The 287308-nt window shown below is 47.9% G+C and overlaps 6 protein-coding genes and 1 long non-coding RNA gene across 15 annotated transcripts; 2 read left to right on the forward strand and 5 right to left on the reverse strand.

The window, feature by feature from the left end:
- Positions 1 to 67724: 67724 nt before the first annotated feature.
- On the reverse strand, positions 67725 to 225437 carry OSBP2 (oxysterol binding protein 2). Of its 7 annotated transcripts, none has more exons than XM_062590051.1 (14): positions 225151 to 225437; positions 189542 to 189750; positions 121734 to 121984; positions 92600 to 92798; positions 90221 to 90338; positions 89898 to 89964; positions 89384 to 89551; positions 82569 to 82814; positions 75988 to 76108; positions 75149 to 75252; positions 74550 to 74645; positions 73836 to 74020; positions 72398 to 72618; positions 67725 to 72166 (listed from the first exon to the last, which is right to left on the reverse strand). In XM_062590051.1, the coding sequence occupies exons 1-14, from the start codon at positions 225426 to 225428 to the stop codon at positions 72024 to 72026; spliced, it is 2406 nt and encodes an 801-aa protein (XP_062446035.1). In that variant the 5' UTR covers positions 225429 to 225437; the 3' UTR covers positions 67725 to 72023. The 7 variants fall into 7 exon arrangements, with proteins under 7 accessions (XP_062446035.1, XP_062446038.1, XP_062446037.1 ...); XM_062590054.1 differs by lacking the exon at positions 225151 to 225437 and adding an exon at positions 218279 to 218301; XM_062590053.1 differs by lacking the exon at positions 225151 to 225437 and adding an exon at positions 208069 to 208149.
- LOC134148191 (uncharacterized) lies at positions 142968 to 148642 on the reverse strand. The gene is made up of 3 exons (XR_009960163.1): positions 148538 to 148642; positions 147079 to 147258; positions 142968 to 143669 (listed from the first exon to the last, which is right to left on the reverse strand). It is a non-coding gene; the product is annotated as an uncharacterized LOC134148191 (long non-coding RNA).
- A 4995-nt stretch (positions 225438 to 230432) lies between the features above and the next one.
- Positions 230433 to 237714, reverse strand: IQCD (IQ motif containing D). 3 transcript variants are annotated; one of them, XM_062590186.1, is made up of 5 exons: positions 237645 to 237714; positions 235649 to 236483; positions 234092 to 234325; positions 232270 to 232341; positions 230433 to 231030 (listed from the first exon to the last, which is right to left on the reverse strand). In XM_062590186.1, exons 2-5 carry the CDS (start codon positions 236339 to 236341, stop codon positions 230752 to 230754), a joined length of 1278 nt encoding a protein of 425 aa, XP_062446170.1. In that variant the 5' UTR covers positions 236342 to 236483; positions 237645 to 237714; the 3' UTR covers positions 230433 to 230751. The 3 variants fall into 3 exon arrangements, with proteins under 3 accessions (XP_062446170.1, XP_062446171.1, XP_062446172.1); XM_062590188.1 differs by having other exon boundaries at positions 230993 to 231052; XM_062590187.1 differs by lacking the exon at positions 234092 to 234325.
- Positions 237715 to 249510: 11796 nt separating this feature from the next.
- DUSP18 (dual specificity phosphatase 18) lies at positions 249511 to 250077 on the forward strand. The gene has a single exon (XM_062590255.1). The coding sequence runs from the start codon at positions 249511 to 249513 to the stop codon at positions 250075 to 250077; it is 567 nt and encodes a 188-aa protein (XP_062446239.1).
- Positions 250078 to 261090: 11013 nt separating this feature from the next.
- SLC35E4 (solute carrier family 35 member E4) lies at positions 261091 to 266569 on the reverse strand. Its single transcript, XM_062590175.1, has 2 exons — positions 265337 to 266569; positions 261091 to 263246 (listed from the first exon to the last, which is right to left on the reverse strand). The coding sequence occupies exons 1-2, from the start codon at positions 265938 to 265940 to the stop codon at positions 262819 to 262821; spliced, it is 1032 nt and encodes a 343-aa protein (XP_062446159.1). The 5' UTR covers positions 265941 to 266569; the 3' UTR covers positions 261091 to 262818.
- A 996-nt stretch (positions 266570 to 267565) lies between these two features.
- Positions 267566 to 271771, reverse strand: TCN2 (transcobalamin 2). The gene is made up of 10 exons (XM_062590174.1): positions 271585 to 271771; positions 270428 to 270617; positions 270257 to 270349; positions 269967 to 270124; positions 269722 to 269883; positions 269452 to 269627; positions 268681 to 268855; positions 268351 to 268543; positions 268097 to 268218; positions 267566 to 267782 (listed from the first exon to the last, which is right to left on the reverse strand). Exons 1-10 carry the CDS (start codon positions 271637 to 271639, stop codon positions 267721 to 267723), a joined length of 1386 nt encoding a protein of 461 aa, XP_062446158.1. The 5' UTR covers positions 271640 to 271771; the 3' UTR covers positions 267566 to 267720.
- A 3139-nt stretch (positions 271772 to 274910) lies between these two features.
- Positions 274911 to 285617, forward strand: PES1 (pescadillo ribosomal biogenesis factor 1). Its single transcript, XM_062589937.1, has 15 exons — positions 274911 to 274980; positions 275518 to 275597; positions 277062 to 277215; positions 277670 to 277779; positions 279055 to 279226; positions 279500 to 279589; positions 280703 to 280819; positions 281043 to 281120; positions 281563 to 281652; positions 281904 to 282034; positions 282198 to 282323; positions 282524 to 282708; positions 282850 to 282986; positions 283890 to 284057; positions 284805 to 285617. The coding sequence occupies exons 1-15, from the start codon at positions 274957 to 274959 to the stop codon at positions 284889 to 284891; spliced, it is 1749 nt and encodes a 582-aa protein (XP_062445921.1). The 5' UTR covers positions 274911 to 274956; the 3' UTR covers positions 284892 to 285617.
- The last annotated feature ends 1691 nt before the right edge of the window (positions 285618 to 287308 follow it).

The following is a 287308-nucleotide window of genomic DNA, read 5'->3' on the forward strand; positions in this document are numbered from 1 at the left end:
GTGACTAATGGAGAATACACATTTCCTGTTTGCTCGGAAATAGGAACAACGTAACCAATTCTCAAGCAACGAGATTAAATGAAAGCAAAAGGCACTCCACTGACACAGTGCATCAGTCTGTCACTGTCCTCATTGCCATAACTGAAATGGGTTTGAAAAGCAATTGGACATATTCACCAAGTGCAGCTCTGCACAGACATGTCACTGCTCACTCGCGAGCTCCCACAATTTCATTCAATGAAGGCTGGAAAGATGCGTCAGGCACATAGCCTCACATACCTACTTTATTTTATACCGCATCCCCAAATGAATACCGCATCCCTAAACAAATACTGCATGTCCCTGTTTGTTGCTGCCAAAAGTGCAGAGTGAGGTTCATTCTGAAGAGAAAAGAGTTCTCTTTCAGGCAGGAGAGACAAAGAACTGAGTAAATGTAGGTGACATATAATTAAAAATTAGAGGGAAGAGACCATAGGCTGATGGGAAAGAGAACTGAGCTAAGCTCCCTGCACATACTGGGGATCTGCGCAGCATGCCAAGGGCAGTGCTGTGTCTATTTCTGTGTTGGCGAGAGGTAGGTGCTGGGGTCAGATGTGGGGAGACAAATAGGAGTGTTAGGAGTGGGGTTATTTGTAGGAGATTCATAAGCTTGATCATGTCTGATTCTTAAGCTTGATCAGCTGTGCAGAGAAGGACCTGGGAGTGCTGGTGGATAACAAGTTGACCATGAGGCAGCAGTGTGCCCTTGTGGCCAGGAAGGTCTCCTGGGGTGCATTAGGAAGCATGTTGCCAGCAGGTCGAGGGAGGTGATCCTGCCCCTCTACTCAGCCCTGGGGAGGCCTCATCTCGAGTACTGCCTCCAGTTGTGGGCTCCCCAGGACAAGAGAGGCATGGAGCTACTGGAAAGAGTCCAGCGTAGGGCTATGAAGATCATCAGAGAACAGGAGCATCTGCCCAATGAGGAACTTCAAGTAGCTCAGCATTAGACTGAAGATCTAAAGGTTCCTGGTTCAAACCTAGGCTTCAGCAAGGGGCGGGGGGGGAAGGTCCCTGTTGCTCCTTCTCTGGAGATATTCAAAGCCTGCCTGGATGCAACCCTGTCTAACATTCTCTAGGTGACCCTGCTGAGCAGGGGTGTTGGACTAGATGATTTCCAGAGGTCCCTTCCAACCTTACCAATTCTATGATTCTATGAAGAGCTGCAAAAGCTGGGCCTGTTTAGCCTGGAGAAGAGAAGCCTGAGGGGGAGATCTTATCAATGTGTATAAGTCCCTGAAGGGAGAGTGTCAAGGGGATGGGGCTAAACCCTCTCCAGTTGTCCCATGCAAAAGGACAAGAGGCAATGGGCAAAAACTGAACCACAGGAAGTTCTGCCTGAATGTGAGTGGGAATTTCTTCCCTGTGAGAATGACAGTGCACTGGAACAGGTTGCCCGGAGAGGTTGTGGAGTCTCCTTCTCTGGAGATCTTCAAAGGCTGCCTGGATGCAACCCTGTCTAACATGCTCTAGGTGACGATGCTTGAGCAGGGGTGTTGGCCTAGATGATCTCCAGAGGTCCCTTCCAACCTTACCCATTCTGTGATTCTGTGGGGATTACTTTTTCCTGTAACTGGAGGACTCCCAGTTTCCTATTTCCTCCAGCTCTGTATCCAAGACTGTCCTTTCACAAAATCTGTTCCCAGGAGATTCATTTTGCCCAATAGCAATAAGAGTCGTACAGTACAGCCACTGGACAGTATTAATTTAGCCCCTGCAAATGGGTAAGTGCTAAATGCACCATTAACATCTATTGCTGCAACTGCTTGTTTCTTTGAAGGAGCTTGCCCTTGGCAGGGACACTCCTCTATCCCTGTAACCTGCCCTCCTGCATCAGTCACAAATTGGAGTATACCTATCCCTTACAGTCTGAGAAAGCTCCACTTTCTTCTGCTCCTTGTTCTAGCACTGCATCTGGGAGACCATGCAGCTGCCACCTCATTAACCTTGATTAGTCACTCACAGCCCTCTCCCCCGGGCATCCAGACCACAGTCTCCCAATGGATCCAGGCATCCACAGTCTCATTGCCTCCATGGTCCAAGGCCCCCGCTCCCTCTATGGACCCAGGTGTCTGGGTCTCTGCTCCCTACAGGGACCTAGATGTCAAGGCCACGCTCCCTCCCCAGTATCCAGGAATCCAGGGCCCCTCTTCCCCTGGCACCCAGGCATTTGAGGCCCTGTACCCTCAGGGACCCAGGCATCCGGGTTGTGCTCCCCACAGGAATCCAGGTGCTTGGGTCACCCTTCCCCTCAGTGACCCAGGCATCTAGGGCTCTGGTCCCTCAGGGACACAGGCATCCTGGGCCTTGTTACCCACCAGGGACCCCAGTGTTCAAGGCTCCCACTCCCCACAGGGACCAAGGCATCCAGTGTCCCCTCCCCCTGGGGACCCAGGTGTCCAGGCCTTGCTACCCAGGGACCCCAGTGTTCAGGACCCTGCTCTCACAGGCAGCTCAGGCGGTTCAATATCCTGTGACCACGTTCTTCTAGATAATCCACACACACAGGGTGTAATGCTTAACAGCAATATTTACTTTTTTGAAGAGGATTGATGTTACACAAGGTTCTTGATGCAGTAGAGCAGTACAGGAATCTATGGAAATCACAATACAGGTGTAAGTTATCCTTATAAAAATAGAGCAAAAGTTCAACCCCAGTCCCTCTGTGATCCCCATTGCTAGTCTCTAGCACACACTCACCCTCACAACACTGGGCCTCCCCAGGCACCAGGAAGGAAGACATGGGTTGAATGCAGCTCCAGCTCCTTGCTCGCATCAGCCGGTGAGGTTGTTCAGCTTTAAACTCTATGCTGGTCAGAATTATGCATATGCTTCCCCCCCCCATGCTGCTCTGGCTGAGATGGGGAGACAGCCACACTCCTTAGATGACCTCAAGGAGAAGCACTTACCCTAGCTGATTTCACTCAGCCAGGAGGGGAGTCTGGTGATCCACTTTCTTTCAGAACTGTTTCTGTAAAGCAAAGGCTACCTTCCACTCCCACTTTATGGGTCAGTCACATCCCATCCCTTGGTTAGACCCAGATTGAACAATTACTGGTATTGTGCAGCGAGCTTTAGTCATCCATCCTGTGAAAGACCAGCCTTCTTGTCTGTGCATAGTAAGGCCAAGAACATACATAGTTGTGAAAGTGATAATTAACAAGAGGTTGATAGGTGATTAAACTTGAGTTTTTAAGATAACAGATCAATATTGATCTGACAACAAATAACAATGCAGCGACTATGAACAGTAGGAGCACAGGATGTATCGTTAGTGTTGCATTACATTGGTGCCTTCCAGTAACCAGCCTTTAAAGATGTCTTACCAATATTGTTCAGTAAGACTGTTTTCTACTTTTGCTGAATGAATCAGGTCGTTATTATCCTATGCCATTTTCACTTCTCTTTCTTCTAAGCATTTTTTCAGTTGTAGACAGATGTTGAGTGACCATGGTGTTTTGTTGCAGAAAGTTGTCTAGCTCATGGAAGGTTAATCGGAGTGCTGCTGATGGATTCAACAGGGAAAAATAAGACATCTTTTGTTCAGATGTATGCAAAGTTAACCAGGAAGTCTGCTTGGAGACTGGATCAACAATAGTGGTCCCATTACACGAGCAAATTTTACTGAGTCCAGAAGTTGCATCATCTTCGAAGCGCAGAGAATTGACAGAGGATAACCGCGCACATCCAAAGCCATTGCTACATGCTAGTGTCTTGTTACAGTAGGTGCAATGCCAGATGCAGGTACTGGATGAGTGTTTCCTACTGCATCCTTCTGGAGCTCTCAACACGGTAGGGCAGGTCCATCCTCACCTGGACAGCCAGTAGGGGCAGTTCCTACCAGTTTCATAAGTGCCATTAATATTACAATGCAATGCTGATCTCCTACCACTGCAGATCCCCACAAATTCTCATTCAAGATTTTAGGAATGACAGCAAATTGGTATAAAGGTATTATTTTTGTAGGAGAGTCCCTAATCTGACCAGTCCCTAGCAATGGGACTATGAGTTCTTTCATAGTTGTGTTTCAATAAGGGCCTTCCACAGTTTTCAGACCTTCTCCTTTGAATTTGTCTTTCATTAAGTCAGGGAAAATTCATTCTCCTGTTTGTCCTTAGCTGTTTTCAATGGCTGACCAAATATGATTGATTTGGAATCCACTCTTTAACTGCAAAATCATACAAGACAAAGCGGAGCCAACTTTGCATGTTATATTCTTGGTAGTTAGCAGCTGGGATCCCAGTGACACAAAAGTGTGTGGCCAAAGGTGCCAATTACCTCGCCAATTTTGTCATCACATTTTTAAGGCTGTGGATAGCCAGTTTGCAGTTGTTCTGGATACCTCAGTTTCAGTTTCTCCAAAGACTGACCATGTATTTGATAATGTTTCAGCATCAAAGGAATTCAGTATTCCTGTTCCAAGACCAATTCCACCTCACAGAGTTTGAAGAATATCTCTTTTACTTCAGTGTCCTATTGTTCTATGATTTTGTAGCCATCAGTCACAAATAGAGTATAGGAGCTTACAGAACATTCTTTTGGTTTTAAACAAAACTCCTGTACTCAGACTGACATATTTTCCCCCTATTTGAAGCTGTATCACAAAGGATTATCTTTTTTGCTCTCATACCCTATAAATAAATTGTTTTCTTAATTCATCACATTCCAGTTCCTGTGAGTCTCTTTGTATTATTCTCTTATCAGATGATTCTCTGCAGCTTGTGGGAAGAGTTTTCCCAGCCAGGAATTTACGTCTGTTCATTCCCAACAAACTAGTGGTTGGTTCTCTGAATGGGGAAAGAGCCTCTTTCATCACTGCAAAGGCCTATTCAGCTTGGAACTGAGCACATGAGAGCATTTCCAGCTCAAGAATATTTCTAATTGGTTCCATTTCAAAAAATGGGCTGCACAACTTTTGAAAGGCTCTTAATTCTTATTAATTTTCCCAAAAGCAGACGTGGACTTCTTTTGATGTGCAAATTTGAAAGTATTTTTTTCTCACTCAGCACAGATGGGGATCTTTGGGAAATGAATATTATAGCAGGGCAGGGATGGGTAAGGAGGGGGAAGGGAGGAATGGATAGGGAGAGACAGGCGCAGTGTAAGTGTCTGGAGGAGAGAGCAAGAAAGTGGGAGCCAGACAGAAGAAGACTGATGGCTATTTTAGAAATCATAGAATCATAGAATTAGTAAGGTTGGAAGGGACCTCTGGGGATTATCTAGTTCAACCTCCCTGCTCTAGCATCGTCACCTAGAGCATGTTAGACAGGGTTGCATCCAGGCAGCCTTTGAAGATCTCCAGAGAAGGAGACTCCACAACCTCTCCGGGCAACCTGTTCCAGTGCACTGTCATTCTCACAGGAAGAAATTCCCACTCACGTTCAGGCAGAACTTCCTGTGGTTCAGTTTTTGCCCATTGCCTCTTGTCCTTCTGCATGGGACAACTGGAAAGGGTTTAGCCCCATCCCCTTGATACCCTCCCTTCAGGGACTTATACACATTGATAAGATTCCCCCCCACACACACAGGTCTTCTCTTCCCCAGGCTAAACAGGCCCAGCTCTCGTGGCCATTCCTCAGAGGGCAGGTGCTTTGCAGCCCTATGCTGGTCTCTTTCCAGTAGCTCCATGCCTCTCTTGTCCTGGGGAGCCCACAACAGGAGGCAGTACTCGAGATGAGGCCTCCCCAGGGCTGAGTAGAGGGGCAGGATGACATCCGTCAACCTGCTGGCAACACGCTTCCTAATGCACCCCAGGAGACCATTGGCCTTCCTGGCCACAAGGGCACATTGCTGCCTCATGATCAACTTGTTATCCACCAGCACTCCCAGGTCCTTCTCTGCAGAGGTGCCTTCCAGCAGGTCAGCCCCCAGCTTGTACTGGTGCCTAGGGTTGTTTTTCCCTAGGTGCAGGACTCTGCACTTGCCCTGGTTGAGCCTCATGAGGTTCCTCTCCACCCAGCTCTCCAGCCTCTCCAGGTCTCTCTGAATGGCAGCACAGCCCTCAGCTGTATCAGCCACTCCTCCCAGATTGGTAGCATCAGCAAACTTGCTGAGGAGGCACTCTGTCCCTTTGTCCAGATCACTGAGGAAGAAGATGAACAGGATGGGACCCAGTACTGAGCCCTGGGGAAATCCACTAGCCACTGGCCTCCAACTAGACTCTGCACCACTGATGACAACCCTCTGATCTCTGCCATCCAGCCAGTTCTCAATCCACCTCACTGTCCACTCGTCTAACCCACACTTCCTGAGCTTACCTCCCAGACGTGCTGGGAGATTGTGTCAAAAGCCTTGCTGAAGTCAAGGTACACAATGTGCACTGCTCTCCCCTCATCTGCCCAGCCAGTCATTCCACCAGAGAAGGCTATCAGATTGGTTAAGTAGCATTTCCCCTTGGTGAATCCATGCTGACTACTCCTGAGCACCTTCTTTTCCTCATATGCGTGGAGATGACATCCAGAATGAGCTGTTCCATCCCCTTTCCAGAGACGGAGGTGAGGCTGACCAGCCTATAGTTGCCTGGGTCTTCCTTCTTGCCCTTCTTGAAGACTGGAGTGACACTGGCTTTCTTCCAGTCCTCAGGCACCTCTCCTGTTCTCCATGACCTTTCAAAGATGATGGAGACCGGCCTGGCAACAACATCCGTCAGCTCCCCCAGTACCCGTGGGTGCATCCCATCTGGGCCCATGGATTTGTGAATGTCAGGCTTGCGCAGAAGGTCTCTAATCCTATCCTCCTCAACTAAAGGAAAGTCTTCCTTTCTCCAGATATCTCTCTTGCCTCCAGGATCTGGGATTCTTGAGGGCTGCCCTTAGCATTGAAGACTGAAGCAGAGAAGGCATTCAGTAGTTCTGCCTTCTCTGCATCCCTTGTCACCAGGGCCCCCGCCCCATTCAATAGCGGTCCCACATTTTCCCTAGTCCTCTTCTTGCTATTGATTTATTCGAAGAAGCCCTTGCTGTTGTCCTTATCATCCCTTGCAAGACTCAATTCCAACAAATCCATTGAAGACAATTATAACCCTTGTGATTTTTGCATGTGTTGTCAGAGGAGATGTAAGGGTGTGCAGCTGCTCCCTACAATATCAGGAAGTGCTACAGTGGTTCACGTATTCTTTGCAAAATGCAGTCACACATCCTTAACTGTTCTCCATAGCACCTGCTTACACCAGCAGCTCCTGCACTCCTGGGTATCTGTTTAATCAGCATTCCATTCCCAGAGGTATGGTCAAGGCTGAACGGTGGTCACTGCTTTTAATTAGGGCTGTACACCCACTCCACACCATCCAGCCAGGGATAAGAATTATTCTATTTTGCCTGTGATTTTCATTTGCTGCTACTTTACTGACCAGTTCTGGTGGCCAAGATCACACAGGTGTTTCTTCTGTAGAGTCTCTTCTCTTCCTGTCTTAGCAAAGTCCTTCTAGGACAAGGAAGAGCTGTAGTTTCAGTATTAAACTCGCCTCAGCTCTGGTATCACGCTCACACCATGCCCCTACCTGGCACTTCACCTTGCCAGACCAGTGAGAATGCAAAGACCACAGAGGCTGATGTGTCCTTCCACTCCTCCCACCTTGCCATTTCCTTACATACAGACAGGTCCAAGCATCAAACCAATCCTCAAAATCTTATCCAGGAAAGGCTATCTGTGGAAGAGACTCCCTTTCCAAGATCACAGGGTGGGAGAGCATTCAGAGAAAACCTGTACAGGTATGATTTGTCACAGACACAGAGGAACATCCAGAGACACCATGGAGGAAGGATGCTAATTTCCTGTAGTGTCACAAGAAGATAAACGGATTACATTAAGGCAGTGAGCCAGCTTTCACTGATGTGCTGTGGGTTCATACTTGACATGAGCCCTCTCTGTCTGCTTGTATGCTCTGGTAGTCCCTACATCAGAGCTCATGTCTGCGCAACATAGATGTGTGGCAAGCCCAAAATCTAGCAAACGTTGGAGCACGTGTTCAGGGGGGAGCACAGGCACAACCATAGAGGTGTCAGTGTGAGAATAATAACATGAGGGATAATGAGCTTCTGGGATGTGTTTCTGTACATGAACCTCTGGGCTGCTATAGGCTTTTCCCAAGGAAGCAGACAGCAGAAACACCTTAGTTTCCAAATGAAGCCTACCTGAAGCAGGACCTCCCATAGTGAAAGACTGATGAAAAAAAATCCAGTTTTGGTCTAGTTTTTGGAACTGGAAAAGAAAGAAACTGAAGAATACTCGTTTACTGTCAGCGTTGCACCATCTCCAAATGTGGGAGTAGCATATGTTAGGAAAAGGGAAGAAAGGCTGAATATATCAGAGATGTAAATATAAAGACTCCAAAAAAAAAAAAGGAAGAAGCAATGGAAATCTCCAGAGGGATCTTCCAAACAGTCACTAGGATTTTTTTCACTTTATTATTGGCTGAGTGGATTAATATGTTGTTGCCAATAAATTAAAATATCAATAAAACATTCTGTGCAAGACCATCATTATTTTTGCCTGAAACTTATTGTAACTGCTTGTTACCAGACTGCATCTAGTAATGGACCACATGGCTCTGCTGTCATTGCATTACGTGTTCTCACCAGCAGCAACACCCATCTCAGTTCTTGTTCACTGCAGTGTACAGCCCTTCACTTCACAGATACAAGCTACTTTCTGGGTAGATAATCATGCAATTTGCAGTCTTAAAATACATGTTCACAGCACCCGCTGTTGCCAAGTAATTCTGATCATGCTATAAAAACTGACTTGTCTCCACATACCAACTTGTGTCACTTGCAAAATTCGTGTGATGATTTAATATATGTTTGACTCTGGATCATTGACAAGGATTAAGACTTTCACAGTAACCTCCCAGGAGCTCATAGCAACTTGTCAGAAGGTTATGACCTTTTGGGGACATTATGTCCACAGCATACTGTTTCATTGAGGGGACTCAAAGAGATTTAAGTAGTATATATCAAAATAGCCTGGAAGAAAAAGGATGCACAATTTGGGAAAGGTACACCAAAAATGAATAAGAAAATTATTTCTGTCAATTCTCTGTGGTATGAATGAGTCACCCAAAGTGACAGAGAAGGCATCCTCAATGAAACTGGGCCCTGGTAGAAATATACCAAATGAATGTCAATTACAATTTTTACTGTATAGCAAAATGATAAATTGCAAGCATGGAGCTAACCTGTGGTGAATTCCAGCTTGACCATAACATGAAACTAGAAATCATGTAGAAAAGAACATAATTTATAATCATAATAAATGTGATATGGAAAGAATTAATGTTTTAGTTTAGAAGTTTTTCTTTAAAACAAAATATAAACAGATGCCCAGTCTATCTCAAAAGAGACCTCAATTCTACTGTGGAGTCAGCCTACTCCAATGTATTGTCTGTAGGGGCATATTCATGGGTCTGCTGGCAAGTGTCTTGCATATAGCGGAAGGAGATTCTCCGAGATCAGGCAGGCATTGGACATTTCCCATGCATTTCTCCCAAAACAGGACCCAACCCATTCCATCAGCAGAGGCAACTGGCTGTTCACAGGGCTCAAAGAACAGGGCAAGAAGTAGAGCACAAATGAGAGATGGTAGGGAGAGATTAAAGAACAGACACCTTTCTCCCTAAGAGATTTGCTCTTCTCAGATTGCTGGGAATTAATTTCCCCCTCTCACTTCATCTCTTCCCCTTGCTGCATGTTAGCACTGGTAATATCTGTCTACTCAACTAGAGAAAGAAGAGGAAAGAGCACTTTGCTTCTTGCATCTGAAAGAGCAAGTCCAAAACAGCACTTCTAGCAGTCTACCCTGATAACCCGCTAGTGGAAGGAAAGACTGCAGCAGAGAAGCCCAATACATCTTATGTTAGGAAGAAAATGATTTTCCCATCCGTGCTGGAATCCAAGCATTACCAACAGGGCATGAGGAAGCAGAAGGAGTGAGGTTATGTGCGGCTAAAGAAGGTGGAGTCATGGCTGTAGTTGTCTGGATGTGCCCTTGGGAGCTAAGGGAGCAAGATCCTCTGAGCTGGTGGTGACAGGGCAACGGAAAACCACATGCAATGGCCAAGCTGCAAATGCTGAGGTCAGCTGAAGCAGGTCTTTCTGAACAGACTTGTGTTTTTATTTCTTTGGCTGAAGGAGGAGGAAGAGTTGTTGATCAGAATTTCCTGCTGAACCTGACATTGTGTTGTATCTTTGCCAGTGCTGATGTGGTCATGTTAGCAATGGGGGTTACCATGACAGCTGATAGGGAAGCAAACCCATTAAAGGGTCATAGTTACAAATCACCCTTCTTCACACTTGCCTTACCTTCCCCTCATGGGGAAAGACTTTAACGTTCTGTGTTTTAATGCTGTAAGTCATATAAATCAGTGAAAATCCCCTGCATTTCCTTGCTGTGAGTGATGAAATGCAGGGGCTTTGTTTGTATTTCAGCATCTCTTGGTGACAGATTTTCCTAGCAACTTTCATGTGATCTGTGTGTGAGTTATTGGTGGGGGTACAGGGATAGATTTTAGCATACAGAGAGGAGGCACAGTCATTTTTGATCAAATATTTTTAATCAGAGTTACTGAGAAAGATAACAGAATTAGCTTAGTTTCTTCTCATAGCAACTCAACCTGGATTGTTTTAAGCCCAGAAAGTGGGGAAGTGGCAAATTCATCACAAAATTTATCCCCCAGGATGAGACAGTGAAAGTAGCAAGTGGTCAGCTATTGACCTCCCACCAAAATATGTGGGAGTAGAACAAGCTCAGATCCAAATTAAAATGCATTTAGAGTAACCACTGGGACATGAAGCCAGTTCATGCATGGGTCCTGCAGGTAGCATGGGCACAGAAAGGGCTAACTTTCATAGAGACCACAATGCCCAGGGGTTGTCTCCTCCATCCCCAGTCCTGCAAAGAACAACACACTCTTAGGAACACTCTGTAAGATCACAGACCTGATGGTCTAAGAAGCAGTCCTTTCATCATCTACTTGCCTGCCAGCTTCCCCATGAATTAGCTGAAGGCCAGAGAGAGATAGCTGGGGTCAGAGGAGAACAAGGCCTGGGCTTTCATCTGTAGAGATGCCCTATGCAATATAAGACTCAGTTGCTTTCTGAGACCTCAGCCTAGGAGAAATTGGCAGGAAGTACTTCCAGAAAGATACCTGGAGTTTTACAAAACATAAATGTGGCTCCTTCCACAAAGCTCGAGTGCATGCTCAGACAGAAAACTGCTGAACTGAAGGTTGTAAATATACACCAGCATTTTAAGATGAAATAGGATTTGTGAAATCAAAAATCCTCACCTAGAAAAACATTTCGCATCTGTATGAGGCATTCAGCACACATTGTATATGGCCCAGACCACAGTGAACAACTTCAAAAAAAATTTAAAAATAAAAATAAGAAAAGAATGAAGAGCCACACAATAAGCCAACAACAAGTTGTGTGTTTGCAACACAAGTTGCAAACAAAGCCACTTGATATTTTGAGGCTGGGAAGCTAAAGGGCAGAATTACGTTCTAACAATTGGTTAGCTCTCTTTCAGCAGCGAGTTCTAGAAGAGGAACTCTATCCAAGGTTTTTAGTTGTTTCTTTGTTTCTTTAATTTCATATATCCTTGGTTTTGGGGTGGCCAAGATAAGAGGAAACTGATTTTCAGAAACTGTGGTACCCTTAGCCTTGAGCTTTAACAGTGTTTGAGCACTATTTAACTAGTGTTTGAGCACTGTTAAAGCAGCCAGAACATCTAGTGACTTGTGACTTGTAATAACCTTGACATGAGGCCACATCTAAGGCCCCAATGAATTCTTAAAAGACAAAACTTCTGGCTAAGGAAAGAGTATGGAAAAGAAAAAATGAGACATGTTGCTGGAACCAGGCCATGTCAGAAGGCTTTTGCAGTGAAGCCTACAATGGAAATCGGGTTATTTTTCCTAGAAATGTGTTTGCAGAAAATCTATGCAATAGGAGAATGTTTTTTGGCAAATACTGGTGCTATCCCTCTCAGAAGCAGCGAGACCAAAATGTCAGAGGATAAAATACTGCAAATACCCTATGCTTTGAAGAAGGTTTGTGTGTGCTGTCCTGAGAAATTGTGATTTCTCTGCCTGATTCACAAAGCCATCTCTGAAATTTAAACATACCATTATCAGGGCAGAGACACTGGCTATGGTTGTTTTAATTAGGGAAATCTGTAAGTGTACAGAGGAGTAGTGACTTAGACTAAAATTACATCTGGAGTATTTTTGGCTCAAAGATTTGTTTTTTACACCAGTGCTCCTGCCAGACCACTACTGCGCATGCAGACCATGGCCCAGTCTTGACCCCTGGCTTTTTCCAAAGCACCCAAATACAGTAGTAACACGGAGTTTTACAGGCGTTTCCAACTGGACCCAGGCAGCAGGGAAACAGAGCTCCCTCATTTCACAGAATCATAGTATCACAAAATGGCTGAGGTTGGAAGAGACCTCTGGCGATCATCTAGTCCAACACCTCTGCTCAAGCATCGTCACCTAGAGCATGTTAGACAGGGTTGCATCCAGGCAGCCTTTGAAGATCTCCAGAGAAGGAGACTCCACAACCTCTCCGGGCAACCTGTTCCAGTGCACTGTCATTCTCACAGGAAGAAATTCCCACTCACGTTCAGGCAGAACTTCCTGTGGTTCAGTTTTTGCCCATTGCCTCTTGTCCTTCTGCATGGGACAACTGGAAAGGGTTTAGCCCCATCTCCTTGACACCCTCCCTTCAGGGACTTATACACATTGATAAGATTCCCCCCCACACACACAGGTCTTCTCTTCCCCAGGCTAAACAGGCCCAGCTCTTGCAGCCGTTCCTCATTGGGCAGGTGCTTTGCAGCCCTATGCTGGTCTCTCTCCAGTAGCTCCACGCCTCTCTTGTCCTGGGGAGCCCACAACAGGAGGCAGTACTCGAGATGAGGCCTCCCCAGGGCTGAGTAGAGGGGCAGGATGACATCCGTCAACCTGCTGGCAACACGCTTCCTAATGCACCCCAGGAGACCATTGGCCTTCCTGGCCACAAGGGCACATTGCTGCCTCATGATCAACTTGTCATTGACCAGCACTCCCCGGTCCTTCTCTGCACAGCTGCTCTCCAGAAGGTCAGCCCCCAGCTTGTACTGGTGCCTAGGGTTGTTTTTCCCTAGGTGCAGGACTCTGCACTTGCCCTGGTTGAGCCTCATGAGGTTCCTCTCCACCCAGCTCTCCAGCCTCTCCAGGTCTCTCTGAATGGCAGCACAGCCCTCAGCTGTATCAGCCACTCCTCCCAGATTGGTAGCATCAGCAAACTTGCTGAGGAGGCACTCTGTCCCTTTGTCCAGATCACTGAGGAAGAAGATGAACAGGATGGGACCCAGTACTGAGCCCTGGGGAAATCCACTAGCCACTGGCCTCCAACTAGACTCTGCACCACTGATGACAACCCTCTGATCTCTGCCATCCAGCCAGTTCTCAATCCACCTCACTGTCCACTCGTCTAACCCACACTTCCTGAGCTTACCTCCCAGACGTGCTGGGAGATTGTGTCAAAAGCCTTGCTGAAGTCAAGGTACACAATGTGCACTGCTCTCCCCTCATCTGCCCAGCCAGTCATTCCACCAGAGAAGGCTATCAGATTGGTTAAGTAGCATTTCCCCTTGGTGAATCCATGCTGACTACTCCTGAGCACCTTCTTTTCCTCATATGCGTGGAGATGACATCCAGAATGAGCTGTTCCATCCCCTTTCCAGAGACGGAGGTGAGGCTGACCGGCTTCTAGTTGCCTGGGTCTTCCTTCTTGCCCTTCTTGAAGACTGGAGTGACATTGGCTTTTTTCCAGTCCTCAGGCACCTCTCCTGTTCTCCATGACCTTTCAAAGATGATGGAGAGCTGCCTGGCAACAACATTTTCCAGTTCCCAGTTAATATTATTGATATTAATCCTGCCAGTTAATATTGTCCTACATTTCAGACAAGTGAACCAAATAAGCACTAAAAAAAGAGGGCAGGTGGGCACACCAAGAGCCTGTTAGCAACTTCTCAGAATATCACTGCAAGAGAACAGTACTGCCTTGGTATTCCAGTGAAAAATCAGCTATCCAGTCTTCTCTCACTGACACATACATAGGATCCTTTATTTGCCTTCTGTTATTGAAACCTCATCATTCTGAGCAGCTTACTGTGCCTCCCTGCTATTGGCATCTCTCTCCTGTCAACATCCAACTTTAGAGACATGTTTTCTCATCCAGGGAGTCTCCATGTTTCACACAAGACTGGGCCTCCAGGGGGCCTCAAACTGGAAGCTATTTTGCTCATCATCTCTGGGAAAGGATGAAGGTTTCTGAAGTTGTATCTTTTCTGCTGTCTCCTATTAGTAAGCAAGGGGTGGTGTGACTTCGCTCTTGAAGTAATGGGTAACAAGAGAAGCTCTCTGCACAGCTCTAGCTGTGATATCTTAGCTAAGAATTTGCCTGCTGAGGAAGAGGCACCATCCATGTGTTCCCTGGTGTAAAATCTGCAGCTCTTACTTGCACTGCTCTGGTCATCAGCAAAGACATGGACCTATAGTAAAACCCCAGAGATCCCTGCCAAATCACTGTGTCATCAGCAGTTGTTCAAAACCACATTTTTGTGCCTGGAAATGTTTGTGTATAGGGAAGAGTTTGGAATCATGATTGTGGCATAAAAGGAAGCTCTGGCCTCTATCCTTAGTACACAGTCACAGTTGCCTATCTCGGGTTGCCAAATCACCTTGTGCCACCACCTGGGAACTCTACAGGGTACCTTCTGACCCTGTGCTAGCAGGGAGACTACTCTCAAGCATAGCCATGAAAATGTCTCTCTGATCTATGGCCATAGCATGCTGGAGTTTATTCTCATTTGCAGTGGTTAGCACTTACGTTCCAATGACATGCATTTGAATAAATACACACTAGGAACCCTTGATTTCTCAAGCAGCAGCCGTGTAAACAGTACTTCAATCTAATGCTGTACGAATGTCCCTGGAAACACAGCTCTTGGCACACGGGAGTCCAGCTGCTGCAGCCCACCAAGCCTGAAGTCGACTGGGACCCTGGAGCTCTCAGGTACGCCTATTGGTCTCAGAGTAAGATAAGGAAAAGGATAGTGGCAGTGTATAGTTTTCCCTGGGGTTAAATCCGTTTTGACTCTGCAATAGCCAAATGTGCAGTGCCCAAGGACAAGGTGCACTACCAGAGTTCTAGGAAAGCAGGAGCTGGACAGTTCATGGGATCACATGGGGAACAAAAAAATCAACTAACCCTTTTATTTTCTTAATTTGGAGGAGATATTTGTGTATTCTTGCCACGCATTTCTCTAGGGGATTCTCCCAGTAAAAATAAGAATTTGTTTGGAGGAGAAAATATCAAGTAAAAACAAATATACAGGATTTAGATTTGACTTGAAAGTGATACCACAGGCTGTATGAATTGACACTCTTGTAATGTAAACGTGGAGTTTGATATCTGCTTCACTAATGGTGCGCTGAACAAATACTGCATCAGGAGTGTGTGTGTGTGTCATGGCTTACATGCTTTGCCATCCTAGTAGCTAGGTTTAATAAAGATATTTTTGGTAACACAGATGCAGATTCCATCTCTCAAATCTTTAAAGCTTATCAAAGATTTTTTCCATTTTCAGCTCCATATATTCTTAACCTCTGAGATCTTCTTATGTATAATAAACAGAAAAATGCTTCTCTTCCCAGCTTTGCTGCTAAAGCCAAGATGATTATAAAGCTAAATCCTCAGCATATGGCGTGGATGTCGTACTTGCAAACTTTTCAGTGTGTCTTGCACCAAAGGGTATGTTAACCCTTGGTGCGCATTTTAGAAGAGTTGACTTGAAAAGACTGCATGGGTATGCTCCAGTCAGAATTGGCTTGGGGGGGGGGGGGGAAGGGAGTGAAACATCATGTCCATATAAAAAGATTTTGTAACACAAAGTACATGGGGTAGACACTGGGAACAGGACACATCTGCAGTGACTTTCTTAAGCAAAATAGATGCCCAAGTTTATACTTCTTGCACTTTCTAAGAAAGCCTCATGGAGCATAGGAGATCCAGAAAGTAATGCCTTACCCGAGCAACTGTCTGTGCCAGGAAAACCAATAGTGGAAACAGGCTGAACATAAGTGTGTAGCACAGGGTAGTGTAACACACACACACACACACACACACACACACACACACATGCACACCTGCCCGCTGCCTTTTTTCCTGAACAAGCTCCCACACAAGAACTGCCTAAACAAGCAGTTCCTGGATGTGCAATGGTTGATGTAAGGAAAGAGGGGTATAGGGATAGAAGGCAAGGCAAAGGTATCACTGATGGGCAAAGGAAAAACACAGACAATTCCAGACATGCTGCTGTGGTTTCCTCTCTCCACACACACCCCTGCTTCCCTCTGTCTTAGTCCAAATTTGACCCTAAATATAGGATCCTAGGGCAGGAAGCAGAACCAAATATTCTGATTCTACCTCCTGAAGGCCAAGAGCTATGCAAGGCTGGAGCACTGCCCACTGCATTGCTGGGATTGTATTCAGTTCAGGACTTTGCTGCCATCTTCTAAAGCCTGAGAAAAAAGTAAATTTAGCAATCCAAGATGAAGCAAGATCTTGCAGACTGAAACATAGCTGAAGTCCACAAAAGGCAACTCACTGCACAGGCACTGTTCCTGTGAAAAAGACTGAGCACAGAGAGCTGGGCGCCTCCAAGATCATGTCAGGCCTGCTGGGCCAGGCATTATCCTGACACAGTTTAAGATGCTCCTCACCAAGGCCAGCTTCTAAGACAGATGTCTCCACATAATGCTTTGCTCAGGCTTCTCCTCCCCTCTCCACACAGCTACTCTGGAGTGGACGGGCTGTGGATAGGGACAAAGGGCGTGATAACCCCATCCACAAACAGCATGGAAGAAGGGGCAGAGTCACAAGCAGCCGGTATCCAGAGAGGTGATGGACTCCACAAAGAGGAAATGCCTGAGACACTACAGTTAAGTCAAAAAGAGCTGCAAATTAGAGGGACATTTGCCATGAAACAAACTGCAGGAAGGACCTAGTCAGGCTTAGCACTGAGGCATCTTTCCATCAGGTAGGATAGCAGCCCCACTGTGTGGTTCTCGCAAGATCTAGTGCATGTCATATACAGTGTAGAAGAGCTGGCAGGAAATTATAAGCCTTAACAGAGAGCTAGGGACAAATCCAGAGAGTCATTTAGAGAGAAGCCTGGCAGATGAAGGAAGGAAAGACAGATAACTTTCGAACCCTGATAAATTTGTGGTTTTCTTTCGTGTGTGTGTGTGTGTGTGTGCATGTGTGTGTGTACATGTGTGTGTTGGAAAATACAGTTTTTTCAATATCATTTCCAATTTTCTGAAAGTATTTCATCTTCCTAAAAATATTATTTTTTCTAATGAAGAAGAAAATGCATATTTTTAAACAATTTATCATCTAGATGAGTGCTTCAGAAAGCTCTTTGAACAGTGGACACATTTTGTTCATTTTTTTCTCTAATATATTTTATTTGTGGGCAAGGAGTTAGCCACATGGATGACTTGAAGAGTTCTCTCCCTGACTAGCACTCATCTCTGCAGCTGCTGACCTGTGGGCCACTCTGCTGTAATAAACTGTGACAGGAAGAAAGTCAGTAATCCAGTCCTAACTAAGCCCATGAGATTAACAGAACAATGGCAGCCAACCTTCATGCTTTGTTTATAGTTACACATGTTTACAGACAAGAGGTGTTCCCTGTTATCTTTTACTTTAAAATACCTCTAAGAGCAATGAGTCCTGGAAAGCTACTGTCTTTGAGAAGATGGAGGAAGAGCTGAGACATCTGGAAATCAATTCTCTGACTTTAGAAGAAGCTTTCAATAAGTTCTTTGATAGGTAATATGTCACTTGGTAAAGAACCATTCAGTTATTTCAAAAGATCCATTAATAACTCAGTAGAGAAAATTATGAGATATCTAGCTGTTGGGAATAGAGGTCAGTAAGACATCCACTTTCTAAAGAGCTACAGAGAGTTCAGTCCAAACAGCACTCCTTTCTTGTCTCATAACATTATGTATTAGAGCTTTATTCCTAATTACACTGTGAGTGCTCCTCCTGTAGAGTCTGCGGCCTGCTCAGATATTCTTGCTTTTATTCAAAGTGAAGTGTTCAGCAGTAAAGCCTTTTGACCTCTGCTGAGAGACTATACGCTACAGCAAATGCCCACTGAAATGTTATAAGGATGTCAAAGGAACTCATCAGACACCAAACAAAGCAGCTGAATCTACAGCATTATATCCTCCAATGAAAGACAACCTGAGTCAGAAAACTAGTTGTGGGCATCAGTCTTTCCTATTACTGCTGTGACTATGATCTAGTTCTTCATGGTCACTCTTTAAAATTTGTCTGTATTAATAATAGAGTCTGCAAGCTTCCCAAGTAGGCAGCAAAACTACACAATCTTGCAAATTTGTTTTAGAAGAGGAATGTGAACCCAAATGCTATAAAACTAGGAGGCAAGGAGAGGATGGCAGGGCAGAGCTCTTTGGATTCCAGGCAGGAACAACTAAAGGAAAGACTGTAAATCACAAGCATGAAATCACCAAGCGAATCTGGGACATGAGTGTGTGAGTGAGTCACCGTGACAACAGGACTCCAAAACTAATTAAAGGTGGAAGAAGGGCAGTAAGATCATTCATAAGAAAGCACTCCAAACATCAAAGGGGTCAACTATGTTAGTAACATGTCATATGCTGCCTCTTTGAAAAGTTAATCTGATTAATTACAATGGAAATTGTGGCAATTACACCACTATAGAAAACCATGGTTCAACTGCATTTTGTCTTCTGCATGCAGTTTTGATCTCCTTATCTCAAATACATACTAGAGCTGGGAAAACATCAGAGGACAAGAGGATCAAAGGTCTGGAATGGATTCTCTATGAGGAAAACACGGAGGACAGGACTCTTCATCATGGAATAAGAGCTAGCTTTAATGGAAATATGAAAGACATCTACAAAATCATGAGAGCCCTGAGAGAACATGTAGAGCTCACCTTTTCAATTTTCTTTCTGCTCCTGAACAAGAGGCAACAAATGAAACTCAAGGGAAACAAAATCAAAGAAAAAAAGAAAACAGAGCTTATTCTCTATGCAACAGGTAACAGACTTGTTGATCTCCTTGTCAAGTAATGTTGCAAGTGCTAAGAGCTTGCACAGGCTAAGGGGGAAGTGGAAAGGGAACTGGAAGAGGGATTCACCAGGAGCTGCTAAACACATTAGCAGACTTCAGAAATCTGCAAGGTGTCTTTAAAGTAAGTCAGTAAGCTGGTGAATAAAGCAGATACATGGATGATGGCAGGCAGAAATCCTCACCGCCAATGGCTTGCAGAGCAACTATGATGCCATAAGACAAGGTCCTCAAAGATAAACGTCTGTCTGAAAGACAGGAAGTAAAGGACTGCAATAAGTACTAAGTTTCCAGAGTGAAAGGAGATGGATTTTTCAAAGGGATCTGTGCTTAAAGCAGTACACTTACGCATGATCTGCAAAGGAAGTGAATGGAAACATGACACAATTTGCTGGACTGAGTTATTGAAGGTAGTAAAGGCAAGGGCTGACTGCAGAGAGTTTCATAAGGAAGTCATAACATTGAGAGAGTGAATAACAAAATGGCAAATGAAATTCAATACAGATAAATGTAATGTGATGCACATGGGAAAAACAAATCCTAACTCAGATACAGTGTAATGGCCTCTGAAAAATTACCACTCAGGAACCAGAGCTGGAGTTATAATGTACAGTTCTGTGAAAATGTCAGTTCAGCTCTCTGCAGTGGTCAAAAGAAAAAAAACTGAATGCTGGGAATAAACAGAGAACAAAACAGAAATCATCCTTATGCCATTGTATAATGCCAAGGTTCACCTGCAACTAGAAAATCAGTCTTCCCCGTGCCCATCCTCAGCTTCAAAATGCACATAGTAAAGCCAGAAAATTTACTGACAAGGGCAACAAGGAAAATCAGACATTATTTGACAGAGAGCTGTTAAAGACGAGACAACAAAAGGAGGTCCCTGAGCCACAAACTGTTGGAGCCCAGGAAATCATATCTCTGTAGGTTGATGCTCTCACAGCCTTCCCTTCAGCACTGACCACTGTGCTCGCTGTGGCTACAGGCAAGCAGATCTAAGACAGTGCTCTACCTGGATGAAGCAATGTGACCAGCCCCATTAGCCAGAGGTCTAGAGAGGTCTGGCAATATCCAGGCATGGGAGTGTGGAACCAGGTGTCTGAAAGCCACAAGGCTTTCTTTTTAGGTGTTTTTCTCGTGTGCTTTGGACTTAGGTCTCTGGACTTTATCTTCTGTTGGAAATGCCTCACCTATATTTTTATAGACTGTTTTCATGGACACTTGCTACAAAGTGCATATTCTGTCACTAGGAGTTGAAGGTCTCTGTTCTCATCACTTCAGTCATAGGCCTAGCCTGGACCCTGAGTTTTTCAATTATTATGAAGGTCAAGCTTCAAGCAGCTCTTTATTGTGAAGGTTTATCTCTTTCTCCTACTTTCCATCTCCTGTCTTTTAACAGCACACGTTTATATGAGAACCTTCCTTCTCCATTCATAACAACTTTTAGATTTCTTTGAGATGCTTTGGTTAGGGAACTAGCCTTTAGGAAATTCAATCAGACTATATCAACTCGATCTCCCTGGCCTCATTGACTCCTTCAGAGAACACTCATGAGCAAACTCAGGTAGGTCTTGCATTCACAAAAGCCTTTTTTATTTTTCCCGTAAATGACGTCTCATTCAAGTGTTCTCTACTTCTCTTCCATAGTACAGTTTTACTTCATTTGTGTAACAGTATTAGTAATCTGTTGTTCCTTGGATCTACTCTGAAACATTTTTTTAAAACAAGAGTTCAGTGCTTTCTTTCTCTTTGACAGTGAGAAAAGTTGAAGTGAGGGGTTTCACAGTAGACTTAATTCAGTTAATAGTTTAGCTATTTCATCCATGAGTTCCTTTAGAGTTCTTGACTGAATACCATCCAGTCCTGCCAAACTATTACTATTTATTTTGTCAAGTTGTTTTATAACTTTATCTACTGAAACATCAAATTAAGACACATTTTCTCACTCGTCCCCTGTACAGAAAAGTTCCAGTCTGAGGACCTCTGCAAGCTCTTCCACATGGACAGAAAGCATTTGCTCAGCTTCTCTGCCATGGACTTGTCCTCTTCATTTGCACTTCTATATCTGGATTAGTAATTGGCCTTAGAGCTGCTATCACAAGCTTCCTGCTCAGATGTATTTGGAAAAGAAAATACTGCTGGCATTGTAGCCTGAGCTACAAGTGAGCATCTAAGGTAGTGTAGGTGATGCTATAGGGAAGCTCTCTCTCAGCCTAGAGAGGTAAACTTCATATATTGAAAGACAAAAGTGAGCACGGTGTGTGGCCAGTGGTGGCTGTACCATCTGCCGACTCATTTATGCTTATTGTGTGCTGGAGAGTTGCTCACAGGGATGCCTGTCTGGTCCTCCTGGGGCAGATCTACTCCTGAGAGGATGCAGGAACCATGTTGCTACCAGCTCCACCTCTTCCGCTGCCAGCCCCTTCCACAACCTGCCTTCCCCATCTGCCCTACTGACTGTCACCTACAGGTCAGTGTGTATCCTGGAGGATAGAGTGGTTGAATGCTTATATAGGTCCAACATTTTAGCAGTGCCAAGTGAGTGGTATTTGGGCAGACTACAAGAAGCATCTTGGAGGAAAGGGGTCATGTGGCATGGATATGCTGGGCACACAAGAGCTTCGGATGTCTTGACAGGCTCTCTAGAACCAGAGGACAGCAAAGCTGTGTGGTAGTAACATGTATGCTGGGCACAAGGACCTGTTTGGCTCCTCATGCCAGGAGGGGGAGCGATCCCAGACAGCTTCCTCCAACAGGTCCTAGTAAGTGATAGTTAGAAACATCAACCTACATACTTGCTTTTTCATGTCCTTGGTCGTAAGTCCTCAAAGCCCCCAAAGCCTCCATCAGCAGGCAGATGGGCCTGCCTGGGCCAAGGGGCAGCTCTTGAAAAGACTTCACTAAGTACCAAATCATCAAGCAACTTCCAAATCAGCAGAAATGTAACTTTTTCCTTCATCCACTTCCCCATACCCAAACATACACCTTGGCATCACAGAGCAGACACATTCTGGCATGATTCTGCTTCTGATGTTCTTGAGCCAGCAGTGTCACCATATACAAGAAGTGAGGTTTCTTTTGGATGGCTAACACTTTTCCCTATGAGTTGGCTACATAAAGAGCTTTGATAGCCAGGACCACATGCAGGCTGTTAGTGTCAGATAGGCTAGAAAAATCTGACTGCATGTGGCACCTATCAAGACTGCCAGCTCCCTCCCTATCGCTGCCAGAAGCAGGATGAATTCGCTCCTGCAATGGGTTGATGGTTGCTGTAACCTTTGAGCTGCTGCTCACTACTTCCTGGAGACCCACTTGGCCCTGTCGGCATTGCTGTCTCCTGCCTCCATTCCTGTCTCATCACAGGGAAATACAATATCTTGCTCTCTGCCAAGCAGCATCATCTTCTTCCACCATCCTTTCCCTCTTTTGGAAGAGCCTCGGTTCTTCTCACGCAGTCTCTCCCAGCCTGGCCCAGGTCTGCACATCCCTCCTCAGCCCCTCACAGCTCAGAGCCACAGCCTTTCTCTAACAGCTGTAAATCAATTACAGCCTCTTTAAATATTTCGTTAAGCTTTGAACAGTCCAGTGGAATTTGTGTCTAGCAAAAACTGGATTTACTTCCCTGTCTGTGTATTATAGACGCTTCCTACATACGAGAACAAGTTCCCACTGCATTAACATTCTGGTCACTATGTTACCACATACAAAAGGTTCCACAGCTTTTTTAATGCTTTTCTTCCCCTGCTCTAGAGGATGAAGCAGCCTCCAGTTTCTCCTTGGGGTGTGCTCTGTACAGAATGCAAGACAGCAGCTTCACAAGCAGTCCACGAGTGTCAGAGATGATTCTTATTCATAACTGGACTATTCAATGCATCATTTTTCCCTTGGCCTGTTTTTTTTCCCTTGGACACCGCACTTCAGATGCACAGGAGCCAGCAATGTTCTGTGCTGTAGAAAGGGCTTGATCCTGACCCAGAGAGACATTTTACATCTGCTTTACAAATTAAGAACATATAAAGTTTCATACAGGAACCCCCCCCCCAGTCACTTACTCCAAGCATAAGATTAAGTCAGATAAAAACAGCCTCTGTCCAGCCAAGAGCGGTTCAAGAGGGCAGACTCCCAGCAAAGAAACAAGATGAACGTGAAGGAAAGCAACATGTTCTGCTGCAACTAAAAGTTCCTTGGCTTTAGTGAGGTTGGACTTGTAAATCCACTGGTTTGTAGAACAGATTTCCCTTCCTGTTGCTTTGGCTGTGCAGCTAAAACCAGTGACCTACTGAATGACTATGTGAAAAGGATATGCTTTGAGATAAAACTCCAGCTCTGCTCTAGTGCTCATGAGATGCTGGACAAGGCTTCTCTGCAAGCAAACAGCGGTGAACAGTGTGCTGACTGCAGCTGGGGAGGTAGAGACCTGCATGGGGAGAGATGCCAAATACGAGTGAAGAGAGATAACTGTGTCTTGTTTCCCCTATGTGGGGCTAGATATAAGTCCAAGCCATAGGAGATGGCTTTAGGTGCTGGATCCACAGGTCAGATCCTTCATATGGCATGTCTGAAGGGTTCTGCAGGCTTTGAACCTCAGCAGGTGCCACTTCTCCATGTCAGATTCTTCCTGCTTTTGCTGATGTCAGACTGCCCCCCACACCAGCTGATAATTTAAAAGTAAAAGCTAGTGCTTTAGAAATGGCAGTCTTCTAGAGGAAATAAAGTCTGTTACACTCCAGATGCACCCAGTCATGAATCTGTATTGAACTATGCAGTCAGTTGCCTCAGATGGAGCAATATGTCCTTCCCTGTAAACCTGCAACCTGATGTGTACATCTAAAGCAAAGCCCAACTGCAACTAGATTTGCCATTTTGGCTTATAGTTCTCTATCCTGTTGCTTTTGCAGCAGAAAAATCCGTTAAATCTCTAAGTAAATAGGACCTTTTTATGATGCTTTTACTGTTTGCCAGGCTCTCTGCAGATGAGCAGTGCTGAGTATGGGCCTTGTGTTGTACAGAGCAAACTTGCCACCTAGCGGGTGACCGCATCTCTGCAGAGATGGCTTGAGTTCATTTGCATGTAGTCACCCAAAGAGAGGATTTATCTCCACTGAGTATCAGCTCAAAAGGAGAGCTGCTGCCTAACCTGGTCGGTAGGGTGAGAAAAGGACCTTTTCAGAAGGACTAATCCAATCAGCCTACCTCCACTAATTGCACAGAGACAGGACACCCAAGACACCCAACTTTACTTTTAGCTTGCTAATATTAGATGAGATGGATGCTGTGTGGCATGGCCACAGAAAGTAATAGGCCACAGCACACAGATGTGTGGATTTACTGTCTGTCTGTGGCTGCCTTTTGTGTTCTGTGGCTGCACACAGAGCTCGAGGGCTGGGTTCAGTAACTGTGGAGCTTTTCTCACCACTCTTCTACTTGCCGTATTTTTCATCATACTAATTAAAGCAAGAACTCTGTATATTTCAAATGGCCATTATAAGTATCTCCTGCAGGTAACTGGATAAAAGAAAAAACACAAACTTTCTTTTGGCAGTGGCTACAGATTAGCAGTGCACAAAGTGTGTTTCCCTGCAGTGATAGAGTGGGGCTGGAGCCCACCCTCTGTTAAATGCCAGTGAACATGTTCAGACCAGCATATCATGACCTGGTGGTCATTTCATAACTATATCTTCTGTTGATTAACCTTAATTTTGGCAGGGGTGCATTAAACACATGGTTAATGATGTAGATGGGACATCTGGGTTTTACAGCAGTGCACAGGAGCAGACTAACTTGCTCTCCTGATCAGAGAGCAGTGGAAGTCTTGGTTACTGAGGTGTCACAGGATCTCAGCAAAAGTAGGACTTTATTATCAAAGGAGCCATACAAAATTCCCTGAGTAGTAACAGTTGCATAAATTAGGAGTTACTGAGCTAAGTTAGCTCTCACCTCCAAACTTAGAGGTTATTTACGCTCTGCAAAATGTAAAGTATGACATGCAGTGTTGAACAGCATAAAAGAAGTACTCACATCGTGAGCATGAAATACTTCATTGTCAGGTTATTACTAGCTTTCGCCTATCATAAAAACAATTCTTGAAAATCATTTAAATGCTTTCATTAAAGTTATTGAAAGAATGGAAAAAACAGTTAATGCATTGGAATATTAAGTGTTGTGTTAAGGCTTTTTCTTTAATGGCAACCATTATTCTCATTCTCTTTGGCACTAAAGAACTTTTATGGCAAAGAACCTTCTACTTGATAGTCTTCTAGATGTGAAACCATTAAACATGAACTGTTTTCACATGGAGTTAAGGGAAGTCAGTGAATTAGCAGTATGAACAGCCAAGCAAGCAAGGAGGTTGTCAGACTGGAAGCCACTTGTCCTTGCTGAGCATGGGGCAGAGATGCTCCAAACAAAAGGTGGAAGCTCCCAGGCTTTTGCCATCCTACACCAGTGCCCTGCATGACTTTTATGAGCTGGTAGGGTCCATCTCCTCCTGGCAGTGGCTGTTGGAAAGGGGCTAGGATCCTGGATGTTTTGTAGGGATGGGGTCTCTTTTTAACCTTCCTTATTTTTTCTTATTTTTTGGTGTTTTACATCTCACAGGGAGAAGTGGGGACATACGCAGCTTTCAACATCTTGTCCACCAGTGAGGAAGGCAGGATTTTTGCCTGCATTTTTCTAGGTCTCCTTTTGCATCAGGAAAGCCAGCTGATGCCTGTTTCTTTGTCTCTTCTCTGTTCACTGACACTTCTTTGTTTTGATCAAAAGGATTTAACATTTGCTTCTGTCTGTCTTCCCTCCTCCCTCAGATTCTCTTGCCTTTGTCACACCTAATGAAAATCCAGTAGAGTTTGGGTTTTGGGGGAGGAGGGGGTTTCCTTATTATGTCCAGTTTTCCTGTTGTTTTTTTTAAACCAGAAAACAGTTTCCATGAAAGGTATTTTTTTTTCTCATTTCCACAGTTCCACTAATTTATTCTGTAATTTACTTCCTCACTTTCCTCATATTTTTGCATTTTTTCAGTGAAGTGTGGTGAGCATTTTATTTACCTTCCAGATTTTGCCTCTTTTTGGGTTTCATTTTCTCCAAAGGTTAAAGTGAAGGGACTTTTCTCCATTTCTTCTCACCTGGGTGAGAGAGCAGGGTGTGTTCCCTGCATTGTTCTTTCTGTTGCATCTTCCTTAGACACAGGAAGGCAACAACAGCTTTTATGTCGTCCCTTATCTTTTTTTCCCTGCCATACAAAATGTTGGCAAATATTTTTTCTCATTTTCCTCATTTCTTTCACATATTTTTTCATCTTATTTTCATGTGTCCTTCCACTGATGTAGTGACATGACAGTGACTTTCTCTCATTTTTCTTTTTTTTTAATTTTTAATTTTCTATCTAATTTTTCATGTGACCCAAGTGGCAAGAGCTCTTTTTTTTTCCTCTCGTTTGGGTGTTTTGGTTGTTTTTGCTTTTTCTATTCTCTTTTTGCAAGGGGCAAAACAACAGCGTTTCTGTGCGGCCTCGTTGCACATCTCTGGGGTGCTGAGAGGGTGGGAGGGATGGTGAGTGGGGACCAGGCATGTCATCACAGGACATCTCCACAGAGGCCACCATGGGGACATAGAGCATTTGGCACCCTCTGGCCAGCCAAGAGAGCTCCACAGTGGGGCAGCAGGTGCAGTCATCCAGCCCCACTGCTGTGGCTGAGGTGCTTTAAAAAAAAAAAAAAAAAAAAAAAAAAAAAAAAAAAGTGATCCTTTGTTTTTAGGCAGCACCCCAGAGACATCTTTTCAAAAAGGAAGGGGGGAAAAAAATACTCCAGCTAGCACAGCTATTTTTATTTTAAACCTGTTCCCTGTGCTATTTTTCAAACCCTTGCTGTTTCTGAGAAATCCACCTCAGCGGATTTAGGATGTAGAAAGCAGGAAAAATTGCAATTATGACTTTTCATGTCCTACTGTACAGTTTCTCAAACTGGTCTACTAGCAACACTTTTACTTCATTTTTCATAACAAAATGGCAAACAACATCTCATTTAAAACTAGTAGTATTTTCATTTTGGAGAGAGCCCTCACAAGAGGGATATCAGAACAGCCTGTGGTTGGGAACTCCCCACATTTTCTAAAATGTCAGCTCACAGTTGCCATGCCTTTTAAAAATGACATTAAGATTTTCCCAGGTGCTTCTCAAGTCTCCTAAAGCAATGGTCCTTCTAACTTTCAGACTGATCTATTTGTGCCCCAGATCTCACATTGACTTCAAACAGGGTACTGGGGCATTTCCAATTTGATCACCACACAGGACCATGACAGCATACAAAAAATGATCACATGAAGGGGTCTACTGGACAACTTCATTTTTGCAGCACAGTTCAGAAACTTTCAAAACACCTTTTGCTGAGGGAAAGGTCATGGAGGCCCAAGATGGCTCTGGCTGGTGCCATGCAGACGTTTTATCAAAAAGCACCCATAGGTTAGATTTCAGGACATCTTGAAAATGTTTCCAGGATGGATCTTTTCATAGCAGCTACCTCCAGTTAACTCTACTGTTTTGGAGCCTTGGTTGAGTCCCAGAGGCTTGCTCCCAAAGGCCTTGTGTTTGGATAAGTAGGGACACCCAGGTCCCTAGAAACAGTGATTTGCAGTGGAGGCTTCACAAAGCATTACAGAATTGCTGTCATGATGGCCATTGGTGGTAACATGGTCGTTTTAAAAACTGTGTTTGATGAAGGACACCTGAGACAAAGCAGAGCATTCCAAGCAGGTGTGCAGGAGACCTTCAAGCACTTCGAACAATCTCATGGTGGGGTGCTTTGCTTGCTGTGGGAATGCAAAGTGTACCTACTGGGAAGTATTCACTTACATACTGCAGATGGGCTAGCTGGGGAAAACTGAAAATAACCCCCACGTGGGGAAGGTCAGGATTTGCTTATTGGTCATTTAGTTTCCTGTAGGAAAGCTTCCTGGGCCTTTTACTGGGTAGAGCCATAGTGTCCTTTTCAGGCACCTGCTTGTGGGAGAGCCTGAAGTATTTCTCTGATAGCTTCTATATCTGGGGGCATTGCAGGGTGTCTCAGAGGCATCACTGCAGCTGTTTCAGAAAGCTGCTTAGGTAGGGGCTTGGCACTTTTCAGACCAGGTGTTTCAGAGCTTTGGGAGGTTTCTGGAACAGCCAAAGAAAGGGCAAGCTCAGTTGGAAGTGGCTCTCAGGAGGCCCATAAGGCAGGGTGCTAAGTTTTTTTTCTCAGAATGTCAGGAAGCTAATTAAAGCTTAATTAAAAAAAGAAAGTATCACATTTAGTACTTGGAATATTTAATTGAATGGGCTTCACTACCACTTCCCATAGTTCCCTAGGAAGGACAGGAAGTATATACCATCAGCCAAGGTTTCCAATTACCCATTATTTTCCAAAAATACAGAGAATAAATCAGCAAGAATATACAGCTATACAGTTCTGTAAAACCACCTTTTCCCAGATGGCTGAGAGATCAGCAGCGCAGATCTCAATGAGCAAACTGTCTCCAGCTCTTCGAAATTCTCGAGGGACAAGGGGAACTGCTGACAGCAATATCTCTGTCCATCATTACCTGCAGTTTCCTCAGGATAATATGCACTGCTTGTGTTTGGAAAAACTGCTTCAGATTAACTAGCTTTTTCTAAAGGGTGTGGAGACTGATATATATAAGAGCATATATTGCTACAGGACCACAGTTCTGTAAGAATTAGGATACGTGAGCAACATAAGCAGAAAAGCCTCCAGTTAACTGGTATTCTCTAAAACCAGGGGAATTAAATTACCATAAATCAAGCATGTCTTCAATTAATCACTGTCACTGACAGTTCCTTAGAAATAGTGGTAATTACTCCCATTTAGGAAAACACTTTTGATTAATCTGCATTACACAGAACTAACAGGAAAAAGTTGATAAAACCCCCTTATGCTTCTCCTCAGCCATTGCTACCCAGAGTTCAGTAGGATAAGGGGTATGGCCCAAGGAGTCGGGGAGGGATTTTTAGCAGAAATTCTTTAGAAATGCTGAGAAAATGCCACTAAAAGAAAGCATGGCCATCACTGGTCAAAATTACAAGGAATAAGGAGAGTGAGTACCTTATCCAAAGTAAAAGTAGAGATACTCTGGCCACTTGTAGAGATGTTGGAGTTTATTGTCATGGGTTACACATGTTTCTTGTTCATAACTACCACACACAGCTGCCCAGGGGTAATTCAGCATCAGCAGAAGGTCACCGGTTCCTCCAGCACTCCTGGTATTCATGGCAGTCCACCAGCATACAATTATAAGGTTTCCAAGTAATAACCATTTCCTTGCATATGCTAGGAAATGGCTATATTAAGAAGTGTTAGCTGAAATTCCTAGGAATATTAGAAATTAATCAGCCTATGACAGATCTGCTTCTGATCAACCATCCTTAGCTCCCATTTCCCCAGGAACAGGGGAATTATTCACCATACATGCAAAATGCCTCCAATTAGCTGACATCTTCTGCAGAGAGTAGGAACGAAATAGCTAGAGACAAATACACCCCCAACTGACTGCCAGTGCGCAACTCATAAATAATAACAGGAATTGTTCAGTATAGTAGAAAATGCATCCAATAAATCTAATTATCTAGAAATTAAGAGAATTAATCAGCATAAGACAAGCCTATCCCTGCCTAACTAACATATTCACAGCTCCACACAAATGATTAGATTATTCTTTATAAACAAGATGTGTATCTGATTAGCTCTTCAGTGCTCTTCAGGGATGGTGGGAATTGATCGGTATATGGCATCTGTAAGTAGCCATCACCGCTAACACAATAGTATTGGCAGAAATAACTGGAAATAGATGGAAATCCAAAACAAAAAAAGAGAGTGCTGATGAAGTGGTGAGAGTTTTTGTCATGAGATAAGCAGGTCTCTTAACCACCAGAACTGATGGCCTCTGAATGAGGTTACCTCTGTGAGCAAAATATTCCCTACTACTTGTTGTTTTCAGGTGTGTTTAAAAATTTAATGTATCAAAGAAAACAGCTGTGCATCTTCAACTCACTGATTAGTCCCCAAAAACAGTGGGGCATAGCATAAGCAAATATGCTTCTGATTAAATAGCATCCTGTAGAAATTGTTGGAATTAGCAGAAAACAGCTATGCCTTTAGTTAAGCACTACTGCACACTGCATTACTATATGATGCCATAACTAGCAAGAAAAATGGAGAAAGAGGAGAAATGACTAGCCAAGAGAAAAAGCATCTTTTATGGACTGGTATTTTCTAGGAAAGACAGAAATTAATCAGTAAATGTAATTCCATAAAACCATCATGTTCCATGCTTTGTATTGATTGGCTGAATTTATTCAGGATAATTAAATAAATATATCTGATTAACCAGTATTGCCCAGGAATAATAGGAAATAGTTAATTAACATAAGGCAAGTGCATTTCCATTTAGTCAACACTGATGAGGAGCTATGGGCATTTCTCATCATAAGCAGAAATTCTCTGCTTACCTGGCACATTCTAGGCAACTGCTACAATGCAAAGTGACTAAAATTAACTGCCACCTCCTAGAAACAGCAACAGCATTGGAACACATCAGCATAAAGCAAATATATCTTCAATTAGCCACTATCTGTGGCTAATATAAATGATGGTAGTTCTTTATTGTAGCTCAAAACAGCCCTGATTAACCACCATACTTCAATAGTCAGGAGAATTATAAAAAAAGGCAAGTATACATGCAATTAAGCATTGATGACAATGACTGGAGCTCCTTTTGTGCTCTTCTTCCTCAGGTCAGACTCCCAGGAAATTGCTCCAGACCAGACGAGAGCAATAACTTCTTCATCAGTCATGAGCAGTCCAGAAGCATGGGCCTGCCCACCCTCAACTCTTCATTTTTACTGTCAGCAGCACAGCCTAGCCTCTGTACACCTTTGATCACATATTCCCTTCTCCCTTTAGTCCTTGGATCACACATCCTGTCTTCTGTATCCTGATTTTTCCCTTGCAGTTATTTATGATAGCTTTTTCTCAGTATCCCTGCTGGTCTGCATAGGTGCTATGACCCTTTGGGCAAAACCTTCTTCTAACCAGTACCAGCTGAGGTCCAGCTGGATTAATGTTAGTCCGTGTGCACTTGCACTGCATGATAACTGTTTGTTCACTTGTTAGCTCCCTTCCTGGACCATAATCTCACCACACTGTCCTAGGTCAGCCTTGTCTCAAGGTGCCCAGCTGCAGCTTTCCAGACTTCTTCTGAAGGCTTTAGTGCAGGGTGATAGTTTCTTGTCTAGTCCAGCCTTGCAAATGGTATCAACAAGAAACATGGCCCACCACTGTGTTTCAGTCTACCCCACAGGCTGAAGAGCAGATATGCACTCACAGTTGCAACTACTGACCACCCTAATGAGTGTTCCACCAGCTGGGTTCATTACTGGCTTGAAGTGCAGTTACAGCTATTTGTTTGATCTGTTCTCCCAGGTCACTCCTGGATCATCCTCCTGAGCCTTCCTAATCTGTACTTTGGCTTTACAAGCCCACTCGATGTGGGACTATTGTACCACTTCTCTTATTCCTTGCCAGCCCTCAGCCAGTGCCAGCCAATTCCAGTATGTCCAGTCAAGTCATGGTGACTACCCAGATCTCCAGGACTGCCTGAGGACTGCTGCCTTTTATTACCGGGCTGTTCTATTCATATTTGCAATCTGCTCATATTTGGCTACCTCCAGCTCTACAGCAATTTTTCTACCTTACAGCCAGTCCTTTCTGCTTCACCCCACGGTCTCTATGCTGTTCTTAGCACACGCTTTGACTTGTAACCTTAATGCTTCTCCTAAGTGATGGTAACTGAGGCTCAGCTGTATTCATGTTAACACACACATACCCACAGTCACACAGCGAGATCCAAACAGCATCTATTAAGCACCACAAGAAAGCAGAGAGCTCTGGGTAACAGCATTCTGGAAATGCAGTCATTTACTGGTGAATAATTCCCCACATTTCTATGCAATAATTCTAGCTAATTACCCTTACCTGCAATTCCTGTAGAAGGATGGGGATGACACCTCCCTAGTGACAAATACCCCTAATTATCTGGGAGGCTCTAGGACATAATTTTCCTGAGGCACCAATGTCTCACCCATCTACCAGCCTTCTTTAGGAACAGTGAGAACTGCTCACACAAAGTGAGGATGCTGCCCATAACTCTGCATTCCTTAGAATGGGAACTTAATCAATGTAAAGCAAACGTGTCAGCCACAAACCACATGTATCTGCAGTCCCTGGGCATTACAAGATGCTCTCCATAAGTAAATATCTCTAGTACATGAGCACTCTCCAAAAAAAAACATACAAAATCACTCACTAGAGAGGGCAAGTAATCTTCCAGCTAAGCAGTACTCCTGAAAGCTGGGTGTTTCCGTCAATAGCAGAACAAATCTATCTGTCCTCAATTCACTTCATCCAAACAGGATGTAGGGGCATCTCTTCAGCTTTATCCCTTGGAAGCTCAAGGTCACCACTTAGCAGAGACTGCTCAGCACTCCTCCTGATAGCAGCCAGCCAGTTGCAAGGCTTTCAACCAGCACCCCTTTCCCCCTGCCCCCGAGCCTGCAGAACAGCCCCCTGCTCTCTCCGCAAACACCTGGAGATGCCAGAGCAGCCTTTCCTGAGCCACTGTGGCAGCTATGCAGAGCCAGGTCAGGCACAGGGTATACTGGATGAGGGCAACCATTTCTGTATTTCAAGTTACATATCCTTAGCTTGGCATAAGGGCCTCACAATGCCACTCTCAGTCTTTTATTACTAGCAAGAATATTCAACATCTCCAGCTGTCACTTTTGTATATCATTTCAAAGCTGTATTCAGATTTCCTCAACATTTTCCTCAACAATTGCATAGCACAGATACAATATATTTGTTTATCCCTATTTCCAGGAATTTAGGAGCTGCCAGGACATTGATTTTTATTCCCAGAAGCCAAACACTTAGGGACTACGAATCTTTACATTTTTAATTGCCGCTCTCCGGAGGTATATTTCAATGCTGACATCAAAGTAGGCAGCTGGAGAAGACCATGAACAGTCCTTCTCCCCAGTTTTCCTCTGTTTTGTTTTTCAGGTTGATGCACACATGAACAGGGACTCGCCCAGCCTTGGGCTCTGATGAGACTTTCCTGATGTGCTAAAGTTTTAAGGTGTTTAAGAATTTGTGTTTCACAGGCAGCTGGTGACTTAGAGACTCTGATTTCTGGGGTAATATTTACATTTTTAAGTAGGATAATACTGGCTGCCAATGAAGACAGAGTTCAGCACATTCCAGCACAAAACACTTCCAAAACAAAAGAGTAAGATGGAAAACATTTAACTTAATCATTTACATATATGTGCATTTATCTAGCAGTTGGCTAGCACGCATCAGTTATGTAGCAAAAGGCTGCAAAGCACAGATAGCCTTTGAAGATACTCAGTGGGATGCTTTTGCCTGTAGATAGAGGAAATCTTTTTTGGTGTTTCTGCCTGTTTATTAGACAGGATAATGGCTTATTAGAGAGAACTTCAGTCTGCAGTCCTGGCAAAGGTCACATTATCACAGAAGATTTTAAAATAGCCTTGCAAATTATAAACATACACAGGCTATATTAGAGAAATCTTTTATAACCCCTGTAATAGCCTGCTTTTTAGGCTATTTAAATGTCAGGGAATGCTAGAGAAAGCAAACAAAACTTAATGGTAACACATGTCTCCTTCCAGACCCTAGCCCCTACTGCAGACATCTGTGCATCTCTGCAAAATGTACCAGATAAAAAACAGTTAGCACAGGTCTAGTGGAATTTAGCATATTTTTCAAGTACTGCTGGAGTAGAAACTATTGGAAAAGCAGCATTACAAAGAATCATTGATTGCACAGCACTGCTGAGAGAGGTCATAACTCTTCCTTATGGATAAGAGGGGGAGTCCAACGGATCATTAGACCCCTAGAAAGGTGGGATATGAAGTCCAGTTAACAGAAGCTGTATATTCAACCAGAAAGTACTGTACATGTAAATACATCAACAGGATTGCTAATGCCTGTTCCAGCCCGGAGCTGTAATAGTTATCCTGTCCAGAACAAGTTTTTAAACCCTCAAAAAAACAAAAAGATGAAGCATGCTGCTTTCACTTGCTGCAGCAGGCTGGGTGAACTGAACTGACCCCTAATCTGACACCAGCAACCAGTGGGGAAGATACAGCTGGCTCCATATCCATAGTAGGATCCAGGATTTAAGGGACCACATCTCTACCAGGCCTTTTTGCAACATGCAAGTGTGCAAGTATGCAAGTCTTTTCTTTTTTAAACTGCCTACTTTTAAATGCAAACAAAAACAAAAATCATGCTTCAAAAGGCCTGCTGAGGTCAATGCTTTACCTGGGGTACTGCTTGGTTTCATTTAGCTCAGGTTTTCCCAGCCATCATAAAGCAGAGAAAAGGAAAATGTTGACTCACAAGTAAAGAGCAGTCCCAGTTATCTCTGGCAGGAGTAAAATCTGGATGCATACATCCACTATCATCAGTATCACAGTGAAAATAGTGACAGCTGACAATGGCTGCAACTGGCATCCCTAATTACAAGTAGCAGCTTTCTTTGGGGTTCTCCTTGTGCTACAAGACTTCCCTCTCACACTTTTATTTCCTCTTTATAGATAACAGAGATATGAATGGTCATGATGTGTGTTTTCATGTTTTATCCATCACACCTGACAGCAAGTTTTAAATTTTCAGCTCACCAGAGGGCATGTGAAAATGAGCACCAGACCTGAGATATTTGGAGACAGGAGACAGCCCAGGCTCCTCTTCAGGTCACCATTAAAAGACTAAGAGCATAGAAAGCACAATAGAAATTAACAGTTCAAATCCTCACCCTGATTAAAATGAGTTATCCTACAAAAAGGAAGATTTGATCTGATTTTATGGTAAAAGGTATGAGCGAATGATTAACAGCTTTCAGCCATGGTTTTTGAAATAGAGGGCTTTCATTCCTGGGAGCTTTTCTGCAGCTATTTCTGTTCCACTTTGTCTTTTCCTGAAGAAAAAGCTCTTTGTCACACAGACCATTTTATTCCGGAAAATTCCTCCTTACATATTCTTCATAATTCAGACCTATTCACACCCTGACAAGAAGTTAATACAAGTACTACTGTTTGTAGCAGGTACCTTCTTCATTCATGCTTTTTGCATATAGCAGGTTTCAATGTGGGGTAGATTTTGAAAATTTTAGCTAAAAATATGTTGTCAAAAATGTCAGCCACACTCATGCAGTGAAGTGTCCATTAGAGCTGAAATCTGCAGCTTTAACCATGCAGCTGCACGGCTCTATTTTTTCCTTTAACATTGATTTGAAATCTTTTAAATCTTCCATAGACTGTCCCTCAGAAGATACACACAAACAGGTGTAAAATAGACATTGTCATGTAATAATTTGTTACAGAGGACAGTTTCTGTAACATCACAGATTATATGTTGGCTTCCTCAGAACTTTACAGATTCTTTATAAAGAATAAAGACATCTTTCTTTTCTTCTTTTTTTTTCTTTTTTGCTACATGATGATTTATAATCTCTGTTACAATCCATTTGCCCTAGGTATTTCATCCAACTTTCATCAGTACTTTGATTATACTAAATTAAAAATAACACCTGTTTGTAGATTCTTGTATTACCTTTAATAGGGACAAATGCTCCACTAGATACTTTCAAGTATCATGCATTGATACCCCAAAGCTACATGGCATGATAGACCTTCCAAGGAAAATTTAAGGCAGAAGAATCCAATTTCGTGGTTTCTAATGATACCTGTTGAAATCACACTATCCCATATCTCCCAAGCTCCCCTGAGCACCATGAATCCCATCCTGTACGCAGCAATCTGATTCAACCAAATGAGACTTGCACCATAGCCTACATGGGTTTTTATGCCCATGTGTGACCCAGCCTGCTGTCATCCTACACCTAGTGCCTGTAGGATAAACATATGCTGTGTGCAGATTTCTTACCATCACCTTTCAAGCAGTGCATGCACTGGGCCAGGGTGCTCCTGCCCCAGCCCCCTCTCTTCTCATTTCTTGTTCCCATAATACCTATCATTTTCAGAAATCTAAATCCCCTGTGAAGCAAAAAATAAAATGCAGTGTAAAATATATCCTGATGTTTGCCAAATGCTGTCATGCTTGGGGAGGTTTCAGCTGGTGCTGCCAAGTAGTCTGGAGTCAGTATCTTTCTGGCCTAAGTTGTTGGTTCTTATCACAGAGGGGCTCCTACAAATCCCAAAACAGTTTTCCTGGTGAGTAGCTGCAAAGCAAGCGCATGGTGCACTCTGCTTCCAGTCACATGGCTTCTCCCAACCTCCCTGACCTGCACAAGGTGCCCATTTCATAGCTCAGGATCCCAAAGAGGGGGCTCTTTCTCATCAACAGGGCTATGGCTGATCCCAGTAGCGTTGTCCCACAGTCAGCGAAGGTTTCACTCAAGCTTTGGGACTGAGGCTGCCACAGGACCTAGGAAATATGACACGTGGAAGCGGCAGCCTTTGGGACAAGGTCACCCTGGAGACTGATAGAGGAGGAAATAAATGTCCAAGGTGAACCCCTAAGTGAAAGGAAATTTCAACAACAGGATAGGGCTGAATGTCCTGAAGACAGCAGCCTCCGTGGGACTCTGGTTTTGCTTCATATCTCCATAAGCCATGATATCAAAACAGCTGACAGGGAGGTGATGGAGGGACCAGGGACCCTTTAAAGCAGGCCCTGGATACAGACATGTATCGAAATGGCTCATGAAGAGCAGAGACCCTGAAGAAAGTCATCCAGCAAGAAGATGTGCACAAAGCTAACCTGATACAGATGCTGTAGCTGCCAGTACTTTGATCCACACCATATCCATATTAACGGGTTCAGAAGAAGGTTCACGCAGCCCTAAAATCCCACCCCAATGTCATTACATTAGGGCCCTGGCAGGGACTGGTGTGTACCAGAGCTGTGCCTCATGTTTTCACCTCATTCAATCCCTCGCATGGGAGGAAAGGCTGAGGCTGAACAGGGAGGCAAAATGCCTCCTGCTGCCCTGCTGGGGAGCTCAGTTTGGAGGGTAGCTGGAAAAACAGCTGGAAGCAACCTGGCCTCTACAGATTTTTTTTTTTTTAAGGGGGGGGTGGTCTGATGTGAGGCAGGACCATGTGCATCGGGTACAGTCGAGGGAAGAAAAAAAAACTTTTCTAATCATAACAGGGCCAGCTAAAGCAACAGAGCAGCTTTGCAGTGTGAACTGTGTAGTGGAGGTTGGAAGTTTCCAATGAGAGATGGGCGCAAGAGGTTCAAGCCAAGTGCATGGAAGAGCTCATCAAGACAGACGCGAGCCAGAGTAATGGCCAGAGCCCCAGAGAAGCTGCTGTTTCCCATGAGAGCCTTGGCAGAGGTGAGCAAGCACCAAGCGCTTCTCCATCATACAGCCAGCTCTCATTGAAAGACCACATGCTACCTCAAGCACCAGTCCTTGCATTAATACAGGAACTTGTCCACCTCTATCCTGGCCCAATGAGTACAGTGGGCATTTGGGGAAGGGGCTTGAACTACGCATTTCAATGTCATCTAGCTCTAACAATGAGATTTCTCACCAGAACTAAACTCTTTTTTGGATAAAACTGCCCAGGGATGATGGACTGTCACAACTCCTACTCTAGCTGACATTATTTTTCTTTTTTTGGAACCAATGTCCTCTGTTACTTTCCATACGTAACCAGTTTAGATGGAGATTGCCACATAGCTGTTAACATCACACAGGGACTCCAACATTCAGGAGCACCATTAGCAAGCAGGACAATTTCTAGATAGCACATGGGAGATGACTTAATTGGAAAGAGGAGGTGAATAACAGAGTCAGGGAGTTAAAAAAAAATAAAAATAAAAGAAGAGAGAGAGAGATTAAGGCTTCAGAAACAGGATTGTGCACCCAGAGCATACCAGGAGCAGCCAAATCTCCCCACCACAGGCAAGTGACTGTAGCCACTTGCAACAGTCCATTTATAAAATCAGGGCACGTTACAGCACCAAGTGCTCAAATGCACTATAACCACTCAAAAAAACAATCAGCTCAGGAGAATAGAACAGACTCAGACTGGTAAGCTCTGGCCAAGTGGAAAGGGCTGAAGATGCCAAAAAGCTGAAGATGCCAAACATGAGGCAAAGGTTTTATTGCAATTTGTACTGTAGGACAGCCGGCAGCAGCATGCTGATACCTTTCTCTCTGATGTGTTTTCTCCACAACATGTGACCAGGAGAAGGCCCTGTGCCACCATCCAGAAAGTTGCTAGGCAGTCTTGTGGGCACTCAGGTATCTGAGTCACTTACAAATCACCCCCAGAATAATTACCAGAGTCGTCACTGGCACAGGACAGCTGTTAGAGCAGCCAGGCTGCCTCCTGAAAGCAGATGCTGGGAACTGGACAAGGGGCAGTAGTGCCATTGCTGGAGATGGCATCAGGCAGGCTGGTGGAGCATCTCAGAACAGTGGAAAAGGCTTTGACAAGGATGAACAGACTGGAAATGAAGCTGCACACTTCATTTCCATGGAGATGCATGGCTGGATGTGTGAAGTAGAGGACTGAAGACTCAGAAATACTGGTGAAGTGGGAGTGGGATGACACGGCAAGGAAAATTCTCACAAATGGTTTTATCTTGCTCACTCCCTCCCAGAGCAAACTGCAAAGAAGAACTGCCTTAGGATGTGGCATAAATGACCAGGAATGGAAGCAGAGCAACAGGCAGCAGCAGACAGGAGGGCCACAGTAGCACCATCCCAAGGCAGGCACTGCTCTACCTGCTCCTCTCACCTTGTCCTCACTCGCACTTGCCCCCAGTAGCCCTCAAGGGCTGCCTTGGAGGCCCCCTTTCCTATGACCTCATGATGCTCTACCTACCCTACGCAAATGCAAAACAGTTCTGCAGAGCTCCATCTATGGCCTTGGACACTGCAGATGAGCAAGACCTTCCTACTTCTCCTCACTCAAAGTTTGATGCCAAAAGGGTATTCAGAGCCCATCAGGCTGGCTGTAGACAAGAGACAGTAAGTGGGCAAGAGTGAACTCACAATGCCAGGGTGCTCTGCAGGGCTAAACATCACCTCTTCACATCCATGCTGGGACAGTGATAGGCTCCTCCAGGGAGAGCGCTGCACGATCCTCAGCCTGCCACCTCCACACGAGCCTTTTCTTTATTCTTCCAGCACAGGTCACAGCATGAGGGAAATGGGATGACAAGGGAAAGGGAACTGAAAGAGAGCTGGGGGCAGGTAGAAAACAGCATCAGCAGAGGGCTGCTAATCACAGCTGCAGCTGGGTGGCACATTTGCAGCAAACTCTCTGAGCCACCCTGCCCCAACGGACCCCAGCTCACTACCATCACTGTGCAAACATAAAACACCATGACAGCAACAGTTTTTGCAGCATATTTAATTCCTTTTGGTGCATTGCTCCCTCTGGAGGCATCCTGCCCCGAGCCACCATGCAGGGGCAGTCTGTATTTCATGAAGGCTTTGATTTGCAGTTGTGTTCTGCTTTCCACACCTCCTGACTTCTTTCATACTGTCCATTTCCCGGTGCTTAAATCATCTCTTTATGCACAGCAGGATTTGTATTGAATTACGGTCTATGGCTTCCACATCTCTGTAGCTGTTTCTTCACTGCCATCTTCTCTGAATTTTTCTCTTTTGTGCATTTCACTACAAATAGCAGTTTCTGCATCTCAGTGATTTTCTTTTTCACTCTGCATTTCAATGCAAATTTTGGGTTCTGCATCCCATGCCTGATTTCCATTTTAGCAACTTATTACACACTCTTTTTGCAACTCATCACAAAACTCCATGTCTGCATCACACTCTGCCCCCCCATCCCATTACATTTCAGTTGTGAATCTCTTTACATTACTTCTTTTGCATTACACATAATTCAGCATTTACATGTGAACAACAAGCATAGAACTCACAAAGCTAGACAGACAGGTACAGTCTGGGCCCTTTTCCTGAGCTGCCCTTGTATAATGAGCACATCTCATCCTCATTTAGTACATTTAACTTCAAAAGCAAAAATACCAGGGGGAGAGCCTCACAGCTAACCTCAGATGAGAGCTTTTGCTAGGGCAGCTCACCTCTTCTCCCTGTGTGCTCAGCAGCCTCCATCTGGCTCAGCTGGTTGCACATCTTCAGCAGTCCAGAAAACCCAACACAGAACTGAGCAACTAGTTCAAGCTCTCTTTGACACTAGCATCTGCACTTGGCGCTATATCATGTCCTAACAGGCACCTTACAGTTATCGGGCTCCCCCAGGGCACAGGGGTTTATCTCAGTGCTGTCGGTCAAACCTTCACAATGGACTCCAGTGAATGGGGGAAACAACTTCTACCCATCATGGCCAGGCCAGGGAAACCCATCAGCAAATTCAAACTTACATCCTCTTTGCAAAGCCTGAGAAAAAATTGCCTTTGGAGAGCAGCTTTTTCTATGGCAGCTAGCTGTACTTCAGTGCCTGTATAAGAAAATCTGTGCTGGGAGAGGGGCTAGAGCTACTACATATTTATCTCAAGCTGTTGTCTCTGCAGTGAAAATATTCCAAAAAAAAACAGGAGTGACCTCGGCATGTTTAAATCACCATGATGAGTTTTCTTCTTCCTAACTGAACAGCTCTGGTAACAGATGAGTGGTTTGTGACCTGAAATGTAAGAGTAAAGGGAATTATTGAGCATTTCAAGGATATTCATTATTCCCAAATATCAGTAGCTCTCAATTTGGACCTTTTTTCCCTTCTGTAAGTGATCTCTTTCCTGTGGAGTAAACACCACTCTGTCAGAAAGCAATGCTCTTATTATTGGTGTTGGTGGAGATGAACATACACCAAAGCCTCATGCACACCAGGAGGGCTGTGCCTGTTAGCTGTACCAAAGAGCAACATGCTTACTCTGAATGCAGCCACACCAGTAACACAAGCTTATTGCAGCTCCCTAGCCCCAAGCCCCAAGCAACTATATGAGTCAAGGCAGAGTTCTGCAAAAGCACCTACATCTCCATCTAGCTCTCCTGGAAACCCAGCTACGACCTGGCACTCACACATCTTCACATCCTTGCCGAAGGAGTGATGCTGGTAAAAGTCCAATGCATAAGCCTGCATGTGGTCAGCAAAATCCTAATCAGCTCAGCTGCACTGACCTGCAGGATCTGGCACATTTTAGATAAGCCAGGAAAACACTAACATACTGCATTATTGCCTAAAAGTTCAGAGTCCCTCAGTGCCATTTAGACTTAAAGTCATTTTGCTCCTCAGTCAGTAAGCAACTTGAACTCAGAACACGCAAGCTGAATGCAGCACTGGGATGTGCACCAGGTTTCCCTGGTTTCCACATGATGATGGTTATGGGATCAGCTTCCTAGAGACTCACGCCTGTCATTTCCCTCTGGCAAGAGTTAGCTGAGCATTAACTAACCCAAGTTCAACTGAAAGTTTTCCTGTTCCCTCCTCTCCCCAGCCTCTGTTGTTGTGGCATTTCTCTTTGGTGAGTGTTTTCATGTAAAGTCCATGCTGTGAAGTACCTACATAGCCAAGGTATCACCACGTGGTACCTTTACAGGGTCCCAGCTCCACTGGTCAACGTTGGTCAGGGACTTGCTGAAAAAGCACTCCCTTGATGAGCTGTCCTGCGTTCACCTTCCCAGGCCATTCGCTTCCAATCTCAAGGACAGGTTTCCACTCTCAACTGTCATCTCAGGATTTTCCTGCTGAGCATCTTCTTATTCCTTATCTCATCCCCTCACTTGCTGAAAGAAATGCAAATCCAGACATTACTTGCATAAGCAAAGGACCTCAGACACACAAATGCAAGATGTGACTACCCAGAGGAGCACACAGCTGTTTTGGCTGCAGACACTTTAAAAGCAGTGGTAATGTTTATGTGCCTTCTTTTGAAAAAGGATATTCCAATTGTCCAAAGTTAGTTGTATAATCATCAATACCAAGGCCAAAAAGCCACAATGAGCCCAGCTACTCATGCAACCAGAGGTAAAAAAAATCCTCTAAAAGCATATGAAATGCGGTGCTCTGAGATCTCTCTGTCCTTTGGCCTCTCCCCAGGAGTCTCCCATGCCTGCTCACCAGAGGAGGTAGCTGGAGAGGGCTCACAGCTGGCTGCTCCTCAGGCTCAACCTCTGGGACTGTTAGGTTTAGAGTCATCACAGGCTGTTTGGAGAAAAAGCACTTACAAAGTTTTTGCAGAGCTGAAAGGACAAAGCTGGTGCAAGGAAAAGAAGATATTCCTAAATCACTGCAGTGGAGCTCTGGAGCCACCTTCCCAAAAGAAAAGTGGGAGCTCAAGCAGCTTAGAATTGTTGTGCTTGCATCCATCTCCTGCAGAACCAAATGGTATGTGCACCTCTCCAGCTTTACTCTTGGAGTAAACATTTTTTCCACATAGGCCAGGAAAATACAAAAAACATCAAAATCAAAGAAGTGCATGAAATGAGCCTTGCTCTCACTCTCCCATAGTGCCCAAGTCTCTTCTGTAAATCACTAAATGAAAAAGTCTTTACCCAGGGTGATCAAGACCTGATAATTTTCCCTGATCACATCCTTGTACAGCTCCCTCTGCATTTCTTCCAGTTCATTCCACTCATCCTCCAAGAAGCTGATGGTGACATCCTCAAATGTTACATGGGCCTGGGACAAAAATGAAAAACTCTGAGGATGATGAATAGGAAAAACAGACAGGCTCTCTCTCCAGCTCAAGATCAGGGTTTGCCTCTGCAAGTCTTGAAAATAAGGTAAACATTGGTATTAAGAGCTATAAATATCATATAAACAGAATGACCCAGCTTCAGGGCTGCCTGGAGAGTGTTTTGTTATACACCAGCTTCCATACTAAGCTATTCTTCCTTGTCACTGACAGAGAACAAAAGCAAACATCTTCTCCCTGCTATCCTCTGGATGGCTCCAGAGCAAAGCAATTCAATTTGATAGAGTACATAAAGTGGCAGAGATGATGCTGCCAACCATGCATAGCCTAGAATTAGCCTTGCTCCCTGTCAGAATGACAGCTGCAGATGCTCGTGCTGAGTAGGTTCCCACCAACACTCCACCACAGGGGGCTAATCAAAACTGGTCAAAATTAAAAAAAAAAAAAAAAAAAAAAAAAAAAAAAAGCATGTCTCAAAATATGAAAGTGCTATGATTTCTCCTGCATCCACTGCCTCATGCTATTTATTACTCTAAAGGTTTCTTCCAGGCATGTGTCAAATTGCCTCCAGAGTACTTCTTGTGGGACTGTAAGCTCTAGTAAGTCTTCAGTTAAAAATCCATCACAGAAGATTACTCCCTGCTCAACTCCCATTGAGATTTCTCACTCCAGAATCAATATAGTAGAGAAAAAATAGATCTTGTAGTTTTCAAATATTTTCCATGATATAATTGCAAGTTAGCACTGTTCCTGGCAGCCTCAAACCAAATCAAAATGTTTCACTAGGTGTCAAAACTCTCTGGGAAACTCCTAGGTCATTTGAGCTGAACCATGGAGATTTGTATGTTTAAAAAAAAAAACAACAAAATTTATCAAAATTTGCATTTAATACTGGTTTAGAAGGTGCTGTCTTGTTCTGCACGGATGTGGTGAATTCAAGCACAACCCATGTGCCAACCAAAGACGCTCACTGCCAAAGACCTACCTGAGCAGCCATTCTGCCCAGAGGACTGCTGCCGGGACAGAAAGCTGGAGCATTTGTCCTGCACCTGTAGCCAGAGAGATGTGCTTGGCCTCTGTAAGACTTCCTCCCAGCCTTACACCCAAACCCAAACTCTGCTGTGGGGGAAACTCAGCAGGCTGGTTCAGGCCCCATCCTCCAGGCTCAGCTCTAAAATGCCTGCATCTCCTACAGCATAAGGAATCCCCTTGCAGACACACAGCCCAGGGCTCTGCACCCAGGACCTTGCACCCTTGCACCTGATTCGGCACCAGAATGCTGAACCGGGGTCCTGCACTCAAAGTCCTGCATCCAAAACTTGCAGAGAGCAGCCAGGGCCCTGCAGCCGGCCTCTTCATGCCAGCATGCACTGCCCTGCACTAGAACCCTGCACCCCAGCACCATGCACCCCAGCACCGCATACACCAGCACCTGGCACCCTGCACACCAACACAAGGGCCCTGCAGCCAGATCCTACACCATAGCACCTGGGACCCTGACTTCAGCGATGTGCACCCACTTCCCCGCATCCTGCACCCAGTATTGTGCACCTCACCTCCCAGGACTCAGCAACATGCACCCACTTCCCGGCACCCAGCACCCAGCACTGTGCACCCATCTCACAGGACCCTGCACCTGGAAACGTGCACCCACCTCCCAGCACCTTGCACTCACCTCCCAGGACCCTGCACCCAGGCCCTGCACCTGGCGCCCACCCGCCCCCGGCAGGGCCGCGCCGCTGGTGCCTCTGCGGGAGGAGGATTTCCGCGGCCATCCCTGCGCAGCCCCCGCCGGCCCCAGTCCGGCTGCGGGTGCGGGGCCGCGCAGCGCGGAGCGGAGCAGGCGCAGCCGCGGCGGCACCGCGCCCACCCGCACGGGCCCTGCAACACAGGCACGGGCTGCCGGGCAGGGTTGTCCTCTGCCTGCACGCATCGGCATAACATTTTCCAGCAAAATGTTTTTCAGCACTTTCAGCATCGTGTTTGATTGTATTGGCTTTCAGACGCAGGCACAGCTGCATGATACTTCCGTGCCCCCTTCCTCTTCTGTGCCTGGCTTCTCCTGTGCTTGGCTCAGGGAAGAAAGTATCTTGTTGCTGTCACCTCACCCCAGAATGAAGAGCCCAAAAGCAAAAAGGAGGACTTATGTCATTGTAGGCTTAAAGAAGAGGAACTGTCCAGGCTGGTTTGCCCCCAACAGCACTTGTCAAAACAGTGTAGACAAGGATGTTATTAGTGGTGATGTCTGTCCGCAGCTCAGGAGGAAAGAAGAAGCACAAGAGGAAATGTCTGAGGAGCTTTTCCCACCTCCAGAGTCAATGGGAAGAAAGAGACGCCCTCACAGGACATTTTGTACTTTGAGATGTCTCCGAGATACCTACTGAAGGATGAATTATCCTCCACATATGCAGCTGCTGGAGGTTTCGGGAGGCAAAGATTCTCCCACCAGAGAAAAAGGCGTTAAAACATTCTCAATGTTATGCAGCCCCAGGAATACATGCATCAGTGGAGTCGCTCTTCCTCAAATCCAATGATCAGGCAAGTCCCCATCAGGTCATGATCTACCTAATTTTCCAGAATTAACCTAGAAAATTGTGGTTTGCATGGAAGGCTCCATGCAGGCAGGCAGAGCTGAAAAAAATATATTTTACTCATGCTATAAGGGAGAACATCTCACAAAAGAAGCAGCAGGCTGCACCATACACCAAACCAGCAGTGGACACTGTGTGCACATCCAGGCCCTTCTATTACTAACAAATACAAAACTTTGTACTTCTCTGGGAGCTTTATCTCTTTTATATATTCAGAAATCTGAAAAAAATGGTAAGTTTTTAATCTACAAGAAACTATTTGAGTTCTTGGAAATAACTCACAACATTCTGCAGCTGGGCCAATAGATCAGGAGTGAACCAGGTCAAACAGATAGCCAACACAAAAATTATTGCATGGTAGGTGCCTGATTTTAGCCATTCGCAGCAACACCAGCTTGGCAATAGCCCTGCAGCTGCTGTCTCTGAATTCTCCTGCAAGACAATTCTTTCATAACCAAGACCAAGTTGCGCTTGTTTTTTCCTTTCTGTGGATTTACCAAGACAGAATGGCAGGGCTGGACACAGACCTCCATGGTTAATAGCTGTAGACATGAAAACTGTATTAAAAATTGCAAAAAAAAACAGGCTTTGCTCTTCACAGGGATTTAGACGCTTTGAGAGAAAATTATGCAAACACATGCAGTGCTTTCAGTTTCAAGAAATAATGGCTCCTGCTATATTAAATAGTAAATCCTTTTTGTCCTGCAGCATAGGTTTCCTGAAAATTAGAGACTATTCCTGGACCCAGCAATGGAAGAGCAACAGGCTGGGAGATCTGCCCACCACCTTGCACCTTCGGTGCTGCAGCAGCCTTGAGCTCTGGCTTTCTCAGGGTGGCACAAGTGCTTGGAGGGTGCACAGCTCACACCTTCTACCTTGTTTCTGCCAGCTATAGCACACACACTACTACACATCCCAAAGACACCATGCCCATAGTTCAAACTCTTGAATGAACTTGCATGTGCCCTTTTTTAGCCCACTGACCAATGATGAGCTTTGAATTCTTTCTTCCTCTATTTTCTTACAATCCAGCTAAACAAAAGGCAACTGTTACACACCATTTTCCATGAGGTTTAGACCAGCCTCCAGCTCCCTGTACAGGACTGATGGAGGCTATTATACAAGCTCCACATATTTTTGCTGAGAATGCATAACCAATGCTTCCAGAAAGCAGTGATGAGAAAAATGAGCTGAACAAAAAAAGTTAATTGTTTCAGAAATCCAGAAAAGCATCAGCTCCTTCCTCAGCACTCTAATTCTATTGGGGTGTTTCTCTAGGGGTCAGACATTATCACTCACCAAGGGAGACACCCTTAGAAATGCCTCTTCCTCCAATGTCCTTACACACCTCAACACAAAACATTTCCTTACAGTTCATCATGGAAGCAGTGACAGGTTTGGTGGTAGCATGCCTGTTACCGAAAAAAAAAAATGGAAATTTGTAGTGTTTTTCACTTCCTGAACCTGTGCAGAGCACTTGGTCCCTGCAGAGGTCTCTCTGAGTTTATCCTTCCCAAGGCATTCCTCTCTGGAGAATGCTTTGCCGTGTTCCCAGATGTATTTCTCCTCTGGTGTTTGCACTTTGAGGGTTTTTTCCTGGTCCTATTGATAATTTTGGCACATCCCCCACAGCCCATCTCTCCTCTATCCTCTGTCAGTGCTTCAGTCTGGGTTCACTTCGCATTGTTACACACTTTGTTTCCTGTGCCCATGGTTTTCTTTTAAATCTACCCATCACTGGACTATTTCAATATTTCTCTCTTGTCAGGACAAGACAGGTCTCAACAGAACATTCAAAACTGCTTTGAGGATGCATTATAGATTCTGCATCTTTTTTTTTCTCATTCTATGCATATCACTGTGAACAGTGCTGATACACTGAGCAAACACTTTCTTTAGTCTATAAAAATAAATTAATACAAAAAGGGGTGAGGAAGCAAAGGTTCACCTCTAGCTCAGCCAGCAACCTGAGCCAACCCACAGCCTGAGAGTAGAAGAGACAGCTCGAGAGAGAGAAGCGGTCCTTGTCTCCAGCTGCTGCCCATGCCATGTTTTCTATTGCTCTGCATCTGCTTCTAAACACTAGCTGGATAGCTACAACCACGCTGAGAACCATTATCATAAGAGCTTAGAAACAAGATGGAGTTAAACCATAGATGGAGGAATGTCACATCACATAATTTACATTATTCATCAGCCACAAACGTGCATAAAGGGAAACTGTTGAACGCAAAATGCTTTCCTCAGTTCTATTCCAAGAATAGACTTTCTTATGCATAAGGCACAGCAGCAACTTGGACTGGACATTGAAGAGTTTGGAAAAAGTGTGACCAAAGGAAGTTTGAATCTCCGTCATCCAGAGCTGTTTCTTCACAACAACAGGTCCTCCAACCAGAAGAAAAGAAGGCTATCTGAGATCTGAATCTCCCCTGAGCCTCCTGCAAATTCACCTCCTCTTCTAAACAAGCGATGCTTTTTTTTCATGCAAACTCAAAGCCTCGCAGTCATCCTTCACTGCATCCTTGCAGAGCTCCTTCTGCCATTCCCCCTCCTCAGAGAAGTGGATGATGATGAACATACCTGCTGTGTAAACAACAAATGTTTAAAGAACCAACTGCTTCTCCCATTAAAAGTCCATTGCAAAAGCAAAGTTAATCATAGTTCATCTTCCACTTAAACTGCCTCTGGCCTCCTACAGAATCACAACCACCATGCACATAGCAAAGAGGGAACAAGGAAGACTCAAACAGGAAATCCCATCGCTCAGATTTCCATGGTGAGAACACTGCCATGATAATTCAGAGAGGTTTGGGAGCCATTTCTGCAGCAGTCTTTTTGCTAAAGAATAAGTTAAATCTGTCACCAAATTATTCATATGCTTTGACCAGTAAGCTCAGAGTATCATGTGCTAGGCCATTCATGGTGCCCTGCAAGTATTTGGTTTTTATTTAAAAACTCTTCAGATAAAAAGCAGCATGCACCACAGTGCTCTTTGTAAAGCTTAAAATTAAAAAAAATTTTGAAATAGCTTCAGCAAGGGAATGGTTCTGTATCTTAAGCAGTTTTTGAAACCTCTTCAATCCAATATTGAGGAAGAAAAATATAATGAAAAATACTTTTATTTTAATTGGAAAGAAAGCATTCAGATATTTCAATTTTCAGTCCCTCTTTTCCCATGAAAGGAGGCATAGTAATAAAGTACTGCAACAAATTCTCATTTTTGCCACTTGACAATGGGGGAAACCCTCCTTGGAATTTCTCTTGCAAATTAAAAACAGCATTTTCTCCAATGAGATGTGTAAAGACTGAGAAATAGGCTTCTCCTTTTCAAAATTAAATGAAAGGTTCTAAACAGAAAGATTTTTCCATCATTTCTTTCATTAAACAACTTAGGTTTTTTGCAACAAAACCCATACAGGTCTATGCAAACTTTGCAGAAGTATTCCCACTTACCAAGGAAATAGGCGTTATAGTTCAATATTTCAAATTGATAGCTCATGCAGAAGGTAACTGAAGACTTTTCAGTGCAGTGAAAGACAGGTCAGACTGTGAAATCCCCAGGGAAGGTTCCTCCTTCCAGACACTACGCCCACTGGGATTGGTCCTGAGCATGGTATGGTTTGCAGAGACAAGAGCCACCCTGGGCCCCAGCATTCCACAGCAAAGGCAGTAGAGAAAAGAAAGAAAGTAACTGCTCTCCTAAGCACTGTGAGGAGGTTGTTTACCTGGCTGAGGTGCTGGAGCATCATCCATAAGTGTACCTAAGATCATATGTGGGGAAATAAGTGCTTCCATGAAACGCTATTTCAAAGGCAAGTCCTCCAGCAGGGATATATGCATCAACAGTACCATGGAAAGAGTGGGCAAGAGCTGCATTTATAAGAAACTGGACTGGTTTCTGCAAGGAGGCTCTATCAGCCCCTATCCAGCATCTCCATGCTTTATCCTGATCCTTTTTCTGCATTCTTGCCCAGTCCTTGGCACTTACTCAAACACTTCATTCGTCCAGCTTATTAAAAAAGGGGAAAACTGGGCTTGCCAGGTCCCTCTAATACTCTCATCCAGCAGAACTTGCCCACAGTGTGGACAGATAACCACTGGAGCCCCCACTGCAAGGAGGATGCAGCTACAAGAAAAAAAGAGGAAGAGGACAACAGGACCTCTTTTTTTCAGTGATAGCCGTCTTTTAAGTCATCTCAAGTGTTCCTATATAATTGCATCCTGACCTTGAGCTGAGCCAAGCCATCTCTAGGCCAGCAAGAAAGCTGCCAAGTTAGTGACATCAGCAAAGGTTCCAGTCAGTGCTAGGAGCTGTCCCAGTAGCAGAAAGCTGTTGAATCAACTCAGCTGTCTTGTGTAACTTCACCTTCAGAAGGTAAAATCCTGACCCACTGAAGAAGTCAGTGGCAAACACTGACTTTTCTGCAGCCAGTATTTCAGTGGCTCCGTGAAGAGTCTGAATGTTCATGGCCTACCACATGCTGAAATACAGGGAATTCCATTTAAACATAAGAAATATCTTCTTTACAGAGATCAAACACTGGAACAGGTTGCCCTGAGAGATGGTGGAATCTCCAAATTTGGAACTATTCAAATCCCATCTGGACAAAATCCTGAGCAGCCTGCTCTAGCTGAACCTGCTTTACGCAGAGGTTGGACTAGATGACTCCAAAGCTGTCTTCCAACCTCAGCAATTTTGTGATTCTATGGTTTGGGGAGTATATTCTCAGGAGAATTTGCAGGGCTTTTCTCCTGTGTGCATTCTCTACTGCAGAATAATACAGATCCTACTAACAAAACTTTTTGCCCCCTCTTGTCACATCATTGAGGGTGAGTGTCTGGTGCCAGTGGAGGTTTGAGTGCTGGTGAAGCAATATTAACCACTTGGACACTTGCAGCCACTTGTGTGAGCCTTGCCATCATGCATGGTCAGGATGGATTTCTCCAAGAAGTATTTGACACAGGTGGGGCACTAATATGGCCCTGTTCTTGTGTGGGGTCTCATGCTGGAGATGAGAGCTCTAGTAGAAGCTCTTACCTGTCTTAAAACTCTTGAAGGGCTTTATGCCTGTGTGGACACGCTCATGCTTAATAAGGTCAGAGCACTTGTTGAAGCTCTTCCCATACTCAGATCAGTGGAAAGATTTTTTTTTTTTCACCACATGCATCATTTGGTGTTTGAGGGGCTTGAAGACCAGGCTAAAGTATTCCTCTTTGTGTATTTTGAAGGACATCCCATTGCCCTGAATACAGACAAGCCTGATTATTTGCACAGCTTCATTCTCCAAACAGTTTTTATCCCCTGTCTCTCTCAAAATGCCTGCTCAGACCATGGCACTAGCTTCTCTCAGACATGTATTTCCACCATCTGAACATTTCTGCCCACATCCCAAGCCTAGCCTGCTCTTCTCTTTTAGGCTGAAGATGTCAAAGCTGAATATCTCTTGCCACACTGATCCGGAGAGGGAGCTGCGTCCTCCACATTCAAGGAGATTTAGCCAACTACATTATATTGGGTTAGCCATGAATTCAAGATTCAGGTTTTCTCCTAATGGTGCAGTGGGAATGGCCTTGCACAGCATATAGACACCTTACACATCCCAAATGAGTTTGTTCCTTCACAGGGCGATGGATCTGCCCTCAGTGAACCCCACCAATAGCCAGTTGCACCCCACCACCTGACTCTGCCTAAATACCCCTTCCCAGTATTGCTCCCCGGTGTCACAGCACATCCTCAAATCACCTCTCCCTCTCTCTCACCCTCTCTTTCCCATTCAGCCCCTGGCTCCCTACTCTACCCTCACCCCACGGACAACCTGCCTACTTGGTCCTGGCTGCTGGCCGCAGTGCTCCTCATGCCTCCCTGTGACTGCTTCATACTCCGGAGCTGCTGGCAATGTGCAGCCAGCACCCAGGCCTCCCCACTATCCCCAGGCAGGTCTCTATTTCGAGGTGAGCCAAGCTGAACCTTTAGACTGTGGCACATATGGGTTTCCCAGTACTGGGTCTCTCCTGGTTCCTTACCCCCTTGCTCTGGCTGACCCAGTGAGCAGGCAGGCCCAGGATGTCAGCATCCAGCTTGCTGTTCTTGCAACAGGCTCTAAATTCAGAGCCCAGAGAACTTGTTGCAGAGAGGCAGTGCTAAGGGGTTGAGTTTACAACCTGTTCTCAAAAGAGGCTACTGGCTCTGAGGCTTGGGAAAAACAGCAGCAGCTGATTTTGAAGAAGGACTTGTCTCCTCTCACAATCTAACTTCATGCCTACAGGTTGAGAAATGCCAGCTGTAACTATTAGCATCATTCATTTGCTAGAGGTCTCGTCTAGGGGATTTCTGACTCCATTGCAACTCTGTGCTGCAAAGAAGAGGTACCACTTCCTCTGTGCCCAAAAGATGTGGGAGCTGAAACCCCATTTTCACAAGAGCCTGTAGCCTCCTCCAGACTCCAGCCAGAGCTGCAGCACAAAGCTCACCTTGCAGAGCTAAGGCTGTGCCCAGCAGGCCATTTGAGCTCAGGTCATCACCACACATTCACTTGTACCAACCCACCTGAATCTTTGCTAAAGGCAAGTTTTCAGATGTAAGTGGCCACATTGCAAGTACTTTAATGGAACAGGATCCTGGTTTTGTTATACCAGCATGACATTCCTTGATGGGTCTGGCCTGGGACTTCAGAGCCCTGAATTTGCTGTAAAAATAGGAGACAGATTCTCATCTCACTCATTTGATACATATGTTCCCAGTTGCCCTCTCCTCTGCACTCACTATGCCCTTTCTGTAGGGTGCCTCAGCCAGCCTGTCCCACTGTGTCCTTGCAGATATTGACACAGGACCTGGCAGACTACAGACATTTTTGTGGAGCTCATTGCTCCCAAGACTGTGTAAGCAGGCTGCCACAGCTTTCCAGTGCTCCCTAGGAGTATTTGCAATGCATGCTGAGATGAAAGGACAGCACAGTTTCAACAAAAGTTTGTCTTGCTCTGTCATGCTGTCTCCAAATAGACAAGCAGGTGTCTGGGACTAAAACATTCATTCTGCTAGGAGATACTATAATGAAAAAGTTTATTTTGGCAAATTTTTCACATATTATCCCTTCCCAAAATCATATTCCTGTAAGCTTTGCTCTTTTCTTAGAGCACATCCTAAAGGGATGACGATGACAACACAGCACCCACTGTGCCCCTCAACATACACACTTGTAACAAATTAAACCCAAGTAAAAAGATAGGTTTGCTGCAGGCAGGACTCTTTTCCTTCAAATGGCATGTTGGCAATGGCACCTTGTGTTTAATACTAAAAGCAGAGAATCTAACAACTAGCTACTGTCAAAAAATGGAGGTTCAGCTCCCCCTTCATCTCCCTGTTCTTAAACACATACTATTCCTGCTCACTTTGGTCCAGGTCTGGTGCTTGTTGGAACCACTGTGAGATGATTCATGGTTATCTCCATAGAAAACTAGCCAAGCAATACAGAGGCGATAATCTTTGGAGCCAGTGAGAATGAGCAGAGGCAGAACTGCCCTGGGCAGCAGGGGAGAGCTGGAGAAAGATTTCCCCTTACTCATAATACTAAGCTCTTAAGAGCACCCAGCTACTCACAGGACCACACTCTGCATCACACAAAGTGCAGCCCCCCTGGAGGTACCCAAAACAAATCCCCTAGAGTGAAAGAACTGCAGTGAGACCACTGAGCTCCAACACTCCTGATCACCATCACTGGTGCTCTTCTATGCATTCTCTGCAGAAAAAATCTCCTGAGCTCCCTTATCTTCTACCAAGTGGCCCTGCTTCATGTTAACCAGTTAAGTATCAACTAAAGTCATCTTTACACCTGAAATGCTGATCTGTTTGGAATTTGGAGACCAAAACTGACCTCCACAGTACAAGCTTGTCAGCCTTAACAGTGTTTAGTTTCCTGGGTTTGGGAAGTACAGACTGACTTGAACCCAGACTCCAAGGCATTTGCAACATGCTTTAACTCCAGTCTCCACCTTGGTATGGGAAGGTGCAAAACTTCTTCCAGTACAACTCCCCCATATACCAGATCTCCTTGCCTATATCAATTCCCAGCCCAAAAGCATAAGCTCCAATGCCACTCTGCATTCCCCCTGTGACATAGGCCACTTCACCCCCTGTCTTCCTCTTCCCCTCTACCAAGCACCTGATTGAATGTGAGGAAACAGTAGCAAAAGTTTTGGTAGAGCTCCAGCATTCACCTGGCTGGACCTGGACAACAGCCCAGTGCAGACACGAAGCCTTACTCATCACTCTTGGCACATGCACTGCTTGACCCTTGGCCACAAGCTGTGCCTGGAAGGAGTGAGCCCAGCCAGGAGGGGTTGAAGAGAAGTTTTCACTTGGGAATAGCAGTAGAAAACATCTTGCCAAAGGAGGGTCCAGCAGCTTCACAAATGGTCCTTCTGGTCGCATACAAGGAGATCAAGCTGCTAGGGATGGCTCACAGTCTTACTGTCTCCATGTCCCAGTCCAAGTCCTGGCCACAGGAGAAAACTCTTCTTCCTCCCACTTTAGATCCTGCTGCTCACATCAGTACATGGGGGAATGATGAGATCTGGCATCAGGAGCCACAAAGGAGAAAGAGTGATGTAAGCCCAGAGCAGCATCAGCTCCCCCTCCCCAAGCCTACTGCATGGGGGTTCCTGTCTTGCTGAGGACAGTGGAAACATATGTCAGAGGGCAGGAAGGCCAGGAGAAATGTTAGAGACAGCTGGGTGGTAAAAAAGGACCAGAAGAAGGTAAGCAGGGAAAAGTGCAGCTGCAACATGGGCAGGGAGAATGGGCAAGGGATTGTGTCCCACAACCAATGATAATGTGCCTTCTTGTGGTGGAATAGAAGGGGAAATGCTACAGCCAACCTACCTATGACATGTGTCCCGTGGCTATACCCTGAGGTAGGGAATGGGAGGCTAAGTAGAGGAGAAGCATGTAGGGGCCCTGCACCTACTCCAGGCAAACTCAAAAGAGGACTCCCTAGGTCGTGCATGGTCCTCACACTAACAGGTCCCTAGATCCTCCACTAATGAGCCTAATATCACTAATCCCATGATGCACACACTCAGTGTGATCATGGGGCTTGCTCAGTCTCCCCAGGTTAGAAACAAAACCTTGGTGTCCTGAACCCTGCTGCAGGGCTATATACTCACTGTCTCCTGGGAGTGCTCTATGCACCTGGCACTACTACACGTCCCAGCTGTCTGGGCATGCTGCAGTGATGCTCTGCATCACTTTCTTTCTTTGGATTCATCCTTTGGTAAAGCCATGGCAGAAGATAGTCATACCTACCCAGGGTGTCCCCATACTTTTCCTCTTGCTGTGGTGCCCAGCTCTCCTCTCAGGACAGTCAGGTTCTCCAGGTCGTCCATGCAGTGGGTGGTATTCTCTGCCAGCAGCTCTTGCACACACTTCTGGATTTGGTGCAGAACCCTCAAACACCTGAAGTTTTGTTGTCGGAGGCAGGGCATGGTGCTCGAGAATAGGGAAGAGGTGGAGCAGAATTGTGGATATTTGCTTTGTCTCTGTGTGAGAAAGGCAAGGTCCAACCTGGTCATGAAAGGGACAGGAAGGGGGCTATAGGCCTGGTACAGAGGACATCAGAACTGGATTGGTTCTCAAACATGTCTCTACTTCCGCATGACTTGTCATTAAAAGCTATCCTCAGACCCTGCACTGGAGATCAGCCATGAGCGCTCATAGGGCAATTGCACCAAATGACTGCATACACCTGTGCTTATCGTGATTTCTGGGGAGAGGTGATACACGTTTCACAAATGACAACGCAGAGATAGGGTGCACAGAGCAACAACCCCACCAGTGCGGTCCCCTGTGAATAGCAACTCAGAACCACAAATTGCAATTCCTTCTGCCAAAGGAAGGGATGTCATTAGACAACAGTAGTGGTTGCTAGGGCGTAAGTCAGCAGGCCAAAGAAGGACACAGTGCTAGCAACACAGCCTGCTGGGTAGGATGGTGCTAGAGATCCCTATAGGTGTCTGCTATCCCAGCCTGAACAGCCCTTCCTGAAAGCAGCCACTAGAAGTCCCTGAACCCACCCAGAGCCTTGCAAGGGCCAGGAGAGCTTTGGATCAGGGAGTTAAGCACTCACCTGGATCAGCTGCTCCTTCAAGGCTCTCAGATCTGCCTCCTTCTCCATGGGAATCCACTCTCGCTGCTGCCTCAGCTCATGCTCCTGCATGTGGATGGAAATATAGGAAGCCTCCACTTGCCTGCAGCCTACCTATGGGGGTCTACGTGGAACTGGAAAGGTGGCTACAGACAGTCTCTCTCTGGCACACTTTTCCACCTCCTCTCATGCGCTGCTGGCATGTATAGCCAGTATAGAAGACAGAGAGTCCTCCTAACTCTGCCCCAAGGAGCAGAAATTGCCTCATGCAGGCAGAGGATGTGAGATTGTACAACCTAGCAGCTGCCATCCCCAATTCAATGCCATGTTTTTGGCCACTACTAGATTTCTCTATAGGAGTTTTTACCCAGCAGTGGCCCAGCTAAGATCACAGACAAGCACAGAATGGGAAAGAAATAGTCTCCAGAAGTCTCTCAGTGTAGAGAAACATGACAGCTGCTCCCCAGAGCTCCAGTGTGCTGTCCCACTAAACCTGTACTTTGTCAAAGTTGCTTCCTTGAGCTCTCACAGTGCCTTTCTCCAGCTATGTAGCCCAGGGAGAAGGTACAGCCCCTTTTGGCTCCCTTCAGCACTGGGGCTGAAGGAGAATGAACCAGGGTTGTTTTCTTGTTCAGGATGACAAAAGCAGACATCAGTGGTCCAGAAACCACCGGCCGTGCAGAGTGAAATCCTCCTCCCTCCCACTTTGCTCATATTACCTTCTCTCTCTGGAACTGGAGAAGAGAGCACCTCTGGGCCTCCCTCTCCCTCTGCAGGTGTCTGAGGTGACGCTGTATTTCTTCACTCAGGCCATGCAGGACTCGGAGCACATGGCTGGGGAAGAGTGGAGATAAGCTGAAGGAAGTGGGCTATGTTCAGAGATGAAGACCCAGAGTGCCTGAAAATGCTGAGGGGCTTCTCCACAAAGGATGTCCCAGAGAGGCAGAAGCCTGCTTAGCCACCAGCCCATGCTGAGCAAATGTCGCAGGACTCTGGCCTCGCCTCCAAGCCTGAAATGCCATGTGGTTAAAGGACTCACCCAAAGGACTTCACTGTTAGTGAAGGGTTCTGCCCCATGGGGTTCTTGACAAGCAAGTCACGGAGGCGCTGGCATGCCAATCTGATCTGCCTTGCCAGGGAACGCCCAGCCTGGTCTGGCACTGCTGACTCCTGCAGGGAAAGTTCCCTATGTGGGGCCTGCAGAAGGTGCTGCTGCTCCAGCTGCTGCAGACACACTTGCAGCCAGGTGCTGTCATGGGCCTGTTCCTGGGGGAGCAGCCACCAGATCAGAACACATCAGAGTTGCATCTACACTGCCCCAAAGCTGGTCAAGCCAGGCAACAGATAAAGCCTAGGTCTGCCCTGATTCCACATGGCCTCTCACATAAACACTGTTGGTCTTGCAGCCATGCTGGAGCTTCATCTACCCAGTACTGACCAAGGGAAGCTTGGTTTGGTTTCAGTGCAGGGAAGGGGTCCCTACGTGACCCACAAACAGGTCATGCGTAAAGGCTCCTTGGAGAGTATCTTCTTTGCCCTTGTGAGGCATCTCCAGCTTGGAGCATAGGCCTTGCCCCCATGAAGCAGGCAGCTGCTGAGCTTGGCACCTGATATACCACATGGACCCCACTGTCCCTGCACAGCCCTTCTCAAGGCTGCCAGCCCAAAGCCCCCTGCCCCAAGCCGCGGCAGCCATGCCTGCTGTAAGTAGAGTGGAACAGCTGGGTGACCTTGAGGGAACAGCGCATTTGGGCTGCTATGCTCCACAGGTGGTCAGTAGCATTTTTTTGACTGGGGCTGAACAATGCCACATCTCCACATACTCGCTCTCCCTTCCCTGACCTGCTCCAGGGCTTCCTGGAGTTGCCAGAGCATGTCCATCTTCTCCTTTTGCAGCAGCACATGCAGCTCATCCAGGGCTTCCTGCCTCCGCTGCAGGAGGGAGCGGGTAAGATGCTCCAGCTCCTGGAGTCTCTGCAAGAGAAGCAGGGGTCATGCTACCCTTTCTGTATGACCCAAGCCCGTGGTACAAGTCCCAGAACACTCTGCCTAACCACAGTCTCCACTCAGAGAATCAGCTCTGTTGAGGATGCCTAAGTTGTTCCTGGCCCTGTGCCTGGGGAGGCCAGGACAGGCAAGTGTCTGATGCTGATCACACTGCACAGCACCATCTCAGCCTGCCCAGGCACAGGACTGCAGTCCTTCTGGAGTAGCACTGCCCCCAGCCAGAAGCTGGTCACTTCTGGAGCCAGGCAGAACTCAGAGTCATTGCTAGGAACTTCCCGCAGATCTAGCATAACTGAGTCTTGTGCTAAGAGTAAGGCCTCAGTCCTGGTCTGTTAGGCTCTTTATCAAGATGTCATAAGAATTTGCTGTGTTAAGCAAAGCTTGATACCAGGTGTATCTTGTTCTGGTGTATACTAAAGCATGGGATAACAGCAAAGCCACTGACCATGAGTACAGGCTGAAAACAGAGACCTCATGACTATAAACAGCTCAGTGGTGGTCAAGTACTCATCATGGAGGAGGTGCAGCCTTCAAAGGTTGGAAAAACCTGCTTTAAGCATAACAACAAAGAGAAGCAGCAAGAAAAAAAAAGATATCTAAGCAGTGGGATACAGCACCTGCCAGTACCTGGGACAATAACACCCTCCAGCATTGCACAGCATGTAGTACAGTGACAGAGGCCAAGTGCTAGGAACTGTTTAGAAACTCAAACACCTTATGAAAGGAAAAGTTCTCAAATTTGGTGAGGTAAGAATCATCATTGTGGGGATTGGAGAAAGGAAGACTTTCATTTGGTTGAGGAGGATAGGATTAGAGATCTTCTGGGCAAGCCTGATGTTCACAAATCCATGGGCCCAGGTGGGATGCACAATGACTTGGACAAAGGGACAGAGTGCCTCCTGAGCAAGTTTGCTGATGCTACCAATCTGGGAGGAGTAGCTGATACAGCTGAGGGCTGTGCTGCCATTCAGGGAGACCCGGAGAGGCTGGAGAGCTGGGTGGAGAGGAACCTCCTGAGGTTCAACCAGGGCAAGTGCAGAGTCCTGCACCTAGGCAGAAACAACCCTAGGCACCAGTACAAGCTGGGGGTTGACCTGCTGGAAAGCACCTCTGCAGAGAAGGACCTGGGAGTGCTGCTGGATGACAGGTTGACCATGAGGCAGCAATGTGCCCTTGTGGCCAGGTCTCCTTGGGTGCATGAGGAAGCGTGTTGCCAGCAGGTTGAGGGAGGTGATCCTGCCACTCTACTCAGCCCTGGGGAGGCCTCATCTCGAGTACTGCCTCCAGTTGTGGGCTCCCCGGGATAAGAGAGGCATGGAGCTACTGGAGAGAGTCCAGCATAGGGCTACAAAGATGATGAGAAGACTGGAGCATCTGCCCTGTGAGGAATGGCTGCGAGAGCTGGGCCTGTTTAGCCTGGAGAAGAGAAACCTGGGGGGGGGGGTGATCTTATCAGTGTGTATAAGTCCCTGAAGGGAGGGTGTCAAGGGGATGGGGACAAACTCTTTTCAGTTGTCCTGTGCAAAAGGACTAAACGCAGTGGGCAAAAACTGAACCACAGGAAGTTCTGTCTGAATATTAGGAGGAATTTCTTTCCTGTGACAGGACAGAGCACTGGAAGAGGTTGCCCAGAGAGGTTGTGGAGTCTCCTTCTCTGGAGATCTTCAAAGGCTGCCTGGATGCAACCCTGTCTAGCATGCTCTAGGTGACTCTGCTAGAGCAGGGAGTTTGGACTAGGTGATCTCCAGAGGTCCCTTCCAACCTTACCCATTCTGTGATTCTGTGATTGCTACCCCACAACTGCAGGATTGTTGGAGCTGAGAGCCCTGCCTGCTCCCTCTGCCTATCCCCAGGACTCTGTTTCCCCCTGTCTCTGTTTGCATCTTCCAGGGACTCTCCAAAGACATTTTGACCATGCCTGGCTATGGGATTTAGCTTCTGACAAAGGACTTGCTTTCTTTTGTTGCCTCTTAGGGTCTGTCCAGTGAAACCTTGAACCCACAAAAGCTCTGTGAGGACACTGACCTTCTGTAACTCCAGTTTCTCTTCCTGCAAAGCTGATGTTTTCCTTTGCTCCTTCTCCAGCCCCTCTTTGCACTCAGGATAGACTCCTTGGCTCTGCTCCTCCAAAAGCTCCTGCTGAGACTGGATATTTCCCTTCTTTTCTGCCCCCCAAGTCTTTCTGTCTTCCAGGAGCCAGCTCTGGACCTAACACCATGGACAGGAAAGATGCATTACTCTTCCTTCACGGAGAGCAAAGCAGAGCCGGCAGCCCAGGCCAGCACAGCCTGAGCACTCTCATTCTCTGCAGCCTCCTGTATCCCAGACCACCAACAGCACCCTGGGAGCCCCACCCCATGTCCTACCTCAACAGCCTGCTGATCTTCCAGCCTGTCCCTGCCACTCTCACCTGTACCTGACGAGCCCATCTCATTCAGCCATCTCTGGATGCTCACCTCCTCCTCCAGCTCCCTCAGCTCCTGCCACCAGGCATCATGCGTGTGCTCCAGGATTGCTGGGCCAGTCCTACAGCAGGGACAGTGTGACCCAAAGGGCACTTGACAGGTTCCCATCTGCATCACTCCCCTGGCTCTGCAAACAGAGACCCTGTGGAGATGTCCCAGAGCCCACCCAGCACCCACAGGTCCAGGACCCTTTCATGGTCTTAGAACCATCTTCAACTCCAAGGGCATTGGCAGGAGTTTGTGAGCACGACTGAGCCCAATCCTTAGGGCTGATGCTTCTGTCCCTTAAGACCCCAGTATACCTGGCTCTGTCTCCTTTACTTTGCGTCTTCTTTGCATGAGATGCCAGCTCTTGAACCCTCTTCCAGTTCCTCTGCAGAGACCAGGTACACAGTGATGCTGGCTCCCTGCCTGCATGCTAGAAGACAGGAGAATGATTATAAAAGCCACATGCTCGTTTCCCCATCCTGACAGCCTTTACAAGGCCATGGGTAGGGCTTGCTGCCAGGTGCTGCACTGGACCCAAGGACAGGGCCTGGCTGTGTCCGCTCCACTTTCTATACACCCCTGTTGGGCTGTGGGGCTGGGCAGCAAGCCCATGGCCAGGCCCCTCCCACAAGCTTGTGGGGCCTGATTCTGCCTGCAGCCCTGCAGGGGCAGCCACTCTGTGGGATGCTTCAGTCCTTCCCTTTCTCCAGCTCCTTCTCTTGCCTTAAAATGAGGGCAAAGCCAAGTCAAATTCACCAGGCAAGATCCTTAGAGGCCACATAACTACAGGCTCAGCTTGCAGTGATGGTGTGAGACCTACCACCCAGATATGCCAAACATATCTGGGCTTTACTCCTCCACACCAGTGTTGGGGTCCCTTCTCCCACATTGCCAGGGTCACCTTCCCAAGGTGCTGGGCCCAGGGCAGCCTGCTCCTGGGGTTGACTTAAATGGAGAGACCTCAGATCCCAAGGATTTGAGAAGGCCAGCACACAAATGTGTGTGTCAGGGAGAAAGTTGGTGGCTCAGCCAACCTCAGGGAACAATCAGATCCATTAAAGTCTTGTTCTCTCTGGCTGCTCCCTCCCTCCCACTAACAGCCAGGTCTCCAAGCCCCATTTCCAGCTCCTTTCTCCCCCATGGCCTCTGGGTAGTGCTGCTCCTATTTCAGGCCAGGAACCCACACTTCTCCACAGGGACATTTTCACTTGTACAAAAAGGATAGTACTTCCCCAGAAACCACCAGTCTAGGGTTCTAACAACTCCAGCACATGCCTGCAGACTGCATGAAGAGAGCAGCCCTGCTTCCATGTCCTGCCCTCTTATGGCAAGGGGGCTCCCAAGTGAGGAGGACACCTCAACAGAGAGCAAGGCTGGGAGCCATCCTCTCACACCTCCTTGAGCATCCTGGGGTGTCTCACTGCTGAGTCGCTCTAGCTGGAGCTGTCTTGCTTGGTTGGCAGAACGGTCACTCAAATAGGGGTAAAAGCTGGCTTGTTTTCATGAGTAACAAGCCTTTGCCCCAAAACTGTGTCACTCCAGTGCTGCAGACAGATGCCATGGGCTGTGGCCTATTCGAGGATTATTTTCTGAGCTCCTATGACAGACCCTGAAGTCTTTACTCTGCCCCAGCATGGGATGGGGAGAGGGTAATGTACACTCATCTTTGTGGGCAGATCCAACAGCTGGCTCAGAGCAGTACCTTGCAGTCTAGGCTTGCATGTTCCCACCACGGACTAGCCACTTTCTCTGGACTCCAGGTCCACCTCTCCATACTGCTGCTCCTCCTGCTCCTGTGGCTGCCCCCACAGGATGATGGTTCTTTGTAGGTGTTCATGGGACCCCGGTTCCCAGAGGAGTCAAGGTTGCACAACCTATGGTGTCTTGCTGCTGTGTTGGTACATGTGGGAAAGAAACAGCATGTGTGTGTGTGGTGAGTGGAGCCCAAATACCACACATAATTCCCAGGAGTGACTAGGAAAGCTGGAGATGTCCTAATGTCCGCAAGGCCCAGGAGTCTGCATACAGATCACTGCATCCTCATGGATACCCAGCCTGGGGAGAGGGTCTGTGGCACAGCCAGGCCCTTTCCACTCTTTTCCCTCCTGTGCCCACAGGCCTTGCTTCCAGAAGTGGCCCCCAGCTCTCCCTGTCCTCTTCCAGCACTGCCCCAAATATTCCTGGCCTCCTAGGGCCAGTCTCAGACTTACGATGTGCCCAGGACTGAGCTGTCCTCAGCCTGTCACCAGCTCCTTCCATGTCTGCATCAGCCACATCGGCAAGGACAATGTCCCCTCCCGATTGTCTCCAGAGTGCTGGTGACTCCTGCTGTCTTGACTTCACAAGCCTCATGCAATGCCATGTGGTCTCAGCACCACCATCCCCTGGCAAACTGCTGTCTGCAGAGGCTGAGGCTGGAGGCACAGGTCTTCTTGTTGAACACACTTTCAGATTAGCTCTGTGCAGAGTCCATCCCTGTCCCAAAAAATTTGACTGAGGAGACCACCCTAGGCAGGGGCAGACAGATGTGACAAGCTGAAGCCTGAGTACCTCCTTGGAGGGCCGCAAAGGGCCTGGGAGGGTAGCCATGATGGCCCATAGGCTTTCTGGGGAGACGTGCTAATGTCCCATCTGACAGGCTCAAAGCTTTTTTGTCTAGGCTGGAGCTTCCTGCCCCAGGCCTAGTCCTGTTGGCAGAGGTGTCTGGAGCTCTCTGGGGATACCTAGCGCTCAGCTTGTCACCACTCAATGTGCTATCCAACAGGCTTTTGCTGAATCATGCAACCCAATGGAGTCCTTATGGTCCTACTCACCTGCTCAGAGGGGGCTGGCATGGGAGCCCACCACCCTGGGAAGCTGGCCAGCTCCATCCCTGAAGTCACAGCATTGCTCTGGCTCAGTCTGGATATCCTCCCTCCCAGAGACTCCAGACTCTGTCTCCTCATCAGAGAAGGAGACGTGCTTTGCAACGGACAGCCCAGCTCCACCTCCAACTGCCGTGGGACATCCTGTCTTCTCCCTATGGAGAACAAGAACTCATCCTGCCCAGAATCATGGTCCTCAGCAGGGTAAAAGATGCCATTGCTTCCTGCTGGGACATCCTTGACATGCCTGCTTTCCGCTGAGAAGGGCTCATCTTCTTCATCCTCGGAGAACACCAGAGGTTCAACCATACTCTCCTGAAACCTGGCAGCAAAGTCCTCCGTGCAGACAGAGCTAGAGCTGCTCGGACTGGCTTCACCCTGGAGGTGTTCAGCCTTGCCCACAGGGTGTTCTTCAAGTTCTGTGCAGGAGAGTAGAGAACCATGAGTCTCCTTTACACCCTGATGAGGAAGTAGCCCAGGGAGGGGAAGGAGCATTCCCATCCAGCCTGGTCTGAACCAGCTTGGAGGTCCTGGCAATATCTGCCCTCACAGGGAAACTGTCCACCTGAGCTCAGATCTTGGCTGCCTGACTCACACCAGCACACCTGAAGGAGTGTTGAACATTTGATGTTTATCTGAGACAAGATACTAAGAGGATCTAAGGCAGCCCAGCAGCTAAGCCAGGCTGTGAACCTGAACAGGAGCAGATTCTACTTCCAAAATGTGCATCTTTGGCCAAAGTACTTTTTCACCCTGGTAGATCCTGACACAATTTCAGGCATCATCACTGCAGTGCAGCTCAGTGGTGGGCATATTGCAAAGGCTTGACTAGACAGCAGGACATACAGATGGGAAGCTGCACTCTCTACCACAACTTAAGATGATGTTTCCTTAAAGCAAGGTCTCAGACAATAGCTCTGAGAAGTGAAAAATATCTTAATACAGAGGACATCTGCTCAGAAAGGACCTGCATTAGCTGAAATGGTATCCATTGATGTTTCCACACTGGAACTATGCCAGGAAAAGCAACTGCCTGAAGTGAGAATCCCTCATCCCAAACTGCCTCTTGCATCTACACAAAAGCCACATTACTCCCTCTTTCAAAAATGTTTATTCTATAGTCATAGGTTCCCAGGAACCTAATTCTGCACTGTAGCATCTGCATCATATTTGGTCTCTGTGATGCTCTATTACTTTGTTTAAACAGTGGCAACTGCAAAATTCTCTGGCTGTGCATCCGCCCATCTCCTGTTTCCCAGCAAGATATCTATCTACAGAAGGATTTGGACTGTACACCCTGCAGAGGGTCTGGAAGGCTGAGGAAGTAGAATCAGCTCTGAATAATCAACCCATGGTGCCTGCAGACAGCTCAGTATCTCTGCATATCCTGGTCCCTCCCAGGAATGTTCTAGACTGCTCCTGTGACACTGAAACAGCCCAAAGCAGAACAGCAGCCTGTCCCTAGAGAAATGCTCCAGGACACACTGCAGCAAGATGCAGATAGTGCTGGACTGGCCCAGCTCCAGCTCCATCCCCTGCTAGCAGCTGCTCTGGCCATCTCTTCCTGCATCATACAGGAGGGCTACAACAAAAGGCATTGCCAGAACAAGCCACACTCACCAGCCAGCCAAGAGACATCAAGGGAGGTGTCAGAAGCGATATTGTGGTCTCTGCTGCTGCCTGTGACTTGCACACCATGGCCCTGCCACTGCAGAGAGGAGAGAGAAAGCGCAAGGGACTGCAGGTTACTGCAGCCCTTGGTGATCAAGTAGGACAACATGCATGCCGATGTGCTTTCAGAATCAGCCAGTACATTGGAGGGACGAGACATGGCAGGAACAGCACAGTATTGGCATTTCATTGTCCCTTGGGCTCTCCCTACAGCTCTTCCACATCTCAAATTCATGCCATGACCCCCCTCAATGTGGTGCTGGTCCAGCCCACCCCAGTCACCTGCACCTGGATGAGCTGGGCATCAGTGGAGTCCAGTACATGGTTACAGTGCTCCTTTGCATAGGATCCTGCAAGTCCAGGCTGCTTCTCTGCATTCAGGTCTGCAGAGAACAGAACAGCAGAGGAGTGTCTAGTCAGGGCAGAGCATAACAGGTCTTTAAGCACTGGGGGGGGGGGGGGTATAAAGATTTCCTAAAGGGAGCTGGGGCAATGGGGAGGGGGCACGGACTGGAGACCACCTTTGGGCCAAGAAAGGCTCTCTGCATTGATGTTGCTGTCTGCAAGATGCTGGGCTTTGCTCGGGTGGGGGATTCTCTGCAGCACAAAGCATATATCAGGTGGTCCCTCCTCACAGGGTCTGGAAGTGTGCACACATGTGTACGTGCATGTGTAGGGCACCTTCAAAAAAGCAGGTCTGAGTAAAGGCACTGGTGGGTGCTGCCAGCCTATATGAACTTCTCTGCAGAAAGTTGTGCAGGGAGGTCAGTCCAAAGCATTTAGTAGGAAGCCACAGAGCCTCTCTCATTGTTTCTTCCCTCTCAGGCAGTATTGCCTCTCCCAGCCCCAGCATCCCCATGAGCCCAGGATCAAAGCCAACCACAAGTCCCTCTTGTTGTTCTCTTGCCCCGCAGACAAGAGTTGCCTCTCCAGGTCTCTCCTTGCCTTTAGATTTGCCTAGCTCAGTCACGCAGTGCAGTCAGACCCAGATGGGACAAGGAAACACTGCAAAATTAATAGCTGGCTGATGTGTCGGGGGCGGGGGGGGGGTCTAAACCTTCCTGTGGAGACAGGACAGAGGGGACAGCAGGCTGGAGCTCTGACTTCTTGCACTCTGGACTTGCAAACTGCTCAGCTATTGGGTGGCTGAGACAACCCCACCCCCAACAGCACAGGAGCAAAGGCTAGTCAGTTAAAAACTTATGGAACAGCCGGCACGCCCATGCCATGGGCTTCCGCAGGCTGAGCATCGCCTGGCATGGCTGAGCTCCAGACCAGCACAACCCTTACTGCATTTGGTGAGTTGCTTGCTTTGGCCATCGCAGACAGCCTCTTCCAGTTCCCCGTCTGCCATGAGGCCTAGCCTGCAACAGAAAGCATGGCAGCAGGGCTCACACCCACCCTGCAGCCCCCAGGGGCACCAGCTCCTCCCTGGTGCCCTCACAGCCAACAGGAGCAGCACACCCACCCCAAGCACAGATCTGCCACATGGGCTCCACACTTCACCACCAGCGGCTACGTCCCAGTACAAGCAGGGAGCTGTGGTATGCAGTGTGCCCAGGGCTTTGGAAAGCCAGGGTGCAGCAGTGCAGACAGCTGGGCAGCTCAGCCCTGCACTAGCAGCTGGAAAGCAGTCCCTCAACCATCTGGACCTGGCCTGCCTGGCAGGGCAGGGAAGGTGGGCAGTCTGCTTTCCACAAAGAAGTGGTCAGTAATGCCTGCTTGCTGGTCTCCACCCCCTGGGGCCCCCAGCGCAGACACAGCATCCAGCCGTGCAGGCTGCTACCACAACCAGGTCCTGCTCTTCTCAGTGACCGTACCATGTTCTAACAGGCTCAGCAAACGCATTAGGTTTCAGAGTTAGCACATCAAGACCAACACGGCCAGGTTCACTCACCTCCCAGTGCCGCTGGGCCAGGCTGCAGGGCTGCACTGCAGTGCAAGGGGGGGGGCCCACACGCGTTTGTGGGCACTGCAGCGGGCAGCACTTTTCCTGCCCTTTAAAAGCTGAGACGTTGGTGTCGCTGCCGCGCCCCCCCCCCCCCCCCCCCCCCGTGAGCCACCGCCCAGTGCTGCGAGCCCGGCACCCACCCACTGCTGCCCTGGCCCACGCTTGCCTGGGCCCCACGGCTGGCTGGCGCAGACAGCCCCGGCACGCCGCCCGCGTCCGTCACCGGGCAACGTCGGCGCCACTGAGGGGCCCCTGCGTGCCCTGGCCTGCCCAGCCCTCACAGCTGCCATCCCCGCCACCCCTGCCAGCCTCCCCTGCACCGCCACCTCTCCCCGGCCCCTTCCGTGACACCTTCCCAGGCCACTCCCCGTCCCAGGCAACCTCCCCTGACCCTCTTCCCTGGGTTACCTCTCCTGGACAACATCTTTCCCCAGCCACCTCCCTTGGACAACCTCCTCCCCAAACCACCTCACCTGGACAACCTCCTCCCCAAGCAAACCTCCTCCCACAGGCAACGTCATACTCTAGGCCATCTTCTCACCTGGAAAATCTCTTTCCCTAGATGACATCCCCTGGGCCATCTCCTCCCATCCCTTCTCCTCCTCTAGGTCACGTCCCTTGGACCATCTCCTCCCCTGGACAATCTCCTCTGTCCCTCCTTTCCCCCCCAGGCCACCTCCTCTGGACCTCCTTCTCCCCTCGCCATCTCCACAGACCCATCTCACCCAGGCCCCATCTGCTTCCCTTGGGCCAAGGGCAAACACAGAGTGCCCTTCAGACCCCAGGGGACAGGGAAGAGAAACCCACTCACACACCAGCAATGCTCCCAAAGCTGGCACAGCGGACCACAGCACTGAGCCCAGCTTCACTCCCCGGGTACCCAACACTCGGTCACAGCACTGGCACTTGGCCACACCATGCAGCCTGGACTTGTCGCCCAGGGGTGGCCACCCCCTCTTCCCACTCCTGTCCCCGAGAACCTCACCCCACCCACCATGCACTCAGGCTCTGCATGGTCAGGAGCTTGCCTGGCTCTGGATTCATCCTGGGACCCTCATCAGCTGCAGCTTTGTGGAGCAAGTGGTAACATTGGCACTGTACATTTTAAAACTCCCAAATCCAAGTTTTATTACTGTGTCGGAGAAGAGGGATCACTCACGATATATTGTTCAAAAGAAATACATTCAACAGCATTTACAGTAGAATGACATTAAAATCCTCTGGAGGGAAAATAGAAAGACGAGGAGATGGTGCTCAGATTAAGTGTTGTCACTAGATGACCTCTGGAAGATACAACAGATTTTAAAAAATTAATTTAAAAAATGTGGGATTTCTTTTTTGGGGGTGTTCCTAGCACTCCCCTGGGCTTTGCTAAGCTGTGCAGTGTCTGTGATGACAACTTCTAGACAGATGTATTTACTGGACGTAAATCAGAAAGGACTTCTCACTGTCTCAGAGTCTAGCAGAACTGGGCACTGAGGTGCCACACTTAATGAGCAACATTTCAATCTGCACTTTCTTTAACTGCAAGAACACATGTCCTGTCTTGAGGGACAGCTAGTGCAGGAATTTCCCACCTTTCCAAGCTCTTGGCTAATGCTTGTGTTAACAAAATAAACAAGAAAAATAAGGCATTTTGAAAAGCTAGATTCCTACTCCATTTTATAAAACTGAATCAGGCCTGGCGTGGAGAATCCTAAGTATCACTTTTCTTATCGTTATAAAACCAAACTAGGAGTAGCATAAAGGAAGCTTTAGCGCAAAGCATCTGCCATTGTCCCAGTTACGTGAATGGGTGGCTCCAAAGGAGAAGATCTAAAATGCCCTCGTGACGGGACATGCCACAGCTCTCTCAACAGGCTGAATACCATTAATGCAGCAATCTGGAAAATTTAAGAGTTTCAATGGCTTTACTGAGCCATAGACAAACCATCAGGAGGGGAGCCCTGGAAACGGTGACTATATCAGGCCCACATGCCTGTAATACCCAGCTCAGCATTTCAGAGACCCAGCTTTGAGGGTCAAACTCCTGAATCTGCGGCATACTGAGAGCTCTCCTTCAAATCCCAAATGCACTGTTTCTAGATGGGAATGATCTTTCTCATGAGATCTTTTGAGTATGACTGCTTTGGAGCAAAATGTTACATCCCTACTTAATCACCATTATCCCTACATCCCTACCTCCGGGATGAGTCTAAGGAAAAATATCGTACTCATACTACAAAAACTCAGACAGTTGCTTCTGTCTTCATTATTTTTCATCTATTATGTACCATATAAATTTAAGCAAAATAATTTTATATATATTTATATCTATTTATATATATAAATTAGAAGCAAATAAATAAGATTAAAGGGTACATTGAAATCAGTGTGTGTTGCCACTCCAATAGCCACTCACTACTGTTACATCATACAAGGTCTATATATACTATACACATAGGTATGCTGTAAATAACAGGTATGGAGGTGCTGTAAGAGCAGATGACCAGAAGGAGACTGATGGTTTAGGAACCTGATTGCATAAGTGTCCCATGTGCAGCCTTGGTTTTCCAGTTACCATTGCCTCTAAGTTTATTATTGCTTAATTATCTTCCAATGTGGATATGACAGTTCAGCTTCAAGTGACCTCTGACTCATGGGAGGGAGCAATCAGTATGATATGATGTAGACCCAGAGAAGAAGACATCAAAAATCAAATCCAGTGAGGCAAACACAAGTGTGCAGGTCTCCTTGATTCTCTCTGACCGAGCAGGACTTGCTGGGCCTGTTACCTTATGGGTCCTGCTACCTGCCTCTCATTTCTGCATTCAGGGACCAGCTATAGCTGCATGAATGTCATATGTCCAAGCATCACTCACTTCTGGTCCTCACCGACCACTTGCAGGGCTTGTTCAGCTCTTCCCAGGGCATCCAGTGCCACAGTGAGGTAAAAGCACACACGTGGGTTGAATGGCAAATGTGGGGCTACCTCATCCATGTTCTCAAGCTGATCCCAATTAGCACTCATGGGAAGGCAAGGACAGAGGCGGGACAGGGGCTCCTGGACAGTCTGTGTTTCTTCCAGATGGATACAGAGTCGAGTTCAGCCTGGCATTTCCTCCACAGACTGCCCTAGGGCTCTGAGGTGTTAAGAAGATTCCTCATGAAAATGCAAACTGCAGAGGCACAGGCTTTGCTGTGGGGCTCTCCCATTGCTCCAGGGAGGAAGCAAAGCCTATGCCTGCTGCATTCAGGAGAGAGATTTTAGTTACGACCTGAAACTCCTCCTGGGAGAGATGTTACTTCAGGGAAGAGAACTAATACACTTGTAGGAAGTCCACAGCCTGGCTTTCCTGGCACTAGGCAGCAGAAGCCTTCCAGGAATTCACCTAGGCCCCGGAGCTTTGACCTGGCACATTTGGAGACTGTCTTTCTTACTGGAGAAGCCACTGGGATGTGAATATGGATCCAGGACAAAGGCCTCCTGCCACAGAGCCACCAACAACTGCACCTGTGCCAGCAGCATGTGCAGGAACCAGCTAGCAGGGAAGCTGCCCCTTCCCACAGGCTGGTCCCCACCCTGCACTAGCTCTGCAGGAAACCCCTCCATCCAAGCAAGCGGCACCATGCCACCTTTTCCCTGACCCTCTCACCTCTCCTTCAGGCTTTTCCTCCTGCCTGGGGTCAGGCATAGCTGAACAGGGAAACTGTCTGGAAAGCCCTTGCACAAAACTTCAGATTCCTAGGAGCACTGGGTCCCACCACAGAGATATGGACGGGAGAGATCTGATGCCTGCTGGCTCCAGTGTCATAGAGCATATGCTCGTCTACAAACTGCCCTTCACTTTGTGCTCAAACACTTCGTCTGACCCCACCAACATAAGCTTGGTATCTCCTGGGTAGACAGCTCACTTTCCTGACCTCAGTGACAAGCTGTTTGCCCCTGGGATGCAGTTGCAGGAAAAACAAACCAAACATAACAGAGAAGGACCTGGAGGTGGATGACAAGTTGACCATAAGCCAGCAATGTGCCCTTGCAGCCAAGAAATCCAATGGTCTCCTGGGGTGCATTAGGAGTGTTGCCAGCAGGTCGAGGGAGGTGATCCTGCCCCTCTACTCAGCCCTTGGGAGGCCTCATCTTGACTACTGTGTCTGTTGTGGGCTCCCCAGGACAAGAGAGACATGGAGCTGCTGGAGAGAGTCCAGCATAGGGCTACAAAGACAATCAGAGGGCTGGAGCATCTGCCATATGAGGAACGGCTATGAGAGCTGGGCCTGTTTAGCCTGGAGAAGAGAAGTCTGAGGGGGGATCTTATCAATGTCTACAAGTCCCTGAAGGGAGGGTGTCAAGGGGATGGGGACAAACTCTTTTCAGTTGTCCCATGTGACAGGACAAGGGGCAACGGGCAGAAATTGAACCACAGGAAGTTCTGCCTGAATGTGAGGTGCAATTTCTTCCCTGTGAGAGTGACAGAGCACTGGAAGAGGTTGCCCGGAGAGGTTGTGGAGTCTCCTTCTCTGGAGATATTCAAGGCCCGCCTGGATGCAACCCTGTCTAACATGCTCTAGGTGACGCTGCTGAGCAGGGGAGGTTGGACTAGATGATCTCCAGAGGTCCCTTCCAACCTTACTAATTCTATGATTCTATGATAACCCCAATCACTCTCACAAAGTATCATGTTAAAGACAGCCCCAAACCTTGACTAAAGACTGCAGACTCATGGGAAACTGTTCAATGTGCTTCTTCGGAAAAAAAAAAAAAAAAAAGAAAGAAAAAAAAAGAAAGGTCACCAGCTGAAATGTCCTGATTGGTATTGCTGGGATCACAGGGCACTGCGGGAGCCACCAAGAGAATCCGAGATCAAGTGCCTCAGCTACAGTCCCTGGAGGCAGTTTTCTGAGCAGGGCTCAAAGAGTTGTTTGTGTCTTTAAAGGAACCTGAACCAGGAGTAGATTTAAAAAAAAAAAAAAAATCCATAAAGTCCACAAACAAATGGGGAAAAAAATGTCAAAAGAAGAGCTCACACAAACATACGGCATCCCCACAATGCGAGCATCTTTGGAAGTCAACGTCTCAACCAATAAAGCTGAGGCGCTGAAAGATATAGGCAGCAACTCCTGATAGCAATAAATATGTCAGGCTAAAAAACAACCAGATTCAATGTGTCTTCATTCCTAATTAGTAGCTGAAAAAGCCACCATTAAAAAAAAAATGCTATTTATTAGTGTGTAAAAAAATAGGTTTGGAATCCCTGTTTAGATTTGCTCTTTAAATTTCTGCATGTATTTAGTCTGTGTATGTGTTTCTTTGCACTGTTACCTGACAGCAGGATGCTGCCAGAGTGTCCTCACTGTCCCTCTGTCTATCCTGGTGAAAAGAGAGGCCTGGGGCTGGCCACCCCAAAGTGAGCACAGCAGCTCAGAAGATGTCAGGGCACATGCTCCAGTCCTGCTTGTCCTTGGCCTCCCAATATCCACCTTTATAAACACAGATCAGCTCCCCTGTCATGGGATCCACTTTCCGCTCAAACCACAGTGGGATGTAGCCTTCATAGTCCTTGCCTGCAAAAGAAGAAAAACTAAAGGTGAGGAGTGGTTTTACCTCTGCCGTATAGTTAACTGCATAATTTCACTAGGGGCCCAGAGTGATGCCATGCCCAGAGCCTAGATCCCCAACACCAGAGCCCTTTCAGGGCTGTCCAACTCAGTTGCTTTATCCCTAGTTTAGCAGCAAAGGGCACTAGGCCTTTGACCCAGCTCTGGTCATCCCTCCAACAGCCCAGAGTACCTCACCTTCCTCCAGGGCTTCCACAGCCTCGGCCTCCCGCCTTCGGCGCACGGCTCTCTGCTTCTCTTCAAGTCGCTGTTTCTCCACGTTGGCCTCATCCCACCGGCCACTTTCCATGAGCCGCTGGTCAGGTCTCAGCCGGCTGTCTGTGGGGGCCACTCTCTCCTCGGGTTCATTCAGGGTGAGGGCCAGGTCAGAGAAGAAATACATGTTCTCGGCATTCTCCCTGGAGCCAGAGAGCCCAGATCAGGACATCAGAGGTAGTGCTTACCTGAGCTAGAGTTCCCCATTCATTCACATGCTTGTGTCTCATGTTCAGCTTTCCAAAGCTGCTCTACTATTATTTCGATCCCCCAAAACACATATAGAAGGTCCTTTGGGGAGCCCTGTCTCCCACCACCCTAGTGGAGATGCCAACGATGCCTCTCCTGGACTAATCCTGCCACACAGCCTCTCCAGGGAGTACATACACCTTCTCCATTGGCTAGCTCAGCGTGAGGAAGCTAAACACCTACGAGCTGACTGCAGTGTTGCATGGCTGAAATATGAAATAGCTCAACCCAAAAGATTTGAGACTGAAGAACTGAGTGGCTTAGTCCTGGGGCCACACACAACACTGGTGGCACCACATGGATACATTTTCCACTGGGAATCATTCCAGCAGAACACCTTCAGATCCAAAGAAGGGATCAGCTGTCAGTGCTGCCAAATGGTTGAAGATTGGTTTGGTGTTTCTTTTCTGGGTGTAGCATCCAGGCAACAGGAACTGGCCTAGGTGCCAGACAGGAGCAGAGAACCACCAGAACCCCTAATACAACACAAAAAGGACTGATTCAATGTAAAGGAGAGTTATGATGTTCCTCTGGATCACAGCTGTTGAAGAGTTGTCTGCTCACACACACAGCTGCTCTCATGCTCTGCCACACTACTCTGAATAAAGAAAAACAACATGCCAAACCAAGCACCAAGCTGAGCTGGGTGGGAGCAAGGCTGGATGAGGAGGGAGGACAGCAACCTGCTGTGACCAGGAACATCAAGAGGGTTGGTCCCCAAAGGGCTCAAGCAACTAGTCCGAAAGAGGATAGCCAGCAACCATCAGAGTAACTTGGTGAAGCAGTTTTCCAGCCACACTGGCGTCCCCTTGCAGAGAGCACACAACCTGCTCTCTCATCCTGGCATACACTTGTAACCCAAGAAAGCCACACAGTCACATAAGTCCTGGTCCCTTTCCACTGTGCTTAGCCTTGTGCACAACAGAGCTGCCTTCATAGCAGTCCCTTCTAGAGCCCCTCCCTCCCCCAGTGTTGTCTGCACGATACAGAATTACACCTTTATCCTTGGTTCATTTTGCCCATTGCTGCAATGCAAGGAGACTGCAGTTATTTAACAAGAGGAGCTCTGCAGCCCAGGCCACAGAACCCCAAGCCTGAGGATGTCACTCACGGAAGGGGGTATTTCTTCCACAGGACCTTTGGAGAGAGGGTCTGGTAGACAGTTTTCTGTTTGCCTTCTGAGCTGGTGCTGCCATGGCTGCTCTGCACTATCTTGGAGCACTCCATCTTCTCATCCCATGTGCCAGACATGACGTAGTGGGCCTTACCATCAGCATCAGTCACCACCCCTGTCACCTGTCAGAAGAACAGATGAAATTGCAGAGATGGCTCTACTGGCATTTGAAAGTACCCAAAGGGCAAGCAGATGGGCAGGAAGCCAGAACACCCTTTGGATAGCCCAAGTAGCTAGACCTCGTGATTCAATTGGGGCTGTAGCGCCCTTGGGACAGAGCCTTGCTGCCCCCCACATAAGGAGAATATGGCTTACCCTGATCCAGCCCCTGTTGTTGGATCTCCAGCCCATCCAGTCCTTTCCAGGTCTCAAATACTGTCACCTGGCTAGCACCACAACTTTAGTAAAGAGCTGAGCAGAGCCCAAAAACAGGCTCTGGTTGACCCAGCTGGTTCCCTCCCAGGCCTTGCTGGTGACCTACATCAGACAGAGGTGACAGCCCAGTTCCCATGAACGCTCCTTGCCCTGTGCTAGGTTCATCCTGTCTGCAGTGCTGAGATCTCACAAGCTCTGGCCTGGCTCAGAGAGAAGAGCCAGGCCCCACCACGAGCAAGGCTGCTAGAATGAGCAGGGATATTTTTGGACACGTACCTTTCGGGGGACATCTCTGGAGAAGTAGCTGTAGGGGGTAAATTTCAGCTGGCATTTATCTTTTGACTTATGGTTAACAATCTCTATTTCACCAGACTAGATAAAAGACAGAGAATCACAGGAAGTGAGACTTTGCAAGGAGACAAATCAGGCATTAGTTGTAGTTCGTGCAGATACAAATGAACATCAGCTGCAGCATTACTTCTGTTCCTGACTCCGGATGCTGGAGCAGTGCCATTGAAGACAGTGCCGCTGAGGAAACAGGGATGCTGGCAGCCCCAGCCAGCCCCGCGGCTCATCAACAGCAGCCTGCTCTGTTTGGTAGGAGCAAAATTTGTCACGCACTGGATCTGACCATGTGTGGCCATTATACAACCCTGCCCCATGGAGCTGCTAGCTTTGGAAGGAGCTCCGAATACCATTCCCCCCACCCCTGTCAGGGAAATACATCTTCCTATCACAGCAGGAATATTGTTTGGAAGTCAGACAGGACTAGCATATACTGTAGGAAGGAAATATCCCTCTAGTCCCTCTGCCCTGGTCCTAAAGTAAGGCAAGGACCAGACAGGGACTCTCTCCTCAAACCAGCAGCCACTGACCTGGTCAATCCAGAGCTTGCCTACAATGATGTTGTGAACAGTAGAGGTGACCTTCCTCCAGACATAGTGATTACCACTGGAGTGGAACTCGAGGTGGATGGCACCTGTGGAGAGATGAGAGTGTAGGGCAGAAGGAGCAGCACTGCTCAGGGCAGCCGTCACGCCTCTCCAGCACACAGTGACACCCCAGCACCACACTCTTCCTTGGAGCCAACATGGGCCTTCTACCTGCATCCCCATTCCTCAGCCCCAAATCTCCTCTCAGTAGTTAAGAAACAGAAGGAGTTTTCATGTCTTCAGGCTCTGTCTTTACTCAACTTTACAAAACATGGACTTTGATCCTGAATGCATAGTGTTCCCTGCAGGCAGCACTAGCATTACATCTGCATCCTTCCCTCCCCTTGCTGCATGTTTTACCACTCTAGTGAAGCTGCAATATCTGTAAAGTCTTCTCTCCCTGCAAAAGCTCTAATTTTAAAAGTAGGTCAGAAATGTGCTGCCTGGTTGACAGCTCAGTGTCATGAGACAAGTCAGGTACCCTCAGTGTTAGCTTAGTTTTGGGACAGGCAGGACTGTCTGTGACTAGGAGCATGAAGATCTGTGCTCCTGCTTGCTTGAGATGGAAATCATCCTTTCTGGTTTGAATCTGTATCTGCATCTGGTTACCCAGGGCTTCCCCAGTAATTAAAGGAGAGACTGAGATGTTCTAGCATCCCACCCAAGGTCTCAGCTACATGTGGGCATGGGCATGGGATCAGCATGTGGGTATAATCTCTTGGGTACTGCACAAGCAGTGCCAACCAAGGCAAGCCCTGATCTTCTCAACACAAGTCACCTACCCAGTGGCATAATAGAGAGGTATTTGCCCCTGAATTTGCTGGCAATCGTGATTTCTTGCCACAGAGTCCACCCTCGCTTGGAATACACATGATGGGCAGCTGCTGGGGGATGATGGCTCACCTGGGAAAGAGAAGAAACAGCCTGTCAGGCCACATCAACCCATATCAGAGAGCAAGAGGCAGGAGCAGAGGGCCCCCTGAGGGCTTTCAGAGTACACAGCCATGAGGGTATGAGCCCAAGGACAGACTACGGCTATATGCCAGTTTTGGCCTGAGGATGCCATGCTTTCTGACCTCCCAAAGACAACTACCTAAAATTCACAAGGAAACACCACACTGAGTTCCCAGCCATGGCTGAGCATCTCCAAGGCCAGGGGAGACACTGGGGTTACCCTGAGACACAATCACCTTCTCCATCAGAGTGATTTCCTACAAGGTGGTCTGGCAGCATGTGCAGGTGCAGAGAATTACAGTCAGGATTTTCTAAGGCTCATTAGCAAAGCATCAGTTCAAATTCAGCAGCTTTTTTTTTAATCAGTATGAGAGTGTGCTAGAGCATGACCCCTGGAACAAGGCCCCACTCTCCAAGAATCTTGGTTAAGAAACAGGGATGTGCTGAAACCCAGCCCAGATCGCAATTCCAGCGTAACAGCATCTCTCCCGCCTGCAGCAGCTCCCACTGCTTCTGCCTGGAAAAATCCTGCAGGGCTAAGCTCCCCACATCACCTGAGAAACACTGGCCTGCTCAGCCAAGACTTCGGCCTTGTTCCTATTGGCAAATTGAACTTCAGCCAAGGCAGGGGAAGCAGATACAACTCTGCAGCACAACTGTCTTGAAGGTTCTGGGGACACTGATCAAATAGTGACTCTGTGATGACTTGTGAAAGGGCACTGCTCATATTCCTTTGTCCTGGAAAAGTCACAACATGGGAAGACTATAAAGTTGTCCCACAAATGCTACTCAAGCTGAGACTAGGACATCACAGCCCAGCTCCAAAGAGCTCAAGACGACAAGAGAGACTGAGAGCAGCCTGGTTTGCAGCAGGGGCACCCTGGCAAAAAGAACTGCTGGAGGAAAGAAGTTCCCAGTAATGCTTGTAATGCCTTTACTTCTGTAGTGCAAGTGACTGAGAAACTGTAGGAGAGCTAAGACCACGTGAGGGGCCTTGATCTGCTGGTGGAAACAAAGGTATTCATCTGCATGGGAAAACCTGAGCGAGCAGATGGCGGTGTGCTGCTGAACTGCTGTTGTCCTCAGCAGAGACCCCTGGGGCAGGGAGCAGCCCAGGCCACTGGGCTCCCTTTACCTTTCCCTCAAACGAGGCACTCATGCAGTCGATTTGGGGCTATCCAGCACAACACACGCTTTCGTTCCCTGGGAACACCTCCAGACCCAACTGCATTAAGACATGTTTTGCACTGATGTAATTACAGCCTAAGTGCCTTGAGCAACTGGATTACAAATGTGAACAGAACAAAAATCTCTCCATTAAATCCCACGGTAACCAGCAGCAGAAAATCCTATTTGGTTAACTGGATTTAATTCACAAGATTATCAATATTTTGCTCAGCATGTCTTAGGGTTGAGCAGCAAACAGGCGCTCCAAGGAAAATTAAGAGCGCTAGAAACAATGTCCATCTGGCTACACAGCCCCAGGTCCTGGAGCAGGACACAGCACAGTCCTTACCAAGGGTGGTACCAGGCCAGGACCGCCCACAGCAAGAGGTACTGCCGATCCTGTGCAGATGCAAACCTATGTTATCTCTGAATTTGCTCTTTGAGTTTTGTCCAGAAGGGGGATTTAGGGACTCAGCTCATGAATCAAATGCTCCTGAGTGCTACAACAGAGCAGTTTCACTCCCAGTTACAGTAAACCTCAGTTTATGATGAATCTCTTCTACACCTTTGCGGGTAAAGACCGGGATGGAGGAAAGAGTTAAGAGTTCAAATGGCTGCTATAGCAAGCCTACACCTGGTGCGCACCCAAAATCCACCCATCCCCAAAGCAGCTGGAGCAGGCACACCAGAGAGGATGAATTTTCCATTTTAATGCCTGCTTCACACCAGGAGCAACTCTGCTCCAGCAGAGGTGAGGCTGATCTGTGATCCGAGCCCCAAGGCTCAGATCACTGTCCTGCCCTGGCCTACTGACTAGGCCTAGGTAGGAAAAGGGCATCTTGAAACCAGGCATTTCTGCCTTGGGATGCTCCAGTGACAGCAGCAGCCCTGGGGAGCATCTGACACTGAGATATGCATGGTGCTAGTGAGGGAAAAATGAAACAGCCAGGCAGGAGGGCATGACATGATGGATGCAACAGGTGATAGTGTGAGAAGTGACAAAAGTTACAGATAACACCTGGAGGGTTGGTCAGATTTGCTTAAGGGGGCAATGTGAGAAACAGCCAGACCTCAGAGATAACTGGAGGAGATTGCTGGAGACCTTTGGGAAGCAAAGTCTTGCAAGGCCAGCAGTACCTAGATAACCATACCAGTAATAAGCAAGCAAGGCTGACTACCTAGGAAATGGGATCAGAAACACCAAATTTGGGAATGGATGTAGCAAAACCAGGATCAACAGCAAAATGTTACCTCAGTGTGGATTGTTTATGTGGGAGGCTGGGATGGAGAAAGGGAGTACCACGATGGTGGAAAGGAGGGCCAAAAAATAGGAAAGGGGCTAGAAAGGTATGAGAATAATGTGACTGGGGCTGTCCTGCAGCAGGTGACAAGCAGCCCTGTGCTTGCTCACTGCAGACCAAATGAGAACAGTAAACCAAAGCTGTTGTTCTGACCACACCATGCATGTAAAACCTGCTTCAGCAGCCAGGAGGACTGGCTGCAAGGTGCTTTCCCCACCTAACAGATAGATAAAGCATCCTGGCATCACTATGTCAGCAACCCAGACACCAGCATCTACCCACCACTTGCTAACATTAAGTTGAGCAGGGTCACAGTGCAGGGAGAGGTGACACAGAGGTATTCGAGAATGTACAGAGCCAGAGAAGAAGCCACAGAAAATACATGATTATCATTCCTGCTCCTGATTGCTTAGGCTTTTTACCCCTACAGCCTGGAAAGCACATTCCTCGCTAGATTTTGACTTATTTAGATATCAGTCATTCATTTGCACTTTAATGTGACAGCAGAGGACATTTGTAGCTGTAGTCCATAACACTCAGGTCAGCAGTGTCCTGGCTTGCTGCAGTCTCTGGCATGAGCTCTGGTGACTGGGACAGGCCACATGGACATCATTGAGCGCTGCAAGAGAGCACAGCTGGCTGCAAGCAGAGCTGGCCCAGTCAGACATTCAGCTTTGGATGGCATACAGGGACAGCAGAGGCATGAATCCTAGAGAATATCTACAGAAGCACCTTTACTTTTGTCACTGGTTAAATGGCCACACTTCCAGGAGACCCAACACAGCCTGCTTGCTGCTGGGGCAGGCATGGCCCATGACTTGCTCCCACTGTCCCTGCCCAGAGGGGCACTGCAAGCCACTGTCAGCCTCTGCCAAGACAGAGAGGCAGTGCAAAGTTTGAGAGCTCACGAGGGATGACAGAATGGACAGATATGATGTGATGGGAACTGCCACCCTGCCTTGGGCCACACCTTTGCCAAGCATGTGCAGACTTTAGGTATCTTATCATTGAGCAGTTTTGTTTGCACCTAGATGTCCTGTTAGGAGTTGACTGCACAGTATAAAGTCTGCTACGGCTGCTGCCCAGACTTGGGTGTGAAGGTCTGTGATTTGGCCAACGGTTCCTCAGAAATAGTTTGGCTTTGCACCGGGGCTGTGCTGGCAGGCAGGCGAAGCCAGTGCTCTCAGGAGGGTACCAAGCAAGGAGAGTAACAGGAAAGTTCCCAAGGACAGCAGCACTAATTGGTAGCAGTGGGCTGCCTGCGGAGGAGGAGATAGGAGCTTTACAGAAACACAGGGCACTCTGTGGAGGCTGGGAGGCATGGAGCTGATCACAGAAATCACCCACAGAAAACACTACGCTTTCAAAAATAGCTGAAAGAGAGACAACACGGAGCTCTTGGGGGAGTGCAGCAGCCTGGGGGAAGACCCAGGATCCTCTCCACGGAACTGAGAACTGTTGGCAGATATCTAAATTCACTTAGAGGCCTGGTGGCATCTGGATATGCACACACTAGCAAGGCTCAGTTTAGATCCTGAGTACAAGAGACAGACCAAATGCCACAAAGGACAACCTGAAAAGAAAACCACAGGGACCAGAATACACTCTGTGTCACAGGAAGACTTACATCCCACACCAGCGTCATCGCTGCCTTGTCAGCCCTGCAACCTCAACTGCAAGTCTCTCACCCTTCATGAGGCTCAACACATTTATCCAGCTGCTTAAGGATACTACCATGGTGTGGGACTTCAGTGAGTATAAACTCATTCTAGCACAACTGTGATGGCAGGGCAGGACAGCTCAAAAATCCTTTCAAGCAGAAAGCAGGACAAACAAAGCAATGTCAGAGGAACATGGAACTTCCTCACTCCATAGTCCCAGCTTGCCTGTCTGCACGTCTGACCACGTCATCAGTTATGAGCATCATGTAGCCCAGCATTGCATGTTCAGATAAGCAGCAAAACCGTTTTCCATCTAAGGAGCTCTGTCAGGGCGTGTCTGCTCTTTCCCACCAGAAAGAGTTCTCCGGCACTTTGGCCAACTCACCATCGGGGATTCCCATGCCAGGATAGCGTGACACTCGGCACCCACCTCCTTGGTGGATCACACAGGTGCACTGACACATAATTTCTCCTTGCTAGGGACCCTCTACACAAAGCGCTACTTTAGACTGCTTCTATGGGGAGCGCTCTGCAGCAGGGGAGACCAGTCTGAGCAAGGTGCACCATCAGTGCATCGGTAGAGGGAGGGTCCTGAGCACCAGGTGCCTGGAAGACATAGCTTGCGAACACAGCCCCTAGCTCTGCAAAAGCCAGCTCAACAGAAATGCAGTTCATTCCCAACAGCCATGACTGGGGAGCAGCTGGGGAGACCCTGGCATGGCAGGAGGCACCCAGCTCCAATCAGGAGGGTGCCTCTGCCCCACGGGTACCACGAGTGGGCTACGCAGGCTGCTGGACCCAGCTCCTGAGCATAGTTCAGGCTGTGGGCAGGAAAAACCTGAGCTCAGAGCAGGCTGGCCCAGAGGCAGAGGTGGTTCTTCGTAGGAGAGCTCTGCTCTGGCACTGGGTGAAGAAAACTAGCTCAAGACACACAGGGCACTGGAGCAGAACTACTCACTTTTCTCTTCTCCTAGTTCTTGCTGCTCTTGCTTCAAAGCTAGGATCCTCCAGCTACTCCAACCTTTTCAGCAGCCCTGGGCTGTCTCCCAGCACTTGGCCAGCACTGTTCTCCACCTGCCTCCATCTCTTCTATTTTGGGCTCATCTAGGCGATTAGTACAGGTATCAGACTGCACTGCAACAGAGCATACTTTCACCCTGCAGCTCAAGGCTGTGGCCCAGTGCTCCCCAGCCTGCTTCACAAAGGCATTTCTCACATATTTTGACATTAAAAAACATCACTTTATATCCCAAAGAAAACAATCAGTGCAGAAGGGGGAAATACGCTGAGTGTCAGAGCACTACAGCCATTGTCAGGCTGATTCTCGTACCATGAATCAATGGACTGCAGCCTTGATCCCCAAATCTCACTTCATTGGTCTCAATGGGTACTGTCTGCCCTTGCAAGTCTTGGACCTATATTGGCCTTTACAGAGGGACAGAGGTCTGCGATTTTGCTTGAAGTTTCTGAAGTTAGAAAGCTGTGATAATCTCTTTGCTCTGAGGATCCCAGCCCCAAAACAGCACAGAGACCACCTGGAGAACACAGAAATACCCCCCCCCCCAACACTTCCCCCTCCCCCTGCTTCTTCTGTGTCCCACCTTTCACATCCAGCAAAAGGTTATAAATGGCCGAGGAAGGCAGGATGGACCAAACAACCATGCTAAATGTTAACTTGTCAAGAATCAATTTTCTTCACAGGTCTCAACTCATTAAGCACTGCAGGTTTTTAAGACCTGCTGTTTGACTGATGTGTGTCAGATGCACTCTGTGATTAGAGCATGAGGATGCCAGAGGTTCTCAGGTCATCCTCAAGCTCTGAAACCAAAAAGCTTTTCAAGCCAACAAGAAAGAAGTAAGACCCCAAGACTTGCTCCAGCCTGAAGAAACACCGGGAGCAGGGAGGAACTGTGCAACTGCTTGCTGCTACAAGGGAGCTTGAGTGAGGAGAGTTTCTCCTTTTCTGCTCAAGCGTTAAGGTGGTAGAGAAACCGCAGCTCCAGGTCAGGCTGCCAGGAGACCTGCCAGCATGACAGAGGTCCTTCTCCCCTCTGCGCCACATCTCCTGCTCTGTGATACTGAGGAACACGGCTCAGGTTCTATCTGCTGCTTCTTCTGCCAATGCCAACAGCTAACTGCTCCCTACATTGGCCTTGCTCAGTGCGAGGAGACACCCATTCTTCTTCAGGAAAGGGCTGTTTTGGGCAGATGCGAAGAGTGGGACAGTGCTCCTGCTGCTGGGCAGTCAATGAGACCTCCTCTCCACAGATCACTTCTTACCTGCTCACACAGGGACCGAAAGCCAAATTCATCCAGCCGGTCAAGCTCATAGGTTTCCCCCAGCAGCGGGTTAAATGGCTTTGCTGTGCGGTGGACAGTCGTCGAGTAGGAAGACACTGAAAACGCAGCAACGAAGCACATCTGCTCCGTGGAGCTCTCGCACTTGACAGCTTTGTCCAGTAGCTCGTGGTACTCCAAGTCCTCCGTGAGCCGCTGCAGCATGGAGAGGGGCTCATTGAAGTTTACCTAGCAAGATGGAGAGGAGCAAGGGTCAGCGTGCAGCACACAGGACTACACAGGAGAGTCACCCAGCCAGGTGCTTACTCGCCTCCTCAGTTGAGTCCCAGCCCTGCCAGACCCATGTGCCCTGTACCCTTGCCTGCCAGCTGCCGGCATCACACACCTTTGTGCTCCAAGCACGGGGAACACGGATGCACTCCAAGCGCCAGGGGTTCACGAAGGACGGGAGCTTCACTTCGCTGAAGCAGCAGCCTTTTAATTCTTCCTGTTCTCCTCTCACCTATGCACCAGGCAAGATCTGCACTACAGCAGATCTCCTTTAAAAGCCCACTGCAGGACTGTGCTGCCCTGGGAGAGGTGAAGGGACTTGAGGGCAGCTCACAGATCTGTCAAAGGCAGTACCTGCATATGTGCTGCCTCCATCTAAAAATCATTAACTGAAGATGAGAAACTCATGCTCTGTCATGCTCCCTGAACCGTACTACGAGAGCCTGAAGGCTTTTGAGCTGCCCAGCTGGCATGAGCTGGAAACAGCCGGAGCAGGGAGCTGGCAGCCCCGTGAGCTAACCAGATAATTTCCCCGGTCATGCACGCATGCACATTTCACTTCAGACCTCCAGTGGGCTCCCAAAGAGCATTTCAGCAGCAAGCCTAGTTTCCTCCTGCCTCCCAGCAAGCACTCTGCAGGCCTCGAGCTAGAGATGGCAAGGAGGGCAGAGATGCTGCTTGCGGTGCTCCCGTTGCTGCTGACACGCTCTCCCTCCCCTGGAAGCGGCAGTAGCATTTGTGCCACGACTACTGATGCTGTTTGAAAGCGTCCTCTTTCCAGGTAAGCGCAGGACAAAGCCCTCTGTGCTGCTCCCCGGGCCCCCTTCCGTCACCTCCTGGCAAATAAGCCCTTCCCACGCAGTCCTGAACATCAGCACATCAGGAGACTCTGGAAAACCCTGCCCAGAGCCACCAAGATCAGGACCAGTCCTTTCTCCTGCACAGTGCATCTGCTTGGCTTACAGGTGTGACACCTGCTGAGCCACAACACAGCTGAGGAGCAGGAGCAGGGCTGAGCCCCAGGCACGTTCATCTGCCACCAAGGCCCTGCTTGGCATTGATTTCTGAGCCCTCAATCCTTGCCGGCCTCATGACGGCAGCTGAAGGGGTACAGGCATCTCACCATGGGGCTGCTCTTGGGTAGCATCAGGTCTAACCTTGCCCAACTTCTAAGCACAAGCTTAGGGAAACTGAGATGTTTTCTGTCACGTGAGTGGAATGTCTTCTGCCGGGAAACAATCCAAACTGGGCTTTTATGTTCAGTTTGGAACAACAAAACTATTTTAGAACAAGGAGATGTTTGGAGGATTGGAGAACTGTTTTTCACAGAAGCCAAGTTACATATTGTATAGTAAGAAAAAGATAAATAAAAAGATCATTTCAGCCTAGGATTTAGCCTAGGCTAAGCACCAGGGATCTTGGCATATCCAAACGAGACAGATTTATGTAGAAAGGGAAGCAATGCATCCGCTGCAGAGCATATCATGACCAACATGAGATAACTCTCAGAAGAAACCCAAGCAAAGCAGTCCATTCAAATAGGCAGCATGAGAACAAAGTCAGCAGCTGTGTCCTCTCCATCAGCACTGCTCAATGACAAATCAAAGTCTTTCCACGGAGGAATAAAGATTAACACACCAAAAATGCAAAATCTCTAAGCCTTTTTACTCCCTTTTAATGCAGCAGATTTGCTCATCCACAATAAAAATTAACAGGAGTACTAGCAGTTCACATCACGTCCCTTTGGGAGAGGACAGTGTCTCAAATATGCCCCTCAAAGGCATTTTTGCCTTTAAGCAATCAGCTGGAGCACCTGGAAGTAGAAACTCTGTTCACCTCCCCGTCAGCAATCCCAATCCACAGCACGCAGAAGAGCCTCACCAACATTTTATACTACAAATAATTAGCCAAGTTTCAAAACAGTCCTTCTTAAGCTGGCTGCTCTGCTTCCTTCTCATCTCTCTTTTGCTCCGTTAACTGCAGCATCAGCTTTGAAGACCTTATTAGACAGCTCCATTTCAATTCACAGAGCTGCCAGTTTCTCCTGCGCTCCAAGCAAATGTATATCAGGGAAAGAGAACTTAAATGGCCATTTGAAGTGTATTTAAGAGCCCCCCTGCCCCTCCAAGCAGATCAAGTTTACTGAGCAGAACTCTTGCATCCTCATTTCTTATTTGGCTGGATCATTGGCATATTCTCCTTTTGTCTGCTTGGTTTTATTTTAATTGTAGTTGTCTGCAGTTTTTAGTATTTTTTGATCAAAGACGAGCACTTAATATGATGTATGCAGATCTCTCAAATGCCTATCTCTCAATTTAGCAGCCTCAGACAGAAACTGTTACATCTATATTACTGCATAGAAGTTAGTGTCATAAATGTTTATTTGATTGGCTAATCAGTCTAAACTGTTTGCAGAATTGAATAATTTTACCATACAATAGTGTTGACATCATAAGGGCTTTGAAACAGAAAATTTTAGAAAACCTTTATCATACTGTATTTATTGTTATTTAGATTTCAAGGCTTGTTATTGCCTACAACTGTACTGTAAGTTTAATAATATTAAAATTTTTTAGAAAGCTCCTGGAAATAGAAGCTCATGGTTAAACTGATAAGTCTGCAAATGCACAAAACCTCTCTCTGGAAATTGTGCAGAGAGATTGTACTTTACTAGAACAAGCTCACAGAAGAGCATTTACCACAGGCTTATTGTCTTTTCTTGGAGTAAACATCCCAAAAAAATGCCATGCGAGTCTGAGCTAGCAGGGCACAAAGTACCCCTCTGCCCTCCAATTTCAGATGAGAGTAAAAACTCATTCTGTACCTGGGGGTTGAGGGCTACCTTTGCTTCCCCATAGCAGAGGATATAAAGACAGAGGAGCTAACAGCAAGCAGCTGGTGCTGGGCTAAGCAGGATTTTTTTTTACAACACACAGCTCTGTTGAACCGTTGAAAGACAGCACTGCTGGGAAACGCCAGATCCACTTGCCCCAAGGAGGAATGGAGTAATTACTTCCCCTGAGCTGACACTGGAAGCTGTTGTGAGAAGCAGAACATATTGTCCTCAGGTTTTTATTTTGCTTCAGCAGCTCCTGGAATGATTTGATTGATAGGAAAGGTAGGAATTTCCTCTCCCAAGGCACTGCAGGTGCTGTATTTCTCTGGAGGATGTGTCCAAGTCCTGAGCTTATTCCTATACCAGCCAAGCCTTTATCTGACATTGAGGTTGATGTGGAAATGCTAGCAGACAGTACTGGGCTGAGTATTGCTGCTGGATGCAGCACAAGGAGGAGACGAACTCATATCTCTGACTTGGAGGTTGTCAGGCACTGTCCTAAAAAGAGATAAGGTATAACCAACTGAGCAAGCAAGCTTCTGTAACATACCAAGGGCCTTGACTTCAGCTACATTGTATGGTTCAAACTTTCTGCACTACTTCCACTCCAGCCAGCACCATAATAATCTAAATCTACTCCTAGCCATTTTACAGTTCTCCTGAGTTTGTTGGGACTTTGCATTTTGCTGGGAAACGGATGATGTACAGCAGCACACAGTCCCATCCACAGTGCTAACTGGGCTGGTCAAGACCTGCTGATGAATCGACAGCTATTTTGCTCTGAAAAAATCTTTCTGCTGTGGTTTTGGGAGAGATTGGGTGGGCTTTCTCGCATGGGCTGCTGCCTTCTGGTCTTGGACGAGTTAGTATGATCCAGCCCAACCTGCAAAATCAGTAGCAGGATCCACCTACCCTCGTGTAGGGGACTGGAGGTTAAATGGCTCCATTCAAGCCCTGTCTGTTGTACATATGCCACTGCTGGTCAGTCCCTTCCCAGGGAGCACTGCTCGTTAATTAGTCCGCTGACGAGCCATGCGCTGTGGGCACCAGCAGCCTCTGAGCGGAACAGGGGGATTGTCACCAGGCACAGGCTCAGCTCATGACAGGACACAGGTCTGGAGTTGTTCTAGGTGCCAGCAAAGACTGGGATTTCTCCTCCTCTTTTCTGAACTGAGGAGTGAAAAGGCTCTAAGCTTGATGGAAGTAAATGAGGCAACAGCATAGTTTATCTGCAAGAATCAAATACACTGCCCACTCATATTCTGCAGCAACCTTTGTAAGAGGACTTTCTCCAGAGAGACACCTGCCAGCAAACCCTCTCTTCTAAATATCTGCAGGAATCTGGCACACCAGGAAGTGAATTTAGCATTCGGTGGGGGAAACCATGCCTGTAAATTGTCCCTGTGGTGTCTCCTTCACTAAAAGGCCACTCTTTGCAGGGAGGATAGTTATGCTGGGTCACCAGGATGAGACTCGCACTCCCACCGTGGGCCTCTGGACCATTTGCCCAGGGAGACCACAGTCTCCTTGGACAATGCAATTGCTTGCAAGATATCGGTGGCTCCCACAAGAAAGTGTCTTGCTCACATCACTAATTGGGCACTTACTTATCTAGAAAGGTCTCTGCTAAATAGCAAAGTTCTGTGAGAAGGAGCCTCAAAGCACACAGCTGTGATACACTTTCCTCCATGCAGGCAAAGGAGAGGGCATTCATCCTACGAAAGAAAGACACTCCACGCCCTGACTGCAACTTCAAACCACATCACAGGGGACATGAGAAAAGCAACACTACTGAGAGCTCTAGGATCCAGCCAACTTCTGCTTTCACCAGGACAAGGATGGAGATGCTGGCTAAGCCAAACAAGACCAGATCAGATCACAGCACTGTCTTCGGGCAGACAGCACCTTCCCACAGTCTGCTTAGTGGGGACTCACAACAGCAAAATTGTAATCTCCAACATGATCTCTTGGTTTCAGATCCTAGGTGCAATGCATAAATTCTGAGAGATTGGAAGTATCCTGATTCTCCCCTTGCCTTTGTACCAGTTTGATTTGCAGAGGACTTCTGGGCAATGCCCCTCTCTGCTCCAGCTCGCCTTGGGCATTCAAGGCAGCAGATGCACACGAGCAAGCTGCCAGGGATGCAGGTGCTCCAAGGCTGTCCGCATCTGGCACAGGGGCAGGAGAAAAGACCAGTCCACAAGAACCACTTCAAATGGTCCCCAACCTACCAGCCATGATGCAAGAGTCAATTACCACAGAGCAATTAGCACTACAGATTCATGGTGCTACATTCATCAGTCAGTCCCAGACACCCGGAGCTCAGCCTCTGTGGGCTGCTAGTCCACAGAGAGGAGGAAAGGATGCAAACACTCTTCCTCCCATCAGGCAGGCTTTGCTCTCCTTGCTGTGCTGGCTCTGCCTGACAAGACCACCAGCATTCGGCAGTAGGTGGAATTTTTTCATGGGGCGCACAAATTGCAGGGGAAAAACAAACAGCTCAGTCAGACGAGGCAGAGCTGAGCAGTGAGGACACATGGGGCTGGGAGGGAGAGGAGTGAAACAGCTTTGGTGGGATTTGCCAGCACAAGGGGACAGGGCAGGCACAGGGCTGCCAACGTGGCACAGCAGCTTTGCCCTCAGCTCAAACAGGGATCTTGTGGTAGCTGCAGTCCTGAGGGGCTCAGCTCTGAGATGGAAGATGTTAGAGGAAGGAGCAAGATGTCCAGGTCAGTCCCTGGGAACAGTCCTTCCCTGGATGTGCTAGCTATCTCCTTGAGGGACAGCACTCAAGCTGCACTTACCTTCACAGCCATATGTGCCACGTGTATGTACGAAGGTACGTAAGGGGGCCCCAACAACTGCAAGACCAAGTTCTGTAGCCTGACAGCTCCAAAACAGACCAGCCAGCCACAGCCAGAGAAACTGAGCCATGGTAGCCACATCTTGACCACCAACCCAGAGGGAGTTGGTGACATGCTCCCTGTCTTGCCCAAGGCTTTCTGTGCTACCACAGCTTCCAGTTTATCAATAAATTAATTGATGAGTAGCTCTCCAGCAGAAGCCACCAGCCAAGAAGTACTTCCAAAAACTTTGCTTCTTTCAGGCCTCAGGCACCAGCTGCCTGCAAATACCTCCTCAAGGTTTGTTTCTTCTGCACACCCTTCCCTTGCACAAATGCCACGTGAATCTTGAAAGAAATAAAATACTATCCTCTCGCACCCTCCACATGCCCCGGTACTGTTCTCCCTTCTGCATGTGACTCTACAGGCCTGCAGGAACCACGCATCCAATCTATTCACCATAAACTAGTCATGCCAAAAAAAGTCTTTGATCTTTAAACACTTTCAAAGACTCTCTCTGATGTCAGCCCCTGACACCATGCTGCTCTAGCACAAAGCCTGGCCTCTGAAGGACAGGGCAGCTGGCCGCACTCTTCTTCACTTTTGGGTGATTCCTGCATATACTGCATGCACGCAGTTTCCCCAACTACTAGCAGGACTGGCCATGGCCCATGGTCCCTGACTCAAGAAGCTAAAATCCAGATCCTGTGTGTGGCAAAGAACCATGCCCAAATTGAGACCTCAGTTTAACACTCACACCACAGCACTACCCTTTCTGCAGGCCCTCAGCACCATCGGTTGCCTGGTTTGCACCAAGCCAGTGGGGAAGTTGCAACATGCTCACTTACAGGCATGGGGATCTTCGACAGTTCTTTGCCAATGCAGTTTTTCATGATGCTCCAGAGGTTAAGGCTATAGTTGGGTTTGTCAGGGATGCGAGTCCTTCTCCTCTTCTTCGGTAGGAGATCTTTGCAAGTGGATTCATTGTAGCTGGTTTGATTGGAGCTGTCAAACACCTGTGAAAGCACCAAAATAAAGGCAGGTTTAAGCCAGACTCTCCCAGCAGACCAAGTCAGAAACATTGGCTTTGCTCAGTAGAGGTCAAGTACACTGCATCAGAAAAGTAATGGGGTAAATATCCCCCTTGCTCAGTCCTGCTACCTCCAGGAGGACATTTGAGGTGTTGATGCAAGTTCACTGACATCTCTCTCACCATGGCTCACACAGCAACTAACTCTGTTCCCATCCTTGAGGCCACACAGCAAACCGCATGACGAGCTCACAACCAACCTCCTCTCCCGCTCATCTCTCCTCGTGCCATCACACTAGGTCCATCCCTCTCTCCCTGTGCAACAGACTCACACTGTCCTCCAGGTTCCAGTCTTCAGGGTGACCCTCGCTGGCCCCGCTCAGGTTACTGCCAGAACGCCTGCAGGGACGATAAACATGAGGAAGGCAGACAACAGGAATGTGTGGTACCGCGCAGCCACCACCACCCAGGACATCTCCCTGCGCCACCTGAAGAGTGAGCCGAAAGTGAAGAAGAGTGAGGCCAGCTGCCCTGTCCTTCAGGTGCTGCTGGGAAGGCAATGGGGTGATGGAGACTGTTCCACAGGTGTGACAAGGGTGACACTCAGCACATGGTGAGCCAGACAAGTGGCCCTGGGGTGTGGGGGGGAACATACCTGTGGTGCTTAGGGTCTGCAGTTACAGTGATAAAAGCTGGTGCATCCTCCATGGCGTCAAAATATTCTGTCTCCTCATCTTCATCACTGGCTTCTCCTTTTGTGGACTGCACACTCCCTGTTGGCACAAAGCATCCAAGCTGCTCAGCTTACTGCTATCTCTCCAGCAGGATATCCATGCGTCCCACCAGCACACACCACTGCTGCCTTTCCCCCAAGCCCACCCTACTCCTGCTGTGTGTCCCTCTCAAACGCCAGCTCACTTCACAGCCTCATCCTCTCTTCTCCATCCCGCTCCACAGTGCTGTAAGGCTGCCAGGCCGACCGCAAACTCCTTTGGGGAGTTTGAGGTCCTCTCTGATCTGAGAACAAAAGCCTCCTCTGCCATGCTTGGGAGCACATCCCAAATGCCCTCAGCCTGACTGAGCCAGACACAAGCATATAACATGTGCATCCCATCGCATCTGATACAGCTCCCATCCTTGCAGCGGCACATCTGCATGGAAATCCAGGTAGGATTGAAAGAAAAACAAGTCATATGTTTCAGGCATTGCCCCGAGATACCTCCTGCCCTTCGAGCTTCCCAGCCGCATGCTCATAGACATTTCTCTTCCTCGGTGCTGTGGAAGAGATTGCTGTGAAGATGGGAACTGTCTGCAGCCTAGTCTGTTCTCCGAGCCGCAGCAGAAAAGCAGCCCTCCTGCATGCAGTCACCATCCTGTGCCTCCTGCCATAGCTGCAGCCTCCCCTCACCACCCTTCTTAGTGCTCCTTGGCCTCTCTGCAGACCCGGTTGGGAGTCAAATGCTTCCCCACGACTGTCACCGCCACCTTGTGCACACAGTCACCCCACAGACATTAAACTTAGCTGTTTTGGAGGCATGAAGTGCTTGCTCCTGCCCTACTCGCACTGCCACTATCCTCGTCTTCCTTGAGCAGAGCTCCACCTCAAGCACCTACCTGGCTGCTCTCTCTTAAAACCATGATTCAAGAAGCCTCTCTGTGCAACCAAGTAGCCAGGACCATGCAGGGCCTCCTGGCAGCCCCCTAAAGTACCTCTTTCTCCAAGTGACCAGCAGCCACAGCACTGCACGGCAGCGCCCACTGCTGCTCATGCCTGCAGCTAACTGCCTGGTTTGGCTCCCCCTACCTGTCATCTCAACTTGGGTCACATTACAGAGTGAGGTCTGCAGATGGACAATGCTCTTTTCCATCAGCGAGCTCAGGGACATCGGTCCTGCTCAGGGCTGCTGGGTGGTGTCTGCTGCACCACCAGCAAGGAGGGACAACGACGCAGCCGGGCCGACCTGGGACAGTCCAGCACTGCACAGGCTGCATGCAGGCAAATGGAGAAAACAGGATGCCGTGACCATCTCACTGCAGTGTCTGGTGCTGCTGAGTTGTTTGCTTGTCTTCCTGGCACGGAAAGGTCACCTCCTCCCTGGTATCACTGCTACGTTCTTCTTGCTTGGGGGTGAACCACCTGAAGAGCAAGGTCACCTCTCACAATGGGGTCATGTCACACTGGATTTGTGCCGTTGTCCAAACTGATTTAGCCTCTACCCACCCCAGCTGTGATGTACGGCATGCTGAGAGGTGTTGGGAATGAGGGTAACACAAGGTAACACCATCATCTCCCTCCAACAGTTATTTTCTCCCGTAGTCCAAGTTCTTTAAAATTGTAGCAGGGCTCTATTTGCAGTTTTCAGTTTTTAACTAGTGCTTTCTGCATGGAGGGAGAGGATTTGGCACTAATATCAGAAGCACTTAGATTTTATTGCCCCCTAAGTTCCTGTGAACAGCAAACAAGCTGCGACTTCTACCTTCCGCTGCGCAGCAGTACAATCAGCAGCACGAGGGACCCGTCGGTTGCCTCCAGACAATAACCCTGCCATCCAGCAGTCAGAAATGAGCCTGTGGGTCGGGTTAAGGCCATTCAGATATTCCGAGATACAGGTGGGCAAACAGGTCTGGATACACATCCCTCTCCTTCACCAGTGTCCAGAAGCCTGGGGAGACCCAAGTCTCCATGCAAGAGCAGCAGGGCAGTTGGAAACGCTTTCAGGGCTCCCATGGAAGCACACCAAGGGTGAGCTGCATTAGCACCTCTTCAAAGAGCACAGCTTCCTTTCAATCAGATTTTACTTAAGAAAAAAAGTCACTGGCATACAGGGCTCGTACATCCTTCTCATCCCAGCTGCTGTCCTCCAAGCAACCCACCAGCAGCAGTAGGGTGGAAAACCCACTTTTGCCTGTTGTCCCTCTGGCTTCTGCCCAGGGCTCCACCTCATAGTCATGCTCATTGCTGGCTGCTGAGCACAGGGCAGCCGATCACAGCACCTGGAACTCCCACGCCAGCCCCTGTCCCAGCGGCACTCACCTTTGGCAGTGTTGGCGACGCACACGCTGCCGGAAGACAGGCCGGGGGCTCCTCGGCAGGCTCGCTCCAAGCTGTTGTGCTGTTTGGCTAGCTGCTCAATAGTCTCTTCCAGGCGGATCCTCTGCTCTCGCTCATACTGGAGTGCCCGCTGCCATTTTCGACTGTGAGTTTCAGCTAAGTCCAGGAAATCACGGCAAGCCTGGAGGAGAGGCAGGAACAGGTCAGGAGCCAGGAGCGATCGCCCTTGCAACCCAAGAGCTGGTCACAGAGCCAAGACTGACATACTTTAATTCCCAAACTGGTTACCCAGCTACTCCACTTCCTTCTACGCCAGTACTGCTATTTTAGGAAGTGCAGCCCCAGAGCTTTGCATGATCCCCATGTCTCTGGAACTAAGAACAGTACAACTCAGATCATCCAAACCTTCAGCATCTCAGTCAAGGTGGCCGCAGCGCTGCAGCCCTTGGGTCTAGGAAGCCATTGCTCTGATGTGATGCCCCATCTCCCACAGCAGCTCAACAGTCCACCAGGTGGGTTCAGCATAACCTATTTACCATTCACATCTTTCTCTCCATCACCAGCTTTGACAGCAGCTCAGGGAGCCCAGACTAGGCTTTCACAAACTTTAGCCATCCATTATCCAAGACAAGCAGCCTGGGAACCCAAGCAGCAGCCCCAGGAGATCTACAGGCCAGAGAGAATGACGGGTCCCCAGGTAACACCCGGACATAGTTGTGGAAGATCAGTTGTGAGCTGGTAAGACCTTTCCTCCAAGGAAACAGAGCAGTAGGGCTATGTAGGTTCTCCATGGAGCTGCCTGCACAGCCCAGGAGATGGCAAAGGGTTAGGTCTGTCCTCTGCAACACCTTCATGATGGCCAAAAGCTCTAGTCTTTCTGCAGCATGCCCTTTTAAGAGAAATGGGACAAACCAGATAGGAGGCGGCACACACATGTGCTCAGTACAGCAAGAGATGGAGGGCTCAGCTGCTCATGGGGCTCTCATGGCACCCACAAGTCCTGGCCCTGTACCACCAGGAACAGGACAGCAGAGATGATATGACTGAGGCTCCTGCAGTTCATAGAATCAGTAAGGTTGGAAGGGACCTCTGGAGATCTAGTCCAATCACACTACTCAAGCAGGGTCACCTAGAGCATGTTAGACAGGGTTGCATCCAGGCAGCCTTTGAAGATCTCCACAGAAGGAGACTCCACAACCTCTCCGGGCAACCTCTTCCAGTGCTCTGTTACTCTCACAGGGAAGAAATTCCCCCTCACATTCAGGCAGAACTTCCTGCGCTTCAATTTCTGCCCATTGCCTCTTGTCCTGCCGCATGGGACAACTGAAAAGAGTTTGTCCCCATCCCCTGGACACCCTCCCTTCAGGGACTTATACACACTGATAAGATCACCCCCCCCCCCAGGCTTCTCTTCTCCAGGCTAAACAGGCCCAGCTCTCGCAGCCGTTCCTCACAGGGCAGATGCTCCAGTCCTCTCATCATCTTTGCAGCCATACATCAACTCTCTCCAGTAGCTCCATGTCTCTCTTGTCCTGGGGAGCCCACAACTGGACACAGTAGTCGAGATGAGGCTTCCCCAAGGGCTGAGTAGAGGGGCAGAATCACCCCCCTCGACCTGCTGGCAACACGCTGCCTAATGCATCCAAGGAGACCATTGGCCTTCCTGGCCACAAGGGCACATTGCTGCCTCATGGTCAGCTTGTCATCGACCAGCCCTCCCAGGTCCTTCTCTGCAGAGGTGCCTTCCAGCAGGTCAGCCCCCAGCTTGTACTGGTGCTTAGGGTATAAGGTGCACAGGAGAACTCCTTGGTGGTGGCATTAATCATTTACTGCATCAACCTGATGCAGGTCTGTACAGCATCCAAACACCCATAAATATGCTCTGACAAGGCACAAGAATGAAAAGGACAGGACCAGGAATTAGCCCCAGCGCAGAGTGACCAGAAGTGATTTCCCCCCAGAAGATTAAAGACAGCTCTCTGCCTCATCCCCTGCAGCAGAGGCTCTGTTTAAAGCTCTGCACCCCCTGCTTCTTCGCTGACAGTCCCCAGAGCATGGCTGGGACCAACTGAAGCTCATGGAGCATGTGGCTGCACAACTGCGCATCCTCCCCAGGTGCACTGTGCACATGGTGGGCTACTTCCATGCACAGGATGTCTGCTCGCTGCCAGCCCTGAGAAGCTGCGTTTCTATTGTCTGACAAGAGGGAGAGACCTAAAAGCTTAATTTTTAGATTATTTTTTATGTCTGACTGAAACATCAAGTCTCCTTAGCTTCACAGATCCATTTGTGATTGAGCACATGCAAAGTTAAACATGTGCACAGATGCGGGACTGCACCTCCTCTTCTCCCCCCTAAGCCGGTGCAAAGCCAGCTGGGACATACTAAACAACTTATGTTTGAAAGTGAGAAAATGTGATTCTTGCAAAAACTTTACAGGAGTTTGGAAGCAGACGGGCATCTCACAGGCAGAACAACTGCATTTTTGTATGGGATGTGATGTTCAGCTAGCTCCATCACATTACCATAAAAAGTATGGTACAAACATAGCTCTTAATATAAATGCTGGTCCAAACCACTAAAAATAATTCAAATGACTAAAAGGAGAGCAAATTTTGTATATCTAACAGACTTCTAACCATCTACAGGGTCCAGTTGTTTTCTGTGTTTCAATCTACTTGGATTTCACATGAGATTCATACAGTTCTTTGCACTTTACTCAAAACCTGGACTGGCAGATTTCACCTGAACATCTAGTAAGTGCTGCTCTCCCTGCAAGCACCAGGCTCCTGGGCTTCAGCTTCCCTTAAATGTCCTGATATTACCAGAATTTAACCAAGAGGAGATCTGATTCATTAGTTTTTTGTGAAATTTTCCTTTACAAAGGAGCAGAATATGACTCTAATCCATCTTAAGAAATTCTTCCTTTCAAGACATCAGGCAAAGAGTCACCAGAAAAGCAATAAGGTTTTCACGTTTTAGTTGAAGTAGCACAAAACACAGGGAATTTAATACCCTAACACACAAAATATGGAAAAATATGCTGGGATGAACGCACATGTCTTTGATTGCATTCCAAGTGCTGCAAGGTTCCTCGTGAAGCCAATTTCCAGTTTCACACAAATGAACTCCTTGTTCCAGGGAAAGAGACAGGAACAAAATTTAGATCAGAGAAATGAAGGAGAAACACAACAAGAGTTTACAGCTGCTGCTGTAGTTGTTACCTACACGCTCTGTTCCGATCTGTCTACTGGAAAAAGTAAACGCAACTCATCATATTTGTAGGGATTTTTAGTTTCTAGTCATCTCTGCTGTCTCCTGCTTCCTAATATTTGCATCAAGGACTTGCAGAGAAGGATATGACCCTACACAGACTTACACAAGCTTAATGCCACCCCAACTGCAATCTCTGGATCACTCTCACTCTGCAAAGCTAACTCCACTGGCAGGCTTCTGTAGGATCAGTCTGAGCATCACACTGGCCAGGGTGAAGTTAAATGTACACCTGCATGTTTTTGCAAACCTGTTCCTCTTACAAGTGTGAACTGGTAGATTTAAGCATCCCCAGGGTGAGCGACAGTATACATCATTATTCAGCATCATTAAGGCTCTCTAACAAGATGCAATCACATGCACTTTTGCAGGCAGAAATAACTCGGCTGAAAAACATTTGCAAATCTCTGAACATGGGTTTGTCCTAAGGCCTTCTCAGTGATGCTAGGAAGCAACTCAGAAGTGCTGCGAAGACTACAGAAAGATACATACCTACACCATGTCGAAATGTTGATAAGGCTGTATCACACATGAGGAGAGAGGGTGGAAATCAATGCCACCTGGTGCAGGGTTGAGAGGGTTGAGCAGTTTTAGTGGTAGTGACCAGTGGATCAGCTCAGCTGTTCATGAATAAGGGTGGAGCACCCTGATGCCCTGCTTCTCCACATCAAAGGCCAGGCTCAGCTCTACGCTAGGATGCACCAGCTCTTGCCACCCTGCTTTTCCACTGGAGGCAGGCAGGGAAGTGCAGAGCACCCCATCAGATCTGCCAGTCCTGTCCTCAATCCCATAGTTGTATTCCCATCCTCACTCTCCTGACATCCTCTAGCTCCTCAATGGGAAGGGAACCATCCAGGTCCTCCTCACACGAGTGCGATCTTATGGGGCTGCAAGGATGGGCACAGGCAGGAGACACTCCTGGGAGAGCAGGGTGCCAAAGGGCATGGCCACAGGTTGCGAAAGCTCTCTTTGCTCCTGAGGGAAGGATAAGAGACTGAACTGCAAATTTCCAGGATGCTTCACAAAGCACCACGTTTTCATCCCATTTTCCAGAAGCAGCTCAACTCCTCTCCCGTACCCAAAAAAAGTCATGTTTGCTAGCCAGCCAGCAGCCACAGAGCACGCAGCAAAGGCGCACAAGGTAGATGCCACATTCCCCAATCTCAAGCTGAAGTTTCTTTCCAAGAAAAAGTTTTTCTTTACTCTTGCATCTTTCCAAAGGCTGCTATCACTGGCAGTTAGTTAAAACTAAGCTGTAGTCCAAGCTGGCATGCTTACTTCTTTTATCACGCTGATGTATTGCAATAAGAGGATGATAGCACATTGGCAAGTAACCACATAGTGGCCATGACCTTCGCAGCCAGGGAAGGCTCATTATCTGCTCTGAAGGGCCTATCTCTGCAGTCAGAGAACACACTGCTTGCACAGAAATACCCATTGCAGGGCTCCTCCCTGGAACATAATACGGAAATTGCCAGCTGTCCCCAGCTCAGAGGGTTGAATGCTTTCAAATGATGCACAAGGACATCACCGTAATTATCCCGCTACAATTAAATGCATTTTTTAAGATTGTTATGGGAAATGGAATGTTTCTGGTATAAATGTAAATTACAGAAAAAGGAAGTGACTACAGATGAGCTCAGGCAGACTTTCCAAGCACTTCATGAGGGAGCTGGAAGCCTAAAAGTAGTGGAGGAGAAATCTCAGGATCAATGTCCTAAAAAAGAATTGTAACAGATAAAACCTTGAGTCCTTCTGTCTCAAGGCTCCAAAGAGTTTCTCTGAGGATCCATGCTACTCCTGTTACAGCAGGGATATCTGCAGAATGACTTCACTCACATCCATGTCAAAAAGCCCATGCCATTGAGAAGCGGCCACCAGTGCTGCACATGCTTTCCCTCACATCTCCACCGAGCCAGGCCTGAGCGTGGCCAGATCTGGAAGTTTCAGGAAGGTTCTAGACAGGGCAGGGCACGAGGAGGACAGGGGAGATATGAGGGGGATATGCCTGAGCCTGCCACTGGCCTATTTAGGACTCTCCTTGTGGAGCCATGAGGCTGGAGCTGCAAACAAGACCATGGCTGGAAGCAGATAAAGAGCTCCGTTTCCTTCACACATCCCAAGCACTGTTCACTTGCATAGTTGCACAGGGGTTTTTATTTCTCTGCCCAGCCTTGATCCCTGCAAGAAGCTCACTCCAACACTGCTCAGTCCGAACAAGAAGCCCATGCTGAGCCCAGCCTGAGGACCCTCCTGCATCAGGGAAGGGTAACCAGAGCCGTCCCATCCTAAAAGCCATTCGAAGTACCATACTTCATATCTAGCAAAGTATACGGACACACCAAGCCTGCTGAAAGCGGCTGCCTATGAGGTTCAGGGCTTGGGAGCTGCATGTCCTACAAGCAGGGCCCAACACATCCAAAGAACAAGCTTCACTCACAGTCAGGGTGTCCTCTTAACCTGTCGCTGTCCCCCGCCCATTGTGTCCCACAGGCCCTCACCAGCCAAACACAGAAAGGCCATAGTGCCACTGGTGGATCCTCCTTAAGACAGCAGTCTCCTGCCTTCCCCAACCAGCTTGTACAACTGTGTGCAATTAATGTTACTCCTGTCTGGCCCACTGGAGTTTTTAAGCAAATGCCCACCACTCACTCCAGCGGTGGGTGCTGCTTCTAAGAGGGGGTGATATTTCAACTTATTAGAGCCCTTTGCGTCCTCAGGAACCATGTGGAGATGGAGCGTGGAGGATGCTGGACTCCTTCCTCACGCTCAGGAATCAGCAGCTGCTACTGAGCTGTATTTTTCTCACAAGTCCCTGCCATTGCAAAAAAAAAAAAAAAAAAAAAAAAAAAAAAAAAAAAAAAAAAGTGTTTTCATGTATTTCTCTTTATTTGCTTCAAACACAAAGTATTCACAAACTGCACTAGTGCCATGGGAGAAGGAAAGCACAGCTGCTGGCAAGTGTCCTGTGAGAGCTGCCGCATGGGGTGTCCCTAAGCTGGGAGAAGCAAGCCTATGAGATACCTATTTCAGGAGATCTGCGACATCAGCCCTGCCCTGGCAATGCTCCTGGATGGAAACTGGAGGCTGAAGCATTACAAATGGCTCCTCTCCAGCTCCAAAATGCAGGGGAACAGGATTAGAAATTGCAACCTGACAAGACAGCCCCATGGGTAGCCTCTGATCTTAACAAGGTGATGGCAGCAAGCAGTCTTCTTGCTCTGCGGGAGCCTGAGGGTGCAGCAGTTCAGAGGTTTGTCAGGAAACAGAAGGGTTGGAGTCAAGTCTGCATGTTCATTCTGGAAGCCCCACTGGAAGGACAATCAACCCAGCCAAGGTTTGAAGCCCTCTGTGCATGTCCCTGCTGTCAACTATGAGGGTATTGCACTGTCTGCTGATTCCAACACTCTGGAGTCATGCTGCAGCCAGGACACAGACTGGAGAGTCCCAGGTGTGCTCAGAACTGGCAATTCCTACAGTCTTCATTTATTTGAAAACAAGTGATGCCATGCAAATGCTGGGAAATGTCAGGGATGGTAACAGAAGAACATCCCGAGACAAAGGTTCTCCAACCCCAGACCTTTAGTTGCAAACATCAGCTTAACAGCCAAGCAAATGAGTGTTATTAATCTGGTTTTATAGCAAGAGTGCAGAGCATGAAATGCGACTGCAGCTATGGATGCTCATCAACCCATACAGAGAGACCTGATGGGAAGTGCTGACACCCCAGCACAACTCATCCTTCTCTCCTGATCTCCCCCCTTCCCTGTTTTTACTGGATGAGTATAGAACAGGAGGAAGGCCTAGTGGTTAGGGCCCTCCTTCTCCCCACAGCTCTTTGTGTGCCTGGCAGACTCTGTTCTAGCATCCAAGTCCTTCACAGAACTCAGCAATCCTAGAATGTCACTCTGCCTTGCAGAGGTAACAGTGTTGCTCAGCCTGCAGCAAGAGTGAGCTCAGTAACTCAGCTCCAGCCCCTGAGTAAGACTGGAGGTGGTAGGTTCTGCTGTGGTTTCAGGGACAGGGAGCCTAGCCCTCTCCAACCCTCCCCTTGAAGAGCAGAGAAGCACCAAAAAAGTAGTGACGAAAACCAGTGAAGCCTCTCAAAGAAGAGTCCTGTGCTGTGGGCCAGTGCCAAGCTAAAACCATCTCATCCCACACCCTCCTGAGGTCTCAGCCTGCAGCCTTCTGCCCACTGTGCTGGGCTTGATCCTGCTCTCACAAAGACCTTTTACACCCACACCACTCCACTGACCTCAGCAGGACTAGTCCTGATTTATGGAGATGTAAGAGGGAGCAAGGCTGCCCTGGTCCCTAAGGAGCAGCATCTTGGCCCCGGCTGAGGCGATGCTCTGAGCTCCATCCTTCACTCAGATCACAGCCCACATCCACTGTCCTGCAGGAACCAAAGCTTGGCAACAAAACCAAAATAAATCCAGCACCCATGCAATTTAATTCCCACCCTCCCTTAATCTGTCTGATCACCACAGGACCTGAGTCATCCCACCTTGCACCCCACCCAACGTGTCAACCCCTGCCCAAAGCAGGCCCGAACAGCACCAGACAGACCTTCCAAAGGCAGCGTATGCCCTTACACCGTCCAAACCCCCACTGCTGGACCCCAGCTCTGCAGCCATCTTAGCTGAGGCTGTTCCTCCTGTTCCCAGCCTAGCTGCTCTCTGCAACCACACACTGGGCAGGCTCGCTGGAATGTTATGTTAATGCTCCAGAATTTGGTTGCAAGGGCTGCAGTGCCTGTTCAAGCAAGCAGCAGTGATGCCATGTTAATCTTTTCTTAAGACAAAGAAACATGCATATTAAACACTGCTGTGCTTTGCGACAGTCTCCACGGCTGGAGCCCTCCCTATCTGTCAGAAGCAATAATTAAAACACTGCTCACTGGTGCCTTCCACTGAAGGACATGACACGACTTTCCCACGCTGACAGTCGCTCCCCAGACACGGGTGCTGGCTGTGGTAGAGGGTGGATTGCACCCAGCTCTCCCCTCCCCCAAGCACCGATCGACTGCTTATCAGCAAAGCCAGCCCAGACACACAGATCAGCTTTCTTTTTTTGTGAGTACACAAGGTTCCAAAGTGCTTCAGCTGCCCAGGCAGATCTGCAGGAAGCCACTGTGCAATTTCAACAGCACTTGCTTTTTTCACAGTGCTTGCGTTAGAGCTGCAAATGTCTGAAGAGCTGCACGCTTTCCCCATGTGCTATCTTCTGCTTCCAGCAAAACTGTAGTACGCAGGCCCCATCCCTCCTGAGACACATAAAAGGACTTGTTCAACATACCCCACCCAGAGCTGTGCAGCTAATGGACAGAGATGGCACATCAGTGAGATGCAGTGCTGCTCTACATGGTGGGCCAGTCCATGTCACCCAGATAAAACAACTCCAGAAGGAGGAAACTGTTCATGAGACTCCTCAGGGGCAGGTCAGCCAAAGGCCTGGCATTTTAGAAACACAGCCTGGATCCCCTGCTTTGGGCTCGGAAGATTTTGCTCTTCCCGAGTGGCCTCCCTCAGTGACATTAATCAGTGGCCAGATGCTTTTTCCAGCTGGCTGAACACCATTCTCACATCTTTACTGGCTCCCAGGGCTGTCCACTGCTGTTACGGAGCAGACACATAGCACTGTGCTAACGGCACAAGCCGTCCGCACCTGCCGGCAGCACTAAGCAGAGGCAAAGAGAACAAGACAGAAATGCCCTGGGGAGAGTGAGGGGTCACTGAGCAAGGCAGGAAAAGGACCTCGGAAGAAGTAGATGATCAGGACAAAAAAGGGGGTTGGCAGCAACGGGCAAAGAAGCAAGAGTAGGGGGAGAAAGGAAGGTCAGGAAGAGAAATTGAAGAAGGAAGAAGAGTCTTGGGTTCTCTGGCACTGAGGGTGGAGGCAGGATGGTGCAAAGCTGGTACAGGGGGAGGCTGAGGGAAAGCCTAAAAGACACTGAAGGAACTGCAGGACCTACAGGAGATAATGCCCAAGAAACAGCTGGAAACACCAAGCTGAGTAGCAGTAGCAGGTAGAAAAAGTAAGGAAGAATGCAATGACAAGCAAATGGGACATCAGGGAGAAAAGCAAAAAGAGACAATGGCAACAAAGTGCAAGTCAGGATGAGAGAGAGAGGACAGATGCAGAATAGACTGAAAGCAGAAGAGAAAAATGGGAGAGAAATCAGCAGCAAGCCACTCCGCAAGGGGAAAGATGGGGAAATACCCTGACAACACAGCTGTAGAGGTGTCAGGGCAACTATGGATGGGGATGGGGCAACCACGGGGGTGAGGGTAATCCAGGCAGCAGCAAAGCAGACAGGGGGACAAGACTGTGATGGACAGAAAGAGATCTGAGCATGCTCATATGGCCAAGAGGAGTGCAAGAAAAAGTGGTTGGAAGAATGGTCCCAGGGCAGTGGGGAATGAAGACAAATGAGGGACAAGGTTGCAGAGGGGGGATGTCATAGAATCGGTAAGGTTGAAAGGGACCTCTGGAGATCATCTAGTCCAACACCCCCCCTAAGCATGTTAGACAGGGTTTTGTCCAAGCAGCCTTTGAAGATCTCCACAGAAGGAGACTCCACAACCTCTCCGGGCAACCTCTTCCAGTGCTCTGTCACTCTCACAGGGAAGAAATTCCCCCTCACATTCAGGCAGAACTTCCTGCGCTTCAATTTCTGCCCATTGCCTCTTGTCCTGCCACATGAGACAACTGAAAAGAGTTTGTCCCCATCCCCTTGACACCCTCCCTTCAGGGACTTATACACACTGATAAGATCATCCCCCCCCCCAGGTTTCTCTTCTCCAGGCTAAACAGGCCCAGCTCTCACAGCCGTTCCTCACAGGGCAGATGCTCCAGTCTTCTCATCATCTTTGTAGCTCTACGCTGGACTCTTTCCAGTAGCTCCATGCCTCTCTTGTCCTGGAGAGCCCACAACTGGACACAGTACTCGAGATGAGGCCTCCCCAGGGCTGAGTAGAGGGGCAGGATCACCTCCCTTGACCCGCTGGCAACACACTTCCTAATGCACCCCAGGAGATCATTGGCCTTCCTGGCCACAAGGACACATTGCTGCCTCATGGTCAACCTGTCATCCACTAGCACTCTCAGGTCCTTCTCTGCAGAGGTGCCTTCCAGCAGGTCAGCCCCCAGCTTGTACTGGTGCCTAGGGTTGTTTCTGCCTAGGTGCAGGACTCGGCACTTGCCCTTGTTGAACCTCAGGAGGTTCCTCTCCGCCCAGCTCTCCTGCCTGTCCAGGTCTCTCTGAATGGCAGCACAGCCCTCAGGTGTATCAGCCACTCCTCCCAGATTGGTATCACCATCAGACTTGTTGAGAAGGCACTCTGTCCCTTCATCTAGGTCACAGTCCTTGTACTTTCAGGTGCAGGCCCTGTAAGTTTAGGGGAAGATGGTGAGATTCTCTGCAGACAATCGATGTTTGAGAAAGGGATAAAGGACATTCCCTGAACACAATGGCTCAGGAGCAGGTTCAGCACAGGAGAGGATCTGGCAGAGGACAGCAGGACCATCATATGGTCTCCACATACCTTTCTCCACACAGGCATACAGAGAGGCAGCAAAAGCTGAGGAAATAGGAGGAGATCAGACGGGCAGAAAGACAAGAGGCAAGAAGAAGCCTTAGTCAAAGTGCTTTTGAGCCTAGATCCTCCTACCAGCAAACTCAGCAAGGCCTTTGTGACTTCACATGCAAAGCTGACAAGGATCAGGACCCCAGATGATACTAGTGTTTCAAAACTACAATGCTTCAAAACTACAGTGCTCAGATCAGCAACAGAGACACATAAAATATCTGCTCCAGGATGTTTCAAAATGCATTGAGCTCTGGGAGAAGGCTTTCACATGTGCAGGACCTAACACAGGGGACCTCAATTTCTGATCACTCCTTTACAAATGAACAAAACAATTCAGGCCATCACACACTGTTGATGCCACTCTGCACCCTGCTACGGCTCCTAAGAGGCTGAATCCAAGCTGACACATGCAGATTGGTATGTCTAACAGGTTAGGGGTTGAGAGCTTTGCATGGGAACGATTTGAAGGGTTTTTGCAGAAAAGAGAATCTGCAAAGTCCCCTGAGGACCAAGGCAGAGACAGGCCAAGCACTGCAGGCAGAGGATCCCAAAGGTGTCCCAAGGGACACAGTCAGAAAGGCTGCTGCAGCAGCAGCAAGCAAACCTTAAATATTTCCCCAAATCTGCATTTACCTCCATGTGCCACATGTCTACTCATGTCTACTGGCTACTTCACATCTGCCTCAGGCCAAATCCCACCGCTGTCACTCTCTGAGCTGGAACAGAGACTCTGGCAGCTGCCCCCCTGCGCCTGGAGTGCTGCTGGGCACGGAGGGGCTCCAGAGGCAAGTCCAGTGTGCGAGGACCACAGATGATCTGCCGCACAGAGCTTGCATGAGCTACTAGCTGGCCAGCAAGGTAGCAGGGCTTGAGTTTGTGCTGCACAGTAGCTGGGATCATTAGGAGCTCTGTCAAGCTCCCATTGCAGCAAGGGACAAACCCCTGCACAGCCCAGGGTAGGATTTAACCCTTGAGCTGTTCTACTGTCAGCTCTGTCATCACATCAGATGAACCTCCCCTTCTCCCCCTCCCCAGAAAATCCTCTCCAAGCAACAATTTTTACCAACCTGGCAAGGGCTGGCTCTTCCCTCATCAAATCTATGCACAACTGTATATCAAGTTGCCAGCACAGCATCTACCTGCCTCACCTCCTGGGAGCAACAGAGAAGCCTTCAGGTGGCCTAGTAACAGGAAGGGCAGCAAAGCTCTTGAGGCAGAAGGAAAGGAAGAACCTTCCTCTTCCACAAAGCAAAGGCCTCTCCAGACTCAATGATCTGGGGGACAGCAGAAGAGACTGCTTTAAGTAAATAAGACTTCATTTTAGGCAAAATTCACCAGCTCCGCAAAGCTGGCAAAAAGCAGGGCAAAACAAGTCAGCTTATTAATGGCAGCACAAGCACCAGCCTGCCAAAGGAGCTTCCTGAAACCACTCTCCCTTCCACCTAGACCTGCTTATAAACTCCACAGGGCTACAGTACACTAAGCATTGCTGCTGCTTGCAGAGGTGACCCCCAAGGGTCTCTTCCACAGCTTGCTCAGGGATTTATGGTACCAAACACACTGTTAGCAGATGTACACTCAACACTACAACAGCATCTTAGCAAAAGACGACAAGTGCATTAGTTGCAAGAACTACTTTCAGCCCAGCCCTCTGACCATGAGGGTGCAGTGATTTCCTTGAAAGTTTGCAAGGATCAACAGCCACACTCTGAGCAATGACATAGAGTCCAGGAGACAAGCCGTTAGTATATCCTCTTGTGCAACATTTCCTCCTGCCAAATGTCCAGCACAGGAATCAAGTGGCCCTTGCAGCCCATCCAGCGAAGTGCAGCAGCACCTGCAAGAGGTGCTCTGCACTGGCTCCATGGTCAGCCAGGATCCAGAGCCAGCAAAGAGATTTGGTGCCCTTCTTACTAACCTGTTGCCTGCAGAGAAGTACCTGATGCTCAGCAAGTCATGCATGAGCCAGCCTTGGGATACAGATGATGCAGGATGAGAGCAAAACATGTTGCACAGAAAAGGGAGCAACTTTCCTTAGTAGATTTGCTGAAGTTCCCCTAACTTTCACCTTCCATGCTGGAAAAGCTCTTTGAAGCATTTGCACCATGGAGAAGCCCCAACACATGCCCAGCAGCTGAGATGGGCTGTTCTCACTGATGCAGTGGAGCACGACTCAGGTCTGAACAGGCTGGGAAAGCCCACAGTGAATACATCTGCAGTTCCTCATCCAGGGGGTGTCTCTGCAGGATACAGCAGCGCCTGCATGCTGGACAATCCCCTCAGCTTCTCCCATATGGAGTCACACAACACAGAGCCAGGATAAACTCAGCCCTTCTGGTTCCTGGAGTGAGAATCGAGGCTTCCTGCTGTAACTCGCGCATCGGCCGTGGTGCCCCAATGCCCCCCATATCCCAGCTCCAAGACTGCCACACACTAGCCCTGCCCAGGGCACTTCAGCGGCGACAGTAGTGTTGCAGCACACCAGGGCAGCCAAGAGGATTTCTTTTCTGCTGAAGTCACCCATGAGCGGCTCCCAGGCTGAGCTCACCCTCATCATCCCCATCTCAACACTGCTAAGTGCCAGCCCAATTCACCACCCTCCCTTCACAGGGCACGGCTGTTTCAGGAGAAGCCAGGAAAGGTGAGCGGCTGGGAAGTCGTCAACCTCTGCCAGGGACATATCGCGTGGCTGTTACCTTACCTCAAGCAGGCAATGGAAGCACCAACAGGAAACCCGAACCATCTGTGCCACCACTCATACCGCTTGCTCTGCTTCCTGCATTTCAGCATCTCTCAGTATTTTGTATCATTTCATCCCAAACAGCGACAGATTTTACAAACTGCTCAGGACAGCAGTCTAAGCCCTGCAGAGCAATGGAGTAGGGAGCTCATCATAGCAATCTACAAACGGTTTCATTTTTAAGCCTCCCCGCTCCGTCAAGGGCTTTAAACTCTAAAACTCATAAGAGAGTCCTTCCTTGCTCAAGCGTTTGCCTTCCAAGGCTCCGATCTCCTTCCATAGCCATCAGCCATCACTGTCCAGACCTGCGTCAACTGGTCTCTGCCTGTGACGCAGGCCAGCAAAAGGGCGATGAGTCCTGTCCGAGCGGAGGTGTGCAAAGCAGGCGGATTTTCATCGAAGGTGCTGATCTCACTCTGCTGAACAGACAGCGCTCTCAGCTGCCTGGCTTGGACCAATCCTGGCGTGGATTACCATGAGGCGAGGGGACATGAACCCCAGGCTAAACTTCAGCATCTCCGGTCATTGCTCCTTCATTCCTTCAATCCATCACAAACTAGCACAGCACTTAAACACTGAAAAAAATTGCACTGAGCTTTCTTGGGAACAAAGTCTTGAAATTCAGCTTATAAAACACTTAACAGGGTGATAGCTAAATTTAGTTACAGATGAAGCTGATCTGGATTGTGAGCAAGACATAGCCACAAATCTGTTACGTTTGCACAGCCATTTTCGCAAAGGTCAGCAGACAAGAGGCTCAATGATGAACCAGGTATGTACTATAAAACAGACTAGAGACCCTGCTTGCAAGCTGAAAGCAAACAGAAAGCAATTCCCAAATGAGCTATATGACACAGGCGTCAAGGTTAAGTGTATATACCCGTTAAGGGTATGGCCTTCATACAGATACAATCATCACCTTCAACACAGCTGCATACCTGCATCTAGCAGAGAGATTGCCCACACCACAGTTTCCTAGCCACTACTGAGCTGGAGAGAGGCCATATCACATCCCATACGCCGAAGCCTACCAGACACTGCACTGAACTGAGCAATCGCTGCCCCACTACAGCTGCTAAATTCCAGCAGTGTCTTTGTTTCACAGATGCACTGCCTGAGCTTTCATCTCCAACACTGTCTGAGTGGGTGTCGGGACACATGCTGACTCTATCCCAAGTCCAAAGTTCTGCTGCTTCACTCAGAGATGAGATGAGGACAGTCTCCTTTCCTATCTCCACCAGTGCCACAGCCAGAGGCAGGAGCCTTAGCAGGTATGTTGACTGATGTGACAAAAGCACCCGACACATTTGCTTTCCAGTCACCACCGCACCATTTTATACGCGAGGAGGATGTTTGCTTCTCCTCAGCCATCTGTTCCTTGGGTGCTTCACAAAGCTTGCCTGCATGCAAAGAGTGACAATGTCAGAAAGCAACTGTTTTTCATGCCAGAAATAGCCAATCTAAAGTCCTTGAGTTCTGCTGGGATTTCATTTAGCCACTAAAGACAACATGGACAATTATCCATGCAGCACACAAGCTGGGGCAGCTGCTCCTCTGGCCTTGCCCCTATCTAGAAGCAGCCCACTGTCCTACAGATTGTTACTATGGTGCCAGCTCCACTTGACCCTCAACTGTGGACCATTCCCTCATGCACCCAAATTTACAGCAAGAACTCTCCTTGTCCAGGTGACAGCCTCTGACCACGATGTGCTGTCCCAAACTGTCTCCAGTAACAGTCCTCTGCAGCACTGATACATAGCAACAAACACATTAAAGTAATCCCCAAATCCACGTCCAAGGAGGGAGATCCAGCTTCTCCTCACTTGCAGAGGGGATGCAGCACAACGTGCCATAGCTTTTGCTGCAAGAGAGTAGCTAATCAGACTCTGAAAGTCCAATTGCCAAAGCTGCAGCCTGCAGCTCGCTCTTTGAGACCACATCTTTTCCTGGCACTGACACAACATGGAGTCAAGGTTTAAGAACACTGGCCAAGATGTTCTCAACTTTGCAAGCAAGCATGTTTAAAAAAAGAAAAGCAGTCATCCCAGAGAAGATAAGGCTAAGAAGCTGGGCTGCTTAGTCATCACTGAACATTTCAGCCGGTGCTTACAACTCATCTTCCTTGCAATTCTGGCAAATCACCAGCAGTTAATGATAAAAGGAAACTCCATCCATACGCAGTACAGATGCAAGGTCCTAAGGGGAAGCCCAGTACTGCCTGTGACTTAGTAGCATAAGAGAACAGAGATCTCCCCTCCTCCAGGGGTAGAACAATTCATACAGCGGTCCTAATGCAGTGTTGGATGGTGGGAGCATATATCACAGTAAACACTGCAGCTTCCACAATGATAAGACAGAAGCCAAGGTGACTGGTGCTATTTGCCCAAGGCAGGACTAGCAGCCTTCGCATTCATCTTCTCCAGGTTGGAATGTGAAAAAGGGAACAGGGCAGTTCTTCCCCAGGTGCAGCAGCTCTCATGGCCTGCCAGAGACAAGACCCTCAAGAGCAGGTCTGTGCAGGGAAGTCCCAAGGAGGTCCCTGCAAATTATCTCGGAGAAAGAGGCAAGATGCTGCCGAGACTCTGCCTGTAAGGAGGAGATGCAAAGCCACGTTGCCAGCGTTGTGATCTATGCCAGAGCCCTGAAGCAACAGCAAGCATGGGCAAATTTAGCAGATTTCACACATTTGTCACGGCAAACAGCAGATTTCACAGCTTGTTTCAGACTAAAAGAAATGTCAAAGTCCTGCAGAGTATTTATACATCTGAAAACTATCATCCCAGGTGACCTGTGTCCTTATCAGATGAGAACCTGACATTCTTTCCTGTGGGGAACTGTCGCCCACCTTCCAGAGCACACAGCAGCAACGCTCCCACGCTCTCTCCAGATCTCTGGGATCTCACAGTGAGCAGACAGTCAATATTAGACACACTGAACAGAGAGACTAACTTAATTAGATTTCAAGTGCCGACTGTCGTGCCAAACCAAACGATCGCACTGGGGTGTGCCAGATTTCTGCCACTGGGCTCTGAATCCTGGGGGAATGACAACAGCCTCACAGGCTGCTCTCTCCAACAATTCCACCACCTCCAAGGAGACAGGCCTCCAATTACCCCAGACAGGTGCTGAGGGAATGCATTTAAGCCTGCCATCTGACCTGCCCAAGCAGTCCCAGAGGAATGGCCCCCACGAATCTAACCGCAAGAGCAGGGTCTGGGGAAGGAAAAAACCTACCAGGGAAACACAGGCAGTTCTGGGGAGCGACATTTGCTGCTGGCCATCTAGATGTCTCCTTTGATGGCACAGAACCACCACTTCATTGCCCAGAAGCTACATAAGAGATGGAAACTGCCAGATGTGTTCAATCATCTCTTTTAAGGTGAATTATACAGCGAGAGCTGTTACCTCGTTGACTGGAGCAAAGAGCTTCTCACCATTTGGTGCCTCAAAGATAAGTGCTCATTTCCTTCCTGGATTTATCAAACCTAGGGATACATCTGCACTATTGCTTACCAAAGAAAATCTCTCTGAGGGTGATTTCTGATTTGCTTCTTTAGCTAAGTCTTATAAGCTTTGAACACATTAACACTAGGTCTGTGCTCCAGTCACACAGCATGGAATAGAAATTAGCAACTTGCATTTAGAGCAGCAAGATACGCCCAGCTTTTGCACCAAGAGAGGGTTAACTTCTTCCTCCTATTAAAACACTCTGATCAGAAAACTAAAGGGAAAATATAAGGAGCAGAAAGAAGGAAGACGAGGGTCAGCCTGAATCCCAAGATCATCTTGTGTAAGCAATCGAACTGCAAAGAGATGTGGTTTTGAGTCTAGCCATCCACCACAACAGCGCTGTTACAATGCAGCCACCAATGGGGCCTTAGGACAGCCTGTCTGGACGCCATCAGAAGCAGTGACAGAGAAACACCCCGCTCAACGTAGGCTGTTTAAATGACAGCAGATCTGTATGAAATCCTTGGAACGACTCTCAGCCTGCTCAGAAGTATCCTTGCTGCTCAAAGCAGAGAGAACGCAGGCACTCAGAGCGCCACTTTTCTCAATGGCAAGTCTGTAGGACTGGTGGCAGGAGGAGAGCTAGAAAGGAGGTGCTGGACTGAGCCCCTCACTAGGTCAAGAGAGTCATTCATTAGAAGCATGAGTGTGATACTGGCCATGAAAACTAGAAATCATACAATATATGATCATGGCAAACTAACAGCTTGCAGAAAGGGAGAGGAAGGAGAAGAGATACCACCAAAAAATAAGGCAGAATTGCATTAAAAACCTGTGGGGGCAGGAGGTGTGGTTCAGATGCTGAAAAGCATCCCACCCTCTGCTGCTTTTCTTTCCATCCTTCTAAACCACACATTGGAAAGAAGACCGGATGCAGGGAAAATTGGCACTACAGAAATGCACAGACACAGGGAAGTTCACTACTGCCCCAAAGGGGAGCATAAAGACACCACAGCACCATGTGGTCCACCCACCTCCTGGTGATCTGAAGGCACATGCTGCACTCCGGTAACATCAGCATCTTGGTAAGACCCCAACTAGCGACCCGACATCCCAGGCAGGATCTTGCTCCCAAAGCTTCTGGGGGTCCCATACAAGGAGGTGACCCATCCCAGGTCCAAAACAACAGAGGTAGCTCAGGGCTCAGGGACCCCCTCAGTACTACGGCAAGAGCCTGCCTGCAGTAAGCGCCGTTACAGATGTGTAATCCACCCCCTTGCAATAAAGAGAGGATTAGTGTGGCAACAGTGGCAAATCCTTCAACACAGCTGTGTTAACAGAGGTTCCTTCAATCTGTTACCCACGCAGCATTTATGTAGGCTGCAGAATCCATAATCATCACACACTAGGCACAATAAAAGGAAGTATTCATTATGGTTCTGAAAGGCAGCATAAAGGAGCCAGCCCCTACCATCGGCGACACGCCGAGCACTGCAGAGGGGCCCAGCCTGCCCTGCTGCAGAGCAGCGCGGGGGCCAACTGCTCGTTTCGTTTACTAACACAGCCACAGGCACACTCCCTTCCTGCCACAGATTCCATGTGAGTGGGTGGCTGACAAAGTGGTACAGCAGTGTATGGAAGAAACTCACAGCATGTTGCTTACTGAAGGGCGTCCTGGGGGGTCTTCACCCTGATGCCATTGCTGTTCATGGGCTACAAACCAAAGCAACACCAGCAAGGACCTTTGTCAAGAGGAAGATGTGGGGACTGGTTTTCAAAACTTTGCTCTCCAACAGAGAGCCAGCATTTGCTTAACGCTTCCATGTGACAGTAGCAGCCAGCAGTGCTGTCCAAATTCAATCCTAAACCTAGGGGGGGGGGGGGACAAAGAGAGACACCCTCCAATAGATGTGCCAGAGGACTCAGCTTGGCACAGCATGCCACTGCGCTGCACTGTGCTGGGAGCATACCATGGCAGGACAGAATACACATTGAGAGCTCAAATGGGACTTTCATACCATTCACCAGGAAGCCCCACAGAGCCTGGTTGCCAGAGAGCCCAACACTCTTTTGTGCAGTTTCACTGCTCTTTTGGGAGAGCGCTCACTTCTTTGGCTTCTTTTCCATGTTCTTACTCCCACCACTCGGCTTCCCTGCCGCAAGCTACCAGCAGCATGGACTATCCGTTCCCCGCACGTACAGCCCCCTTCTGCCAGAGGGCACCAACCCTGGAAGCTCTGCTCCCTGCACAGGCCTCTTCCCCTTTCAAGATGCCACTAGGAGAGGCCACTGGAGTTGTTTCCTTCTCCTTTGCTTCCCCAGACTACCAAAATCATTGCAGCAGCGTAGGGACCTTCACAGAGACAGGTCTGCAAAGCTGCAGAGTCAACAGCGGCAGAGCAGCAGGTCTCAGTGCACTGCCCCATCACTGGGGAACTGATACCTTGGAGCAAAAGACCCTTGCTGCTCCCCAGTTAGACTCATTTCAGTGGCATGGGGCAACATTTCTGCCTTCCCCTTGGCTTGCCATGCCTTCTGGTAAATCCAAAATACCCTTATGGTTAAAAAGCTAAGCTGGCTTGTCTCATCATGATGCTGCTTATTTCAGTTCTTACATTTGTTGAAACTTTGTAGGGGCAGGAATGCAGTTTGTGTGGAATACAGTTTCTCTTAAGAGTGCCTGGAGGCCTAAGTGCAGCCTGAGTACACTGTGATAGCTCTCTCCAGCAAGCGGCTATAACAAAGATTTAAAGAGTTTCTTGTCTGACTTTGTCTTTTCTCATTCATCCGATGTAAAAAGCGCCAGAATTCAAGAGCATCAGTCTCCAGCCCCACAGAGGGCAGCTGCGACGCCAGCATGCGACAGCTAGCAGCAGAGTTTGCTGGTGGGCAGGCCTGACTCCATTGGCTTTGTGATCTGGAGGAAGCCACTTCTTTCTGCACCTCAGTTTCAGCCTCATGTAATATGCCTAACTGCACTGTCAAGCTTGCAAACTGCTCTGTGGCTGCCTGGTGAGAAGTGCTGGATGAGGAGTAGTTATTTTTACAAGCAGTTCATCCAGCTGAAGCATACCTATTACTCCACTCATCTCCAGCACTGACAAGCAGAGGTAACTTCTTTCTGGGAAAATGTGTGAAACAGTAGTGCCACCATCTCAGTAATCCTTCAAAAGGCACTGCAGGAAGGAGGACCCAAAGAGACACGTCATGTGCCACAGTGCATCTGCCCCTGGTGAAGAGCCAAACAAGGCCTTTGGGACACAGCAATGGGCAGAAGCAGCAAAGGGATTAATGACACAGTTACGTGTCACTTTACTATTAGCCTTCCTGTGTCCCCATCCTGCCCTGGAAGTGTCAATAATGACCATGCATAGCAACAATGCAGCTGCCTGCACAACTGCAGCGCTTGCCATGGCCCAACCATGTGTCTTATGGGCCATAGCCAGATTCACTTCCTAGAAGAGCAGACAGCATATTGAGGGCACTCACCTTGCTACAGCTGGTGCGTTTTTTGGAAACATCTTGTCTCCCAATTCTGCATAACAGCTGACTAACACCATCCATTTTTGATGGCGTCACTCCCATCTCTTACGTCCTAACCTCACTGAAAAGCAACCCTTGTTATACAACAGCTGCCTGGGCAGAAATGCTCAAAACACTCTGCCGGAACTAGACTAGAAAAGTTATTATGCTGAGCCCAGAACTGGGCAGGGCAGAGCTTCCTGGTGTAGAGAGAGGCATCCTCTGATTTGGGTTGCAGAAATAGCCCCAGTCTCCTTCTAACATGAGTCTCCAAAAGGAGCTTGCAGGATAGAGGGTAAAACCTTCAGGAGAGGAGGTGAACATGGCACCTCTGCAAAACACCACACTTTGGAAGGGAGATGGAACAGGGAGGCATATGCTGTCCCACTGCTCCCCCAGCCAGGACCCCAAGTCATAGCGAGGGCCAAGAGTCATTTTCATGACTTCTACAAGCAATCCATCTGCAGGAACACCAGCCAAAAGCCCCCACCGGTATGTAAGCTCCCTAGACATGCATGAGGCATGAGCATAGGCACTTCCAAAACAATCTGGCTAGGTCAGAATCTGGTTGCACACATCCACAAATGGTGAAGAGGGTGGGACAAAGCCAGCCTGCCCCAGGTCCTCGCTCCCCTATGTTGCTTAGCAGGCTGCCCAGGAAGCTCCTAGCGCCGAGGAAGCTGCAGAACTCTGCATGGTGCTGAAAGCAAGCAGTAAGGGCTCACCAAATGATAGCAAAACTATGGGGAAGGATGATGAGAGGAACTGAGGGATGTTGGAAAAGGGGAAGGTACCGCCTGTTTAGACCAGTCTTGTCAGAGATACCCTTGTATCCTCTAAATTAAAAAAGCATCAAAGGGTGTTTCTGAGAAAAGTACTCTGCCTAGAGGCAGCTTAGAGGCCAGGAGGACTCTGCACCTCCACTCTCTGGTTAACAGCACCAGCAGCTCTCCCGGAGCCCAGGGCCATGCCCTGAGCTGTATGCTTGCAGACTGATTCCTCAGAGCTCAAACAAGTCCCAGGCCACCCTTTCCTCCCAACAGCAGTGGAAAGGCAGCAGTGGGCATCAGGGTGGTCTCACAGCTCCACTCCTCCAGCTCACCATGCATCCCCACTCCCAACTGCTTGTCCTGAGCGACCACCTTGCAAGGCAGCATCATCTCACCTCCTTCCCTGAACACTCAGGAGCTGCTCTGACCATGCCCTGGACTCCCCTTCTTCGGCAAAGCAGGAGTCAAGGAGACCATGGCAGAGTGGAGAGAAAGAATAAATCAACAGCAGAGAACTGGGGCAGTGCACCCTGGGGAAGAACCACCTCATGGCAGCCAGGCGCAGTGCCAGATTGCAGGGAAGCCGCTCAGACCCCTCATTGCAACTATCTCATCTGACAAGGATTAGGTTGGGGTTAGAGATTTAATTCTGAGGCCACGGGATTTCTAGGTCTGTGACATGGTTTTAGATGTGCTGATTAGAGTAAATATCATAGCGCAGCACAGATAATTATATGGGCTCATTACAGAGAATGCATGGAAGAACGGGTCACCACTGCAACAGTGTCACAGGGGAAGAGAAATCCTGCCAAACCTCAGGGCTGTGCTTTGATTCTATGCACTAGGGTATCTGCGTGGGGTCGCAACAGGTGACAGCATGGGCAATCCCATCTGAAGCTACTCTAGGGACCGAAGCTAGTGTTTGCTAAGCACAGTGCCTGAATTAACTCTGCACGGTGAGGATGCACAAGGCAGAGGTTCCTCTGGTACCCTGCCAGCCCCTGAGCAGCCCCACAGGCCATGATGGGCTTGAAGAGAAGCAGTGCCTTGGCAGGCATTCTTCAACTTCAGAGCTACCCAGGGCAGTCCAGGACACAGGAAAGGAAAAGACACCCCGAACTTGCAAGTGAGTGGAGATGCTTCATTTGTGGCACACGCTAGGTTGATCTGGCTTGTGCCTGGTGTAGCCCTCTAGGCCATGCAGGAGGTGTAGTGGGACACGCGGCACAAAAGGGAGCACAGAAGCTGCCCACGGGGCCAGTTAGGACATCCACAGCTGGCATACCCACCCTTGCCAAAAAGCACTCCAGCTGGCATGTGGCAGTGAGACCAGCTGTGGCGAGAAGATGCAGTCAGGCCCATAACCACCAGATTCTATGGAGCGAAGTATAAACATGAGGCATTCTCCTCCCGCAGGCAGAGAAGACAATGTGCAAAGGGAGATGTGCTACAAGCAAGAGCAAACAAGTTGACATTGCTGTTTCAGAGGATGCTCAGTCTCATTTCACCTTAGCAGGAGCACATCTGCTGCATAGCATTGGCCAGACCTTGCCACCCACCTCCAAGCAGCACATTCTCATCTGGAACCAGATGGAAGCACCTCCCCAGGCTGACAACAAGCTTAGTGCAGGAATCCAGCTGGGTTTGCATCAATGCAACAACCTTGCTCTGATGACAACTGCGCTACCTTTAAAACACATGCAGTAACCTCAGTGTCTAACTGGGGAAGGGTTGTGCTGGGGAAGCAGAAGCTACCAAAAAAGCCTGGCCAGAGAAGCACTGATGCAACCCCACACCACTCAGCCACAAATGCTGACAGTGACTCGTTTCTCTGTTCGAAGCAAAGAGGGAGTGAGTAGCTCAAACACAGGATGAAGAATTACTAACGGGTGAGGAAGCACCAGCAACAGGATCTAGGGCCCTTCAAAACAGCACTGCAGCCCTATGTACACCGCTGCCTATTAACTTTGAATGTCTGAATGAAAAATTGCTTAGACGCATACACTTGTTTATGAATCACTGCAATAAGTCATTAAAAATTATACCGGGGCGAGAACTGCCCTCCACTGCTCAGTGGGGAGTCTGGAGTAGCTCAGAGCATGTGCTCAACATCAGAGTCTGATTTAATATTGAAATAATTTTCAGGTTACGAATTAATCACTAGGAGTCATAATGCCATCGCCAAGGGAGCACAGGAGTCTTAGCGTTTCATTAAAATAGCATCGAATTTGTGCACCGCCTCCCATGCAGGGTGCTCAGAGGGCTGCAGGAGCGCAGCCCGCAACAGCCCTAGGGAAACACTCCCTGCCTCTTGCAGCAACGCTCCCCTGCTCCGAAGCTGCCACCAGCGGTGCCTACAGGGAGAGGAAAAATGCACCCAAGTGAGAATGGCGACACCTCCTTTCCATAGCCAGAAAAGGAGCAACAGCGCCAACCTGCTGGCACTCAACAGCCAGGCTCCCAGGTGCACACGCGCTCACTAGTGTCTGGGTGTCTACTGTCTCATTAGTGTCTGGGTGACACTAATGCTGTCACCCAGCCCTGCCAGGAGCTGCTTGCATGTAGCATGCCACAGGGAAAGGCTGGGATGGGTGACACCAGCAGAGCAGGTCCTGAGGGCAGGAGCAGGGCAACAGACGCACAACCACCAGGCAGCTCTCCGAGATGTCCTTGGTCTGCAGGTGGCCTACAACAACCTTTCCATCCCTCCTCAGATTCACGGCAAGCCTGGCTCAGCCAGATACACAGACATGGGAGACACAGATTAAAGTCACTTCAGCTAAAGCTCAGATTAGGTATGGCATTAAACGCTTAACCTGGGACAGCAGCTCTGAGTGTCAACAGCAGGGCTGGGATGGCCCCTGCATCAGCTGCATGTCCAGCTCCAAAGGTGGCAACAACCACTGAGGCCATGCAAACCCGGCCACCCAGGCATAGCACCCAACTGCAGGTGCCTCCGTCCAGCAGATCAGACCACAGAGGCTCCCAGGGGCAGTGGCTAGCTCTTTGCAGAGGTTGGCTCCTTCGCCAGGACCGCTGGTGCAGGGCCACCTCTTGTCAGCCTGCACAGTCGGTCAGGCTTTGCTTTGCCTAACTCTTCATCTGGCTGCCGCCTTTGGCTACTGCCCACGTGGCACTCGGTTCGGGTGCAGAGCAGAGCCCTCAGCTCCAGGAGTGAATCCTGGAGCAGTTCCACAGTAGCCGGAGAGCAGCCTGGAGGGCTGAGACAGAGAGAAATGCTGATGGGAATCCAGAGTGGTAACAACATCAAGGAATAGGTAACAGAGATCAAGTTAAACCAGGCCTCCTTCCGGCCTGGCTTACAGTGCTCTCCCCTCAGCAGCTTCTGATTTACTGTCATCTGTTCCACCACAAGTATCTATCCTTGGCAGCAATCACTGGGCAGCAGCCAATGTGTTTTTGAGAATCTAATCAGGGAGCCCTGCCTGTCCACTCAGTGCCCCACCGTGCAAATCACAGCAGCAAAGTCATTCCCACAAAGCAGCCGAGTCTCCAGGTCGGCCGCCCCCACATAGACGCACTGTTTTGACGTGGACTGGATTGAAAGTCCTTTCACATCCTCGGAGCTCTATGGGACAGTCTCAGATCCTGCTAGAGGTTCAACTAAACAACCCAAATCTATGGCAGGGCAGTGCCTTCCCTACCTCTGCTATTCTCTTTCACCACTTTGCAGAGAAAGAAAGAAAGGAGACAGTGGCTATCACATTGTTCAATAAAGTTCATCTGTCTCCAAACTTCACTGTAGCAAATCTATTCCCATTAAAAAAGCTATTTCCAGCAACACCCACAGCATTTTGAGCTCTTCCCAACTCCCAAATTGGCTTCCTCAATGTGTTTGCAAGGCCCTTTTGCCTTCTGTCTGCTGCAAAATTATTAGAAGGGAGCTTTCTTTGCTCACTGGAGAGTCTACACAACACAACGTGCTGCTTTTCATCTCTGCTCCTCTAATTATCCTTTTAATTTGTTTCTTCTTATTTTTACGTACCTCCCACTCCTCCTCCGTGGCAGATTGCAACTCACTTTTCCATGTCTGTTTCTCACAGCTCTACTTAGAGTGGTCTTCTCTCTGCTTAGCCCTAGCGTGGCTGAAATGCTGTTGCATGTTCTCACCATAGAATCATGCTTGTTATTATGCAAGATTTAATAATCAGGACAGGAGTGGAGAGAATGGGCAGCTTACAGAGGTCTAGGCTCAAATTTTGGCTCCACCATAGGTCACCTTTGGGCCCTTGGGTAAATCACACAGTTCCTCCAAGGTTTGAATCCTCACCTGTAAAACAACTATCTGGCACAACCTGCTCTCTTCTGTCTCTGGCCAAACCTACCTCTTCCATCTTGTATGTCACTCACACAGCAGAAACATGCACCACTTTCTCCTCTACCATGCCACCAGGTTAAGCCAGGAAAGATCTTCCAAAGAAAAAACACTCCTCAACTGTTCGAGATAAACCAGGGTGCTGCACAGGGCTTGCCAAGTCTCCCATAGTAGTGTGCAGTGTGTTTACACCTTAACAGCAAAGTTGATTTACGTACATACGTATTTATTTATTTCTACTTGCTTGATGCTCTTCCCCATGGCTCCAGGCACATTTACACAATTAGATCATACACAGATAGATGGAAACCGCACACATATAATGCACGTGGCCAAGCAGCTCTGAACACGCTCATTCCTGTCACAGAGAGCAAAGCAAAGCCTCCCTGTGAGAGCACCTTCTCTGCCCATCTCTCACTCACCAGCAAGAGCAGGCTCATCACCCAGGGAATAGAGGGACCAGGGCACAGAGCACAGACACACCATCAGCTGGGAACTTGCGGAGGCCACAGAAAGCAGCAGGCACAAGCACGTACACTGTGTGACCTCCTTGACAGATCAGCTGGACAGCCCATCACACACTGCTCATCTCTAGCAGGCCAAGGCACAGACATGAGCAATAGGATGGCCTTTGAAAGCCAAACTCTGCTCATCAAGCATGGATTAGAAAGAAGCCCACTCCCATGTCTTCTCACCTTGAGGCTGCCTTCTGCTTCATCTGGACTGGATGGGAGTGAATTAGTGCAGTTTGCTGTGCACCACTCACGCCAGTTCCCAGCTCTGCCCGTGTTGTGACCAGGGGCACCACGTGGAAACGGAGCATCCACAGACTGGAACAAGCTTGTCGCTCCTAGCTGGGATCTCTCCGACTAAAAAGACTGGTGCAAGGGATGATTTGATTTCTCCTGCAAGGAACTACAGGCCTGTCAAAAGCATCTTGTGCTCACTTGGGATCAGCAGCCCCGAGATGCCTAAAGAGTCTGCACAGACTCACGGAGAGTGTATTTTCACCTACTGCCAATGGCTTGATGCCACATGCTTTTCTTTAGCAATGATTAACAATTCAACATGGCAGATTTTGGTATCTTTCTACCGCATCAAGTCACCCCCCAAAAAGGAAAATGGTGCCCACCAGGGTCTTCCCAGCAGTTCACAGAAGTCCAAGGCATTATGCCATGCTAAAGAGAACATAAACTGAGGCACACAGTGTTCATGGGATCTCTACATATTCAAAAGCCATCTGGACACAATCCTGAGCAACATGCTCTAGGTGACCCTGCTTGAGCAGGGGAGTTGGACTAGATGATCTCCAGAGGTCCCTTCCAACCTCAGCCATTCTGTGATTGTATGAAACGTGGCAGTGTCTGAGCATCCAACAGAGTCTGCCAAATCCATGACCATCACCACTCCTCTGCACCTAGCACAACAGGCTGAACTACAGACCTGCTAGAACATCATAACAGAAGTGATTAATCACAACAGGTAGTGATTAGTCACTACCACTGTATAGCCGGGAGCTCCAGGTCACCAAGAGAGAATGCAGTGTTAGGCTGCAATGGTCTCCCTCACTTCCAGACTCCCACAATTTTGCCCACTGCTCCTTCTCTGCCTTCCTTAGAAATCAATCCTTCAGGGAACCTGCCCCAAATTCCCTGGGGGACTCTGGTCTTGATCCTGCCTCTCTTCCCACAGCACCTTACTTCTCAGGACACTGACCCTAAAGTGATGGTCTCATGAGAAAGCAGAGAGGTGAAAACACCACCCCAGATCTGTCTTTCTGCTCCCGTCCTGCCTTCATACACATTACCATCTTTTCTCTTCTAACTTCTCCACAAGAGGCTTAGCCACAAGCCGAAGTGAAAAAGAAGATGCTGCTAAAACAGATCTCCTTGACATCCACCCGAAAATGCCACAGACCTCTTACCTCATGTCTGCTTTAGACGTAGCCAAATCATGTTGAATTACTGCCATTTCTTGCATTTTCATTTCAATGCATTTTCATTTTCTGCATTTTCATTTTCTGCATCACAGCACAACAGTTCTGTGATGTTTCATACTACCCAGACAAACCTACACTCAGGCTCTTATCTCATGTTGCAACTACTGCACCCTCTTGTTTGGCCTAGGCAGAGCTAATATTGCCCTGCTCGTCTCCATCCAAAAGGCCATTGAAGAAGTCCTCTGCAACAGCAATTTCCTGGCCATGCTGCTTTTTCTATATCCCTCTACTTCATTAGTCCTCCTCTGCCAACAACATCGAACTCAAGATGTCCCTCCAGCCTGGAGGGCTCTGGCTGCCACCTCTCCTGTGGCACCAAGGGCCAGTCGTAGCTGCGTGCCACTACACAATCCTCACTTAGATGACTTTCACAAACTCTGCCACAGGGAGAGCTCTGCACGAGCACCCACAAAGCCATTCCAAAACACCATCTCTGGAAATCTTTTTGCCCCAAAACTACAAAATCTGGAGCACAGGTTGGATCCAACGAGTGCCACAATCACCTCTGGGCTGTGACGCTGGACTTTCGGCCATCGGGCAGCGCCCAGCAGAGCTAGCTCCCAGTTTATCACCTGTCTTACTAGGTGCTTTGGCTGCTGTGGATGCTAAAAGCCAAGCAGCCTGAGAAAAGAGGTTAATGAATGCCCCCCCTGCTTCTGGCATAAAGCCAGGAAGAGGTTTGTGTTTTTTTTTTTTTTTTTTAATCTTTAAAACAACACATTAGCTTTTGCTCTGGGGGAGAGACAGCTCAGAGACAGCACTGCTCCACTCACAAGTCCCTGAGCTCTGCTGTCATTTATCATATATTATTCCAGGTCTGACAGGCTGCTTTTTTTCCCCCTCCTATATTTTTATTTAGTTTTATCCAGAGCATTTGGGTCACTCTTCCCCTCCCCAGAGAAAACAATGCTGCTCCTAAACGGACGCTCCCCTGCGATGGGGCAGACCCACACCCCCATCAGAAGATGTTGCCAGCCCAAACCACCAACAACAAAAATCAGAAAGCAACGTCATGCTGCATAAGGGCAAAAAGTAGTGACTGACTGGCCAGAAAGCAAGCCCAGCAGCCAAAAAGCCTGTTACACCCTGAGCCTCTGCTGTGCTGTGGGGACATTTCGGAGCTGCCCACCAAGCGAGGGGTTGTCCCGGGCCAAGTAGGCTCACATCCCAGCAGAAGTGGGGGTAAAACAGCATGCCAAGCACTTCAACTTTGAACCCTCTGTCGGGCCCAAGCCGACCCCGAGCTGAGACGCCAGCCCCTTGTGCTCTGCTCCGCTTGCAGAGAGCCCGGGGGGGACTGCACGGCGGAAGGAGACTTCATGAACAGGAAGAGAATGGGGAGGCACAAGGGGGAAAGAGCAGAGGAGCAAACGTTTCACACTGCGAGAGCAGCCCCACAATTCGCAGCACGCCCGCGCTTCACTCTGCACTTACGTTGATCATAGCATTGGAGGTGATCCGGAAGAGCGTGGCTCGCTCGTTCACTGCCTTGATCTTCTCGCCGCTCTCGGCGGGCAGCTTCAGGTTCTCCAGCTCGCTCAGCGAGCGCTGCAGAGCCGCCCCATGCTTCGCTATAAGGTCATTGCAAGTGCTCAGGTCCTCCAGCTTGCTCGAGAGGGTTTTCAGCGTGCCATGCAGCTCGCTCTTGTCGGACTGAGAGGCTGGCTCCTCGTCACCCGAGTCATCTGCAAAGGGGGGGATGGAGAAAACACTGTTTCCATGACTACCCCCGGACTGCGCGCCTGCCTCTGCTGCTGAGGCAGCACACGGGGACACCACCACCACCTCCTTCACCTCCTCCTCCTCCTCCTCCTGTGCAGCGGCCAGCGGGCAGCAGCCTCGCGGGTGCCCACACAATGCCCTCCCCGCCGGCTGGCCTCAGCCCTGGGGCTCAGCCTTGGGCAGCTCTCAGGGCCACCAGCTGGAGCCCCCGAGGAGGCATCACGCTGGGATTTGGCATGGGCCACTCTGTCTCAACGGCCAGGGTGGGGGGAAGCTGCACGGAGTGGAAATGTCCGTTTTAAGATCTGCAAAAGCAATGAAGAGAGCTCCCTTGCAGCGGGGAAGGACATAAGGCCAACATCCCCCACGGGCAAAGGGAAGGCTTCTTCCTGTGACTTCCAGACACTCGGGTGAGTTAAAAACCAAAAATCAAGGCAAAACAGAGTAGCAAGCATGACACAGTGGATTTCTTTATGCTGCGTCACACTGCCTCCCCCCAGCAGGTGGGAGAAGGGAAAGGCTCTGAGACACGGCACTGCCCAGAGCGTCGGATATAAGCCAGCATGGAGCAGGTCTACAGAGGGAAAGGCTGTGGGCGCTTCCCGTCAGGGTCAGCTAGAGACATGCCAACACTGGCCTGTTTTACCAGCCATGCTTGCTGCAGGCCTATGACCTCCACAGAGACCTCGTGCCCCTCCTGGGATGGGTCGCCCAGCTCAGGGACGGGCTCGATCGGCTCTGGTGCACTGGTACAAGCAGGCTGCAGTCCCATGCTCACCACGGGGTCCTTGAGGTTCATCCCAGCCCCTGGTATACACCCTCCAAACCAAACAGGAGCAGCCTGTTCATGGCAGCACTATGACAAGCTGGTCTCTAGTAAGGGCAGGAGCAAGTGAGCACAAGGTGAGGAGCTCAGCTATGAACCCCATGCGGCACCATGCTTCCGCTGAGACCTTCAGTTCTGCAAGTCAACAGTGGTCAAGCCATGAAACCGCTGCAGAGAAAGCACCCACCCGCATGGGCAAAAAAGCCACATGGAGAAAAGAAGTAACAAGCAGCCATTCAAAGCTGGTCTGCAGCACTCCGGGTGCAGCCAAAAACCACCAAGGCAGCCCAGCCCCTTTGTTTCTCCTCCTTTGGTCCTCTGGTTCTTGGATTAGAAAGATATAGGAACAAGCAAAACCTACCTCCAGGGCAGAACCAACGAAGAAATAACCTACAGAAAGGCAAGATGACTCTCTGCTGGCAAAGACCAGCTCTGAGAGAGGGGCTAGGCCCTGAAATTTGTTTATCTGGTGTTTAGGGGCAGCTATTGAAGGGAAGGCAAGCCAGGCTCTTCAGCCAAATCGCCTTGGCTTCAGCACACCAGCAGTCTGGGCAGTAGGAGGCTCAATCACTGCTGCCATCCAAGATGTCCTACACCTCACACCAACCACAAACCAGGTGCCACATTTTGGACCAAGAAAAACATCACTGCTCCTCCACAAGGCGCAAATCTAACAGAAGTATTTCAACATACAGGATGAATTTCTTCCTGTAGTTAGTCCTTTCTATCCAGCAAACTGATAGGCTCTAGGAATGAAGAGAGAACATGTTCCCTAGTGCCTGCAGCATCTTTGCTGGGACTAGAGGACCAGGATGCCTACTCAGTCGAACAGATGAAGAGATGCCATGATGTTGCAACGAAAGGACCTTGGAAGTGCCTTGGTTATAATAGCATGTGTGGCACATTGCTTTTCCATGTTGGGATGAGAAGAGAGAAGCCCATACTTGGCTGATACATGAGTGGGATCTTTTTATTACTTTTTTATTCCTAGCTCATTTATAAGACCTTTCAAAATGTTGTATTCAGAGTGATGTTCAGCCATCACTCAAAGTAAGTACATTGATACTACAGCTCCTGGGTCAGCTACGGGAACTGGAAGAGAAAGAGCCCTTCATTTAGCAGTATTGAAGCTGCGTTTCTACTACAAAAATCAGAACAATCTGGATAATACAAAAGGACAATCAACCTGGAGAGTCAAAACAGTGGTAGAGCAGAGCATGGTGCTACAGTCTGGAGCATGCTCAAGATGCACAGCACAGAGTCACAGGAGCAAATAAGTCCAATAAACCCCCTGTAATCACAACAACGCCCATGCTCACATGCCGTAAGGGCTTAGTGGACCCCAATGGTTGCAGCCACTTCCGCAGTTTAAAAAAAAAAAAAAAAAAAAAAAACTCCTTGAGGAGCTACAGGATCAAATACAGTAGGCAGATCACCCAAAGTACTTCAGGTCTTGCTTGCACCAGCTGTCCCAAGTTGTGGAGTTTAATCCTCTTAAATATGGACAGCGGCCTGTGTCCACACATCTGCTTTACACACTGAAGGTCCTGGGTTCAAGTCCCAGCACCAGGAAATTTTTGGGAGGTTGGACTAGATGATCTCTAGAGGTCCCTTCCAACCTTACTGATTCTGTGTGATTCTGTGTATGTGAATGAGACAATTTCGCCATTCCTAATTAATTAAGTGTAAAATAGTGAAGACAAAGGGTATTATTTAAAACATCAGCAGACAATTAAAACAATGACTAATTCTTAACAAATTAAGCTCAATCTGCAGAAAAAATAATCCAAAACAGAGCATCACTGCAAGGGAGAACTCCCAAGAGCAGAAATTCCATAAGAAACAGTAAGTAGCAAATCAAACAGAAGTTTACAAAATATGGCTGCCAAATTTAAGTAGAGACTTTGAGTACCTGGTGGGACAGAGGGAGCTCCCAGAGGGCCCACAAAGAGGTAGAGTCCAAACAAAAATAGCCAAGTGTGAAGGCCCAGTGGAAAAAACAAGTTTTACCCAAGCACTGGGTACCTCAGGAACGACCACAGAAAATGCCACTGGACAGCGTGGCAACCAGAAGGAACGCTAAGCATGTGAGATGGGATGTGTGGAAGGATAGCTGTGGCTGATACACCTGAGGGCTGTTCTGCCATTCAGAGAGACCTGGAGAGGCTGGACAGCTGGGCAGAGAGCAGCCTGATAAAGTTCAACAAAGGCAAATGCAAGGTCCTGCACCTAAGGAAAAATAACCCTAGGCACCAGTACAAGCTGGGGGCTGACCTGCTGGAAAGCAGCTCTGCAGAGAAGGACCTGGGAGGGCTGGTCGATGACAAGTTGACCATGAGGCAGCAATGTGCCCTTGTGGACAGGAAGGCCAATGGTTTCCTTGGATGTATTAGGAAGCGTGTTGCCAGCAGGTCGAGGGAGGTGATCCTGCCCCTCTACTCAGCCCTTGGGGAGGCCTCATCTCGAGTACTGCCTCCAGTTGTGGGCTCCCCAGGACAAGAGAGGCATGGAGCTGCTGGAGAGAGTTGATGTATGGCTATGAAGATGATCAGAGGGCTGGAGCATCTGCCATATGAGGAACAACTGCGAGAGCTGGGCCTGTTTAGCCTGGAGAAGAGAAACCTGGGGGGGCATCTTATCAATGGGTATAAGTCCCTGAAGGGAGGGTGTCAAGGGGATGGGGACAAACTCTTTTCAGTCGTCCCATGTGACAGGAAAAGTGGAAATGGGCAGAAATTGAACAACAGGAAGCTCTGCCTGAATGTGAGGAGGAACTTTTTCACTGAGAGAGTGATGGAGCACTGGAAGAGGTTGCCCAAAGAGGCTGTGGAGTTTCCTTCTCCAGAGATCTTCAAAGGCTGCCTGGATGCAACCCTGTCTAACATGCTCTAGATGACCCTGCTTGAGTAGGGAGGTTCGACTAGATGATCTCTAGAGGTCCCTTCCAACCTTACCCATTCTGTGATTCCATGATCATGTAGGGGAAGGGGGGGACTGGCGGGACTGGGAAAACCAAACCTCTTGGTGTTATACGGCTAGACTATGATGCTAATCAGAATGGGTACAATAGAAACAGGACATATGGCCCAGAGTCAAGGCTTATCCAACCCAACAGGATTTACCCCAACTGCTTAAGAAAGATGGGAGAGCAAAATAAAAAAGGCTCACTGGGAAACAGGACACAGCAAAACGCAAGCATGTCTTACAAGAGAAAGCTTCAGGGCATAACTTACCTGCACAACCATTTGATCCATTCACAACCCAGCCCTGGGCCCCCGAAAGGCTAAGAAGCTGTTAAGCTGCACATCAGCAAGGCAACAGCTACAGTTGCTGGGATAAGGCCAGCATTTTGAAAACATTCAGTACCAACAAAGGCCTCAGGCTCAGAGAAAGGAGACAAGCCAGGGGAAGAGAAAAAGGAAGATGCAGAATTCAAAGGGCATCAGGAGGCTGTCCAGAGGTACTGCAGCAAAGGACATGGGCTTATGTCGCAGGCATCTTATAGTGCAAGCTTCAAGAGACCCAGCAAAAAAGTTTAAATCTTTTTTTGCCCATACAAAAACTCACTGAGACTTCCCATAAGTTCCTATTTCTGTTTCAAGCACGTCTAAGGAACCTTTCATCTCAGGGCAAGCCATGGCACTCTGAGTCACTGGCACCATCCACCTCCCAGTGTTCTTTGAACGCTCTCCTTACGTCCGCTCCAAACGGGTGCATTTGAAGCACAGAGCATGCTGCACGGCGTAACATCTTGGACGCTCTCTGGGGGAGGCACAAGGAGGCATGCTGCCGTTACGGCCACTCAGAGCCATCTCTCTGCAGCCTTGCAGGGGAACCTCAGGTGGAGGCCTTTACCCATCCACTTTCATGGTGTCCCACACAGTATCCTACAAAAAGCATCCTCCTTTTGCTGTCAAGTATGACACAAGCTTTCACCTGAGCTGTTTTCCACCCAGAACTTCCACCTTGGGAGGCTCCAGCTACAGCCACTGGCTTTCACCTTACTAAAAACCTGCTGCACACTCAGCATGGGAGCTGCAACACTGCCCTACCATGTGGTACTAGGCTGATCCAGGACACCCTATCAGTCTCCCAGGATGACACCATGCCCAGCTCTGAGCAGAAACACAGCAGGGGTTAGCAAGCCACTGGAGCAGGCAAGCTGCAGGAAGGGCTCACCAAGAAGCTCCCTGCGGCTGGTGACAGCTCAGCAAGGGCAATCAACCCAGGGGCAGAGCCACGTTCACAGGGTGGCATGACCCAGCCGCCGAGGCCAATTTCACTACAAGGGAGCCAGTGCTGGCAGGGGCCGCACTGGCTGGCACCACACTCATAGGGATACTGCACACAGCTGTGGCCAGGCTCAGAACCAGGGAGCTTCACTCCCACACCAACATCATCTGGAGCATCCAGGGCTCCAGGCTGCTCCATGCAGGAAAGCAGCCAGCACCTTCCAGGCTTTGCTTTCGCCTCTAGCTAATTTGAAAAGATGGGCACGAAACAGTGAGGAAGCCATGCACATCTGGAGCTGTTGGAGATGTGGCCTGGGAGAGCTCATCCAGACCCAAATGGTGCCCAGGCTTCACTCAGGGGCTGGCAGGAGGTGAGACAACAGAGGGACTGACCCCTGAGAAGGGCCAGCATTTACACAGTGCAGGAAGTGCATTAGCATGGCTATTTTTCCCAAAAAGCTGGACTAAAAAGCTCACAAGAACACTGCTTCTTGGAGGACAGAAACCCCCAAAAGTGGCAGAGAACCTACGCAGTGATGCCTGTCCAGCTACAAAAGCCACACATGCACCACACTCCTGCTGCGATCGCTGCTCTGATCCTCCCCCAATCGCAAACACCCACCACAGCAGAAAAAGGTGCAAAGCACTGTGCACCACCACACATCTCAACAGCATAGGCATCTCTCGCAGGCCTTTTGCTCACCATAGCACGTGTGCCCACAGGAAACAGCTCAAACAGGCAAACTGCATGCAGAGCAGCAATGGGATGGCGGCGGCATTATGCAGGAGAGCTCAGCCCAGCCCAACCCATCCGTTTCCAGTTTAAGAGTTCCCTCACTGCCTCCAGCATCTCCATTTGAGCACTTGCTGTGAGCATCTCCTGCAGCCTCAGGGGCACGCTGGCACCAGCAGGCCTGTGGCAAGCTACTCATGCTCATACAAACTGGTGGGAAGAGCCTCTCTTCAGTACACAGTCACATCCAGTCACTAATGAATCCAGTCATTAGTGGCTAAATGGTGTTTTATAAATCTATCAGAAACAGTAAACCCAGAAATTTGCTCATGGAGAAGCCAACCATCCTGGCTTGGTTTTCATCACAGATACCAGCCAGGCAACCATTCCTATGTCAAAAAATACCATAATCTCTGAGTGGCTTAAGGCCCAAATGGACCTCATTTGGGCTTTTTCTGTTCATCTGCAGGAGGAACAGACACTGGTGATACTTCTCAGGTCCAATCTTGCCCGTTTACAGCAACTGCTGGAGGAGTAGAGAAAGTGCAGGAGAGCGTGATATCCCCTTCTTGTGCTGTCTCAGTTGTTGGGGACACCTTGGCACCCAGCATCTGCAGTTCAATCCCTAGCCCAGCTGCTCACCCCTGTGTCACCTGGGCTTTTACATCCACAGATCTCAGCTCGCCCAACAGCTGCAATACCGACCTCATACCAGTGCTCTCAGGATCACTGCACTCCCAGTTGCTGTTTTGAGTTGAAAAGCGCTCCACAAAGGTCACTATGAACTAATTCAATTGCAGGGCTGCATCCCGGCCCCTGTGGCCATCTGCACCCGGCTCTCTCTGGAGCACAGGCTGTGCAGCGTGCCTCCCTAAGGATGGACAAACCTGAACCACAGCCTGGGGCTTTTGCCCATCATTAAAATGCTCCGACTCAGGGACAGCTCGCTGTGCTGTGACAGCAGGGCTCCATCCATTGGCAAAACGTTATTTCCTCTCCTTCGTTCCTTGTGCATCAAGGCTGCTGTAATGATCTCTCCTTGTGCATTCAGCTAAACACAGCAAACATGAACATGGCATGGCCAATTTCTTTTTCTTTTTTTTTAACCACTACACAGAATTACATAAACACCCCAAAGCCCAGGGAAAAGAGCTCCCTTAGTGCTGTGAGGAAGCACCTGGGTCAAACCATGACAGTCGGGTGACACTGTCCTTTCGGGCAGAGTTAGCGTAGATGAATGTTCCTCAGAGGAAGCTAGCTCAGAAGAATATTCCTTTTCTTCCCTCTTATATAATGCAGGCAAATACCAAAGCTCAGCAAGACCCTGCTCAAATCTGCAGGCTCAAAGATCACTCATCAATAACCACCTTAGATAGAAATCACAAAAGAGGAGAAAAGAAATGCTGCAGGATGAATGCACGCTGCTGAAAAAGCCTGTCAGCTCGCAGGAAGCATCCAAGAGCAGGGCCACTTGCACAAGCTGCCCCATCCGCCTAACTGCCTGCCCCAGAGCTGGTTTTGTTGTCAGACCGGGACCCAGGTGAGCCAAGTAGCAGGACCCCACATTCATCCACCTTCTGCCCTTTCAGGCCTGAATTGTGCAAATCAAGAAAGGGCCTTTCAAGCTCTATGTAGGCTGTGAAGTCCAAATGGGATTTTGAACTTAGACCGGGGGTCATGACGTGCACGCAGGAGGAAGCAATGTGCAATACCCAGTCCTGGAAACTTAGGCATGCACAGCATGGAGGTTGTAATGCTGTCCCTCACCCACTATCCCTGTACACATGTCCTGTAACCCTCTGCCTCCTGCCACCCAGGTCACACAGGAATAGGGAACAATTATATGCAACTATGCATGCGAGCCACAGTAAAATTAAAATATGCCAAATAACATAATTTGCTGTAATTAGCTCCAATCAGAGCATGAGAAGAAAGAAACACAACACTCTGGTTGCATTTAAAACCAGAGCAAGTTCAAGTGCAAAATGTTTTTGTAAAAAGCACCTAAACAACCCTCCCATCCCCTTGCGGTGATCCTACCAGGGCAAGCCATTAAAAGCATCTTTGAAGATCAGTTTCTAATCTGCAGCCACAAACACTGAAATATTGTCATGCATTGAAATACTTTTGAACACTGCAATACTTTCCTCATTACTGTGCTGCCCCCCTGCAGCACCAACAAAGGCCACATGAGATTGACCGAGTCCCCTTAAACAGATCTCTCTCGTTCCTCAAGTAACCAGCAACCTTTCAGATCTGCATCAGCTTTCTGGTGTTGTTCCTAAGAGCATCCCACAAATCTGAGTGGACGGAGCCCTGTTTTCATGTAATTTCTATCTAGTACTTTATGTGCCAAAATGAAGATCTGAGTCCAGCAAGACCAGCAGTTCTCCAGCTGATGTCTTGGTACCACCATGACAAGCACCATAAGAGGAGCCTTCCCATTTGTCCCAACAGGATGGCTGGGATTGTAGGGGATAGGGTCATCTGTTGTCCGGACACCCCACACTGAAAATAGGTCATTGGCCCACTCTCTGCCTTCGTTTCTCCATCTGGGAGAAGGCCTGGACCTAACGAAGCCATCTCGCTGAGCCAGTGCAAGACCCTCTTCACTGTTACAGCTACTGCCAATGCCTATTTGTGAAGCGCTTGAAGAGAGAGGAGAAGCAAAAATTATTCTAACTGCTGAAGATAAATAATTCACTCATCCAGAAAGGTGAAACAGCACAAGACACTGCCTGCAGGTCTTCCCTTTGGATACGGCCAAATGCTGGGACATTCAGGGAAATTTCCTTGTGTCAAGCTTCCCTGCCAGGGAAGACCAGATTTTGATTTGGCAAGACTGGTAAAAACACTCTGAAGGTCACCAAATATTCACAGTGAGAAATGGATTCCATCAAGGTCTACTCATTTGGGGGCAAAACCAGCACATAATTCACAGAAGCGCCACAAAGCGATGTTCACGACACCTGCCCTGCCAACTCAGGGCAGTCAGGGAATATCACAGCCGCCCTAATGTAGGATTTCCTGCCTTCAGAGATTTAAAATTTTAAACTCTCTTGGAAACTGGAGAAACTTGCATCTCTAAATGCTTGGGGGTTAGGGAGGAGGAGAACACAATTTCAAATTACTTCGCTTGCCAGAATAGGTTCAACTCAGAAGAGATCCATTGAGAGAAAAGCTATTTCTCACCAAGAACCAAGGGTCTTGCTGTGTAAACAGTGCAATACTCCCAAATTAAAGGGGCTCTGTGAATGATCCCTTTCCTTCAGCAAAGGACCAAAATGTTATTTTTGCCTTTACAGTGAGCCCTTGTCTCTGTTTCGTGCCTCACCTGGCACTGCCAGGAGCAGTTCTGCCATCTGCTCTCTACAGAAGAAAAATCCTCCCCTAAAGCAGCAAAACTAGCCCGTTTCTGCAGCTTGGCAGGATGCACTCCCCAGCGCTGCACCCTCCCCACCCATGTGCTGGAATGTGGGTGCCCCTGCATGGCCACAGTACCCTGCTTCACCTCCTTTGCCACCACCAGGGGAGCAGCACATCCCTAGGTCACCTTAGCTCACCCCATTCCTCAGCACAGGACAGGTTTACAATAAAATAAAGCCTACATTTATTCATCAAGAATTTACATTGCTTCCACTTACAAGGCTGCAAACAAAAGCTACTGAAGAAAATAAACTCACAAAGCTGACAAATGCTTGACAGTAAGTTGCCTCCACACTTGTGTAGGTACCTCACAGCAAAGCAGACCCTCATGGCACCAGAAATGTTTCCTGCATATGGTTTCAGCACCTGCGCTTGTCTTATGATCAGTATTTCTTGTCACACCCTGGATGCACAAAAGCCTCTGCAAGCAAGAGCTCAGACAGCAGACACTGAGCAAATACGCAGTGAAGGACGGATCCTGCCTCCATGCCAAATCCAGCTCACAAGTCCCATGGGAGCAAAAGCACTTCTCTGGTGGGACTCGGAGCAGACAGTGCAGTTAGAAGGTGGGAGCAAAGCAGCAACAGGATGAGACAGGGTTTCCCTATGGTCAGTCAGCAGGTTGATAAAAGGCAAAACGAGCCCCGAGGGGAGAGCCTTGGTGCTTGCAGTTGGCACACTGCACACGCACGCAAGGTCATTAATGGCAGCTTCTCATAAATCTTCGCTCTAGGAACTCGCATAGCTTTTATTTTGATACATTGGTCCACACTCTGTGTGCCCCAAAAAGCACTAGCCCCTGCAAACTGAGTCCTTCCATTCCTTAATCAATACTTTCCTTTGACCTGAAAACAAACTTGGGGGAAATTCTGTTTGATTTTTATTTGTAGGGCACTGGCATGAATCAGTTGCTATAGAAACAGCCAGCCTCCCTGTAAACTGAGAAGATTATTTTTGGAGCTGTGATGCTATTTAATCTATGTAAAATGGATCGGCAGCTAGCAGTCATAAGCTTCTTCGGGCCCTGGAGAGCAGCTACAAGAGAGAAAGGTAAGAATACAACAGCATATCCGTAGTGTTTGCAGAAAGCTTTCACCTCCTTGGTAGTCTCACTACCAGAGAGTCTTCTCCTTTCCACACCTCCTATCCTCTGAGCACCCTGCAATCCTGAACTGCTTGCCCACTGTTCTCCTGAAGCCTTGGAGCCTCTAAAAGGTAGTGTTGGTATTTCAGGGTAAGTTAAACCTGTTCTTTCAGCTGGTTGGAAATGGGCATAAGCGAATGAGGGCAGTGAAAGCACGGGATTAATACTGCAGAAGCACGAGCAAGCCGGACCGGCCCCGCACTCCGCAATGCCAAGACACCAGCCCCAAAGCCCATGAGTGAGAGCAGCCCCCTGCAACCATTACATGAACACAGCACAAAAGCAATCTAAGCCACCGAAAGATGTTTCCCATGTCAAAATGGTTTGATTTTTACCTATAGGGAAAAAGGGATTATTTGCTCCTGTGTGCAGGTGAAACCATCATGGACACCCATGGGTGACTTCAGGATTGCTCCTGCTGCAATGTGAGCATGAGATATATGCTTTAGACACAAAGGTGAAATAAGAAAGCTTGTAATTTCCTCCAAGTCATACAAACTCTGGAGGAAATAAATGACTCAGGGAAGCCAGCTCCAAAGCCAGGCACCGAAGGAGGCCACCCACAACCTTCCTAGGGTGCCTCAACATGACGTCCATCCCTATCAGTGATTGCCCGTCTCTCTTTGGAAACGTTGATCGCTAGTCATTTCTCAATTGCAGTAATTTTTGTATTGGCTGTAGAATACACATCTGCTTTCATCCCTTTTAATAGCTATGAATATTAAATGGAAATTGGTATCTATATTTAATAGTCTAGACTGGCTGCCAAGAGATGGGCACATTTTTACAGCATCTGCAAATACAGGCACAGTCCACAGAGCATTTGAGGGTGTAAAGAATTATGCTGGAAATTAAAACACCAAAACAGCATTGCAAATATTCACCGTAAATCATTCCAAATTTTGGTGATCACTTAACGACCACCCCCAACCTGGCAAGGGTATTTCATCTACTGCTAATGTAATTGGACAGCTGTTCAAGCAAATAGAGGCCTCAAAATAGCAAATATTCGCTTGCCATTTGGCTTAGATATTTCCCTAAGTCACACTCAACAGAAGTAGGTGGCAAGAATGAGCCGAGGGCATAAGGACCCCATCCTGGGCCTGTCCAAGATCCCATAGTGGGTCTTCTCCACTAAATCCAGAGTTCAGAGATCTATGTTCCTATCACAGTAGCAGACCAGATTTGCCTGAAATCCTAAGGACTGTAGAGAGAAGTGCAGTGTGTGTATTTTGCAGAAATTTAGGTCTAAGGACCTGAGTAACCAGATCTAAGTTGGCCCTGGGTTGCACAAGGGGTTGGACCAGAGGTGTCCAGACAGCCCTTCCAACCCAAATTACTCCACATCTCTAAATTAAACAAAACAAAATTTGGTCACTTGAAATAATTGGCTTTGGATCATAATCAGGTCTGATGCAAAGCTGTAATAAAGGGGTTAGTTTAATATATATGCAAATGAGAAGTATTTGTAAAAGCCCTAAGAAAATGTAGAGAAAAATGAATATGTAAAATATGTAAGATATGCAAATGGCCTTAAACAATTTTTGGAGCCTTTCTTTGGGTTATAGTTTGGACAACACACTACCTTTCAACCAAGCCATGCTGAAATAAAGCAGGTAAGTAACCTCTTTGATTTTTATTTAAAAAGCTGTTAATCCTACCTCTTCATTTCCATAACTGTGACTTCTATAATACTTTAGTGCAACTGGCTGAAGTGAAGCCTCACAGCAAAAGTGCCGCTTGAACATGCTCCTACACCTCCTGCTTTGCTACAAGCAGCAAACTCCACAGTGACAGCAGGTCTGAAAGACTAAGAATAGAAAAAAAAAATCAAAATGATAAAAAGCAACTGGGATCAGCCTCCTGGCACCTCATTCTTGATAAATTACTGCTTACAAGAATAGCAACTGGCAAAACTAAACTATAATAGTAGAGAACATGCAGAAAGTACTGGAGATGGGACCCCAAAAATCAAGGTAACGAGGCTGACTGCAAGATAAACATGCACGAAAACTCCTCCTTGGAAGGAACAGCACTGCTGAGAGGAAGCTGCACACACAATTCCCCCGAGATATCAGAAAGTCAATGTAAGCAAGGAGGCTAAACAGAACGATCAATAGGTCTTGATCTATTTTGGCACCAGCCCTTCACTGTTCTTGCGAATGACACTCCTGTTCTGATAAAGATACATTTCCAAATGAGGGAACACTCCATTCAGGGCTGTCCAGGGCAGGGATCCTGGGGAAACTGAGCTACCAGCCTGAAGTAAAATCCACTGGAGAAATGGAATCACTTTCAAACCACTGTCCTGGTTCAGTGTCAGCATCCTAAAGCCCTGCGAAACGAGTGCTTGCTTCAGTGCAAGTGAACCTTAGGAAAACTTTCCTTACATGCTGCAGGAATACCAGAGGACCAAATTTCTGAGAAAAATCTAAAAGAGAAAAAACTGTTTTAACATTTTTTTTAATTTAAATATATATTTTCAGAATTCATTTGGGAGGCATGGGATATTTGCCCCTTTTTTGCACATGGCCATACAGGTCCTACTAGCAGACTTGCTGTAAGGTTCCCATTGGGTGATCTAACCTCACAAATTTCTTTTGGTACAATCCATCCTTGCCATAAGGGTCCTGAGACCAGTGAAGCGATACTAGGTGTGAATTTTGATCCACCTTACACAATCTGCTTCTTCTGTGAAACGTGTATTAAAGTACCAGCCTGGTAGACCAGTCCATTAACACTTGTAAAGGATTTCTGGTTTCTTAAGAGCAAAGCAGAAAGTATTTTTTATTATGATTATTGTAGCATGCCCAGTCTAGCTATTGATCATTTTATTGCTGCAGTTAGAAAATGATGATGTTACCAGTCAATAAGCCTCAGAGGCAAATGCTGCACTTTGTCTAGACTGCAGCCATTCTCTTTTTCGCACACATGGGGTTTTCCAATTACCCAGTCACCAACACATGCTCTATAAACTACTAAGGCAACAAAGACATACAAATCAGCTGAAAACACACTGAAGGACAGAGTTCAAACTCAAAAGGATTTGAGCAGGTTAGAAAAATAATCCGAAATGCAGGGCAAAAAATGCTAGATAGATATCAGCCACCAGTTTGGCAGAAAAGAATCAAATGATCATAGCTTATTATAAACAAAATATTGATTCAAATGGATTTTTAAGTGAACTAAAAAACTAATAGTTAGTTACATGAACAGAACAGTTATATCTAAGACATATGATGACATTTCTGATAAGTCTCCAATGGTCTATGCCCAGTTTGGGGAACTCTTAAGACACATAGGCACTAAAGACACTCCATAGGAGAACCCATAAAAAAGATATTGCAGCTAAAGAGGGTATTGAGAACAACTTTCTATTCACAGGGGTAGTGAAGCCTCAAAGAAGCTTCTTGCAGAGACCACAGGAACTCAGTGCTGGTGATCTCACGGCATAGGAACAGCAAACACAAGTCAAGAAAAGTTTTGAGAGAGCTGATCCTGCCCTAGGGCAGACAGATGAATCTGACAGCCCCTTGAGGCTTCCTCCAGCCTCATTCCCTAGAATTTTACCATTTAAAAGAAAAAAGGCTGCAAGAAGTAAACTGGCATAGAGAAGCAAACTCTGACAGGCAACTGTACCACAAGCCAAATAGGAATCCTGCTGAGCTTAATAGGAATTTTGTCATGACTCCAATGAGCCAGGGAAAGGCACCAGTGGGTACAGAATGAGACACAGGCAGGTGTCAATCCTGTATTGCACATGCTTTAGAAGTAAATGTTTTTAAAACCTTCCCAAAACTCTTCTCAACAGAAAGCAGCAGCAGAACTTCCTTTACAAGGAGATTTCTGCTTGCTGGCTTCTGGAGATATTGGAGGGTTTTTTCAATCTGTTTTTAGACTACAACTTTCTACTCTCCATTTCCAAGAGAACAAAAAGTTTGGCAGATACCAAGAAAAATATCAAGCCAGACCACGAACCTGTTGAACTGGAGGTACACATTGCAGGGAGCAGAATTGGCCAGGAACACAATTGGAGCTAAAAATGAGTCCAGTAGATGCTATTGCTAAAACACTGATGAATCAAAGTTAGCCACGCTGGACAGAGCCAAAGGAACGTCTATCCCCAAAAGAAAGTTCAGAGTAACAACGAAAAAAATATTCATTAGTGATTATAGGGAAATGACTGGTCATTATCAGGCAATCCACAGTCCACACTACACATCTCAACATTAGAAAAGAAAAAATAAATAAATGGCCTGATAAAAATGGAAATTCTTCCACTACGAAACTTGAAAAAGCAGCAGTAACAGACTTTTATCTCCGAGTAACTGAGATGGCTCAGAAAGCAAGGTGCTGCTTCACTGCACGTATGCTTCTCCACCTGCCTCCTATTTGCAAGCACAACTAACCCTGGGCCCCAGAGCACACTACTTTGCTTTTATTCACATATGCAAAACTGCCCAGGGGACCCCTAGTGCTTCCCGCTGAACAGACTGCGATGAGAGTAGTATGCTGTGAAGGGGCTCCACGCTTTACTAGTTCAAACTTTTGCAGAACAACTAACACCAAGGAGGAAATGCTGCATCCAGCAACCTCATGCTAGGATCACTCTAGAGAAGCTGCCTTAGGCAGGCTGATGATTTTGAAGGGAGAGATGGAGCCTGTCCCCACTGGGAACGCACGCATGGACAAAGGCTCTGCTGCTCCAGAGCTGCTCATGGCACGATGGCCATTCGGCAGCACCCCAGTTACTCAGTGCACACACTGACAGCAGAGCTCGGAAGGCTGCTCAGCCCTCCCAGGACAAGCCTGAGGAGCACCTGGGGCCTGGGTCTGAGCAGCAAATCTGGTCTGTACAGAGAGGTGACCTGCCTGTTTCTCAGAGCAGTCCCACTAGGCACTAGGAAAAGGAACAACAGATATTCTGCAGTAGCCAAGAGGGGCTCTGCTAACAAGTACCTCCATAATATTCCCATCTCCCCTTCTCAAGGGGCTCAAATCCTAAAAGAAACCCCTTTCTGCCAGGATGTCTGGCCTGCAAAGGGAACCCAATCCCTCTTTGCACATTTAGCAGCTCAGGTTTTCACACCAGAATTTCATTCACAACATATCAAGAGTTCACTGAGCAGGGAGGGGAGCTTCCAACTGCTCTTCCCCACAGATTTTCACGAAACAATGATGGCAACAACATAGAGTGAATCCCCAGCCCACTTCTTAAATCACCCCATTGAAGTATAGTAGGGTCTTCAAATTACTCAACAGATGAACAGATCAACAAATCCTGATAACACTTCCATTTAAAAAGAAATCAGAAGTCAAATATATGCTGCAGATGTCAGACACACAGCCCAAAGTCCTCCTCCAGATAGAGCAGATCATCTCATTGCATGCCAGCTGTTGCCAGCTCTGTTTTGAGCTCCATGTTCTTTAGTTTTCTACTTTTTCTATCGAGTGAGGCAGAAAGACACAGATAAGGAAGCCTCCATGCAGCCATGCCCAGGGAAGGAGGAGGTTTTTCTTCAGCCCTTCAAGTACTCTGATGGGGGACACATCTAAGAGGGGTTTGCTAGAAGCAGGAATGAGACACCCCATCTCACCTTGTGTGTGCCACTGAGGAGCTGGCTTGGGAGCTGACCTTAAGAAAGGTTTCATCTACCTCCCAGCATCGCTCTGCAGTTTTGCACACAAGTACAACAGTTGGAAGCCTGTTTACCTGCTCTACCAACCCCCCCCCCCCCCCCCCCCCGTAAAACTGCTTGTGAAAGCATATTCCTCTGTCATTATAATCTTTGGATATATTCTTATCAGCAATGCAGAAGTGAAAATCTCCATGATCCATTCTCAGTCTCCAGGGCCAACAAAAGCCACATCCAGACGAACATCACTAATTTGCACTTTATCAAACCATCCCTCCTCTAATTCATGTGTAAACCCAGAGTTCACAGTAAACATGCAATACAAGACAAATCTGCAGGGAGGATTAACATTACCTAGCTTCAGGATTATCTTCAAGCAGAATGAAGAATATTTAGCCACATAGACAGAACTGTTGTCAAAAGTTATTTGCTCTCACCTAACAGATGAAAAAAATGCATGAACCTTGTTGTTTTTTTTATCTGTCCATTTACTTCCTCAATCCTTTAGCATCAAGTGACTAATACGAATTTGCACAGCTCCTCTGCCCTGAAACAGAACAGCCAATAGTGTTTGGTGGCACTTTGAGCAAGGAAACAAGAAGTCTCTGCATCTTTGCAAGGTGGTATGTAGGAGCACGGGTACTTATGGGGACTCCGTAGGGAAAGGTATTGGATGGGTCAGGGCTAGGCATGAACAACAAAGTGGGGAGAAGGTATGTTTTCAGTAAAGGTGCAGCAGAGGAGTAAAATCAAGAAAGATAAAAAATGCACAAGAAGGGAGCTTGTTTCCCTTCACACTCTTCCAATTCTTCTTCCTCTCCTTTTCTAAAATGCTCTCTCCCTCCAATGCTGTATTTCTGCCCCAGTGGCCAGCTGGAAGGGCCCCTCCTGTCCTACTAGGGGACCACACCAGGAGGACATGGACACCGCACATAACTAACATCCTCAGGTGCCTGGGGTTCTTGTGGGGACAGGATGGCTCTGTGACAATGGTGTTAAGGCTGCAACTGTTGACATTTCCAGGCTTGAAGATGACATGGGGTTTTCTAAGCAGAGATGGCCAGGAATCTGTCCTCCTGTTCTGAGGCACTTTCAAGATTTCTAACATTTTCCAAAACTGTGATGGGAGAAAGCTGAGATGTTTCAAATGCAATTTGAAGAACAAGCCACTGACACCCACAGAAGTTAATCCACTGGCGGCTAGAGCACACAAGGTGCTTTGCTATTCTCCCAAAGCCCAGTGAGTGATCTGACCACACAGCTCTTTGCCCTCCATCTCACCTGCTGCAGCTCTGTCACTTTATGGAAATGAATATTCTTCAGAGCAGGAACTTGGACCAGGCACTCATACCAGACAGGCATAATGACTGCCATTCAGGACATGGGGGCCAAGCTATCTCTCTGCAGTGTGAAGTCCCACACTTAGTCTTGGTGGCAAAAAGATCTTTGGTGGCAGAAAGGTGCGCAGGCGCTTTCCAGTTCAGCAAAATCACTTTTGGGTTCTTTTTGAAGTGAGGACCTGCTTCACTGAAAGTCTCCTGAGCAGCCCTATCAGAATTATAGCCTTTCTGAGCCCAGGCCGTGGCAAGGCATGTCCTTGCAACACCACCAAGCGCCAGCCATTGCACCAGCCCTGGATCATGAGGTTCGTGAGATACCCGGCTCACATCCCTGACCCTGTCATGGACATTAGGGCCCTCTTCTTCCACAAGCAATGGGAACAGCGCCTTGGCACACAGCTATTTAAAACCATCTAAGGTCTTGGATATCTTCTTAAGTGCGTCACCAACCATACATTTTTAATCATCTTTAAATATTTTCCAGCCTCAGGTTCATCTACGATTTCGTCAGTGCAAGCAGGGGAGCTCGCAGATAGGTTGGTCTCTCTTCTTTAGATCCATGAGCAAAAGGCAAAGGAAACACCGCTGGTATCACATTTGGCTGAGTCTGGGGGAATCAGCAACCACACAGTATTTGAGAGGTATATTAGCAAATGTGAGCTCCCATTCTCAACGAGTTTCTCTGCAGAAAGCAGGCTAATGCTGTCCTTGGTGCAACTCTGGCAACACCTGTTGAGCTCACCACAGATGAACTTGGCCTGAGAGAGTCTTTTCCTCCTGTCAGCTAGGAGAACACAACATGCCCCAGGCTTTCTCCTCTTTTCTTGGAAACCAGTCAGAGATTTTCACAGGACACTCCTATATCCCTGTCAACTCTCTCACAGTTAAACCTCAGTAATGAGAACAAAATGACAAGGGACCTCGTTCCAGAGAGGGGGGGAGCAACGATTCAGATGGAGGCAAGGGACTAGGTGCAGGGCTGTGCTGAGAAGGTTGGGCGCACAGACAACACCATCCCTGCAAAACTTGCAGCCACACCAGGATTGCACAGGGCTTCAGTAACATCCCTACAGATACATAAGCTCTGCTAACCCCATTTGAAAAGCAGCTAGATTTTGGAGAACCCACTCAATAGCTGTCAAGGCTGAGCTGCCAAACAGTACAACATGGACACCCTCACATTAATGCATACCCTTATGTGCCTTTAAGTCTGCCCAACCCACCTATGCTCAGATTACTCATGTGTAAGAGGATCAGGGTTGGCATAGGTTACAGATCTTATTCCAATTCCACAAAGGTCAGAAAATGCCAGTGGAAATGGAGGAATGTTAAGCAAGTGGGCCATCTTCTAGCGCTTTAGACCAGCTGCCCAGCATGTAATTGGGAGCCTTGCAGGTGGAGAGGGTGAAAGTAGCTCAAAAGCAGTCCAGATGAGCTTACACCTTACTACCACTTCTGCATTTGGTTTTAAAACCTTTTCCTTGGGTACTCATAAACGTGTAAGGCAAAGCCCTGGAGAACACATCTCCACTGACCTCTTCTTGACCACTGGGCATTCAGAGGGTGCTGAGAGAAACTTTCTAAGGGTTTGAACTGGAAGGAAAGACAAAGCTTCAGTTAGTCTTCTTACAGAGAGCGTTTTAAAATGTGCAAAAGACAAGGGCGAAGCCTGGCCCCAGCAAACTTTGAATTTTACCTAACAAGAGATTTTTCTAACTACATGAGATAAACGGCCAGCCTGCACTGAGGTAAGCAAATTCATCAAGCACATCGTGTTTGGGTCTCCTCTGAAGGCTAGAAGGCTCACAGATAACTTGTATCGGGATCTTTCATTGTATGTAACAACAGGATGCACACATTTACAAACTAGACTAACAATTGCTACAAAGGCTTCTGTAATTAGTAGTAACTTCCTCCTAAAGTAAGGTAGAATGAATTCCTGCACAACAAAATGTTTATTATACTTGACTGTGTGACTATTAATTAAAAGCTGCAGTTTACTAGCACCACTCAAGCCTCCTTAATTCATAATGAACAGTAAAGCAGCAAATATACTAATTAGTGGGCTGTACAGTATTACATCCAGCTCATAGCTAAACTGAATGGTGGTGGTTATGATCTCATATGAGCTCAGGGCAAAATGCATAAGAACAGAAGCACTAAGAGGAAAGACCTAATTTTCCCTGCTTCACATTTCCACAAAGCACTGATGAGAGAATAAAATGTTGTGTGTCAGAGCAATGCTGTGCATGGCACACTGCACAGGCCCAGCCACGCTTCCACTAGGATCTGGTTGGTCCCAGGGCAGTGGTGACACTGAGATGTTGCCTGGGTGGTTGAAAGGTCTCAGCCCTCTTTACATCTTTCCCTTCCTCCCCGCCCAACCCTTCCGCTTGCTAGGTAGCCAGGGTCCTTCCAAACGTGCTAGATCATGCAGGTGTATCAAAGCACTGTACTCCTGAAGGGGGGCCCAACCAGAGCTCATTAATGGGCAAACAACCATAATAGCTCATTTCCTGCAAATAGAAAGGTAATCTAATCAGTCTCGCTTAGTGACAAATAGGCCCATCAATGCCAGAGCTCACTCAGATGTTCAGACCAAGTTAAACTACTAAGTAGTTAACTCTGACCCTGCTGATTAGTGCCTGAAGTGAAAACCCTTCTGCCACTCACTAGCAACGGACTTTGCCACATACGAGTTCATGCTCAGCATGTTACAATCACATCCAAATGGAGCCTTTCAGCATCAGCACATTCAGGCTCCCAAAGCCTCCTTTAACTTCTACCACCTAGTTTTCACAGCTCTCTCACTGAGGGCAGATCCTACATAGCAATAGGATCGCCCCTCCTGCACTGCTGCTCCAGCCAACACAGGAACAAGAAACTTGGGGATGTACAATGGTTGCCAAACACACCTGATCTCCACACAACAACACATCCTTACTCCAGCCCCATGTCAGAGATGGGGTTTCATGCAACACACAATCTGGTGTGACTGCAGGCTGTCCTCCAAATGAATGCTACAGCTCTTTTCATCCCTCTCCTGCATCCTAGAACACAATTCCAACCATGGCCCCTGTGATCACAAGCTGTAAGATCCATAGGGTCAGCAAGAACCAGCTTCCTCAGGAGCTCCTGGAGCTGATGCAAGGGCATAAGGGACAGGAGTGGGCCAAATTAGGTACAAGGTGAGCTCACACTCCCAAGATTTAATAAACTGATGTGAAGTGTGAAATCTTCCCGCAAGGAGTTCTGTTTTTAATGAGATGGAAACGAACAAAGATGGAGGGGCATGAAGAGGAAGGGTTTGGGAGTCTGTACAGTGATGCAAAAAGGTCTGCAGTTAAGCGCAGTGTTGTGTGCTCTGCTTTCAAAAGGGTGGAATAAAGCAAAACAAATGCGCAAAACAAAAATAGCAAAATAGAACAAATCCCTCCCCCCCCAGCCCACTCTCCTCTGGGCCAAGACGCAACGCCAAGTTCTTCAGCTTAAAAATGTAAAATGATGAGCAGGGACCGTCCCCCCCCCCCCACACACACACACTGGGTTTAGAAACCTATGCCAGACCCCACAGCACTGTCCAAGGGAACGTTCTTATTTTTAGCCTGTATTTACTCAGAGTCAGCTTGCAGCTCCACATCTTTGTGCTCTGTCCTTATAGCTCTTCTCCTTTGCATGAATTCCAGCTTGAGTTTATTTCTTCTGAATCCAAGTAATCAAACTCAGAAGCATGCATGTAATCCCCAAGTATCTCACGCATCAGCACTACCTACACTGGAAATACATTCAGACTTAGCCTCTTGACTCTCCTTCCAGCTTTGCACAGGTTTAATCTCAGTGGTTTTGTTCTTACATGTTCATTCACAAATATAACCAGCCCTGGGGGCAGCCTCATCTCTATGGCGCAATCCTGCACCTCTAGTGACACAAGCCGCCACCCTCCAGCACCCATGCTGGCTGCTTCGCAAGCACAGCTAGCTTCCCTGGGTGATTTCCAGGCATCTGGCAACTCAACAGAGTTGCCCACAAGCATGCTGCCAACCTAAGTGCCAACACATCATATTTCTGAGCCAATTCTTTCTCCTCTAAAGAATGTGCTTGCAACCAGAGAAGCTGAATGAAAAGACGCAGCTGGCAGCTCTTTGTCCTGGAGAGACCTTTCCAGACCCATGCCACAGTGCCGTCACTGTCAGCGTCACATTGGGAACCAAGGAGGAGCACAGGCAGGTCTCCCAGGCAGTCTAGTCATCTGTCAGGGTAGCAGAGCCATTTTCACAGCTATAGTCTCCTCAAAGGTGCATCTGAGAGCCCCTGCAAATCAAGGAGATGAAAAGTTGATCAAGCACAAGGGTGAGGGAAGGGGAGCTGCGGTCAGCCTGTCACATCAGCAGCCCTGAATGGGAGATTTGATGAGTGTGGAATAAATGACATGGAAAAGAGCAGTAACTCTTTTTCTGCTCTGCTCAGAATACTCGTAGTTGAAGTGCTTCAGGCTCAGCCAGCACCAGCACACTCACTTCTCTCCATAAAAGTGTAATTCGCAGCCAGGGACAGCACCAGCACAACACTCGATAGCGAGCAAATGCAGCGGGCTATTGCTAGCCCAACCCAAGCAGTTGCACCGCTGTTTTCCCAAGGCCCCCACAGCACAGCCTACTATTCTGCTGGAGAGAAACTGGGGGTAACAGCAAGCAGGAATCAGCCCCCAAACCACAGACTGCTTGGGGAAAGGACTACAGCACTAAAATGTCAGCTAGAGAGTGTAAAGCAAGCTGTCACCTCCAGGCGATCTCATGACAGGATGCAGACAGCTCCACTGCTCAGATAGCCCCTCTTCCCTCTCGCTGCCCAAAGCCATGGATAACATTGGAACTCTTCTCCCTGCAATGCTCACCCGACACTAGTTTGCAAAGGATACAGCAGCATGGCACCCGCAAGGGGTCACGACACAGCTGCATAGACCCTGCATTTATTCACTGACAAATAAACAGAAGCATTCAGGGACCTTGATCCCACAGGCCCTGCTTGCCTTCTGCAGGGTGGAGAGATGTGTCGGTTGTGTTTAAACTGTAATCATACAACCGTTCCTGCTGCATGGGAATGCATCTGGGTCCTGTCTGGTATCAACAACCTGCCCTAAGATCAGTGGAGCAACGGCCATAGCCCAGGCACATCTGGAGCCACATCACAGCCACACTGAACAGGTGCACAGGAGAGAAACAGCAAAGGCAAGCTCAACAGAGCTAACATTTTGGGAGGCATCTTTATATCCTCAAATATGATAGCTCCTTTCTAGAGATAGGGTAGTGCCTGTATTTTACTTTATAACTTCAGGGATTGCAGGGACCCCTGATTCCCCCCGCCCAAGATGGTTTAGATGACTGCCCTGGATTGGGGAAAAGGTTTCAAGAACTACCCCCATGCACAGCAGAAAAGTCAGAGCCACTCGTCAGCTGCCCGAGTCTTTGCAAGGACTGGTACAATCAGGGAGCCTCTATTGGCACTTGGAAGCTCCATCTCTGACCAGGTTCTGCTGGATGAGCAAATGAGAAGACCCCTTTGAACCCCCATGAGCCAAGAGCACAGCAGCGATGACAAGAGATGCATACTCTTTGAAAGCTGCTCTGCAGGACTAGGAAGCCAGAAGGGAAACAGACCCTTTTCAGTCCATTTACATTATGGTCTCCCCACTACAATTACTGTTGATGACATGCTGCAAAAACATCCATCAAACCAACAATTTATCCCTGGAATTGCTCCCCCCCCCCCCCCCCATCAGCAGCCCCAGTCCAAGTTAGGCCAGGGAACGGCACAGGAACAGAGCAGGGCAGTTACACTGATGCTGCTCTGCTAGTAGCACCCTCTCTCATAAAAGTGCTGCGTTGGCTATCAGTGAAGCCTAGACATTAAAAGGGAAAAAAAAATAAAGCAATTTCTGCTGTACATACAGCCTCTATTTAAAGAGGCATATGAATGGAGCTCTGAGTTCATCTCAGTTCTCTCCAATTCAAAACACATTTCTGGTCTCTAATTACACTAGCAGGCTGTCAAGATGGCCACTTCCTCCCTAATTACTCTCTTTTGTATTTAAGGCACAGCTAATAAGCCTGCATTGTTAGCAATGGCTGCTGATTACCTCCGACAGATAAGGAAAGCATCCTTTGCATTACACTGAGCCGCCCTGGCTCTGTGCAGCAAATGCTCCAGCAGGCTGCCGGTGCAGAGCACCGCAGAGCACAACCACTTCCTCCAGCATCTGCACACCCTTTGGGACAGGTGCTTTTAGAAATGAGTCCCATGCGAGCCCCTACACGTGTGTGCAGAACTACTCCACAGTTGCTTCGAACTTAACAAAACGGATGGTCCTTCCCTTTCCACACGCACTTCTGCAAAGCCCCGGAGCTGCCAGCACATTCATGCCTTCAGCGCGTCCCACCTGCAGACAGAGGGAAATGTCCCCTTCCCTCACCGGTGAGCAGCCCTGAACTTTGAGGGCTGCTACACGCAAGAGCTCCTTTCTGCGAAAGATGCGGCCTGGCCAGCTTAGGAAGTACTTGTAGTTTTCAAAGCAGGACTTGTATCGAGCAGCAGCTAAGCTATATACAGTGCTCTCGACCCTATGGGCTTATCCTAGTGGGGCTCCAGAGGCTCAGCAGATCGCAGGCAGCATTCACCAGTTTGCAAAGCTGGTGTGCCTCATTTTGAGCACACAGGTATCTGCACAGCTCGCTGGCCTAGGGAGAAATAAACACTTTCTTTTTTATTTAGCAGATGAAAGAGTCATTCTTCCCTTGCTTTTTTAAGCAGTACTAGCTGCTCTGGTAACAGGATGGTGGGTACTCACATAGGAAAACATTTCAAGTAAGCAGCCATCACAAATGGTTTTGTTAAACTAGGCTCAAAAGCACCCACTGCTCTTTAATTTAGAGCTCCCACAGCCCAGGGGAAATGGATGTCAGAGCCGCTGTCCTGCCAAGGCTCCCTCTGCTAACAGTGGATGTCCCTTGATACCTCTGCTGAAAGAGGATTTTTCAGGGTGATCCTGAGTAGAGAGTTAGGAGAAATGGTTCGTTTCACAGTTCTTCTGTATGTAAAGCTGGCACCATCTAAACCTACCTTAAGGGAAAAACATTATGAACTGTTATTTCCAATTAACCCACAAATCCAAACATCGCTGTTCTGCAATTGGCAGACAGTGGCACAACCATTGCAACTAACCTCCTGGGCGAACGAGCCATTAACCCTTTGACACAGGCAGGAGTGGGAAAACAGGCAAAATGCGTCAGAAGCAAAAGTCAGCAAACGCAAGCACATCAATGAAAGGGACGGCTTTTGCAGGCCTCTTGGCAGTCACAACTGGGACCTTTCCTCCAAGGAGCCCTGAGGACAGTGTTTTCCCTTAGTTATCAGCCCAGTGAGTTGGTTCCTGGCTGTAACATGTGCAAGGCACACACCTGCTATCTGCTCTGCTACCAGGAGGTGAAGACTCAGGGTCCATAATGAACCCTGCTAATGTAATTCAGCAGTCTTGGATCAGCCCTGTTGAAAGCCAAGAGGGGAGCACCATTCCCAAGGCCAAATGACTGAGACAACTCCCAGGAGCAGCCAGGCTGTCTGCATAGACCTGCCTTTGAGGGAGCAACAGGAGCTAATGGCTGAAGCCCACATGGAGGGTGGCCGAGACTAACTTTTGTTTCCTGCCTGCTAACAGAATACAAACCTGACGGGGCTTTTCAAGTGGAGCAATTGCCCCAGGTTGAAACAGCAGCAGCCAAGCCGGGCAAGTGGAACGGCAGGGACAAGGCGGAGGTAAGTGCAGAGCTGCTGAAGAGGGATGCTGCAATGCCCCAAATCACAGCTCTTCAATCATGAAGATGATTTCTTCATTTCAAATGCCGTACTTCAGAGGAGGATCAAGGCAAGAAAAAAAAAAAATACATGCAAAGTATGACAAGTAAGACCAAACAGAAGGTGACAGCAGTGAGACCATACAAGGATATATAAAAAAAATAATAGCTGCTAAAGAAAGCAGTGTCTCCAGTGAGACAGACTCAATAGCTGAAAGCTCAAGTCGTGCGCAGCTGCCATACAAACTACAGATATCATTCAACTGTGATAGCAACTAACACAAGAACAAAATAATCAAAGAACCAGCAGATTTTTCATCTCTTACTGCCTCCACAACTAGGCGAGTTGCATTTCTAGGAGACTGGCCACCGAGACACAACGCTATCACACAGGAGAAAGAACATGGCTTGGGGGAGGGGGGGGGCAAAGGCCCACGACTTTAATGGGACTGTTACCAGATACTGTACTCAGTCCTTAGCTCCATACTGTTTGCAGCAGGCCATGCTAAGGAAAGAAGTGTCATAAATCTCATGTAAGAGCCCTCCAGGGAGATTTCTAAATAAATTTGGAAAAAGACTGAATCAGCATTTCAGCATTTGGAAAGCAGGCTGGAGTGTCACATGGTGTCAGCAAAGTACACCACCTTTTCCCGATGACTGTGTGTTCCCTCTTAGCAATTTAACACAACACTACTTATATTGAAGGCTTGATCTTAAACTAATGTAAAGAGATTCATTTGAATAGTTTCTAACTGAGACATAAAATAATACTGCTGGGGATGTAGCTACATAAAAGCATTTCTTCCTCTATTTCTTTGATGGTCCCATTAGAAATTATTCACACACACATAAGCATCTTGTTTTAGATACTTGGTCACGTGCGAGCCCAACACAATCGGGAACTAAATCAGCAGTGTGCAAACAGCAGGAAGTTCTGCTTGCTGTCAGGTAGCAGCCCTTGAATGGACTCTGATTAAAAGATTATCATCCATATTAACATCAGATATTAATGACAAGTTACATGTGTCGATATTTCAGAGCAGAGGACTGGATAAGAAGTCCAGGCCTTATTGCTGTCCATGCCACCAAACGCTCCAAATGGACCTAGCAAAGGTATTTAAGTTTCCTCTGGAAGCAATGTTATTGTATTGACTAATTTCTGCTGCAAAGAACTTTAGGGCTCTCAAATGAAATTAACTAAAATTAAAGCTAATTGTCTTTATCAGCTACCTGCTGCCCTTTTTATGCACAGCAAGTGTGGTCACTGTATTCCTGCTAACCAGCATAGACAGTATTCACGTAGCACAAGGTGGACTATTGTAACCTACTTACCAAAACATCAAATAAGATGTTTCATTCTTCAGAGAAAGATTTCAACACTTCCGTTTTTCTGCCTTAATTTGGCCCCGGCCAGCATCACTGAAGCCGAAAGACAAATTCCCATCAGCTTTAATGGAACCAGATCAGGTCTTCAATGCACAAATATAGAAGGGTATAAAACATCTTACTTTTACTTTCACTTTTTTTCCTGTTACTGTCTAATCTACAAGGTCTGCATCAGGTTCATCTTACAAATACACACACAAACGCTAAAAAAAAAACACAACAATTAAAAAATCAACCCCAGAACTCCATACTGAGTGGGTGTGTTCACAAGAAATCTCCTGCAGTGCAAAAAAGCTGGGCCAGCTATCCCCTGAACTCCTCATTAAAAGTCATAAGCATATTGAGTATATTTCAAATATTTCCTTTTGGGGAGCCTCAAGTCCAAACTTTCTGTGGAAAACAATTACAGCACATGAATTTTCAAACAGAAAGCAAGGCATCCTTGGAAAACATTTTCACTTCTGGAAGAAGTATTGAATTTTCAAAATGTAACATGCTTGCCAGAGCCTCTTTTACTGGACAGCTTGTACATTAGGTTTTACAGCAAATTGATTTTAAAAGCCAATGCATTCCCAATTTTTCAGTTCAATTTTCTGATTAAAAAAGAAAAAAAAAAAAAGGAAACAAAGAGGCATTAAAGGGAGTCTGAGGACAAAGGGAGTCTGAGGACAAAGTCAATATTCACCAGAATGGAAGTAGAAGAGCCGTGTTCCTGATTTAGGGTATCCTCTCCAGCAGGGCTCAATGTCGCCTGTCATCCCCGATGGGAGTCTTTACTCTGCTCAGCCTAGTGAGATCAGCTGGGCACTATCTTTCACAGGAAAGGTTAATGAAGGAGATCTGAAACTATTAAAAATCACGTGCCTGTTTTGTGCACACAATACAATATGGTTTACACTTTATATGTGCATTCTCACGATTAATAACCCTCTGCATTCAAAGTGCCGGGGCGGGGGAGAAACGCAAGAGCGCAAAGCCTCAGTCGCTGCACACTGCCCTGTGGAAAAACACATTTTGTTGGCATCAGGCAGAAAAGGGCAGGTGGATATTTCAACACCTGGGCAATAGTTATGGGGAAACAGCACAGACAAAGAACTAAGGAAACCCCTGAGGATACATTAATTTAAAGGTTTCCGAACTGCAAAACAGTGTTTCGTGTTCTCTATCATTCACTGTTGCAAAGACGACAAAGCTGGCAGGGTCCTTTAGAAGTTACCTTACTTCTTCCCAGCCCCAAAACAGACTTAGTGTCATCTCAGATGCCCCTGGAAGGTATTTTCCTCATTTCCTTCTAAAATCCTCTAATAGGAGAGAGTGTGCAGTCTCTCTAGATTAATTCTTTGAAGTTACAAAGGTTTTCCTAGCCTCTAGCCTTAGCCCTTATTGAAGTTCCCATTCAGTCTCACCCCTGTCCATCACCGACCACATTCTCCTCAACAACATGCAACAGGAATCAGGCTCCTTTCAGCTTTTTGTGAGAATATTTCTAGTTTAGAGAGTTCTGTTCTCCAGTTATATAAACTGCTGTGCGTGCATATGCAAATCTATGCTTACACACATATCCTTACGTCATCTACCTACAAAAACAGCTTGGGAAGAAAACCACAGGAAAGTGAACAATCTGGATTTTGTAGCAATTTTTCCCTCCCCCTCTCCTCATCTGTCTGAAGCCGCCTGTAAATCCTGAATTGCCTAAATTTTAATTTGACCTATTTGCATTTCTCCATTCCCTGCCTTTTGATTGCAAGGAAATTATATTAAGATAAAATAACTTACTGTGATAGTATGCTTGAGAGCACGACCAAGACACACGTACATGTACAGGGACCACATCAAAACAGAGGCTGATGTTAGTGCAGGGCTCTGCAAATACAATTCCACACCACACATTGTTAAAAATAAAACAGAACTAGACTTCCCAACAGGGGACTGGGAGGTTAAAGCACTCATATCTAAAAAAAAAAGGTGAGATGACTCATCTCACCTGACTTTGGATAGCCAGAAATGAGAAGTCCAAGTCTGAGGAAGTCTCCCAGGCATCCCTTAGGTCAGTGTCAATTGCACATTCACATGCAAGTTACCTGCTAACCTGTAACACCTATTTTGGGAAGAAGTTCTCTGGAGATGCCTGGTTCTCTTTATCAACAATAAAGAAAACTTTGGATAACTAGATCAGGCTGATACTTTTACATTTTAAATACCTGAAGTTAAGTGAGACAAGTCCCACACAGAATGAGACAGTGACTTGATGTCTAAAGAATTCTTGTATGATTTTTGAACCTACAGAATTATCTCAAACTGAACTGGAAGAGCAACGACTACGCTGGACCAAATGGGAAGTTCAGGTGTACATCATCCACAACTACCAGTTCACAGCCATGAATAGACCTGCTGGCACCACAGCATTATAATATAACAGAGGGAGCAATAAAAGTTATCATTCCCCAAATGATCCCATTATTTAGTTAAGAGTCTGGTTTCCAGTTTGGCTCCCTTGATGAGGCAGCATAAACACAAAATTTATATGAATTGAAAAAAAGACTGTAAAATTAAATTCTTCAAAGGGGAAAACAGCTACTCTCAGTTGCAGGATGGAAGGCAGCAAATCACCGCAAAAACCACAGGAACGCAACTCAGACACATCTCTCTGCCTCCCCAAGGGCTACTCCTCCGCCACTACATGTGAAAACAAGGACCCCCCCTGAAATGGAGACCTGTTCTGCTTTGTTGCTGGATCTGACCCCAAAATAACAACAAACAACTGAATTTTTCCATAGCGCTCCTAAGCAGGGATTTCTGTCCCAAATCAGTGCTGATTTGGGCAGAGGATCAACTACGTTATAAATCATAGCTCTCCTGTGCACTGAGCGAGCACTGAACTCCTGGCAGGGTTTTATTATAGCAAGAAATTCCCAAAATAACCCAGGAAAGAATAAAAGATAGGTGCTTGCAGTGTTATAATATCATTTACCGGCAATGATACTTGTTACTGAGAGAAATGTTTCCTGGAGAATGTTTCTGTGCCTCATGTCAGGTCAAACAAAAGTACTGGCCGGGTGGATTAAAGCACAAACAGGGAAATATTCACATTTTGTCTTAATTACAACACATTTTTGTTTATAAAAGAAAAAAAAAAGGAAAGAAAGATTGCCCAAAACAAAATAACTGCAAAGGACGCGGCGCCCACAGCATGAAAGCCCCTTCGGTGAGCGCCGGCTCACGACCACGCAGGGCCGTCACGCAGACATGGCCAGCGGGTTTGGAGAGCCTGTTTTCCGTACTCCTCCGCTTGCTCTGGGGCGTTCAAGCTTCTGCAGGGGCCTCATGCAAAAGCGTCGCGTGGGAAGCCTCTCCAGCTAGAAGACCCCCCCCCCCCAACACACACACACACACCCCTTCCCAACTCCCAAACATGCTGTGAGACAACCTGAGCACAGCAACAGCACTGCAAAAGGGAAAAAAAATAAATTAAAAAAAATAAAAAGGCACACACACACAGCGCCTCCGGCCGCGACCAACTGCAGCATGCAGCGATACCCGCCGAGGGCTGCGGGGATGAACAAAGGTCTCCGTGCGGAAACCGGGAAGGCCACTAACCCTTCTTAAATTTATTCAGACAGCTGGAGTTGCAGAAGGAACGAACAGATCCCGTCTCCCAGCAGCCCCTACCCTTCATGCCCACAGCTGGACAGATCTCGCAGAAGCCAAGCGCTACATTACTATTAGGATGGAGGAGGAAAAAAAATAATAATAAAATAAAATAAAAAAAATAAAACAGTCCTCATTCAGCAATCAGCTCGGAGGCTGCATCGCTGCACTTACAGGTCCACATTTCACATTACAAACTCTCTCGGCGCATGCTGTTGCCAGAGCACCCGGGCTCTGAACTCGCAGGGCCCATCAAACCCCCTGGCTACCAGAATGCACCAGGGCTCGCTTCAACCCGCCGGCCGCCCTTAACTCCATCCGCGCCGGGACGAGCGCGCGGCTCCCGAAGAAGGGGCAGCTCCACGTCCCGCCACGCAGAGCTTCGGCGGCGGCGGCGCTCTCCGAAAGGACGCCACACCGTCCTTTGGGGAATTCGGGCTGCAAAGCCACGCTGTCTCTGGGGAAGAGAACAGTATTTGGCAGCTTGGGCCTTTAAACGCTGCCGGAGGTGGGTATTTTTAGGACACTTGCTCAAAACATGAGTCAGAATTTCTTTCTTTTTGTCAGAAGCTCGAGCCCCTGTTTTTCATGCCCGGCTACATTTCAGAGCACCCCAAGAGCTCAGCAATAAAACCCCAGAGATTCACACTGATGACCACACGCCCCTGCAATGTCCCTGTTTTCTCGCCCCTCTGCTGTGGGGCGATTGGACTTGCCAGCCTTTAACATTTCACTCATCTCAGGAGGGGGAACACACAGGTCCAGAGAGAAAATGCTGCATAAATCACAGTTCAGGAGAGCACGAGCAGCTGCAACAAACCTGTTACTGTGTGTCGGTCCCTTAAACATTGATTTTAAGCATATGATTTTGGGAACCGCAGCTGAAACCAGTGTCAACCACTCGCAAGCACTGCGAGTTTATTCTTGAGATTCCCCTCCAAGTTTAGCTGGATTTCACAGGTTTTACAGCTACAAAGCAAAGGCCTTATAGTCCATCTTTTAAAGTCACACCCACCCTCGGTGGACATATATAAAAAAAAAGACAGACTTTAAAGGCAATCTAGGTGGAAACAGGATGAAGGTTTTGGAGAAGTGAGCTTTCACACACTGCACATGTGGGGCAGAGGAAGGCAACACCAGCCACACACATGCAAGAAGATTTTTGACTCTCGTTTGTGTTTGTAATTATGCTTAGGGTAAGAAACAACAGGTTTTCAAGAGGAGAACACGAACATCGTACGAAAAGCGATGTTGAATTGGGAAGGGAAGGCCTTGCGCGACTCAAAATTAGCACCTCGATTTCTATTACCCCTGAGCCACCACCCAGATGGAGCCAGGATCCACTTTTTGACACAAAGATCATGGCCAGTGTCTATCAGTATTCATCGTTCCAGTGCAAACACCCAACTCATGCACTAGTGCAGGTATCAGCAGAGCTGCAAGTTCCTACAATCACTGAAGTCTCTCTGAAAATTGGATGGCTTACCTAAGAGTTTAGCTGTGTCAACCAATCCAGGCTGTAAAGAACTGGAGTAAATCCGAGTAAAGAACACAGCTCAGCAAGGCTGGAGCTAAATAACCTAAGCTAAGGCCCTTTTGATCAGTTCTTAAGTTAATGAGTCTTCACAACCAACTCTATGTCTCTTCTGCCAACGCCATGGGCCTTCTGCAAATACTCAAGTCACGCCCACAGAGCTCCTCACATAAATGCGTGAAGAATTAGTTCTACGGTCCTCTACTTAAAAAGAAATTACAGATTTATCACTGCATTTAATTCACTGTACTAGAATACAAGAGTTACTGAGCAAAAGCCTTGGTTGCTGGATCAGCAGAAGGTACCTGGAAAATACTACTTGTTGCACAGCTCTATACCAAAATGAAGTTTCTTCTTGTTTGCTTTCCATTAGAAATGCTCAAATTAGTTTCCATTAATTATGTGGCTATTCTTGTTTTTTTTTCCTAGTTCAATGAGCACATTGGGGCTCACTTAAGATTTTAGGAATGTGGAAAGCATACAATACACTCCAAATGACAGCAATGAGGTTAGTTCCTGCTGAGCAGTAGCAAAGAAATAGGTGAATAAATGGCAAAAAAGGCTGCAAGAGGTGTGGGATGCTCAGTGTTGATCAAGAGGAGCCAGAGGGAATGATTCAGGGAAAGATTTGGATAAAAATGCTGAATGAGAGGCCCCAGAAGGAGAAAAGCAATCTCCTTGGCACACAGAGCATCTCTACAGCAACACCACGGCCTCCCGCATTACAGGCTCTGCCTTTAGGTTCTAAACAATATCGAACCTGTTGCTGGAAAACCATACGAGAGGTTTAAAAACACACCTTCCTTTGCAACTTTGATCTTCCAAATATTTTGTGAGAAGAAAACAAGGCAAAAAGGCTGATTATTTCAGTCTTGTTTCTAGTACAACTTTTCTGCCTAGGTTGATGAATTCTAAAACAAAGTAAAGACACAAAAGTATTTTCTACTTTCCTAGTCTAGAGTGTAACCACTAACACACAAAAGAACTAAAAAGTTAGGGGGCTATGTATTTTAATATGACGTTGTCCTTTTATTAGTACTATTCACCTAATCTTGAAAGGCTCTATTACAGTCCTTAATTTTCTTTGTATCTTATGCATACGTGCTACATGCATCTCCAAAATCAAATAAAGAATGTTAGCCTGATTTCCAAAATACACAGGATTAGCTGTAGTAAAACAATCCATATTCCAGCTCCTCCTTTAAAAGCCATCAGAAACATTGATTTGCAGCAGCTGAAATCAGCTTCTCTCTGGTTTAATTACAGAGAGCAGGGTTGTGTACAATTAGGAAAAAGAGCTGCTCCATTCAAGGAGCTGGCTGAGCTTCTGCAACAGGCAAAGTGACACCTCTGCCCAGGAGTCTGCAAACCCCAAGGACTGCTCACAGATAGAAAGTTTCATAGGTTTGACATTATGAACTTAAACATCACTTTGTTACGCACATAACCAACATCCAGATCTTTCTCAAAGGGTGACATAGCCCCTGCATAAGCATTGCACACACAGGAAAGCACACTACCATTCAGGCTGCAAAATCGAGCACTTGGCACATACCAATATTCAAGTTGCTCACACATGCTAAATTCACCCCACCCTGTGCATTTTAGTAGCTAGTAATTATATAATTACATACTGTTTTTTCCACAGCACCTCTTCCTCATTCAGTGTGCAGGTGGGCTCAGCTCTGCAGTTGAATCAGGGCTGTATTGTGGAAAACATCACAACTGTAAGAGTCCAGTCGAGGACGATCTTCCTCCCGTGAGCGTCTCAATAGGCTCCATATCCTAATTTGTTCCCTTTCCTTTCCACCTGCTCTCTGCAGCTTGTCTCCCCTTTGCGTTCGAGCCAGGGAGATTCCCACCCTCCCCCAGCTCGGGAATCACTCTGCACAGCACCAGCAGATCCTCTGCTCAGCGTCCCATCGACAAGCCTTTTGCAAGTTGAAGTTACCCAAAGACATCCACTTCAGGAAAAAGCCACTTTCATCTCCTTAGCCCTGCACTGGAGCAGCTCAGCCACCTTCTGGAAGTGCTGCCTGCATGATCTGACCAGCGCCAGCAAATGGGAGGGACAAAACGAGCTTGGAAAAAATAGGATCTTTGGAAATGTCAACTGTTCAGCTCTGGAAAGTTTCTAATAGTAAGGTACAAAAAAGCCCTTTTTCACAGGTCTGTTCTCAACAAGATTTGGGAAGATTTCTATTCTGAGTGTGACTAAAGTTGCACAAACATAGCTTCTTTGCCAAATTTCAAATCCTTGCTTCTAACCACATGGGAGGCAGTGTGAGAAAGCCTCCTTAAAACAATTCTGATTACTTTGGCCTGTACTGAAATAGTTTGTAATTTCTTCCTCCCTCATCAGAAATATTCAAATATTCCAAAAGATCAAACCATCAGCCATAACGATATAGCTGGGACATAATGAAATAAAACAGATGAATAAAGTTTAACACAACTACAAGGAAATGGAAAGAGAATCCTATAATGCGAAGCACAAAGGATAATGAGAAGTGTCTAATATTTACAACAGCAATGTAAGACCAGAAGGGTATCGAGAATACGTCCTTCCGCACTGAGGCAGCATCAAGAGTATCTGTAACATTTCTGACAGCTGCTTGTCAAACCCCTTCTTCAAGGCCATGCTTCCAAATGCTCTCCAAACAACATGCTCTGATACACATTTGTATAATTGGAGAGTCAGTCTCAGCAGCTAATTTTCTTGCTCCAAACTAAAGTTAATATCTCTGCCCACTGCAGACATGAAAAAGAAATGCTCGCTATTCTGCTACCTAAAAACCTTCAGCATAGCTGAAAATATCTGTCACACTGATAATCAATCTCCCTTTCTTTTAATAAGTAATTTGATTTTATCAGGCTTCTCAGATTGCTGGGTATTTGTCACAGCTCTTTCAGTGTTCTCCATCTTTTAGAAATGTAATGCCCAAAGTAAACCAAGCATCCCACGCAGGTGTAAAGTAGAATTGCTCTCTTGCATACAATACTTCTCTTAACTCAGTCACCCAAAAAACACTTTGCCTTTTTGGAACAGCTTCAAGCTGCAATTCATACTTGCTATTTATCTGATAAAAACTATCAAAACGATTTTGCCACCCTGCTGCTTTGCCAGTTATTCCCCATTTAGCATTTTACTTTTTTCCCCCCTTTTCTTTTCACAGATGTAGTACTTTGCACTTGGCTTTCCTGAATTTCATCTTAGTGATTTCCAACCAGTTCACCAACTTCCAAAAGTCGTTCTGAATTTTGACTCCTCCTGAATTCAAATCCTATCTTCCCATTCAGTAATGATTTACACAATGCCTACAAAAGCAGGAAAATCCTCAAGACTTTCAAAAAGAAAACACTTTAAGCATTTTAACTATTCTCCTTGACAACTAGGTAACACTACACCTTCTCTCTATTCCTATGCACCAAAGGAAGAATTACTTCAGGGATAAAACATAAAGAGGAATGAAAATACAAAATATTAATAGCATTTTTGCTCCTCTCTTTAGACTTTCTCATTCTTTCTGCAAGAAATTCTTTTGCAGTTCTGCTGTTAGCTTAAAGACAACCAGTGAAGCCAGTCACTGTCCTCAGTCCTTCTGATAAATGGCATCACATACAGCAACTCCACAGAGGGACTCCCTCCTTCTGGCAGGGACCTTTCCCATGTTGTTTATCGCTGCAACATGCTTTGGATGTAAACTAAGCCAGCTACTTTCTGACACAGGATACTCTGATACCATACGCTCACTTTTCTAGCCGATGCATCAGGCCCAAGGTGACAGGACAAACATGCCAATCAGGGCATCAGCGCCCTGTTCCTGCGGACCAACCGGAGCATGATTCTCCCAGAACAGGCGAGCAGAGAGGGCTTGGTGAACAACCCTGGCGAAGGTGTACTTCCTCCAGGAAAGAGGATGCTGTCCTCCCCGTGCGCCTCCAGGATGCCAGCGGTCTCTCCACCCTGTAGTTTCTGATAGCTCCCCTCCGCTGGTGCTGCTGCTGCTGTCAGTAGCCACGGGACAAATGCCCAGCAGCAGGGGGCCCGCACACCCCAGCAATGTAGGCTGGGGCACCACTAACACGGCTTCTCTCAGCAGCCAAGTTACTCTGGGAAAGATCACTTTTGCTAATAATTCAGTCCTTATGAAAGAATAGAAGTGCATTTCTATTCATATTAGCATAGTGTATTTCTGCCTCTATAATGGTTAACCCTGATGCCATGAACCCCAAAAAAGGCATCAGGTTTCCTCCCCAGGTGACACAGGGGTGCAAGGAGGCTTAAAGCATTGCATGCAAATACCTAATGACTTCTTGAATCATCTCTCCATGTTCCCTTCAATTTATAGGTGTTGTATTTAATTTTTCATCGTCCTCAGCATTCATTCGGCATTGCCAGTAACTCTGCACCAGCCTAGAAGCACCCAGCTCAACTATCTCAGTAAAAGCACCTTGTGGAGTGGGCACATAAGACATGATGCAAACCCAGCGGGGTACAGCTGCAAGTTCCATCTGCCCCCACAAATCCCTGCAGACCCTACTTTTCAGAGTAAGCATTCGTAAGCAGAGTCAGGAAACTCAGACAAAAAGGCTTTTCAGGGAAAGACATACTCACTGCTCAGTTCAACCTTTCTCAGTCCCCGCTGTACATGCTTACAATTCAGCACTGCAGAAAAGCACGACACAACCACATCGGATTATTACCGTATTTCCTTCCCCAATATTTATTTTAAGGGTCTAACTTTGAAAACGAATTTCGGCCTGTGGATTTCCTTGCAGTAACAACATGTCCTTCTGTTTTCTGCAGCTCGTGGGAATCACGCAGGTCCCGAACATCTTAAGCTCAATCTCACCCCAGCCCTGTCGCAAATTTCAAGCTTGAGATAGCCAGAAGCAAAAGTGCATAATTTGTTCAAGGTTGTACAGAAGGGCCATTTCCAGAGAAACATAACTGGAAGGCCTTTAATTAGTTTTTTCCCAGTAATTTGTTTTCCTTTTGTCTTGTTCCTTCCTCAGTACTCCTGGAATGAGAACACACACCCACCGGCTTCATGTTGTTCACATTGAATTCCACAGAGGATTTTGCGTACCAAGAAAATCACAGATTTCTAAAGAATATGTAATTCACCCTAAAGACTGTAATAAATGGAATAATCAAAATAACCCTTTTCAAGTATAAACAGATAGCTTAAAGAGCCAAAATACGCATCTTTTATTAATGTACTAACGTTCTCCTCACGCTTGGTTCAACTAAGGCTGTTTTAGCATGTCAGTCACTGCAAGGTCATAGTCTGTCTAGTTAGGAACCAAACTGTTAAGAAAATGCATTTTATACACAACTTCTTTGTATTTTTATGTTTGTTTAGTCTGGTTTTGTTCTGTCACCCACATCAAGGGAAACAGGAACAACTCACAGAAAGAGAGCTAAACACAGCGTGTTAAAAGCACAAAAAAAGGCTACAAAAAAAAAGAAACCAAACGACAAAAAAATAAGATACCAAACTTGATCTATTATATTGCTATTCATCCTTTATAATGTGCAAACCTAACAGGAAAGCTAACACACAAGAAAAATGATTCTTGAAACTAAGAAGTTTGTCTTGCAAATTGTTTTGCCTCAATACAACTCACATTCCAAATTCCTGCAGCTACTGATGTCCCGGGTACGTCAGTATGTATCAACAGCACACAAGATTTTTACTAGCTTCTTGAAAATATGTCAGAACATTTTTTCCCACGGCAGTTTTTAACGTGACATCAAAAAGCAAGCTACTTCAGAAACACAGCAGGCGCTCCCATGTTTCACTACAACAAACTACCACCTCTTCACTGAGGAGTATGAATAAAACAATTAGCAATGACCAGAAATGCATCATTTGTATTAAAATTGTACTTTTTAAACAGGTTGTCCTATGATAGTAAGGACAGGACAAATCTACTTTAACACAACCCTGAATGTTTCATCAAAATATTTGTCATCTTTGCTCTCAATTCTCAGTTCGGGAACAAACACCCTGGAAATGAAACACCTTTCATTTTACATCTCTAGTATTTTCACCCAGATGTTTCCTTAAAATGGTGCATGTTTTTTTTAGATGAGCTGCAACCCCCCTGCTCAAGTCTGATCACTCTCTCCAGCTCATCTAGGAAACTCTTCACCTTAAAGAACGGCAATGTGCACAGGTTTATAACTTCCTTATATATATATATATATATATATATATAAAAATATATATACACACATACATACACACATATATATATAATGCAAACACCTATGAAGCAAGAGACAAAAAGCAAAAATTTGATTCCTCAGCTATAAATCCCAATTGCAAAGATGACAGGGCTGTCCTTCCTCCGCCCCAGGGAACGCGATTGCCACGTGACCCGCAGAGCTCTCCGACAGCATTTCACACCGCGATAACGCAGCGCAGCTTTGCAACACCAACAGCCCCGTCTTCACTGCTGCCACCAGCACGAAGCCATCTCTGCTCGACACCACCCCCAATGCAAGCTCACAACTTACAGAGATAGCACCGGGTAACGCTGTTCCAAGAAAACCTTGCTGGGACCCAGGCTTGCTCTGAATAAATGCAGAATATATATATATATATAAAATCCACAATTGTTCATAAATCTGGCTACTCATCAGTATAGATATATGCATGCTCTAACTCCCTGTGACTTAGCACACACAAATGCAAAGTTGCTTCTTTACCCTCTGCTCATTTCTAATTAAGCAGCAAATAATCAAGGCTCAAAAACACTATATTTACACACCAAGCGATGCCGCGGCGCCCCGAACCTCCCACTCTCCCAGGCTGAAGCATTGGTTTTCCAGCTCCAGCCTCCTGCCATCCTCCTGGCCCTGGCCCCAGCCCCATGGCAGCGCCCCAGACCAGCCTCGGGCTCAGCCCTATGGCAGCCCCCTGGCCCCAGACATAGACCCACAGCAGCAACCAGGGCCAGACGCAGCCCCATGGTGGCACTTCAGGCCCTCACATGGGTCTGCCCCACAGCGCTGCCCTGGGCTCAGCCCCATGGCAGCCCCCTGGGTGCTGACTCAGCCCCAGAGCAGCAGCCCAGGCCAGCTCCAGACTCTGACCCACAGCAGTGCCCCAGGCCAGTCCTAGCCCCACAGCAGCACTCCCCAGGCCTTCATGTGGGCCAACCCCGGACTTGGCCCCATGGCAGCACCCCGGGCCAGATCCAGAGGCCCAGCCCGGGGCAGCCAGCGGAAAGCCCCAGGCACAGCCTGTGGGCACCTCCCCGGCCTCACGGCAGAGGGGCAGGAGCAGCAAAGGGGAGCCGAGTCCCCAGCAGGCTGCAATGCCATCTCAGCAGTGCTGCGACAGGCGGCATCGAGGGGAAAAATCAGCTGAAAGCGGTTCATTAACCAGCTCATTTAGCACCATCTACCGAGGGCCGTGCAAGCGCCACCCGAGCGAACGCACAACTTCCTGCTGACGCAAGTCGGCTGCCAGAGAAGTTGTAGCATATAAAAACACACGGCCGCCGGCAGCTCCCCGTTTCGCTGCCCCGCCGCAAACATGGCTGGGCCAGCTTGGAAGAACGCCAGAGGGTGAGGGCACACGGATGAGGCAAAAGCTACCAAAACCAGCACTGCCATCAAAAATGATGTGAGACCGGAGCCTATATGGAAAGCTGGGAGTCTCCAAGGCTTCTCACAACCTCCAGCCTAGCCACACATGGCCGTGTCTGTAAACCACCCTGTACAGGCAGGCTGTGACCCAGGAGCCCTTCCCCACTTACCTGGAAATGCCCTAAGGATTACGCCGCTGTGTGCAAGGAGTGAGCGAAGAAGTGTTGGGAGACAGTCCCAAGAGTCTGCAGCAGATGGTCCTGCTGGACCATCCAGTCATGCTGGGTGTCCTCACTCCAGTGGAAGAAGCTAGGAAATCGGTTCAGCCAGGGGTCAGGTCACAGCTGGTGCAAATTCAGGAGTTTTTTGGTTGTTGTTGCTTTAATCGAGGCATTAATGCTACAGCATGTTTTGCTGGTGCTGTTTCCCAGCTTACTAACAAGACGCTAAGCAATGAAACGGAGCAGGATCATGCTTCTCTGGATCAAGACCCCTAAAGTTCACACAGCACAAGCGAAAAGGAAGATGCTATGCTGACATAAAATAAAAGAGAGACAAAAGGGAGAAGGAGAACAGAGATCATTTAGTCAGGAACTAGCTCTGGGAGGCAGAACATCATTGGAGAAAAAACGAAGAAAAAAAAAACATAGCTCTGTGGGGTCACAAGAGGTACGAGCAATGCCAGGCAGTTTCAGAGGCAGTCACATGCAGAGCAGGAGATATAATATCCAGCTGCTCTCTGTAGCATCTACCATTCCCTGCAATCTGCAAGAATTAGATTTAGCCAGGAGAGCTCTTCCAGTCCTCCTGCTTAACCTCCAGAAAATTGGGTGCCCTAGGTAAATAGGCCACAGTCTTTGCTCACACTGTGAGACAAGCACCTGGGGCCTCCAAGATCACCTGCTTGATCTCGTCCTCCATGACCTCATCTAGATGGTAGAGTTGTATTTCTTGGGAGTGAGGAAAAAAAACAAAAAAAAAAAAACAAAAAAAAAAACAGTAATTGTCAGAATAAAGTACAAACTGCACCAATTCTTAGAAGAGAATTCAACTGTCCAACTGTGGTCATTGACATAACAGCAACCTAGCTACAAATTAACAGCTCTGAACCTCAACAGCAGCATTATCAGTCATGCTTGTGAAAATAAACCCCCAGTTGTCTTCATGAAGGATCAAGATGAACCCATCCCCATGGCCTGGAAACCTCGTCCAGCAGAAGAGCCTATTTATGAATTCTAAGTGCTGATCTATCTCCTTCATCCTCTCTGAAGTCAATGTCAGCATCCTACACCATCGGGTCCTTTTCCTCTCTGCCTCATTGCCACTTTCTACCTCTGCTTGAGTCAAAGGCCTCTCTCTGCAGCCCTTCCATCCTTTCTCGTGTGAGAAGCAGGGCTGATTATCGATGCCCGTTGCATCGAGTCACTGCCAGGCTCCTGTGCTGCGAAATATAATATCTGCTACTTCCCTCAAGAAGGCTCTGTCAGCAATTTACACTCCTATCAGTACATTCGGGGAAAATCATAAATTGGATTTTTATCACCCTGTCATGCTTTCATCGCTCCTTGTTCTCCCCTAAGAACCTGCTGAGCTTTAGTTGTAAATGAATATTTAAATGTATATTGAATGGGGTACTGCCAAAGGGAGAATTTCTCCCTGAAGATATTAGTTTAGAATTGGCAAAATTCCTCAGTCATATTTTCAGTTTAATCTACACGTATAACAACTTAAGTCAAAAGCTACTTGTTATTAGTCACGATTAACATCATTCCTGACAACATAAGTTTGTTATACTACAGTGAGAAGTGATTTCACACAGAAAAGGCCAAGCCTCCACGTTGCATTTATCATACCTGACTTTGGATACAGAAAAGGCTGATGAACTACTGCAAGCCCTCTAGGTGGATCAGATAGAGCTCCCCTTCTCAGAGAGGAGGAAGGAAACCCACACGGACTCACATTTTAGGAAGGAGAGTTGGGTGCTTTCCCTACCCACTAGAGACGAGGACCAGAATGAAGCTACCTGCAGCAAACACCTGGCACTGGCTTTGCTACCTGTCACATCTCCTACAGGAGATTTGGCTCTAGTACGCCATCTCATAACAGCAGCATCATATTTCCACTTAAAAGGGAAAAATACTCATAACTCATCAAATCTGTCACTGTACTTATAGAAGGAAAAGGATGTTCCTCCTCTTCCTGAAACACTAGCAGCATAAAAGATGTACATGACGCAACTCTATTGACATTATGCTGCTGCAAATCAGAGCAGACGCTGCCCCTTTTTGGGTCTTTCAGGGGATTGCAAGTGTTCTGCAGATAACCAGAAATACTGCTTGCATGCCAAAACCCCCAGCGCTGCCCAGCACAGCTCTTCCTGCAAGGTGACAAGAAGCCTGCAGCAGGCTTACGCAGAGCTACCAGTCCTAGGGCATAGTAAGAGGATGTTTCTCTGTCCATGCTTGAAGGCAACGACAGGAATTTGGGATATGTAAAAGGATTTAACAACAGCGGTTCATAAGAAATAGCAGGACAGAGGACATTTTACTCTTCAAACTAGTTCTAATAGATGTGGGCTTTTCTGTCACCTGAGATAGATTTCCTCAGCACAAGAAGCCTCTGAACTGCCTTTAGAGCCTAGACCACCTCAACAGCTCATTTGAAGGAAGAAAGCATCACTGATCTACCAGCTTTGTAGCTCAGTTTTATAAGTTTTATAGTTATAGTTTTATATAGTTTATAGTGCCTCACTTCAGGAAAATCTCTAGTAAAACTCTAATGCAAATCAACATGGACAGGGCAGAAAAGCCCAGGGGGCTTTCTACACCACGGGCTTCAGGGACATCCATCCCATCCATTTCCAACATGCTTTGTAGAATCTTAGGTATACTGGAAGCATCTGCCTCAACTGCTAAAATAAGATGCTCACTGAATCATCAATCTTTTATGCTTACAGGTGCAAAGCACTTCTTGTAAATGGTGTGTTGTTATTGCTGCTGTCTTATTCGAACCCCAGTGAATATGCTTCCCTAAAATCCCTTCTATTTTAAAGTGACATTCTTTCACTTCATTTTAAACTGCAGTTGAACAATCATATAATACTAGCAACAGCTGCATTTCAGAGACAGAGGAAATCTCCCATGTCTCACTTGTGATATTTTGGAAACTGCTGCAAAGATGAATGAAAGCTACACAGAAGAGCTGGTAGGAGCAATGCTTCGTCAGCATGCTCAAACTGTGATTCCTTCTTACGTAAGACAGACACTGCTGTTTAAAATACATAGGTGGCTTCACCTCTTTTTAACTAGAGATATTGTTCCTTACCAAGTGGGCTCTTGGTGCACAAACATGACTGTACAACTCAATCATTCTAATCATTTTAATCAACAACAAATAGATTGGTCTCTTGTCTCATTTGACAGAGGACCTGACCAGCAGATTGCAAACGAGCATCCTACGAACGGTTTCCCTGCAGTGGAACGCAAGGAAGGGGATCGGCCCAACACACAACCAATCATCAGGGCACAAACAGGGGAGCATGCAGCATGGCTCTCAAGGACACACTGACCTGCAATCTCGGTACAACAAGCTCCTCCGTAGCACTCTGATTGAAGTATATTACCAGTGTCTACAGTGCCAGTTCCAAAACACTGTAACAGTTAACCAGGAAGTTATATGGACAGCAACAATAACTCCTAATAAGGAACAGACAGCAACAACAACGTTTAGTAGAGAAGCCATCAGCAGAGCAAAGATCCTGCTAACAAGGAGATGACAAGAAAGGGGTGCTGGCTGGGGAAGGAGGTTATTCCTCAGTACAAGCACAGAGGAAGCTTTTTAGGTAACACAAGGCATGGCAGCAACATCAATACAAGAAAGGCTCAAGTGTATTAACATGGAGATTTGGCTGCATACACAGGACTGAGTACAGCCACCTGCTGTACTCAATTGCACCCATTGGGGCAGCCACCTGCACTGACTCTGTGGCCTTGCCACCACTACCCTACCTTGGCTCTGTGGTGGGCATGGCCCCTATTGAGACTCCTCAAGGTGAGGATCTCACCACAAGTCACTTTTGGCGGATTACCTGCTGCCTCCCTTCCCAGCACCCTTAAATGTTGCCAGGCAGGAGTCAGTTCCTGAAGACTTGACACTCTCTCTCTGGTACCCAAAGGCTCTTTTGAGTCCTTTAAAGATAAAATCAGGAAACAAAAGCAGCAAGTCAGGAAGCATCTGCAAAAAGCATAAAATAAAACCCAAGGAAACCATACTTCCTGCTCACTTTAACACTACTCGTAAACCTTTACCTGTATCCTGAAGACCCTTAATGAATGATCTTACTGTTGCCTTTAGTGAACTTTGCTCAGATAGCTGCAGTTGATTTCCATCTGTGACCTCCCCACATCATCTGGGCTAGTGAAATTGTGCTGTGTAACAACATACCATGCTTCCTTCCTGTGGTAACACACGAGCTGTCATGCTCTTTGACAGCGGACATTCCCCCTCAGGCTCAGCTCTGCAGCCACATCCTCCCCACTGGCACACAGATTCACTGGCCAAGTTCACATGTCTCATGGGGCACACTCACTTTGGGGGCTTATGTTTTGCATGTATTGCAGCCTGTTACCTGTCATTAAACTACCTTGAGAAACATTCTTGTTGCAAAATCCAAGATTTGAAATAAGCACATAGGGCCCTGTATTGCAATTTGCCCTCCCTGACTATTCTCTGTGAAGCAGCTGATAGCTGAGCCTCTTTCTATGCATTTGTTCAAATGCAGAGCTCCAAAATAGCGACCAGCTTAAAAGGAAAATGAGAATGCCATGTAACACGACGCAGAGCTGCCTCCTCTTCAGCATGGAAGTGGACTCTGCAGAAACAGCAGAAAACTCCCTCAGCATTGATCAGTGCTGTGTAGCTGTTACTCCTCCAGACAGAGGCAGTTGGGAGCAGGGAGCGTGTTCCCACAGGACAGCCCCAGCATCTCGAGAATCCCTGCAAGCAGCATATGCAGCAGAGTTTCCACTCCATCCTTGGGGACAGAGCTCCTCTTGCTCTCCATACTGGTTCGTAGGTCCCGCTTTCCTTCCCCCAGGGATCCCAGGATCAAACATGCACTGAATTTGTCCTGCTGCTAGTCGTTTGTGGTCAAGCACATGAAGACCAACCTCATGCAGCAGGGAATCCCAGCAGCACAGCCACCACAACCACCACCTGCATCTCACTACCTCTGCCAGAGCAGAGTGCTGCTACGAGGCCTGGACATGAAGGCACGGGGGGTGTTAACACCCCGACCAGGGAGGATGCAGCCCTTGAGGTATGTGCTATCCCCTGCCAATGCTGCCAGACTGTTTAGGGCCCACATAGCTCCCCTGTTGGGCAAAGGGCCTCATGTCCCAAGTTAACGCAGGTCGCCACAGCACCAAGTACGCTTGAGAGAGGATAGTTACACACTTCAGCTATAAAGCTATAAAAAGAAGCCACTTGTAATCAGTTACATAGACATGCAAATGAAGCTTGCAGCATCTTAGTCCTGGGATTTCTAATTGCAGATATAATGTTTCCCACTAAATCTGCTTTGCCTTTCTAAAATACAGTCTCTGCTTTGTGGGTTGGACTAGATGACCTCCAGAGGCTCCTTCCAAGCTCCAAAATTGTGTGATTCTGTCTCTCTTCCCTTCCTGCAGGACAAGAAGTCACCTTCATTAGCAGAACGTTCTTTGCCATATAAGCCATGATGGGCAGATGCACAGAACACTTGCTGGTATCCCTCCAGGAGCAAAGGAGCTCCCTTCCTGCTCTTGTGCCTCCAGACAAGGGAAGAAGCCTGCAGCTCTCTCCTGGTGATGTGCCCAGCATAACCGCAGGCAAGCACAGTTCCCTAAGTGCTGGCCCTGGGGTCAAAATCATCTCAGAGCCAGCAGAGAGGTGCCTGTAGGGCCCAGCACACCAGAGTAGGAGTGGCAGTGTCTTGCAGTTCCACTCACTGGCAAATAAAACACTCTTTAGAAATGGTTTAGTAATCATTTACTAAGCACAGCTCTCCTTAGTCTATTCCAGCCTAGTGCATGGCTCAGCCCAGCACTGCGTGCAGTTTCCAGCTCACTCCTCTCGGCATAAACCTTCCCTTCTCCTATAGGTACAAATCCTCTCTGCTCCAGCATCACTATTTGAGCACTTTCAATGAAATAGGAAAACAGGAACTCTCACACCAAGGGCAAATCCTCAGCTTCCCAGGATGAAACTCCCCCCAGCAGATGCTTTTCAGCTGCCTCCAAAGTCACATTCGCCAGCTCTGGCAGAGCAGAGCACAGCAGTCCACATGTCCATATACCCACAGCTCACTCAGACCCACAGAAGTCACAAGGTGCAATAGGATGTAAACCAGCTCTGAACAAGGTTGCTCTAGCACCTGAGAGTTGCAATTAAAGAGACTTTTTCTTTAAACAAGACAAAAAGCTGGGCAGAATGACAAAGACATTAACTTCTCTTGCCTTGAGCTCACTTTCTAGCATGCCAGTTTTTACCTGAAGACTTCCTTATTGAACCAGGAGTAGGAATTTCAACTCCCCCTACTACCTGTGTCCCTGTACACGGGAGTACATACCAGCAATTTCAAGAAGCACTTGTGCATCCAAAAGCTCTTCTGCTTCTCCCCACTCCCCCCCTCCACCCTGCCAAGGCTTTCATCAGTTTGAAACAACATATTATCCCTTCCTACAAGTCTCACCCTATCAGGAATGCTCCAGGACCAAAGACACTTGGGTTTGGCAGATATGCACGTGGAGGCACGCTCCAAGTCATGGTTCACACTGACCCAATTTCTGCACCACAGAAGTTGGTGAGACAGCCACTGAATTCAGCAAGAGCAAAAATGAAGCCCTGTACCAGCAGAAAACATGCTTAGCACTCCCTTTCCTTGTTCCATTGTAACACAAGGAGGAGGAAAGGCATTCCAACACAAGGCCAGATCCTCGGAAGTGCCCCAAAGGAGCATCTGTCAGCATTAAGTGGAGCAATCTTCTGTGCAGCAGGGAGAGGAGGTACTGCAAGAACACAAAGGACCGCAAGATGACAGCAAAGACCAGGCTGATGAGCCGCTTCTCCACTGATGTCTTGGCATACCAGATGTTCTGGGGTCTCCAAGGGGCTTCCCAGGTTGCAAGTGCTGTACTGCAAATGGCAGAAAGTCAGCCTGAACCTCAACTGGGCCCAGGCAAAGTGCTGAAAATGCAAGGGAGAGGAAAGGAGATATTCTGCAACCCAGCTCCTCAGGCAGCAGCATCCGCACTTGTGAGAAACAAGCACGAAGCAGTGCTAAGACAAAACCAGCAGCTGTTTGGAGAGCAATGAGCCCCTCAACCTCATCAGATCACCTTCTCTGCCATGCCAAACAGGCAGGTCTGCTACAGTGCAGCAAAGGAAGACAGTAAAGGAACAGAAGCAGGGACCATCTTCTGCACCATCCTCCTTTTCCTGAGGTCATCAAATACTTCTCTAAGAAATCATGATGTTTTGGTCATCAAGGGAAGTGCAAGTTAATGCTCCCTCATCCGCCCTTTTTTGTCGGCTCCCACTCCATAAGACACCCTGGGAAGACCTTGCAGGCGTGCCACTCAGGCTGGCATTGAATCTCACCTACTGAGTCCTGTATCTCCTCCCAGTAAGACTGCTCAGCAAGATGCAGAAAAAAAAAAAAAAAAAAAAAAAAAAAAAAAAACCTTAATGCATAAGCTCCACCAAGTAAATTCCTTGATGTTTCCTGGGAAAAAAGTAACTTTTCTCTGCAGAGGTCTGAAATAGCTCCATTAGCCAGCACTGTTTTGGCCATTTTATAAGAGCCTCCTTCCAGTCCTCTTCCCTGAAGTCAGAGGCAGAGTTTCCCAGGAGTAAGGCTCCTGTGGATTTTAAATAGGTCTGACACCACCTTGGCAAGACAGTCCTACAAAAATACTCAGCTACTGATGCTTAAAATTTGATTATGTCTGAGTGTTGCTAGGGGTTTAGTTGTGGCAAGAGCAGACTCTCCTACTCTGAAGGAGACTTAGAGTTGCATTTGTCCATTAGACATCGCTCGTAAGTCATCCTTAGAAGGATGCTTATAAAATCAAGTGAAGGCAAGCAAATATCTCCCAGGCTTCAGTGCCTTCAATGCCAGGCTCTCTGCAGGATGTCTCTTACACAAGAATTCAAGAGTCTCATGACAAATCCCACTGAGAAAAGGCAAATTAAACTCCTGGGCTGCAGGGCCCGCTATTTAGCAGTGCATCTGCGCTGCCAGAACAGGGAGCTGTAGCTTTATGGCATGAACATGCCAGGAGAGGGCAACCTTACACTATTTAAGGCAAGATGATACAGAGTAAAACACCAACAAATCACCTCCGGGTCACCCTGAATCACAGCATCTGTGCAGCTACAGCTGTGAAAGGAAGCAGAACATCCATGGAATAAGAAATAAAACCATCACACCAAACCCAAAATCCAATGAAATCACATGCACCGTCACTGCATTGCAACCTTACCTGGTAGCCTGTGCCAGGACAAGCAGTGTTCAACCAGAGCTGGCACACCAGGCAATTTATTGCTCTCTCCCTATAATTGTGCTGGAAAGACAAGGTATTTTTAAAAATGAAAGTAAATCCTTCCCAAATACATCTCACTGCATGTTTTCTTGCTTTCCCAGAACTCTTACCTGGCTGAGAGCACTTGGGAGAATGATAATCAACAAGAGGAAAAATTAAATCAGCCCCACAGAGAAGTAGGAAAGGACTAGGCACTATTCGCCTATCGAGGGTGGAGTGAGCCACTTATACACCAGATCTCCAGCCACCAACACTTCTCTTTTATAACCCTTGAGTCACCTAAAATTACCAGAAAAATTCTGTGGATCATCCCATGCACTGTTATCATGGTGGTTTTCACTTATGTCCAACCAAAAAAAAAAAAATTACCACAGTAACCTTGAATAAAAACATTCCCCCAGTTGGAACCCAAATCTAATCCTTCATTTTGTACCTGCTGAATTGCTCAAAGAGACAAAGTCAGAGAGAGAAATGAGGCAAGTCAGCAGGCTTACCTTTCAGCCATTCACTCTTTGCTATAAAACACCACCGATGCTTATAACTGGCCTAAGCCCAGTTACTAAACAGATGCCTTCAGACTTTTTGAAGTGATCAGCTTTCATTTAATGACTCATTTCTAATTAGCTGGAATTGTTATTTTCAGAGTGAAAAATTGATTTTCCTCCAACAGCCATTTTTTGTGCCAGCAGAAAACGCTCGAGAATTTTAAATGCTTAATAATAACACAGAAATCTACTGAGCCAATTACTAGAGCTGAGAAGAGTTCCGTCTCGGTGTGTCCAAGGCAGACTCCTAATCATACAAAAATCCCCACTACATTATTCAGTGTATTAAAAACCACTTACAAACGAAGCTTGCTTTGTTTAAAACTTTAAGTAACGAGCATCTCTAGTTCACCATTTAGGGAGAGTTCAGAGGCAGCAGAGCCGCCAGCTGAGCCGTGCTCTGGCCGCCCACGAAGCCGCCTGGGGTACTCGATGTGAGCAGCATCTATGACATAAGGTAGTGGCACTGGCAGAGGGAGGACACAAGCCATGCCAATGGCTAGGTTTTTTACCCCAAGAGTATTTGTCCCTTCTGCCACTGTTTGGAGGACAGTGACCCTGCCAACACAGGCTGCAGCCAAATGGCAGCAGGAGCTCTGGGATATCCCAGTAGAGGCTGTATCAGGTAGCAATAAAGATCATAAAACAGGATCTGGCTAGATGCCCTCGCTTGAGCATCTGCTTGTTCTGCATAGGATGGCACTACAAAAGGCCACGGGGCACCTTGGTGCCTTCGCAGAAGCCACACTTGCACCGAGGCAGCGCCAAACTGGCTCTTCCAGCTCTTGTAGCTGCACCAAAGAGGATGCTCCACATGCTGCCTGCAACGCAGCAGCGCCTGGTCCCACCACGCAGCCCACAGCTCCTCAAGCTGCGGGCACAGGAAGCAAGGCACCAGACTTGGAGCTGACAAGATGTACACACCAGCATGCACATACACATATCAAGCCACACTATGCTCATCGTACAGCAGGATAGCTCATTTTTTGGTATTTCATGAGTAGCTGAAGGGACATGGATCAGCTGAGAAGGTAACAACTTAAATGTGTCCCATCTACACTATTACATTCGAATACCTGGGGCAACAGGCAGATACTACATTTCCTCCCTCCTTGAAAAATACGCCAAAGGACAATTTTGAAGAGGCACTAACACATCTCGTTCTAAATATGATACTGGCAATTTGCTTTGTTTCTCATTATAGTTAGAGGATCACCTCCACATCCACATTAATTATAAATCTGTAAACATTCTGTGTTCAGTACCAGCATGTGCTCAGTGAGTTGCTGATCACAGACTTACCTGGCTTTGGGTTCATGAACAAGCTGATGTAGGTTATGAACATCAACCATCTGGATCAAGGAAGTACAACAGCAAATTAAAATTTGACCTAGGAAGATTGCTTAGCATTCAGATTAGCAAACTAACACGCTGGTATTCAATAAAAAGGAACCCAACTCACTTTCATCCCAACTCTAGCTATAGCAGTTAGCAAAATGACAAATCAAACTAATATTAGCAAGCACAGCACAAACCTAACAAAGCAAATCATCCTTCCCACATGTTCCACCCACATACGGATTTTTAAATCACAGGGAATATACACTGCACACAAGGACAGGGCAAGAGAGAAACTTGCCTTCAGCAACAAGCCAAGATTCACAGGCTGCTTAATGGCGCTTGCTCCCCAAAAGACAGACCATGCTCCAGGGATCACTGCAAGGATGGTTTACCAAGGCCATGAAAGCCACATGCTCCTCACGTGTAATCCACACTGACCGTAGGACCATTGATACACACCCAAGTACTTAGGCAAGTGACTGAAATGGTTGTCTACTCTTACTGAACTAAATAGGAAAGTTAGTAGCTAAATAGCTGATTGAACCGCTGCAGCAAGCCTCAGTCACACGTGTGCAGCACGCAATGCCGCACACCAGCAGTTTGCAGCTCGTGAGTTTGCAAAGCAACATCAGTTTGGTGCTTAAATAGAATAAATCAGATTGCACATTTAAGCAAAATTTCGAGTAGGACAGAGCACCAGTTGTTCCCAGACTATGTCTTCACAGCACCCCAACACAGGGTGCTGAAGTAATCTGAAGAAATCCTGTAGCAGAGCAAACCGGCCTTCTTACCTGAGCTGTACCAGTCAGATCCTATGTCCCATTGCACAGCTAAAGCCTTGCAAAGCAAAAGGAGCGAAGGCCAGGCTCTAGGAAGGAAGATCACCCCGCATCTTCAGAAAGATGCTTATAGTCAATAAGGTATGTATGTACCTATGCTTGGCTAAGCTATTCCCAAAGAGCAGTTGGAGAGCTCCAGTCTTTCTGTAAGCTTCTTTCAAGGCAAAAGGCTTTCTGTTTATAGGTTCCCCACTGCAGGAAGAGTGGAGGGCCGATGGCAGATAGGGCTTGACCTACAAGAACATTTCAGTTTGGAAAAAAGCCTGCAGGCTTATTGCTTGCTCCCATGATCTTTAAGTGCCAAGCCAAGCACTCAGGAGTGGGACATGCTTCACCCACTGCTGCTTCCCAGTAAAGAGCATTTTCCAGGTGATCACCAATGTTTGCTCCAGATCCTGCATCTTGGCTTTATTTTTTGCTAACTGGCCTTAAGGATAGTTCTTCTCTACAGGAAGCTGAGTAATAAAAAATAAATTAAATTAAATTAAAAAACACACACACACACAGAAAGCAAGCTATACACCAGCTCTGCAGAGAAGCAATGAGCTGCACCACTTGCTAGACATCGCTGAGTGCAGCCAGGTCAGAATTTCTCCTTGACACTGCCAACAGGAACATCAGTTGGTTTCTGCTGTAGCAGGCTGAGGCCGGCCCACCTCCACTGCAATTCACTTGCACCAGGTCAGCAGCGCCAGACTCAATTATATCTAGAAATCCAAAATACTGGCTCCACCAGCAACTCTGAGATCTGGGTGGGTGTGGATCCAAGCCACAGTGTCAGCCAGCAAGAGAGCCTAAATTCAGCGCTCATTTGATGGCTGGGCGCAGAATGTCGTCACCTCTCTTGGACAGTAGCTGCCAGGCTTATTTAATACTTGACTCAACTTCTTGTAGACAGGTACAAATTAGTCACCAAGCACATATTTTTTATCAAAACAATCCCAGAATTATTTTAAAACAGTTCACAGGCACTCAAGCTACAGAGGCAATGGAGCCCATGTTTCCACTTTGTTCTCAGGGCACAGGATCACGTTACCCTGAAGGGACAAGGCATATAAGTGACATGACAAATTCACGCTGACTTCACACTTGCCAACGCTAGGACAAGAAGGCAGGAGCAATCAGAGCTCGTAGTGGCAATCCATCTCCCTTGTGCTCCCACTATCTCTAAATCCAGGTCATTTCCATATTCTGCCATGGCCAAAGACACCCAGACTTGGCTTGGGAGCAAAATGGGGACACCATCAGCTCAAAACATTCAAACCAGGAATGGCAGGAGCAGAGGAGAGTGATAGGTGTGTACAGGAGAACATGGGAACTTTATAGTCTACAAGGAGCATGGCTACAGGCTTTGTCCCTCCCGCACAGACATCTCAGGGCAGCAAAGTGTGCAAGCAGCTGGTCCTCTGCTACCTTCTCAAAAGCCTTCAACTTATTTCTCTAACAGCATCAAACCTAGCAGTCTCCTAGGGGAAGGGCCCTTACTGCAGAAAGCTGCTGGTGAAGGTAGAGATTTCAGTCTTCTGATGAAAATGTCCAGGGGTGTGGACAGGGCTCACACTCGTTCTGAAAGTCCCTTTTTGATCCTCCAGCAACAGAGAAACAGATTTCTTTAAAGCATGTGTTTCTGTTGTGGTGCAACGTCTGCTGGAGGCAGGCAGTCAGACAAGCCAAGGACTTTGCAACAGCAAGAAAAGCAACAGCAACCCACTTCCCAGTGCATCCTTCCAGCATCAGGCACCTGATAAAACAGGCCAGGCTCCTCTGTGCAGCAATCCAATCTGTACAGAGGCAACTAAACTGAGGGCGTCTGGCATAGTATCACAGTTTTTCCAATCAGCCACTGAAAAAAGTCTTTGTCCAAATGGACAAAAACCACCACACTGATGCAAATCAGAACTAGAGCCTCCATGCTTTCACAGTTACTGTTCAAAACCAGCCAGCATCATACTAAAGCCATAGGGCTCAGGCAATTAATCCTCCGCACAATGGTTCACAGAAGCAGACAGAACCTATGGATGAGTAGCACATTGCACTTTCTGGGTTTCAGCATTCACGTGGAACCAGTTTTGCACCAGAAAGCACCCAGCACCAGCTCATGGGCCTGTCGAGATTAATTTGTTCTGGTCTCTGCATTAAGCCTTATAAAAAGCTGCACAGCCAGTCGCAGTGACTCCTGCTTTATTGCACTGACACACTCAGAACAACTAAAAGGAGACGCACTGGACGCACCTAAAGCAAAGCCCCCCTGACCATGTTCAAGCCCACAGCAGACAGAGGATGGGACCCTTCAAGTGGAGAAGAAAGGATAACCAATAGATATTTCAAATTCTTGTGAAATATCCAAGTGCCACTTGCCTTTTTCAAATGAGGTACCTGAATATAAATTTAGGTAACATGTGCACAACTCCCCATTCTTTTCTTTTTTTTTAAAAAAAAAAAAAAAAAAAAAAATTTTGCTTTGCCATCCTGATGAGCAACTTTGGCAAATTATTATTTCTTAAAGTGTGCAAAAACAATGGAAACAAATGAGGACAAAAAAACCAAAAAGCATTAGACAAAAGAAATACTCATTTACAAATGGCAGAAAACCATGAAATAACAGAATTAACACAAGTCATGCACTTGTACACAACGGATCTGCAGCAGTGTTTGTCTGCAGTACGGGGTAAGAGTCCAGTAAGTGACAAAATGAAGACAAAACAAGTTTTAAAGAAGCAAGCAGGATGGACATAGGAGAAAAACAGTAGCATGATACTTAGCACTTTTTAAATAAATAATTTTTTTACAATAAATACAAATATGGCAAAAAACTTCTATCACTGTTATTTTCATGATACTTAACTCAAAGAGCAGCATAATTCTCAGCATAGATATATATCCATCCCCCATTTTTGCTGATGAAGCATTGCCTTTTCAAACTTGCCAAGGGGAAAGAAAACACAGTATCACTAGTGGTATAAACAGCTGCCTTCAGGCCTTGCCTTTGTCCAACCTCCTACTTCCATAGCCACAATGATACCACCAAGTGGTGGAGACCAGGAAGGAGTTTTCATCCCTGCAAACTTGCAAACTCCTCATGCATCACCTCTGTTTTTTTTTGTTTTCTTTTTTTTTTAAAAAAAAAAAAGAGAGACTCCTTTTCCTTGAGTGGCTGTAGCCACACAAGAGTCCCTCATGCACAACTGTGGTACCTTTGCAGAGGAAGGAAAGGACTTGACCATTTCATGCTCCACACGTGCTGTACCAGCAGGCTTCAAAGCAGCCTTATCCTTGCTAGACTTCAACATTTGCAAGCCACAAAATTAGCATCTCCCATTCCTCAGTCAGCTGCCCAGAGAAGGTATTTTGCACAGAAGGGATGAGCAGAAGGACAGCCTGGGGCCAAGGACAGATGCAAGGTATAAGTCATCCACAGTGCAGTTCTGAGAAGAGTCACATTGCTGTGACATTAGCAGATTCAAAGGAACAAAAAGTGAGCTATAATTTAACAGCAATATTTGTCCCATAAAAAAAATTCAAAGGTTGACTTCAAGATCACAGTGATCTTGATCAAATTTTCCACTCAAAAAGTTCTAGTAAGTCACACTGTTGGTGAACCCTCACCGAAGCAGAGTTGGTCATGTAGGTCAGAACTGTGCACGCGCACTTCAAACTCAGATTTGCGCATCGTTGACATGAATCTGTGCATCGCGCATCCTACTTCTTCTGGCAGGATTGGCTTTCCAAGAGCTGGTGTGGGAACGAAGGCACCTGCCCACCATTACATGCATCACATCACTTCTGCCATGGCAGCTGTCAACAATTACTCTTGAAAACAGTTTATAAAAAGCTCACTCTACTCACTCCTCTGCAGTCACATTCAGTTTTTTTTCCCTCCCTCCCCTCAACAGCTTTCTTAATGCAGTCTCACCTGTAGGCCTGAGGATACAGGAGCTCAAAAAGCTCAAAAAAATAAAGTGTACGGAGAACAGGCAGTACTATCTGTCATTGCTATGGAGCACATCTCATCTATACACAACCCACTCAATTAGCATCTCCTGTAATGAGAGTTTCAGAAGCCCTAAAATATGTCTCATGGGTTTGTGCCACGAGCCTGCCAGACCATGAAAGAAGTGCAGTCACAGCATGCCTGGCTGCTTTCAGTGCAGAAGCTACTGACAGTCCAACATTTTTACCCTGTCATTTTTAAACAGCAGTAGCTCAGCTGTACGTCTGAGCATGCACTCCCTCTTCTCCAAAGTGCTTCACTTTGCGGCCCCATACACACCGAGAGACCAGGAAGACATGGAGCGAAGTGACACCCTCAGAAACTGAAGCAGCTGCCTCCATCCTTCCTCCTGCTCCTTTGTACAGCAACGTTTTCTCCACTAATCAAAACAGTCACAGAACTGCATAGAATCACAGAAGGGTTGAGATTGGAAGGGACATCTGGAGATCATTTAGTCCAACCCCCCTACTCAAGCAAGGTCACCTAGAGCACTTTGCACAGGACTGGATCCAGGCAGGTTTTGAATAGCTCCAAGGATAGAGACTCCACAACCTTTCTGGGCAACCTCTTCCAGTGCTGTTACGCTCACAGTCAAGTTTTTCCTCATGTTCAGATAGACCTTCCTGTGTTTCAGTTTGTGCCTGTTACCTCTCATCCTATCGCTGGGCACCACTGAAGAGAGTCCCCTCTCAGTCTTCTCTTCTCCAGACTGAACAGGCCCAGCTCTCGCAGCCTTCCCTCATAGGAGAGATGATCCAGTCCCTTCATCATCTTGGTGGCCGTTCACTGGATTCTCTCCAGTAGCTCCACGTCTGTCTTGTGCTGGGAGCCCAGCGCTAGACACAGTACTCCGGGTGACGCCTCACGAGGGCTGAGTAGAGGGGGAGGATTACTTCCCTTGACCTGCTGGCAGCATTCTTCCTAATGCAGCTCAGGATACTATTGGCCTTTTTGGCCACAAGGACTGAAGATGTGGCTCATGGTCATCTTGTGGTCCACCAGGACTCCCAGGTCCTTCTGGAAAGAGCTGCTTTCCAGGAGGAAAGTTCCAGTCAGGACATATCTGTACTGGCAGAAAGGCGTAAAGGCATGTTCAGCAGAAGAGGTGAAGATGAGAGCTGGGACATCAGCTTCTGTGCTACAGCTGAACCTTACTTGATCCTGTGTACACCACACACCTTCACAACACTTCCACATGCTGCCTCTCAAATAATGCTATGGACCTTTTTTTTTCTTCTTCTTCTCCTTTTAAAACAAATGCACCAAGGTACTCTCTCCTTAACTGCTGCTGCACAATAAGTTATTTTCCACCTACACTGCTCCAGCAAGCAGCTTGCAGCCATGCAGCAAATATAGCAGCAGTAGCACAGCACTCCTTCAGTTCATTCTGAAGGACAAGGTTGCAGTAGTCGAGATGGCCTATATACTGCAGTCTCCACTATAGCTCTCTGCTGCAATATTTAATTTGTGGTGTTATGTAAGTACCATTTCCTGTGTTCGTTTGCTACGATTATCATGGATTACCTCTGTTATAGAATAATATATAGCATTTTTATACGCAAGACAAGGAAATGACCAGTACCAGATTGAGGAGTTAGGCATATTTCTCAGATAAATAGAACATAGAAGTGAGGTGGAAAAAGATAACAGGAAAATTAAAAAGAAAAGTTATATTGAAAAAAAGAGGAGGAGGGGTTTTATGGCATATGGAAAAAGGCCAAAAGATCCTCCCTTGCCCACTCATGCCTGCAGCTTTCTGCTTCTTTTAAATTTGGCTTCATTAGTCTTCAGTGCAAGTAGGAACCGCAACCGAAAGAATGAAAGATGCAGTTTCAGGCTGTTCAAGTTTCAAAGTGCTTACAGTTCATTTCAGTTCAGTATACATCTATCAACATCTCATCAGTCGTAGCTATTCAGGCACCCTGATTAAGCATTTGCCCCCTGCTCTTCACATCTTCAGGCCTTTGAGACATTGAGGGCTTCTTTGAAATCAATGGAAGTCAGAAATACCTACTTAGTCTGCACACTCCTGAGGGTAAGAAAAGAAAAGCTCCCATGATCATCTGATCTAGTCTAAAACATCCAAAAAAAAAAAAAAAAAAGGAAGAGGGATGCAACACTTTTCTCCCTTTCAATTACAAATATCCCAGAACATGCCAGATAGACATTCAAAACGGAGTCGATCCTCCTTTCCACTCTCTGTTTAGCTCTATTTAGAGGGTTAGTTGCAGCAGCTCCATCCCCTGCTAGCCCCTAAACATTCTGCTTCAGACAGCCTAGGAGGTAGGGAGGGCTAAGGCCATTTCCAGGCATCTAAGCCCAAAAAGCTCTCATCTTGCCTTGATGCCTTATTCCATCAAGCTGCATGATAGCTAGGGACAGACCCTGCCCCACAGTTATGCTGTGTTAACAGCAAGGCAAACATTTGTGAAACAAGGACCTGAACCACAACAGACCTCATTTAAGCTCTGCAGGACATTGCCAGGACATAGTTTCATCAACTTGACCTGCAGGTTTACAGCTACCAGATTACTGAGACAGCTGGAGAAGTAAGGACTATTTTTATAGCCTCTCCCCCAAGGTCAGGTTTTCGGTAACGAAGGCAAAGGGTTATGAAACAAAAAGCAGTAGCACGTGGAAAACACAACAGTGTAGTTCTTCTGTCCCCTACTTGAGATGGCTCAAGTAGTTCACTAGAACCAATTCAAGCTCCAGCTGGCAGAAAGCTTCATATTCTAATGCATGATGCCAATACAGCTTCCAAACACAGCCTTCATCCAACCCCGGATGCCAGACCCCATCAGACATACAGGGCTGACAACTAGAGTAATTATTTCTCAGTGAGACTAAACTAACCTTATGTTACAGAGACTAAGTGTTCAGAAACAATACCAGTATTAGACCTTGCAATTCTATTAATGACATGTTACAACTCATGTTGGATTACTTCTAAGAAAGGACAGAAACAGCTGAAAGTATTCAAATTTTTTCTGGATGCTGCCAAAAAGACAAGGATAAAAGGCCAAAAACTAGTATTTATATACATATATATATATATATGAATGAAAAATGCTGAAGGCCATTGTGAAGCCTTCAAAGAGCCATTTTGTCATATCCCTTGCCATTTTCAAAAGGAGGTGACTGTAATTCTGCAAAGTTCAAATGAAAAACAACCAACTCTACTTTGACAAAGCAATAAACCTCTTCAGTGGTGTCTAACACAGCAGGCACAGCTCCAGCTGGTTTCCTCTGCACTGTCAGGATAGCTGGTTTGCAGAGGATTACACATCCCACACTCCTGGTGCATTACACCATCCCTTTGGCTTAAGCAGGAGAAGCTGAAGTATTTACCATAGCACATAGGTTGGAGCAAAGGCAGTAGCAAAGCTGAGATGAAATAATCCATCCGGACAGCAACTTCATAGGAAAATAGGAAAGATGGACCACCACAATGACATGTGCTTGCGGAGAAAAAGCAAGAAGGAAAAGTAAGAAGGAAAAAGGAATCATTAAAGACTGGCAATCCAAGGAAATTATTGCATCTTAACAGTACTGCCAATTATCCTTTCCATGGCAGCAACTTCTGGCACAGTTAGCAGCAGCCCACTGTCCTGGAAACACGAAGTTCCAAGAGTCAAAAAGATAATTAGAAGAACAGGGTAACTGCATGCTGGTAGCAAACACCTCTGCAGATAGGAGCCCTACAAACAGAGGGTAAAACAGTTAAGAACAGAACAGAACGGCCAGGCAGATAAATGGAATGAGGAGGCATCACAAGGAAGACAGGAAAGGCAGCAGTTTTGCAGAAAGCACTAGCAGGAGCTGGAAACAGCAAGTACTGTGACAACAAGAAGTGAGCTGGCACATGGGACAACAGTGACAGTGACTGTCTGCTCTCGCCACAATCACAGCACAGAAACACAAGCAAATGCCACCTGCCCAGGAGCCGGCTGTGGGGAAAGGGAGCAAACTGACAAAGGCGTCATTCACGGATGGCGCCCAGCAAAAATACGTCAAGCAAGAAAATTGAAACCACTGGTGCAACTACTGGAATATGTAGGAAACTACTAATTTTGGATCCTTTTTAATAATAATACTATAGAGCCACTACAAACTGGCTGAATCTAGCATGCTAAAATAGCAACGCTACTTGCTGACAGCCCACTTACGTGAGTTGCAACCACGAGCACTGTATCTTGGCTCTCTGCCTATGACCTGCAAGCCAAACCTATGAGTGGGAGTAGTGGCTTCTAAGATAACATTTTTACCTCCAGAGCTGCATTTACCCTTTACGTTCTGCTATGGAAACTCATCGCGAGAGTCAGAGCAGAAGACACCAGAAGCATGTATCAAACCCTCTGTTCTTCTCCGTTTGCCACCTCCCACAGCACTGTACCACTCAAAGCTCCTGACCTCCTCTAGTCTGCAAACAAGCCCTTGTGAAGCTGCTTTTAATCATTTCCACTACTAAAAAGAAAACGACTGATTAAGTCAGTAAGAACAATCATACCCAAGCAGTCCACTGCATTGTCCCAAATTCCTTGAAATTCCCCCACACATATCCCTTATCCAAATATATGTTCTAGCACTGCCTCGCACAGCAAAATTGCCAGCATTTTGGTTGGTTTCACCTAAATACAGATATTCCCACAGGCACTGGGTACCCAAGTCCCCGTGACAGCCAAGGAGCCTGGACTGAGCTCACTCAAAGGGATGAGCTCAGATGGATCGCGTAAGACTCTTGATGAGGTTTCCCTTTCCCAACACTTCGGGAGCACAAACCCACGACTCACACCCAGACATAGCTAGGTGTTGATCTGGAACTGAATCCTGTCCCCTGCGACTGCAAGCACTGTCACAACCTCAAGAGGCTGGAAACATCACATGAAGCCTGACAGGCCGAGATTTCAGGGAGCCCCACTCAAACAGCAGACCTGCCAGTACGTTGCACTGGGTCAGCCTGGTTTGTCTCTTCTGCAGTAAGGAAACAACAGAAAATGTTTAAGAAAATAGATAAAACAGGGCACATGAACTCATTTATTTCTGGGTATACTCTCTAGCTTCTAGTAGTATGCTGTTTAAGGATCTCCTGGGCTGCATCTCATATACAGAAAATTAGTTAATATCCTTCAGCGACTAAATTGCGCACAAATCCATCCAATCTCTTTGAGTATTCTGGCTTCCCACAGTGAGTTGCGCCATTTAATTTTTTTGTTATATGATATATGAATTATTCTTGCTTATTTTAATACTACAACCTGATAATTTCCTCTTTGTTCTTACTATGAGTAATTGTTCCCTACTTTTCCACAACATTTACTATCTTCCATATGTGCAGCGGTTATTTTTCCAGATTCTCATACTCCCTTTGTGGAGGAGGTTTTATTAATCTGGTTAACCTTAGTGCCTCCTTCTTACCTTTTAGCTCTGCTGAAAACGTTGGGAGAGGTTGTGAAAAGAACCACAGTTTTTCCGCGTGGCAGGCATCGCAGCTACACATGGAACAAAATTTAATTTTCAGTTTTGTTCTTTTTCTTCCAATTCCCAACTTTGCTTCTGTGCTCACAGCTCCTAAGCCACAGCATTAGGCATTAGATACCTTTGGGAGAGGTTAGTCAGACAAGCCAATTTTGGTATAGATGCAAACATTGATCTATCTAGCCAACTCCTGAGTGAGACGAGTGGACAGTGAGGTGGATTGAGAACTGGCTGAATGGCAGAGATCAGAGGGTTGTCATCAGTGGTGCAGAGTCTAGTTGGAGGCCTGTGGCTAGTGGAGTCCGCCAGGGCTCAGTACTGGGTCCCATCCTGTTCAACTTCTTCATCAGTGACCTGGACAAAGGGACAGAGTGCCTCCTCAGCAAGTTTGCTGAGGATACACAAGCTAGGAGGAGCGGCTGATACACCTGAGGGCTGTGCTGCCATTCAGAGAGACCTGGAGAGGCTGGAGAGCTGGGCGGAGAGGAACCTCCTGAGATTCAACAAGGGCAACTGCAGAGTCCTGCACCTAGGCAAAAACAACCCTAGGCACCAGTACAAGCTGGGGGCTGACCCGCTGGAAAGCACATCTGCAGAGAAGGACCTGGGAGTGCTGGTGGATGACAAGTTGACCATGAGCCAGCAATGTGCCCTTGTGGCCAGGAAGGCCAATGGTTTCCTTGGACGCATTAGGCAGCGTGTTGCCAGCAGGTCGAGGGAGGTGATCCTGCCCCTCTACTCAGCCCTTGGGGAGGCCTCATCTCGAATACTCCCTCCAGTTGTGGGCTCCCCAGGACAAGAGAGGCATGGAGCTACTGGAGAGAGTCCAGCATAGGGCTACAAAGATGATCAGAGGACTGGAGCATCTGCCCTGTGAGGAACGGTTGCGAGAGCTGGGCCTGTTTAGCCTGGAGAAGAGAAACCTGGAGGAGGGATCTTATCAATGTCTACAAGTCCCTGAAGGGAGGGTGTCAAGGGGATGGGGACAAACTCTTTTCAGTTGTCCCATGTGACAGGACAAGAGGTAACGGGCAGAAACTGAACCACAGGAAGTTCCACCTGAATGTGAGGAGGAATTTCTTCCCTGTGAGAGTGACAGAGCACTGGAACAGGTTGCCCAAAGAGGCTGTGGAGTCTCCTTCTCTGGCAATCTTCAAAGGCTGCCTGGATGCAACCCTGTCTAACATTCTCTAGGTGACCCTGCTAGAGCAGGGGGGTTGGACTAGATGATCTCCAGAGGCCCCTTCCAACCTTACTGATTCTATGATTTTTAGTATTCTGCAGAAAGAAAAATGCATTTGGTCAGCCTAAAATCTGCACATGCTCTGCCGGTGATGCGATCCCTCCACATCATGCTCCTGTTCAGATGTGCAGCAGTGGATTTTACTCTCTCCTCTCACAGACCACAGAGGAAGGGAACCAGAAAAGTCACTTACTCCCTTACCTGTCTAATCCATCACCAAGCAGAAGTTCATTCCTCAGTGTTTTCCAGCACAATCTATGGTGTTTAAAGCACCAAAAATGAAACATTCTCACCCTTCCTTTACGAGCTTTTCCAAATACCGCGACTCATATAGCCACAGGATTAATTCTCAAATATTCAGCATTCAGTTTCACCTAATTAACTTCTGTATCTGACCATACTGCCCTAAAACAAAAGGATATTTTTACTCCATCAGTTACTGCATGCTATCTCCATCAAATATTCTAGCTTTGCATCCTTGTGGATTCCAGCCACATCCGCAGGGAGAAGCAAGCCTATGATGCACACAAAAGAGCATTTCTACTATACATGGCACTTGGCCTTCAAAAGTTACGGAAGTCTTCCAATATATCCTATTCAGCCATGCAAGCTCAGTCTGAGCAGGAGAAAGAATACCCATGGAGGAGGAAAAGGCACAACGCATGCAGCCACAAGGGGTGCAGGCCTCTCCAGCACGTCTCACCACCCTGCTGAAGGCTGATGCTCCGTGCAAGGACTCGAGCTACTGACAGGCTAACGCATAAGCTGACAAAAATGCAAGGAGTGATATGAGTACAATATGGTAAACAGAAAAGGCTGGAATTATTTGAGAGCTTACAGTAATACAAACAGAGGGCGATTACAAGTCTGCTATTTTCAGAACAGATAAACAGCCATTCACAAAGGGCCAAATCAAGCACAGAGGGATATAAAGCTGTTCTTGCCATTTCCACCCAACGGCTGAACTGAGCACCACTTAAGTGAATCAAATGTACTAGGACTTGAGCAACGCTTTGTAAATGCAACTGCAAATAAAAAATCCAGATTTTTGAGAACAGAGGGCTACAGCAGAGCCATTCAGTAGAGTTTATTACCCTTCTGCTGTAACGTTATGCCATACATGAAGGGAATCAAGCGCTACACTAAGAGCAGAGTAGATAAGACAGCAGCTCAGCTCTACTCTCACTTTCTGCCACTAATCCCCTGCGTATTAGTAGGTGACACTAGGCAGCTTTATGAACACCTACCAGTTTCTCATCAGCAAAACAGGATAACAAACCAAGCTCTCTCATGTAATATCCTCGAATATTAATGTGCAACTGACCCAACTCGCAACTTGTTACCAAAATGGTCTTTGCTTCACAACAGACAGCAGAAATCAAAACCTCCTTCAATTACAAACGAGCAGAAACAGCAAAGCCACCGACCTCATACTCTGCTTGGGTATTGGTTTCATTATTTCTTAAAAGTACTCACTGTAACCCTGACCTATAAAAGTTACAGTACCAGTTACACAAGCTGCAGCAGACATTGTATCTGTTTATTAAGTAGTTATATACTGTTTGTTCCCCACCATTCTGTGCCTCCTGGGAACTTGGAAAGTAGTAAGAGACCACTTATCTGGAGAGATATAAAAATACATGGAAAAACCTAGATTACACTCAGGCCATGTGTGATGCTCCTATGGTTGAGCAATAAATGTATCTATTAAACCCAAGCTGACAGTGAGTGGTGAAGGAAAGGTGCTCCAAGCCCCTACAACAACAGGACGCCTGTAACAAAGCCTTGTTTGCACAACATGAGTAATTAAGAGAACCACCCAAGGGCTGCAGATTGCTCCTCAACCAGCCTGCTAACCACTGGAGGTAGATACTCAGAAATCCTCTTGAGCATCAAGCTGCATGTTACGCTCATTGCTACGAAACAAAACAGAAATTAAGCACCATGTTTGAGTACTGCGCTAGAGTTTTGATTTTCAGTAGCAGCTGAAATGTGGCTCATCTTTAGGATATTTCAATAAAACAAGTCAAGGGTTTTTTTTTCCCCCTCTCTCTTTTTTTTTTTTTTTTTTTCCTGGGAGGAAGGGGCTTTTTTGTAATCAGTTTCACGTCAATACATTGATCCTTTCTGAACACAACGAAAGGCGGACTCCAAAGAACCTTGGCTTCTCAGAGTTTCCCAGGCTTGGAAGCCCTGGGAACAACAGTCAATGCAACCCTAGTCCTAAAACAGAAAGCTCCCTCAAACTGCCAGGAACTGCAGGCTGGTTGTTTGCAGTCCAGGGACTAAGGACTCCTGTTTGCCAAGCAATTACATAGCTATTTACCATTACTCATCCTAAAGCAGAATTATAGTCCAAATAAATGAAACCTACCACCCTCATCTAAAAAATAAGAAAAAATAACACACACACACACACACACACACACACACACGCACCCCGCTTGTTTATCCTCGAGGAATAATTAAGTGTCAGGGAGTGGGAACCACCCCTCTTTCCTCCCCTGGAGGTACTTCCCCACTTTGAGAGAGACCTGCTAGTAACAATACAATCACTGTCTGAAAAGTTGCTCCACAACAGAGATTGCCAGGCTAAGAGATCATTAAGGGACTGGAGCATCAGGCATGAAAAGGGGAGACTGAGACAGCCAGGACTTTCACCTGGAAAAGAGAAGGCTCAGAGGTATCATATCAATGTGTATAAATACCTGACAAGGAGCAAAGATGACAGAGCCAGCCTTCTCAGTTGTGCCCAGGGACCAGACAAGAGGAAACAGACACAAACTGAAATACAGGAAATTCTACTTAAATTAAAAAAAAATAAATAAATCCTCTTATGTTTGTTTGACCACCCGCCCCTCAAACAAACAAACACTGGAACAGATCACCCCAAGAGGTTGTGGAACCTCCATCTTTGCAGACATGCCAAACCCAGCTGGAAAAGATGCTGAGCAAGTAGCTCTAGTTGATCCTGCTCCATGCATAGATGTTGGACCAGACGATCTCCAGACACCACTTCCAACCTCAACAATTCTGCAATCACTCATGCTTCAGTGGATATTACCCCAGCCAGGCCAGGTAGTTCTGCTGGAAGTTCACTCCTCATGACTGGCCCCATGAATCCTCCATCCTTACCAGAAAGGCAAGCTGCACTGTTCCGACAGTCTTCTGGCCCCACAGAGCTACCAGTGCTCTCACCTTGGCTGCATGCAGCCACGTAGCTACAACCTGCCCTTCTAACCCACTGGCCAAGACAGCCCTGATGCATCAACATGGGTTCTGCAGAGCAGTCCTGGGAAACATGTAGCATTGGGGATCACTCAGGAATCAGCTCAGCTGACTTCTCACTCAAGCAGATCTCCATAACCTCATCTCTCCACTTGTAAATACTCACCTCATGGCTCTGCCTGAGGCCCAGGATTTATACTTCCCTGCATTCTGTCTCTATATTTCAATTTAGGCAAGATAGTCAAACCTAACACACATTCATTACCTTCATTAAAAGGTCTCTAGGTTGGGACAAAATGGCATCAGTTAGTTGAAGGTAATTCACAGAAGTCCTCAGTTCTGATTTTGCAGCACAAGGATTCAGTGCTTGTTTACAGAGTTCCTACCCCCTCGGTCAGATCACAAAAGTCTGGCAAAACAGGAGGTAATTTAATCCAAATGAGTTCCCTGGCCTGATTCGCAGCCCTGCCTCACAAAGAGTTGGGTCAGCACAACAAAGAGACAGCACAGGAATGGAAGCAAGCAGCTGAGAGTACTACCAGCAGCACTGGTGCCCAGCTCTTCATATCCTGAAGCTATGGCCTGAGCTTACTGAAATTAGAAATTCAGCATGTCCAAAGCCTTAAGACATTTAGTCTCTACGTTCGACATTTTAATGCAAAGACAAATCAAAATGATTGCATACAGTTCTGAAGGCAACATCCCTGACATCTTCTAGAAGCTAAGTACTGAACTGCAACTCAGTAGCAGGCTGTCTGTTCTTTGCTTTACGCATGCCTTCACATAACCAATGTGTTATGCAATCTCCACATTCCAATATTCTAAAAAGGTGAATGCCAATGCACTGATGTAGGAAAAAGTCTAGCAGCAAACTCATTTCTCCTGCACATAAGATCATTTTCAAACACCAGCTAGTTAAAGGACTTGGTTTTCCTCTCTGGAAAAAGCAAGGTTCACACAAATGCCAACCCTGCCGCACTCATAGCAAGTTCACTGCATCTGTGTCCTGGCAGAATACCATGCTTTGCCAAGCAAACTAAATGTGCCTAGAAATTTGCCATCTTCTACTTCTCAGTTTTATTCCCCATTACTATTTGCATACACTCTAGAACTGCCATGTCAAAGGCCAGAGGGTTCATAACACAGTATCATTAAATCTGTGAATATTAGCACCATGGAACACAGTGTATTTAAATAATTACGGGAAATGAATAAGTTGTTCATGTACTAGTCAACTTCTATATGAACTTGTGGGATACCTAATTATACAAAAAAAATCAAAATCACATTACTGAGGGATCAGGGGATCATTTTCCCGCAAATCAACTGTTTTTGGTACGGCATTTTGCTGCTATCTTTAAAGCATTATGTTAAGCACAGATTGCCATCACTACACCCCTGGCACTCAGCATCAGAAGTCCCACTGATATCAGTCCCACTGATACAGAGACAAAAACCATTAAAGCATTGCCTTCCAAAAGCATGGTCAACATTTTTATTTTAACTTTGTGCATTTTGATAAACCAGCAGCATTGAAAAGTGATCCCCATTCACACAGCCTAGATTACTGCTCAGGAGGAGATCTGCACACAGCAGTTGCATCAAGCACACCACAATCTGCTTTGCTTTTGGTGCAGGATTATAATAGTTCGCCAAGGAAAATGAGAGGTTTTCACTGATGCACTGACCCAACTGCAGCCTTCTTTGGTGGCAATTCTGAAAGCTAAGTTTCAGGAACACTTTACTTACATATGTAAATTTTCTGTAGCTGATGCTACAGGGCAGCATTTACAGGTGCCCCAAAGCCCCACATCTAGATCAGAAGAGCAATATCCTGCTACATGTTATATGAGCACTGAACCAAAGCAGCCCCAAGCTGTAAAGCTGCACAATAAATGTCTTGCTGTGTGTGACCTTTCAGTCTCACCTTCCCACATCCGTGTTCATAAAATGCCAAGTATTTTAAAAGCTGTGTTTTCATTTTTAAGCAGAATGCTGTAAGGATCATATGTTCCCCACACCTCTTCCCTTGCATAAAGTCCAATTTCCAGAAGTCAAGATAAGTTCTGAGAGCAGTTTTATTCTAGGGCAGAAGGGATGGCTGGCTTTTTAATATATTATTTATTATTTTTGTTTTCTGTGACTTGAAGTCATCCTTATTTGTGGCAGAAAAACTAATATTAAATCTCAGAGTTACAAACATTTATAGAGTTCTAAAATATGCTGTTTGTTCAGCACCTATTCCATTCATTTCATAAAGAAGCAGTAAAAATGAGGAACTGCATAACGTGCACGTGCCTTTGACAGCTTTACACAATGCTGTTGCCCAAAACAGACTAATGAATATCCCATCCCATTTTAGTGTGTATAGAGGGAGAAAAAAACCAGGAAAGATGCACTGAGAAAAAGAACTGAGCTAAATTCAAATTTCCTCCATCAAGGGATTACATGTTACAACTACCAAACCACAAATGCATAAGAAAAGCTCTTACATCATATCGTGAACTGGCTGGTGCTCCCCGGAGCACTACTCACAACTGTGCTTAGTGTTTCCTGCAGTATTCCCTATCCACAGCAACCCATTCAGATTCTCCAGGAGAAAGTCATGGATGTCCTACTTTCCAGCAGAAGTATCGTAAGTTCATTTCTATCAACTCTCCACAAATGCAATTTATCATCATTACCAGGGCTTTAAAAAGACTGGCTTAATGCTGCATGACCAGAGGAGAAGACATTTGAGGCACACAGTATGGTTGAAAACCCTCTGTGGCTCAGGGGAACTATCACCTCTTTTTAATTGTGTATGAAATAACATCTAAGATTTCTGCACAATTAAACAAGCACAGAAGAGTTGATTTACAACTAAGTTCTTAAAAGGATCCAGTTCCATGTTTGCATTCTAACACGCACTCTACCTGACTGGTTGTTCCTCATGCGGATAGCTTTGGCTTTGGCCAGCTCCAGGGCTGTGACCCATCGTTGCCTCTCCACTTCCGAGTTTGCCTTTAAGTGGTATGTCCTTCCCCCATTGGAAAGCACAATGTTACAAGAGTCCTCCGTATCGATATGAGCCGTTGACAGGTTGATGGTTCCGCGACATGTGTGGGCCATTTCAGCCTGTGTCCTGCACAGGAACAGAGGAAAAGGAAGCATAAATCCCTCTGGATTCACTCTGCCCCAAATCTTCACTTCTGCTCCTGAATACCCATCGCTTACTGCTGCAGGTACGCCTTCCTGGGTAGGAAGGGCCTGCAGTAAAACATCCCAAGAATGCAATATGCACATTTAAGCCATAAAAGCTAGAAAAGTGTCTCAAGCAGGAAAAATAAGGAACGGCTAAAGCATTTGGATTGAGCTGTGTGGCTTGTTCCCTTGCATCAACTCCCTCAACGCTTACACTGGTGAGCTTCATACGCTGCTGCTTAGCTCTCACATTGCCCCAAGAATAGAATTACTCAACTACACACCACTGGTATTTCTTCTCTCATTTGCATTGCTGCTGCTTTTCTTTCTCTCCCTACTATTCCACTTCTAGGATCTAGTATTTTGTAGCTTTTTATATCCTCTCTTTTCAATCACGGTCTTTTGTATAACAGTTCAATTAGATCTTGCATGCAAAGGTCTCCATTTGTAAGGCAAATGAGTACAGCATAATTCCTCTGCTGCAGTTATAATACCTTGACTACTGACAGCATTGCTACTTACTTCAGTAGGTTTACTTGGATCAGTGAAGAGAGCTGGATGTTTTTCTTGGGCTAAATTCCCAAGAAATCACTCATTTCAACTCAGAGGTGGATTGCTGGCACTGCTTCACCCAACTCTTCACGACCAATTAACAAAGCAGCTACAAAAAGACAAGTCTTTTTGGTTTAATGGTTTAATATAAACCATTCTTGATACTGTTATTCACAGTTCAGGCTCTTTGTTCAATCTACTCTGCAGCAGACTTAATCCACAGCTACCCCACTGCTTACAGCAGCATTCCAAGACTTCAGGCTAAGAGGCCAAAGTCAACAAATCCTCAACAAAAATATAACAGGCATCCCTGTCCCATACTCCAGTTCTCCTAGTCTGAAACAAACAAGGGTACAGACATAGCAGATTGGTTCAAAGCAACCACCCTTCAAACATCACTGATAAATGCAACCCTCCCTTTCACAAAAGGGTATTTCTGGCCTTGAATGCTTAGAGTATTCAAGTCCTTCCTGGGCTTGTAGCTTTAGCAAAGCTAAAACAATTATTTATCTTTATTATCAATTTCCCTCTTTCCCTTTGCCTGCTTCTCATTCTCAAGAGGGCCCAATTCCCACGAGACTAGCAGGTTCCATGCTGACTGCCAGTGAAGGTTTCAGCAGGTGCTGCACTGGTTGAAAGCTGGCTTCTTGCCCTAGTAGAGATGCTTTGTCTTTTCAGAGCATGAAAGCTGGGGAACAGTCACATACCAACCAACAGTCATTTCTTAAAACACAACTTAGCATAATGTCTTCAGAAGCATCTAAAAAAAAATCACTTTTTTAAAAAATCTAGTCTCTAGAACTCATTTAAAAGGCAGTTGGGCACAAAGATAAATACCTCCACATCCACTACTGCATTTATGAAAGCCTAAAATAGCTCTACAAAACATCCTAAATGCTTACCATCACCCCAGCAGATACACTCGAACGCTGTCTCTCCCTCTTTGTTGCTTACCCCTTTCCAGAAAGAGGGAGTACATCTGCCACTGTGACATTCTGGGTCTGCAAGTGTTTCCGGTCCACCCCAAACTTGCATTTGTCCCATCCACTACAAGAACTTCAACCCACAGACTACTTACCATCCTACACTTACACAGCACATTGCAAAATAGGATCTTTCCTGGCTGGATTTTTTTCCTGCCATTAAGACATGCTGGAATTGGATAGATTTCAGACAACAGTGAGAACAATTTTGCTAGCAGTTCAGCAAAATGCATTACTAAGCAGTTGCTCATCAAACTGAAGAATCACAGGAATTTGCTGAAATTTATTTCATCAATGACCTGGACAAAGGGACAGAGTGCCTCCTGAGCAAGTTTGCTGATGATATACAAGCTAGGAGGAGCGGCTGATACACCTGAGGGCTGTGCTGCCATTCAGAGAGGCCTGGACAGGCAGGAGAGCTGGGCAGAGAGGAACTTCCTGAGGTTCAACAAGGGCAACTGCAGAGTCCTGCACCTAGGCAGAAATAACCCTAGGCACCAGTACAAGCTGGGGGCTGACCTGCTGGAAAGCACCTCTGCAGAGAAGGACCTGGGAGGGCTGGTCGATGACAAGCTGACCATGAGCCAGCAATGTGCCCTTGTGGCCAGGAAGGCCAATGGTCTCCTTGGATGCATTAGGAAGCGTGTTGCCAGCAGGTCAAGGGAGGTGATCCTGCCCCTCTACTCGGCCCTTGGGGAGGCCTCATCTCGAGTACTCCCTCCAGTTGTGGGCTGCCCAGGACAAGAGAGGCATGGAGCTACTGGAGAGAGTCCAGCATAGGGCTACAAAAATGATGAGAGGGCTGGAGCATCTGCCCTGTGAGGAATGGCTGTGAGAATTGGGTCTGTTTAGCCTGGAGAAAAGCCTGGGGGGGGGGGGGGGAGGAATCTTATCAGTGTGTATAAGTCCCTGAAGGGAGGGTGTCCAGGGGATGGGCACCAACTCTTTTCAGTTGTCCCATGTGACAGGACAAGGGGCAATGGGCAGAAATTGAACCACAGGAAGTTCCGCCTGAATGTGAGGAGGAATTTCTTCCCTGTGAGAGTGACAGAGCACTGGAACAGGTTGCCCAAAGAGGCTGTGGAGTCTCCTTCTCTGGCGATCTTCAAAGGCTGCCTGGATGCAACCCTGTCTAACATTCTCTAGGTGACCCTGCTTGAGCAGGGGGGTTGGACTAGATGATCTCCAGAGGTCCCTTCCAACCTTACCAATTCTCTGATCCACTTACTAATGGCTCCTCCATTTTCCCCCAAGCCTAGCAGCATAATTCTTACTAAGGAATGTCCCCAATGACAAAAGTTTGTCATTCTTAACTTCAATTCTTGTGGATAGAGGCATTAGATAATGTTATAATTCAACAGAATTTTTTCAACAATTTAAAACGTGTAACATCAAGAGGTTACCACAAGGCATTACAAGACTTCCACTGAAAGAATCACTACTCTTGGAAGATGCCGATTCACACACTACCTGCACATCATCCAGTGTACTTTAGACGAACACATACACAAGAACAAGTGAGACAACAACAAATAAAACCACTAGGTTTAGTGGCAGGACAGGTGAAAGCCTCCTTACACAACTGCTTAGGTCTAGCATTTTACAAAAAAGTTTGCATCAGCCACAGACAATTTGTCTAAGTGTGTATAAGCAAGGACAGCCCACTTCACGCAGGTGGCAAAGCAACTCAGAGCAAAAGAGCTATCAAAGAACATGGCACTTGTCCTCCTTAGGTACCCAAGTGCTTTTTTAAAAACATTCAAGCCAGTTATTTGAAACATTTTCTGAAGAGTACACAAGTGAAAAAAAAAGAAAAAAGAAAGAAAGAAAGAAACACAAACCACAAAAAATATCAACTTATTTCCAACTGGTTTTGAAAGCTCCAGTTTTCTGTTGCTTTACCCTAGATGTCTTTTCTCAGCTTTTTGCTCCTAAACTACAGCACCCTCAGGCACAGTATTTCCTGAAGGTAATAGTTCATCCCTACCTGGATTTTTAAGGTGCTCCATTTGGGCAGATGTCTTGCTGATACTTACATTGCAATGTCAAGTCTCTCCCTCTAAGTTTCTGATTCCCCTCTATACCAGTAGTCTTTCCCATCTTCCTATCTTCAAGTTTTATTAGTACACGTCTAGCACACTAATAACCTTCCCCCATCTCAACAGCAGCCTGTACAAGAGCCACTCATCATCTTGCTGTACAGCTCCTCACTGCCCCTCCGCTCTCACAGTAAGCAGTGTTTTCCTCAGTTCACCAGCGTGACATCTCAATAAATTCATTAAAATATAGGTGTGATAGTTGGCCACAACTTTTAAATTTTAAGAATTTCAGAACTCTAAAGACTTTTCTTATCTGCTCAGCTCTGACTCTGCTTTGGAGAACATATTTAACCAAACACCACATCCAAGTCAATGTGCAGATACAGCATCAAGGGACCTTGTAGAAAAGCAAAGCTCGTGGTACCTTTTAGCTACTTACAGGTAAACTTTGGCAGCACCACAAGTTAAATTTAACACAGTTAGCACAGTGCAGTTGCATTTGTTTACTCCAAATTAAATCAAGTACTGGTTTTCATCTCAGAAGTCATCCTCCTTGTGATTCAGCATGCACTGACATTTTCTCAGGAGGAAATACTTTTCACTTAGAGAAAACTGCTAAAATGTTTCCTCTTACACAGAAAACAAAGGTCTCCAATGTGACTGAGTTAAGCTGATTTAAATCACATAAAACAGCCCTGCTCTTCCACCCAAGAAAACTGTTTCTGCACAAGACATTGTTCTTTAAGCTACCTTCAAGTGAAAATTTGCATGGAAAAAATCAATTCCTATCAATCACCACCCACCAGACAAGCACCTGACTGAGCTCCAAGCCAACAATCAAGCAATTTTCTCTGTCCTCACACAGAAAAAAGAGGTGCCCTTCAGAAGCTCTTGTGTTTAAATGAATCTGCTTATTCATTGCTAACAGCTCAACTATTGCATAACATGATCCAGGCAGATTTTCTGATTCTTGACTTTCTGCAATAATCTGAGCGCTGCACATATGGGAGACCACGTGGGCAGGCCACAGAAAGCAGAACTGAGGTTAAACATGGACATGCACACAGAGATGGACGCTGCTAAGTATCTGGGACTTTTTGCTGCTCCTTCATAAAAAGCTAATTCACAGGATTCACCTCCAGAGGTTCACAGCTATAACTGTGCATGGTACCTAGGCATATGCAGAAGATGATTACCTTATACATAGCCCCTGCGTAGCCTCTTTCACTGTGCGTGTCAGCAAGCAGATCAACAGGAATAACCACCAACATTACCACAGTGGTAGAACTGGCTCCTTGCCCATCTCCCATTGTGCTCCTGACCCACTCCTCTGGCTTCAACCTCAGCTCAGGATGGCATTAAGGCACTTGCACAGAATCTCCCTCCAGTGAGCAGGATGCGCCTTTCTCCACTCAGAACCCCAAAGTGACCATGGGGTTTTTAAAAACAAGTCTCTCACAGACCTTTGAGCAAGCCAGAGGCTCACTGAAGCAGATTAGATCCAACTCAACTAACTCACAAAGCAAAACTACATCTAACAGTGCAGATTAGCCAGTCCACTGTATATACAGTGAGATAAGATTATTCGCTCCCTCCTAATGCTAACAATTTTATAGCTATTATTAGCTATAAATGCTAAACAAGAGTTGGAAAGGAGTAGTGCTATATAACAGCATGAGAGTATTTGTTCTAATTTTAGACAACACAAAAGCACTTGTTTTCTACCTACAGGGGTTTAAAAGTAGGGAGAGATGGACTCCAGTGACTGTGGAGCAAGAGGAAAAATTAACATCCTGGATCCCAGAACACAGCAAACATTATTCTTTCCATCTCAAAGCACAGTAGTGAGATCCTCAAAGCATTGCAGTGTCTCAGTATGAGCCCTGCTGGTGCACATATCCTAAAGGGGTATAGAGCCAAGGGTCTACATTGCTAAGAGATGCAAAACCCTCACTTAGCTACATGGACGCAGACAACACCAAGTAGTATAGACAGTATTGCCCCAAGTTAGAGCTCACTCCAACTAATAATTTTATCCTGAAATAAAGGAAACTCCAAAGCACGCACACACTTGTCTACTTCACCTCCTCCAGTGAAAAATGGCTATGCACTAACACAACTGAGACTTGCTCATGAGCGGAGCAAAGTCAACTCATCACTTTACAGGCAACAGGCATACAAGACTCACAGCAACTCCATGCGAACCTTGAATGAGTAGCAATTACCTAGGCGCAGGCTGCAGAGCCTTTCTGAGGGACAGCATGACCAAGTTCTGGCACTAAAAAAAAAAAAAACTCCTATTAACTATGGAGTCAATTGTGATGACTTATTCCCAAAAATACGTAAGTCTCATCAAAAAGGAGATTTCTTACTCTGAAAGTAAAAATAGACTTTACCATGGTGTGACCAGGTCCCTATTTGAGCTGTCAAACCTGCTCTGCAAGCATGGCTCCCAATTCCTGAACAGATTTTGCTAAAGCTACCAGAAAGTGCTGCTCAAAATGGAGCGGAATTAGCTTTTATTACTATTTCTTTTGCAGTATGTAGGATGAGGTAATAAAAATTTAAGATTGGCATCATTGCTCAACCTATTCCTACCCAATAAGTACGGCTAAGCTCTCATACCACAATTTGCATAATGCCCCACTTCGCAAAAACCTTTGAAGATCATCTAACTATCAAAGCATTACTTGCATCACTTCCGATTTCTTGACTGGAGAAGCTGCTAAGACTACTTTAATACCACTACAAATCTAAACATACAGAACTTGACAAGCTGACTTTCCAGCTTGAGTTTTTTAAAAAGGCCTTCAACGTAAAACTATGATTTTTACCCTGGTATTTCACAGTCCGATAGGATCAGCTACATGCTATAGTGTAGGAGTAGTAAATCACAATTTAATGACCTGCTTTCTAGTTCTGAAGGAATACTCAAGCCTTGCATGAGATTGTCCAGAGAGTATCAGTCGAGTAAGATGCTCCCAATTTTTAACTATTGAAAGGAACTTTACAGTAAGAGCTCATTGTTTCATAAGAGCTCAGAATCATCAGAGTACAGAGGAAAAGCTGAAAAAGCCGATGTGTTTTCCATCTACAAGGTCCACAGTTCTGCTCTCCAAGATATCACTAGTTTATATACAACAGCTTATATATAAAGTTTTCACCCCACATTCTGGTAGGACACTGCTCAGACTTTGCAGCTTCTGACTGCCTGCACTAAACAGTGAGTGTCTGCCTGGGTAGGTCCCATTACAAAGGCTTCCTTGGAATATACAGGTGGGGAGAAGACAGCAAGCAACTTCCCAACCAAAAAGGAACAAGTGAATACATTAAAACGCAGATGGCATTTGCAGCTCCACAATACTGACTTGCTTCAACTTTGAGACACTTGTACAATTTCTCTGGTCAGCATTTCTTTCCATCAACAGTGATAAACACCATTTCTTCATAGTTTCATCTCTTTGGAAAGTCAACTTTTAATCTTCTTCCATAGCTCAACCTACTCCAGAAAGAGCCTAGGAAGGGAACCAAAACTGCACTGCACAGCTCCAATCCACCTTCAAATCTTCCTGAAATACTGTTGGCTGCTGCTTCTTCCTATACCTACCATATCAACTAGGCTCAGGGAATCAAATGGCAAAACTGCACGTAGTAAAAGCCAACGGTGCAGAGTCATAAAGGAATTCATATCTGCTGCAGTTATCTCCAGCAACTGTGATAAGCTCAGGCACACACAGGCAGCCAGTATTAGACACAACTGCTAGTCTGAAATGTGACTTAACATTGGCCTGGCCTTCTACGTGGGTCAATGTCAGCATTACAGCTCATACTCCTGACACCATATCTCTCTGCAGTTTATGGTCCAGCATCTTACATGGGTGGACAGTCTGTAAGTGGATGTGATTTTTCCTAAATCTGTAGGACAATTACTTAATACAGACACACAAGTAGAACAGAAACTAGAAAAATTTAAGTCATTTTTAGTCACCTGTACCATGACCACCTCTTTGGGTTAAGGTTTTAAGCAAAATCCTGGTTTTCGAAATTATTTCTTCTGACATGGATCAAAATGACAAGCCTGAGCTGCTGTAGAATTGCATGGAAAAAAAAAACAGTACAGGCTGGAGACAAGTGCTATTAATTAACTATGAAACAAGAAACACAACAAAATCAGTGGTCACAAGACAGCACTGTCTTCCTTGCCATCACTCCCTACCTACTAGGCCAAGATCATGCCCATAAAGGGCTCGCCTTCCCTGGCATTTTGTCTTGCTATTTGGGAATAAAGCAGGTACTACACAAGCAGTCAAGGCCAAAGGAGTTTAGTCACATAATACACATCTCACTAATTACACGTAGGCATAGCACACCCAAAGCTAAGAAGTGAAAAAAGCAAGAGTATTATACCTCTTCATCATTTGGAACACATTAAACACCCTTCTGAATGACAGATGACCAGAGGAGCGGAATGATGCATCTCCCAGCCAGATGCTAACAGGTAGGAAAAAAACAGTGCACAACCCAACAGTTCAAGGGTGTTGTAGCAATAGGACTAAGTACAACCAGAGTCAAGTACCTTGCATGTTACCTGCCGTAGACACTCTACCAAGCATAACCAGTCTAAATACATGCCTGGCAGCTCAGTAATCACATGCTTCTGGGTAAACAAAATCATGAGCTTCACAACTTTCCTCCTGTTTTCCCAGCAAGATAAAAAGGATAAACATTTCCATTCTGATTTGCTGAGAAGGGACTGAGGCAAGCTAAGTTCGTAGTGCAGCAGACTGCCAAGTAGCATACCCAAGAGGCAGAAAGAGCAAGTCTTCTGTATCTGTTCACAGCTATATGACAGCCTACTTGCTTCTGCAGCAAAAAGGTTAGACACACAAACATTTGTGACTTGTGGGCAGTAGTTTTGCTTCACACCCAGCAAGAATCCCTTTGCAGTACATCATTGGAAAAAAAGATTTTGCAAGCTTTCAATCGGGAACTTTGCTGCACGCATATTACCCAACCCAAGTCCCTGGCAGAACAGAAAGAGGGCAGTTCTGCACGTGATCATGGAAAAACATCATCCCCACAGAATACAGTGGCCTAAATCAGAGACCTACCTTCCTGACCTGTACGGTACCACAGGGGAAGCAAATTCACACTCACAGCAAGGTACAGTCACATCTCTGCACTGCCGCTTTGAATTACAGGATGTAGGACGCACAGGCAAAATAGGGCAGGTATTGTTGCAGTTACTAGGAAAACAAATGTATGTTGAAATACATTTAAATGCACCTGCTTTTCTGTTAGAAAAGGCAGTAAAACTCCAGAAACAGACAGTTAGGAAATTAATGTAAAATCCCAGTATAAATGGCTGCAAACCATTCCGCTGTCCAAATCTGCCAATTGTTACTATTTTGACCGGGTGTTTCAGAACAGTGTATGCATTTAACTCAGAAATTGTGCAGCCCTTCCTCACATTAGCATTTGTGTAACCAAAAGACTATCTCAATCTGTTAACCTTGCAAATAATATGAAGAGTATCTTCCCATGGCCAAAAAGTACACACATTTGACCCTTCTGTGATTCTGCACCTTGACTATACAGCAGCCAACATTCAGCTTAGCACAGCACTGCTTAGTTCGGCTTAGCTACAACAGATTAGTAACAAAGCAAAAAAGGCACCTGTAAAATCATTGCCCTAACCCAAAGATTGAGAAAAAGTCAGTAATATATATTTTTAAAAAACTTGGCATTGCAGAACAACCTGATTGTACTAATGATAAATGACTCTGCATTTGACTTTAGCATTGCAACCAACTTTGGCAACTTGTACCGCACAGAACTACTTTCTCATCCAAGAAAATGATTGTATCATTGGCCGGTTTCAAGCTTTAGTATTCAAGAAATCAAATGTTAACTGACTTTCTTAAGGAAAGATCAAAATGGACTCTCCAGAAAGATTATGCTGATACACCCTCCCTTTCAGAAGCAAGTTCTCACCTCCAACTGATAATTTCAACCCAAAACTGGAAGAGCTGCTGGATTCCTACCACTGCAGAGGTCACAGCATGCTCCACCAGACCCTTTTCTCTCACATCCACCAGCCAATAGAAACCTTCCTCCTGGCCATACTTTGCCCATTCTCACCAAAAACTACAGTAACACAACATGCGCCTGGGCACAGATTTCAGTGCCATAGAACTCTACAATTTCACCCCAGAACAGGGTTCCCTCCCCCCCCCCACACACCAAGAAGCACTGAAACAGCTACAGGAGTTGATTCAAAGCAGTTCAAGGCACCTGGCAGTCTAAGCCATGGGCAACCAGTGGCCCAACAGCCTCTACAATGAAAACTAACGACCACCTCCACTCTTCCTGGAGAGGAAGATATTGGGACCATTAAATCTCTGCAGTGATCTCCCTAAGGTACTCAGGACTGTCACAAAACACTACTTTAACACCACTCACTGCCCCAAACCACCTCCTAGAGAAAGAAACTGGAAAAACCTTCTCCTAGATGGCAGCCTGTTTCACACAGCACCATCAGTAATACATGTCTCACCCCACTGAAACATTAAGACCTATTTTCCCTACAATATCTTTTAGGGGTTTAGCTGAGACCAGTTTAACTTTAATGCCTTCCTGCTAATTTATTCATTTCACTTTCCCATTGTGCTGAAAGATTAACATAGCGGTAACCAAGTTAATGGCTCTATTGCCATGGAATTGTATTTATACCAACTAAATCACTGCAAAACGCCCTTTAGAGCAAATTGCAGGGACCATTGAGGCAAGAGTGGGGGGGGGAAGGACAAGGAAACAAGATTGGACAACGCAATAGATGCGGACAGTAAATGACAGATCACAAATTTACACTCTACCTGGTCTGCAAATAAGACCAATGGATTGAAAGACTTTCAGCAGACCACTTTTTGAAGATCTCACCAAAGAACTGCAATGGCCCTTGATGGTTATCAGGCTGACTCTTTCCTTAACTGAGGATGGAAATTTCTCTCGGGGGATTTTGTTTCATTAGGGAGTGCAGGGCAGCACAGCAGAATAAATGCAATTACAGGCATTCTCAGGCCAGGAAAAGACCATTCATGTCCATTTGCCATAAAGCTGATCAGAAACATTCAGGCACTCTTCCCATGGGAAGTCATTCTGTTTATATTTCATAAAACACAAGCCAAGTCTGGAAGATGCATGTGGATTTCCCCACAAAATTCATGATCTAAAAAGACTCTCCAGAGCAGGTCAACTTTGCTGATCCTCCAGTTCTGGAGGATCCAAATTTCCATTGCAGAACCTACCAGCTGACTCCCCTCCATGAAATACTGTTTGCAATTGACACTCATGCAGCAACTGCCACAGTAGCAGCCTGGCTGCCACTTTCTTCCTAGCCTGCAGAGGTGGCCCCTGCCAGCCCGTGGTTCAGACACCATGGAGAGGTCAGAGGCCCTCCGCCTTCCCACAGTCTGCTCTGTTGCTGCTGCAGTCCTCAGGGCTATCAGCAGTGCTTGTTTCACTAGTGCTAATGTTTTCTTTCTAAAAGAAAAGCAGTTTGCCTGCACTTCGGATGAAGGTCTTGATCAGCACCGTTGCAGCTTCTATGATCTCACAGATGTGACTCATACCAGCGCTACGGTCATAAACGAGTTTTAAACCATACATGGATTTAAAACACCCACGCTGGCCACCACACTACACTAAGCACTTTGTTCCACCTCGCTAACAAAGGCCTGTTGTACAGCCACAGAAAGGGCAGCCTCCCACAGGCCAAAGCATCTTCTGCATGAGCCGACAGCGCCTTCGTGGCCTCAGCATGAATCCCAGGCACCATCCACATTGCAGCAGGGAGCACGGCAGCAGCACTCCCAACCCCACAGAGCACTGCTCCAGTGGGCCTTAGCAGTTAACTCACACTGAAATCTAGTGCTCAGTTGCAAAATCCCCATTACCTCATCTTCAATTTAGTAACACTCAAAATATTCCAAGTCAAGCAACTCTCCAATTACAGAACTCCAGCTGCACAAGTCCTTTGAGGAGCATTTTCCTATGAATCACAACATTGCATATTCATTTTCTCAAAATAGCTTGGGGAGCAGGGGGTTAAATCAGTAAGATCTCTGCATTCACTTTTATGTTATGTGGAATTCCAAAAAGCAAATTTAAAACTGTTTTTCCTTTGAGGCCAAAAGTTCACATGCCTGAAGTCAGAAAATATAAGCCCGTACACCAAAGCTCTTGGGGTTACTGCTCTCCCTTGGTTCAAGGAAAAAGATTTTTACAATGACTCAACTCCAGCACACAAATGTCCAAGAGAAAACAAGTGTGTGGTTGAGGAAATATTTTCCCAGCTTGCACAGTAATATGCACATTCAACAGATTACAGTAAGTCTAAAAAACTGCAAGCTCCACATAACAGTGCTTTTTTTCCTTCCTTCCTCTCCCCCCCCCCCAAGCCTATGAAAATCGCAAGTGGAAAACCTAAACAAATATATGGCAACCGTTGGACTGGGATATCTGCAAAAATATGCAATTACTTCTATTTAAAGGGTGACTAATCTGCAACTGGCTGTGGTCAAGACGGGTACAGATTAGTGACAATTAGGTTTAAAGGTCGGGGAGAAAATCAGCCTCTTTTCCTAGGGCGCTGTAATGTGAATATACTCAGTAACAGTCATCAGCAGTCCAGGAGACTGATTTAAAAAAATAAGAAACACCACAGCAAGCACTGGCAGCAAATGGGGCATCCTGCTTCGCAGGTAGCCACGCAGACCACAGCTCAATTTCCCAACGTCCAGCAGCTTCACAAGCTGTTTTGGGGGACAAGCTGTTACCCGTAAGCAGGATCTAACACAGATAAGCCTCAGTCAACACTGAGCATTATCACCCAGCAAGGTCAAGAGCCAATATGACTGTAAACTTCTCTTTTAAGCAGGAGATTCCAATAACAGACATAATCCTGATCTCACAGCCCTTTTCCAGTCTCCACTTGAGTCTGGCCACAGTACCTATACAAGGGCAGAGGAAAGCTTTAAAAGCTTTTAAAAAATATATATTTTATTTACACATATACATATATGTGTGTGTGTGTGCACGCGCGCATATATGAAAAATTTTTCGCTAGTTTGTGCCATTTGCAAATAAACTTCTGTCTCTTCCTGCGGTATCCTCTTAGGAAATAATTCTTAGAAATTAAATACAATAGGGCTAGGGGAAGATACTTTGTCAGAAAGATATTCTCATCCGTAACATTTCAGTGTAGTATAGGACACAGTATACATCTCTGACACTGCACATTGTAAAAGTTTAAAGCAAAAAAGAAAAATCACTACAAAATCTCAAGAGCACAGTTCGGATATGTGAGCACACTCACGTCAGACATCTTCGACCTAATAGTAGGCCTAGGAAAATTCTTTGGTAGCGAAGCACACCAATCTAGAGTAGAGGGCCAAAAAAAAAAAAAAAAATGTCTGAAATGTCTCTAAAGAGCCTCAGGCTTCTTCCCCACCAAAGAATGCAACAGCCTTGTTGGGCAGACACCTGAACAGCATTTGGCACGTCTACAGACGATCTCCTCTTCGGAGCACATAACGTATCCAAGCTGGTACTGCCAGCGTAAGACCTCTCACTTCCTGCAAAACCACATCATGTGCAAGGCAGCATTTATAAATTAAATATCAATTTATAAATGCTTTTAGCACTGAACACCAGAACTGCATCAAAAATGGCAAGGCATGCCTCAGCTTTCTTCCAACCCAAAATCTTTCCCCAAAGAGACTTTTTTCCCCTCTCTTGTTTTTAAAAATAGGGCCCCTATGAACAGAACTCCTGTACCAAATACAAGGGTACTGCATAGAAAAATATCTACTCATTGGATACATATTCTTCAGGATTAGCTTTTGCAACGCATTTATCAGTCTCCTCGGGCACAAGGCAGACTTTCTCCAGGAAACCTTAGCAGCAGTCAATGGGAAAAAGTCAGCAAGCCACCATGCAGAAATTGGGAAGCACAAGACAGGCTCTGACAGAGGAGTCTCCATTTGTTTACTTTCCCTGAAAAAAATAGAAAAAAAAAAAAAAACATAAGTCTTAAAACAGCAGTGAATTGCATTTTGGTTACAAATAAATAGCTGCACTCCTCCCATTACATATCACTATCTGTGCTCAACTTCTGGAGACACAAAGGTTGCCCCCACTTGATAAGGGTATCGGCCCTGTGAACCTGGGCAAGCAAAGAGAGCTCTGAAAGCTGGTGTCCCAGGAGAGTGTCCCCGCTTGCTTCACGGGGGTGAGCCACTCCCTCAGTCCGGTCCCTCGGGGCCTCTGTGGAGGAGGAATCAAGGTGAGCTGGTAACACTGAACCTACTCGGCCACCCCTCAGAAAGACCAGAAACCAACCAAGGAAGAGAAGAGAGCCAGCAAAGCTCACAGCACAGGGGCCAGCCTAGCATGAGCTACGACATTTCAGCACACACAATTGCTCGGGTAGAGTCAAGCAAGAATTGTGCCAGTTTACTCCAAAAGCATTAAGGAAGCAGTAAGGAGAGTCTGTTGGTAGCTCTAGGCTCCTCTCCCTGCCAGTGACCTTGGCGAGAAGAGGAGCCCATTACTACTCGAGGGCTTTCAGCCCTCACCTGCTGACAAACACCGAATTAAAGATCAGACAGGAATCATCTCAGGGAAAGGCAAGCAAAGCATATCTGAAGAGGGAGAATATCCTCAGACTTAATCAGAAGGAAACCTAGTAAGAGCATATGAAAGGAATGAGCATCCCATGTAGGGCAGTCAGCCAACAGCTGATGCTGTAGATAGAAAGGAAAAAAAAAAAAAAGTTGTCCATCTCAGCTGAGAAATCCCAAACAGGAGGTCAGCAGCTTCAGCAAAGCAGTTTCTGTGAGGATAGGGTGAAAGCTGCAGACAGTTTTGACTAGCTTTGTTTATGGACCTGCGAAAGTTCAAGGAAATGCATCTCTTGCCTAAGCAGTGAATTTTTTTAAACACTGTAAAGCTTGAAAGTCTTCCAAGAGTGAGTGCAAGAACAGACCTGCCCTAATTTCCATGGCTTTAGAGAAATCCAAGCATTCCCATTTATCACTGCGCACTCCAAGACGGGGGTTCAAATCAAGAGGGAACACTGTGTGCCCCTGAAACACACACTGCTGAGCATTCAATATCAGCCTAGGGTTCGATGGCTTTTGCAACAAGGGTGCCATCTCACACATGGTAGGTTAAGTGGCATTGCACCACACCAGGGGGGAGCAACATTAGTTTTATTCAGTGAGATGGCTAAGCAATAATCATACTGCTGATAAAAACAGCAGCATTGCTGGCCTGTCCCATTATTCAAATGTTGGGCTTCTAACTCCAGTTACAGGGTGCTTCTGCCTTCAAGAGCACGCAGGATTTCAGAACCTCCTTGTGGCTTCCTTCAAGTTTCTAGATCACCCTCTCCCTACTCAAACCAGCTGATCACCTGCTGTAACTGCTCTCACTAACCATCCCTTGAGTACACTGTGACTAACAGACACAAGCTACAAACGCCCTGAAGCTGTTGCACCTCGCTTTCCCGTGCACTCAAGTTGAGTAGTCCCAGTTAGGCTGCTCATCTAATAAACCCCCAGAAAGCAGGCATCAAGGAAGGCTACTCAAAACACGTTTCTTTGCCATTTCAAAATGCTTCTACTAAAGGCTTACTAACAAGAGACAAAGTGGATACTTGTTCACGCAACAAATATAGCAACTTAAAGTTCACCTTTACTTATCACTGCTAAAGTTGTAACAATTATTTTCACCCTGAGTTTGAGGCTCCACAGCTCACGAGAGAGCTTAACAAACAAACAAACAAACAAAAAATCACATCTTGCAAAGAATGCTCATATCAGGATTTTTATTTTAGTATTTTTATCTACATTCAACTGAGAAAGGGCTCTCCCAGCGACTTTGGTTATAGTACAGGCACACAAGACACTGATTATCCTAAAACACATCATGTATGGCTAACAAAAAATTTTGGAGAAAATTGAACAAGTTCTCTTAAAAATGGATAGGTTAGTAACAGCCTCAGCACTCCATCCTTATTTGAGGGTGTTGGGTTTTGTCCCATTTAGACTCTCCCCAAGCTAGAAATTGCCTAGGTTTATTTCCCAAATAGCATACTCTGCTCTAGGAATATGTTCAGATAACTTTGGACACCAACACCTATGGAAAACTGCCAAAGTACAACCTCCAGACATACATGGATTAGGGCTCAAAAGGCACAAAAGTAATTTCACAAAAAACAACTCTGACAAACTCAGCTTTTTTAAGAGGACACAGTCAGCAAGTCTATTCATCCATTCTAGAAAGGCCAGAGAAAATGCCTCACTTTACCATTCTTATTATGTTCCAAACAAAAATGCTGAAGAACCAGAGCAAGAACATGCAAAACTTGTGGAACTAAGATTACTATGCTTATCACTTCAATTAAGAATTTTAGAAGGTCTGGCCCAAATAGACCATGATCTCCACTAAAGTTAACTCACATGAACTGGAAGATGAATGAATTGCATATTTGGTGGCTCACCTTTCATTTTTTAAAGCGAGAAAAAACAAACTACCATATACAACGTTAATTTGACAAGTGCTCTTACTACACAAGAACACTGAAATAAATGCAATACAACTGGAGCGAGCCTCAGGCAGTAATTTAACTGGTCACAGTCTCTACTTTTTATTTCTCACTCGTCTTCCAGTCCCTCTTGGCAATTTTGCGTTAAAAATAAAGGTAAACCATTGTAATTATCTGCATTCATATTTTCTCATCCACATGCCCATGAACATCATAAGAGAACAGAGGACACAGTTAAAGTCTCAACTTTCATGCTTGTCCCACCAGTATGTGCTCAAAACTCAGATTGGCAACAACTTCCTATTGTTTCGGACTGTAAAGATTTGGGGTGAGGGTATTTTTTTAATTTTACTTTTTAGAGTACTAGTCTTACCCAGTCTTTCTCAAGGCACTCAAATATAGATAGAAGAGCATTTCCCAGGAAATTTCCATTAATGCAAGCAGTTCTGTCTTCATGCAAGTTACAGCCCATGTTAACAGTATTTTCAGTACTAAGTTTTCTTCAGAGACACCATGCGTGAATTATGGCCCATGACCTGTAACTTCTGAGATCATTTTAAAGTCACTGTGCTTCTGGCTTTTTGCCAAGTGTCAAGCAACTCTAAAATGATAGCACAGAATTTCAGGTATATCTATAAGAAATATTCCATATGGAATGACCAGGACAGTTGAGCCAGCTCCAAAATCCACACAGCTGCACAGACTTTTTTACTCCTCTATTTTTAGGCTTAGGCACAAAAAGGCAAAGAGGGTTGCATTCGCTCACTAAATACTGTCAAGTAATTGCATCTGCTCAATGCAAATACTTCACGTCACCAGACAACACCAACTTCCAAGGCCTCCGGCCACCATACAGAAATTTAATCCTTAAAAACTGTGTTCAGATCTGTCTAGCATATTCGAATTTCAATAGCAATTATCTGTTCTTCTCAGAGAAGAAATACCAGACTACGCAGTTGCCTGTCTTTCAGAACCAAGTTAAGAAAAGTCTTTTGGTGGTTGGCATAATAAACCTGATATTAGTCTAAGCAGAAGAATGAGCTCGAAAACTAGAAGAGGCACTTACATCTGGGGTATTTTTATGTCTACATTATTATTTTTACAAAACAATCAGTTACAAGCATACCCCACCAGCCCTTCAGGACACATTCCTGAAAAGTGTAGAGGTTAGCACTTTATCGGATAGCAACTCTCTCATAAGAATTAATGCACAGAGAGGGGAATGCAAGCAGAAACTTAAAATTTGATTGCAACTTAAACACACGGGGATGGTATATCAGAAAGCAGGTTTTTTCCCATTTCTTCTAACACTACCCCAAAAAATAATTAAAAAAATGTTGGCAGCTGACTTTCCAGAAGCTAGAGATGCCAAGTGCTAAAAAAGAAAAAAAAAAAAAACACCACCACTGCAAATGGCTTTTTTTGGCCTGCAAATCTGATTCTCTTAGATGAAACCTTGCAAATGCCCCAAATGCCCCAGTATCCTTGTCCAATCAGTTCTGGAATGGATCACTTATGAAACATCTCAGCTGCTTCATCTGCAAGACAATGCCCAAAGCAAGTCTTTTAGCATTACTCTCTTGAGACCTCTTTAGCAGTTGCATTTTCATTACCATGCACCACCTTAGATGAGGACTGCTCATCAAGTCAATCAAAGATGAAGCCTGGGGAAAAAAATATCTTGTATATTTTTTCTCATAGTATTAAACTATCAGAGCAAGGTATTAAACGATGATTGACAAATCTCCAAAATAGCAAACCAGCATTTGGTGAGGGGGTGTTAGTATATTTACCCTCACAAAGTAAATGCCAAAAAGACAGTCTTACTGCTCCTAATTTTATGGATACATCATTCCCTCTCAGTCTCTGTGCAGGAATATACACTCACACAAAGCACAGATTTCACACACTTCAGAGAATTTAGCCCAGCAATCCAAGTCATGCCTACACTTTGCATTGGAAATCAGTACTTAAGGCTGCACATTATCTACAAAAACCTACGGGTACGGATTAGGGGTTACCAGGAATAGAAGGAAGTTAAATGTATGGCCAAGAGGGAAAGCAAAGTCATTTACCTTCATAAAGGACTGCTCTCTTGCACAGAGAAGGATGAGCTACAGCTTAAAGAAAGCTTCCCAGCCGCTTGGTCCAGACTTTCAGTGTTATCTGAGTATACTGTGCTGCAAGAGAATCAAGAGAATTTCTCTGGAGCAAGGGATGCTTCCAGTTTTTATATAGGGATAATAGAGCTGCTCTGATAAAAGTTTCAGACTTGCGCTGTACTCTCACTGGGGGGGCAGGGAGGGAGGGAGAGAGAGAGCGAGCACGCGCACGTTTTTGATTTTATTTCTACTGAAGAGCTCAATGTTCGTCTGCTAAAAACGCAAGCCTATATGCTAACTTTGCAGACATTTCACAGGACATACCTTTTGACAAGTATCAGCTACGGTCAATTAGGAAGACTTTTAATCTTCTCTCCACTTCCTCCACCCAAGCAAGGTTCACATCCACAAAAGAAACAGTAGTAGGTATTTTATTCAAAGGCACTCTATTTCATTCCAGCAGCCCTCCAGCAAGTACCTTTTTGCAGCACTGGCAACACATTCACTTAGGGAAAACAAAGACCTTCCAAAGCAGCTGGCTGTGTATGCATCAGGAAGGTAGACGAGCACTTAATGAGCAACATCTGATACATTTTGCACGAAGAGATGCTATACTCACTGGAGCAATCCACAAAGCCCTACCCAACTGCTCAGACACCTGGGAAGCAGGGGGGTTTTTGCCAGCAGGTACCAAAGCCCCACTGCAGATCTGGGCCCTGATGCTTCACGAGGGCTGGCTTTAACACTTCCTCCTCACTTGCACCAGAGAGCGTGTGTCCAAAAGTTCAAGTTGAAGGAACAAAACTGGGAACAGTTTATATTTAGACCTCATTCTCAGCAACATTCATTTCCACAGCAGATAAGCCAAACGCTTATCTTCCCTAAATGATTTCAAAATCTGACTGCTTGAAACAGCAGAATAAGGTGGGGGAGGGGGAGAGAAGGAGATGTATTTGCTAAATAGGACAGTTTAAACTGGACAAAAGTAAGCAAACTGCTAATACACACGAAGGCAACAGTCAGTTTGCTTTGTCAATGCAGAAAAAACAAAACTGAAAACAGAAAAAGTGGAAAATCACTTGCCATGTACATTAATTAATATCATAATACTGATATAAGCTCTTCTAATATACTATGAGACCATGGACAGTTACACCTTTGAAAATAAATATTGACAAGCACAGCTCAGAACTAGAAGGAACTCCGTTCTCTGAAGCTTTCTCTCAGATTGAAAGTTTCTCCACTCAACAGAAGAAGAGTTTAATTCTATGGCATAGTTTTAAAGCATCAGATATTGAAGAACAAATGTTTATACAGGTGTTAAGGCAGGTCAGACACAAGACAGGCCAAACAGTCTAAAAGCTGTTCTTTTTATACATGTGTTATTCTAATAGTGGCTTCTTGGATTTTCTTTAAAGGGAGAAAAGTGACCCATCACTGTTGTTCTAGTCTTATTTCAGATTCTTCCTGGAGCCACTGTGACTTACAGGCATAATTCAGGGACATCAGAAAGAAGAGGTTCTCAAAATTCCAATAAAAGACATTTACTTGGCACGGTAAGTTTTTTGCATTCCAAAAAAGATCTCTCAAACGCTCAGATTGCTGTGAAAGGTTAAGGTACTCCCCTGTCACGCACACACTTGTATAAGTTTGTAACTGAGGAGATAAAATACTCCAGAAGTTATGAGAAAAAAAAATATATTTAAAAAAAGGGAGGAACAGATGTAAACGAAGAAAATTCTGCATTGCTGTGACATCAAACAGAGGACGGAATGAAGAAATCCTCAGGAGGGTACAAACTTCAGAATATTCCAACTCTAGAAAAATAATTTCCCTTTGGGAAGAAAAGTTAGGCAAACACTATAAATATGAACACAAAAGAACCCATCCTCTGTTTCCAAGCCAAAAGTTAACCGAATGTAAAAGCAAAAGATACTTCTAAATTTACACCAAAAATAAGACTACGAGCTACTTTTGCCCTAGCCCATCTCCAAAGAGCAAAGCACTACAGCACAAGCCATCCCAACTGACAAAACTCTTGCAATGGTTTCTACATTAAGATCCTATATGAGAGGCCAAGAAAATGCTATGGTTTCCCAGAAAAAAAAAAAAATCTTAAGAAACCCTTGTGCCAAGAGACTTTCAAGCCTGTAACTGTGCTTTCTTTAAGCAGCATAGCTCCTCAGCCCTCTAGACTGCAATGAAAATTAAGTAATTCTGCACCATCTCTTGCCGTCACCTAAAATTAACAGCCAGGAAGATACCTTCAGTACCAACTCCATTTCTCTTGCTGCCTACCAAAGTGCGGCTTTCTTTGGACACAAGTGGTTACTGAGCAACATTTTAAGTATCACAAAGTGCAGCTGTCAGCACCTCAACATCTTGGAAAGAGGCACAGATCCTCAGCAACCAAACCCAGCTAAAGTCAGCCTCTTCCATCAGCTTTCTCCAGTCCAAAGAATGGCTTTAAATGCATTACACTGATGTTGTCTTATTGTTTCACCTTCTCACTTTATCTGCTACCAGATTCACTAATGAGGGAAACCCAAGGAGCTTAAGGGCTCCGACTTGGTAAATCTTCCACAGGCTCAGGGCAAGAGCAAGGAGGAGATCCCAACTGAGATGCAAAGAAGTTCAACCTGCTTCTTGGCCATTTTTCAGACCAATGGCGTCAGCTGACATTACTGCCTTTTTGGGGTATACAGAGGACAGAAAAGTAGTAGTAATTTTTAAGAGAGTATAAAAATGAACTGCCAACACAAAACTGCATTTCATAAAGGTGAAAAATAAAGTTGCATTCATCCCCAGGCACACCAGAGTGATCTTATACATGAAGACTTGTTTTTTTAAAAAAAAAACTTTTTGGCCCATATTCCTTTCTTTATTCTTTTAAATAGGTAAAGCAAGAGAACCAATAAAAAAAATGAAATTTTAAAGTTATTTCTTTGGGAAGCAGAAGAGTAAAAAACAAATGCCATAACATGGAGGAAAAGGAACAATACTGTAGGAAATCATTCTCCAATCTCAAACCAGCATATTAATGAGAACACCCCAAAAAAAGGTTTCTCTAAACTCAGATTTGCCTTTTGGTTAGCTTCATCAAGGCAAATCAGAAAAACTTAGAAAAAAATATCTAAATTACCACAAATAGGTTGATCAGAAGTGATACTAGTGAAAGGGTCAGATATCCTTTCCCAAATAAACGTGCTGGATGACCAAGTCTGAATATTGTGTGAGGAAAAACCAAGCTTTTAGAACTACAACATCTGTATGCTGAAACAGACTTTTTATAAAGAGCTGGCACAGCAGAAAGTTTATTATTGGGGTTATGTTAAAGAGAAAAGGTATGCCTAGAACTAAGTAGGATTACACGCTTTCACCTATTCCAGTCACAAGACTGCACTGAAATCAGACAGTAATTTTAAGCATTTGTGCTAGCTTTACATCCCTCAGGCTATAGATTCTCCCTTAATACACCATATTTTCCCACAATCCTGCTGTTTTCCTCCTCTTCCCATACCAAGCCAACAAACTTCTCCATGTTTTCTCCCATTAGCTACTAAAGCAAAAACATGTTAAGGGCAGAAGATGACCTTACAACATTACATCCTCAGAGTCACACCAAGCAGACCCAATCAGCACAAGCCCACCCCTTCCAATATTCAAGTTGCAATTCCATAAATAAACCACAATTTGTGAATTAAAAAAAATACACCTAATGGTAAGAACGCAGTTTACTCACACAGGACAAAGGGTTTGCAAGGATTAACTTATTTCCATTACAACGCCAACAAAAACAATGAAAACTGACAGAAGCAAATGATAGCATGTGGGATGTGAGACAATTCACAGCATGCCTGTAATGCGTTGCCTCAGCCTACTTCCTACCATAACTAGAAGCCAGTTTAATATTGGTATTTCAACTAGTTATAATTATAAGTTCGTTCTTTCTAAGACCACAGAAATTGTAAATCTTCATCACAGAAATGCCTCTTGTGAATACAAGTTCACAAGAACATTAAATCCACACTATGTTACAGTTAAAGATTACATGGTTCCTACTCCTGTTACAAACATTTAACCGTTCACTCTGTGAATACAGAGCATAAAACACAGCAATTACATTACAGGAGAAAAATTTACTGTCACATTCCTGACAGAGAGTGCTTTGCTACTAAGCTTCCTGCTGCCTTCCAGCAGTACTTGCAGGTATTTTCCCCTGAATTACTTAGCACTCAGCCACCAAATAGTACACTATGAAATTTAACTCATATCACACAAGATCATTTTGAAGACTCCTCCCTCTGTTCCTGTGAACACACACACACACAAATTAACTCATTATTCACTGAGTCTACACTTAACATGCACTTGGAAATCAAAACTAAAAATTCTCAATCAGTCCCACCTCACGTGTCTTACAGAATAACCGCATGTCAACACCGTGCTCTTTCAAGAAGAGCAGAAGTCAGATATGATATTAACCCATAAAGTCTCCAAAAAGGAGAACATGGCATGCAGATGCAAAGGAGAATCCAACTCAATACAGTAATTACAAACCCTTATATGTAGTAAGGTAAAGCATTGTGCAGTCTAAGGTACTTAGAACTGAAGTTCAAGGATTGGTACTTATAGGCTGTAAGCAGAAAAAAAATTACTTGTTAAAGGACAACATAAAGCATCCCAAAGGAATAAAACATCTACTAGGCCTTCCTAAACCTCTACAACTAAACTTCTAAAGTTTAAAACAAAACTTCCAAGGAACTTGCATCCATCTGATAGCCTTCTAGGATAGAATGACTGGCTGGGCAGATGAGGGGGGAGCAGTGCACATTGTGTACCTTGACTTCAGCAAGGCTTTTGACACAGTCTCCCAGAACATCCCCCCTAGGTAAGGTCAGGAAGCGTGGGTTAGATGAGTGGACAGTGAGGTGGATTGAGAACTGGCTGAATGGCAGAGATCAGAGGGTTGTCATCAGTGGTGCAGAGTCTAGTTGGAGGCCTGTGGCTAGTGGAGTCCACCAGGGCTCAGTACTGGGTCCGATCCTGTTCAACTTCTTCATCAATGACCTGGACAAAGGGACAGAGTGCCTCCTCAGCAAGTTTGCTGAGGATACACAAGCTGGGAGGAGCGGCTGATACACCTGAATGCTGTGCTGCCATTCAGAGAGAGCTGGACAGGCTGGAGAGCTGCCCTATCAGGAACAGCCGCGAGAGCTGGGCCTCTTGAAGCCTGAGCGGGGGATCTTATCAATGTCTACAAGTCCCTGAAGGGAGGGTGTTAAGGGGATGGGCACAAACTCTTTTCAGTTGTCCCATGTGACAGGACAAGGGGCAATGGGCAGAAACTGAACCACAGGAAGTTCTGTCTGAATGTGAGGAGGATCTTTTTCACTGTGAGAGTGATGGAGCACTGGAAGAGGTTTCCCAGAGAGGCTGTGGAGTCTCCTTCTCTGGAGATCTTCAAAGGCTGCCTGGATGCAATCCTGTCTAACATGCTCTAGGTGACCCTGCTTGAGCAGTGTGGTTGGTCTAGATGATCTCCAGAGGTCCCTTCCAATCTTACTGATTCTTTGAAGTGGAAAACCCACAGAATCATAAAGAGAAGTCTTTTTAATACTTTTCGAAAAGGGAGGGGAAAAAAAAAAAGAAAAAAAGGAGAGACAGCAGAGGAAGAAAGGCCTCATCCAACCTGTATAAACTGTTTTCTGAGTTGCCTGCATTTTTAAGAGCAGTGTCACAGCTGAGAAACCCCAGCCAAAAGCAAACAGCTAAGAACTTAGGAGTGGGATTTGTTTCAGGAGCTGACAGGAAGACAGACTTCTAAGGGATTAATAACTCATCCAGTTCTTTAACACCTGAGATGTTCCAACAGGACACTGCATTTATTACAAGCTTTAACTAATAAAACCATAATGCATCACTAATGCACTGTTTAATCACATCATAGTTTTAGATTTGCATATCTATTAGCGTTTCAATACTTGGACTGTTGCAGTGGTCAGACAAGAGTCCTTCCCTAAATTTAGAGGCTAATTTATAACTTTAGAGAATAAGAATTAATGTTTAAAAATAAAGAGAGAGAGAAACAAAGAAGTACTGCAGCCACAAACAGTCCAGGAATTAAGAGTTGCTTGGCACTGTGCTGGAATAGTTTGATGAGTAACACTAGCTTTTACAAACTCCCTGCACTATTAAAAATCAACTCCAGGATATGCACAGAGCACTCAGTGAAATTACACTGCTTGAATTGTACTTCAAGCAATGTCCTCACTGATGCCTCCCCAAAGCAGCTTTTCAGATTTATAAGTGGATCCTACTTATTTCCTAACATGAGGCACGGAACAGTCTCTGACAGCAAGATATATCTTTATAACCCTTCCTCCCCACTCCTGGGCATACACTACTAGATCACGACTCAATTCTTATCACAGGGTGAAGAGCTGGGAAAGCAGTGCAGGAGCAAGGACCCAAATGATGTCTCAAAAAGAACATCTCGGAGTAGAGAAGCAACATCACAAGGAGTAAAATGGGTTATCTGTGCACTAACCAATGATCTCTAAGGTCTGCTCAAGTCTCCCCTCTCTGTATTTGGAGACTTGCCCATGCCTTTCTTCTCATCAGGAGATGAGTAATCATAGAAGCACACAGTAACCAATGTTGGAAGGCACCTCTGGAGGTCTCCAACCCACCTTCCTGCTCTGAGCGGAGCCACCTAGATGAGGCTGCACAGGACATTGCCTAGCCGGTTTGAGTATTTCCAAGAATTTCTTCTGCTTCTGGTTTCCCGAGACCCTGTTCCAGAACTTGACCTTGCTCCTAGTGAACAAAAAGTTTCCTTGCACCTCAGTGGGACTTTCCATGTTCTAACACCCTGTGCTTCAGCCCCAGCCACTTCAGTGTCCCTTGCTCAACTCACTCAAACATAGCCATCACTTGCCCTGGGGAGCCCCAAATTGGACCTAGTGTCCCTACAGACCTCACCAATGCTGAACAGAGGGGAACAGCCCCTTCCCTCAACCGGGCACTTGCTAACACAGTCTGGAATGCAAGCGGTCATCGCAACAAGGACCCACTGCTGACTCCTGGTCAGTGAGGTGCCCCCCAAGGCTCCCTTCTGCAGAAATACTCTCCGGCCAGCTGGCTTCAGTCTTCCTGCTACCTTGGGGCATTACAGCCCAGAGCCAGACAGCGCATTTGTTTCCTTTGAACTTCATGAGGTTTCCATCAGTCCATATCTCCAGCACATCACACTCTGCAGAGCAGCCCTGCCTCCTGAGGCAGACTTGCTGAGAGCACACTACAGCCAAGTCATTAACGTTAGCCACGGTATTTGCTTTATGCTCTTATGTTCACAAAAAGAAAAAATATCAAATTATACATTGAGATACTAACAAATATCAAGCCACACAGTACTCCTCATCAGTCCTGGACAGAATACAGCTACTATTAACATCACACTACACCAGCTCCAACAGGGAGTCCTAGCTGTTGTCTCAAAGCAATAAAACATAACTCAAATAACACTGTATAAACTGACATGCCAGACATGCTCAAATCACATAATCTTAAGAGGATTCATCCATCTTTTGTACCGTTTCCAGAAAAAGACAAAGCAGTCCACCAGCAGTTCCGAAATAAAGAGATTTCTTCAGGGCAAAATGATCTTTGGTTTGACTCTTAACACCTGTTTATAGAAATTACATCCCAGGAGAGGTTCAAAATTAGAGTCTGCAGCAGTCTCTCACCAACACAACTCAGGGAGAGATGCAAGTGACAAGGAAGGGAAAAAAATGTTTGAATAAAGTACTACCACATATTAGTTTCAGCTGACCACACACTATAAACCCATTGTACCCTTCGCTCCACAAGGTCTGCTGGAGAACTCCTGGGTGGCAACTCACAAAAACAATACGTGACAAGCCCAGGGAGGACTCCAAGTTCAACATCTGATGAAACCAGCAGCTCCCTGAATCATTCACCCTTGCCGAAACAGTCATGTAGCTCTGCTACAACTCTTTGCATGATGAAGTTAAAAGTTCTGCAGCATATAATTACTGTTGCCATGGCAAACTATTTTTATTACTCGCTCCTTGAGGACCTCATGCTGCAGAACTGAACATCCATGTGGTTATTTAAGAAACAAGGCAACAAACAGTTGGCATTTGTGCAACTCAACACTAACCACAGTCTAGTAGAGCTAGACACAACAGGCAAGAGAAACACAGCAACACAGCCTACAACACAAACCAGCTACATCACCCAGCGGCAGCAACTATAGTGGTGTACACATGCACACACACATTTGAAAACAGCAAAGCTTGAAGATGTCAGTCTAAAAATAATGACAGTCATGGACTGAGCTTCTGAAATCAACCCAGCCCCTGCAATGTACCCTGGAGCACGGCCTGGCTGCTCACTCTAGATGCCCTCAGAAAGGAAACCAAATCGAAAGCTGAAACTTAACTTCATTAACTTAACTCTTAACAGCCAGTGGGCACAGTTCGCACCCCTCAGTTGCTGCATATCGTCTCTTTATTTTCCAGACAAAAAGGTGCTTTTTCAATCATTATATTAAAAGCTATTTATATGAGCTTAAGTCATTCTGCTACCAGATAGAAAAGAACAATATAAGAGCTATGAGGGATTAACAGATGTTCCCAGACTTAAGAAAAGAATCAATAGTGAACTCAAAATCCTTTTAATAATTCCCCACTCCAAAATCCAAATCCATTTCTTATCCTCCACTCATCCACAATCCACCTGGAGATAAGCATGTTTCCTTCCTACTACCATCAGCACTTCTCAGTCAGTCACAGCTATTTTGCAGCCAAGTACATCCAGGCTTATCTTGTATTCTGAATTACGATCTATTTAGTTTTTTGCATGTTTCCAAGAGCTATCATTTTTGACAATGACTGAAAATGTGGGGAAAAAATAAAATCTTGTACTGCAGATGTCTCTTGCTCCTTAGTGGACAGTGAAGCTACAGTAATGCACAGGAAGACTTTGCCAAATGAGAACACAACCAGAAGTTTGCAGTGTGATCCCTGTGTTTCACGGAAAGAAAAATTTCAAAAAAAATGTAAAGATTCACAGTCCCGGTGAATTAGTTGCCATGGATATTTTCTTCTGTGACAAATACTCTAACTCCACATTCAGATGACTGACTGACAGGCACCAAGTACGAAGTCCGCTGAGTAGAGTCCAACACTTCAATCCTGAAAATGCAGCTCCAATTATAACCAATTGCTACTTAACACCACAGGGAGCTTCAGTGAAGAAATGGAGAAAGCAAGCCAAACACATACCTCTGTAGTGCCAGGTAGCTCCTTCCAAAAAGGAGCTTCACCGTCAGCCCAGGTAGAGAATTTATCCAGCACTACTGCTGCAAACCCTTGCTAGAAGTACGCCAAGGAAATAATCAGTTTGTCATTCATTAAGAAAAAAACATGCACTTGCAGTGCTACTAATTTAGCTACTAATAACACATTTAAAAATCACTGCTTCGCGTTAAAGGAGAAAGGGGAAAAGGTGCAGACTTCTTTGGCACCATATTTATCTTTACATGTATTGTGGAAACTACCTAACTCAAAGTCGCTATGTCTGCCCCTGCAGCATTCTTTACTGACAGAAACAGTTTAGCCCAAATCAGTGTGAAATGAAGGACTGCTGCACAACATGCAAACATACTGTACCTGGTGCAACAAGTTATTCACAACAAGTCATTTGTAACACATACATGCACACCAGTGAGTTAACACTACTTACACTGCAAAAAAAAATTACTGCAGTCAATGTAAACACTGAACTGCATGACGCTACATTTGCGAGCAGCAGCATAGCCAACAGCTCAGAAATGTTATAAAGTTAAGAGCAACAGCATCTGGAGATGCTAGGAGGGAGAGATGACTAAGAGCAGCAAGCCACATTTCAAAACAGCTTTGAAGAGCTAATGCTTGCAAAGGTAGAATGAATTATATAATAGTCTGGAACAGGACCAAGGATAAAATTTACTCAGCTGTTATCACAGGGCTGCCACTGCCAATTGAGTCATGTCACTGGCCCTGTACTACCACGCTTTCAATTTGCATTTTTAATTGTGAAGTTGATTCATGCACAGCCTGAAGGCTCAACACAGGCACGCTCACACACAGGCCTGTATGAATCAGCAATCACTGACCACGCAGCAGCAGCACATCGCAGCCGTGGCACCCTCCAGCTCTCAGTCTGCAGTGTTCAGAGAAAGAAATATCAAGTAATTAATTATTAAGCAAGCTTTTTGACTGAAAACAAACAAAGACTGATATAAAATGTATAAAGATCCCTGCCAAGATGCCATAGGAATGATTAAAATAATTGAAATGCATAATGAAGATCTGAAAGGAAATTTTAACACCTACAGCTATCTCAGTTTCTGAAGTCTGTTAGCACTCTCACAATTCAGCGACAAATCTTCAAGAGTTTAAAATATGACTAGCTGCCCACCTTCCAAAGAGTGGACTTGGACCACTCGCTTCAGGGTGATGGCCTGATTATTGGCCATCAGAACTAGATCTGAAGAGATCTATGAAAAGCAAAGGGCCCTAGTGTCATTATATCCCTAAGTTATCTAAAACTACCTGGATAAGTTACACTGTAGCTAGGTAATTTATCTGCACACACAGTACAATACAGAAAATAAGTTTACCTTGCTGTAGTACAGAAATCAAACTAAAGGTAATGGAAGTCCAAGTCATTCAGAAACAAGTTACAGTATTTAAAACGCTTCACATTTCACTGATTGAAAACCCCCCTTCAGAAGTGAACGGGGTAGTTTGAGGAGGATACTGTAAGAAAAAATATAAACAAGGGAGTGCTTAGCAAGTTTCTAGTATTACTTCTGGCAAGAGATTATCAGCTCCTTCACCACTGATCCACTGTGGGTACAGAGGATGACAGACTAAGCAAGCAGAAATTTAAACTTGCAGTTGGGGCAGGAGATTAGAACTAAATACACGTTACCCTGGCAGAACACACAGACCTGGGAACTCCAACCAGATGGCAGGTACGCACCCTCTCTGGGGAAGAGGCAACTGTATCATTTCCAGAAAGTGCCCAGCAGAGATCCCAGAGCACAGACCAATGGGGCTTTGCCACTACTGTTTTTAAAGAAAAAAGCAGGGAAAGTCAGAGTCAAAGAAAAATCTGAGGACTACTGATAAAATTTCTCAGATGGAAGCAAAGCCACTATGATTGCTAAGCATCAGCCAGACCATACAAGCCCTTAGCCACCAGCTGCAAAAGGAAGAGCAGAAAAGCAGCTACCAGCAATATAAGGGAATAACAAAAGACTGAGAAATGACCTTCCCCTGCCTTTGCAGAGGAAAAGTGAGGGAGTAAGAATACAGGAAAGGCATAACTATGCCTAGGCTTTTCTTCAAGCAACAAAGCTAAAAGAGTTGAGAGTAGAAATAATGAAACATGCATTTTATTCTCTCACAAGCATCTGCACAGCTGTGCCCATAAATAAGCTGTGTACTCACAAACATATCCAGGAGCTAAACTGCAAGAGAGTGACATTACCAGGAAGTTTACCACACCATCAACATTGAGATGGCAATACAGGCTGCAGCTCATACTGCACAAAATGCATTGTTCCTCTGGTCATCTCAATTTAGTTCCCACAAGATAAACCTGTTATTTCTCCTACAACTTCATCAAATGAAGCACTTGGCTCACTGTACCATCTTTAAGAATATGAAGTGAAAAAAGTAACAGGAGAGTCCCTGGCTCTGGTGGGTTGGTTGCAACCAACAAGCAGAACTGGGAAGAATACCACAACCAAAGGAACACAAAAAAAAATCCTGATAAGAAAAGCCCTTTTTATTCTCACAGTATTGGGGAGCAGAGGTCAACTGCTGAACAATATAATCAACACCCGGTTAGCTCTGCCGAAGGGTAAACAGGTTCAGTGCAACAACACTAAAAAAAAAAAAAAAAAATCACAGTATGCTGAAGACATCTGTAAGAACTAGGTTCATGCTCTCCCACAGCACAAGCAGCTTCAAACACAGTTGCTGCTCTGAGTCAAGTGAGCCTTCAATGTGATAATAAACTGGAAGCAGAGAAATCAAGTTTGCAAACAAACAGCCCAGGAAAGCTCATTCCTCTTCTCACTCCATGGCAGCACTCACGCATCTTCCCACTCAGCTGCAGCTCCGCTCTTGCCTTGGCCCTGCTAGAACCTCACTGGGAGACGACTGGCACAGTGCAAACATCATGTCCCCAGTTACCGAACACTGAAGTTGGGTTTCCTCAAAAATGCACAGCGGTGAACAATCAACAGCAGACCTCCATATTGCCAAAATGAGTATCATGTAAAAAACAAGATGACTGATAACAAGCAGCATTAAAATTCTGATTAAGTACAAGTCGCTCAAAGTTACCCTAAAGCTACAGGGCTATCTTTGAAACCTATGTACTCAGTAACCCCAAAGATGAAAAGTAATCAAAGACATTCAGCTACTTGTGGTAAGACAAGCTGTTATGAAAATCGTTCTAGGAGAATATATGCTGGAAACTGAGTAACACTTTAGTTTTTGGCTAATATGACTGATTCCTCCTCTGATTTTATTTTGTGTCAACTAGATAGAGAAACTTTTTTTCTTCTTAATCATTAGGGAAGTCAAACACTGGAACTGGGGCCCAGAGAGGTTGTGCAATCTCCAGCCTTGGCGGCATTCAAACCTTGACAACACAACGCCCTGAGCAACCTCACCTAGTGACTCCACACTGAGCAGGGGATTTGGACTAGAGACTTCCAGAGGTCCCTTCCAATATCAAGTATCCTGCGATTCTAACAGCAGCAGCACTTTTCCAACTCCTGCCTGAATCCACTACCTCAGCTTTCAACTGGAGTCCTGGCACAAGAAGCAAGAGAAAATACTAGGTTGTACTGGGTGCCTCCTTGCTACATGAGACCTTAAAATGCTGATCAAGAGTTAACTGCTGAATAAATAAAGTTATCTGAAGAACCTTGCTCTGGGAAACATAGCTCTTCCAGGGAATCAAACTGTCCTTCCCCTCCACACAAGCAGGATAGTTAATCTGGTCCAGGCATCAAATCATTCTTCCAGAGCAATTCCTCCCAGTGCTGGAAATAAGGACTACAGACTGCTATCAGGTGAGAAGCCTCTCAGGTTACAACAACAAGCAAAAAACATACAGCAAGCACTTTTTTTTCCCCCCTCTTCCTTTTCCACTTGAAACTTCTAACTACCATTTCCTGTGGCTACCAGGAGTATTGCTGAAGATTTCAGACATGTAACCCACAAAAAAGGGCTACAAACCAATCCTGTAGAGACCACCCAAAAATAAAGCTATTCAAAATATGAGAATGCTGCTTGGAGAAGACAATACTCATCTAGAATATCAACCAGAAGAGCCAACACCAACCTTTGATTATACTTACCTAAAGATCCTCTCTAATCTCCCTGGGAACGCTTATCTGTTCAAGGTGATTAGATTCTCCCATACACAAGCTCTAATCACAGGTAATGATAAATCTGTAAGTGGAATCATGCCACTGTAGTTTGAAGGAAGATTTTTGATCATTACTGAGTCAAATGGACTAGCTTCCCAGTACTGACATCATCTTTATGCCAGTCAGCTCAAAAAAAAAAGGGGGGGGATTGTCAAGGGCAAGTAGAAATACAGAAGAAAATAAGGGCCTACTCAACCCCAAAACACACTAGGTATTCACAAGCAATGAGAGTCATGAATATCCAGCAGGTGAGACTCCCTGCTTTCATAATTTCAAGGACAAGAGACTGAGTGTAAGCTCAGCAGACTACAGGCAGGCTGAACAGTGGCCAGCAGTTCTCCAAATACCATTATAAAACGCGGTACCAGCTAAGATATCCCAAGGAAGGAGAATGATGCAGAGCACATCCGTTTATGTGTCTTTCCTTGCTCAGAGAGGCAGCTTGGCCCATTCTGGGTTGCATTTTAAACCATTCAAGCACCAACCTGTGCAATGCACATCTATCTTTGTCAGACACCAACCCGCAACTGCTTTGAAGGACCTAATACGCAGAACAGGTGTGCCAGCTCTCCCCTTTTATTTCTGTGGTCAAGAGAGGTAATGCACAATATCTTAGTAACCAGAAGGGAAGAGGTTACTGAAAAGACCTGGGATCTCTTCCTGGGCTACTGTTTTATGTGTGAGTTCTGAAAAATTTCTTAATCCAAATACTTTACTACAAAGGAGAGGTTTCTCCCAAAACATCTTTAAGAATTATTGAGCAATTATCATCTTCCACAGGTTTAGAGTAGGGAACATACAGCATGAGTATATATACTACACAGGAGCTTCACAGGCAGTATGCCTCCATAGATTTAGCCAAGATACAAGAGGCTTTAAATATTCAAACTAATTTGGAAAGAATATTCTAATTAGAAGTCTTATTTCAGAAAACTGTCCCTGGGAAACCAATCAGGCAGAAAACAAGAGTTCCACCTGACTGCCTGAGAATACTTCAAGAAGTAATTCCTGCCATATGGTGCGACACCCACCTACACTCTATCACAACAAGACTTCCCAATAGGCCTCACAAGATGTTAAGAGCTCAACTCCAAAAACAAAAAAACCTAGCAAGAACCACCACCAAATATCTTTATAGGTTTTTTTTTTTTAAAAAAAAAAAAAAAAAAAGTAACTAAACAGTGAGCAGAAGGAAATTCAAACGAAAAGCTTCAATCTGAAATTGCATCAATGCACTCAAGGAGGCACTTAGGCACCACAGAATTTTTCAATTAAGATGACTTTCAAAGCACTAACAAATTGAAGTTTTTACTACCTTCCTCATGATAGCCCTGAAAAGTCAACAGCTACAAGGATGCAAGTCATCAAAACAGTGCAGCAGGACAACCATCTTCTAAATTCAAATTACAAAGGTGTCAAGAGCCACTGAGGAGAGCACAATGACCTATTACTAAGGGCATGATCTGTCCTATAAAATGTTTTGTAGCAAACAGAAAAAGACAACTCTGGCACGCATCTTCAGAGCTGGGATGAGTAAAAAGAACCACTTGAAAATGAGACACCGAATACTAAGAGAGTTTTACCAAATTTGATTTTCACGGTCACTCTATGAAAAGTCTAGCAAACAGAAGTCCACATGTTTTACAACAGTTTCCTCATATAGCAGACATGGATGAAAATGCACTGCCTGATACCTGGGGCTTCTTTGCTCCTATCAGTTAGCCAGCAGTACTGAAAAATGGCAATTTACCCAGAATTATCTCACGTGAGTTCCCTGCCATAATCAATCCTAGCTGGCACTCCTAGCTAGGTATGCCTTTTATTAAGGGAGCTGGTTTTGAAGAGTATCATAGAGATCTAGTAGTTAAGTATGTTTATATCAGTCTTACCAAAAATGCATATTATGTCACCAGCAGTACTTTACCCAAGTAGCCACTGCACATCTGAACTGGCCAAAAGCTCCACTACATAATTCTAGCTTAACTGTCACACATTGCTCAAAATCACTTCCTTGGGTGATTTTCTGTTCTTCCAGCCTAAAACACATCAAATTGTCTTAAAATAAATTTAGCTATTCTAATTTAAAATAAAAAGAAAAACAGTTAAAGAAAAGCAGCTGTTTATGCTACAGACAGACTTGGCAGCTATTAAAAAAAAAAAAAAAAAAAAGTACTTTCACAAGGTTGCAGATAGAGCATTAAATTCCAACAACTGTTCAAAGCTGCATAGTTCTGCAAAGTCCAGACCTAGTCTACAGTTAGAAAGCATAAAAATATCAGAAAGGATTAAAAAGTAAGTTAGCTGAATTACCAAAAGGTAACTAGGTTCTTGTGGTATTGTAGTATTTTTGTTTGGTCTGGGTTTGCAGTGTTTTTTCTTTAAAAAAAAAAAAAAAAAAAAAATTCAAGTAGCCAGAAAGACATATTGTTAAAACTTCTGACCTATTACCTACCAGATGACTTTTATACTAACAGCTGTTAGTGACTTGAAGCTCACTGAACAGAGAAGAAACAGGAACACAAACTTTGTGTTGGGAGAAAGAATAGCTTTCACTTAGCCTTTACAGAAAAATCCTAATTGGTATAGCTTGGTATTTTAAAGATACATATTTTAGAATACTCTAACCACTTTTAATATCAGGGATCACTTAAATTGCCTGAAATGCAATCAAAGTAGACCCTATGAAAGAGAAGATAGGTAGAACAGAAAGGAATTAGTGTCTGCACAGAGAAAAGAACAAACCTAGTCCTTCCTAATGTATATCATACACATTTTTTCATATGTATTTTTTTTAATAAAGCATGAAACAAACAATATCATAAAACATCCCTGTGTTTGTGTTTTTAACCACTCAACCGATGTCAAAGCACAGAGGACCCGTCAGAAAGGTGTTACACTGCAGATCAAAGCCTGCGGTGCCCAGGACGGCGGCATCCTGGGTGCCACGCTCAGAGCCCATCCTCACGCTAGGCAGCGGAAAAGGTGGGCAAGACTCTGGAGTCACCATTAAGGGTTACAGCTGCCTTCCCTCCTCCGGTAGTCTTCTGTCCCAGGGGCCTTCCCCAGCGCTGAAGTCCATCCAGCCCGGCCTCCTTTTCTCTCCCCGGGGCATCAGGAGCAGCGCTTACCCTTGCCGGCACGGCTGTCCTAAGCATTTTCAGCCTCGATGCCGTTAAAAATAGTCTCTTGCGCCAAGAAAGCAGTGAAAGCGTGTTACAAAATCCAATGCCGGCTCTGGGAAAAGAGGGTCTGCTGGGCGCTGCGGCTCGCACCGCGCTCTGCAGCCGGGCGCCGCCGCGCTGCCCCGAACCAAGCCGCGCTCAGCCGGACGGCGAGACGGTTGCGAGCTGCACAAGGCGGGGAGGCAGCGGGGCTGCAATATGCACCGAGGAAAGCCGCGGCGCTCTGCCGGCCGGCGGCGGGAGGCCGAGCCCAGCCGGGCCGGAGGACCCGCCGGGCCCGGCTCGGCTCGGCTCGGCTCGGCCCGGCCCCGCCGCCCCCCTCCCCCCGTGCCCCGGCGCGGCCGGTACCTGTAGTAGCTGAGGAGCCCGTTGCTGAGCACGAACCAGCGGCGCTGGTAGCCCTTCAGGTAGTTGGTCCACTTGAAGAGCCAGCCCTTGTAGGTGTCGGAGCCCGGGGCGGCGGGCGGCGCCCCCACCGGCCCCGCGCCGCCCCGGCCCGCCGGCTCCGCGTTCATGGCCGGCGGCCCGGCGCCCGGCGCCTCCTGGCAGCCCAAGCAGGGGACGGCGCTGAGCAGGGAGACCAGCCCGCGGGTGCTGCCGCCGCACAGCGCGGCCGCCTTCCCCATAGACGCCGCGCCGCTCCGCCGGGCACCGGCGCGGGGGCGGCGCCCGCGCTCACGTGACCGCGGCGGCGGCGGGCGGGGCGCGCGCGCCCCCCGGCGGCGGGGCGGGGCGGGGCCTCGGCGGGGCCGCGCCGGCACGGGGACCCACCGACACGGGGGTCCCGCCGCCACGGGGATTTCCCCGCCACGGGGACCCAGTGCCACGGGGGTCCTGCCATGGGAGTCCTGCCACCACGGGGACTCACCATCATGGACACCCACTGCCACAGCAGCCCATCACCACAGGGACCTACCACCACGGGGATCCCACCACCACTGTGACCTACCGCCACAAGGACCCACCACCATGGGGACCCATCGCCATGGGAGTCCCACTGCCATGGGGAACCCAACCCACTGTGAGGGGCCTCATACCCATGGGGATCTCATTGCCATGGAGACCCCTCTGCCACAGGAGTCCCACCTTCATTAGGCCCTACCACCACGCGGGACCCACTGCCACGTGGCCTCACTGCCACAGGAGTCCCATCACCATAGGGATTACACCATCACAAGGTTCCATCACCACTGGGGCCCACTGCCATGGGGACTCCACCACCAGGGGGATCCCACCTCCATGAGGATTCCACCTCCATGGGGGACCTGGCACCACTGGCCTCCAGCCTGTTGCTGGCCCTTGCACTCAGAAGAGCCCTGCACATTTTGCACACCTTACTGGGCTTGTGAAGCCTTCACCAAAGTTTTCCCAGGTGAAACCACTGCAGGTTTCTATGTAACTGAGCCATGGCACCAAGTGCTCCAAGGTGTTTGGGATACTGCAAAAATAAATGCATTCAAGATGAAATTCGGTTGATTGCATTCAAGATGCAATTCAAGGGACTTGTGGGGAAAGGCTGATAAGGGACCGAATCCAGTGAGGGCACAGTTGGCCCCTTAACTGCCATCTCCATGCTGCCCAGGCAGTGGACACAGCAAGCCCAGCCCCATACACTTGCTCTGCTCTCACATGCCCACCCTGAGCACTGCTAATGACCCAGCAGGCCTGTGATCTCGCATAACTGAAGATTTTGTTCCTAGCATTAACAAGAGAGGCAAGAAGAGACTTCAAGCGAGCCAAGAAAAAAATAAGTTTTAAAAAAACGCTACTTGTAACAGTAGCCACTGCCCTCTCTGGAACCTGAGCTCTGCCATGTGAGCAGGTTATTGACAGTTACCCTCACCCTGCCCTAAGACTACAACTAAGAAACAGGGATCAACTTCCTCCAGGCCTGAGACCTCCTTTTCCAAAGCGCTGAATGCCATGCACTCCAAAGGAGACCAAGCAGCAGGTGCTTTTGCTGAGCTCTGGGAGAAGCTCCAGGTGTTCTGAAATATGGAAACTCCTAGCTAGCTCCCCATAGGCATGGTGGGAGAGCTAGCCAGGAGTTTCCATATTTCAGAACACCTGACCATGGGCAGTCTACCAGCCAAAGGTGATTGTATCATTACTCTGATTCCCCTTCTTTAAACAACATCCTGTCACAAAGTGGATAACTTGGGGAAGAATGAAGAACAGCAATAAACCAGTGAAGACCACAGGGACCTTTGACAGATGCTCCCCTGCCCCAGAGCCTAGCAAGGCCCCCTTAGCTTAGTGCTGCCCCCCCCCCAGTCTCAGGGGATCTCTTTTCTCTGATCTCTCTAATCCGCTCTCATCCCCCTAATCACCTGCAGTCGCATTATGGCTCACTGATTCACCTGCATGTGTGGGCTGCAGGCCTTGGGCCACGCATTCATGTGCAGCCCTGCCAGTACACATCGCCCAGACCAGGAGATCTGCCTGAGGGTCCTTACTGGGCTGCCCCTGGTCTTGCAGACCATGACACAGACCCCACAGTGCTGCTGGCCATGAACACGTCCCTAGAAAGGGGCACATCAGGCAGCCCAGCTCCTCACCTGCTGTGCAAGAGTTGAAGTGGCTACCGGCTCAAGACTCGGACATCCTGCGCCAATGAGCCATTGTTTGGCAGCCCTGCAAGGGCTTACTCAGCAGTGTGGGGCTTCAACCCTCCCAGGCAAATAAGACCAGCTCCTGGAGGCCCTTGGTGTGGAGCCCATCCATGGCCAAGATGAGATGGAAAACAGAGGCCATGGCATCCAATGCCTACACACCCGAGAGGACCCCAAAGAAAGGAATAAATCCAGAGGATTGAAGGTCAGTAAGTCACCATGCTGAACCCTATCAGCTGGGCTAGGATCACTGCAGCTTCTCTTTCCTTTCCCAGTTCATGGCCCTGCAGGCAGAAGTCAGTCTTGTGTGACTCACAATGCAGCAGGGAGGCTACACTGCTGCACTGCAAGGGGAACGGCTGGGGGACACAAGGCCTCCAGGGAATCTCATAGCACTTACAGGGTCCCAGAGAGTTGGTTGCAACTGGTGAATAAAGGTCTCGTGAACAAGTGTCACTGGTGCTGAGTGGCCAGTCTGAGGCAAAGCAGGGAGATGCAGGACTGGGGCTAGCCACACGTTGAGTAGCAATGGACGAAGGTATGGGTGAAGGAACCCCAACCCTAACACTGGCTAGTCAGTGAATGCAGCGGGCATGGTCTAGGCTGAGAGAGCTGCCTTTTGCTAGCTTTGCCCCAACTTGCTGTCTCAATGTATTTTGAGTACTGCTGTTTTTCCCCTCTTCAAAATGGCTGGAGAGCTTCCAATACCTGGGAATCTCAGTTTAATTTCTTCCATTTTCTCATGATGCTTCTTCCTTCTTTCTAGAAGTACCTTAGGCATGAGACCCATGTTCCCAAATCCTCTTTAAAATCAGAGACCCACTCTCAGATAGCCCATTGGGCTAGTAAACCCAATATGCATGTTCCTATGGCCAACAGCTTGGGAAGAATACAGAAACATCTGCTCTACCCACCTTGCTCTCTTCATTCCAAATGATCAGGAGTCCATTCAACAGCTTAGCTGGCCCCAAGCAGCATTTGAGAGGATCTGGAGTGAGGTTTAATCTCAGAAGATGATCCAGAGTAAGAAGCAAGAATTTGCTCCCTCCAAATCCCCGGTTGGATTCTTACTGTGGCCCACTGACACTGTAGTCAGTATGTGCCTTCCTCTCCTTGTTTCTTGACAAAGATTGAAAAGTCACACTCCGTCCTATTGCAGTCTGTTCCTGTTTGACTCCAAGCCTGACAATCTGGGCTGGGCAGGTCCTCAGATGAAGACAGATGTAGCCAAACTCTCTCCACTGCTTTGGAGCCCTTCCGCTGCCCCCACAAACATGTCAAACATTTCTTCCCATTCTAAAGAGATGCCCTTCAGCCACATGCTCTTGCATCTCTGGCTCTAGTAAATTTTGAAACAAATCATAGGGCAAGTCCTATGTCTGGAAATGGTTTGATTTGGACACTGAAGGCTGGCATGCCTGCAGCAGAGGGTATTACTGATCTGTTACCCAGCTGAATGCCTCTTCAGATAGGCTCCAACATCTGGAGGCAAATGAAGGTTTCAGACAACCCTAAGACAGAAGGGCATCAATCAGAGCATCCAACAGCTCTTGCAATACCCCCGTGTCCTCTGTTAAGGGTTTGTTTGAAAGCATGTGTAGACCTTCTTTTGCTAGGAATTCAAAAGTTGTAGGTATCTGTAAATCCAGGTGTCCCTGGAAATGAAATAACTCACTTGATGTAAATACAACCCCCAATCTTCCTACATGGGTACTGACATCCTAGTGAAAAGTCTCCATGGACTTTGAAATCTCTTGTGGCTGCTAACAAGGGAAAAAAAAATCTCCTTTGTCCATGTCTGAGGAAAGAGGAATCTCACCTGATCTAGCCTGCGAAAAAAGGAGGGAGAGCAAGGTGAATGATGAGGGACAACCACTGTCCTGTTGGTAGTGGGATGTCCCCACAGTGGATAGCTCCCTGTGGCAAAGCAAGAACCTGCCTCAGTGATTTCTGCATGCACTCGGGATCAGACCCTGTCTGGGACTGGACATGTGATGGCAAAAGCCTGTGATTTTTATTGAGCATGTAAGCAGACATCACTCTGACCCCATGCTTATAAGCAAATGAATGATGAAAGCCAATGGCTGCTGCTGTGAGATCTTCCCCTCACTGTGCCCTCAGGCCTTGAACACCACTAACATCTCCAAAGACTCTTTGCCCTTAACAAAATGGATCCCTCTCTGCCTTGACTGACATTTAGTCAGGAAGAGCATCTCAGTCCTTTTGCTTTAGGTACCCCTTTATGGACAGAGATGAGAGAGAGACAAGGACTCAGGCTTTTGCTGGCTATTTGGGCTCTGCAGCCAGTGTCACTGCCCTCTGCTGGGAAGAGAGGCTGTAATGAAGAGCCACAGAAGTCAGGGAACAAAGAGGCATCACTAGCCATTTGGCTCCAAAATGCTGCTGACTCCTAGCCTTGTTTAATGCAAAGAATATGTGAGAGGAGATGCCCAGGCCATACTGGCCTTTGTGGTAATGTTATAGCCTAGTTTCCCCAAAAAAGAAACATATATGACATAACACTCCCTGTCTGTCTGGACCCATGCCCAGTTTCAGCCCTGGCTGGCAGAGGAGTAAAGGGCTCCATCGTATTAAGTTTCTACAATGCTATTGAAAATAGGAGGCCAAAAGAGAAAACAAAAATACTTTGCTCATGTCCCCGTGAAAGGAAAGGTTACAGCATGCTCTCAGCACATTAGACATTGGAGAATCCACACAAGAGTGCACCACAGGGGCTGCATGAAACAAGCCATGATTTGCTCCTCAGCTTAGAGAGAGTTGTAGGACTGGGACCACAGTACAAGTTGGGCTGTGCCACATCCCACCCCTCAGATGGCACCTGCCATCAACTACCAACTGTCAGGGATGATGCCTGGGCAGGACTTCTCTCACCTCGCTCACTGAAAAGCAATAAAGTCCTGCAGCTTCCTCCTGTACAAAGAAAACTGTCTCTCAAATCCATATGAGAAGAAACCAAGTCAGTCACAGAATCTCATCCTGCTCCCAGGAATGATTTTATTGCCATCTTCAGTAACAACAGAATTGGGCCTTGACACACAAGCACAATTTGGGCATGCGGACTAAAGCTAGAGAGACAAGTCAGGAATCTGCACTCCCGATTGGTCTAGTCCCTTCATCAGGAGACACCCTCCTCCTTTCCATGGCAACAGAGCTAAACCTAAAAAGTTGAGACATGTCTTTATGCCACTTCCTTGACTTACTTTGAGAGCCAACCCCAGCCCTGGAAAGCTTTGGCCTGAGAGCAAAGGTTATATCAGCTAATGCTTTTATCTGGAAGAGCCAGAGGAGCCAGCAGCAGAGAGAATAGATTTTGTGCTTATTTGTTGAGGTTCCTGCCTCTTCCCTTCTTCTTCTTCTTCCTTTTTGACTTGAAAAGAGACCGGACCAAGTATCCCCTCCAGAAGGCCTGGATGCGGGTGGCAGCAAGGGTCATGGTGGTCAACTCCTCCAAATCTTGTTCCTTCTTCTTCTGACGTATCCTGCGTTCCTCCTCAATCTGGGAATACTCTTCGATAAGCACTGCATGTTTCTCCTGCAGCAGGGACACCTGGGCCTTCTCCTCGGAGTAAAGAGCATAAAGCTCCTCATACTCAGCCTAGCAAGACAGCAGATGCAAGCTACAGCAATTTTGAGATCATTCAACAGCTTCTCCTTGTATATCACTAGTTAAGGATCCTCTTACTCATCCCAAACCCAGGGAGAACCAAAAATGGCAGCTTTTTAAAAGCACTAAACAGGAAATGTGTGCCCAATGCCCAGAGAATTTCAAGAGATGCCAGGTCTTAGTATTTTCAAGCTCTTTTGAAAAATATTCTCATAATTCTCCATGTTGCAAACCACATCTACCCTCAGCTGGGTACTCTGACCAGGTAATACACATGCAAGTCAGAGCCTGTCCTGCATATACTCTGAGCAAAGAGCCACATAACTGCAGGTAGGCCAAAGCTGAGCCCAAGCTAACAGTTTTGCTGAGAAGCAGGTTATATCAGAGTGGCCACTGAAGCCCACTTAACATACTATTTACTGTCAGGTGCATAAGACAAGCCAGGCCACATCAGCATGCAAAGGGCCAAGGACAGATAGTTTTTGATGGTACAACCACAGGTTCAGCAGTTTATTCCTTTCCTAATGCATTAGAGTAAGCCACATGGAGAAGGAGGAGTTAGAAAAACACAGGGCTCCAGCCATTCAGCAGATAGGAAGCCAAAATAATCTGACATTGTTATAAACAGGACAAGATGGGGATTCTTTCTCACAATTAGCAGCAAACTTTTAGGCCCTTCCCTACGTTTTGCTTTGCAATCCACCAGCTTTTATCCTCCTCCATAAAAAGAGTAGGAAAATAAAAGCATCTAGGGCCTTCTCAAAGGAGAGGTTAAGAGGTGCTGACATGATTCTCAGCTTGTTATGGGATACCAAGACAGTAGTATGCAGGCTGTTAAGTCTGCAGGTCTCTCTCAAGTGGACCAGGAAAAATAGGAGCACGGTTTGGACACCAGATAGGACCAGTAAGACTGAGGATTGAAGCAAAAGTGAAAGCCCTGTACTCTAACAGTAAGTGGACATGTCTGACAGACTGGAAGTAACCCATCAGCCTCCAAATACTGTGGGATTTAACAACAGATGTAACCTGCCCTGAAGTAAAAACAGCAGAGAACTCCTGAACACATAGTTAGGACAAAGGAATATTTCCTTCTAAAGCCTGTACTACTTCTGGGTGGTAGATTGTTCCTCACTTCCATATCCTCCTGTTTATGACCCACACATCCATTTGGACAGTGATCTACCCAGACACATCACCTTGTGGAACAGCCAAGTGCCTTAAAGAGGATACCTGTTTTTCCCCCATGTCCGCATCATATTTCTGGATCCACTTCTCAATTTCCATCTCTACTTTGCACTTCTTCTGAAATAAACAACAGGATATGTTACTTTGAGGCACCTGAAGCCTGGTACAAAGTAGCCTGAGTTAAAAATATAGTGGCTTTGAGCATGATTAAACTTCAGTATAACACCTCCTCCTCCTAGCACACCACCTCCAGCTGACATATTTTGCCCCTGGTTTGAGGATTCTCTTAGGCCTGACCTCCATACCTGAGGCCAAAAGGGCCATATTTGGTTTACGGCATGGGGCTGGGTGAGGGCTGAGTACTGAAACACATCTGAAAGGTGTGCTCTGAGGTAGGAGATGAACACATCTGATGGAATGAGGTAAATCATCAACAAACTGGGAAAACCACCTTCAGTTTGAAGCAGTAGGGAGCTGCTAAATGTGAAAGCTGGACAGAAAATACTCAACAGATAGAGCCTCTTAAAATGATGAGAGATTTCTAACTGCAAAACAGATTAACATTGGCTTGACCCTGCAGTATGACCAAGTATGGCCAGTTTACCCCCAGATGCTGTACTCATGTTCCGTGGAATCACCAAGAGGACGATCAGCTAGAGCCCATCACATGAGCCACACGATTTCCTGTGTGACACTGCCTCAGGATGTCCCAAAGGCTTCCAGACCATCATGAAGACAGACTTGGCACTTCCTAGCTATTTACACCAAAAGTACAGTCTTGAGCAACCCAAAGCTAGAGCATATGGAAGGGGAAAGGAGATTTCTGTGTCAGTAAATTTCTCTGTCTGTCTGCCTGAGTGCTAGACTGAGCTGAGCAGCTCATCACAGCAAGTATGGCAATGACCTGCAGCCTCAGAAGAAATTGGTTGATAAAGCCACTCTACTAATGGAGGTGTAAATGGGTTGCTTGAATTGTGTATTGCAGCTCTAACTTGCATTTGACTCTGTCACTGCCTAGGTCCACTGCCACTTTGTTCTACCAGGGCTGCACAGTTCAATGCAAGAGTGAAAGACATACAGTTATTGGTGTGTGCTGTCCTGCCCATGGGAGGTCAGGGTGTGTGTGGAGCAAACACCATATAGGGATAAAAGAAGGGGAAAAAATTGCTGTCTTTTTCTAGCTCCAGATTCTCACTGCCCCATGTCACTAAGATCCTCTGCTCAGGCCAGAGTTGTTGATACAGAAGCATGAGCTTGTCTGCTGCTCCTATTTCGTCCTTTTATATCTGCTCAGCACTGTGATAAATCACATTTCCCCCTCATTTGATTCAACTGTAACTCCCTGGATTGTGTCTCTTAGGAAAGTACCAGACAGACTGGGAACTGCTTAGCTTTCAAGACCAGCTGCATTCAGCCCTGGATACTACAAAAAATAAACTATAAAAGATGTCTTTACATACAGCCAGTATTATGTTCACTCTGTTTACCTCATGTCAACTCTCTTGTTTTTTAACATATGCCTTGCCTACTTTGCAGTAGCCTTACTGCTCTGAATTTTGACTAGAGCACAGCCTCTCCAGCATGCAGTGTCACAGCACTGCATAGAGGTGTTCTTAGAAATAAGAGAGCAGACAGGGAGAAAAGGAAGACTTGTGAGCACACTACCTCCTTGGTGTCACTGCAGGGTTGCTTTTCACTGAAATCAGCAGAGCGTTAGGAGGGAGCAGCTATATTCTGACAAACAGCATACACATCCTGCCAGGAACTAGCAGGAACCAAATAATTACTAGAAGCAGCCAGCAGCCAGACCTGACAGCAGTTCAACGAGTTTTAAACTTCCTATACTCGAGCTCTCCTTCCATGTTACCTTTCTGAGAGCCAGCTCTGATTCTCGATGTTCCAGTACAAGCATACAGAGTTGTGCTCTTAGCTGCTGAATGTCCTGCTGTAGCCTAGCACACTTGGCCTGGGAAGCTCGCAGCTCCTCTTTTTGCTGGTTTTCCCCTTCCTGCATAACCTGCAGGACACTGATCTTGAAGTTGTCGGCCACATCTTGCAAGGAGTTTTTGAGGTCTTTGATCACATTGTCCTTCCTGTGAATCTAGACCCAGTAAACAAGACAAATATCATGAAGAAATGGAGGGTAAGGTGAGGCATCAAGGGCAAGAGAAGTAAGGCATATTTGCATAAATGGAGATGATCTAAGAGTAGACACTTCTGCTCTGGTAGTAACTCTGATCTGACCGTTTGCAATAATTACAAGATTTCCACTGCTGGCACAGGGAACAGAGTTAGGTTAACACAAGATGCTTTGGAAATCTCTCACTCGTCCTCTGTGAACCTGTGAATACAGTCAGAGATTGAATGAGCCATACTGAGACCCACTGGCACCGTAATTTGAGGAAGCTGCCACAGGTGCTAACCCATCTGAACAAGATTCAAAGTCAGAGCCACTGGACACAGCCCAGTGGCTTCACCAAGCTTTGCATTTGGCTCAATGGGACAGTCCTGGGAACTCAGCTCAGTGGGCTGCCTGCAAAAGAAATACTCAGCTGGGACCAGTAAAACAGGTTTATTCATTATGCACAAGACAAGCTGCCAAAATGCACATAAAAATCTCAAGCGTCTCAATTCACAGATCTCCAAGGAGTGGAGAGAATTGGGAAAAGTAGGCCCTTGTTTCCATTAGCACCATTCAGTGCAGTCAGCATATGACAGAACTTGCCCCTCCAGCCCCTCTTGCCAAAAGGAGAAAGAAAAGCATACATATAGAACAAGGAATTGCTTGTCAGGAGTTCAGGGCTCAAATTCATTCTCAGATTCCAGCTCACAGAAAGATCCTAGGCATGTCCATTAGTTTATCTGCACTTTTGTTGCTTTCGGTGCAAAAATGAAGAAATCATATTATCAGGCATTAATCACACATGTTCTAAGGTTGCTAGTATTATAGAGTTGGGAGTCAAAGAAATGTTGGTTTTAAGCAAGAGTAAAGGCAGAGTAGATATTAAAAATGTGTTTTAATCAGAACAATCTCTCCTAGGAATGTCTTCTCACCATTTCATCAGCAGCGAATAGAGCCTCTCATTGGCAATTGAAATTGTGGCCCTGCCTAAATACTATACATATATATATACAGCAATTTGTGCCTGTTTTACAGCTCCTTTTTTAACTCAGTGATTTCCAACGTGATTTAAGCTGCCAGTAAGAATGTGATAAAAGCACGTGAAATTTAAATTTAAAAATCAAGTATGAAATAAGCTTTTTAAATTATATTTTGCAATGAAGTAGGTATCTTTTAATTTAGGATTTGGTTTACAAATCATCACTTCCTTTCTAGGATCTGCAACAAAAGGACTATCTTATAGTTTACCAAAATTTTGCTTCACTGACCTTTCTTAGAAAACATATTCCCACCATATCATACCTTTTCATCTCGAGACTGGATTGTTGCTGCCAGTTCTGCCCTTAAAGCTGTGAGTGTTTCAGTGTTTTTCTTAATCCGGTGGGAGATGTCTTCCGTGAACCGAATCTTCTCTTTTTCTTCTAAGGGACTAGTTAGAAGTCTCTCATGCATTAAATTCCTGAACTCCCTGAAGGCTTTGATAAACACTTCAGCTGATGACTGTCTTGCACAGACTTCATATTTCAGAGCCTGACAAAGCGAAGGGTTGGCCAGCAAGAGTCTCAGAACATTTCTAACAGAACTTTTCAGATGTTGCTCTAGCAAACAAAGACAGCCCCTCTGTTCCTCAGCTCTTGTGGTGTCCTCTTCTTGAAAGCTGGAAAGTAGGTGCTCCATTTCACTTGAAAGCTTTTGGTGCTTGATCAGGTCATTTGTGATCTCAGGTCCCAGCATATCAGCAAACCTATCCAGGGAGTCAATAATACAAGGGATCAAGCTGCTCAATTCCAGCTTGACAATCGTCTCATCCAAGACAGATATGATTCTTTGGGTTTCATGAGTATCAGGTTTTGACTGACTTCGATCTAGCATCCTTACAGCATCTAATCTGATCACTTCCTTCTTTGGAGTTTGAATGCCTTTTATCAAAGGCTTGTTTCTTTGCTTTACGTCCTGAGATGATCCTTGGAGCACAGTTGGATTCCTTGTTTCCATGGCATCAGTTAAATACTACTGAGCTGAGGTGAAGGTACACAAAATCTTCTACATAGGGTAAGACCATGGAGAATGACTCAGTCGAAGCACATCAAAGTCTCTCTTCTGCTTCTGTGGCAAATTCCACTTCCTCAGATTTTACCTTTAAAGAAAAGTTTGGTGAGGGCATTAGAGAAATAATATTATTTGAAAAAATGTGGCAGTTTCAGATTACACTGGAGTTGTTCCTAGGTCAAGGCACACAGTCAGGGCATTGGGGTTTTACATTAGAACTGGTCTCTATCACAGAGATGCTGTTAAACATCCAAATGTACTAGAACACCCATGGGAAAGGAAGAAAAGTAATAAATTCCCTGCTTTGAAGAATGATTGGAATAAAGCTCCTAGCTCCTTCGAAGTAACAGGTGAGATGGAGATCACTGATTGCAGCTCTGTGATTTTTCGAGGTGCATGGAGGGGGGCTTGCAGGTCTCTGGGGCCAACTCAGAAGGAGGGCAGGTTTCCTGGTGGGAAACACACTCCTTCACCCCTGCAGGCCTGGCACTGCTGGAGGGAGGAAGTGCAAGAGCAGATCCCTGCCTGGAGGAGCTGTGCCTGGCGGCAACAAGGGCCAGGGGAAGGGCCAGGGGAAGGGATAGAGGGGAAAGAGGACAGCTGCATATGGGAGGGTGACAGGGAGTAAGAGTCTCCCAGGTGTGGGGACATCAGAGTGCCAAGGGATCCCAGGGATCTCCAAGGCATGGGTCAAGGGGAGAGTTGCAAAGCTTTGGGGGGCAATCCCCTGTGTACAGGTTGCAGATGTGGAGTGCCAGGAGTCCTGGGGGCAAGCAGGGATCCCCTGTGTGGGGGACTAGGGCCTGGGAGGAGAAATGACCAGAGTGTATCTCGGCAGAGAGGACTGGGGAGAGTGTCAAGGCCCAGGTATGTGAAGGACCAGGGTGCATGTTGGGGGGTCAGGAGCTAGGGGCTTCAGGGCCCAAGGACCCCAGGGTGCAAAGGCCCATGGGGTGTCACAGGGGTTTGGGGGCAAGGGGCACAGAGACCCGGGAGGTATCTTAGTGGTGTCAGGGCTGAGGGTGGCTGGGCCCGGGGGGGTATTGCGGCTGGGATCGGGCCAGGGAGGGGGCTCAGGGGCCAGGCCCGGGGTGCGGAGGCCCAGGGGGTATCGCGGGGGTCAGGCCCAGGGGGAGGGCAGAGAGTCTGGCCTGGAGCACAGAGGCCAGGGGGTCAGGAGTGGGGGCCCAGGGGCCGGGGGTGTCGCGAGGGCTGGGCCGGGATGGCTCCAGGCCCGTGCGGGCGCTACCGGAGTCCTGCTCTCCCCTGGCCGCCGCTCCCGCGCCACCGGGCCGCCGCCAGGGTCCTCGGTTGCTAGGCGACCGAGCGCTGTGGGCGGGGATGGGCGGGGCGGGGCCCTTCCGACAGCCTATGGCACTTGCTCTGCTTTGGGGGCGAAACACCTTGAGCCACTCAGCGTTCCCCTCCGCGCTTGATGGGCAGCGCGACTGTCCAATGAGAAGGCCATCTGAGGGCTCCGGGCGAGAAGGAGCCGCTGCCGTGATGGGAGACGCCGTCCTGGCTGGGGTGGGGGCGTGAGCGCTGAAGGTGGCTCTAGGGACTCAGGAGGCAGAAATGTTCATCTGTGGAAAGGGACTGGGAGTTTTCCACACCCTAGGCAGCCCTTGCTTTATTTTTGTAACAGCTGTTTACCAGGCGGGGAACAGATCAGGCAAAGTGAGTCTCCCTTAAGGATTTGGCATCACCCTCTATTAGCAAACCCAGGCTTACAGCACGCCTTCCCTCCAGACCCCTCGGTACACCAGGCAACATGTTCCTAAAAGCTCTAAAAATAAGCCAAAAAATAAACTTCATAAGCCCTCTCCCCTCCCCCAGACTCAAGTCTCCTAGGCCCTTGGCAGGCATAAAAGAGCAAAGGTAAAGTAGGGAAAACACACTTGCAAGCCCACACTTGGGTCCCCTCGGAAAGGAGTTTTTGTGCAGCCGTTATGGCCACGTCTCAGTGCGGCCCCTGATCTTGTGCACGAGGCATCAGGAGCAGCAGGTCATCACAAGCCACCCACCACTGCGGGGCTGCAAATGGGCCCTATGCCTCCACCCTGATGGAAAGAGATCACTCAAGAGCAGGGACGTGGTGCTGAAAAGAAGATCTTTCAAAGTTGCAGGGTGCACACATATGTCAGTCAGGTCAGGGTTACAGAAATTCAGACTGCGTAGCAAAATTAGACTGGGCAGAATATAAAGTCTGTGGAGATTTTAAGCATCAGAGCATCAGCAACCAAGAAATTACCCTAACTGTACTATTAAGAAAGAGTAATTTTATATCACACTGTGTTCAGGGCTATTAAAATGCTAATAAACTCTGGAAGGCTCCTGCTGATTAAGATGCAGATGCCACACATGCCCAATTAATTGATTAGTGAATTAGCAACATCTGTGGAGCCTTCAAAACTCAGTGCAAGTCCTACTCTTGCACTGCTGAGGGATCAGCAAGAGGTATCTGTGTGGGGAGAGGAAGGTTTGGGTTTCCAGGAAGAAACCTGTCAAAATGCCCAAACCCAGTGTTGGTCCCTGCAACATGCTTCTGTCTTTCGAAGAAGGGGCAAGTGCTAAGCAACAGCACAGTGGCTGTGGGACCTCATGGAGAGCATTGTCTGGGATCTCCGCCACAGGGCTGTGCAGAGTCTGCACCCCCATCAACAAGAACATTTGCTTATTTCTGGGCTAAGAATGTCCAGCTGCTTAGCAGGGGTCCAGCCCATCTCTAGTTATTATTCTCTACACAACACAAACTAGGGCCTGGTGATAGGAGATGGAGTAGGAGTATGAGGGCCAGGCACCCAAGGTCTGCACCTGCAAGGATGGATGGGAAAAAAGGACCCCTGGGAAGCAGTTCCTTACATACAGATCAGGGACTGCTTGTGCAGTGGCTGAACTTCCTCCTGCTCTCAGCAAACAAGTCAAAGGAGTAATGCTAATGTTACCATGGTCCCTTCATTCCCCCTGCCTGGGACCACTCAAGCACAGAGCCACAGACAGGAAATGGCTCCCTGGCTAGTGCCTCCTGGGCTCAGCCACAGCACAGGTTCAGAGAAGTATAATGATAAATTTGGATTTAAGTCAAAAATGGTGCAGCCACCAGCACAAAACTATAAGCTGGTACATACCTAGCCTGCTGTTGGTTGGAGAGGTAGCTCTAATTCCAAACGTGGGACAGTCTGTACTTCAGTTTCCTGCAAAAGCACAGAGTTGTCCAGAAACACCATTTCTTGTGCTGTAACTAATTTGACACATGTGATCTTGTTATTATGCCAGTTCCAAATCAGCCTGGCTGTGCTAGGTGTGCAGGAGACCCACAGTTTTAGCACAGTAGGACCATAAAATAGCAAAGATGGTGTGCCACTGGTTGGATGTTTTCCTGATGGCATACTGCAATCATCACGGCACAGAGAAATAGCCCTGGAGACATGGAGAGCTGCTTTTTTTCCAGACAAGGATTTCAGGAGCAAACCCTGACCCCAGTGACCCCCTACTCTCCTGTAGACATTTTGACAGTTAAATCAGTCTTGAAATAATGCCTTTTCCTTTCCGAAGCTGATGAGTGTCTTCATTGCCTCATTTGAAATGGGCCACTGCTCTCTGAGAAGTGGAAACTCTGGCTTCCTTATGGCCATGACTTGGATACAGGATCAACTGCTGTGAGTAACTGTCAGATGAGAGTCCTGTGTACCCTGTACACACTGCCTGCCTGAAGGAACAGAAGGCTCCTTGGAACATACAGAGGAGAGAGGAAGAAAAGGGTGAGCTATGGGTCGCATCCAGACCTCCTCTTAACTAGAGAAATCTATGGAGTACTGCAACTCCCTCCTGGATTTGACTAATCAGAGACATTTCAATCTTGCAGGCTGAGGCAGGAGTAATGTCATTGTGCTCAGAGCAGTCTGTCTCATCCTGTGGCTTCCTGCACTGCCTCCAGGCCAGGAGTAGCTTTTCTGACAGGAATGAAACCAGGCTGATTTGGGAGCTGTAAATGTTCCTGCATCTTGCCATGAGTGCAAGGACATGCTCTTCACCCATATTGTGAACAGGTGGGAGTGACCTGCTCTTCCCCTTGCCCCAGAAGCCTGTTGAAACACTCAGGTGAGGCTCTGGGAACACGCCTGGGTTTCTTCTACACACAGAGACCAGTGATCAGAGCTGCCAGGGAGCTGAAACATGGGTTATAGATCAGCATTGGTGTCCTGCCACCCCAGCAAAGCACTAGGATTCTTTGATAATTCATCCAGTCCTGGATGGCACCTACCCTCTGTTTCTGACTTAATGTAGCTGCTTCCCTGGGGAAGGCCCAGACAGGCTGGTACCTCCCTGTCATCCAAGCGTAGCCCCATTCAAGTGATGAGCACAGTACTGGCACAGCTCCTTTTTCCTTCCAGGTCTGTCTGAAAACACAGATCTCATCAGTCTGTGTGAAGGCGAATATTCTCTACCTCTTGTCATTAGTCTGTCAAACACTGGAAGGTAGCAGGTACCACCTCAGGGCTCCAGAGCAGGTGGCGAGCTCTGCTAAGGAAGGATGGAGAACAGGAACCAGTGAATCTTTCATCAATCTACTGTTGCCTCTATCTCTGCTCTATCTAAAGAGAGAAACGAGTGAGTCCTTGCAGAAAGGAGTCTGCTGAAGGGACTATTAGGGATTATTAGAAGCTCTGAAGCAAACTGACTTTTAGAGAGGGCTAGAGGAACTGAGCTGGTTGTGCAAAGCAAGAAGCCTGGGAGCACCAGTCTCCTTCTTACTGGCTGGAAGCAGCAAGGCAGAAGAGAGATGGAAAAGGGACTGTGGCTCAGCCTTTTCAGTCAGCTCTGGGCAGCAACAAGACCAGCTCCTTCAGGGAAAAATCTCCCTGAAGGTGTAGGAGTCACTGAGTTCAGAGAAAGTAATTTGATCTTTGAGGGAAGCCTCTGCCTGCTGAGTCTGCAGCAAGTCAGTAAGTCACTGCCTCCAGTCTCCCAGGTAAATGCCAACCTCTTCCTTGCTCTGCCAAGTGGGAATTGCAGGTGCTTGCTGGCTAGCCTGGCCCACCCAGGACATGCTCAGCAAGTGCACTCAGCCCTTGCAAAGTCAGATCTAGGAACCAACTAACACCCAAAGGCCCACCATGGCAAATGGCACAACTGCCAGCAGTTCAGCTGGTTTCAAGGCCAAGGGGCTGAGGAAGCAGGTGAGGCAAGGGCAAACAGGGATCTTAACTAGCCCTGTGACCCAGGCATTGCCCCAAGCATGGTACTGCTCATACTTGGGACAGCTGCTGCATGTAAGCACAATTCCTGCAAGAGAGACATTGGGGACAGCTGCTGCATGCAAGGGCAGACTCCTGCAATGAAGATACTAGGATCAAGGACAGCAATGAACATAAAGCAGAATGAGACTTCTCATCCTGACAAAGTTCTAGTAGACTGGAGAAACCACAGTTGGTGACTGGCCTCTTCCAGCATGGGGAAGACAGGAGGATGCACAGAGGGGCTGAGTTCTTGCCTCCTAACCTGCGCACTCCAGAGCATGGTTATATAAAGAGCACCGCAGCCCTTTTGCTCTCACGGCAAAAGGAAAAGGACATCCCCTGCTGTCCCTGGGTGCTGCTAAGTGCCACTGACCATCAAAGACCCAACACGACCCTGGCAGACACACTGGTGATGAACAGGGACTGTAGGCCATGTGTATCACCAGAATGAGACATGGCCAGATATAGGACAGTGCTGAGAGCCTACCAGGGAATGGGGACAGCTGTCTGTTGCCCTGGACAGCTGCACATTGCTCAGGGATCCCCATTCCATGCACAGTGGTGGCCATCTCAGAGATGGATGGATGTGGCTGTTAACTTAGCAACAAAGCTGAACTATTCCTGGGCTGGCTGCACAGCAGAGTAGAACGGAAAATGCCTGACATCAGAAGAGCAGATTGATGGAGAGGAGACAGTGCTGAGGGCTCTGAAATCACAAACTGGGGAGAAAACAAATGAACCATCATTCATTGCTTCTCTTCACACAAGAACCAGGTAGGCATCATGAAATTGCCAATAGTAGGTTTAAGAGAAACAAAAGGAGCTGTTTCTTCACATTGCATAATTAAACACTGAGACTCGCTGCCACAGGATGCTGTGGAGCCAGACACATACAGGAGAGTCCAAAGGCCATGGAGAGCAAGTCAGCTGCAGCCCATATTGCTAAGAGCTGGGGAGGTGCAGGGGGAAGGTACTCTCTGTTCACACTCCACTTTGCCAACTCCTCCCTCCTGCTGATTGTCTTTACTTCCTGGATAGTCTGTCACCCTCTCTTGGGGGAGGTGGGCTGCAGGAACCTCAGTGCACTTTTGGCAGGATGGTGCATTTCAGAAGCTGACAGAGCCAAGAGCTCTAGGCAGTACGCAGACAATAGCTGAAGTGTTGCTTGGTAACGCACAAATGCCTGGGACAAATCCAGAAACCTTTACTCCGTTTTAAACCAGTTCTTTTCTCACAGCATTTTCCCACAACAAAAATCCCAAGGATGGCCAGTGCAAGTCACCCCCAGGTAACAACCTCCAGATTCCTCTCTAAAAATTTATTTCATTATTTGCTTCTGGATCGTGTTTCCTTGCTTACCATCCTCAACACATTTCTTCTGGTTTTTTTTTAGTGCTATGTAGGCCAACTGATACAGGTAGATATCAGTCTGTCACCAGTGCCAAAATGACCAAAGACATTTACCATCTGTCCTGTCCAGCAACTGTCACAGTGAACAACAGATCCACATTTCCCTGACAAATACAGCAGGAAAAAAGCTGCAGATGCAAGGCTCCTAGGCAGTTAACTCTGCTAATAGTTTCTCTTTCCAGCTGGATGTCACTGCTAAGTTCTTGGGCAGGATCCAAGTGGCAGCATGTTGAAGGCAGACTGTCCATGACTGAGGTCAAAAGGATCTGTTTATGGAGTGAATGGTGCAGGACAAAATTATCATAGGCATAGTAAACAATGAAATGAAAAAACACAAAAGAAACATGAAAATGTTTTAACTACTTGGAGAAAACAAGAAATTCATAGTTCTATGGATGGAAGCCAATTCTGATGCCTGTCACTGATTTTCTAATTCAATTCATTCTAGAGCCTTTCAGCATCTGGATCATGTCTTTTAACCACCCTCTGGAGCCAGTTTGAGAGGATGCCTTTAGAGAGGAACAAGCCCTCCTAAGACAGGCAAGACCATAGCAGAGTATATTATTGCTGAGATGTCCCAAAGATGAAACACAGTGCCCCTAAAGTGAAGACCGTCAGGCACTTTTCAGTCTAAGACTTTTAGTTATTATCATGTGTTGCTTGATAATCACTGATGTATAGCCAGACAAAGTGCGTTGAAATTTTATTTCTGCCAGGTGTCTGAGCCCAGCTGAATTATTTGAGAAGCCCTAACAAAGAAAATAGAAAGAAATCTCATTATTTTCAAGGACCAGATGTTAGGGAAAAGTTTACTGTTTCTTTTAAAAAAATAGTCTTATAATAAACTGAGGAACAATGTGACTTAGTCAAGCCTGACACCTCCAGATTTTTGAGCATTGAACTGTAACTTGTCAGGTGTGCTGTCCTGATGACTGAGATACACTTTTAGCATTTGTCATGAAAATTCACTGTAGAAAGCTCAACCTAGGAGGATAGCTTGAAGGTACTGAGATTTTTTTAATCTAGAAAACACTGAGTGAGGACGTGACAGGATTCTTCCAACATCCAGTTATTTCCTAGGGCCACTGGGAAACATGAAGAATCATCAGCTTAATTTGGAAAAAAAAAAAAAAAAAAAAAAAAAGATTAATGTTAAAAAAAAAACACTGCAATATGGAAACCTAACTGAAAAAACAGGCCACCTAAACAAACTGTAGCATCTCTTTCACTGCAAGTTTCTATAAACAAATCTGATGAACATTTTTCAAGGACAGTCAATGTGCATATAATCCTGCAGCAACACAGGGACCAGACTGGATGATCAGTTAAATCCTTCCAGTTCTGTGTTTCTGTGATAAGCTGGCATCCCATCCTACTGTGCGTGACTCAACTGTTATTCTGAAAGGCTCTGGCTTGGGAAAACAGAGGAGGAAAGCAGATCAATTCTGCTTGCCCTTAACCACCTCCCCCATCCACTGCTCACTTTATGTTGTCCAGTTAATACATTTCTTTCCTTCACCTCTGAAAAAGAGAAATGCATGTTTGCTTCCAGCTATCACTGTCTCTCCACACCACCCTCCCCCTGTGTGTGTCAGAAATTGCTGGGGTATTGATGATTAAAATGATTGCACAGCCTGGCAGGTTGGACAAAGGCAGAACTTTCACCTGCCCATCAGAGTTAAGAGAGGCATAAAATGAGCAAATGAGAAGCAGAAGCCAAGTCTCTGCAGCATGAAGGAGACATCTCCCAGTGCTCCAGCTGGTGGGTTTTTTCACTGTCACCACACACGCAGCCCCTACATATTCACAGAGAGCAAAGAGGATGAGTACTGAAGTTAACCGCATTCAGCGCTTTGAGGTATCAGCTCTCCTTCAACATTTTGTTCCTTGCTTTTGCTTCCTTCTTAAGTTACCACTCCTTCTTCTTTCTCCCCAAGGGTTCGTTTACCCTCCCTGAAACTCAGATAACATTTCTGGAAATCTGACTAGCCTTGAAACCAAGAACAAAACTCTCCAAATACACAAGCCAAAATTCTAGCCCTTTCACATCATCTCTCTGCTGCCTCAAAGGAAATGAGTCTCCTGGAAAAGGTTTCTTTTATTCCTGCAGCTGCCGTGCTACCCTGCTCCCTATATTGTCCTCAGCCTATGGCCCTGTAACCACAGCAACCCCATCTATGTAAAAGGTTAGAGAGTAAACTGGCAGCAATACAAGCTATAGTGTGCAATCAGGCTGGTTTATTGATGTAACAAGACCTAGCATCAGCTTCCTAAAAAGACAAACTGACAGTCAGGTAGATTGCCACGAACAGCCAGCAGGAGGAGCTCTCTAGACATCTCTCTTGATCACTTTTCAGTCTGTAGCGGCTGCGTGTTTTGAGGACAACGCTTTAGAGTTCCTTTCTTGGGACTTCCCCGCAGACAAACCACGAGTTGAAGACACAGATGATTTCCCAGTTTTGCGGCTGAACACCTCCAATGATTTTTCAAACCTTTCAGATGCCTTCTTCCACCGTGCCATCTTTCTGTCTTGTTCTTTCAGAAACTGCTGCTTTAAATGCTTGTGGAAAAGTTCAGTCTTCTTTTTGGTGTCTTCCAAGCGTTTTATCTTTAAGAAAGCAAATGTAGTATTTTCCGGCCAGTAGCCTAACACAGAGTAGCGAATTCCAAAGTGATGCTAGCCTTTGGGAAGAAAGATATCCTACCAGATCCCTCAGTACTGTCAAAGTGACCTCTAAGCAAAGAAGCTCCATAATTCATCAGTATCACTCTAAACATTGGTCTGACAAAATGATCATCCTGCTCCTTGTTCACTTTATACTACTGTAAGAAGCAGGTCTGGAGGACAGCGGTGGCAGTCGTTTGCGTTCATGTGTTCTCATTAGTTAAGTGCAAAGTCTAACTGTGTCTCTTAGACCAAATCCATGAAAGGCCAAATTACAAAACCAGTCAGTAATAATGTGGTCATCTCCTCATATGAGTGGGTTCCCAAAGGGAATTTACTGAGCAGCTAATGAGCTTTACATTACTCCTTACCACCACAAGTGTACCATATGCCTTCATGGCATGTTACGTGCTTGTGGCCATGCAGTCTTTACTGACATAAGGAGGTTACAGCTCTTTGTGTCCCTTGATTCTGCTGAACAGACACCCTGTGCACCCTGTCCGTGTGCATGACACAACTCTTGGGCACACATGCACTGCAAGACCAAACCAGGCCAGGTGTCAATGCAGAGATTAGGTCCTAAACCTAATTTTACTTACTGTGGCTGCACTGCCCTGAACTCTTGAAATACACATCACAAATGTTTGTGGGCCCCCTCCTGCCAGGAGGATCCTCTCAGCCCACAGCTACGTAGAGCTTCCCATCAGTCTTGCACGTACCACTGAGTTAAGGGATTAGAGAACATCAAACCATGGAAAATACACCTCAGTTCTCTCTTGTGAGGCTATCATCCTAAAGACAGCAGAAAGAAACGTGCAGTCGGGACCTGTTAGCATCACTAGTTCATGTCTCAAGTACGTATTTTAGAAAGAGATTCTAGCAAGTGAAACTATCAGTCATTAAATTCTCTATTAGGTGATTGATTCCTCTTTTTTTTCCCCCTTTAACAAACCTCACCTGACAGGTTCTTGGTCAGGCAATTTTTTTCCCCACTTTTTCTTTTTTTCCTTTTTCTCACTAGTAACTGCTATGGATTTACGTAGCTTAATGCTTAAGCAAGCTCACTTATATACACAGTCAGCATTCTCCCTGCTCACAGCACTCCAGTTCTCTCCGAAACAGTTCAGGTCAAGGGAAGGGGATGGACTTTGCAACCCTGTTTTATACAATTTTGATTTCAACAGAGAAGCTACTGAAATCATGAAATCATGATGCTTGAGTTTTCTCACCAAAGTGGGAAGGCAAACTTCTTTGGGATTTATGCAATAAGGTGAGGACAGAAGATTCAAGTGGTGCTGGCCCCAAAGACTTGGGGCTGCACAGAATGGAGAGTAGAACTGAAGGGTACTACTTGGTGCACGAAGGTTCAGTTGTGTGTAATGTCTCTCTAAATCCTCATTCTGAGGTTATGGACTCAACTTGGCATCCCACGCTTTCTCTCAGGACAGAGCATCTCACCTGATATTGTCAATGAATCCAAAACTGTGGGACTGTCAAGTAAGAAGCACTAAGGGGAAGATCTGACTGCTGAAACATTTGAAATGCTGCAAAACCTTTGACTAGTTCCCAATCTTGGGAGGCCACACAGTTAGTACTCTGCCTAACCTCGCTATCTTATCATTCCAAAATACAATTTGCTGTCAGGCAGGAAATGGCAATGGGAAATGGCAGTGTCAGGATGGAGGTTCAAAAGTTCATACTGAAGACTGCCTGAGAACTGAGAGCTTTCACCCCTTCTAACACTCTCTTACCATTGCTGCCATTCCCCCAAAGAGAGCCCCAGCAACAGTGATTTTGCAAAGCCTTGGGCATCCGCATCCTGATTCAGCAGGCTTTTAAGTGAAGATGTAATGGCTCTGAGAAACTAAGACTAAAGTGTTTGCACAATGCATTCCTCCAGCCATCCCTCGTCGGTGTCTCAGTGCCAGCCACCTCAGAGAAGGAGCTCTGGGAAAACTGGCTCTGGATTTCCAAAACACAGTCACTAGCAGCCCAACAGCAACCAAATGCCCCCTTACCCTGGCTGGAGGGATGACCCCCCCCCCAGCATGACTGTGTTCTGCACCAGTTCGATGGGACTGCCCTCCACCTCACAGCCAGACTGCTCTGCTCTCCGGGCTGGCAGCCACTCGCTTCAGGGAAAACACCTCTGCCGGGGGGCTCGCCAATGGGCCAGGAAGCCTCTCCAGCTCCCATTCAGTTCAGCTGCGGGCATCTAGCAGGGACTAGAGATGTGGCCATCACCTTGATCTCCAGGAGCTGCTGGGCATGGTCGCTGGCCCGGAGGACTGACTTGGGCAGGCGGCTTTCAGGCAAACGCCTACCCTTGGCCATTTCCGTGTCTGCAAAGTTGCTGCGAGGGGAGGAAGGAACCCGTCACACGCACCGTGGAGAGGCAGAGGGGGGTCCCACGGCCCCCCGGGGCAGGGAGATGTAGGTGTAGGTGAAGGGGGGGGCTGCGCGCGCGGGGTCTCACGGCCCCGCAGCGGGTGTGTGTGTGTGCTGGGGTCTCCCAGCCCACCTCCCCACCCCTGCCGCTGCATGTCGGGGGGCTCCCGCAGCCCCCGGGCCGGCGGCGGGGTCCCGCCAGGCCGCGCCCCGCACCTGGGCCCCGCGATCAGCCGGCTGCCGGGCGGCGGGAAGAAGGTGACACGGGGCCGCCCGCCGCCGCGCTCCTCCATGGCCTCCCCCCGCCCCGCGCCGCCCCCTCCCCCCCGCGGCGGCCATTGTGCGCGCGCGGCGCCGTTGCCATGGGAGCGGCGCGGGCGGCAGTCGGCGGGGCGGGGTGAGTGCGGACCCCGCGGCCCGGCCGGCGCCGCCGCCGCCGCCCCGGGGCGCGGGGCTGCCCCGCACCTGGGGGCCCGGCGGGCGCGGGGCGCCGCGGAGCGCCCGGGGGCGCCTCCCGCGGCCCCGCCACCACGCCCCGGCCCCCGCCGCGCGCCCGCACGGTGCTGCCGCCCCCGTCAGCCAGCCCCGGGGCGGCGAACGGCACCGGGACCAGCCCTGTCCCCACCCCCAGCACGGCGCCCATAAACCCTGAGGGCTCCCAGGGAGGCCCAGGCAAGACCCTGCAGATGGGGACACGCTCACCAGCACCCCGTGCTGCCGCGGCCCTTGGCGAGGCTGCAGGGACCCAGCTCCACAGTGCCTTGTCTCACCCGCTGCTTCCTCCCTTCCCTCTGATGGTGGGAACAGGGGTGAAGCTGATGCCGAGCACTGATGAATTACTGCTCAGAGACAGCCAGCAAGGATCCGTGTGCCTGCAAGTCCTGTGTCCTGTTGCAGCTCCCATTGTGTTTTAGCAACCTTTCCTTTACTACCAGTCTCAAGGCACAGGTTGTCTGTCGTTGGTCTGTTCTGGCTGCTCTTCTAAACATGAGCATCCTTACAATTCAGGCCAAGTCTTCTCCTAGATATACTGCTGAGTGAAATGTGTTAATCCATTGTATTAATCCTACTGAGTGCAATGTATTAATCCCATCCTTACTAGGAACTGAATTAGATGATGGGCTCCTGAGAACAGGGTAAAATTGCATGGTTCGTGCCACCGAGCAGGACTGATCTGCAGTGATTGTACACTGACTCAAAAGAGACTGGGAGAATTCTCAGGTGAATGTTATTTGCATAAGTGCCTATACAGTTCATTTTAAAACACCTCAAACTTCATGTTTACTAGCTGGGTAGCAATATTGCACATCTTCACATCAACCTCCTGCAGTTCTTTATCTCTTTTTTTTTCCCCCTAGGCGAAATACAGTAAGGCAGCCATCCACTGCAGCTGCTCTGTAAAATCTACCTCAATGAATACAGCTTTTGGAGCTTTGCCTATGTTGTTCCAGCATCCTTCCGTGTGTGGCCTGTCACGGATCACCCCTAACTTGTACCTCAGTGATGGCGTCACTGCCAATAATAAGCTCGTGCTCCTTACAAATCAAATCACCACTGTCATCAATGTCGCTGTGGAGGTGGTAAACACTTTTTATCCAAACATTGAGTATATGTGTGTTCCTGTGGTGGACTCCCCCCTCTCCTGGATCTACAGTTGCTTTGACACTGTAGCGGATAAGATACAGAGTGTGAGCATGCGTCAGGGCCGAACGCTGCTGCATTGCGCTGCGGGAGTCAGCAGGTCAGCCACCGTGTGTTTAGCCTATCTCATGAAGTACCAGTCTATGTCTCTGGCAAGCGCGCATGCGTGGGTCAAGTCTTGCCGTCCCATCATACGACCCAACAATGGCTTCTGGCAGCAGCTCATTCAGTACGAGTATAAACTCTATGGTGTTAACACAGTCCGTATGATCAGCACTCCATTGGGATTGATACCTGATGTTTACGGAAGGGAAGTAAGACTAACACTACCATTCTGAATACAAACTTGCTTTATGACATCTTGACAAGAAATCAAGAGAAAGCCAAAGGCTTCTAGGCCTATCTTAGAACTTTGAAAATAAACTCTTCAGATCTGAGAAAGTTGTAGCATGAAGTCTCTGCTGCTATAGGTATGGGGGATCAGTGATAAGAATGGAGACTTATATGTTTTGCTATAAATAAAATCTGCACAGTTTAAACTATGCAGTTAGTTTTCACACATCATTTGTGTTGGGATCCCAACAGTAACTTTGAAACCAACTGTCACATGTTTAGAAAGTGTTATTTTATTCCAGCACAAACTGTGCTTATACTACAGGACAGAAACTAGCTGCAGTTCAGGAAATTGGAAAGCTACATTTTTTTCCTAACTGAGATAGGACTTTGGGTTTTGATAAAGCAACCCTAAATCCAATCATCTGCTGCATTTCAGAGAGGCCAGAAACAGTGAAGACTCCTGCGTTCTCAGCTAAAAGATACCTACGAATTTCCTGCTTTTTACCACCTAACCCTTCCTCTTCCTCTACCTGATCCCCCAGCCCTTTTTCAGAAAGGTGCCTTGGCCTCCCTTAGGAGATCCATAACTGTTTGGGTGAGCTGCTCTGAAGGAATCCTCTTTGCTCCTGTACATGCAGAATCTTCTCAGGTCCCTAATGCTGCCTTTGAACCATTCTCATCCAGGTGGGCTGGGAAATCAAGGTGAGAGCAATAAGAGGAATCCTAGAGTCAGTTTGAATCATTGCTGCAAGGTCAGCACTTTGTTATAAACTAGAAGCCTCATCAGGACACACTCTGGCATCCTTCAGTACCAAGCCATGTATTAATTCCTGATGTGTTTATCACAACATAAGTCTTCAGTTCTAGCTCTGTCTTGAGCTGCAATAACAACTCTTCTGGCATGATTATTCTCAACTCAGATGATGAGTTCTGACATTCAAGACTAGGGCCTGCATAGATCAGGATGGAAGAAGATCTGTTCAGCAAAAACAAAAATCTCTGTTGTGAGGCATCCTTAGACAGTCTTGTGGACAACATTCGTCATTTTGACCTTTCCTTTGGAATCAGACCTGTCTGCTGATTTCTCTTCTTGGGTTTAACTATGCTTCTGAGCAGTAGGGCAGCAGTGCTGTAGCATATGTCAGAAGCCTTCTTCAGCCCACTGCTACACCAGCTGGGATCCCTGATGTAGTGGAGGACTCTGGCACACCTTTGCTCCCAGCTGCATTCACAGTTTTTTTAAAGGCCAGCTTTGATATTGTAATCTACCAGTGGAGTGCTTCTCCATCCCCACAGAGAGCAACCTGATGAACTATCTCCCTGCAGGCCTTAGAGCAGCTTGAATGATAGCTGTGGTGGATGATAAGAGCCTAATCTTCCTTTGGGTATATTGGTTTTCTCCCAAGCGGCTCTCTAGAAGCACAGCAAAGATCCAGCTCCTCATAAAAATTTAAGAATTCCCTCTTGCAGAATCGAAACGCCCAAGAAAAGCAACAGAATGAGATGATTGAGTGCAGGGGTATCACAGAGACTATCATGGACATGATACATCTCTTAGAGGAACTGTTACCAGCCGTGTGTGCTGTATAGCCACCTCAGGCACTTCTCAGTTTAGATCTCTGATTTGGTTCTTCTGACCAGATGAGGGTACAATTAGTGGCTGTAGAGTCATTCCCACTCCTTCTCTGCTCCAGATTTGCAGCGAGACCCTGTGCTACCTACCAAGAACAGCAATGCTGCAAGCAGCCCTAGCTTGTCCTGCAGATGTCTGGCTCTTGTGTGCCTGTTGCCTGTTGTGAAGGTGACCACTGGCTAGGTCTCAGGCACCCTCTGAGAGAGGAGAGACCAGGGCTCCACATATGTAGCAGCAGGTGGGGGGGGGTCACTTAAGTGGGAGGCCTGGCAGTCCATAAAGCCACTTTAAAAAAATGCTCTCAAACTTCACAGCTAACTTTTCTGGAGACATGCCTGGAGAATATAAAGCCCCAGATGCCAAATCTTCTATTCTCATGCACCTTTAAAATCCTGGTTCAGCACTCACTGTCAGGGAGCAGCTGCTCTGTAGGGGAAAGTAAGCCAGGAGCTGAGAGTGCCAGCAAAGCAGGCAGGAGCAGTAGCCTCACCAACAAGGGTGCAGTCCCACAGCACCTGCACAAAGTGAGCAGAGCAGGTCCAGTGACAGTAACCAAGGTCAGCTAAGAGTCCAGGTCACCAGGCAAGTCTGTAGCAATGAGGCATGCCCAAGGTTAAGCCAGGATGTCAGGTCAGTAGGTCAGAGTCCAAATCCATCTCGGTGGGGTACATGGCCAAGCACAGGCATGGCTGCAAAGTAGCTCTGGCAGGGACCAAGGACAAGTGTCTCTGTTTAAATGGTGCTTGCAAGAGAAATAGGGGGATGAGGGATGGTGCTGCTGCTCTCAGCTCTTAATTGAACACCTCTTTTTTCACAGCCATGAAAATCCAGATTAGACAGTTGCCCCAGACCAGAGAACTAGCCTTGAGTGCAGGCAGCTGAACTCCTAAAAGGTGACAGTGTGCTCTTGGCCCTGACATTCAAACCCATTGAACCAAGTTCTCATTCCCCTTGACTGGAAAGTCACTTAGTGCTAATACTGTTAAGGTCCAGTGAGTTCCTTCATGCCACTTCCATAGGTCAAGAAAAAGGCAGTGCTCCTTTGTTTCAGTAAAAGCCTGTGCCCAGTAGAGTAGCACTTTGGCTTGGGCACAAGCTGGCTTGTGCCAATAAAGCATGCTGGATACATCAGTAACTGCATTTTACAATTGCCCATGTACCATATAAGTTTTCATACAGCAGCATAATGTTATGCATACAGCAGGCAGCACAGTATTATAATCACAGGAGATATTTGTATCTTAAACATCTACTTTCTTACATAAAGTTCAGATTTTTTATGAAAACAAAGTATATAGTTCTATACATTTCTTTAAGCTTATGTGATTTAATCTTTTAGAAACTCTGCCTTCTGTAAGATGATCTTCCTCAAGCAACCACTTTGCAATGGCTCTTTCTGCTAACATTTGTATGCATCCAGATATAATTATCTCAAGTTAAATGCTGTTTATATTTCAAGGTAATAGCGTTTAGTAGTGCTATTCAATGGCCACACTTCTCTTGTGCTAGAGCTGTACTGATGAAGAAGCAGACCAATCCTACCTTTGAGTCACGACTCCTTTCAGAAACCACATGACTTCTTTCCTCTAATGCAGGCTCAGACCCAAAGGAGCACATCAGCTTTGTTGCACTTTCCTCTGCTTTCCTTTGCTCTGATGTAAAGTAGATGCAGTTTTGCTGGCTAATGCTCAGAAGGAGGACTTCCAAGGAAACATGATGGTGCTGGAGAAGTGCTGGTGGCATCACTTGAGAAGCCTTGTTTTTTCCCTCTGAACTCTGCTTCCAATATAACACTAGGATTACATTGCTGTTGGAGATACCGCCTCATGGAGAGCATGCAGAGCTGCACTTCCTGTGTGAGTTGTTAGCAGTGAGGGACTCACCTAGCAGCTAGAGAATCCAGACATGCCTGAACTGACAGACAGGTGGAGTCTCAGCCTATGCCAGTACCAGAGAGGGCGAGAGTGCTGCCCTGAACTTTTCTTAACCATGGCTAAAGCAGATCCTGTGGAAACTTTGGCCATAATCTCCTGCAACCAGATAGCAGTATCCTGTTCCCTGTTTTGCACTGAAGGGCATCCTCATGCTGCAGGTAGAGAATGTGACCACCAGCTGCTACACTCCATCCCAGGAGGGTACATATGGGAGCTTTGGGAGATGTTCCCCAAAGAAAGATGCTCCACACCTGGACAACAGTGACCATGGCTACAGAAAGTCAACGGTTTTGTTGAAGCAGAGGAGTGAGCTTCTGTGCCACACAGAGAGAGCAATAAAGTGACCAGTAAAGCCAGCCTGCCCCATAATGGTTGACAGCAAATTCTGGAATCTTTTTTTCAGTGCTGAATCAGAAAATGTAGAGCTGAAGGGAGTCTGAAAGGTCATCACATCCATCTCCTGACCTGAAACCAGCCTCATTCTGCTTCAAGCATCCTCAGATGTTTGTCTCCGCTGATGGACACTGCAGTCCTTCTGTCATCTATCAGGCTGGGCTCTTCTGCCAGAGAGAATGCTTTTCTTAATGTCTACCCTATAAAAAAGACTCTGCTGTAATTTCAGGTCATGATTTCTTGTCCTGTCCTAAAGGGAGGCATATTCATGTTCTCTTTGGAGCAAACATTTGCAAATCTAATGGTCTGTAAGCCCCCAGGCTACCCAGCCTCCTCTGTTGGATCTTTCCTTGTGAGCCATGCACTCTAGGTTTCTTGTCATGGTTATCTCCCGGCTCTTCCCAAAATGTCTCCCTTGAAGGCCTGCTCCCCTCCCTGCCATATTCACCAGCAGTGGGACCCTGCAGTACCAGATCCCATTGCCACAAGAGCATCTGACACCAACAGAGGACTGAGATGCAGTAACCAGGATTGTATATATTTAAGACCCAGCATATGAGGGGAAAATGCTGTTTTCCAAAATGATATAGTGGCTCAGGCTCCCTGGCTTAGCAAATATTTGTCATTGCTGCTTCCCATCTGCCGATACCACTTCTCTCTGTGCTAATGCTGTAAACCTCACAACATCCCTGAAGGCTGCAATAATCTCTGTCCTGAAACATGGAAAATTTCTACAGCATACTCAACGGCACACAGCTGACAAGTAGTAAAGCCCAATTCTCCTTCCCTGCTTGGAAGTACACTGCTCTTCTGCCAACGGCAGCAGTTCACAGCTAAATCCACGGGATGGTTCATCACTGCCTCAGAGGAGGATTTCAGAACCAGTTTAGCAGCTAGCCCAGGAAAACAGTTCAGCCAGATCCTGTAACAACCCATTTCCATTGTGCACACACACACATCTTCTTCTGCCTCAGATTTTCACACCTAACTGGGAACCTCTTGTCAGCCAGAACCCCCAGCATGATGATACTGAACAAGGGGAAGTGCCAGCAGTTTTTCCACAACCACAGGCTGTGCTGCCACTGCTCACTGGCTTCATAGCTGTCATCCCACCTTGTGTCTCCTTTCAGGAAAGAAGATATTTCAGGAAAGCTTGCTGAAAGGGAGCATGGAAACCTGAAATCAGTGTATATGTGGGAAGATTACCTGGCATGTGCTGAGTGCCTAGGTACTACACTTTTAATCCATGAGCAATAGGATCTCAGAGGTTAATGGTCCCAGACATGGAAATGCAGGGTTTAAAAGACCTTTCAGCCCTGCCTTTAGTAGAGTATTATCTAGAAAAGAACCGAAAACAACGAGGATGCTTGGAAGGGGCTGTGCATGGGCAAAGTTTTCCCAGGAATGAAAGGTCCCTGCTCTGGGTAATGAGAGCTTCAGGGATTTCAAAGACCTAATGATGGTCCTTAGACCAGGACAATAGTTCACCTAGCTACCCTCACGACACCAAAATAGACAACAGGGCTGCCTATCCAAGGTCCTGTCCCCAGCTGTGGTAAAACCCTGTGATGTGCCTTTTCAGAAGAAGCATTTGACAGAAGATCATTTCTGTTCAGTGCTAGTTGATGTCCACTTGTTTCCTGGTGAAGTGCAGAGACTTGGCAAATGCAGCTGTAAGTGGAGCAGGAAGGATGTGATCATAGAATCATAGAATCGGTAAGGTTGGAAGGGACCTCTGGAGATCATCTAGTCCAACCACACTGCTCTAGCAGGGTCACCTAGAGCATGTTAAACAGGGTTGCATCCAGGCAGGCCTTGAAGATCTCCAGAGAAAGAGACTCCACAACCTCTCTGGGCAATGGAGTTCCAGTACTCTGTCACTCTCACAGTGAAGAAATTCCCCCTCACGTTCAGGCAGAACTTCCTGTGGTTCAATTTTTGCCCATTTCCCCTTGTCCTGTCACATGGGACAACTGAAAAGAGTTGGTGCCCATCACCATGACACCCTCCCTTCAGGGACTTGTAGACATTGATAAGATCCCTGTTCAGGCTTCTCTTCTCCAGGCTAAACAGGCCCAGCTCTCACAGCCATTCCTCAGAGGGCAGAGGCTCCAGCCCTCTCATCATCTTCATAGCCCTACACTGGACTCTCTCCAGCAGCTCCATGTCTCTCTTGTCCTGGGGAGCCCAGAACTGGACACAATACTCAAGATGAGGCCTCCCCAAGGGCTGAGTAGAGTGGCAGGATCACCTCCCTCAACCTGCTGGCAACATTCTTCCTAATGCACACCAGGAGACCATTGGCCTTCCTGGCCACAAGGGCACATTGCTGCCTCATGGTCAACTTGTCCACCAGCACTCCCAGGTCCTTTTCTGCAGAGCTGCTTTCCAGCAGGTCAACCTCCAACCTGTACTGGTGCCTAGGGTTATTTCTCCCTAGGTGCAGGACCTTGCATTTGCCTTTGTTGAACTTTGTCAGGCTCCTCTCTGCCCAGCTGTCCAAGGTCCAGCAGGACACCCAGCTCTCCAGCCTGTCCAGGTCTCTCTGAATGGCAGCATAGCCCTCAGGTGTAACAGCCGCTCCTCCCAGATTGGTCTCATCAGCAAGCTTGCTGAGGAGGCACTCTGTTCCTTTGTCCAGGTCATCGAGGAAGAAGTTGAACTGGTGGTTGAACTGGTGGGACCCAGTACTGAGCCCTGGCAGATTCCACTAGCCACAAGCCTTGAAACAGACTCCATGCCACTGATGACAACCCTCTGAGCTCTGCCTTTCAGCATTTCTCAATCCACTTCACCATCCACCTGTCTAACCCACACTTCCTGACCTTACCTAGAGGGATGTGATGGGAGATTGTGTCAAAAGCCTTGCTGAAGTCAAGGAACACAACATCCACTGCTCTTCCCTCATCTACCCAGCCAGTCATTCCATCCTAGAAGGCTATCAGATAGGTTAAGCAGGATTTCCCCTTGGTGAATCCATGCTGACTGCTCCTGATCACCTTCTTTTCCTCCATATACCTGGAGATGACATCCAGAATAAGCTGTTCCATCACCTTTCCAGGGACGGAGGTGAGGCTGACTGGCCTCTAGTTGCCTGGGTCTTCCTTCTTGCCCTTTCTGAAGATTGGAGTGACATTGGCTTTCTTCCAGTCCTCAGGCGCTTCTCCAGTTGTCCAGGACTTTTCAAAGATGATGGAGAACGGCCTGGCAACAACATTCACCAGCTCCCTCAGTACCCATGGGTGCATCTCATCAGGGCCCATGGATTTGTGAATGTCAGGCATGCCCAGAAGATCTCTAATCCTATCCTCCTCAACCAAAGGAAAGTCTTCCTTTCTCCAGACTTTCTCCCTTATGTCCAGGCTCTGGGATTCTTGAGGGCTGCCCTTAGCAGTGAAAACTGAAGCAAAGAAGGCATTCAGTAATTCTGCCATCTCTGTATCCTTCGTCACCAGGGCCCCCGCCCCATTCAGCAGTGGGCCCACATTTTCCCCAGTCCTTCTCTTGCTATTGATTGCGAAGATAGAGCTGCCCCACTTGGTGAGGTGAATCCCATCTCTCCGCACTAGTTGCTGATCTTCAAACAATGTCCCATGATCATAGAAACCAAAACCCTGTTGCCAACACCAGCGGCACAGCCAGTTGTTAATTTGGAAAATTTTTCTACTCCTCCTCCCACGCCTCCCCCTCATCGGCAGGACCAATGAGAAGACCACCTGGGCTCCCAAACCCTTGACCACCATGCCCAAAACCCTGAAGTCTTGCTTGATTGTTTCCAGCTTGCTCTTGATATCATTACCGCCCACATGAAAGAGCAGCAGAGAGTAGTAGTCTGATGAGTGGACAAGCCTTGGCAGCCTTTCAGTCACGTCTCATATCCTTGTGCCCAGCAGGCAGCAAATATCTCTAGAGGAGGGGTCAGGTCAGCATATAGGTGCCTCCGTCCCCCCCCCCCCCCCCCCGACACACACACAGCATGGAGTCATCCTCAGCAACCACTCATCGCCTCTTCCAAGTGGTCATGCAAGGCACAGCGTTTGACGGCCCAGTTGCTTCCCTTGAGGTCAGGTCCGGGTCCTCCTCATCCTGAAGGGTATTAAACCAATTCTTCAACTGTAAGTCCAAGTCTACAGGAGGAGTAGGGGCCTTTCTTCTTCTTCTACAAGAAGCAGCTAGTTTCCAGCCTTCTTCTACAGTGCTGAGCTGTACTATTTCACTCTGCCCAGAGCCTTCCAGCAACTCCCCTGCTGCAGGGGATTGGGACTCCCGGAGCAGTGCAGTCTCCAAGAACACCCTGTCTATCTCCTGCTCACTTTATTGGATGCTTTGCAATCTACCGACTTCATCCCACAACTCCCTGACTTGATGACAACAACAGCACACCTCTTGCAGAAGGGCGGACCATCAGTCCAGCCCTTCTGGAGAGGCTCCAAGCATTTCCTGCAGCCTGGGACCTGTAGGGCAGCTTCTGCTGTCAAATGCTCTGTTTGGGTTGATGCCAGATGGATTCCTGCAAGCAGGGGCAGGAGGCCTAGGGGCCAGGACTAGGAGGAGAATAGGACATGCCAGCTTCACCGAAGGACTCTGACCATGTCCCATGGTAGGGCCAAGCCAGTTGGGGCTGAGGAGCTTGAGACTATTGGATCTATGTGCCCATGCAAAGGGTATCCTCAGGCTATATTACTCCTGCTGTAGAGAATATGTCTAATTTCTTACACAGATGCACTAGTTTTTTGTCCTGCCTTGTGTAGCCAGGGTTGTCTCTCCAGAAAGGTGCTTGCACTGGAGGGGCAATGCCCTGGTCTGCTCACTCACCAGCAAAGCAGCCTGTGCTCTGTGCGAGGCCTTTCCTTCAGCCCAAGGCACCACAGGCTCTATTCTGCACCTCCCTTCCTGGACTCTCCTCTCCCTGGGCTCCTGAAGCCCATCCAACTTAGGCAGAGCGGCTGAGGCGTAGTGCTGGACCAGGCATATTAGGAGCTGCTGCCATGCCCATGCCCTCTTGCTGAGCCCAGCCGTTCAGAAACCTGACTCCCTCCCAGGGGCTGGAGACAGGGAATGCCAATGGGCTGAGAACACAGTCTGAAATACTGGGAGTGAGGGAAACTCCACCAGGCCAGCCCCTGGGTGCTGCCAAGCCATTTATGAGTACCATAAGCATCCTCCCAGCACAGGAGCTGCCCATGAGACCAGTGCACATGTGCAGCACAAAGAGGCACCCAACAGCAGGCTGGCTGCACACCACTGAGCAGGAAGGAATGTGGCCAGTACTACAAAGTACTCAAAGTACTACAAACAACGCAAGGCCACACATCCAGGCAGGATCTGGGCAGCCAGCAGAGACCCTGGTGCCAGCAAATGACTCAGGGGGAGCATGTGGGCTGGGAAGGGCGGGTGTTTCCCTTGGGAAGGGCTCCTCAACCCAGTGATGTCATGGGTGGGCTGGTTTGCAGGTCCTATTCCTCCAGTTCTCTGACAGTCTACAGCAGCGACAACGTTGTTGTGATGTTCTGGGAATCTCCATGGAGTGGAGTTTCACCCAGCTCCATCCCTAGGGCCACACATTGACTTGCCTTTCAAATGGAAATGGCAAATTAGTAAGATTTTTAATCCTCCCTGCTATGGAAAAGCCTCAGAAATATGAGCCTTAAAAGCAAACACACAGAGAAATTTGTGTTGCTTGTGACTTCTAGGCTCTTGGCACAAGCAGGGCTGTTGTGTGGTCTCTTGGGCCCTCTGAGTTTGGGCCTGGCACGGCTCCTGGCACTGCCCTGGGGCACCCTGGCAAACGTGCCAACCAGGATAGGCCATGCCAGCACATCAACATGGCCCTGCCAGCCCTGCAAGTCAGCTTTTCACTCCTCCCTGGGGAAGGAGCCAGTCTCAGGACACATCTGCGGGAGGCACAACTGCCACCTCAAAATTTTCCAGATGGGGAAGTGGAAGAAAATTGCTGTTTGGATTAAAGCGGGGTGGGAGGCCAGACAGATCAACAGGGCTAGCTGAGCAAGAAGTGAGTTTCCTGGACTTGGGCTGGGCAAGAACTGGGTAAGCAAGTTGCACTCCCACACAGGAAGGTAGCTCTGAATCACGGGGCTGGCAAGAAGGCAGGTTGTCAGAGGATGGGTTGCTCCAGGGTAAGATGAGGCATGTCTGCCAGAGTGACTCTGACAAGATTGGGATGCCAGGTCAGTGCAAGACTGGCCCTTCATTTGGGTAATTATAGCCCATGACTCCTGGCCCTGTCACACATCCCTCCTGCTGCTCCTTGGGCAGCTGCAATTTTCCCTTCACTAAGTCCTCCCAAGACGTATTTCCTGGGAGAGGGGCCCAATGCCAGCCCTGAAGTGAAGCAGCATCACCTAGCAGGTAGCAACCCAGAATGGCAGTCTGGGGCTCTTCATTTCCAGGTAAGTGGAAGCCAAGGCACTTCAGTATTTTTGTGCCTCAGTTTCCCATCTTTAAAAACAGGTTGTTCCTCTGGCCTTCTCAGGAAGGTGCTGTGATATGCTGGTGAAAAGCACTAGCTAAGAACTGAGTGAGGAGTTCTTAGGTAAGAAAGAGAGGTGCATCTTCCTGGCCTCACTCTGCAAACATTCTCTGCATGCACCAAGCCCAGGTCCTGAGGAGCTTCCTGGTGAGGAGCACAAGAGGTTGGAAGCTTTACCTACCCTCACATCCCATGTGCAAACACCTGCCTAAGTCAGGTGCCTTCTTATTTTGATTTTCCTCAGGCAAAAGTCATGATGCTGAAATATAGTTCAGCATGGTTGGACGGGCGAGGAAGGCAAACGCCTCCCAGCACACGTGCTCCTGGCCATTTTGCCTGGAGGGCCCCCAGGGGAACAGTGTGAACTCCTTTCACACGCAACTGTGGTCAGAATGTCTGCAGCATTACCTGGCTCTCCCACCGTCCTCATGGTGGAGGGCAGCCTCCCCTCTCTGTGCATCTCTGCTCCTTCACCCGCGACACCCAGCACCAGCACCTTGGCCGCAAGCGCTGCTGTTTTCGGGTGGGACATCATGCCAAGAGCATACAACAAAATGGATGGAATACAACAAAAATAGAGTTTTATTTCAGGACAAGTGCATTTAGAGCAGTCCTTTGGCCCAGGCAGGGCTCCCTCCCCGCCATGGAGACCTTGAGTGCAGCAGCAGCCCACACACTGCCCAGCCAGCACGGTGAGTGCCACAGCTGTGGTGCACATGCACACAGGGAGTGTCTGTGATCCTGCACTCATCCGGGTGGGAGCACGTGTGCTCTGGAGTGTGGGCACCCATACATGGGAGGAAAGCTCCCAGACATACGGGTGTGAGAACAGTAACATGCTTCTTGGCAGGTTAGCACCAAGCCTGTGCTTGCTAGGGGGGATGCTCACCCAGGTGCAAGCATGGGTCTGTCCCCACATAGAGTTGCCGAGGGTGTGTGTCAGCGTCCGAGTGCACACACACACACACACGTGTGTGTGTGTGTGTGTGTGTGTGTGTGTCAGCACAAATTGGGACGTGTGCGCACCCATGCCATGGCATACGCACAGCCTGGCTGGAGGCTCTGTGTGGGTGCACACCTCCATTTGCAAATATAAGCATGCCCACCATGCTCCAGCCCTGGAGCCCTGGGATGATGGTGGGGCAGTCTGAGACATCCCCATGGTTTTGCTGGGTCCTCACAGCCTCCAGGAAGGAGCCCCTGGGATGAGCAGGCTGCCCAGGACCCTTGCTTGCGCCTGCCCAGCTCCAGCAGCAGCAGCCTGAGATGGTCGGGGAGGACCAACGCAGGAGAGGCAGCCCTGGGGGGCAATCCTGGCTCTGACGGAAGGCAGCCACTGAGGGCCGGAGCTGGAGCAGCAGCAGCCAGGAGGGCACAGCCGGGATGCCGCAGCCTGCCTGCAGCCCCGGGGCCAGGGTGCCATGGGATCAGAGTGGGGAGCACTGGGGTTCAGCATGTCCCAGAACGGTAGGAACAAGATCTGGGGATGCTCATCCTCACTCGGCCACATGAGAGACCACTCAACCCTGGAAGGAGGCAGATGGCTATAGTCATCAGAAGACCTCTGACCCCCCAGCACAGGCTTGATATGCTCCATCCCCCAGGAGAGAGTTTAAAAACATATGTACACTTAGCCCTGTACACACACTCCAGATTTACTCCATCCAGCAGAGCTCAGTAGTGAAGTGCACACTCACATTTTCACACTTGCACACTCACACACATACACAGACACATGCTACTCTGTGCTTTCCCCAGGAGGGGACAGCGATCAGACACACAGAGCCATGTGTGTGCACACACACACACCTGCCCATGCAGAGCCTGTGTTTGCACACACAAACACACTTGCAGAGCCTGTGTGCACAGACACCCGCACACACACTCAGAGCCTGCAGACACACATGTCCACACCTGCACACAGAGCTGCGTGCACACACTGAGGCAGTGTGTGCACACAGAAGAACACAGGAAAAGCCTGTGGTCCCACATGCACACTCAGAGCCTGCATACAATACACACACCTGCACACAGAGCTGTGCATATGCAGAAACCCACTTGCACACGCAGAGCCTGTGCACACCAATGAACATGTCTTGCCCACCTGCATGCAGAGCTGTGCACGCAGAGACCCGCTCACACATGCAGAGCCTGTGCACACGCTTACACACGTGTTGACCTGCACGCAGAGCTGTGCACACATAGAAACCCGCTCGCACACGCAATGTGTGCCGCAGGCTCTCTGGCTTCCTGGATCACCCTGGATGGCAGCTCTCTGCCCTGTGCATGGGAGCTATTCCCATTTGCCCTGGGCCTGGCCCTGCCATGATGCCCAACGAGCAGCAATCAAGTCAGGGTGGTGATACATGAACATCCCAGCCAGTGTGAGCCCGATGCCCACGTAGCTGAGCCCACTCAGGTGGCTGCCAAAGAGCAGCCGGGACAGCACCAGGTTGCCCACGACGTTGAAGTTGCCCAGGACATGAATGGTGAGGGCTGATGTCAGGGAGATGACACAGAAGCTGGCCAGGTTGTAGAGGACAGAGCCGAGGCAGCTGAGCAGGACGTAGCCCCAGAGGGTGCTGTCATATCGCAGGACGCCTGCCCAGGCAGGGCCCACCTCCAGAGCCATGGCCGCACTGAACAGGATGCAAAAGCTGGGCAAGGAGGTGAGGCAGAGCAAGGAGATGGCATCCAGCCTGTCCTCCTGCAGCAGCAGACCTACAGGGTGGGAAAGGGAACAGAGGGTCACAGTGGGGCTGGAAGAGCCAGGAGTAAGCAGGACACCCAAGACCAGCATGCGCCACCCCATACTGTCACAGACTGCTGCCCACCTGAGCAGCGGGTGAACAACCACACAACACATCCATGCATGTAGACATGTGCCTACAGGCACACGCACTGCACACGCACACATGCATGTATATGCCAGCACACACGTACACATGCATGCATACACGCACACACACCTCCAAGGGGACGGCCAGTGTGTGCTTCGGAGCTTCCCAGGGCTGGCACCATGCTGGGCAGAGAAAAGCCCCCACTGCCACCATGAGCAGCCTACTTCAGTGCCCCCAGAAGCCTCCCTGGCCCCCCCAGAGCATCCCCAAGGCATGTGGCACCACAGGAAGTCTGGCACTCTGAGCTCCTCAGCCCTCATCAGCACTGTAGCAGTTAAGAAATCCTGAGCATCCCCACCAAGAGGAAGAGCAAAGGGCAGGGGGAGGGTGAATCAAACCCTGCCACTGGCTCAGTGACGCTGTGATGGGGACTGCGGTCTGAGAGCCTGGGCGATGATTTGGTCTGGGGTGATGCAAGGCCACCACGACACAGGCAGGGCATAACGTGGCTGTCTGTGCCACCTCATTTGCTGCCAAAGGCACTTGGAGCAAACATGGCTTTAGTCCCCCTGCCATTCCCCCCCTCCCCGGTTTGTCATCTGATTTTGCAGCCAGCGCCAGAATTTCTGGGCATGTGGCCAGTCCCCCCCCCCCCCCGCCTTTCCCAAGACATGCAGGGACATGGCGCAGTGGGCACAGCTGTGCTAGCTGCCCACACACCCAGGGGTGCCTGCGCACCCCCACCCCACCCCACGAAGCATAGACACGTGCCATGCCTGGAGCCGTGGCTGCGGGGCTGGGCAGCAGCTTCCAGTCACTGTCCGTGTCCTCCTGAGGGACAGCAGGACTCAGGGGACAAGGGCTGAAGGAAGGGCTGGGGAACTGGGGTGGGTGCTGGGAGGTGTGGGGTTGAGCAGGGCCCAAAGGTCGCAGTGCACCCACAGCATCTACAGCCACAGCTCGGTGCCAAGCCTGGGGTGCTCAGAGCCAGTCCTTGGATCTGTACAGCACCCTGGCACCTGAGTTGGGGCTTGGAGGTGATAGGCAGGAATGCTCTGGGCTGGGGGTCAGGATAAGTCCTGCCATTTTATCTCCAGCACCCCTAGTGGATCACAGGTGCGCGATGCACCGGGATGTGCTCGTACCCCTCAGGCACCTCTGTGCCCGCCTGCATCACTGGCCACCGGAGCTGCAAAGGAAGCATTCCCTTTGGAAGCGCAGAATCAAGCACCCAGTTCCGCTCCACTGCCTGCCAAGGACAGCACAGCCCAGGTGGCCATCTTGCTCCCCAGAGAAAGCAGGGCCGTCTGTGCACAGCATGGGGACCCTGGCCTGGAGAGGCGGCACTGGGAGCATCATGAGGAGCCAGTGGTGCCCATGGGCCACCGCAAGCATGTTTGTTTGTCCTGCCAAAGCAGAGCCCCCTTGGGGCCAGTAGCAGGGCTTGGTCCTATGGAGCGGGTTGCTGGGGTGGGCAGGGGTGGCACTGGCCTGGGTGACCCTGGGGCTGTGTTGGCATTGGGCCAGGGTGGGCAGTGGGTGATACTGGAGCTGAGATGGCATTGGGGCTGGGATGGGCATGGAGTGGTATTGGGACCAGGAAGACACTGTGTTGGAACATGAACAGTGGTGGCACCAGGGCTGGGGTGACACTGGATTGGCACCAGGGCTGAGGGACACTGGGTCAAGGGTGGCATTGAGGTGGCACTGGGACCAGGATGAGCATGGGGTGGCACTGGGAAGACACTGTTGTCACCAGGGCCATGGCAGGCAGTGGTGGCACCATGGCTGGGATGCCACTGGATTGGCACCAAGGCTGGGGCAGGCAGAGGGTGGCCATAGGGCGGAGATGGCACTGGGGCAGTTGCATGGCACTGCAGAGAGATGGGGGACAACCAGGACCCCCTGCAAAGACAGTCAGCGGGCCAGGGAGCAGGAGTGCCGGGTGCCCGGGGAGCGCGTGGCACTTACTCTGCTGGATGGACTTGAGCCCGCGGAGGAAGGTGGCGGCGAAGAGGAAGCAGCAGCCGGCCTGGTGAAAGCGGACCTCGCTGACGATGCTGCAGGCCGCCCCGGCACAGACGGGGCCCATGGCAGCATACTGCAGCGGGTGGTGGCGGCGGCCCAGCAGCAGCGCTGAGAGCACCAGGGTGAAGAGTGGCGTGGTGGTGTACACCACCTGCGCCACATCCAGCTGCACGTAGTTGAGGCCCAGGTTGCCGAACGCCACACTGGTGCAGAAGGTCAGGCTGAGCAGGTAGATCCGGGCACGAGGCCGGGCGGCCGGGCCAGGCCCCGGCAGCCGACGGCCCCGCAGCCTCGCCAGCGGGTAGCCCACAGCCACCGCTGAGAGCATGTGCAGGGAAGAGAGCAGCAACGGGTAGCGGAAATTGTGGATGGCGAAGATCCACTTGTTGAGGCTGGCCATGGTGGTGCCAGTGCCCAGCCAGACGAAGATGGTGAAGACAAGGGGCAGCGCCCGCCGGGACGACGGCCGCGGCGGCTGCCGCCTCCCCTCCTGGCCCGCGTCCGGCTTGCAGGGCCGGAGGGGCCGGCTGCCGGCACCGGAGGTCATGGCTGCTTCATCGCTCCCGCGGGATGCCGGGCATTTCGGTGACGGGCCTGGCCGGCGGGGGGGAGGCGCCGCAAGCCCCGGCAGCACCGCAGCCCCCCGCTGCCGCCCCCAGATGTCCTGGCCGGCTGCAAGCCGCTGTGCTCCTGGCGCCGTCGCTGCCGGGCGGGTGAGCTCGCAGGGCGGCGCGGGGATGCTCCTGGGGCGGGGGAAGGAGCCGCCGGCGGCTGCTGCTGCTGCTGCTGCTGCTGCTGCTGCTGCTGCGGCTGCGGCGGCGGCGGCCACGGAGGGGCGGCCAGATCCTTCCCGGGGGCTGCTGCGCTCAGGGCCGGCGCGCCACCCGCCCGCCGCTCCGCTGCGCTGCCATGTGCGGTCGGCTCGCCGGCGCCGGGGAGCGAGCGGAAAGTTTGATGGCGGGGAGCGAAGGCAGCGAGGCTCCTCCCCGCAGGGCCCCGGGGCGCCGGGCGCCTCGTCACAGCCGCCAGTGCCCGTGTGCGGCGGCGGCGGCGCGCCCAGGCCGGCCGGCCAGCCGAGGCCTGCTGGGAGCCGTGCGGCCGCCTGGAGCTGAAGGAAGAACAACAGCCAGAGCGCCAACGGCCGCCATGGCAACGGCGGGAGGCTGCGGCAGGGTCCCCCCCGGCCCCCTCACGGCGGGAAGCTCCCCAGGGACCGGGTCGGGACGCTCCTGTGGAGTGGCGGATGCGGGCAGCGGCGGGGGTGGCAGCACAGCTGTGCCCGGCCTGTGGGGCGCGACGGGGTGGGGGGTGGGGAACCGGCCCTGCTCCCGCCTGGGTGCTGCCGCCACCAGGTCGGCCGGCCTGGAGGGTCCTCCCCCGAAGCACCAGCGCACGCAGGGGGCAAACAGGATGCTTTGGGTCGCCCGCCGCCTACCCTTCCCTCGTATGCACTGACACCCCGCTCCCTGTGCTGCGCACCCCCCCACCCCCAGCCCTCTGCACGGCAGGCAATAGGCAGGCAAGGGCCGCGCAGTGGCACTGGCTGTGGCACAGTCCCCTCCCACCAAGACCAGCACCTCCCAGACCCTTGGGATGGGAGGAGATGCCGGGACCTAAAGCCTTTAAAAGCGTGTGGCTCGGGAAGGAGAGCAGCTCTGGCTTGTGCCCTGCACTGACTGTGGCGGAGCAACCTCCCTGTGCTGCAGGGCCACCATGCTGGGATGGTGCCAGAGCTGCTACACGTGTGTGTGTTGGGGGGGGGGGGGGGACACTGGAGGCAAAGGCAGGCCGGCATACTGTGTACCTCGCTCACCGGCTGGGGGCAACACAGGTGCTGGAGCCCTGCTGGCAGCCCTGCCAGAGGGACGAGCGGCTCCAGCGAGCAGGGTCAGACTGCCCTGCTCCACGGAGCAGCCACCTCAGGCACCGGTGCAGCCCAAAATCGAGTGCTTCCCACTGCCACCTGCCATATCTGGAAGTGTGGACAGGCTCGGAGGAGCTGACAGCAACCAAGAAAGCAGCCCGGGTCACCCAGGCTCTTGCCAGCTCTCTCATCCCAACAGCTCCATAGGGTAGAGCTCATCCCTCCTGTTCTCCTCCTCCTCCCCCTCGGGCAGATTTGGGGCATGGCACTTAGGGGGTGCAAGGCGCACATAGCAAAGCCTGCGAGTCTTGCAGTGCAAGAAAGGCATTTCATTGGCATTGGCCCCATTAGCCAGAGCTCTCCTCTCCAGGACGGTGGCGCCAGGGGCCCATGCCACCCGGTGCCACTTGCTGCTCAACTTCAGCCACATGCCCCCCCCGCGCAGCAGCCAGGCATGCGCCAGCTACCACTTGCTCAGCCGCAGGATGAGGGTCTCCCCGTCATGAGGCTTGTAGTCGGCCATACCTGCAGAGAGACACAGCGAGCTAGGCTGGTGAGAGCGGCCAGTGGAGCTGGGTGCTACCAGCATCGGGGCACCCCCGGGTGCCGTCCCACAGTGACTGCTTGCACAGCCCCCACAGGATATTTGGGCCCTAGAGAAAAGGGGACAGGCAGCACCTCTTGCCCCATCACACCGCGTCCCTGATGGAGGGTCAGCACAGGGAGCCCCGAGGAGCCACAACCCCATTGCTAAGGACAGAGCAGCCACGGAGAGTTGGGGCACTGTCAGCCAATGCCGGGGCAGAGCTGGCCTCCCTGTTGCCATCCCTGGTGCTCACCCATCTGCAGGCTGGTGCCAGGCGCCGAGAGAAGCTGCCAGTACCTCCGCTCTTGCCACTTGGCTTCCACTTTCATCACCACCGTTAAAAAGGGGCCATAGAGGCTGTCCTGAGTTTTAAACCTGGTGGAGAGGGAAGAAGAGGAGGAGAGCAGGGTGAGGCTGTGGGGGGGAGCGGGTCTTGGAAGCCCTGGCCTGCAGGGAGGAGGGCAATCCCCCACAGCGGGGCTGGGACAAGGGTGTGGGGCAGCCTACGTGAAGGCATGGTGTCCCTGCTTCGAGGCCACCTGCAGCACATCCAGGAGGGAGGAACCAGCGGGCACAGACATGGACTGGTTGTAGAGCACATGATGGTGGCACAGCCGCTTGGGGCACTCCACCACGAGCCGCACGACGATATTCTCCTGCCCCATGGGCTGCTCTTTGGGGGAGATGGGCTGCAGCATGCCTGCGACAAAAAGAGCTGCCGTGGCACTGACGGCCGTGTGGCAGCACCGTGCCAGCCCTGTCCCCACGTCCCTACCCTTGGCAGAGCCACCACACAAGCCTAGCGGACTGCTTGCCCCTACGCCACCTCACCCTTACCTCTTTCCCCCTGGCAGTGCATGGAGGCGATGTCCAGGTAACTGCGGCCATACAGTGCAGGCAGCAGCTGGGATATGGCCATGGGGTTGGTGAAGGCGTCCAGGTTCTGCAGCAGGGCGGTCCTGGCCCAGCTGTACTCTGGCTCCGATTCGCACGTGTTGGTGGCAATGAAGAGCTGAAAGCAGAAAGGAATGAGGTCTCCAGGCAAGGGATGACCTGTCACAGCCCAAGGCAGGATGCGGCTCTATTCCTTGTCCCCTTGTCATCCCAGCATCTGCACCCATGCTGGCACCTGTACCCATGCCTGCACCCACACTGCCACCTTCACCTACACCTGCACCTTCACCTGCATCCATGCCTGTACCTGCACCCACACTTGCACCTGAATGGACACTTGCATCTACACCTTCACCTGCACCTGCACCTACACCTGCACCTATGCCAACACCTGCACCCACACCTATACTTTCCCCTGCACCTCCACCTGCACCCACACCTTCATCTGCACCCACATCTCCATCTGCATGCATGCCTGTGCCTGCACCTGTGCCTGCACCCACACTTCCACCTGCATCCATGCCTCCATTCATGCCACTACCCATGCATGCACCCACACCTCCACCCACGCTTCCACCTACACCCACACCCACACCTGCACCTTCACCCATGCCTTCAGCTGTCCCCAGCCTCTCTTTGCCCTACTCCCTTGCCCACGCCTGCACATTCCCCCATGCCTGTGCCCATTCCTGCACCCCCACCCGCAGCACCCACCTGCATGGCCAAGGGGGTGCTGAAGACATTGCCGAAGAAGCCATCACGGTCCTGCACCTGGAGCAGCTTCCCTTGCACATTCCGCACAGCCTCCTGCAGCTCCAAGGCCAGCGTGCTGTGGACAAGCTTCGCCTGGTCCAGGCAGGCGAAGGCCAGTCCCGCCATGGCCTCCGTGTCTGCGGGAGGCATGGCAGCAGGGGTAGCCCCACTGTGCTGTGTGCCCCTGTGCCACCCGCCACCTGGGACCAGCCCACGGCCAACGTGCCTTACCCACAGCATGCCCATCGCCGTGCCCAAACCTGCCCTGCTGCTGGGCCGCCAGGAGCCTGTGAATCACCTCCTCCTTGACCTGCTTGCGTTGCACGCACAGAGCCAAGATGCCCAGGCCGTACTGGTAGTAATTGGTGAGGGGATGGCCATGCCGCTGGGAGCCTGGGCACGAGGGACTGTCGTCACCCAGCAGACACACGGTCCCTCTGTGCAGCTTGTGGCCACCCCCGGGGTGCCGCGCTCACCCGTCCAGTCCTTCTCCAGGGCGTACTTGAGCCGGGTGAGCAGGTGGTCCTCGACGCCGGCAGCTGGGGGCTGGCAGGCAGCCCGCAGCCCCAGTATGTACAGTGCCAGGCGCCCCGTGTTGGGCCGGACCCTCTTCCTCACCGTCCCTGCAGTGCTCCTGCAAAGCACCGTGCCACCAATGGAGGCATCAGAGTGGGCGCTAGGAGCCCGGGCAGCCATCGCCCCAAGAGGACAGTGGTGGGGACATCGTCCCCTCTGTGCTGGGCTTGGCTGCCACATGCCCAGGTACCTGTGGCGGCTGTGGGAGCCAGATGCTCGGCTGTGGTGTGCCGCAGAGTGCCAGTGAAGGGGCTGCTTGGGCCAGCTGGCCGCCTGCGAGCTCCTGCAGGGACACAGTGGGGCTTGGCATCAGCCCAGCACGGGCCACCATGGGCACAGGGAGCCAGCGCGGGGGACGTACGTGCCATGGGTGCCCTGGAAGGCATCCTTCAGCCTCGCCAAGTACTGTGCCTCCAAGGCCGGGTTGTGGTCATCAGCAAGGCGAAGGGCCACGAAGACGCTGGGGTTGGCCTTCCGCGCCGGGTCCTTGGCCAGGCCCAGGAGCCAGGCGCTGACGTTGTGTGCCTGCTCCGCCACTGCCTCTGGCACCTCTGCCGGCCCCAGGAGGAAGATGGAGCGGAGGATGAGGAACGGCACAGAAGGGAGGAGGTGCCGCAGCCACAGCTCGTGCCCTCGTCTGGGAGCCAGCAGCGATTCCTCATTTCAGATTCGACTGCGCCAAGCTAACCTTTCCCGGGCCTGCCGAGCACCCACTGCTCCCCCCACCCATGTGGGCCAAAACACCAAATCTCCCTGCAAAACAGGGAAGAATCTAAGTGAGAAAGCATGGGAGAACCCTCGCAGAAACTCCGCCGTGCTCGAGAGAAATCGAGCCCCGGACATTTCTGCCCGCCCGGTCATGCGCTGATACCAGTGCCACAGGCACTTCTGGGGCTGGCAGGGTGCTTGGCCAGCCCTCAGCCAGGGCATCCCCACTGCCGGGACACAGTGCCCTGGCCAAGGGCATCTCCAGGGACCTCATGGGGGTCTGCGTGGTGTTAGCAGCAGCTGAAGCTGGGAGAGGGTATCACAGAGGTGTGGATCAGAGCTGCAGGACCAATTTGGGAGAGCAAAACCTCATCACAGCTCTGGGCTTTCAGCCAGGAGAAGGGGCTGACACTGTCATAGCAGTAACAGGCCTAATCTCAGAGCTCAGCTGGACACCAGGGAAGCGGGGAGAGCCAAGTTCGGGAGCTGCTCCCCAGAAAACTCATCACCAGAGGGTTTTCAGAAGACAGATGTCCTCCCCGAGGCCAGGGCTGCAGCACAGGATAGTGCCCGTTCCCCTTAGTCCTTCTGGCTTTAGGGACCTCTCCGACAGTGCTGGGATCTCTGACACCACAGCCGGGTAGCAGAGTGGCTTGCAGGCCATCCGTGCTGGCAGTCCCTTCTGTGTGCTGTCCTGCAGCCCCACTGCCAGCGTCGCGGCCGGGGTGCCCGTGCAGGAGAGGGCAGTGGGGCACAAGCAGGCACTCTGCAGAGCCAGCGGGGCCATGTCGGGGTGGCTGCCATACTCACCGCACAGCTGGACAGGCAGGACAGCAGCCTGCAGGAGGACCAGGAGCCGCCACATGCCGGCGCGGGGTCTGCGGCAACACGGGGGACAGACAGGGCGGCTCGCCTCAACTCGCAGACCCGGTAGTGCTGCGCAGAGCCCGGCCGAGCTGTGCCGAGCCGAGCTGAGGCGCCGCCTGGGACAGGAAGGTGTCGTAAGAGGCACTTTCCGCAGGCTGGGGCCAAGTCAGCAGAAACAGGAAAGGACTTTGGCTGAATGTGAAAAAAGGGAAATGCGGGAGCAGAACCACAGAGAGCCTGGGGCAGAGGTAAAGTGGTCACAACAGCTTTCCCTTTCTGTTTTCTCCCACTGCCAATATGCCTCGTCCCCTCTGTGCCACTTCTCAGTGCACTTATTGACACAGGACAAACAGCACCAGTCCCACTGCCCTCTGCACCACAGCCAGGGCATGGGCACAGTGAGAGCAAAACTGCTGCGCATCAGGGTTAAATTTAGCACCAGTTTTAGCAAAGAAAAAAAAATACTGAGCCCTCCATCCCTGCAGCCTTAAAAGGAAATAACTCAGCTTCTTGCCCAGAATCGGATTTTTATTGAAATTGAAAACAGAAAGTTAAACAGCACAGCTCAGGCAGGGAAGCACGATGCAGAGTGCTGCAGAGATGGTCTATCCTGCTGGAGGCGCTGCCGCCCTGCTTCACTGTGATCCAAGGGAAATCCTGGCAATTCAGGACAGCCTGCACGGACACCCGGCATTGCCTGGCCACTGCCCAGTCACTCCTGTCTTGAACGCGGTAGTTCTCTGCACCTCAGGGGAACCCCTGACTGTCTCAGCAGCTAGGTAACAGCCATAGCAATGGGCATGATGAGTGCTGAATTACACCAGCCTCAGCGCCTGAGTACCCGCTGTCACAGCAATTTAAACCCCTGATGCTCAGCAGCCATGTCCAACCATGTTGTGCCACGGAGCCGCATCCTCCAGGCCAACCGGTACCAGTCCTGCATCCTGGCTAGGCACTGGGAGCTCCAGGGACCTTTGGCCAGTTGGCTTGGGCAGGGTGTTCGTTTCACCTACCATGGGAGAAAGCAGCAGGCCAAAAAATCATACACATATGTATGGCTTTGTCCTCAGTGGCAGTGGAGTTGTCATGGCACCAAGCCCAGCACCTCCTTCCAGATGCTCAAGATACAGAAGTGAAGGATGTACTGGCCAGCAGTCTGAAACAGCCTGCAGGGCACATCTTTGTGTCTGCCCTGATGGAGAAGGTGTGTCACACAGAAATACAGAGATGCCATTGTGCCTGAACCACAACTGGTAAAACCCATGGCTACAGCTGGAGAGTGACACTTGTCCCATGGATGTGGGTCCGGGGGGACTCTTCTGAGCACCATAGACAATACAAACCAGAGGAAGGACCTCAAGAGGGTCTTGGAGTACAGAAAGAAACAGCTTTTGGGGGGTCTCCCCATTGGCCATAGGGCTTCTGACCTTCTGCTTCTTGACAGTCAGATATCTGTTCCCTCCAGCCGCTAAAGCCAGCTGCTCTCTTCAGGGGTATTTGGGATGGATGAAGTATGCAGGAGGGCAATTCAGGACAGATGAAGCATGCGGGAGGGTGTTTGGAGACAGATGGAGCACACAGGAAGGGCCATTTAGGGTGGGTGAAGTATGCAGGGATGGCACTGCATGCCACACTGCCAGCAGGGTGCAATTACTACCCAGGTGAAAACAAGGAGTTCCAGAGAGCTGGACATTCACTCCACTAGGAGTCATGTCTCATCTCGTCTTATTTACAGTCCCACACAGCATTAAACAAACTCACACCTCACTCCAGGATGAGAAACTAAGAGCCACAAGACCTCCTGGACATGCCTCATCTGCCTCCTGCTTGGGGACTACACCCATGAAACACCTGTAAGGGCTCACTGACACTGCAAGGTCAAGCACTGGGGAGCTGTGATGTGTCTCAGAGGGAGAGAGTGCATTCCAGTCTGCTCCCTGTGCCTGGGAACCCTGGTGGGGCTGGGCCAGCCCCCGCCTCCAGTCAGCACCACAGCTTCAGGCCAGCCCTGAGCATCCTGCACTGCAGCAGGACCACAGCGTGGGGCTCACCACTTCTCAGGGATGAGGGAAGAGCTGGAGAGGCCTGTGTTGCACTGAGCAATGGGGGAAGAGCAACTACAGCCTCACCACTAGACATCTGGGAGGCAGAAAAGCATTTCCAAACTTCCTGGGTGGGAAAGGGGCAGCAACATGAACAGGGAACCCCAATTTCCAGCTAAGAGCCCGTCCTGTGGCATTTCGTCTCCCAAGCCCTTTGTTTTTTTCCTGCCTCTTCCACATCTCTTAGTCTGGAGCACTGTGTATTGATCTAAAACCAAAAAGGAAAGAGGGAAAGGAGAGAGGGAGCCAAGGTTAAACTAGGATCTCTTGTTTCCAGGAGATGGGAGTTTAAAACAAAACACCGCAGGACTAATCATAGAGGCAAAGTAGCATGGGTAGGGCACAGATGCTTTCCTCTGCTGCCTATTTCTGTCCGGTTTCCTGGGAAAGGGCTAGTCCTTATCTTCAGCTGCTTACTTAAGAGTCTACCCTGCACGGATGGAATGCACCAGCTTAAGTGAGAACAGACTCATTTGTGGTATTGGCCTAGCTGTGCATGCGGACAAACTAAATCAGAGCAGCACAGGATGGAAAACTTAGTAAAAATTTCCAGTGAGTCTGGGTGGTAACAGACCCCATTCTGCTTCCTCAGTAAAAAGGAGGAGAGCTGGGAAGGGAGGGCATGGGGCTGAGGGGGGTGTGCAGGAAGCACACGGATGGGCTAAAAGCAGCACTAGGGCCTGGGGAGCCTGCCACGCTGCAGGACAGGACAGGACAGTACAGGACAGCCCTGTCACTGCCGCGGGCAGGCTGCAGGCTGCAGGCAGACACGCAGACACACACACGCACGCACGCACACCGCCCGGCCGGCGCCGGGCTGCAGGCCCACACACAGCCGCCACCACTCCGCCGGGAGCCCACAATGCACTGCGCCGCTCGTGCCCCCGGCATCCCAGCATGCCCCGCCGCGCTGCCCCAGCATATCCCAGTGTGCGTTGCGCCGCAGGCCCCCTCCCGCCAGGCTCCGCGGCCCTCGGGTTGCCCGCCGCTCGCCTGTCCGCGCCCGCCGCCGCCGCTGCCACCGCCACCCGCCCGCGCCGCGCTCCTTGCGCGCGCCGCGGCCCTTCTTGGCCCGAGGCGGCCCCGGCGGCAGCGGGCGAGGGCCGGCCCCGTGCAGGCACCGCGAGGCAGGCGCGGGGGCCTGCGGGCGGGGGCGGGGCAGGCGCCGCGCAGAGCCACGCGGGGCAGCGGCCGCGGAGCTGGCGGCGGCGCCATGGGGGGGCTAGAGAAGAAGAAGGTACCGGCCGCGGGGACCGGGCGGGCGATCGTTCCTCGCACTGCTCTCCCCGCCCCCCCCTCCGCCCCTGCACTGGTGCTCAGTGGCACCCCCCGCGCCCCCACACCGGTGCTTGGTGGCTCCGTCCACCCCGAAGCCGCTATGCGATGGGCCTGTTTCCCGCCCCGGAGCCTGTTGGCCTCGTGTCAGTTCCCGGTGGTCCCCTCCCTCCCCTCTTCCCCCGCGCCGGAGCCCCGTGGGCCCCGTCGCGTCGGTGCCCGCTCCTAGCTCCGCTCTCCCATCCCCCAGAAGCTGGGAGCTCCGGGGGCTCCGGGACCCCCCCCCCGACTCGGTCTCCAGGAGCCTTCGGGTGCCTGACCCGGTGCCACCCCACGTGGCCCAGCAGCCTTTGCAGCGCAGCCTGGGGCTTGACCGGGCCCCCGGGCTGCCTCTGCGGGGCAGAGCGCAGTCTCTGGTGCCGGGAGCACCGGGCTCCACGTGGTCCCTCCCTGGATCGCTCCCTGGAGCTGCTGACATTCACCCTTACCCTCTCCGCAGTACCAACGGGGATCAGCCACCAACTACATCACCCGCAACAAGGCCCGGAAGAAGCTACAGCTGAGCCTGCCGGACTTCAGGTATGCTGGGGGCTTTGAGGGCTGGCTCCTGGTACTGCTGGCCTGTCCCTGCAGACACTGCACCACTTTGGTTCACCGATAACATACCTGGCAGCTGTGGCAGTCCCACAGTTTCATTTTTCTCACACACACCTTCCCAGAGCAAGGGAGTTTCCTGTCTGTGAGTTTATTGCTCAGTCTGTGTGTAGCTTTAGAGGCGTCTTTTGCTCAGGGACTAGGACACTGGCCAGCAGTGGACGTAACCGTAGTCAGTTCATGTGGGGCATCTGAGGCTCTGTGTGTAAAGCAGAGCATCACATTGTCCACAGGAACTGTGTCACATGTTCTCTGAACTCAAGTGTTTGCTTGGGCAGCCTGCTGTATATCAGGAATGATAAAAGTTCATAGTCTAAACATGGGGTCACCTCTGAGAGGCCTTTCTGAAGTTCTCTGTGAAAACAGTTGTTCAAAGCAAGTAGATTGAATCCACACTTTTAGCTTGTGCATACCTGGGATCCCAGATGTGATTTGGAAACTTGTGGTAAATGCATATTTATCCCTCAGAATCAATTCAGAGACATTTGTATCCCTCCTAGGAAATACTATAGAAAGGGTTCAGGAAGGTGATGTTTCTGTGTATGCCATTGCAAAGCCCAGTGGTGCACCAAGGAGTTGACAGTCCCATGTGCTTGTAGGTGTTAGGAAGTAGATAAGGAAATAAGCAGAATTCTTCACTGCGTGCCTAATGTCTGTGGAGACAGGCCACAGCCTGCGAATCTTGGCTGTGTCCTTCTATAGGAGCATAAAGCAGCCAAACGGAGGGGTTTATATCTCTGCGGAGGTGCTCTGAACAGCACAACAAGGTTAGAGGAAACCAGTGCTTTAGCCAAGAGACTAAGGTACATGATTGCCTCAGAAGGATGATAAATCCTGCCCCTGCTGTGTGTCGGGCAACAGCTGTGCTCAGCAATATGGAATGATCTTGTCTGCTCCCAGAAGCAGCACCAGAAACTTCTTGGGACACCACCTGCCTCGCACACACACACACACACATGCGCGTGTGCACACACACACATACACTGTTGTGAGATTCCAGTGGGAGAGTCGTGCAGTGTGTACTGGGGGATTCCCAGGGTGATGTGTCCAACACCAGTGCAGTGGTGTCATACTGAGACCACGGAGATGCAGAGGGCAAATGGAGCATAGTAACGTGTCTTAAACGTCCTGGTGTTTCAGACTGCGGAGTTCAGCTTTTTTCTTTTCCCTTGAGAGAGGGAAATGTGACAGTGAGGGTCATCTTAGTGCTATAGAAAGGATCTGAGACATTTTATTTCCCAGACAGCCCAACTTTGCTTCTGCATCACTTTAAACTTTTCTACCAGATGACATAGGATAAAATAGAAATGAAAAGCTCTGCTACATCTTATTTCACTTGATGAGTGGATATTGAGATCCAGCATGTTTCATCTACATCTCCATTAACAGGCGCCTCTGTATCCTGAAGGGGATTTACCCACATGAGCCCAAGCATAAGAAGAAGGTGAACAAAGGCTCCACTGCAGCAAGGACTTTCTATCTTCTCAAAGATATCAAATTCCTCCTTCATGAGCCCATCGTCAACAAATTCCGGGAGTATAAGGTATTTATGGTGTGCGAGAGCTTTGGAGATCGTGTTTGGGGGGCCTCTTGTGGCTGTACCTGAGATGAGGTGATGAGATCATCTCACTTTGAGGCTGTTGTCCCTTGTTTCCAGCTTTGGTGAGTGCAGCCCTGCAAGTTGAGCTGGCTTGGCTTATTTCTGCAAGGCACGGCAGAGCTGAGCTGGCTAACCATGTGTGCCAGTGAAGCAGGGAAGTTTAGGGGCTTGGCTGTGATAAACAGCTAGTTAAGTTGCTTCCAGCTCTTCTCCAAGAAGCTGCACGGCAGCACCTTATATCTGAAAGCTGTCCTTGCACCGATCAACAGCTCATGCAGCTCGTCAGAGAGGCACTTAGGTCGAAGAGCTGCATTTCTGTACCGTGTGAGGCAGGCCTCCACTCCCTCCATCTCCTCCCTGGAAGAAATCCCTAAGTCTCCTCCTCTCTGCCCTGCAGGTATTTGTCCGGAAACTCCGGAAAGCATATGGGAAGAGTGAGTGGAGCACTGTGGAGCGGCTGAAAGATAACAAGCCTACATACAAACTTGACCATATTGTGAAAGAGAGGTGAGCCACCACCTGCTTGTTGCACTGCAGCCTTGACATTGGTGTGGAGGAGGTGCAGGAGAAGGATTCTCACGAAAGAGGATTATTATCAACAGTATTATCAACTGGAGCCTGTGGAGCCTTTGCTGTATCCATCCACCTTTAGGACTCCAGCTCCTATGGCAGTTCTGGGAATTGTTTGACTGGTAAACTGCTGTTTCTGAGTTAGTGGAGGAGGATACAGCAAGCTGTGTGCTGGCTGTAGCAAAACATTAGTGAGCAGGGAATTCCTGGCCTTTGTGAAAGGCTCCAGTATCTCTAACGAGATGCTGAGAGCTCTCCTCCTCTCCCTGAGTAGTGTTTTCTCAGGTCGCCCTTGGAGTAAGGGCTAGTGGAGAGTGGATCATAGTAATAGGAGAGGAGGGAAGGATCCACAGGAGAGGGAACCTGCTCTGGCAGGCTTGTTAGTCATCCCAGTGGTGCCTGGGACCTGGCTGCGCTTAGGCAGAGAGGGAGGCGATAAATACCACTGAGAGACAGACACTGCCCCAGAAAGAGTTGTGCTCTGAAAGTTGTATGGTTCAGGCAGCCTGCACCTGGCTGCCAGACTGCTGCTTGAGCAGTGAGGCCGTGCTTTTCCTGCTGACCGCAGTATTTAACTGTGCAGCTTCTGGCAGGGTCTCTTATCCGGCTAAGGAGCACAATGGGCCAGCTCACAGTACCACCGGCCACGTGCCTGCTTGTCCTCAAGCCCTGAAAGGTGACATTGGCCCAGGCCAGATTTATTAAACACAACTACAGCTGACATCTTTTAGTCCCTGTCTATGTCTTAAAAACCTGCTTTCACCTAGACTCTTCCTAGCTGCAGAGAGATATTAGACTGCCTACTGAGAGTGCAAGAATCACAGGCTCCCTGGAAGAGCTGTGTTCTTGCCCATTGAGCCCTGTCGCCCGGCATGTGGTTAAGGTTGCCTTCCCTAGGAGGGGAAACTGTATGTGCAGCTGCACAAATTAGTGTTGTCACCCCCTTGCCAGGGAGGTTCCTGGCTGTTTTGTCTTGTGTGCAGAGCATCCTTAATAACCCTAGGTAGCTCTTTGAAGGTGATTGTGAGCTCCCTGTGGATTCCCGTGGCTTGGAGGGCCATGTGGGAAGCAGATACTACAGGGTGGCACTGAGGTCCCTTTCCTTCCTAATAAGAGGTGTCCGTCAGCCCCTGCAGCTTTTTGCAGGTGCTGGTTTCTGGTAGCTCTGTGGCTGAGTTTGGTTTTCCCACTTCTCCTCCTGCCCTGGCATAGGTATCCAACCTTCATTGATGCTCTGCGAGACCTGGATGATGCCCTCTCCATGTGCTTCCTCTTTTCCACCTTCGCTCGGACAGGCAAGTGCCATGTCCAGACCATCCAGCTGTGCCGGCGCCTGACGGTGGAGTTCCTCAACTACGTTATTGCTTCTCGCTCCCTGCGGAAGGTGGGAGCTCTGGGGTGGGCCATGGGGGCTGAACTTGGGGGCTGCGGAAACAGGACAGTGGACTTTCATTGCAGAAGGGCACAGGGCCAGTTATGCTGGCAGCTTTAGACAGGGAGAGGGGTTTGGACAACCATCTTGGATGCCCTCCTCCAAAAAACCTGCTGGCTATGGAAGGATTAATGAGAATGAGCCCTGCTGGGAGCAGAGCCAAGTGCTGCTGCAGGGTCTCCCAGGGTTCCCCTCCATCTGAGCCCTCGCTCTGCTCCCTGCCAGGTCTTCCTCTCCATCAAAGGCATCTACTACCAGGCAGAGGTGCTGGGACAGCCGATCACCTGGATCACTCCCTATGCCTTCGCCCATGATGTGAGTAACTGTGTACCACATGGCCCTTGTCTTACTGTCACCCTGCCTGGGGAAGAGTTTGGGGGAGTGTCTTGCTGTTCTTGCAGTAAAGAGACAAATTAGGCTATGCCCAGCCTGAGGGTGGAGACTGAGGGTCAGCTTGGGGGTTATGAAAGGCCACAGCTGTCTTCCATCCCAGGATGGTTGTGTCCTTGTCCCCTGTGCCTGGCTGTACCAGCTTCCTCAGTTCCTTGTTTCCTTTTGCTGTCAATTATTAAAATATGCCTAACTCAAGAATTAAAGATTAACCTGGAGGAATGAGACCGAGGGCACTGAGGGAAGAAGCAAGCCAGACTCCACACCCTCCTTTCTAGGGTGGTTCTATTATGTCCTGCCAGAAAGGTCTTCTGTCCCATCTGGGCAGCAAGCTCTGCCTAGCAGGCTGCAGGGCTTGTCCAGCTCTCCAGCAAGAGCCAGAGGGGATTCAGGAGGTGTGGGACAAACTGTGCCAGGACAAGCTGCTTTGCCAAGATCAGTGGCATATGTGAGTTCACCATCACAGCGACTGTCTTGTCTTGCTCTGGATTTGTCTTGAGGTTGGCATGGTTAGGATGGAGCTTTCCAGCTCTGTGGCTTTCTGTACAGCCTGTGCTGGGGGTCACCTCCCCATTTTGCCCCAGCAGTATTGCCTGGGTGAACCCATGTTTTTCCCAGCTAGAGGCCCACCTCTTCTTAGCTTCTCCATCCGTTATGGGATGTGCTGTTCCATTTATCTGAGCAGGGGAAGTTGTGGGCTTGCAGGACTTGCACTAGTGTGGGCTTAGGGAGCAATTCAGGCTATATGGAGATCTCTTCCTGCCCAGGGTCTGACATTAGACACAAATATCCACAGACCTGATTGTGGAGAGGGCAGTATCCTCCCTTGCAGATGAGGAAATGGAAATACAGAGAACGTATTGCCTCTCTCAGCACCAGATCAGGGAGTGAGTGAGCAGCAGAGATACGAGAGACTTGTGGCTGGGCAACCTGCTGGTACCCATTCCCTGAGCTTGTGCCAGGAGAATGGGCCCTTGTCCCCACAGAGGTGGTCCAGTCTTTCAGCATTGTATCCTTATTCCTTCTGTGTGCCTGCAGCATCCCACAGACGTGGATTACCGCGTGATGGCCACCTTCACCGAGTTTTACACCACCCTGTTGGGCTTCGTCAACTTCCGCCTCTACCACTCCCTCAACCTGCTCTACCCCCCCAAGGTGAGTCAACAGGCCACCCTGGGGATGTGCCTCCCCAGCCCAAGGCCCATGGAGGCACCTGCTCTGAGCTGATGGGGAGTGGTGCCCATCAGGGCCTGGTGCAGTTGGTGGGAAGCAAGCACTCATTGGAGGGTTATGCTGGCCCTGAGCAGGGAGTGGCAGAGGGGAGGCTGTTTGGGAACTCTGGGTTTGGGGCTGTGTCCCCACCTACCTGTCTCTCTAGATCGAAGGCCAGTCTGAGGTTGAGCTGAAACCTGCGGAGGGTGAGGCGTACGCCATGGATTCGGAAAGCTACCTGGAGGTGAGGGGGTGCCACAGGGCTTGAGTTAGAAGCCTGTCTGCAAGAACAGTTGGCCTTTGCATTCTGACCACAGACCCTTTCCTGGCCTGGGATGTTGAACATGTGGAAACTGCAGAGTAGAGCCTGGTCCCTGCAGAGTGGAGGGGACTGGTCCTCATCTCCTTGCCCTTGCACACTGACCAAGAGCAGATTTGTATTCATCTTCAAGGGCCATTGCCCTCCCCCCTGTGTGACAGATAACCCTTCAGAGCCCCACTATTGGGGCTTGCAGGATGAGCCAGTGCATGGAGGAGGCTGAACTTCTGCATGGCTGGGGTGGGGGGGGGTCCTTTGATCCTTTGCTGTGAGGAATTGTCTCTGCCTTCCTCTGTGAGGCTGTCCTATCCTATCTCTGAGAAAAAACAGGTGGGTATGACAGCTTCTTGGTCTTCTCCCTCTGCAGAAGCTGTCAGCTCTGAGCGCCAGCTTGGCCCGCGTGGTGGCACCAATCCCAGAGGACGATGTAGAAATTGATGAATTCCCTGTGGAGGGGGTAAGAGCCTGGTGGGTGGTTCAGCCCTGGGCCTTGTCATGCTGTCCGCAGTGTGCCCTGTGCCTGAGCAGGGGGACTCATGCTTAAACAAGGGCTGGCACTGTGTGGTATGGTGTTGGGAGAGACCTGTGTGATCAGGATGAGGAACAATGTCCAAGGGCCTGCCAGGCAGAGAAGAGTTTACGAGGGGTTGTGTGTGGGGCGAAGATGGTCCCAGCAGAAGAGGCCCTGAGTGAGTTTGTTCTGAGCAGGAGACTGCTGAGCAGATGGATGCAAGGAAGAAGGAGCAGGAGGCCCTGGAGAAGCAGAAAAAGCTGTTTGAAGGGCTGCGCTTTTTCCTCAACAGAGAGGTGCCTCGAGAGCCACTGGCCTTTATCATCCGGTATGTATAGGATGGGTTATTCCTTGACAGCCCTACTACCCTTGCTGACTTTTTCCATCTTTTGTGATGGGGGGTTGGGACTAATCTGTCTGACATCCTACAAGCGAGGTGAACTTCAGGGCCTCTTCAGTCTGACTAAACCTTCAATGTGTCTTACTGGCAGGTGCTTCGGGGGCCACGTGTCTTGGGACAAGTCTCTGTGCATTGGTGCCACCTACGATGTGAATGACCCATCCATCACCCACCAGATTGTTGACAGGCCCCAGGTGGAACAGCAAGTTGTTGGGAGGTAAGTGAGGGCTGGTAGTTTGTCCCCAGAAAGTGGGGCCTGAGTTAGTGAGCATACCTAGCTATCCTGGAGCTGCCCCGCACTTTCCATCTGCTTCAGGTCATATTATGAAGGCATCCTGCTCTGCTGGAGTCTTTTAAGACTCATGGACTCCAGAGCAAGGGGCAGGAGGAGACAGTCTCGTTCCTTCTGCCCCACAGGTATTACCTGCAGCCTCAGTGGGTTTTCGATTCTGTCAATGCCAAGCTGTGCCTCCCCGTAGCTGATTATTTCCCTGGTGTGCTGCTGCCCCCACACCTCTCACCCTTCGTCACAGAGCAGGAAGGAGACTATATCCCTCCTGAGAAGCTGAAACTACTGGCCATGCAGAGAGGCGAGAACCCAGGTAATGGAAGGCATCAACCCCTAAGGTCTGAAGAGGAGAGAAGCCAGTCAGTTGCTGCCTAGGCAGAGCTGTATGTGCTTGTGTAGCAGACACTGCTCTAACTATCACTGTCCCTGGCTGGTAACACTGGTCTCTTCATAGATGAAGAGAGCGAGGAGGAGGAAGAAGAGGAGGAGGATGACAATGACGGAGAGGAGGAAGATGAGGAAGATGATGATTCTGAAAAGGAGGAAGAGACAAAATTGAAGAAGATGGAAGAACAGAAGACTCGGAGCAAGGTACTGTGCCGGGCAGTGAGATGGGAGCCTCAGGAGGAGACTGCTTTTGTGAGTGCTGTCCCTGCTGCGCTCTGCTCACTGTCTGGCTTCCTGGTCAAGATCCCCTTCTGTGCCATGGGACTCCTGTACCCCAATGCTGCTTGCTTGGACAATGCTGAGAGGGACTGGGACTTGACTGTAAAGCCTCTCAGCTGTCAGTGGGGCTCTAGCAGAGCAGAGGCTGAGGCCTGGGCAGCCCGTGCTGTGCCCCTAACCTCAAGCCAAGCTGTCTGAGCATCAGCTTGAAACTTGCAGGCCTGCAAGTGCCCTGTCGGTGTCCAGAGGATGGTGTCTAGCTCCACCTGCGAACTGCAGTCCTTGCATGGAGGACACACCTCCAGCCTTTTCAGTTTCTAAGGGCTTCCACCCTTGCTTTCAGAAAGAAATGGCGCTCTTCTCCAACGGAGAGATACATCTGGGCTCAGGAAACCCTCCACTGAGCTGCAGAAATCTGTTCTCTCTGCTCTTTAAACATCAGCCAAGTGAAATACAAAACTCCTTCTGGTAGACTGACTGGCCTCTAAGGCAACACAGAGTCCTGAGGATGATGTGGTTAGGATGGCCCTTGGTCCTGTCATGGCTGCTTGTACTCCCCTGTCTCATACTGATGGGCTGGGCATGGGACTGCCATGGCTATGTTGTTTCTGCAGCAGCTATCAGACTTCCATGTCCTGAGTCTGTGTTCATGAGCAGCAGCTCCTGTTCATACTCAGGGCCTGTGTCGTGCAGCTAGCCTCCTACTGCCTTGTCCAGAGGGTCTTTGTCCCTGTGATGGGACTGATTCCTTGACACTAGCGTATGTCTGTCCCTGGGGAAGGATGAGCTCCCAGCATCTGGGGTCCTGAGCTCTCTGTCTCCCTGCAGGCACTCCCTGTGAAGGTAACAGCTGGCAAGGTGCGGCTGGAGGACAAGCAGCGCCTGGAGCAGGAGCAGCAAAGCGAGGAGAAGCGTCTGGCCATCATGATGATGAAGAAGAGAGAGAAATACCTCTACAAGAAGATAATGTTCGGCAAGAAACGCAAAGTCAGAGAGGTATGAGTGCTATCTTCCCATGGCAGTGATGCTGCGCACACAGTTCTTGGCCACAGGACCCTTGCCTGGATCCCACTCCCTTGCTTGTGCTAGCTTGTCCTGAGTCAGACTGCAGTTGTTCAGAGGGGTGAGCCTGGGCCTACGCTGTCTTGATTGCTAAACCCTCATCTATCTCTACCTTGAGGGGAGGAAACAGCCTCTGCTTCTGAGAGAGTGTGCCTTTCTCTGCTCTGGTTGTGGGAGGGAGCATCAATCATGGCTACACGCCCAGCTCCCTGCCCTCCTGTGAGTGGCTGGACAGAGCTTGGAGCCACCTGGAGTGAGTTTGTTTAGTCATAGGCTGGCCCTGTTTTTACTAGGACTGTAAACATTGCAGATGCCAGGGGGTTTCCAGCTCTGCTCATTGGTGTTTCCCTCTGTGTACCTGGCCCACCTTGCTCTTGATGCTGAATGAAGATGTGGAAGGCTGAGGCTCTTCAGGGCTCTTCACAAGCATGACCCTGTCTGTGGACTATCTTGGCCCTGGCAGAACAGCTCTCCTAGAGCTCCCAACCTAGTGAGAGGATGCTGCATGCTGCTTCTTGTGCCAAGGCGTTAGGGCTGCCCTGGGTTTCTGCAGCACATGCAGCAGTAGATGGGTCCATTTCCCCCACATACAGGTTGAACGGGTGATGGGTCTGAGAGCAGAGCAGCCTTCAGCATCTCCAGATTAATCTGACTGTGTCTTGGGGGGGCATTTCTCCTCAGGCAAACAAACTCGCTGAGAAGAGAAAAGCCCATGATATGGCCATCAAAGAGGAGAAAAAGAAAAGCAAGAAGGTACGACGGGCATGATGGCACTTCCAGGGCTCCCCTTGAGGGGGCTAGCCCTGTCGTCGGCATGCAGAGGCTGGCTGACTGGACTGGCCTTGGTCCTGCTTGTAGCCAGGCCATACTCTGCAGAGACCATCTTGTGTTTGGGTGGAAATCCCTCAGCTTTGCTCTTGGGGCAAAAAATGCTAAATTAGAACATGTTCCCTGTCTGTAAATATACCTGCTGCAGTGCCTTTCCTCAGATCTCCTCTGTGCGGGCCTTCAGATAATGAATGTCAGTGCTGCCCATCTTGGCTTGTGAGTGGGATCAGTGCGACAGGCCTGGCATGAGGACTGTCGTCTTAGTGCTGCTGCTGCCACTTCTGCTTCCTAACAAGCAAGTGCAGTGAGCAGTGTCTGAGGAAGGGGGGGAGGCCAAGGGGAGCACTGGGTTGTTCAGTTTGAATTTTCACAATGTGGAAGGGGAAAAAGTCAGGCCCTTGCAGCAGAGCAGGAGGTCATCTGCAGCTGCCTGCCTTGGTTGGATGTTGCAGTGTTTCTTGGAGGGAGGGAGGCTTGGTGCAAACAGCAGGGCTCTTGCACCAGCCTTAGGGGAGTGGAGCCTGCAGCAGAGGAGAGCCTTGCCTCTCCTCAGCACAGGAGCTGCCTCCAGCATCTCTAAGGCCCTTGTACTCCCCTTCAGTGACACAGATTATAAACAGTTTCTCCTGCTATCAGACTTTTTTAATTAAAAAAGATGACTCTTTAGGTCGTTTCTTTTGTCGTCTCTTCCCTCCTGGCTATGGCAGGGCAGTGTGACTGCTGTGCTCAGTGATCTGCCCCCTGGTCCTGTATTGCTGTGACCATCATCTTATTTCTTATTGCCCTCTGTTGTGCGTTGCTCCTGGGGCAATCTTGGGCTGGATTGGGGTGCTGAGAGCTCCCCATCTCTAAGTCAGTGCAGGAACTATGCTGCTGGATTATCTCCAAAGAGCTTGTCAATAAGGGAAGAGGTGAGGGTGTTGCAGTGCACAGAGTCCCTATCCCCTTACAACAGGCAGCTCTGTAATAACCCTCCTCCAAGCAGGTGGGACAACACTGGTTTCATGCACATTTGATGCAGAGGGTGTTGTGCCCAGCAGACTCTGTGGGGCTGGTCCAAGGTGCAGGACCTTGGCCAGGCAGGGAATTGAATTAGGAGTTCCTTGGGGCAGATGTTTCTCTCCATTCCTATTTTGTCTGGTCTGGAGGCTCTTACACGCCCTTCCTTGCAGCCCCCACCTTGTTTTTTGTTGACAAATCACCTGCAGTGCAAATACTGGCAGAGACTAGATAAGGCACTTCAGGACAAAGAGGTTATTACCAGTACACTGGTTATCAGCACTAAATTGTCTTGCTCAAAAGTCAAAAGATAAAGAGAGAAGTTGGAGATTTTTTTCCCAACCCATTTTTTAAGAAATGATTGACCTCTAAGGGGCTTTCTACAGATAGGAAGACCAAGGCAGGGGGGGGAGAATGCTTCTGCCAAGTGTAAACCCCAATGCTCTGATCTGTAGTGTCTGGGAACTACAGGGTTGGCCTCCAGGTCTCCTGCTTGTGCATGGCAAGGGTGCTGAACAGCTCCCAAAGCAGTTAGCAGATTAAGGACAAGCAGCTTTGTCCTTTCAGTCCTCTGGGAGCTGCAGCTTTCCCTTGTCTCTTCTGCTGGCACTCACCTCTGAGATGCAGGCGGAGCTGGGCTTACTGAACTGCCCGAAGCTGTCCTAGCTCCAGATTCGTTTAATACACCCTTTTCCCCTTGCTGTGCACCTGTGTGATGAGGCAGCGTTGCATGGACAAGAACTGCCCCCGGGGGGTGACAGTCCTTGTTTAAAGCAGATTCAACCAAATGTCCCACCACCCTGCCTTTGCATGAGGATACTCATGCCAGGAGCGAGTTGCCTGAGCCTGAACAAAGAGTGGGATTTACTGATAAGGGGGTCAAGTTATTCTTGCAAGGTTTAGCACTGTCCACAAACACTTCCCTCGGTTAAATATTTGATCATGGAAAGGACTGCGCGAGGCTGCCAAGCTGACCAACGGCTCACAGGAGCAAACATCCGCTGTGTTTGCATGCCAGCGCTCAGCTTAAATGGTGTTTTCAGAAGACGATAGCAGCTTTGCCCTGCACTGACCCTAGGGAAGGCACTTCGAACAGGAAATGAGGCTTGGGTATCATAAAGAGTCTAAAATAAGGACTCTCAGCAAATCGATCGAACGAAGGACGCTAGGACGAAGGAATGCTTGGTGGCTTTTTGGGGTGGTACGGACCCTCTCCAGACCTGGGGGCGCTTGGGAGTTGGGCTGGGCCCCTGCAGACCCCATTATTTTTTGAGACATCCCCAGGGCTGGCGCAGTACAAGAGCTGGGGGCTGTTTGCTAGCCCCCAGGGTTGAGGCACATGGTTGAGGGATGCCCAT

The sequence above is a fragment of the Rhea pennata genome, chromosome 17 (assembly GCF_028389875.1).
Source record: "Rhea pennata isolate bPtePen1 chromosome 17, bPtePen1.pri, whole genome shotgun sequence".
Taxonomy (NCBI): Eukaryota; Metazoa; Chordata; class Aves; order Rheiformes; family Rheidae; genus Rhea; species Rhea pennata.

Bases quoted from the DNA above. Each gene is read 5' to 3' on its own strand.
- SLC35E4 (XM_062590175.1), bottom strand. From the start codon at position 265,940: ATGACCTCCGGTGCCGGCAGCCGGCCCCTCCGGCCCTGCAAGCCGGAC. The intron at 263,247-265,336 runs GTAAGTGCCACG...CCCACCCTGTAG, and splicing joins GCTCAAGTCCATCCAGCAGA to GTCTGCTGCTGCAGGAGGAC.
- TCN2 (XM_062590174.1), bottom strand. From the start codon at position 271,639: ATGTGGCGGCTCCTGGTCCTCCTGCAGGCTGCTGTCCTGCCTGTCCAG. The intron at 269,628-269,721 runs GTAAGGCACGTT...TGCCTCCCGCAG, and splicing joins CGGCGATGGGCATGCTGTGG to ACACGGAGGCCATGGCGGGA. The intron at 268,856-269,451 runs GTGGGTGCTGCG...TTCTGCTTTCAG, and splicing joins GCACCCCCTTGGCCATGCAG to CTCTTCATTGCCACCAACAC.
- PES1 (XM_062589937.1), top strand. From the start codon at position 274,957: ATGGGGGGGCTAGAGAAGAAGAAG. The intron at 281,121-281,562 runs GTGAGGGGGTGC...CTCCCTCTGCAG, and splicing joins ATTCGGAAAGCTACCTGGAG to AAGCTGTCAGCTCTGAGCGC. The intron at 282,709-282,849 runs GTAATGGAAGGC...GTCTCTTCATAG, and splicing joins GCAGAGAGGCGAGAACCCAG to ATGAAGAGAGCGAGGAGGAG.
- OSBP2 (XM_062590051.1), bottom strand. From the start codon at position 225,428: ATGGGGAAGGCGGCCGCGCTGTGCGGCGGCAGCACCCGCGGGCTGGTC. The intron at 121,985-189,541 runs GTAGAGTGCGTG...CCCCCTTTGCAG, and splicing joins CATGAGGAACAACCAGTCAG to ATGACTCGGGTGACGAGGAG. The intron at 75,253-75,987 runs GTAGGTGACTTG...ATCTCTCCACAG, and splicing joins CCTCTCTATTATGCCACTGG to GTGCCATCCACCTCGAGTTC.
- IQCD (XM_062590186.1), bottom strand. From the start codon at position 236,341: ATGGAAACAAGGAATCCAACTGTGCTCCAAGGATCATCTCAGGACGTA. The intron at 234,326-235,648 runs GTATGATATGGT...TACTGGGTCTAG, and splicing joins TCCAGTCTCGAGATGAAAAG to ATTCACAGGAAGGACAATGT. The intron at 232,342-234,091 runs GTAACATGGAAG...TGTTTATTTCAG, and splicing joins CAGAGCTGGCTCTCAGAAAG to AAGAAGTGCAAAGTAGAGAT.
- DUSP18 (XM_062590255.1), top strand. From the start codon at position 249,511: ATGAATACAGCTTTTGGAGCTTTGCCTATGTTGTTCCAGCATCCTTCC.